This window comes from Saimiri boliviensis, chromosome 12 (assembly GCF_048565385.1).
Source record: "Saimiri boliviensis isolate mSaiBol1 chromosome 12, mSaiBol1.pri, whole genome shotgun sequence".
Lineage (NCBI taxonomy): Eukaryota > Metazoa > Chordata > Mammalia > Primates > Cebidae > Saimiri > Saimiri boliviensis.
This window is the reverse complement of record NC_133460.1, coordinates 49,912,611-50,199,043: the sequence shown is the minus strand read 5'-3', so window position 1 is coordinate 50,199,043 and position 286,433 is coordinate 49,912,611. Positions and strand designations below refer to the sequence as shown.

At 48.9% G+C, this 286,433-nt stretch overlaps 4 protein-coding genes, 1 long non-coding RNA gene, 1 other non-coding gene and 2 pseudogenes across 13 annotated transcripts in view; 5 read left to right on the top strand and 3 right to left on the bottom strand.

Moving 5' to 3' along the window:
* The window catches only part of LOC101038339 (uncharacterized), a 14,862-nt gene extending 7,408 nt beyond the window's left edge, over positions 1-7,454 (bottom strand). Inside the window, exon 1 of the long non-coding RNA XR_012513011.1 lies at positions 7,326-7,454. This is a non-coding gene — a long non-coding RNA (uncharacterized LOC101038339). The remainder of the gene's footprint in view (positions 1-7,325) is intronic.
* A 43,947-nt stretch (positions 7,455-51,401) lies between these two features.
* On the top strand, positions 51,402-56,871 carry PCBD1 (pterin-4 alpha-carbinolamine dehydratase 1). Of its 2 annotated transcripts, none has more exons than XM_039478126.2 (4): positions 51,402-51,482; positions 54,128-54,259; positions 55,141-55,221; positions 56,336-56,871. In XM_039478126.2, exons 1-4 carry the CDS (start codon positions 51,480-51,482, stop codon positions 56,432-56,434), a joined length of 315 nt encoding a protein of 104 aa, XP_039334060.1. In that variant the 5' UTR covers positions 51,402-51,479; the 3' UTR covers positions 56,435-56,871. The 2 variants fall into 2 exon arrangements, with proteins under 2 accessions (XP_039334060.1, XP_039334059.1); XM_039478125.2 differs by having other exon boundaries at positions 51,423-51,494.
* Positions 56,872-61,641: 4,770 nt separating this feature from the next.
* Positions 61,642-123,261, bottom strand: SGPL1 (sphingosine-1-phosphate lyase 1). 2 transcript variants are annotated; one of them, XM_039478124.2, is made up of 15 exons: positions 123,081-123,261; positions 122,301-122,370; positions 95,201-95,366; positions 88,320-88,387; positions 84,451-84,598; positions 81,321-81,397; positions 79,381-79,509; positions 71,469-71,557; positions 70,041-70,146; positions 68,809-68,907; positions 67,978-68,127; positions 66,400-66,638; positions 64,775-64,921; positions 63,690-63,810; positions 61,642-63,165 (listed from the first exon to the last, which is right to left on the bottom strand). In XM_039478124.2, the coding sequence occupies exons 2-15, from the start codon at positions 122,325-122,327 to the stop codon at positions 63,025-63,027; spliced, it is 1,707 nt and encodes a 568-aa protein (XP_039334058.1). In that variant the 5' UTR covers positions 122,328-122,370; positions 123,081-123,261; the 3' UTR covers positions 61,642-63,024. The 2 variants fall into 2 exon arrangements, with proteins under 2 accessions (XP_039334058.1, XP_074238454.1); XM_074382353.1 differs by lacking the exon at positions 123,081-123,261 and adding an exon at positions 122,691-122,713.
* LOC120367528 (U6 spliceosomal RNA) lies at positions 80,432-80,537 on the top strand. Its single transcript, XR_005581896.1, has one exon. It is a non-coding gene; the product is annotated as a U6 spliceosomal RNA (small nuclear RNA).
* A 15,187-nt stretch (positions 123,262-138,448) lies between the features above and the next one.
* LOC120360109 (small ribosomal subunit protein eS26 pseudogene) lies at positions 138,449-139,610 on the top strand (annotated as a pseudogene).
* Positions 139,611-142,318: 2,708 nt separating this feature from the next.
* On the top strand, positions 142,319-144,027 carry LOC101042277 (ribonuclease P protein subunit p29 pseudogene; annotated as a pseudogene).
* Positions 144,028-151,209: 7,182 nt separating this feature from the next.
* On the top strand, positions 151,210-164,063 carry TBATA (thymus, brain and testes associated). 3 transcript variants are annotated; one of them, XM_039478120.2, is made up of 10 exons: positions 151,210-151,319; positions 152,630-152,862; positions 154,909-155,064; positions 156,018-156,097; positions 156,519-156,533; positions 157,303-157,473; positions 159,328-159,409; positions 161,033-161,177; positions 162,753-162,805; positions 163,846-164,063. In XM_039478120.2, exons 1-10 carry the CDS (start codon positions 151,279-151,281, stop codon positions 163,929-163,931), a joined length of 1,062 nt encoding a protein of 353 aa, XP_039334054.1. In that variant the 5' UTR covers positions 151,210-151,278; the 3' UTR covers positions 163,932-164,063. The 3 variants fall into 3 exon arrangements, with proteins under 3 accessions (XP_039334054.1, XP_039334053.1, XP_010337589.1); XM_039478119.2 differs by lacking the exon at positions 156,519-156,533 and having other exon boundaries at positions 156,021-156,103; positions 157,297-157,473; XM_010339287.3 differs by lacking the exon at positions 156,519-156,533 and having other exon boundaries at positions 156,018-156,103; positions 157,297-157,473.
* Positions 164,064-178,685: 14,622 nt separating this feature from the next.
* ADAMTS14 (ADAM metallopeptidase with thrombospondin type 1 motif 14) lies at positions 178,686-266,318 on the bottom strand. Of its 4 annotated transcripts, none has more exons than XM_010339289.3 (22): positions 265,958-266,318; positions 263,794-264,236; positions 238,015-238,171; positions 232,383-232,573; positions 213,661-213,744; positions 212,780-212,936; positions 210,690-210,795; positions 209,010-209,153; positions 207,762-207,894; positions 207,048-207,161; positions 204,506-204,654; positions 202,398-202,573; positions 200,047-200,180; positions 199,531-199,654; positions 198,418-198,498; positions 193,573-193,736; positions 191,904-192,072; positions 191,302-191,434; positions 189,461-189,668; positions 185,032-185,161; positions 184,839-184,949; positions 178,686-182,735 (listed from the first exon to the last, which is right to left on the bottom strand). In XM_010339289.3, the coding sequence occupies exons 1-22, from the start codon at positions 266,037-266,039 to the stop codon at positions 182,245-182,247; spliced, it is 3,681 nt and encodes a 1,226-aa protein (XP_010337591.3). In that variant the 5' UTR covers positions 266,040-266,318; the 3' UTR covers positions 178,686-182,244. The 4 variants fall into 4 exon arrangements, with proteins under 4 accessions (XP_010337591.3, XP_010337590.3, XP_003928681.3 ...); XM_010339288.3 differs by having other exon boundaries at positions 178,688-182,738; XM_003928632.4 differs by having other exon boundaries at positions 178,688-182,738; positions 212,789-212,936.
* Between the last annotated feature and the right edge of the window lie 20,115 nt (positions 266,319-286,433).

The following is a 286,433-nucleotide window of genomic DNA, read 5'->3' as shown; positions in this document are numbered from 1 at the left end:
CTTGTTCCTTGGGCAGGCGCGTGTGCTATGGCAGCTCTCAGGTTCCCCAGCAGGACTGGGCTTCACTCACCTACCATGGGAGCTGGCTCAGCAGTGCCCTTGCTGCCTTCCTGTCCTGCAGCGTTTCCCACACTTAAACATGCATCCCAGGATTGGCTTCTGGGGGAACCCAAACTAAATCTCCCTCTTATCCACTCTCAGCAGCATCCTTAGGACCCAGAGCAGGAGAGTGGCAAGTGACGCTATCAGGATCCGGACACCATTTTCCTGCTCAAATCCCCCGAATGGCTCCCCGGATGAAGTTCAGAGTCTAGATTGGTGTGCAATGCCCTACATGCTCTAGCCCTTGCCCATCTCACCTCTGGATACCCTCTTCCCACACTTGCAACACTCTGCTCATGCCACTTCCCCTACCTGAAGGCCCACCCCACAACCCGCAACACATCCCCTCCACTTAGTGAACTGGGTCCCTGAATCTAGATTAAAATCTGAACCTACGCAAGAATTTCTCAGTACTGCCTTCCCTGCTTTTCAAGACTCAGCTCGATGGCTACTTCCTCTAGAAATTCACTTCTGACCTCTCCCTCAGGAAGAGGCAATCATTTCTGCCAGGGAGCCCCAGCTGACCTGAACTTGCCCCTGCTCCCTCACTCCTTGGGCAGGTGTATGTGCTATCTCAGTCCCTGTGACCCATCAGGGGGCTCACTGTTCATGGAGCCACTTCTCCCATTCAATGGTGAGCCTCTTGAGGGCAGGGGACAGTCATTCATCTCCCAGCTGTCAGGCCAGCTCCCTAATCAAAGTGTTCTGAATGAATGACAGTGTCTCTGAGATGAGAGGAGGAAGTGCAGGCAGGAGGTGGTTCGTGCAGGCGGCTGCTGAAATTTGTGGTGCAGGGTGTGTTGGGTCCCATCATGGTCTCAGAACTTGTCCCTGCCTCCCCATGCTCCAGGAGCTCCGGGGTTGGACCCATTGAGTCCAGTGGGTGCTCTGTTCTCCTCCTTTCTCTCAGTTCTGCCTGCCCTGGTCAGTGAGCCCACATCTAATGCAGGGTCTTCCCTGTATCGGCCCCATCCCAGGTGGTCAGGGAGATAAGCTGATATTCTGGAAAGAGCAGGAACCTGGCTTTAAATTCCACTGGATATGTTTTCCCATGTGAACCTCAGTTTGCCCAACTGTAACAGGGGATGATTGACTGTCTCCCCCACAGGGAAGCTGTAGGCATTGGAGATGATAACCATGAAGGGCCTGGCACATCTACTGGAAGGTGAGCCGTGTAGGACATGGGAGGTGTGGAGCACACTGGGCATTAGAGGGACTTCTATAAATTTCAGCCCAGTCCTCCATTTCAGATGGAAAGCTGAAGCCCAGAGAGCAGTTACCTTCCCATGGTCACAGAGACTGTCAGGGACAGACCTGCAGGTCTGAGCGCCTTGGCTGTGTTTGTTCCACTGCACCAAGTGGCTGATTTACAGCCATCGTTGTTTACCTAATATAGTTTAAAATCTCATCTTCCCTTTTCCCCATGGTGGGTCCTTGTGCAGAGTTGACTGAAGACTCCCCATTCACTACCATACCCTGGCTGCCCACACCTGCACGCACCCCACCTTCATCAGCAAAGACCTATCCACTCCCCAGGTTGTGGATCTCCAGGGCTACAAGGCTGAGGGAACCTAAAGAGGTGGGGGACTTGGGGAGTCCTGGATCCACCTGCCCTCTCCCTCCTACCATCCCCCCTGTGACCCCAAAGTCTCTCAGCAAGGAGACCAGGACTAGAGACCAGCTGAGGGGCAGAGGACCCCTCAATCCCTCTGCAAATGTCTGCTGTCCTCCCATGAAGGTCCAAGCTCTGTGCTAAGCTTTGGGGATAAAGAGCTAAACCAGTCACTCTCTGTACCCCAAGACGTTCAGGGTCATGGTAAGTGGGGAGACCAAGCAAGCAAAGAACAAGCTCCTTGTATGAGAGCCGACACTCCTCAAGGCAAACACCAGGAACTGTGGGAATACGGGCGGCAGCGGGAGTGGGCGGGTGCTGGCCTGAGGAGCCTTCCTCCAGGGCTCACCAAACCCTGATCATCGCAGGGCCTGGCAGCAAACCCCAGATCCCCCAGAAATGCTGGCGATTGGATCAACTTGCAGAGGGGAGCTGACTTGGTGAGAAGGAAGTATGGGACCATCCTCTCCCCTCCCCTAGCTCGCCCTTCTCCCATCCCCCACAGCCCCAGCTCCTGCCCCTCCCCCCTCACACCATTCTATTAATAACTTTTAGAATAGTGATTAGCTTTTGCTGTCACCAGCAATGACAACTCAGAAGCCCCCAAGAGCTGTCTGCAAAGACACAATAAATGAGAACTTTTAATTAACACCTCCCTTAACTAAATAAATTAATTTTATGCAGTTGTGATGTCAGCAGTGTGACTTGCCAATGACGGAAGCCACTCCAACAGGCTTGGCAAGGGCTACAGGGCAGACTCAGCAGGGCGTTAAGCTCTGCGGGGTGCCAGTGCTCAGCAGGGCGTGGGCCTGAGTGCCAGGCTAGCCTGGAGATGGCATCCCGGGCAGGACAGCTAGGCGGCTGCATGGTGGAGTTCCAGAGGGGCAGTATAGGGACCCAGGGCCTTTCCCAGCTGTGCCTCTACCTTCTGAGTGGCATCAGGGAAGCTTCTTCCCAGGTCTCTGTTTTCCTCATCTGTGACACAGGTATCCTCTCTTGTCATGCCTGCTTCTCAGGGCTGTGGAGAAGATAAGAAGACATGGGATGGGAAAGGGGTTATAAACTATAGAATGCCGTGAAAGTGAGAAATGCTGATGATACCATCCTCCAGCTGCCAGTCAGTGCTAGCCAGGTAATTCTGTTCTTCTCCCAACAACACACGGACAGGATGAAATGGCCCCTGGGTCCCTGGGCAGCCCTGAGCTTCCCCAATGAACAAGCTTGGGGACAGGAAGATTTCTTCAAGGCCATCACCCTCAGGAAGCCTTGGGTATCCATCCATTCAGCTGATGTGCTTAGAGTAAATGAGGCCAGGACAGCAGAGCCATTCCCAGTGCTCCTATTGGACAGAATCTGCATGGCCCCAGACTGACCCTAGCCCTGACCTGGAGAGACCTCTGATCCAGCCCTGAGTTGAAGTCCTGAAGCCACCCCAGCTCTGCCCAGCCCTGACCAACTTCTTCATTTGGGATCCACCTGAGCCCCCAGCCATTACCTGAGCCAGCACCAACCCAGCCCTCCCTGTCACTCTTCAGTTCCAATGCCAGTCCACATGCCCCACTCCAACCAAGCCTAGGACAGTCCCCTCCTCTCTATCAGGACCATACTATGCTCCAACCCACGTCAGCCTTGCCCTGGGAAAAAGAGCAACGCCCCAGTGTCCCCAGCAATTTACACTGCAGGCACCTTCCACAAACAGCAGTGCCCTCCTGCCCACACTATCCCCTCAGCACATGCCTGTCATTAGCCATTCTTCCCAACTGGCACTATTTCTAGCCATCTGCACACAGAGACATCCGGCAACTCACCAAAAGTCACACAGCACAGCTGTGGCTGGGCAAGGACTAAGATGGCCACCAAGAGATTCCTAATTCACTTAGCCATTCAGTCACTCAACAAACATGCACTGCGTACCCACATCAATGCCAGTCCCTCGGGTGTCTGTTCTTGGCAAAACAAACAGGGGCCCTTCTTCAAGGGGCTCACAGGCTGAGCAAAGATGATACGTGTTCCCTGTAACTGCATCAAATGTCTTGCAATTGCGGTCTCATTCCCTCCCCAACACACACACACACACACACACACACACACACACACACACACACACACTCTCTCCACCTTCCAGGCTGGCAAAGCATAATTGCACACACCTGAAATTAGCTGTAATTGGCATGGGGGTGGGTAGAGGGAAGCCCAGGACCTCTCTGTCCATTTGTGATGCTTCCAGGAAAGAGGCCCTTGTTGGTGGTCGTGGGAACACAAAGTGCTGCATCAGTAATTGGGTCCATGTGGGCAGGGGATGAGCAATGATGTCCCCATGTCCCCAAGCACACAGGCTGACTTGCAGTGACCCTGCCTAGAGCCCGCATCTCCACAGCCATGATGGAGTAGCAGGCAGTAGCCAATGGGCTGAGGCCCCAGGAGACCTGTCCACCAGGCCTTCCCGCACGAGGGAGCTCTGCACCGGGGCAGGGTGTCAGAAAGGCTGACAATGGAAGCCTGGGGGCTGTCCCCAGCTTCTAACATCAGCAGGTCACAGAACTTCCTGCCTTAGCTTCTTGAAATCATGGCAGACTTAACCTCAGGCACCCCTTCCATTGTTTTCCCCCTCCTTCTGGCTCTCCCAGCTTCTTAGAAGCCTCCTCAACTCCTGGCCACTTCTGCAGATGAGGCGGGAGGCAGTGGAATCATGACACAAGGAGGTGGTGGAGCTAAGCTCTAGCCCCCATGCTGCAGGAGCGGCTGTGTGACCTTGGGCAGGTCACCCAGCCTCATATACCTCAGTGTCTCATCTAAGAAATGAGGCTGTGGGAGCCCTTTCCACGGGATGGTGGTGACTTCAGACTGCCACGGTGCTTGGCTCAGGGCTGGGGACACAGAGGCTACCCAGCGATGGGAGTTCCTTCATCTTCCCTCACCTGCCACAGGGCCGTTCTCCCCCAGCCCCAAAGCGGCGACCCAAGTGGGAAGAGCCTTGGGGGCATCTACTGCTCCTTTGCTCACCACCCTGCCACAGCCTCCTCTTGGGGTGGTCTTCAACTTCTGCTTCCCCTCCCCCATGCGGTGACATCTGCCTCCTGCTCCCCACCCCTCACACAGAGCTCTCCTGATGCCTCTAGCCTCCAGTGCCTCCACTCACAAGGAACAGAAATGGTACAGCCCTAATCTGTGTTCCTTCTCCTGGGGCTCCATATTTTGGAAGCTGGGACTGTTGACCTAAATGTATGCAAAGGAATGACTTCCTAATGATGGAATTATGATATTGGGTGTATTGGTAGGAGGGAGCTTTGAGGATGAGAGCCTTTTTAATGCCCCTCCAATCACACCACATGGCTCGCCTTTAGGGTAAGTGTCTTTCTACACAGAGATCAGTGGATCTGGCAAAAAGCCACCAGCCACCACCCAGCCCTGAGCACACTTTGGAATCCACAGCCTGCTCTTGGACGGGAGGGTTCAGCCACAGCAGCCAGGATAGCTGCAGCTTTAAGAATAACTCCTGAGCCCAGAGAAGCGTGGAGTGGAGGGGATTGATTTTTGGATCCTCCTGGAGACTAGAATCCAAAATCAATCTGGCAATTAATAGGCAAGGTGTGAAGTGGCTCCGGTTTAAGGCTCCCGGTGTTCCCGCTCGTCCTCCCTAGAGAAGGGGCCCTGCTGCCTCTGTGCTCCCTTCCACCCACTGCGTGCTGGGGCTCTGCTGACAGCCCCTGAGGAGTCCAGCCTGCTGGCCCTCTTCCAGGGCCTTGTCACCTGGACAGGGCCACAGGATAAGCCTGGCCAATTGGCAGGGCTAGGAGAAGGGAGCAGGCTGCCTGGGTTACCCGCCAGGGAAGGGAAAGCTACTAGGGGCCCTTTCAAGCCCCTCTGTCTCCACCCCTACACCACAGGTGAGAAGCAGGACATGGCGGGGGCTCCTAGGGACTCTAAATTTCCAGAGGGTCAGCACTGTGGGGGCAAATAGCTGTTCATCCTATGTTCTCCATCTACCCTGCGGACCGGGCCTGGTGGACAGGCCCTCACCCATTGCACAGACAGGCTGTTTGAGCTCCTAAGAATGTGTCCATCCACATGCCAAGCAGGCGGAATGGCCCCAGATGCTCACACGGAACTGGGTGTGGGTTATGAGCCCCTGAGAGGAGGCTTCTTGGAGAGGTGGGGACTTGGCTGAGTGCTTGGGGTGAAACCCAGAAAGGCAAAAAGAAGAAAAGTGGCATGCCCAGTGAGGGATGAGTATGTGCCGAGGTCAGGGGGTAGGATAAGCAGGTCACAGCTCAGTGCATGACAGTGGGGGGATAGAATGGCCCAGCTAAAGGACCGGAGCACAGCAGCCTTCAAGATGTGGGCAGCTGATGTCACCAGCATGCCATCAGCCAACTCCTGTTCACCCTGCATGGCATGCAGGGGTCACCCCAGACCCACTGATCTACATTACTTCCATGTTCTCCAAGAGGCCCCTCTCTCCAGCCAATTGGCCAGCTGTCAATAGCTACATTTACAATCGCCACTGCCCAGATTTCTTTTCCTCATTTTTCTTGCTAAAAGAGTCTTTAAAAACGAGTCCCTGAGCTCAGCCCTTTTCCAGCCTCGTCAATTTCCTGCCCCACCTCATTTGTTCCAAGGACCTACTTTCCCCTCGCCCGCCGCCGCCTTCCTCCCGCCAGCTATATTCGGATCTCTGCTCCGTCCTCCGTAACCTTGTGTGCCGCTCAGAGTCCTGCGGGTGTTTTTCTCCGCCAAGGAACTCTGGACTCAAAGGAACCGCAGAGATCGTCTCTTCACATCCGACACCCCCTCCTCATGCCCGAAACTGGAATCCCTTTTCCAGCCCAAGGTTATCTGGTCTCAGTTGCATTCCGGCAAGGGCAGGCTGCTGCTCACTGCAGGGCAGCTTTAACTGAGACCAACTTCTTCCACATAGGTGGAACCGATCCGCCACGGATTGTCATTTCCTCTGTGTGTTTTGTCTGAGTCAAGTCTCCCAGACAACACTGCCAGCCCCCGGGCCCCAGGAACAGCGCTCAGCCATCCATTTCTTGGGAATCCTTTGGACTCAATGTCCTTTAGTTACTTTGCCTGTGCAAGACACGTGACAAAGCACCATCCCTTGCTCACACTGCTACGGGCGCTGGGACACTCCCTCCCATTCCTGTGTCTCCAGCAGCCACTGGGTGAGAGTGGTAACCTAGAAACTTCTCATTTCAGGTGAAAGTCATTTCTTGGCCCTCCTCACGCTCTGGAGCTAGCTCTGCCTTCAAAGGATCACCTGGAGCAAGTGGAAATCTTCTTCCCCTAGACAGACCTTCCAATCCTTGAGAACTCCATCACATTCCTTCCAAGGCCTGCCCTGGTCTGGCCTGGCTCTGCAGCCCAGGCACCTCCCACTTTTCTCCGGAAGAAACAGGGAAATTCACCAACATTTATCCAAGGATCGGGTCCCCCACTCGGGCTGAGGCCTGAGCACAGCCAGGTCAACAGTGATGTCAACAGTGACTGCCACACAAGCCTGCGCAGCCGCTACTTACACTGTTAGGTTAGCTCATGTGAATCAACAAATGTTCCCAGGTAGATTTTCCACAGACTTCCCTCAAGTTGAGCCATCGGCCCTTCATACCCAGCAGGCAGACTTAACATTTCTCTCTGCTGAATCCCATTTCTTCATTTCACTCAGGTGTCCCAACCTGCGGAAATTATTTGGGGAACCTGTTGAGGCTTCTCTTGGGTGGACCATCCCTCACAACCTGGTGACATGCCCCAACGGGATCATCAGAGGCTGTCTCCAGCAGGGTAAGTGCGAGGAAAGAACCCCGCGGCCCCTGGAAATATACTGTCACCCCAACCCCACCCTACCACCTTGGCTTGCCAGGGAAGGAGTTTACTGTAGTTCTGCAATTGCATAAACTGGTTTGGTGGAGCGGGGTTTGGGAGGTTGGCAAACAGGGATCCCAGCCCCTCAGCACAGCACCAAGTGAGCCAAGGCCTCTGAGTCTGATCCCAACCTGCTCCTGCCCACAGGCCCAGTAGGAGGTGCCGGAGCCCAGGAGGCAGGTGGAAAAGCTGGGAGCATGGGCAACTTTGAGGGTACAGAGAGGCTACAAGGGACCAAGGTCTGGAGGATCAACAATTCCTGGCTCCCAGGAAGATAATACCCGAAAATGAGTGCCCAGACCTCAAGAGAAGCTGTCTCTCCTCCTCCTGCTGGTTCTTGCTGAGTGCAGGCCCCAACCACTCCTGATTAGAATGGAGGCAGTGGATGACCCTCATAGATGACAGGCAGAAGCCCCCCAAACACCCCACAGAAAGCAAGGGCCTGGGACTCGAAACATGCCCCTGTTTTCAGCAGCCATTTCCCCTGAGACCCAACACCCCAAACTGCAACAACATCCTTCGACCCTGCACACTGTCCCTCGTTTTCTGGATGCAGGGCAACAGGAGCCCCCTGAGGAATGGGCTGCTGGATCCTCAGATCGATTTGGGATCTCTCAGTAGGGCCTCACCCAAGACTTCGCCTCACTCTCCCGCCCACCTGCAGGTGCCTGATGTCTCCCATCAGCCACGGCTCCTTCCGGCCAAGGCTCCTAGTTAAAGGGGAGGTGTTGTGCAAGCGCAGGTCAGCCTGCAGAGCCCAGGCCTAGCACAGCCAACAGGCCACTCCACAGGGACAGACTCATTCAAGACCCACCTTCTCCCAGCAACGATGCAGGGTCGTCTCTGTTCTGGGGCTTCCTCAAGGGAGAATCCCTGGGCCTGCATCCTGGACGGGCACCCAGGTCACGCCCTCGCCTTCTGTGCTGGTGCATGATGAAAGCATGATTATTCCTTTCCCTCCCCAGCCCCACCTGTCAACAAATAGGCACTTGGCTAAACATGACCCTTCACTTGGGCAGGAGCAGAGCAGAATCACTATCCCCAGTTTACAGATAAGGAAATAGGATCAGAGAGGGAAGCAACCTGTGGTCACCCAGAGAGAGAGTGGAGAGCCCAGACAGGGGTGTCTAACTTCCAGGAGGGTGGCCTCCAATACCCTGGTCTAGAGAATTGCACCCTCACTCCCATCCCTCTTCCTCTGGTTCTGTCCGAGCCATGCCGAGATCAAAGGATTCCCCAGGAGAGGCGGGCATGAGCATCACCACTCACTGTTCTCACTGCTCACCCTGGGCGCACAAAGCATACAGGTGGTAGGGCCCTCTCTCACTCGTGAACATCCAAAGCTATGCCTGCTGTGTCTACAGCCTTACTCCGCCTTACTCAGGCGATGCCCCACCACACTATAGAAGCTGCTCTCACCATGGTCACTATCAGCCTCCCAATTGTCACCCTGGACTCTTTCTCAGCTGCCAGCCACCCCTGCCAACCTTGACTTTGGGACACACAGCCCCATTCCAGTTCTGCTTCAGCCCTTGTCCCAGCCCCCGTTGGGCGCCACTCTGGCCCTTGTGCTTCCCCTGCAATGCAAACCTCCTGCAGCTTTGCACCCACGACCTGCAAATCCTTCCTTTCTTCCTCCTCTCCCCTCAGTCGCTCTGATCCATTCACCCCATGCCTTCTGAGACTTCTCTCTCTAGGTGGATCATTCTTCAGTCCACATTTCTAGGCTTCCCTGAGCTATGAACAGAACATTCACCACACTTTAAAATCCTGCTTCTCCTTCAAGATCAAGTCGCTACTTCTCCTCTTCCAGGAAGCCTCGTATAACGTCCCCATGTACTGCCATGTCACTCAGGGTGCCATGTCCCCTTCTAGCTAGATGGTCCTGCCCACGCCTGCCAGATGGCACTGACTGGATGGGGAAATGACCCTCCATGGGCAGCCAGGCCCATCATGTGAACTGGCATCAAGGGCTCTGCCCCATGGGCAGTAGACTCAGCTAGAGCTGTGGACAAAACTAGAGCAAGAGGGCTGGGCACAGAGCTTACACCTGTAATCCCAGCACTTTGGGAGGCTGAAGTGGGAAGACGGCTGAAGAACAGGAGTTCCAGACCAGCCTGGGCAACACAGTGAGTCCCCATCTCTACAAAAAGAAAAGCTGGAGCAAGAGGCCAGAAGAGGAGGGTGCAGGATGGAGCAGACAAGCAGAAGGGGAGTCAGAGACCCTGGAGGTGGGGCAGGAAGGAGGCAGAGAGGCTGCGGGGAGGAGTGGTCCAGAGCTGCCTGGCTCCTGGCTCCACCTCTCCTCCCAATAAACCTCCTTTTCTTAAGGCCGCCTGGACGAACCTCTGGCCTCCCTCCCTGAGTAAAGTGTTCCAGTTCCCCAAGCAGATGAACGCCCTTCCTCCTGCCAGCTCCTCCACAAACACACAACCCTCAGGGTTTCCCCCACCACTGCCCAGGCCCTCCATGGGAGGAGAGAGCTCAGTTGGCTAGCAGCCTGAGACCCCAGCAACCTGGAAGGCCATGCTGTACAGGCCTTCATGGGGTCATGGCCCAGCGCCGCGCCCATCAGGGTTAGCTGCGGCGGCCCAGAATCCAGGCTCCTGTTCCGGGGGTCCCTCCCACCTCACACTCAAGTGCACACAGGAGTCCGGGCAGGTGAGGCCCAGTCATGGCTGGGAGTGAGGCTGCAGATCTCTCTGGCACTTTGGGGCAGGAAAAAGCCTGAGAAGCATGACCTGGCCAGCCTCCACGGTTGACAAAGATGGAAACTGAGGTCCAGGGAGGGTGGCTGAAGCCAAGGGTGGTCGGCTGGGCCGGCAGGCGCAGCCCTGGCTCCTGGAGGAGGCTCTGCTTTTCCTCGTGCATCTCACAGCCTCTCTGGGGAGATCTGGTTTCCTTCTCCGTTTCTATGCGACCTTGGGCCAGTCACCTTTGCTCGCCCCACTTCATTTCCTCCTGCACTTTAGAGAAGCCTAAAGCTCGGCATAGGGAAGGTAGAGTTGTAATGGCTGAGCTGCTGCCCGGAACCAGGCTGTGGTAGGGTCACAGGGCCAGATGACCTTTCAGGCACTGCCAGGTGACCGGCACCCTGCGGGGCTGGGCAGAGGGAGACCAGAGCCTGTGGCCTGGACTGAGCAGATCGCTCGGGCTCCTCGAGCACAGGGAGGGCTTGGGTGCCCGGCCAGCCTGCACCTCTGCCAGCCCCGCAGGTGCTTCCAAGCAAGTCTTCTCGGCAATTTTTCTTCTTAACACGTGATCTCCACTGTCACTCAATCATCTTCCCTCCCAGGTAGTTCTGGGGCTGGGGGTACATGTAAGTGTGTGAGCGTGTGAAGGTGCATGGGGTGTATGAAGGTGTGTATGTCGTGGGTGGACGCAGGGGCTGTGTGAAGATGGGGTGTCTGAAGAGGTAGAGTATTGGGAGGTGTGCGTACGTGTGTGTGCAAGTGTGCATACTCAGGCATGGTAGCCATGAGGGAATCTGTAGATGGCTCAGGGTGCATGTGAGGAAGAGCGAGGCTGGGAGCGCAGCCCCCGCAGAGCTGGGTACCACCTAGCCCTGTGGGCAGGTTTCATGGTAAGACTCAGCACCTGCATCCATCCAAGGTGCCAGCACTGCAGGGCCTGCCACCCAAGCCACAGCAATTGGCAGGTATGACACCAGGCTCATCGCTGGTCTGCCCAGGTCAGTGGGGTGTCAGGACAGGGCGTCAGCTCCCTGGTTCCTGGACTGAGGCTACCCCTGCCCTGTGCCATCTGCTCCACACCCCAGGTTCTGCTAGTTACAGGCAACACCAGAACTGAAGCTCAGCTATGGTGAACTTTGGGACCCTCATCCAGCCACCCTCTAGGACTGAGGCCTGAAGGTGCAGCTCTGTGTGTGCCCTCCATGGAGCCATGAGCAGGCAGAGACTCTCGCCTGAGCCCACTCCTCCTGCCAGCCCTCTCCTCTCCAGGCACAGCAAGCTGGGTGGGAGTGATGGAGGGTGCCTGGCTAGAGTCAGATAGACAGCTAGGGCAGGTAACACACAGGAAACTGGCATGAGTAGGCCTCGCACTCCCCAGCCGGCCTGCTGGAGAAAGAGGGAGGAAACTCCCACTTTTCCTCTCCACACACACATGTGCAGCACAAAAGAGGCTGGGAAGGTGGCCTCAGGCCAGGGAAAAGAGAGGTGGGACTGGAGCACCTGTGTCAGGCTGGTAGGTACCCCTGGGGGTGCCGTCTCCGGCGACCTATCCCACATGGTCCCACTTCACAAAGAGAAAGAGAGGCCCAGGGAAGGCAAGTGAGGGAGCCTCTAGGTGGCCCCGCCTATCATTAGCAACCATTCCTGGCCCAGGGGGCTCAGTGTCTGCCCCTCCCAGTGAGGCAGGCTCCATTATTCCTGGCTTAGGGGCAGAAAGGGGAGAGGCAGAGTGAAGGCAGGGAGGGCCCAGGGCACTTCTGCCAACCCAGCCATGCTAGGTTGGGAGGGGTGCATTCCCACAAGCCATGTTTTCATAGGGTGACCAACTTGTTCCCATTTGCCCAAGACTTTCCTGGCTTTAGCACAGAGTGTCCCACACCACTGGAAACCCTTTAGTGCCAGGCAAACTGAGACAGTTGGTCACCCTACCCTTTAACCTCCTGGTGGCCCTCCCAATGGCTTCCATATATGGTGGGGCCGGGGTAGAACCAAAGAGCTGGAGGGGAAGAGTCTCAGAGGCCATCAGCTTCACCGCCACACCCCTCAGCTCATTGTCACTGGCCTCTGCTCCAATGCCCACAGCTCCTCGTAGCTCCGCACCACACCAGACAGCCTGTTTCACTAGGAACCATCTCTAAGAGCTAGAAAGTTCTTACAGCGGGCTGACAGTGGCCTTTCTTTCATCACTTTTCCCTTCCCCTTCTCCCCCTGCCTTCCTCCCTCCTCCTGCAAGGAGAGTTCCCAGAACACACATGCCTGCCCCCGCTTCTCAACCACTACCCTTTCAGCCTGGGAGGCTGTGATCACACCCCTGGGGCACTGCGAGCACGTCTTCTCCAGTAAGTGATTTCCAGCCTTGGTGTGCTGGTGATGAGCAGAGGGGGGACATCAGGGACATCACAGCCCCACTCTCACCCTGCTGCCTTCACCCCCTCCCCTGCTCTGTGCCTTACGGGGCTCCTTCTGTGAATTCCATCAGGCCCCAGATACCCCTTCCTAAGACGGAGCAGAACAGGGTCTTGGAGGGCAGGGGAGGCGGAGAGCATCCTGAGGGCAGCAGGATGCTGCCTTTTGGGGAGCCACAGGGGCAGGTTTGTGTCTGCAGATGCTCATTCTGGCCACTGTAGGGGAAACAGGCCACATGGGGAGGTAGGGATGACTGGGGAGGCTGCTGCCGGCATCCGGGAGAAGCCGTGGCGGTGGCTGGGAGGAGGGCATGGCAGGAGTGATGGAGCGTAGTATGGATCCTGGCTGTATCTAGAAGATGGACTCAAGGATTTGGCAGTGGACTAAACACAGTAATGTGGGAAAGGAGGCATACAGGGGGGGTCCCTGGCCCCCAGTGCTTCTCCACACACTCCTAGCTGACTTCAGCTGATGCTGAGCCTGGAGGGCAGTGGGGAGGGGAGAGAGCATCCTGACTGCAGCGGCAGCCTTCAGGCCTGGGGGGCTGGACATGTCTCTCTGCCCTCCACCATACCTGGGCCCAGGTGACTGTTCCCAGCAGGTGGGTTTCAGGAAAGGAATGGGCCCCAGACAGCATGGCAGCCTCCTAAACTCAACAGCCAACTGGCCCATGGGGCTTGGAGCACCTCCCTCTATGGAAGTGGTTCTCAGCCCCAGCTATCCATCAGAGGCACAGCAGACCCCTCACCAGGCCCCACCCCAGAGAGCTCCCGAATCAGATCCCTGCTAGATGGGCCAGGGCCGAGCTTTCATCCAGGGCTCTCTGGTATATTCTGATGCTCGGTGGGAGTTGACCACTGTACTAGTCCAACCTCCTTGCATTAGAGATGAGGAAACCGAGGCCCAGAGAAGGAAAATGAGGGTCCTGGGTCACACCATGTGTCAGGACTGAGGTTCCTGGCCCCACCCCAACATGCCCCCAGCCCTTGAGGCCCCAGGCATTGACAGGGGAGGGTATGGAACCCAGGGGAGGGCAAGGACTGCTCACCCTCTCGGCTTCGCCTGGCTGATCTGTCCTCTATTCTGCCTGAGCCCCAGATGGAGGCAGCTCCCTCCTCCCGCCCTGTGCCCCCATCTCCTCCATGCTGTAAACCTGTCTTGTAAAAGCCGATGAAAGGCCTGGCTGTCAGCCACAAAAGCCTGCTCGTGTCTCCGCTCCGGCCTCACGTGGCTCCTGGAGCTAGCAGGAGAGAGGCAAGATGCTGGCATTCAGCTGCTCTATAAATCTATCCGAGGTATTTTTTTTTATCACTTCCTGACAATCCTCTGTAAAAGCCACTCGGCTGCGTTTACAAATTATAGAATTCATTTGATGCCGGAGACCTGGCTAATGGCCTGGGCAAATCCAGCAGGAACAGATGGGGGCTCACCCACTCAGCTCCCATCTAGCAGTGCAACCTTTGATGATCAAGTCATGGCAATCCAGCCTTTGCCTGCCCGTCTGCAAGATGGGGGTGCAGGTGGCTGTGAGGAGTCATGAGATCATAGATGTGCATGCCTGCCTCTGGCCAAGCACAGAGGAGGCCCTCAGTAAGGATGGTGCCAATGGCAGGTACTGGAACCCATCTGGGGCCATGAGTTGGTAAAAGGTCACAGGTGTAGAGCCCAAGGCCTGAGCCTCTCAGCCCCATCTCTCACTTCCTGCCAGGCAGGCCCTCCTGTATCACAGGGCACCCTCGAGGTATGGATGCTCTAGAAACCACAAGGCTTATACACACGGGGCATTCTCATTTTCCTCCTCCTCCCACTCTTCTTCCCTTGGAATCCTTGAACATCCCCACCTCAAAACTGTTTCAGCCCCTAGAAATCCATGCCCTAGAAGCTCCAGCCCTCCATGAACTGTTGGGTTGAGGCTCTCTGGGTCCTGGATTAAGGAGTCTGCAGCTGCTTCAGGCTGATGAGTGATGGCTGCCACTGGCCTTAAAGAATGTGGGGCAGCCCCAAGCATGGCCTCACACTTTGCCATTGTTCAAGTTCCAAACTCCTTCTTCTATAGATGAGGAAGCTGATGTGGAAGGAGGGGAAGGCACTGGGCTGAGGAGTTAAGAGAGAGCGGCCTGACATGTCTTAAGCACCTTCTGTGGGCTGCGTGCCAGCCACCGTGTCCGTCCACCATCATGCTGGATCCTGCAGACAATCCTAGCATTCGAGAAAGGAGGCTCTGAGGCTGGAGCAGCCACCCAACAAGCTGGCAGCACTGTGACCTCCAGGAGACAACGCAGTGAACCCCAAGGTCTCAAACAGCAAAGGACGACCCAAGACTGGTGAGACCCAGCAGCTGAGGTGGCAGGTGGAACGGTGTGGCGGGAAGCCACAGGAATCTCACAGAGGGGATGAATCATTTCAGGCTGGAAGCCTCCTCTTGCAGAAGTTTCTTTTTCACCATTTGAGAGGTAGAACAGAGTAAGTTATTAGTAGTGCTGGAAAAGCCGGTCTCCCTCGCGTTTGAGCAATGCCGGCAACTTCTCAGAGAACTTTTTTTATCTGACATTGTTCCGGCCACTGGGATGCCCTAAAAAGGGGGACAGTGAAGCTCAGCCTGTCCTGTTTCATTAAGAGAGAAATTGAGGCTCAGGGAGATGACCCGGCCTGAGGCCACACAGCCCAACCTCCAGGTCTCTATTCCCTCCAGGGCAGGAAAGGCAGGACCGGGAACTGCTTCTTAGCTTGTCTTCCAGAGAAAGCGAATCTTTGTCTTTCCCTCTCTGTTCCGCCCTCCCTCCTCCTCATTGGTGCCTTTTGTCCCCGCCTGCTCTGAGCCAGCATTGAACCCAGGGCTTTATGCACACCGTCTCACGAACCTCGCAAAAGCTACAGGAAAGAAGAGCGAGGCAAGGAGCCTAAGGCTCAGGGCAGCTGAGGTTCCAACGCCAAGACTGGACTCCAAATGTCCACTCTTTCCTCTCAGCTATAAGCCCCTGTTGCCTTTGGTTTTCCTGCCCTTGCTATTAAGCCAAAGCGGCATCTGCTGTGGCCACGTTTTGCTGGGCAGGGAAAAGTCATCGCTCAGTCTCCTCTGCTGAAAATGGGGGTAATGATAAAAGCACTTCCTTCCTACGGTCCTTGGGTAGAATGAGATTGTGAATAGGAAAGGAGCCGGACACAGAAGCAGTCTAATTATCTTACCATCCTTGCTGCCTCGGCTCCTGCTATGTGGATCTAACACAAGACAAAAACAGTCTTGAGAACCTCACCATGCTGTATCCAAGGCAGGGACCGAGGGGGTTGGGCTGCTGCCATGAGGATTGCGGGGAATCGAGGGCTCAGGGGAGGCAGCAAGATGAAGGACTGTTAAGGTTTTATGTTTTCAAGCAGGATTTAGTGGGAGTGGAGACTGCAAAGGGGGTGGCACAGAGCTGGGACGAGCATGAATCTGGATTCCAAGCGTCCGAAGGGCCAGACTCCAGTGCCTGTGTCTCTGAGCCTGGGTCCAGCCCAGCCACCCAGGCCCCAGCTGCCTGCACGGCCATCTCTTTGGCTTGCTAACTCAGTCAGGTCCTGGGTTTTTATCAGGCACCTCTGAGGCGCCCATTTCTGGATGGCAGCACTGCAGGGAGAGAAAAGGCCAGTGACAGAGCAAGGCACCAGCTGAGGTCCCAACAGGGCTGAGTTCTAGCGCAGCTCCTTCACTTCCACGCATGGGCGCAGCACACAGTGGATCCACAATACAGCTTTTGATGAGTGAATGCATGCACGCAGAAATGAATGAATGAGGTACCCTGGGGCCTTTGCTCCTTCATCTGTCAAATGGGATAGTGGCAACTACCCGCCAAGGTCGTTGGGAGGCTCAGAAGTAGCTCACACAGCCCCGAGCATGGAACCAGGCTGGGCGCGGGTGAGAGGGGTTGGGATGACAAGAAAAGGCCTTTGCCACTCAGGAATCGCCAGCTAATTGCCTCTCCATGGTCGGCTTTCCCCCCTCAACTCCTGGATGAACCGCAGGTCAGCCCACAGCCCCCAAAAACTCAATCACTGCCTAATAAAACCCCAGGGCTTCTCACGCACGCGCACACACGCCGTACGACACGGTATTGGGAACAGATGCTACAGAAAATCAGCGTGGCCTGGATTGGAACAATTCTGCATGTATTTCTGAGTTTGGTTTCAGAAAGTGAAGTCATCGTGGGTGACATAAATCAATATAAATAAAAATGTTTTCCAACTTGGCCAGTATGGGGTAAAGGAGGTCAGAGTGTCCACCCCCAGACCACAGGCTGCACTGTCTCCACTGGCTTCACTGCAGCCCCCGCCCCACCCCAGGAAGATGTGGGGGGCCGGGAAGGGGAAAGGAGGGGCCTCTCCTATGTGCTCAGGCCCAGTTCTCATGTATGACCTCATAAGAAAGGAGCAGGGGGTCCCAGATCTGATCCCTTCCCAGGCCAACCTGACTATTCCCTTCAGTCCTCTTTGCGTCATGAGACCCTCTGTGTTCTGGGCAGAGGCTGGGGGATGCTTCTCTCCCTGGGTCAGGCCATTGCTGGGCCACCAGAGACCTAAAGCAGGGACCCCCATGTCTCATGTCTCCAAAGGCCCTCCAGTGTGGCCACCGCCCCTCCCTCAGCTCATCTTTTCCTTTGACAAACACTCGTTGAGGGTCTGCTCTGTGCCAGGTAGAGGGGCCCAGCCACAAACAAGCAGCCACAGTCCAACTCTCATGGGACGGACAACCCCAAAGGGAGCCTGGCTCCACAAAGTCACTACACAAACCTGCTCTGGCAGATGGCAAGGAACAGGGCCCTGACCTCGTCTGGGCAGTGTGGCACCCTGAGACGGACGGATGACCCCAGGTGACGTGGGGGTAGAAACAGATGTGCAGAGACCTGGCGGAAGACAAGACACATTCAAAACAAGGAAGGAAAGTCACATGCTGGAGCGTGCTGTCTGACAAAGCTGAGAGCTGGGGGGAAGGGGCTGGCTCTCGTCTCAGGTCCCCAGCTCCCTGGACCCCTCACCCTGTCCCTGTCCACCCACCACCATGTATGTGTTGTCTTCTGTCCATACACACTTTCCTCAAAGATCCGCTCCTGCAAACACGTGCCTGGGGCTACTCCTGCCCCACTGTCTAGCAGGTGCAGTGAGACTCTTGAGTCCCCTGGGACTTCATATGAGGCTTTCCCCAGCTACGTCTCCTGCTCCCCGCAGGAGGAGGAGGTCACCAGCCTGCTGACCCTGCCAAAACAGCATCGCACAAATGCAGTAACATGTCCAAAGCCATGGACAGACTCTGGCCATGTGACTAGCTGCTTAATGGGCTGACGGTGAGCACACGGCTCCAACACTGGGGGAGGGCCCATCAAGGGCCCAACCTCAGCATCTCCTATTTTACATCAAAAAGAGGTGAGGCAGGCACTTGAGCCCTAGGGTTGAGGACCCACTTTGGCTCCTTCTGCAACCAGAGAAGGGAAGGTCGTGCTTTAGGCTCAAGTTATTTGCAGTCCAACCTCCAAGTCCCCATGGCCACCTCCTCCAGGCAGCCCACCCTCCTCTCTCTAAATCCCCCATTACCTTTGTCCCCATTAGAGGCTGAACTGGGGGCTTTATTAATTCTTAGGGGCCTAGGGACCCAAACTGAGACCCTCCTGCCTCTGAAACTGGCTCAGGGGAGATTCACAGTGAATAATTCAACGTGAGATCCAAAGCCCCTACCTCCAGTAAGTAATCCTGCCTCCTGTTGGAAAAGAAAGACTTGCTTCTGTGATTTGAGAGAAAGATAGAGGGAGAAAGAGTCAAGGCAAAGAAATAGAGGCTTGAAAGAGGCAGAGTGAGAAATAAATATGGTGTCATCGCTCGCTTACTTGTCAGTATTTCTAAAAGGCATGTCATCTGTCTTACTCTGCCCAGCACCCAGATCAGGAAGTGGCCCAGAGCTGGGGCCAATGAACATTTGTTAATGAAAGCAGGAGAAAAATCATAAAGCAGGGAGTTCCCTTCTCACCCACTCCTCACCTGTCTCAGCTACCTCAGCACCCACAATGACAGCCGAACCTCTGCCCAGCCAGAGAGTCATGCCAACCAGATGCTCCCCTAACTGCTGGTCCTGGCAGCAGGGGGCTCCTGTGGGGCAGAAGGCTGGGGCAGCACCATGGCCCAGTCCTCTGGGTGGCTCTACGCTGCCCATGTGCAGAGAAAACAAAGCATCCGTGTGGGCATGTATGACTTATGGCTTTAATCTCCCTGATAGAAGGCCTTTAAAGATTATTTCAGGGCTGAAAAAAAATAATCCTGGGTAATGAATCATGGCCTTAAGAAGCTGATAAGCAGCAGGGAAGCTGGCTGGGCCCGAGTTCCTGATTTAATTAAAGTCTTACAGATACTCCCTGAAACAAAATCCATCGTAGCCATCAAGGTGATAAAAAGGCTGCAGGTTCCTTTAAACCAACTCACCTGCCTCGTGAATCTTCCTCCTAGTGAAGAGAGTGGATGAGGCCAGGTCTTCCGGACTGAGCCTGCATCACTGCAAATGGTCTGCTGGGGACCCTGAGGGACAGAAGATGCCTCATGAAGCCCAAGAGCCAGAGGCAGATGCCAACTTGGAGGAGGCAGAGACCAAGCTCAGATAGGGAGCCGGACATCCCTTGGGTTGCTTGCTAACCCTCTCTGGGACTCAGTTTCCACATCTAGCATCCAGCAGGAGGCGAGGCCAGCTGGTCTCCGGCAGGCATCCCAGAGCCAGTCGTCTGGGTCCACAGCCTCATATTTTCCAAGAAGGTGAGAAGAGAGACCAAAGATGTCTCCACGTGGTAGGAGGATCCGTCCTCCGCCCCGGCTGATTTTCAGTGCCTCAGAACCCAGCCCCTTCTTCTCCATTTCCTTTCCTGCCCTCCCCCGGTCCTGCTCAGGCACGTGACTACCCTGATGAAGGCTCACTGCCAATACTTCCAGGGACACTGAGCCACCCAGGTAGTCCTCTGGCTACCCTGGTCCAATTGAGGGGTGGTGAGCGGAGTGCGTGAGTCCAGGTAGAATGCCCCACAGAGGCCGAGCAAGGGCAGGGTCCCCAGAGCAGGCAGGAGCTACGGGTTCTGTCTGGCTCACACCAGGCTCTGCAAAGGCCTTGCAGAGAAGCTGGGTGGCTGGGACCTGGAAGGACAGAAACAGAGCCCAGGAGAATGTGAGGACAGTGGCGGTGGTCTCTGCATCCTCAGAGCCCAGTCCGGCCTGAGACGGGAGTCAGACGGGTGGACGGGCAGGTGGACGGCATCCAGGGAGCTGACTGTGAGCGGAGGCTGGTCCCTGCAGCGCTGCGCCAGCTCCCTCTCTGACAGCCCTTGGCCTCGACAGCCTGGGTTGGCAGGCACCCTGTACTCAGCGTGGATGTGACTGGCCTCCCTCGACAGGGACCAGCGCTGTAGGGGCAGAGTGGCCGGCGAAATTTGAATTTCAGATTAATGATGATAATTTTTAGTGTAATGATACCCCAAGTATTGCATTTATTTGCTAAATCTGACATCCTTATGAAGAGTTTCCACTGTGCCCCATGCCTGGCACAGAGCTGCCCCAGAGGAAGGCCCCACGCGGGCAGTGTGGACAGCGAGTTCCTCATTCACGGCCCCGAGGCCCCTGGAGCCTCCAAGTAGACAGGAGCTGGTGGGAGAGTAAGAAGCAAAGATTCCATCCCAAAACTGTAGGCTGGGATGGGAGCGGCCCTGAGCCTGGTCACCGCGCAGGAAAGTCCCCCTGACCCAGACCCAGGGCTGAAGGTGGGGCTGCTGGGGGCCGGCTGCCACCCAGCGGCCAGCATTGGAATGGCAGGTCATGGCACCCAGAGAAGATGGAGGTCAGTGCCCCCAGACAAAACGGCCCATTTGGCAGGCTTAGAATTTTTTTATCCCACTTGAAATAAAAGGAAACCAAGGATAAAGGTCACCGCAAAGCCTAAATTAATGTCGAGCCCCTAGTTTGGGCACAGACTAGTCCCCACCTCCAGGCCTCCCTCTCTCCTATTTGCAGTCGCCAAGTGGGCCCCCAGGCCTGCCATGTCTCTCTTGTCCGTCTTCCACTCACCAACCTTCGATCGCGCCCTGTTGCTGATAGAATGGAGCAACCCTTCTCCGTGCTGCCACTCAGAGCCCACACTTCGCTTCCCAGTCTTTCCGCCTTTCCACCTTTCTAAGGCCCTGTGGCCCCGCCTCCCGGAACCTCTCCCAGCCCTCCTCTCTCTTGAGCTCCAGGCACCTGCCCCAGGGCCTTGTCCCCTTAATGTGCCCTGTGGCTGCTCCCCCTGTCTCCTCATAGCCTTGAGCTCCTGAAGCCGAATGCCCTGGGTAGCTGGCCTCAAACATCTTCTCTAAGCCCATCTAACCTCATGGCTCTAAGTTCCATCTATCCACCAATGACTCCTGGTGGAGCCAGTCTTTTTTTTTTTTTTTTTTTTTTTTTTTTTTTTTTTGAGACGGAGTTTCACTCTTGTTACCCAGGCTGGAGTGCAATGGCGCGATCTCGGCTCACCGCAACCTCCGCCTCCTGGGTTCAGGCAATTCTCCTACCTCAGCCTCCTGAGTAACTGGGATTACAGGCATGCGCCACCATGCCCAGCTAATTTTTTTGTATTTTTAGTAGAGACGGGGTTTCACCATGTTGACCAGGATGGTCTCGATCTCTTGACCTGGTGATCCACCCGCCTCGGCCTCCCAAAGTGCTGGGACTACAGGCTTGAGCCACCGCGCCCGGCCGGAGCCAGTCTTTAATGAGGTCCCTGCCTTCCTTCTGGAAGAAAACTCAGAGAGGGCAGAGAGCTCTCCTGTTGTCTGGCATCCTCCCCAGGGTCCCACTGTGGGTCACACACCCAGCCGAGGCTCACCGACCCAGGCAGGCACAGTTGCGTCTTGTCCTTCCCCCTGGAGCCCAGGAGGAGGCTTGCACCAGCCAAGCCACCGCAGCCGCTTGCTCCCAATGGAGCTCCAAGTTTCTTGGTAGTTTCTAGTTCTTATTGATCAGAAGGAAAACTGAGGGCCTCTCTCCACCGTTAGAGAACTAAAAGGGGATTGGGACTGGAGTTTGTTCCTTGTCCTTGACTCCAGGTTCTACAGGTGAACCTGGAACAGGTTCCTAGGGGAGCCCAGAACCCACAGGTTATCTCAGAAGATGGCTGTTATCTCATAACACATAGCTTAGACCAGACTAGCCTAGAACGCACACTTTAATACAAACCACATAGGTTTATTTGGTATAAACGCCAGGATTGATTAAAACAAATAAATGATTTTTTAAAAATATTTAAACCCTCCCTCAAATGAAATATCACCCAGACACAATGCATAAAACATATGACGTGGAGCTGCTTGGGGTGAAGGGGGATGGGGCCCAGGCAGTAGTGTGCTGGTGAATATTCTGCTTCCAGCTTCGGGGGAAAGCTCTGGGGTGAGGCATTGGCTGATTTCTGTGGTGTAAACACTGTCTCCCCAGCCATTTCCGGTGCCAGCTGAGTCCCTGAGCTCAGAGCTGGGCATGTGCTTAACGGATTCCACCAACCAGGGGGCCAGCTCCAGTGCCCAGAGTGCCCATCCTGCATCCTGTGCTCTTCTGGGGATCCATTCCCCAGAACCCCAAGGACCTCCAAGCTTGAGAGCACAGGTCAAAGACCCAGAGGCCAATCCAAGCCTGGAGCTTTCTGAACAGGGAAGAAACCCAGAAGAGTGCTTCCCGATGACCCTGGCGAGAGCAGATGAAAGTAGGAAACGAAGTCAGTGGGGAGGTCTGGCCCCCAAATTTTCCACAGGACTTTGACCAAGTCCTTTCTGCCCTCTGGGTCTCAGTCTCCCCAACTGCACAGCGGGAGACCTGACGGCCATGACCTTCAGGGAGCCCCACTCTGGCCTTGAGTTCTGTCCCACTCACTTTGTCACCTCCAGCCCTGCCCTGGCCTGGCCTGGCACCCACTCTTGGCAGAGCCCTGGGTGCTGAGTCACTCTCCCTTAACCCCACACACACCTGTCCTAGCCAACTGTCATCCAAGAGAGTCTACCAAGTTAATTCACATGGAGCCATGTGTCCTCTGACCAGGGAGTCCTGATGGTGTGGACACAGGTGGCAGCGTCCTGCACAGAGCCCGGCTCCAGCAACACGCCACACCTGAGTGACACAGCAGGCAGCTCCTCACAGCAACCAAGAGCATTGGAAGAGCCCAATCAACACTTTTTTTAATAGTTAAAAAAAAATTATGCCAGGCAGAGTGGCTCTCACCTGTAGTCCCAGCTACTCAGGAGGCTAAGGTGGGAGAATTGCCTGAGCCTGAGAGGCTGAGGCTGCAGTGAGTTGTAATTGAACTTTCAGACAGGGTGAGGGGTTTTGAGAGGGTGGGAAGGTAGGTAATAAAGATAGAAAAGCACATCACCAATGCATATATCTCAAAATGACTCAAATCCAGAATACATGAAAAGAAGAATGAGAGAAAAAAATCAAGAACAAAATAGACAATCCAATTTTTAACTTTGGCAAAAGACTTGAATAGACCATCTACAAAAGATAATACCCAGCTGTCCACTTAATATGTGAGAAGTTGTCAACATTATCAATCATTAGGGAAATGCAAATTAAAACCACAGTGAAATACCATTATACTCCCACCAAAAAAGCTAAAATTAAAAATAAATGATAATTCTGAATTTTGGCAAGAGCTGGGAGCTACCAGAACTCTCATGTTGCTGGTGGGAGTGTTAATTGCTTCAACCACTTAGGAAATGATTTGGCAATGTTTACTGAAGCTAAGCACATGCCTGCATATGATCCAGAGATTCCGGCCACAGGTATTTGCCCGAGAGAAATGCAGGCATGTGACTGCCAAATGACAGATTTACAAATCATCCTTAAAGCTTTATTTGCAATAACCCAAAACTGAAAATGACTCCAATGTCCATCTATTATAGAATCAATAAACAAATAATGGTACATTCATTCAGTGAAATACTATGTGGCAATAAAAAAGAAGAAATTATAGATACATGCACCCCTATGGATGGACCTCATGGTGGAAATGCTGAAGGAAAGCAGACAGAAGTGAGTGCATGCTGAATGGCCCCACGCATGTGAAGCTCAGGGTTAGATGAAATTAACCCTGGGCATCCAAGCCTGAATAGAGGTTACCTCCGGGCAGGTTCCTGACTGGAAAAGGCACAGTGGAACTTCCTGGGCTGTTGCAATTGTTCTATGCCTTGATCTATGAGGCCTTTACGTGGGTGTATACACATGTGAGAATCCATCAAGTGTATATACACGCTTTGAATGTAAGCACTTTATACTAAGAAATGCCCCCAATAAAATGTTTTCTTTTTAAGCCCTCCAGATGGAGGTGGAGACTGGAGTGGAGAGGGTGAGGGGGGAGCGTAACCACTTGGGAGGCTTTTGCAACATGAAGGCGGAGAGTGAAGAAACCAGCGGGAAACAGGTGCCAGGTGTGAGCAGGGCCAGCCATGCTGTGGGAGGCCAGAGGATGGTGGCAGCAGCATGGGCAGGTGGTGGGGGAGGTGCTGGGAGGAGGAAGAGGGGCTCAACTGGAGCAGACCGGGCAGGAACCCCCTGGGGCACTGAAGCATTTCAACAGACCCAGGTCGAGCACCCTGGGGTCCCATCCCGATACTTGGAGCAGCTTCACACTGGGTGAGCTCCCCGCCCCAGAGAAGTTCAACAAGAACGGTCACCCCCATTTGCTGAATCCTTCTGAGGTCCATGATAGACCCTGCGCTGCCACAGACATCAGAATGGGGAGTGCTCATCAAATCTATGAAGCAGGCCTTATTATTTATTTATTTATTTATTTATTTATTTATTTAAATGGAGTTGCCCAGGCTGGAGTGCAGTGGTGTGACCTCAGCTCACTGCAACCTGTGCCTCCTGGGTTCAAGCAATTCTCTGCCTCAGCCTTCCAAGCAGCTGGGAATACAGGCACATGCCATCACACCCAGCTAATTTGTTTTTATTTTCAGTAGAGACAGGGTTTTACTATGTTAGCCAGGTTGGTCTCAAACTCCTGACCTCAGGCAATCTGCCCACCTCGGCCTCCCAAAGGGCTGGGATTACAGACATGAGCCACTGTTCCTGGCCAGGCCTTATTCTTCCTATTTTGCAGATGAGCAAACTGAGGCTCCGAGAGCTGAGTATCGATGCCAGGACCCCAGTCTGTTAACCCACCCTACCAATAACCATGTCACACTAGGGGTGGATGACCACTTGTGAGGAACAATGTGGCAGGGATGCAGAATGGGTGGGGCCCACTGGGCAAGATGGCGCTGGGAGGATGGGCTTGGGAATCTGTAACCTCTCAGGGCTGCCAGGAGTCCTGGTGCTCCTCCAGGTTTCCTGAGAATGGGCAGGTCGGGTGACTGTGGCAGTGACTCTGCACCCGGACATGGGACAGAGGGAGCCCCACAAGATGTCAGGCACTGTCCTCAGCCCTCACTGTCCGAACCCCTCAGTCCCTATTTTACAGATGGGGCGGCGGAAGCTCAGAGAGGCCACCCAGAGAATGGCAAAGGCCCCAGCCTTGCAGACCTAAGCCCAGCGGGTCACATTCACTCCCACACCTCCCCCTGGGCCCAGAGGGCTGGAGGGGCTTGCCTCCCAGTGGAAGGGCAGGAAGGACCAATTCCGAGAGACCCAGAGTGTGAAAGAAGGAAGAAAGAAATGGAGAGGCAAAGAAACGGGGAAAAGCAGAAACCAGGTAGGTCAGGGCTGCGGAGAGGGGGAGCGACAGGGAGCGCCCCAGAAAGCGGCCGGGAGTGGGCGGTGAGGCAGGAGGCAGCGGTGCGAGGTGGGAGACGGAGCAGATGTTTGCCAGCAGCTGTGAACTCGCAGACAAACACGCAAACACAGAGCTGCGGGCACGGCCCTGCCGCTGTCAGCTCCCACCTGCTCCTCCCTTCCCATCATGCCCGCTGCCCCCACGCTCCCCGGAGGCCCAGCAAGCTGATTTTGCCCACCTTGGTCCAGGTGCCTAAGGCTGCAAAAGGGAGGAGGATCAGCAGAGGGAGAGCCAGGCTCTCCTCAGGGAGATCCCTACCCGGACTGTGTGGCCTTGGGCCTCAGTGTTTTCATTTGGGAACACTCATCTCTCCAAGGACCTGGCCAGCCATCAGGCTCTGAGCCACAAGGCTTGTCTCCTGCACTCAGCCCCGCCCCTGCAAAGATGCTCCACCCCTTTCATCCAGCCTCCTAGCTCCAGAGGGGAAGCATGGCCAACCGCACCACACCAACCTGGGCCTGGTTCTTCCTCAACAATGAAAGGGGACAAAGAATACCTGCAGCTTCTCTCTGTCACCCAGGCTCCGTTCCTGCAGCCTCTCTCTGTCACCCAGGCTCCGTTCCTGCAGCCTCTCTCTGTCACCCAGGCTCCGTTCCTGCAGCCTCTCTCTGTCACCCGGGCTCCGTTCCTGCAGCCTCTCTCTGTCACCCGGGCTCCGTTCCTGCAGCCTCCCTCTGTCACCCGGGCTCCGTTCCTGCAGCCTCTCTCTGTCACCCGGGCTCCGTTCCTGCAGCCTCTCTCTGTCACCCGGGCTCCGTTCCTGCAGCCTCTCTCTGTCACCCGGGCTCCGTTCCTGCAGCCTCTCTCTGTCACCCGGGCTCCGTTCCTGCAGCCTCTCTCTGTCACCTGGGCTCCGTTCCTGCAGCCTCTCTGTCACCCGGGCTCCGTTCCTGGAGCCTCTCTCTGTCACCCAGGATCCATTCCTGCAGCCTCTCTCTGTCACCCAGGATCCATTCCTGCAGCCTCTCTCTGTCACTCAGGCTCCGTTCCTGCTCTCTGTCACTCAGGCTCCGTTCCTGCAGCCTCTCTCTGTCACCCAGGCTCCGTTCCTGCAGCCTCTCTCTGTCACTCAGCCTCCATTCCTGCAGCCTCTCCGTCACCCGGGCTCCATTCTTCCAGGGAAGACTTCTTCTTGGGGCTCTGGGGAAAGGGGCCTTACAACTGACGGGAGGTGCTGATGCAGAAGCAGGGTCGGGGGAGATACCAGGGGAGATCCATCAACGTCATCCTCACCTCTCCCAGCACTTGTTCAGCTCAAACCAAGCTCCACACTGAAGGGCTGAGTGACCGGAGGCAGGTCATTCATCGTCTGAGCTGCTCATCTCTAAGGGCAGGTGGAGGATGAGGTTACTGTTTCGCAGAGCTGGTGTGAGGATCTGCTGACACTACAGCTGTGAGAATCCTGTCCGTCCAGGGCCTAGCCTTCCCTGGCATAAGAACATCTCCCCATGAAAGAGGAAAGGTGACTACCAGGCTAGAAGGGGGCGTGGATAGTGCCGACTCCATCGCCTCATCCACAACCGGAAAGACAGCAGCCCAGAGACATCGGCTGGGAGGCAGGGCTGCAGTCAGGGTGAGGACGGGACAGTTAGCCCCGGTCTGTCTCCCAGGCCAGAACTCTCTGGTCTGGGAGAGAGTGGGGCACACAGCGGTCACCTACAGTCACTCCTTCTTGTTTTGCAGACGCAGCAAATGCCTGCCCTATGATGGCATCTGGAGATGCCAGGCAAGAGTGGGCACGGGAAAGTACGCCATGAGCCTCTGGAACTGCGGCTCTGTTATTGAGGACAAAAGAGCAGCTTTCCTAGAGCGTGGGGCGGGGCACCAGCAGGAGCGGGAACAGCTGGGGCTGGCCCTGGGCTGGTGAGGCCAGGCAGGGGGCGAGGCGGACTGAGAGCCAACGCTTCCAAGACCCTCTGCCCCCTGTCCCCTGAGGCCCTCTCCCCAGCAGAGGTGCTGGGCTATGGTGAGGCCGTCACTGCCACCTGTGATGGCACTTCTGCCAGAATCCAAGAGGAATGGAGGAACGAAAGTCACGGGAATCACTGGTCCCTAAATCAGGCTGCCCCCACAGTCAGTGGCCTCCACGGGTCTTTAGTGCCAGCCAGCTGCCCGGTGGATGCTCCTCAAGCTGAAGAGGGGGGCACTGTTTACGGCCCCTGCTTAATTAAATCAATAAACCACCAATGCAAATCTGGCGGAGGGCCAGCTTTTTACAATGCACCATGCAGAGGGGAGGCTGAATTAACAGCTGCTGCAAGAGGGCAAGAGGAGGGGAGATGGAGAGGCTGAGGAGGAAGGGGAGGAGGGCCCATCTGGGCGGGGCCTAGAAGAAGCTGAGAGTCCAGGTCCCCAGACTCCCTCTTGGACTACATCACAACCCATCCCTGCAGTACCGAGAAGCGTCCCATTTCCTCTTTCAGAAGCTCCTTTCCGCCTCCTGCCACCATGGCTACAGGAAAGGCTCTGCTCTCAGTCATTTACACTATAGTGAGAACTTGAAGCTAGACAAGACTGCAGAGATTCAGTGCCATGTTGGCCCAGGGCAAGCTACTGGAGCATCCTACCAGGTCTCTGTTCCAGTGCTCTCAGGCCTGGGCAGGATGGAGCTCCAGCAGGGAGCCAGATACATGGCCACAGCTCTCCTTCTGCTCTGCGCTCCAGGAAGATCAAGGGAGACCTGGTTGTCAGGAAGCCTGTCCATTAGGGGAAGCTGTGTGGTCTGGGACCAGCCCCTGGCCTTCTCTGAGACTCATTTTCTCCATCCGGATCACCAGTGGCTCAGAATCTAGAAACTGTAAGTGACTTTCTAGCTCAGATACTCTGCATTGGGATCCCCTAAGGGGAGATGCACCTCCTTGATAAGCCTGGGGCCCAACCTGAGCCAGGGTCATGGTCAGCCCATGTTTGGGGCCAGAGTCACAACAGCCACTGGCAACCTGCCGGATGGGACCTGGGGTTCAGCCATGAGCCCTGAGCTCTCTCCACGTTCCCATCTGTAACATGGGAATAATGAAAGGCGTGGACACCACACATGGGAGTAAAATGTACTAATGAATGCTCTCAGAGCCTTGGATGAAGAAAGGAGGTGGCCTCTGCAGGGGCCAGGGGCCTGGGGAGGCAGCATCGACACCCCTGCTCCACGTGGACTGCCAGGCACCCCTCAGGCAAGAAAGCCGCACTTTGACCTCCAGTCTCCGGTAGAGCCTTCCCAGCACTCCCTCCGGGGCTGTGAGAAAATGCTTTCCCCTTTTGAGCCCCAGGTTCTTTCCCTGTAAGTGGCTCTGAAACTCTATGACTCAGTTTCCCCATAGAAAGTGACAGCGTCTTATGCTCTGTCCCTCCATCTGACTTGGGTTTACAGAGCCTGTGTGTGCCCAGCGTGATGAGGGGCACAGAGGAAGCATGAGGCAGGGCGCCTGCCATCAGGGGGGCTACGTCTCCCCTGGACAGACAGGGGGTAAAGAGATGAGAGAAATTTTGCATGCACAAAGGGTATGAACAATGGCCACAAGGTTCAGATGCCTCCGCAGAGAAAGCAAACGTAAGCCACCTCAGTCTCCCTCTCCCTGACCCTGGCAGGCATCGCCAATCCATGCAACTCTTTCCAGCTGAGACTGGATGCAGCCTGTTTCAGGTGCTCCAGGCAGCTCCCAGCCTCATCACCTAAGTTAGCGAGCAAAAGGGGCTGACCTGCTCTCAGGAGTCTAAGGGTCATGCTAGGACAACCACAGGAGGCTTCCTGGAGGCGGAAGTCTTCGCCTAGGCCTTGAAAGCAAGAATCGAGATAAAGAGGAGAGAAGAACATATTCCAGGTAGCAGGGGCAGTGTGAATACCCCTGGGGGAGAAATTGGCACAGCACACCTGGGACAGTGGCATCTGCTGCCAGAAGGGAGAGAGGGTCAAGAGAGTACAAGGGAGGGTGGGAGGTCGGCGGCTACTGAAACCCAGAGGCCAGTTTCACTGGGGAGGTGGGTGCCTCTCCCCAATCTAGTTGATGGGACCTACCAGCCTTCACCTTCTGCACCCACTCCCCAGGCCGGGGAGGTCCTGGAGGGGTCTGTGGGTGAGTGAGCTGGTGCCGGCCATGGCTGTCCACCTCCTGGGTGACAAGGAAATCTGCAACCTTGTTAAAATGACATGTTGCTGCCCGTTCTCAGAGTTACAGGCTGGGTGCCTAAGATGCATAAACCATGTCCTCTAGCCCAGCTCCCTGGGTGATTTACAGCAGTGTCCAGCCCAGTCTAGCTGCTGGCCCAGGGCAGCCTACAGGGAGAGGTGTCCTTATTACTCACACCAGAGACCAAACGCAGAACAGCCAGCTTAGATGCCAGCCCTTGCCAGGGGATTCTGGAGCCTTAGGGTACAGGAGGTACCCAGGCCAAGGGCAGGTGGACCACGCACCCCTTTTCCCTTCCCAGCTGGCTTCTGGGCAGAAGTCAGGGCCCCCTCTCTGTCAGGCCTGCAAATTACACCCACGCCTCCCATCTCTTTCCACTCACGCTTTCCCTCAGAACCTAGCTTAGCTTTCACTTCTATCACCGAGTCCACCAGGATTTACCCCTAAGACTCAACCAACTGCAAAAAGTGGCAGGAGACTTGTTCGTAATTTGGACCCAAGGCTCACATGCTGTGGGACTCCGGCAAGCCACCCCTCTGCCCAGGCCTTGGTCTCGCCACCTGTCACTGAGGGAGTCAGGCAAGGGGGTGTGTAAAGAATGTTTCCACTATTTCCAGAGGGAAGAGTCTGGTTGCCTGGCTGGTCTACAGCCACTGAGTCACCTAGAGTCCATCACCCAGTCCAGTGGCAATCAGGGCTTGGCCTGGGTGCTGACCAGGCTCCTGAGGAGGCTGAAAAGCCCAGAACTACAGACACCACCTCTGGAGGGGCTTCAACAACTATCACTCTCCCAAACCTCATCTTTCCCATGTGGGCTGTGGAGGCCCAGAGAGGGTGATGGTTTGCCCAAGGCCACACAGCAGCCACCCACAGCTGGGGCTCACACCTTAGTCAGGTCTTGCTTGGTGATGTGGCTCATGGGTGCAAAGGCTTTGCTTGCTGTTCCATCTCTGTCCCTCCCTGGGAGCCCCCTCTGGAGGGACCTCACTGGGCCTTGTTTGGGAAGGACATAGAAGAAACAGAAGAAATGGTCCCCTCCTGCCAAGAGCCTGCTGTAGAGGTGACAGGAGGGATTCTGGTGACAGCGGAAGCCACAGAGAGCAGCCACCCCACTGACTTCTCCCACCACACTGCCTGCCATTCCCCGAGAGAAGTGATGCTTTACGTGACAACTGCCCCTTTAAAGGAGACTACGAAGTCATTTCTTGTCATTTCAGTATAAATGAATCTATCAGAAGTCCTTTTCTGGGGCTGAAGGGGCTTGAAGTCAATTAAGGGACCCGAAGAGTAATGCCCCTGCTCCTTTGGGGGACCTCTGCTTTTCTCTACAAGTCCTCCCCACAGGCAGCGCTGTGGTCTCATGCTGGCTTACAGCTTACACCCACGTGCACACTCACACAAGCATACACACACAGCCCACAGCCAAGGCCAGAGTGGCAGAGCCAGCCTAGTGAAGACCTTCCCACTCTCAAAGCGGGCTTTCTCGGGGGTGCGGGAGCCACCTGGCCCTAGAGGCACTCAAGCCAAGGCAGTGGAATGAGGCAGAGGGGACTTTTCCGCCCCAGAGAGACTAGGACACTGACCGTTCGCCCTCCTCCTCCTCCACTCACCGCAAGGCCTGCCGGCCTGAAGTACAAGTCCACAGATGTCCCGTCCCTGCCCTGCTTTCAGTCCCTCTACTGGGGCTCTGGCATTTGGAGGTGTTCTCTGAACAGCTCATCACCAAGCTCCGGGGCTCCCAGAGTCCCCATGGACCAGGCGCAGCCAGCTCTGCTGCTGGCCCCGGGCTGCAGGGTTCCAGGGCAGCACTCGCAGGGTCAAATCAAGAGTGGATGTGGCCTTTGACCAGGAAAAAGAGAGCCTGAAAGATCCTCACCCCAAAGGAAGTCTCTGCACCTGCCCTGTGGAGAGTGTTCAGGCAGGGCACAGGGGACCCAGCCTGCAAACCATCACCCCCAGGACCTCTCTCCCTCCCTCTCCCTCCCTCTCTCTCCATTTCCTGAGTTTGCATGCTTTCTCTCCTGGCTCTCTGCTTCTCTGTCTGGGTTTCTCTCCATCTTCTGGTGTTTATTTGATTCATTCTCTGTCAGTCGCTTGGTGTCTCTCCCTCTGGGTTTGTCTGTAAATCTGATCTCCTCTTTTTCCGCCTCTGTTCTTCTTTGTCTCTCTCTGTCTCTTCTTTCCCTCATCCCTCCCCACACCCCACCCATCGCCTCTCCTCTCCCCTCTCCCGGCAGCTCCCAGCCCTGCAGAGTTTCTCACTCTGGAAGCAGTGCTGAATCGGTGTTTCTGAGCTCCACTGCGAGCTGGCAGGAGTTCACTCTGCCTCCCCAGCAGTCCCCTCCCAGAAGGCCTCCTGCACTATTTCCCCAAAATTCCACTTCTGGATTTTACACATCTCCTGGGTGCTCGGCCCTGAGCCACACCCTAAGGCAGGGAGGGAAGGGGAGGCAGCTCAGATGGTTGGGGAGAGCTGCTGGGCCAGACACTGTCCCGAGCACTTTCCACACACTAGCCAGGTCATCCTCACATAGCCAAGATGGTTTTCAACTTCCCCATTTCACATGCAAGGAAACTGATTCACAAAGATGTGCGGAGACCACCTCTGAGCCACGCTGCGGCTCAAACCCAGGTCTGTCTAACTCCAAAGCCCATGCACTTCCTTATCTCCACCTCCCAGGTTGACAAAGCCAGCCACCCAGGCTGGTGGTACAGCCAGGATTCAAACCTCCAGCCTTCAAGGTCCATTCAGGCTGGTTCTGAGGCAGGAGATGCTCATGAAGCAAAGACCATCGTGGGGACCGTGCTACGCCAAGGGCCAAGCAAGGAGCCTAGGCCCAGTGCAGGCTGTTTAGGCTGGGGTCAGGGAAACCTTCGCAGAGATATGGTTTGGCTGTGTCCTCATCCAAATCTCATCTTGAATTGTAGCTCCCATAATCCCCACACGTGGTGGGAGGAACCCAGTGGGAGGTAATTGAATCACAGGGTGGTTTCCCCCATGCTATTCTCGTGATACCGAGTGAGTTCTCACGAGACCTGGTGGTTTTATAAGGGGCTTCCTCCCTCACTCGGCCCTCATTCTCCTTGCTGTCACCATGTGAAGAAGGACATGTTGACTTCCCCTTCCACCATGATTGTAAGTTTCTTGAGACCTCCCCAGCCATGCTGAACTGTGAGTCAATTAAACCTCTTTCCTTTATAAATTACCTAGTCTTGGGTATGTGTTTATTAGCAGCGTGAGAATGGACTTGTACACGGGTCAAGAAGAGATGACCCCCCCAGGAGGGCAAGGGAGTGAGCAAAAGCCTGAGGTGGGCCCAGGAGAACCAGGAGAGGCAGCTGAGCCAGGCTGGGGAGGCCCCAGCAACGTCAGCGGAGGGGCCTGGTCTGCAGACTGAGGAGGCAGATGCTGAGGCTCACTGCCCTCCCCTCAGAGCTCTGGGCCGCATACGGATGGCCCTTTGAGACAGTGCCCTCTGGTATGATTTGAGGCCATAGGAAATCACCCAACCAGGTGAGAAGAGCCCAGGATGGACCATCACAAAACCATGGTCCTGACTAGCCTGCTTCAGACCTACTGCGTGGCTTCAGACAAGTTACTTAACCTCTCTGTGCCTCTCTGTAGATTTAAGTGGTGGAACCTGTTAAAGTCTGAAGGCCCTCCTGCCCTGACAGCCTCTCAATCCCACAGAGGGCCAGAACGCTCTGGGACAAGATGATCCAGATAAACCGAGACAGAGCTTTGGGCAGCAGGGATCTCAGGCAGGGGCCCGGAGGAGCACACATTTGCCAATGTGGAGACCAAGGGCTGTGGGTAAAGCCAGTCAGGCCCAAGGCTGAGTGTGGGAACTGAGAGCTTCCAAGCACTGCCCCCCTAAAACTGCCCCAAAGGCTGGACTTGGAGGTGCTGCTGTGGGTTGTTCCATCTGCTCCAGACAGCATCTCCCGCCGGACACACCTGCCAGGGCTGCGGGTGGTGCTGGGACTGCTCGGCTCCCGGCAGGACTCTCCCTTCCTCAGGCTGAGTGGTCTGGGGTCCTCCAAGAAATGCCTCTGAAGGATAAAGGGGAGAGGGAGCAGGACTAGGCGGGAGAGCCTTCAGACCATGGCGCCCGGCGTCACAGCTGCAAGGACGAGGGCAGGAAGGAGAATTGGGAGGACGAGCCTCGCAGCCAGCACTGCTCTAGGGATGCCTTAGCCAGGTGAGGTGGAGACCCAGGCAGACTCCCTGCGGTGGAGTCCCGCATCTGCAAATGGCCTCCCGGGCTCAGGCCGAGCAGGGGCAGTGTGGGGAGAGGAAGCCTTGGGAGTGAGTACCGCAGCAGGGCCTGCAGGTGCAGCAGCTGGGATGGGCAGCCACAGCCCTTGGGGTAGTTTCTCCTGAAGGGAGACCTGAGAGGTGTTCCTCTGCGGTAGCCACACTGACCTCTTGGGGCCAGAGTCCTTCCAGGCTGAACAGGTGTCCCCCGTATGCTGTGGGAGCACACCCAGGAATATAAGCCTCCTCCCACTTGCTCAGCCCCTCTGAGGCAGCCCTGGCACAGCCCAGCAGCCTCCTCTCCTCCCCAGGGACAGGCCTCAAGGCAGTGTTGCCAGCAGGCTGGGCAGCCTGGCTTCAAGGAGGACCTGGGGCTCCCGGGCCTGCCCCCGGCCTCGGGCACACCCTCCTGCAGACCCCAGAAGGAGCCCCGAGGCTCACCGCAGTGGACCGAAAGCAGTAGTTCACTTGGGGCCTCTGGTCACCCAGATCTCCCCAGCCTCAGCCTCCCGTGCCACATCCCTGATGGCTCCCTCCTTAGGGAGGGACATGGTCGGGATGTTGGCTACCTCTAAATCTCATATGGAAATGTGATTCCTAGTGTGGGAAGTGGGGTCTGTGGGGGGTGCTTGGATCATGGGGGCAGACCCTGCATGAATGTCTTGGTGCCATCCCCTCGGTGATTAGTGGGTTCAGCCGAGCTCTGGTTGTTGAGTCTGGAACCTCCCCTCTCTCTCTCGCTCCCGCTCTCACCCTGTGATGTGCCTACTCCCCCTTTGCCTGCCACTAAGACTGGAAGCTTCCTGAGGCCTCACCAGGAGCATATGCCGGCATCATGCTTCCAGTACAGCCTGCAGAACCGTGAGCCAGTTAAACCTCTTTTCTTTGTAAATTGCCCAGTCTCAAGTATTTCTTTACAGAAACACAAAATGGCCTAACACAGGAGCACCTACCTGAGGTGAGGGGTGGTGGCAGGCACACTGAGCCCCCCTGTCCCCACCCAGCTCTGGATGTTCTCCGCCCGTAAGTCATCAAAGAGGGAGTTGGGGGTGGAGGGATTGAGACTGTCTGGAGGTGGGCGGATGAGGTATTGAGCTGAACAACGGCCTGCAGACATTCAGCTATTCCTGTCATACCCCTCACCCATCAGCAAGAACTTCTGCTGAAGTGGCTGGAGCCATCCCAGAGTGGAGGGAGAGGAAGGAGGTGAGAAGCAGTGACTGAGGCACTCAGTGCACACCGGGGGCATGTCATCCTGAAAGCCAGTGGCCAACTCGGGACGTGCTCAGGACTCCTGCGTGGTTCCCAAGCTGCCTTCCATGCCTTATTTCACTCAACAACATTTGTTAAGTGCCTGGCCTGAGTCAGGGGCTGTTCGGAGCTCAGGAGATGTGATGGTGAAAGCCCAGATGTGGCCTCGGCCCTGCAGCAGATACGTTCTCAGCAAGGCCCACCTGCCCGTGCCATGGACTCTCATGGAGGGTACCCAGTAGGGTGGGCCTGGCTGAGAGGGGATGGGGTAGTGGAGGGGGACGGGAGCCTAAAGCCTGGGACTGTGACCTCAGAAAGACATGGGGGTGCCCTGAAGTAGGTCAGCTGAGAGAAACAGGCTAGTTTGAAAGGAACTTTGGAGGCAGAGCTGGCATGGGACAGGAGGACAGTTCCCAAGTCTCTGGCTTCAGCAACCAGGAACCCTGGCTATGCACTTACGAACGCTAAGCTACTTAACTCCTCTGTGCCTCAGTTTCCTCACCTCTAAGACAGAAATAATAGTATTACCTATTGTGCAGGTAGATTTCAAGGGTTAAATATGTATGTGTAAATTGATTAGAACAGTCTCCGGCACCATGTAAGACCTTCATGAACATAGGTTATTGTTATCCTCATTGTTTTTATGAGGAGAGGAGGTGAAATGAATGGGTGAGTGAATATGTGGAGGGATGAATGGATGGATGGACAGATGGACAGACGGACGGACGGACGGAGAATGGATGGATGGATGGAACGTTATACCATGGTGGGTGTAATGATGGAAGGAAGGAAAGTAGAAGGTAGATGGATGGAGGGATGGATGAATGGATGGGTGGATGAATGGAAAGGTGGGTGGAATGAAGGGAGCATTCATCCCCAATCAGAAGACTTTGGAAGACAAAGGACAGAGAATGAGTGTTTTTGGGATACATTGCATTTTGAGTGCCTCCGCAAGGCATCCTGTCAAAAGTATCCAGGGGCAGCTGATGGCACAGACCTGAAGTCCAAGAGGGTGTTCTGGGCTGAGGATATAGGAGAAGCCATAGAGCAGGGCAGGAAGCCGGGGCAGAGAGGGTGGCCTGGAAAGAAGGCAGACAGCATCCTAGCAGTCCGGTGAGGACTCCTGCAGTGTCAAATAAACTCCAAATGGCTGAAGGGGAAGAAACCTCAGTTCATGGAACCAAAACATCAAAATCAGGGAACACTGGGTCCAGGAGCTCAGTTGAGAGCTTGGGAATCTCTCCTTCTCCTTCCGTCACTTGGTTGTGCTCTCCTCCCCGTGGGCCTCTTCCTCAGGCAGGCTCTTTCTGCAGTGGCCGAGACACCTAGGCCACACAATCAAGAGGAAAGACCCCTTTTCCTATCTGGCAGAAACCTAGGCTGGGCTCACCCTGGCCAGACCTGGACACAGCACATCTCTGAAGCCGGGAGGTGGATCAGCCCCATCCAAACAATGGGGCTAATGGGTGAGAAGGGGTCCGAGGAAAACCCAGGTGTTGGCAGCCAAAGAAGGTGGAAGGGGGCAGAGCAGGCACCCCCACAACTGCCAGCGTCACCAGCCAGCACCAGCATTAATGGGGGAATGGAGTGTCCCCCACAAACACACGCCTGGTGGGGTGTGAACTCCAGGAAAAAGTCAGGTTTCTGGAAAGAGGGAGGGATCACCAATGTCAGTCGCCACTAGCTGTCAGGAGGGATTGTGGCAAGAGCAAGCACTCCGACCAACTGCTGCCAATGAGAAGAAGCCACTGGGACAGGAACGGGATGGAGCCTGCAAGCGTCCCTTGAGTGGAGCAGCAGAGACAGAGGCAGATGAGGGTCCTGGGCAAAAGGGCCCAGAGGAAGAGAGGAGGAGAGGACTGGGCAGGGAGGCAGGTAGGTCAGGAGGGCTGTGAGGAGCCTGGGGCGGGCGCACGGTGAGGACCCCAGAGGAGGACCCAGAAAGGACATGAGACCAGGGAGGAGGACAGGAAAAAAACACCGCCCAACCTCCCTTCCTCCACCTCCCCCAAAGCCGAAAGTTAAAAATAGGCAGTGTGGTGAATGGGAGACAGAATGAGGGCAGTTGTCTAAAGACAGAGAAGGCAGCGGAGCCAGGGATGGGGGAAAGGTCCCACAGGCCTCAGCGAGTATGAAAAATGACAGCAGCAAGGCGTGGCCTCTCTCCCACCCAGGCAGCCTCCCAGCCACATGCGGGTCGGCCTGCTGGGCTGAGGACCATTTCTGCAGCTCAGCCTCAGCCCCGAGGAAGGGCTGCAGAATAGTAACCCCACCTGGGGCCGCATGGGTCTGGCTCCCTGCACCCAAGATCTGGGCACCCCAAGCTGGCAGAGTGGGGACAGATGAGAAACAGAGGCTCAGAGAGTCCACAAGGTGCTACCGACTCCTAGGTACCTCCGAGAGGACGTGGCCACAGAGACCACCCACCAAGGGATTCCCCAGGCTCGGAGTCCAAGTACAATGGGCACCTCCCTTTGCCACCACCAAGCTTCCAGCAGGACAGAGAAGAAAGCGCGAGTGCGCAAGTCAGAAGGTGATTTGAGGTCTCACATCCCACAATGCCTCCCCACCTTCCTGCCCTGGCAGCCCTGGCGGGGTAACTGAGGGAAAGCTCTCCACCCAGGTGCTGAGGACAGCGAGCAGCAGAAGTGGGCGCTGGGAACCAGGAGGACCTTTTATTCCCAGCCCCACCCTCCCTCACCTGGCTGGGTGTCTGGGCCAGAACCCCCTTCCGGGGGCTCCAGCTCTCATCACGCCCTGCCCTTCCTGCCTCCTTTCTGGGCACGCCCATGGAGGAACTACTTCGTGGTTGATTTGCAGAGGCAAAACCCCACATCAACAGACACAGATTGTGATGAGCCGAGAGGAAGCCCTACCTGGAGCCGCAGTGAGCTGACAGGCCCCTTTCCATGCCCAACTCAGGGAGTCATTACTTTTGTCAGCAGACAGCATGATTATTGGACGGTGTTAATAATCTCCTACATTTATAGACGGCCTTTCTTCCAAGGCTTTTACAGCTCTTCTACATTTAACTTCTCCTTATTGCCAGGAGGTCAATACCACGGCAGAGAGAAGCATTTATCTCCACGTTTTTATGAGGCCCAGAGAGGGCTGGCCACTTGCACAGGGCTACACAGCAGATCAGCAACACAACTGGAATGCGTATTCCAGGGCCCAGGAAGGCCCATCTTCTGGACATTCTCTCTGGCCATCTTAGGACAGGCCCACCCCTTACACTTGTCCAGGATTTTTAATAGATTTGACTCCATTTGATGAGGCAGGACTGTTGGAATTATCATCACTGTGCAGGCTCAGAGAAGTGAAGTGACTTACTGAAGATCACACAGCAATGGGCAGGTTGAGGACTCAAATCCAGGTCCCTGGACTTCCCAACCAGAGCTCTAACCAGGGCTGCAGCTGCCCCCAACCACCTCAAAGTTGAGTTGGGGAGGATCCAGGAGGAGCACTGAGGTGAGCCCAGTAACTATGGGAGGAGGGAGACTTCGTCCTGTTGCACCTGCCTGCAGGGGGATAGGGATGGGGCAGAGCCAGGGCCACTCTGCTCTGGGATCCCACTTCCTGGGCAGCCGCCATGGCCATCTCCCGCTCTTGGCCCACAGGTGGCTGGAAAGGAGGAGAGTAAGAAGAAACAGGATGGCCCCCATGGATGGGAAATCTCCCTGGGCTCACGGACACGGCAGACCCCTCCTCTGTCTGTGCCCCGACCCCTTCCGCTTTCATGTGAGGATGGGGCTGGACATGGTGAGATCTAAAGTGTCCTCTGGCTCTGAGGTAGCTGCGGTCTCTGAGAGTCGGGGGTCCACCAGCAGTACCCAGCCCACCAGAGCCCCTGTAGGCATCTTGGGCAGGGGAGCCCTGTCCAGCACTCATTTGTCCAGGTGCTTATGTGGAGGGAGGGGCCCGGGAAGGCGGGATGCAGGGAGAAGGACAGCAGCAGACCCAGGCTCTGGCCCCCTTCACCCCCAGCTGGCAGTGACCTTGGGCATGTCTTTCACCCACTGGCCGTCTATCTCCTCCTCCACCGAATAAGCAAATTTCCTTAGTGGGCTTCTGGCTCCAGGGTGGCTATGATTCCCTGTGGCTCCCACAGGGGCAGACCTTGCAGTTTGGGCTTGTTTGGGGCATGCAGGAGTCTGATTCAGACATCGATAAGCATCGATGGCTGGGCCTCCTCGCGGGCCACAGGGCTACAAAGAGACCAATTAGGCTCTGTCCATCTTCCTTCAAAGCCACAGGCCCAGAGCTCCCGCCCGGAGTGTCCAGGCCTTGGGAGGCTCAGGCGTGAAGGGCTGCTCCTCCCAGACGAACGGGCCTGCCAGGGGTGGAGGGGAGGTGGAAGGCGGGCAGGGCTGGAGACTAATGGAACTGTTCAGGGGGCAGGAGCTGGAGAGGAAGACAGGACTGATTCTCAAGAAAGATAAGGCAAGTGAGCTGAGCTGAGGCAGGGAGGGCGATCTCAAGGCTGTCTCTCGGAAACCTGCTCCCAGGCTGCACAGGGCTGGAGGGTGGAGCCCCCCACCCTGAGCGCTCACATCGAAGCAGCCACCAAGTTCTGTGGCCGCTGCCTCCATACCAGCCCTGCATAGGTGCTCTCCGCCCATTCTGTGGCCCCCCAGGCTGCAGGAGGCCATGCTTTGGAGCTGCAGGACCACCCAGCCTGTTTGAAGCCCACTGCTGCAGCTTCGCTCTACTGTTTCTGCTGTGTTGCCCTGAGTGATTTAGTCTCCCTGAGCCATAGTCTCCTTGTCTGTAAAAGGGAAGATAATAGAATCTCCTTCTTGGGGCATTTGGGAGGATTAATTAAGACGATGTGTGCCGTGCGTCTGGCACTTGGTAAGCTTTGCACAGCTCCTCCCCCCACAGCTCAGCCTTAGCCGTCTTCCTCCCCGCTGCTTCTCCCTCAGACCCTCACAAGTCTCCTGCAGATGCCCAGCCTCGCCCCTTCTCCCCCCGGCTTCCTCCCTGCAATGCCAATCCTCCTGCAGTGCCAATCCGATCCCAGCCATTCCTGGGTTTGAAACCTGTCGGTCCCGGTATGGGATGAAGTGAAAAAATGACTATGCATGTTGTTCAGGTGTGACCACAGAGTGCAAATCTGTGTTTTTAAAGAGCCCCCCATTTTTAACGTTACACACTGAAATATTTAAATATAAAATGGGATGTGATTTGCTTCAGAATAATCTGAGAGTGGGAAGGAGTGGGCGGCGGACACCAGCCTGGAAACTGTTCCTGGTGGAACTGGCTGGTGCGTCTGCGGGAATGTTATGCCAGTCTCCCTACTTTCACGTGGTTAACAATTTATATCATAAAAGGTTCTTACAAATGTGGAGGGAGAACGGATGAGAAACCGGTAGATCACTGCTGGTGCCAGGCGCTGGGTACATGGGGGTCTGTGAACTCTTCTCTGTACTTGGTGCCTATTTTGACAGTTTTCATAACAAAATATTTTTTTGTTTTTTAAAAAGGAAATTCTGTCTGTTCTCCCTGCTGCTCCAGGATGGAGCCCGTGCGTGTGGCTCCAGGGCCCCCTACGAGCCATGGCCTGTCACCCTAGCCCCTTGCACCCTGCGCTCTGGGACACAGCCAGCAACCAGGCACTCCCGCACCTGCATGCCGCCTGCTGTGCCCCCTCAGAGTGGCACATCTCACAACCCTGTCAGCCGAGAAGGCAAATTCTCTTGGTTCAGCTCAAGAGTCGCCTCCTCTAGGGAGCTGGTCCTAATTTTCCTCTGGCCTCCCAGCAAGCAGAGCTGCCCACTGCTTCCTTGAAGCCCCCATCATCCCTTCGGCCTGGGACACCGGGGGCACAGGATGCAAGGGGTGGGGCTCTCCTTAGTGCACCCCGGTCTCGGCATGGGGCCTGATGCTCAGTCAGTACCTATCCACTGAAGATTGAAAGGTCTCGCCTAACTCAGGACTGAACCTTGGCTGAGCCCCAGAGAATGGGGCTCGTATTCTGAGGTCGCCCTGCCCCCTGTTGGTGGACAGAAGTGTTGCAGGGACAGCGGGAAGCAAGTTGGACCAAGTCGAAGTCTACTATCCTTCAAGGAGCAGAGCTGGGAACGGGTCTCCCTGGGGGATCCTGCACACAAACACGCCGAGCCTGTTGCCTTGAGCCTTCCCAGACTCTCCAGTGCTCTCTGGTCTTGCCTTAGAGGAGCATGCCACACACTCACAGACCGACTGGCCTTTGCTCGGCCACCTCCTCTGCCCAGATGCCCATCTGGGACATCCCCACACCCCATCTTGCCTCTGCCTGGCCAGCTCCTGATGAATCTTCAAGCTTGCCCTAAACACCCCCTCAAATGTAAGTGCTTCCCAGTGTAGAGTTGCTCTGTCACTCCACTGCAGCCTGGCCTCATGGCCTCTGTTATAGCACTTGTCACCTGTGGCATTGGTGTGATCATCTCCTTCCCTAGATCAGAGGGTCCCTGAGAGAAGACATGGGCTCTCAGCATGGCAGGGACATACCAAGAACTGAACTGGTGGCCGAGTGCGGTGGCTCACATCTGTAACCCAGCACTTTGAGAGGCTGAGGTGGGTGGACCACAAGGTCAGGAGTTCAAGACCAGACTGGCCAAGATGGTGAATCCCCATCTCTACTAAAAATACAAAAAAATTAGATGGGCTTGGTGGTGGGTGCCTGTCATCACAGCTACACGAGAGGCTGAGGCAGAGAATTGCTTGAACCTGGTAGGCGGAAGTTGTGGTAAGTGCCACTGCACTCCAGCCTGGGCAACAGAGCGAGACTCCATCTCAAAAACAAACAAACAAACAGACTAAAAACACTGAACTCATGTGTTAGGTCTCTACCACTATTGCCAAAAGCTCCTGCCCTTCTCTGATGGGAAGGCAGCCTGGCCCCTCAGACAGGAAGGGGCAGCAGCTTCTGCCTCCCTAAGAGGAAACTGGAACTTTCCATTTCTAATGTCTAGACCTGTGCTGCCCAATAAGGTAGCCAATAGTGACCTGTGGCCACTGGGCACCTGAAATACGCCCTGTGACTAAGGAATTTATTTTGATATTTTATTTAATTTTAATTCATTTTCATTTACATTTAAACACTGATAAACAATTTGACATGTAAATCTGCCTTTTCAACCATAAATTTAAGCAATCTAAATGCAGATCAAGTGATTCTGGTGAAAATCTAGTGTTCTAATTAAGGTGTGCCATAGGGTAAAATACACAGTGGATTCCAAAGACTTATATGAAAAAAAGAGAATGTAACAGCTCAATTTTATATCAATGACATGTTGAAATGATAACATTTTGGATATATTGGGTTAAATAACATGCAGAAATTAAAAGCAGTGTCCTGTGTCCTCTTTACTTAAGACTATCGCTATCAGGAAGTGTAAACTCATGTGCAGAGCCTGCATTTGTGGCTCCCGTTCTATTTTACTGGCTGGTGCTACAGTGGACCAGGGCCCCCACCCTCAGCACTCCTGGTATTTGGGGCTGAACAGTTCTTCCCTGTGAGGGGCTGAGCCATGCACTATAGGATGTTCAGGAGCATCCTTGGTTGCCACCCACTAGATGACAGCAGCACCGCCATCCTCGGTTACGACAACCAAAAATGTCCTCAAACATTGCTAACTGTCCTCTGGGGGACAAAAATTCACTGCCACCCTGATGGAAAGCTACCGCTCTGGGCCCTTCTGATGGGCAATCATCACAGTCCCCTGTGAGAGATGGGTGGAAATAGCTGGGGGTGCAAGGAGGGGAGCAGCAGCATTGGGCAGCTCTGTGGGCCCAGGAGGGGGACCACAGGTGGCCAGTGTCAAGGTTCACCAGGTAGGGGCCTGACCCTGCTGTCCTAATCCACGGGCTCTGGGGCCAATTCCCAAGGAGCGCTGCAGAGAGGGCCCCTGAGGAGCAGCCTTGGTTGCCAAGAGACAGGGACCCTCCCTGGGGGCACCTGCATAGAAGGCTGGAGGCTCGGGGAGCTGCCACCCCTGGGCAGGAGCCTGGGAGACTTTCCCTGAGCAGAAGCACAACAGGACCTGACGGTGGCGCCCTGCTCAGCAAAGGCAAGGATGGCAGTAGGGAGAGGCAATGTGGCTCCAGGTTTCTTGACAGTGGAAGCCCTCCTTTGGGACCGGGCAAACCCTAGGGTTCATGAACCGTTTAGGGAGGTGGGGTAGGGGGCAGGGAGTCCCCCAAGTGTAGATTGTATTTCCAGCCCATGGCTGGGTGTGGGGGTTCTACCACATTCTAGTCTGAGAGTATTTAAGTAACATTGCTTGCATCCCAAGGGTATGGGGCACTCATCTCTGCAACAATCACCATGATCTCTCCCTCCCCGCCTTCCCAGCCCCTGACACAGAGCTTGGCAGGTAGAAATCAAAGTGTAGTCCAGAAAGGAAAGGAGGGAGGGAGGGGAGGAAGGGAACTTTGTTTTGGTCATCATGCAACTGGGAGACAGTGCCTGAAGCAGGCAGGGACCAGAACGGTGACTGTTAGAAGCTCAGAATGGGAAGGGAACTAAAGGCAGTCTGGTCCGAAGCTTTGCCCCACACACACCGCAGTCTCTAAGCAGCTGAACAGGATCAACAGATTCAATCGTGGCCCTCAGGACTGCTATTGAAACCCCGTCTCTACTAAAAACACAAAATTAGCTAGGCGTGGTGGCGGGTACCTGTAATCCCAGCTGCTGGGAGGCTGAGGCAGGACAATCACTTGAACCCAGGAAGTGGAGGTTGCAGTGAGCCAAGGTCATGCCACTGCACTCCAGCCTGGGCAACAAGAGTGAAACTCCTTAAAAAAAAAAAAAAAATCTCAGAAAACAAAAAACAAAACAAAAAAAAGGAGGCCCAGCCCACGTGCGACAGGAGTGACTGGTTCAAAGGTTTTCTAAGCCACTGACAAACATTAGAACTAAATAGAGGGTTTATCAGCATGACTGGAGACAAGATATCCTATCAAAATGCACACTTCTCCTAGAAACCCTCAAAGGCCAAATGGAAATGTAATGAAGCAATTATCCCATGCACAACAGCCAACCCTGACTATAAAACACCCAGGAATAAACTGAACGAGAAACATCCAAGTCCTGAATGGGGAACACAGTCAAACTTTACTGAAGGGTGTAAAGAAGGCCTGAACAGATGCATGATATATCACGCTCCAAGATGGAAAGACCCGATAATATGAAGATGTCAATTCTTCCCAAATTAAATCTATAAATTCAATGCATTCCCAATCAGAATCCTAAAGGGATTTTTATGGAACTTGACAAGCTGATTTTAAAGCTCATCTGAAAGAGTAAACAAGCAAGAATAGGCAAGAACATTTTGAAGAAGAAAAATGAGATGGGATTTGACCTACCAGATATTAAAACAAACTATAAAGCTAGAGAAATTAAAAAAGGATAGAGTTGATGGATCAAAGGAACAGAAGAAAGAACCCAGAAACCAAGCTATGGGGATTATGGGAAATTAGTCTATTACAAAAGTAGCATTTCAAATTATGGGGAAAGGCTGGCCTATAATTTCCCCTATCCTGGGGAAAGGATGGCCTATTCTATGTATTTTTAAAATAGTATGAGTTATTGTTTATCCACTTGGAAATAAAATCATTGTTACTTTTATTATTATTATTATGTCTCACATTGTACCCACCAAAGAGATTAACAAATCTTTTACCAACTTTTACCAACTGAAAAAGTACTAAGAGGCAATAGAGAAGGTATTTGTTTACCTTAGGGTGGGAAAGTCCTTCCTAAGCAAGATAGAAGTCTAGAAACTGGAAAGGAAAAGTCAGGCAGACTGGGCTATCTAAGACCTAAGCATTTCTCTGTCACTAAGTTAAAAAGCAAATAAGATTCGGAGAAAACATTTACAACATAGTTAATCAACGAGGGGCTGTAATTCTACAAACCAATAACAAAAGGACAATCTTGAATTAAGGGAAAAAAAAAAAAAAAAAAAAAAAAAAGGCAGGTTAGGATGAGGAGTGGGGAGAGCCGCGTAAGGAGCAGGTTACCACCCAGTCTTGCTGAGGACCCTCGGGGCAAAGGCGTAAACACACCAGAATCCTTCCACGGAAGGATAAGGAAGTGGATACGTATTCACTAACCCCCATCCTACATTGGGTGATAGTAGGATATTCACTCCCTGTCACTTGCAGCCTGTCCAGCATGTGAGCAGAGCGTGTTGTATGAGCAGAGAGCCGCCCCAGGCAGAGAGGGGCAGAAAGTCATGCTTGTGAAAGTCACCTTCAGTGTGGGGTTGAGAGGATACAGGGGGCAGTGCCAGGTATCCTGGCACTGAGACTCAACGTGGAATGTCTCATTTAATCATGACGACATCCCACAAGGCTGCTATTTTTATTATCCCCATTTTACAGTTGAGGACACTGATATTGCAAAAGGTTAAGTAACTTGCTCAAGATCCCACAATCAAGCAAGCGGAGGAGCCAGACCTCAGGGCAGATGCTGCCTCCAGAAGCTCTGGTGATCTCCACCTGGTGACCTGGGATGGCTACAGAGCAGGGTGGCAGAGTGGGTTTTTGCCTTTCTCTTTATAGCAACCATATGGGCCCCACTATTTTTTTTTTCTTTTTCTTTTTTTTTTACTATCAGCACATGCTCCTTCTATAATTTGAAAAAAGCTTTTATAAACCTTTTTAGATACTAGGTCCAACCAGAAAGCACAAATGTGTGTGCCACCAAGTTCACTACTAACAAAAATGTTAGTGTCTCAGGGTTGACACTGTTGAACAATATTTCTTGAATATAGTTTATATGGTGCTGAGTGGCAATCTCAGCTCCCCCCAGAAATATACAAACATGAATTTGGGAAACATTTGTTGAGAAGGTATTAAGTGCAGGGCAGATTTCCAGACATCCTGGGGGATTGAAAGCATGTCATTCTTCACTCTTCAGGAGCAAGGGAAAAAGCAGGGAGGAAAGAGACCCAGGGGTGGGCAGGAATCAGGGGTGGGCAGGAATCGGGTGTGTTCAGTAGTGAAGGCTTCCAGGCAGGAGTGGGATTCCTGAGAAGCAAATAAAGCCTGACTCTCCGGGGCCTTCACCTGAATGGGTCCCACCCAAGAACCAACATGGTCATATGTTTTTGCAGAATTTGCCAGAGAAAGATATTTTCAGCGTAGGCCCAGTGAATAGGTTTTTCCACAATAACTTTCCCCAAGTCACACCCCTCGCGTTGGGTGGTATCAGAGTAGATGCCGGGCACGTTTCCAGATCTGGCTGAGGGCCAGATGAGCTGGGGACACACTTAATTTGGGTTTAGAGGGATACATTTATGCCATCCTCTGTCACTACCGTATCTAGGTAAGTTGTTGCTAGCCATCATGCTTATAGAAGTGCCTTCTGGGAATATTCACACTTATAAGATGGTCCCGTGGCCTCTGGCAGAGAAAGATGTGGGTAATACAGGGAAACAAGACCCTTTTTGTACAGAGCCAGCATCTGACCTCTGGAAGTGACAGGCTCTGTTGGCCTCTGCTCCTGGCTTAAGGCTTTTGCTCCACTGAACAGGTGGCTCTTTTTCCACAGCAAAAATGGCCCCTTCAGCCCCCACACCACTGACTGGGTCCCTCTCCTTCCCTCATCCTTCCCCACTCTCTCCCTGGAGGAGCACCCTGCGAGGATGCACAGAGAGGAGGCGGTTAGTATGTGCAAACTCTCACCTTGTCTGGGACCCCTGCCACCTCAGGCTGACATGCCAGCCCTCACTGGCTCCCAACAATTTGTTAAAACTGAACTGATTTCTTTCTTCTTACCCAGTTTAATGGAGGCTGCCCCTTCCTCCGAGCGCTGCCCAATAGCCCCTCCTTGGAGGGGCCTGCCCCCTTGGAGTTCAGGCTACTTGGTTGCCCTCTGAGCTCAGGAAAAGTGACGACTTTGTAGTGCATGCAGTCTTACTGTGCAGTGTGAGAGCGAGGCTGTGAGTACTTCTTGCTGTCCATAAGTCTTTCCTCTGCCCTCTCTCGCCACCCATCCTCGACCTAATGCTACACGTTTTAGATTGCTTTTACGGCAACAGTCCACTTCCAGGCACCCATTTTTCTTCCTGCCCTTTGTTCCTATTGCTGCAGAACAAGTCACCACACTGAGTGGCTTAAAACAAAAAGTATTATTTCTCATGGTTCCACGGGTTGACTGGTCTCACTTAGGATCTCACATGGGATTGAAGCCAGAGGTCTCCTGGGGCTGAAGTCATCTGAAGGTTTGGCAGGCCTGGGCATCCAGGAGGCTCACTCATGTAGCTGGAGGATGATTAACAGATCCCAGCATTTCTCTGGCCTAGTCTTAGCAGTTATAGCTGGGTGTGGTGGCTCACACCTGGAATCCCAACATTTGGGAGGCCAAGGTGAGAGGATCATTTGAGCCCAGGAGTTTGAAACCAGCCTGGGCAACATAGAAAGATCCCGGCATTATAAAAAATTTAAAAATTATCCAGGTGTGGTGGCTACTTGGGGGAGCCTAGGAGGTCAAGGCTATAGTGAGCTATGATTGCACCACTGTATCAAAACAAACAACGTGACATGGTGACATTTTTTTCTATATTTGATTGGTCGTACTGGGCCATTCCAGATTCAACGTGGGTGAGAACTATGCGGGGCATGAGTACTGGGAGTCATGGTTCACTGGGGGCTGTCTTTGGAGACTAACTAACATCCTGCCTAGCACTACATTCCAAAAGGACCTTTTATATTTAGGTCTTAAACCTACTTAACTATAAAGCTAACAAAAAAAAAGGGGAGAATATTTTCGTAGCAGGGTGGGGAGAGGACTTATCAAATAAATTTTCAAATGCACAAAATTATAAGGCAGAGGGAAAAAAGATAAATCTTATTATACCAAAATATAAGATATCTGCCCACAGACATTATGGGCATAAGGGAAGAAGTTAGTATACAGATGGCAGAATGGGAGGAGATATTTGCGATAGCAAAACTGATAAGCAATTAATGTCTAGATTTTATATAAACACCCACAAACCAACTAAAAAAGAGAGAACTGTAAATTCTTAAAAATTGGCAAAGGATATTAAAAAGGAATTCACAAATAGTAAGCCCCAAATGGAAACGAGCATATGAAGAGGGTCTCAAAATCACTAGTCATCAGAAAACCATGTAGAGTAAAACAATTGAGAGCAGCAGGAGGCAGCCAGATGCCTAGGCAGATAGGGGCAGTCCCCAGTGAAACCCCACCTTCAATCCAAAAACAGCCCGGACTGCAGCTTAGGAGTGAAACCCTCAAGCCAGGGTGGGAACTTCTGTTCCTGTTTGCCCATCCTTTCCTGATTGGCTCTTTCTGAATAATGCTTTTTAATCAATCAAATGTTGCCTTTTCTAATACTACCTACAGCCCACCCCTCCCCCATCCTGTGCCTATAAAAACCCCTAGTCTCAGCCACGTTGAGAGAGATGACCCGACCTTCTCATTCCCTCTCCACCAAGAGCTGTTTCATTACTCAATAAAATTCTCCATCCTCATCACCCTTCAATTGTCAGCACGACCTCATTCTTCTTGGATGCAGGACAAAAGCTTCGGAGCCACCAACTGTGGGTACCCAGAAAGGCTGTAACACTGGCCCTCTGCCCCCAGTGGTGTAGGGCAGCTGCCCCACACAATGGAAGCAGCAACAGGGCCAAGCTGGTCCCGGAGCCACGGGCTAGAGTGGAGAAAGGGGCCGACTGAGTTGCTAACATGCCGCCATCCCTCAGGCTGCAGATGGTGGAACTAACAGAGCTAATTAGCACACTGTAACACCCGTCTCTGGGGCTTCAGGCACCCCTGCCTGGGCGCTACCACATTCTCCTCGGGGTGACACACCTGGTCTGGCCTGGGCCCCTCATGGAGCCTGTTCCTGTGTCATGGCTTAATGCAGCTGGCTGGACCCTGCATTCGCTCGCTCACATGCTCCCTCCTGCCAGGGGCTGAGCATGCAGTCACAGTGGCACTCCCTGCTGCAAGCCTCGCAAAGGGGTCAAGAAGAATCCCGCATCACAGTGAGCTCTCATTTAATAGCTACTAGCCTGACAAAAAATTTAAAGTTGGCTAATGTGAAGTGAGTATGCACGTATAAGGTGCATATGGAAATAGCACCCCCTCACACCGTACAGACGAGAATGAGGACTGGTATCCCCATTCTGACATCATCTAGAACTATTTTGAGGTACACACCCATGGGGGGAGTTGATGGATTTATAGGGTATGAATAGACTTAAGTTGCCTAAGAAGCTGCCCACAGTCCAGGAGCTATTGGAGATGTTCATTGCAGCAGCATTGTTGTTTCACTCTGTGTGTGTATGTGTGCATGTGCCCACATGCTTATGGGCTTGAGCGGTAGTGGTAGCAGCAGACAGTCGAAGGGAGCCTGAGTGTCCAAATAGAACAAGAAACCACAGCTGACTCTCATTACAAAATACTAGGCCACAGTTAAAAGCTACAGATTGAATATACATGTAACAACATAGGTACATCTTAATTTTCCACTAAATACTGTTTTGTAAGAAACAGACTGAGAAATGTAATATATTTACATAATACCATTTCCATAAATTTAAAAATACATATAGACGAAACACCACCACACATTTTGCAAGAACATGTGCAAACCAAAATCCACATTAACACATTAGAGAGGCTGCTACGGGTGGTGGGTGGGGGGAGAATAAAAATGGAGTATAAGAATGAAAGTTAATAGAAAAAATGTGAAACGAGAGAGGACTTTCCCAACCTGACTCTAAGACTCAGAAAGCTAAAATAATCAAAACAAGGTAGTATTCTGTCCTGATGGACAAAAAGATCAATGGAACAGAAGGGCTCAGAAATAAACCCACACATATACAGGCAATTGATTTTTTTAAAAGGGGCAAAGACAATTCAGTGGAGAAAGGAATAACTGAACATCCATATGCAAAAGTCAGTCTGGATCTGCAACTTGAAGCATGCAAAAATATTTACTCAAAGTGGATCACAGACTACATGTAAAACCAAAAGCTATAAAACATAGGAGAAAACTTTTGTGATATTGGGTTAGGCCAAGATCTCTATGCGTACAACCTCAAAATAGCAATCCATAAAAGAAACATTTGATAAATTGGATTTCATCACAATTAAGAAGGTTTGCTCTTTGAAAGGAACCATAAGATAATGCAAAGAAAGTATTTGCAAATCATATGCCTGATCATGCTCTTATATCCAGAATAAAAGACCCTCAAAACTCGATATGAAAACAAACAACCCAATTTCTTTTTTAATGGGCCAGAAATTCAAACATGCTATTCACTAAAAAAGACTTGTCCTTAGCACACGAAAAGATATTCAATATCATTAGTCATCAAGGAAACGCAGAACTACAATGAGATACTGCTACACACCAATTAGAATGGCTAAAATTAAAAAGGCTGACTACACCAAGTGTTGGTGAGGACACAGAACGGCAACTCTCATACACTGCTGCTGGAAATGTAAAATGATACAACCACTTTGCAAAACAGTGTGGCAGTTTCCTAATAAGTTATAAAAGTCCACCTGCCATATGACCCAGGCATTCCATTCCTAAGTGTTTACTCAAGGAAAATGAAAACATGTGAACTTTCAAAGACTTGTGTACCATATTTATAGCAGCTTTATGTGTAAGATCCAAAAGGTAAACAACCCAAATGTCCAACAGCGAATTGCTAAACAAATTGTAGTCTGCCTGTACAATGCAATACTATAAAATAAATTTACTGAGACATAAAAGGAAGAAACCATTGATATATGCAAACCATGGCTGAACCCCAAAACGGTTAACCTGAGTATATACTGTATGGTTCCATTTACAGAAAATGCAAACTAATTTATAGTGACCTAAAGCACATCCCTAGTTGCCTGGCCAGGGGGTTTCTGGAGGAAGGGGTTAGTTACCAAAGGGCACAAGAAAACTTGCAGGTGTGATGATAGGTTCATAATCTTGATCGTGGTGATAGTTTCACGAGAGAACAGGGAAACAGATTAAAATTTATCAAATTGTGCACTTTCAATATGTGCAATTATAACATGTCAATTATATCCAAATAAAATATTTTTATGGATAAAAACTTAGGTATTCTGGCGCCCAGGGCCACCCAGCTGTAAGCGGCGGGGTGGGATTCCAACCCAGAAGCGGGCGTCTGGAGCCCTCATGTTTCACCCTAGCCCCATGAAACGAGCACGCAGGATGGCTCTGAGCAGCGAGGAAAGTGCTGGAAAGCAGCAAGCCCAGCGCGTCCCTGGCTGGGGACGTTAACCATTACCCGGGGGCGGCCCGAGCGCGGCCCCGCCCCGGGACGGCCGCCTGCGCGCCTGGCCGCCGCCTGCCCTCTCCGCCAGCCACCTGCTGCCGCCCGCGCCATGGTGAGCCCAGGGGTGCGTCGCCGCGATCCAGGCAGCGGGGCCGGGGCAGCCACGGGCGAGGTGGGGGCGGGAGGGAGCTGGGGAGGAGGGGAGGCTCCCTTCGAGCCCCCTGCGGAGCTGCGGGGGTCGGAGAGTGGGGTCTCTGCCCGGCTCCCTATCGCCGGCAGCGCGGAGAGGAAGCTGAGGCCCTGAGAGGGGTGGTAGCGGGTCTGGGTCCCAGGCAGGCGGGAGGCCAGGCCTGCCTGACCCAGGCCAGGCTCGGCCCGGGACCCTGCCGGGGGCGGGGCAAGACCGTGGTGGGGCAGTCCGCAGATCGCTTCCCCTTAGTGGCCGGATTCTGCTTTGTACTGGGGTGGGAGCGCGAGGGAGGCCGAGTTTGCGCGCTCCTGTGCGTGCCTGTCCGCCGCCCCTTCCGGCTAGCATCCCGGGTACAGGGTCTGCCTGGGACTCAGGCTCTGCGTCCCTGTGCTGTCCCGGGCCCCAGAGCCAGCCCCCAAGCCGGTTTGAGGCTCATGCCCGGCCACGGGGGATTGGAGGGCTCAGGGTCAACCCTCCTCCCGGGTGAGCTGCTCCCGCAGCCCCGGGGCGGGGCCAGGCCCTTGCTCTGCTGTAGGTTCTGGAGCGTCGTCACCAGACCATTTCAGGTCCAGAGGCCTTGGGAGCAGTCAGGACCGGGAGGGCCTTTTGATAGGAGAGGGACTTGGCGGGAGAGAGGATGCGAGGGGCTGTTTGTGAGGGGCGCTGAGGCCCCAGAGATGCAGACTTGGGAAATCAGTAACCGTTCCGTTCCGCACACCTCACCAGAGGAGGCGAGGAGGACTTACTTAGCAAACAGGATCCCCTTCCCCATCTCTGCCTCCAGAGCCGGCAGCTGGAAGGTTGTCAGTTCAGCTCCCGGCTGTGCAACTTGGGGCTTCCCGAAGACTCTACCGAGAAAGGGAAGCCTCCCAAGAACCCACCTGGATCCACCCACCCCTTTAAGAGCCAAGGAAGTAAACAGTGGGCTCTGATGCCTCCTCGGCTGACTTCTGGTTGCCTGGATACACGGACCAGAGGGTCAGCCAGTGGGAGAGGGCTGGCTCTGGAGTAGAGACCTTCCTATTGGGCAGGTGAGGCAAATCGCTGCAGCCGTTCCATCCCGGTAGCCATCCAGAGCGGAGGGGAGGAGAGGGGCCAAGCCCCATCAGTCCAGAGAGAGCTCACGTTTTCAGGAGGGAAAAAAGACGGATTTGGAAAAGCACTGCGATGCTTCAACCACCCCAAATGCTACCAGGCCCATCACAAGTCTACTTGCCTTAGGAAGTATTTTTTTTAAATGCAGATGACATTTGCTTTATAACAGTGGCGTTTCCTAAAGTGTCCCATTGGCACCTCATGATGATCTGTGGAGGTGGAGGTTCTGCCAAGGGAGGGACAGCCACCTGGCTGGTAAATGGTGAAACCGGCGCTGAAGCCTCCTGCCAATCAAGACACCGTGTTCAGTCTGCAGGCTGCCTCATAAAAGCTGAATTAATCTCCCTCACATTCCACCCCCCATCCCTAAATCATTCCTTTTGAATTCAGCACTCTCTTTATTTCTGCCCTGGGGTGGAGCGACTCTAGAAGCCTACGTTCTGGGATCCCTTAAGCTCCTAGAACTGGATCCTCCTAGGATGAAACTGACCCTTGCTTCCTTGCATTCTCTGAGGTTCCACTCATGGCTTGAATCGTGCCAATTTGGACTGCCTTGAGGGTACTTTGCACAGTAGGTAAATAGGATGGGACACTGGGTTTGCCAGCTGCCTTTGGCCAAGTTCCTTCCACGCTGGGGACTGAGCTCTGTGGCCTGAGCTTACCAACCAGCCAGAAAAGAATACGGAAACACTGAGAAACCGAGCCCAGGCGGCTCAAGACCAGAGGCTGCATGGGAGCGTGACTGAGGACCTGCTACAGGTAGTGTCAGCGGTGGTCAGCTGCAGTGTAGCTGAGAATGGGCTGGACGCGTATTTTAAATGCTGGTTCCTTTGCCCAGCCCCAGGGATGCTGACGCACAGACCACACTTTGAAAATGCTGCCTGCGCCATCACTAGCTAGGGGTGGGCGGGAAAGAACAGTAGACAAGTGATTTCCCTTCTCTAGGCCTGTTTCCTCTTCAGTACACGTGGAAGTTATGGCAGGGACGTGGGGCGCGTATGATGAAGTACATAATAGGAAAAGGAACGGGGGACAGTCATGGGTACTCTTTTCCTGAGAGGTTGTGGAGTAACATATTTGCATCTGGGATTTATTTTGCTTTTACGCCCTCATGGATATAATAGAGCTCATGGAGGGAGGGTCTGTAAGGCTTTGAGGGCAGGGTTGGGGAAGAGTGCCTCTCTGTCCAGGTCATATGCATTACATTGCCTTTGGGATCTCCTTTCTCTGTGTTACATGTAAAACCCAAGACCTGAGAGCCTATCAGTGGATAAGCCCGGACCTCACCTCCTAGGCAGAGTGCCACCCTTGAAGCCTCCCAGCTTATTGCTTAAAGACCTGCTGCCCTTTGGTCACCCACATCCAAAGCAGCCAGTGGAGGCTGGCTAAGTTCCCCTAAAGGTTGGAGCCCCTCTGTTTTGACCTATAAAAAGCAATGCCCTTGGGCGTCTGTTTTTTTCCCCTTCTTCTAGGCTGGCAAAGCACACAGGCTGAGCGCCGAGGAGAGGGAGCAGCTGCTGCCAAACCTGAGGGCCGTGGGGTGGAATGAGCTGGAAGGCCGCGATGCCATCTTCAAGCAGTTTCATTTCAAAGACTTCAACAGGGTATGGCACCAGGGCGGGACAGAGTTTTCTGAGGCTGGGGCTGACAGGGTCACCTTCCAGAGCATGTTCTCTCCCTGCACGTCCTGTTAGCCAAGACTCTTAGACACCACACTCATCCAGTTATTTGGGCACTGTGCCAGTAGGGAAATTAATTTTCCCGCCTAACTTGGAAAGTGGCATCTTTGGGGACTGGAGAGTAGGAGGCTGTATGTGTCTTGGGCTCTCCCTTCCTGGAACTTTTAGCAGCAGTCCTCTGAGGAGATAGTTCAAGTAGGAACTATGTACATCTGAAGACATTTGAACAGACAGCCAAGACTAGCCAGACCAAAAGCCGGCTGTGGTGTTTCCACCTTGCTGGTGTCCTAAGACTTTCTTCCTACTGCAGGGAAAACCTCGAACTCAAGCCTGAGAACCAGTGACAGGATGTCAAGGGGGAAATGATTAAAGAGAGGGGAGTCTCCTGATCCTCCTGTGTCTAGGCCTTGACTTGGTGATATACAGAAGTCCTTTCTCTTAGAAACTAACCTAGCTCACCGGGCGCGGTGGCTCAAGCCTGTAATCCCAGCACTTTGGGAGGCCGAGGCGGGTGGATCACGAGGTCAAGAGATCGAGACCATCCTGGTCAACGTGGTGAAACCCCGTCTCTACTAAAAATACAAAAAATTAGCTGGGCATGGTGGCGCGTGCCTGTAATCCCAGCTACTCAGGAGGCTGAGGCAGGAGAATTGCCTGAACCCAGGAGGTGGAGGTTGCGGTGAGCCGAGATCATGCCGTTGCACTCCAGCCTGGGTAACAAGAGTGAAACTCCGTCTCACAAAAAGAAAAAAAAAAAAAAAAAGAAAAGAAAAGAAACTAACCTAGCTCTCATCTCACTTATATAGGCTTTTGGGTTCATGACAAGAGTGGCCCTGCAGGCTGAGAAACTGGACCACCATCCTGAATGGTTTAACGTGTACAACAAGGTGAGTGATGCTATGTGCCTCTCTTGTGCTCTGCCCCCATACAAATCCTGTGAACTCTGACACATTCTGAAGGCTTTTGGACTTAACAATGACCCTTCCTGACCCACAGATCATCCACTCATCTCGTTCCCGATCTCAGTGAGATTGCACATGCCTAAAATCAGCATAAATACACCTGGGAAAAAAATCATCAGTCTTACTATAAAGAAATGTAAATTAAAAGGTGCATGAGATACTTGGAGAAAGTAGAAATTAAGAAGGCAAAACCAGCCAGGCATGGTGGCTCACGCCTGTAATCCCAGCACTTTGGGAGGCCGAGGCGGGTAGATCACGAGGTCAAGAGATCGAGACCATCCTGGTCAACATGGTGAAACCCCGTCTCTACTAAAAATGCAAAAATTAGCTGGGCATGTTGGTGCATGCCTGTAGTCCCAGCTACTTGGGAGGCTGAGGCAGGAGAATTGCTTGAACCTAGGAGGCGGAGGTTGTGGTGAGCCGAGATTGCGCCATTGCACTCCAGTCTGGGTAACAAGAGTGAAACTCCGTCTCAAAAAAAAAAAAAAAAAAAAAGAAGACAAAACCCAAGAAAGGAAAGGCTGTGGGAGTCAGGCATACTTATTCAGGGTTCATAGCATTAAAAGGCTTTAATCTTGCTGGAGGTATGGAAGAATGAAAACTTAATAAACTTGAACTAAGAATGCACACACATAGCCAGTCTATCAAATTGCTTAATGATGAAAACAGTCATGAAATGTCTACCACGTGCCAAAAGCTCTGCTGGTTTCTGTTTATAAAAGCAGTAAGGGTGAAAGAGGCCATCTGTGAATGGATAGTGTTTAGGAGTTGGCATTGGTTTTTGGTTTTGTCTTTAGCTTTTAGTTTGCTCTTGACATTTGGATGTGTTTACTCTATAGCTGAAGTCACAATTTTTTTTGAAAGACAGCGTAAGGGGAGATGTAGAAGATGTTGTGACAGACAGGACAGGAAGGAGTACCCAGGAGAGATCAGAGTGGCCAGCTGCTATTCTGGAACTCCTAGCGGGGTTGAGCCCAGCTGCTATTGACTCCCTCCTGTTCTGAAGTCCGTGGAAGCAGAATTTCTGGTTTCGTTTCAGGTCCACATCACACTGAGCACCCACGAGTGTGCCGGCCTTTCAGAACGGGACATAAACCTGGCCAGCTTCATTGAACAAGTAGCAGTGTCCATGACATAGACCCCGCCCTTCCTCTGAATTCCTCAGGGAAAAGGGGTGAATGAACTGGGAATCCAGGGAGGGAGCTGAGGAGCCCTTGGCCTGCCCCGACTTCCCTCCCAAGACCCAGCTGCCTCCACTGAGGGGTTAGTCCTTGCTGTGGGATGTGCTAGCATCCCTACCAACATCAGGAATTTAGAACTTTTCCCTGCACCACTCTCTTTATCCTGGGAGCTCTGTTACACTGATTTGAATAAGCGCTCCCCTTTCTTTGCAACTTCCCAGCAACAATAATGATTTTCTTGCCAAGCTGTATCTTGCTCCCTAATTCATTTCCCAGGAAGCTGTGACACAGGGTGAAATAAAGTCTTGTCTTAGAAACCAGTAAGCTAAACCTACACTATGTAACAGAAACACATGTGCTTTTATGTCTCAAATAAAACTATGATATCACTTGGTCTCAGGCTCTAGACACTTCTTTTCCACAGGTCAGTCCAAATTGGAGTCAATAGGCATTTAAATGAAAGCACTTCCTCTGTGCTAGGCACTGTTGAAGGTACCGGGTAAAGAGTGGGACCAGACCACCTTGCCTTCAGATTCATTATCATCTGGGGGATATCGTGATTATCAACAAACAGGAACACAATTAACGAGTACTAATTAACTGTTACTAAGGTGAATTAACGCTAGATAGCAGGTTAAAAGATGAGCTAAGGGGGACACAAGTGATTAATGGTGACAAGGGCAAATCTGGAGGCTTTGAGCTATGCCTTGAAGACCTGGATGGGATTCTTGAGAAACAGAGACCGCCAAAAGAACACCATGAACACAGATAAGGATGTGAAGGTCACAGGTATTATATTCATGTGGAACCTATGTCTAGAAAGGCAGTTTGGGGCCATATTACAGGTTGAACATTCCTAATTTGAAAATTGGAAATCCAAAATCTGAAACTTTTTGAGATGATCTAAAATGATCTCACTGGATCATTTTAGATTTCCCATTTTCAGATTACAATGCTCAACTCGTCAGGATAATGCAAATATTCCAAAATCCTGTATCTGAAACACATCTGGTGACCCCACACCTTTCAGATGAGGAATACCTAACCTGTATCTTCTTCCTGGCTGTGATGGCTAGTTTTATGTCAACTTGATTGGGCCATGGGGTGCCCAGGCATTTGGTCATTCTGGGTGTGTTTGTGAGGGAGTTTCTGAATGAGGTTAACGTTTGAATCCGTAGACTGAGAAAAGCCGACTGCCTTCCCTAACATGGGTGGCCTCATTCAACAAGCTGAAGGCCTGTATAGAACAAAAGGGCTAAAAAGGGCAGACCTCCCCCCAAATAAGAGGGAAGTCCTCCCACCTGACTGCCCTGAGGTGGCACGTTGGTCTTTTCCTGCTTTGGGACTTAAACTGAAACATCCACTCCCCTTGGGTCTCAAGGCCGTAAGCCTCCAGACTGGAATAATACCACCTTGCCTTCCTGGGTCTCCAGCTTGCCAACTGCAGATCTCGGGACTTGACAGCCTCCAGAATCACATGAGCCAATTCCTTCTAAGAAATCTCTGTGTATATTCGTTCTGTTTCTCTGGAGAATCCTAATACACAGGCCTATCATATCAGATACGGGATATTTCAAATCCTGATGGTCGCCTCAGTTTCTTAAAATCTTAGCCAAGTTCTTAGGGCTTGCCTGGTTTTACTCCACAGGAGAGAAGACACAGGCAGCTTAGGAGCTGGCTGGCTATTGACCACTGGAGCAGTTAAGGGAGATGGTTCGCACAGTCAAGTTTCCTCAGCCTGGAACTCTCTAGGACAGAATGTCCCACACCGTGTCATGAAGGGGACACTGAGAGCAGCCTCATCTCTACCCCCGTGTGCATGCCACACAGATTTCACCTCACATCTGCCATGATGCAGAGACTGGGAAGCCTTTTTCCTAATAGTTCTCACCCATGTCTCCTAACCCAAATACTAAGCTGACTTGCAAATGCCAGGGTCACTTGGAGCAGGAATCTAGCAGTGTCACAACTCAGTCAGCCTAGATAAGTTGGTCCCCCAGCAAAGGCCAGAGGATGGAGGCTGGGAAATAAGCACATTTTTCATAAGAGGAATTAGCAGGACCCCCTTCCTATCATATATGCTAGTAAGAAATTATCAACAGTAAGAAATTATCAACACCTATGTTGATGGCAAACAAGATTCAGACAGCGGTCTCCCATCTGCTCCACTTCGGACTTAAATTTTTCCAAGTGTGCTTTGATCTGATGACTTGAGGACTAGAGGACAGAAGACACCAGACACAGAGGTATGGATGATGCTGTTATGTTACATTCCTGCCTCTGCTTATTATCAGGGTCAAGGGTTGAAAAATATTGAAATACAGGTACAGGGACAGTTCGTACCTGTATTTCCAACACTTTGGGAGGCCAAGGTGGGAGGATCATTTGAGCCCAGGAGTTAGAGACTAGGCTGGGCAACATAGAGAAACTCTCTACAAAATGTACAGAAAAATTAGCCAGGCACAGTGGCACACACCTGCAGTCCCAGCTACTCAGGAGGCTGAGGTGGGAGGATCACTTGAGCCTGGGAGGTCAAGGCTGCAGTGAGCCATGATCGTGCCATTGCCTTCTAGTCTGGGGAACAGTGAAATCTTGTCTCCAAAAGATAAAGCCAATCTTGGCAGTACTATAGTTGTATGAAGCACATTTACGTGAGACAAAGACACAGACAATACTTTTTTTTTTTTTTTTTAGAAATAAATAAGTTTATTCTAAATCCAAATAATTGAAATTACAGGGAAGGATATTCAGAGAAGAAATTACGAGACAGAGGAAAGCATAAAAGAAGGTAATAAAAACTTCAAGTCAAGAAAAGGTTCTCAAAAATCTGACTTTGCCTACCCAGGGTATAGTTTGTGGCTATCAAATTAGGACTCAGTAACTACTTGTCACTGGCTGGAAGCTGCTCATGGCTGCCAAGAACCTACAGAGAAGGCCAAGGGGCGGGCCTGCAGCTGTATGGAGCAGCAATAAGCACCCCAGATGTGACTTCCTAGATGAGCCAGGCATCCTAATCCAGGCATATACTGGATCCTCTTTCTGGTTTCCAGGTACTCAAGAACTAGGCTATCTGGCAGAAAACTGTAGCAACAAAAAGCAGTCCTTGGCTTGATTCTGGCAAAGTCTGAATGGGCCAAAAGCCAAAAGGAAAAGGTGAATTATCTGAATGACGGTCTTCAGATCCTAACTAACCCTTTGGGAAAACTTCTCATTTCTTATTCATAATAGAATAAGATGTCCAGCAGTTACATGTGTGAGAAGATTATCTGAGGAGCTCTGTCAGCCCCTAAACCAAATGTAGGGCTTGAGGCCTACCCCTTGGTTAGAAACTACCCCTTGGTTAGAAAGAACCACACTGCCCAGCTGGCTAGAGACCACCCAGATGGCTCAATCCCTCGTTGTTGTAAGCAGCAAAGCATGGGCAGAAGTGGATGATGAAGATGTAAAAAAACGTTAAGACAGGGTCTGTCCCTGGCAAACTAAGAACCTGAATTTCAGACCTCTCTGAAATAGAGATGACCACTACCCCTAGTGCAGGGACCAATCAGCGACCTATTAACATGCCTGGAAATGAGACAGATTGCCGCTTAACTGTGTCGGGAAAGCAGATGGATTGCTTCACCACCAGGGGGCAATCTCTCACCAGGAGCCCATTCAAGCATGGCCACCGCCCCATTTGTGATCTCGTCTGTGCCCAAGTAATCAAATGAATGCAACCATTCACAGTAATTACAGTTAGGGTCATTTAACTATTTAATTGCTTTTGGGGATTATTGCTGCAATTAGGAAGGGAGGGTTGAGATGAGAAGGGGGAGGTTGGAGAAGATAAGAGATTTAAAATAAGCAAGTACCATTTTCCAAGTATAAAACTCGTAATATTAAAAGTGACACAGCAGTGTTCACATGACTACTTAAGTCTAATGCAGAAACAACACAGTACAGTTTTTGCAGAGGCCGATGTGACATCTGCATGCGACATGATACTACTAAGACTCTCTACCCACCTCTGCCACAGACTAGTTGCTATATGCACACATACACAAAAATACAAAATGAAAAGCCTACACAAGTGTGAAGTCAAACTAAGGCTCTTAATTGTAAATTAAAGTGGCTACAGTAGGTCCCTTTGAAAAACACCATCTCCCCTGGCACCAATGTTGTCACAGCACAGAGGAAGCGAGCGGCTCAGGGGTCTGGTTCTGGGGAGACACTCATAGGGGATATGCTTCTCCATCTTGGCAGCTGGCAAGCCACAGTGGTGTCTGTCTGCTGGGTGGTTCTGGCTTCCTGGACCTCCTCCAACATAATGCACTGACCACACAGCTTTGACTATAACTACTCTCAAAGAGGTACCTGCCAGGGCTCCCTCTGACACGCACACACGCGCACACACGCGCACACACACACACACACACACACACAAACATTGCCCACTCTTGGAACCTACAATGCAATGTGGAGCAAACGGGAAGAACACACACACATAAATGCCACACCAGCCCTAAATGGCGTGGCCACCTAGTCACAGTTGTTGGGTAAGTAGTACAGTGCTCAAGAACACTTTAGACTAATGTGCTAAGGAGCTTGAGGAAAAGTCTGGTACTCATGGCTCTCTCAGCCAGCATTCCCAGTGGGGAAACTAGAAGATACCAGCCTGGAGAGGCTGAATATTCAGGAGTCCCTGAGATGGGGAATGGAACAGAGGAAAGTGTCTCCCGACCTGTCCTAAGTACTCCCCTACCCAAATAGAAACCTCAAAGACTGATCCAAATTTCCCCTAAGGCCTGGGCCAGGAGTAGCTCACTGCTCACTGCTGAGGAGGAAGGCACATGGTATGATGTCATTAGAGCAGGACAGTGGCTCAGCCTAAGGGAGAGTTCTCTACAGGGGAAAGAGGGCAGGAAGTGGACGCAGGGTCTGGTCCTGTCCCTGCACCACCCTGAGCAGCCAGTCTTGGGATTATAGGCCCTGGGCCATAAGGCTGCTCGCCATTCTGCTTTCCTGTTTCTCTCCCTGTGCTGCCACGGCTGAGAAACGTCCAGCACCTGAGGCAAAACTGCCATAGTACCTTAGAAAGCTGAATCAAGGGGGAAGAGGCAGAAGAACACAGTAATAGAGAAAATTTTCCTTGCAACAGGTGCTCTTTCACACCCACCTAGGGTAAGTCAAGGCAACTTGTGAAGGTGCTTTGAGCTGTTCCTTCAAGCAAACATATTTTCATTACATGATGGCTTATCGCGAGGGTGCAGGGAAGGACCACCACCAACTCTGGTGACAAATTTGAATCCGGGTGCTCATCCTATTCAGATAGTCAGGAAATCTGACTATCTGAATGACAGCCTTCAGATCCTAACTAACATGAATGGTTTTGGAGAACCATTCAGAAAAGCATAGAGAAAGGCCTGGTTTCTGCTCACCACCAGCCCAGGATAGAGCTCAGGTGTGCTTTGACTACTAGCAATTCCAGGAGGCAGCACCATGGCCAAAAGCTCCTAGAATATTTGGAAACCATGTTTTCTTCCTAGTCCATGGTAACAAGAACAAGCCAATGGGAGCATCATTTTAAACAAGAATCTCCAAAAATGGTGGCAACCAAGTGTCAAGTGGGGACTGCAGACACAGAAGAGACCACCCCAAACCCTGCCTGGGTGGAGTAAGCAGGTAAGCTAGAATAGTCCTGTCCTGCATATTAGGGAACAGCAGCCTGGCCGATCTGTGTCCTGGAAAAACAAAATGAGTTGCAATAGAAGTGATTCTAAGATAGACAACGAACCTACTCTTAAGACAGAGAGGGTGGGGCATGATGGCTGACACCTGTAATCCCAGCACTTTGGGAGACCGAGGCAGGTGGATCACCTGAGATCAGGAGTTTGAGACCAGCCTGGCAAAACTCCGTCTCTACTAAAAATACGAAAAATTAGCTGGGTGTGGTGGCAGGCGCTTATAATCCCAGCTACTCGAGAGGCTGAGGCAGAAGAATCGCTTGAACCTGGCAGGGTGGAGGTTGCAGTGAACCGAGATCATGCCACTGCACTCCGGCCTGGGCAAAAGAGCAAAACTCCGTCTCAAAAAAAAAAAAAAAGGAGGGGGTGCTGAAAAAGCCGCCTGCTTAGAGTACACCTCACACCTGGCTGGGGAAACATCTGTTACGTAAACGCCTCCTGCCTAAGAAAGACACTCTAGCTATCTCATACACTGCACCCCAGCTTCTCTACAGAATCAGGACAGGTCAGAGCTGCCACACAATGGTTAAGTGAAGTTGAAAGCTAGAGAGTTTAGAAAAGCAAATGGTTAAAACAATTCCTAGGGTAACATTTATAACAAGGGCAAAATCATTATATAATAGAATCCTCTGGGGTCTTCAAATTAAAAACCACAAAAGGATGACAAGAGGAGGAACAAGAATCCTGAGGCTCAAGCTGTCTCAGTCTATCTTGAGTTGTGCTCTATGGAGCCAGACCAGATGTCAAGGTAGCGCATGGCCTGTTCCATACCCCAAGAACCTTCTGAAGGCTGGAAGCCTCTTGGGACTAGAAAGGGTCCAAGCTCAGTGGGGTTTTGGAGAACCATTCATCTGGCTGCCCTGGGTGACAGTGTCTGTGCTGTACAAGCTGTCCAAGAAGACCGAGGACAATTCTGCAACCATATTCCTGTCCACAGTTGTCTGGGCCATGCCGTAGACGGCACCCTACAAATCCAAACAAAGAGACATTATTAGTGAGGCTGGATCCAGGAGCAAGAATAAAACTGCAGTGATGAGCCCCTTCTCCCCGAATCCTAGCTTCACATGTGCGCTGCCCACCCTTTCCACCTCAGGCATCCCATCATTCTATCAGAAACAGTAAACTTTCACAGGGGCTTTCCAGTCAGCCTTTTTGCATAAAGGAACTAGCCTAAGGGATTTACTGTAGAAAAGTCCAGAGAAAACACGTTTACTACCTTTCCTGTGTCAAAATTTTCTTTTCAAATGGATGCTACCAGCAGGTGCTTTTGTACAGCAGTCTCTACCTTACAAGGGGCTTTATATTGTATCTCATTTGAGACCTCAGCAACCCTAAGGGTGAGTGACACAGAGATCATCAGCTCCAAACAAGTGAAAAATGTCTGTGGCAAAAGTGCAGGGGCAGGAACAGACTCCTGGTCATTTGATTTTTTCAAACTCTCCACCAACACCTAAATTTCCAAGGGAAGAAAAAAACCAAGTGTCCCTACCATTCCTGTGGTCTTCGCTTTAGGATTCTTCATGATTTGAGTGACGGATTCTCGGACATCCTTCAGGAATTGTACAGCTACTCGTTTCCGGGCATGTACTAGCGTGATGCAGAAATGAATACTAGGAAAGAAGAGACAGAGAGAGACCAACCTTGAAGAAATAAAAATGTTCTAAAGTAATGCGGCCCCAAATACGGGAATCTCCTGGTGGCCCTTTCACATTATTTCTGGCAAGTGTAGACATCCAAGTTGATCCCCGTCCTGGGAATCCCAGCTCTCCCATGCTTGGGCTGTCAGACGTGGGCTGGCCTCAGAGCTTCTCAGCATGACCGACAACCATGCTAAGAGGAAGAACAGGGTTGGCTGCTTTGTCCCACCCATCCCCTCACGAACTCCACCACCATTCCTTCAACTACGTCACCATCAATGGGACGCTGTCATCTTAGATAATCAGCTCCCATGTGCTCTCATGGCTGGGGTCTTAAAGGACTTCAGGGCACAGAAGAAATTCTATCTTGCCCTGAAGGAATTTAATGGGGTCAGTGGAATTGTGGAAAGGGAAAAAGATAGTCCAGATGGGACTGGCAATGCACCAACGTGCAGACGGCTAAGCTGTACACAGAGGATATAAACAGACCTACTCAGCTGGAGTGGTGTATTTACTCAAAGGAATCATGGAAGATTAGGTTAGAAAAGTCTACTAAAGATGGCAATAGCAGGCCTGAATGATTACAAACCTCCCGGAAGGTTTTGAACTAAGTATAGGCCAGATAACGAGTATTTTATACGAGCAATTTGATGCTGTGTACAGGATGGACTGGAGAGTACAAAGGCTAGAGAGTGGGAGAAAAACCTCATGACCAACCACTGGTCTAGGGAAGCTGTCACCTAATTCTGCCAGAGTTTAAAGCAAATGGTCTTGTTCTTTATAATTCCAGGTGGCAAGACAGAAATTTTTTGGATACTACAGTCGCTACTGAAGTGCTGGCCTCTAACAGTCAAACTCTATACTCAGGTTACCTTACCACCCAAGTTCTTTCAAAGTCATGGAGCAAAATAAGGGCAAGAGGCTTCTTCAAGCTTACCTGGGTGGGAACTGCAGCTGGTTCAGGCTCCACCCCTTAGCAGTCATCAGGTTTGATAATCGGTAGATGTCAAAATCACGAGATCCCAGAGCAATGACTGACAATTGGGGATTCCCAAAAACAAAGATGCCTTTGATATTTTCCAGTCTTAAAACAACAACAACAAGAAAAACAAATAAAAAAAGGAAGAAAAAGGAAATTCAGTCACATATAGTCTTCTGGTCACTATCTGTTTAATCATTCGAAGTCTTCCTTATAACGAATGCAATCTAACTCTTTGGGCTTTAGTCTTCTCATCTTCAAAAAGAAGAAGGCTAGACTGGGATCAATGGTTCTTACTGAGATCAGAATCATAGCTGGAACAATAAAAATACTCCAAGGCCCAAACCCCATCTAGATCTAATGACTCTGAATCACTGACTTCAAACCTTATACCCAACTCCCAATTATACTCCCCTACAGGCCTCTGAGGCATAAAAGATGTACTAAAAAAATTTCTGGAAAAATAATCTGTCCATCTCCACAGTTCTAAAAAGTTGTATGTAATCCCTAGAGCAACAAATGGCACAGCAAGTCTTAACAAAAGCAGAGCTATATGGGGACTTATATACGTATACCTATATAATTTTTATGTATTTGTTTGTTTGCTTATTTATTTGAGACAGGGTCTCGCTCTGTCACCCAGGCTGGAGTGCAGTGGTATGATCCTAGCTCACTGTAACCTCAAATTCCTGGGCTTCAAGCAGTCCTCTTGCCTTAAGCCTCCTGAGTAGCTGGGACCAAAGGTACACACCACCACATGTGGCTAATTTTTACATTTGTTGTAGGGACAGTGTCTCACTATGTTGCCTGGGTTGGTCTTTAACTCCTGGGCTTAAGCGATCCTCCTGCCTTGGCCTCCTGAAGCGCTAGGATTACAGGCATGAGCTACCATGCCTGGTCAAGGATCTTTTTCAAATGAGAAGTGCCTGCTGGCAGCTTTCCTTACCCCTCAAGATATTAAAAGAGCCTCCCAATCCAAGTGACACACAGAGAGACCGGCAGGTAAGATGTCAACAGATACATAAGACAAAGCATGCAGCCTGTTCTGGCCTTGGCTTAACCCCAGATTTCATTACCCTCCTTTCCTCATTCTTTCTGGCCCATTTCCAAATATTTCTTATTCCAATGATTCTTCAAGTATGATTCCTGGAGCAGTAGCATCAGTATCTCCAGAAATGGAAATCCTTAGGTCCTATCCCAGTTCTACTGAGTCAGAAACTCTAGGGATGGACCCAGGAATCTGTTTTAACAAGCTCTTCAGGTGATGAGGATGCATGCCCAAGTTTGAGAACCACTGTCCTAACCATTAAATTGCACATTAGCCTTAGGGTAAGAGCTGCCAGTTGTTAAGACATCCACAGAGATGAGACAACCTACGAATGAGGCCCCTGTCTCTAAAGACCCTCCAAAGGGAGCTTCTCCTCCCAGGCCAGCACCACACTCATAAGCTGCTGCCCTAACCCCTTTGTCCTGCAAGAGACAAGAGGTGGGCTAGGGCTGTGGATACTTAGCCAGGCAGGTGCCTTGAGCCTAGTAGGAAAAAAAGCAACAGACAAGGCAGAATCTCAGTCTTCCACACATACTCTGACTTGAGGAAGCGAGCAGTTTTGATGATCTGTTTGGTAGCTTCAACATAGCCGTTCTCACCGAAGTGCATCAAGGCAGCCCAACAGGCTGCGCTAATGCCACCGGGCCGAGAGCCTGCAATGGATGGGGAAGCATAGATGCCACCCTGCCAATCTGTATCAATGAAGAACTGATAGTTCCTGTACTTCTTGTCACGATACAACACCACTGATGAGCCTTTTGGGGCGAAGCCATACTGTGGAAGAAGCAGCAGACGAGACAAGTAAGAGTACAGTTCTGTCTGGCAGACCTTGTCCCAGAGCTCTCAGCATGCAAAGGAAATCCTACTTATTTGTCAGTTTCTCTGTAATGTTTCCCATTCCCATTAAGGATTCAAACTTAAAATGTTAAAGGGTAGAAGGAATTTAAGGGATGGAGTTTAAATTCTCTATGTTAGGAATGAGGAATCTGAGACCCAGGGAAGAACAGTGCCCAGTTAATGCATTTCTCTTGCCCAGTATGTAGTTTTTCTTATTTAAAGTATTTCACTGGGAGCCGTATGTCAGGGTGGAAACAAGGATAAGTTTCCAATGGAAGCCAGGAAAGGATGGAATTTGTCACTTTGAGTTAAAATCACCAACTGACCCCCTTCCCATCTTTTTTGCTTAGTATTACTAAGACTATTATGCTTATAAGAATATAATGGTGCTCAGAATCTAAAAGCTACTTAATACAGCTTTAAAATTAACCACGTAACTGGTTTTCTTATAGAACATCTGCCCCCCTAACTAACTCTTAGTAAAACTAACGTGGAACTAATTTCATTACCTGAACCATCCAGAAATGGATGGTTATGGGAAAAGGACACAGGAGCTATCTGGGTGGTAAGGAAAAAACAGATCCTGACTGAAAATCTGCTGCAGATCATATACATTTTAAAAAACACGTCTTTAATACACTTGAGTTTAAAACAAGCTTTGAAAATGCAATCAAAACATGGTACACATTCCCAAGACTACTAATACGTCTTCCACATCTGGATTTATACTCAGAAGCGTTACTAACTGATCTAGACTCTGTCTCAGTCCACCAAGGGTGGCAGGCATGGCCATCTCAAATGCTGAATGTTCCTGAGCACACAGGTTCTTCCCTATTTCCCAGAGGAGTCTTCCATCAACATTCTCCTGTCACTTAGGCTCAGGAGCCCAGCTGCACAGGCACTGTAATGTTATCTACCAGCATGTAAAGTCCACTATCAACCCTCACACCACTCTAACCTCCACCTCAAATCACCTCAAGGCTTCAGGGAAGGGCCACTATACTAGCATGCTCTAGTTATACACAGTCAATGGACACAGAAATTCTCTAAGCCAATTTGAGATAAAGGTAATAGGTTCCTTTTCACTGCTTGTCAATTCTACCACTATACTCCATCACCTGAACCAGCTAATCTGGTGATGGCAGGGAGAGAGTGTAAAACAAGCGTCTGATGAGAATTCTATAGATAGTTTTATACTTCGGGGAAACTACCAATTTATTTTATCAATAATAGTCAAAATAATCAACTGGTAACACTTGGTCTCCTCCTAGCTCACCTTATGGGTATCGGCTGAAATACTGGTCACACCTTTCACCCGGAAATCAAATGGGTACTCCAGTGGGTATCCTGCTTTCTCCATAAAGACGATGAGGAAGCCTCCCAGACAAGCGTCGACATGAAGGGGTATTTTGTATTTGACAGCCAGCTTGTTCCAAAAAACAAAGAACATAAGAGAATTTCCTTTATAGCCCTATAATAAAAACTGCAAGACAGGGGTGAAAAGATGGGCTATAAAAACAAGGCTATTTTGGATTATGCCTCATATGCTTTTTTAAAAAATTGCGATTTTTAACATTCCTGATAAAATTTATCTTTCAAATGTATTTTCCCTTCAAAATAATTCAACTGAAATATGGTATCTATTTTATATTTAAATAAGCATGACCTCAAACTCCCCGCAAAATCAGAAAGGAAATGAGTAGAGCTCTGATCTAGGCTGCCTCTGGCGCAGGAGAAAGGTCCTGCCTGCTTCAGTCACTACAGGATGAGGACAGAGGGAGAGGGAGGTGCTGAGGGGCAGCATGTGAAATGCCACCCTCTGGTGGGCACATAACTACATGCAGATTCTTTTCAGAACTCAATCTAACAGGCAAGACCATTTCAGAATATCCAGATTAAAGAACTATCCTACCCCACAGCAGAGACTAGCAACTTTCAGAGGCTTCAAACAGAGCCTCAGGGCTTCCCCTAGGGCTGATGAGAGCTACTCATCACTAACGTGGTCAAAACTAAAATAAAAATCGCTTCTATTTGCCAAGTACTGCTCCATTAGGCTTTGTTTTAAAATATCCACTGCCAGCCATAGCAGCCCATTTCTCCCATCTACCTTGGCCACTTCAGGGACAGGATCCATTATACCATGAGGAAACTGTGGGGTAGAACAGACGAGCATGGCAGTGTTCCTGGAGATGGCTCTTCTCATTGCCTAGGGATTTAAAGTTTAACGGAAAATGAGAATCTCTGTCACAATTACTCTTCTCTTCTGCTGCCAAGAGCAATCTGGGCTGCTAGCTGAGAGTTCCAGTTCCACTAGCATCCCCTCCACCACTCCAACTGGGAGCAGACTACATCCCACTATGGTGACAGGACACAGGCGAGTCCAGGTAGGCCCATTCAGGGAATAGTCTGAGAGCACAAAATAAGACTACAATTGCTGTGGGGGCAAAAGCAATATTGAGCTAAGAGGCAAGTGCCCTATGTGAGTCCAAGCCCCACAGCCTACCAGCAGTGAAACCCTGAATACACCACTTCAGTCTGTTCCTTATCCGTGAACTGCAATAACAGCTTGATTAACCTCTCTGGAATGTCGTAAAGCTCAAATGGGATTCTAACGGAACTCTCAAACTAGAAAATTCCTCTACACAAACGTGAGGCATAAAAATAATCACTTTTATAATGACAATGGTATTAATTCAAGCCAACCAAAACCACAGTGAGACTTTTTGTTTTGCTTTGAGATAGGGTCTTGCTCTGTCACCCAAGCTGGAGTGCAGTGGTTGTAAACATAGCTCACCGCAGCCTCAATCTCCTGGGGGTCAAGTGATCCTCCCACCCTAGCCTCCCGAGTAGCTAGGACTATAGGTGCATGCCACCACATCCAGCTAATTTTTTAAATTTTTGTAGAGATGTTGCTCAGACTGGTCTCAAACTCCTGGGCTAAAGGGTTTCACTAATCCTCCCTTCTCAGTTTCCCAAAGTGCTGGGATTACAGATGTGAGCCACTGTGCCTGGGCCACAGTAAGAGTCCTAGGGGAAGGGAGCCCATGCTCACTTTACAAATAGAGAAAAGAAAGGAAAAGTGGTGGTGCTGACAGCAAAACCCGTGGCGTCTTTAAAGTCTCAAGTTAGTGACTAGATCACCCCTCTTTCAGAATTCATGAACCTATGAAAAGACTGAAGCCGCAGTCAATCACCACTATCAGTGCAGTTTGATATTCTGGCTGCTACAATCAAAGGCAGTCAGAGCCCATCTGAGTGTGACTGGATATGGTTAGTCAGCAAGAGCCCTTTCTGCTGTCAGAGTCCAGCACAGACCGTGGGCCCTCCACAGGGACTCACCCGCACATCCACCTCCATCATCTTCGTCAGTGGGACCCGCACAAGCTTCATCCCAAAATAGCTGGCTGCCTTGTTAAATGCAGCATGGGCACTTTGGGGAGCCACACTAGATGACAGGGAAGAGGAGAATAATGAAATTCAGACCAAAATAATAAAAAAAAGCATTAGCAGCTAATCACTGGGAGTAAATTCTGATTATTTTTCCCCATATTAAGTATTTATACTGCTTTACTTTTCTTTTTAAGTACATACAAAAAGAGGCCAATTGATTTTCTGTAAAAACTTCCCTCCTACTGAGGAAATTATTCTGGCGATAGGAAGAGGACTCAGAAGTGATCCCACAGTGAGGGATCCCAAGCATAAAGCAGGGCTGGCAGGCGGAAAGCTGGGAGACAGAGACTTTGGATGAGAGCAACGTAAGGTAGAGCTGGCTAATGGCTGCCTACCAAAGACAGGCACTCTGTGAAAATGAGAAGCAGGCTTCCCAGTACAACCCATGTTCAAGCAGAAATATTCACAGAGCCTTCAAGCATCAGCTCAGTGGCCCCTTGAAAAACCACAAACCTGAAGACACTAAAATCCCCATTTCTCCTATACATTTGGAAATAGTATTTCAAATAGTGCTGTAAGAGGAAATGAGGTCACAGATAAGTATTGGCTTTAGATTTCCCTCAACGAGTCCATTCATACAATAAATCTGTGACTTTTAAGGAGAAAAATCTCTACTGCTGAAGAGCTACCAAACACCAAAGAGTGATGTATGAAGAAAGAATGGCAGCCTGGTTTATTCTCTGATGCTAAGTATGAATCACAGCATGAGACCATATGCAATAAATCCCCTCTGTCTCTGACATTTGTGGTGAAAATATTAAGATGTAGGATAAACATACTGTACAAAGGGATAGACAGTCTAGGGAAAATAATGTAACCAAACATGAAATTTATGTCTAAGGAAGGCAATGTGGGTAAATCTCGGTAAGATATTTTTATTCTTCCTCCCAGAAAACAGCCCTCACACTAAGATTTTCCCAGAGAGTACCCTGGAAGCAGCCTATAATATTAAGTAATTTTCTAAAATAAGTAGAACTAAGGTACCTACAGAGCTTTCTTTAGGCTCCAAATAATTTACAAACATCACAGGATTCAAAGATGCAGTCTTCAAACTGACTTTTTGGAAAAAGGATCTCATTTTTGCTTGTAGTATATACTATGTGTGATGAGGGGATGGGAATGATCTTTAAAAATAACTGGCTGATCTATTTAGAATTTTACTGAATGTAAAAGGATAAGGGCACAGAAGCTAGGAGATGGACCAGAATTACCAGAGGAAGAGAAGCAGCAGGAAAACAGACTATCTGGCTCTGTTTCATACAGCAGTACTCCAAACAGACAAATCCGAAAGGGGACAAAACAGCCACACATACATACATTTCTGGAGTTTTGATCCCCTTCTCGAAGGCCAGGTCCCGATATGCTTTGCAGGCCATCAATATGCTTTCTGTCCCCCCAGAAGTCACCTATAATAAAGAAGAGATGCCATCTGCTGGGGGAGAGTCAGGGATGCCCTGATTCTTCATGCCCTGATCTTGACAATGTTTGATATAGAAATAGATAAGGTCTTGGATGCATGCTGCAAGGCAGACACTGCAAGGCAGTCTTCCAGAAGGAAAATTTGGCTTTACTGCTAAGCCTAATTTTGGTTCAGAAGAATGAAAGGTACTAAGTAATGGGCAGAAACTCAGCACTGTCTAGACAAATGCACATCTGCCCAGATCCCACGTAGTCACAATCCATTTACATTTCTGTTAATTTTTCCATTTTCAGATAAGATAGGGCATTTTATGCCATTCGAAAATATCAGAATTATTTTATTTAAATCTTCAATGCCTGTTAAAGAATGTGAAATTGTGATGTTACAATTTTGGTAAATTGTGCAATATGCTAAAAAGAGACATTCAGATTTTCCAAAGTAAACTGGTGGTTTTGACACGTTTAAAAGAGAGAGAATAGCAGAAGTTTCTACTTGATAGAAGTTTGTGGCCTTATTTGAAATAAAACAAAAATCCTAATTTTTTAAAAATGAAGTAAAACGTTTTCCTAAAGCTTGGCCTAGCCCCTCTGATAAACAAATTTCTTACCAGAGTTCAAACCAAAAAAGTAGGGATCTTTTTATTCATCTTATTTTCCTCGCTGGACTACAGATTCATGACAGTAGGGACCAATCTGTTTATGACAACATTCCTGGCACCTGGCATGGATGCTGACACCAAACAGACCCTCGATCCATTTTTTTTTCCTTTTGAGACAGAGTCTCACTCTGTTGCCCAGGCTGAAATGCCATGCCGTGATCTCAGCTCACTGCAGCCTTAACCTCCCGGGTTCAAGCGATTCTTTTGCCACAGTTACCCGAGTAACTGGGATTACAGGCACCCACCACCACACCTGGCTAATTTTTGTATTTTTAGTACAGACAGGGTTTCACCATGTTGGCCAGGCTCGTCCTGAGCTCCTGGCCTCAAGTGAGCTGCCCATCTCAGCCTCCCAAAGAGCTGGGATTACACGTGTGAGTCACTGCGCTTGGCCCCCACACGTCTTAATGCCTCACCTGACTCTCAGTAAACCCTGACCAACACAGGCATGTCATGGCCACCTGGCTATATTTTTTTAAAATAATATATGAGAATGAGTCACTCCAAAACAAAGAGCCGCAGCACTAAACTTGTTGGACAACTTCTTAGACTTAGTATCTCTGAAGATTCATATAGTCTTTGAAAGGTTTTTTCAATTTACAGGTGAGAAAACTGAGCCCTTGAGAAATTAAAGTCTTCACTCAATGTCATACATTAGCATCTGTTGATAAGAAGTAAAACTTTTCGACATTTTGATATTCAGCGTACCTTAATACAAGATGGAATCACAGAAAGTGACCACTGAACTTTCCTAAAATAATATCCACATATAGGACAAAAATACCATTGGATACAAAATCCCTGTGGCCAGGAGTTATATAGAAGATTAGCTGAGAAAAGTTACGTCATTTTTTGATTCAGGAAGTCTTTATGAAACATGTGACGATCACCACAAAATAACGCACTGAACTTAGGCATGGGACACTTGCTTGTAGGTCTCTGCATTTCTGTGTTGCAGAAGATAAAGTGCTTACAGTTGAGGTCAGCTCTGCAAATCAGCAGCATGTCCTGTGGTTTAGCATAAAACCTCAGAAGGTCACGCGAGGAGCCAAGCCAGCTGTGAAGAAAGCTGGGAAGGGACCAGCGAAGTCCAAGTCTCCAGTGTGTCAATCTCTCCGAAGGTCCAGTAATGACCTCAGCAAAAATATTTCCAAATTCCTAGTCACCTGCTTCATGTGGCCTATTTCTAGTCCAATAACTAGTCAAAACATCATTATTTGTTAGGCAAACACCAGTGTACTTTTGACTGCAAAAGTAGGAATATCTAAATTCTACTTTTTTCTGTTTTATTTGAGACAGAGTCTCACTCCTTCACCCAGACTGGAGTGTCATAGTGTGATCTCAGCTCACTTCAATCTCCACTTCCCAGGCCCAAGAGATTCTCCCGCCTCAGCCCCCCAGAGTAGCTGGGACTACAGGTACACACCACCATGCCTGGCTAACTTTTGTGTTTTTTGCAGAGACAGGGTTTCAGCAAGTTGCCCAGGCTAGTCTCGAATTCCTGGGTTCGAGTGATTCACTTGCCTCAGCCTTCCACAGTGCTGGAACTACAAGTGTGAGTCACCACGCCTGGCCCTAAATTCTACTTTTAAGTTTTATTTCTGATTCTGTGTTTTAAAACTGTATTACTCTTTACTCTTCCACTTATTTTTTTTTATTGTTTTGTTTTCAATCCTAAGCAAGACAAATTCCACTTCTTTCTACCTTCTATACTCAAAGAAAAAAACAGAAATTTTAACTGTGAAATAAGAAAATGGAGGCCTCAGTAACTACTTGTTATGTTATTCAACTTCTTTCAACATGTATAAAAACTCTCACTTTAACATATAGTATGTATTTCAGAAAACAAGAGAATACCATCTAGTTGGAAAATTTTCTCTCGGAGGCTGTTTGGGTCTGATGATACGAGCGCAAGACAAGAAGAATGTTTCACATGGTAACCTAATTTCTTTCAGTATGTGAAGTTATCTCTATCATTGTGACTGAGACAAACACAGTTAATAGAAGGAAAGATACTTTAAGGTTGAAGAACAAAGAATGAGAAGAGCTTACAGCTCTCAGCTAGGAATAACCTAAAGACTGCCCAGCCATTTGACCTTGTCTTCTTGCTTCCCACTCTGAACACTGAACTCTTTCTTCAGCAAAAGCAACTCATCCAGAGAGAGAAATAAGAAGCAAAGGAAGGAGTGCGGGAGACGAAGCAGGAGAGGGAAAAAGACAATAACAATGCTGATTGGTTATCTTATAAAAGTCTAAATATTAGAAGAGCCTGGGAATCACGCCATCCTTCTCCTGATCCCTGACACATGTGCTGATGAAGGTCATAATAACAGAGACAAGGTTTAATTGCAGCAATACAAAAAAAAACTTAGGCCAGGACTTCTGGAGTAAGATGGGAATTTAAAAAAAAAAAAAAAAAGGTGGCGGCAGTGGGAGAAAAGAGTCAAAACCTACAACCACCACCAAACAAGGAAAGAGAAATAATCTAATGCAATAAACTTCAAGTATTGGGAAAGAGAAAGAAAGAAAAGAAAAGAAAGAAAAGGGGGGGAGGGAGAGGGAGAGAGAGGGAGGGAGGGAGGGGGGGGAGAGAGAGAGAGACACAGAGAGAGAGGCAACAGAAAGCAGAAGTAAACAAAACACTAGTTTCTAATCAGCCCCTGAAACTGTACTGCAAAGTCAGCAAAGTTCTGAGAATTTTCCTTTAGACCCCCCCAAACCTGCAGAGAGGCAAGCTGAGGGGGTTTCCTTATCTTCTTCCTCTTCTCATGAGTGAGTGGTAAACATGGCTGCTAGGGAGAAATGAGCAAAATGGGAGACAGAACATCAGGACTGGCTCTTTAGAGCGAAGACTTAAGTGAATTAAATAAATAATCAGAGCTCAAAGAGTATTATCTCTTCCAAATAAGAGAGTGAACTCTGATAGGTAATTTTTAAGAGAATCTCAGAACAGACCCATATATTCTCTTACAGACAGAACAAAGCTTTGGCTGACTTTGTCCCCCACCAAATGGTCTCAGACAAGCAGCGCCCACAGTGCGTAAGAACAAACAAGGTCTGGAGAATGCCACCCCAGGATGACAGAAAATGGCAAGGCAACTATGCAAACATACTGAAAGGGAAGGGAAAAGGCAGCACGTAGCATGCAAAATAAAAGCCCACCTCAGAAGAAAACAAGCTAAGAGGCAGAAGGAAACTCCTTACAACTCTCTCACTATAGGAAAATATCATGAGAACATGAATTTAAGAAAAAAACAAAGAGTTCAAAGCCTAGACTATGAAACAACAGAATGAGCTACAGACCTAAAAAAAGAAAAAAGAAAAAAAAAAAGCCAGTAGCATCCACATAGAACTAATAAAAACATTAGGAATAGCGAGAAATAAAATAAACATTGCCGAGAATAAAAATGCTGACTTCAAGGAAAAGGTCTGAGATAAGTTTAGTGAACCCAGATTAAAAAGATAGAGAGACTGAAAGATCAGTGCCACTCCACACATAGAGAACCATGTTCAGTCAAGCCAGAGACAACCGAAAGGCATTCAGAGAATGACTTTGATGGCTGGACAGCTGTGAAATCATCTGAGCAGCAGAGTAACCCAGAAAAATTCGGGGAAGAGAAGATTCAGGGAGAAAGGGGCTTTCAAATATACAAAGCTCTGTCACAAGGAAAAAACAGTTACGGAACTTCTATTTTCAGCAATATATAGATTATATACCTTGAGCAACCCTCCTAACTGAATAACTAAAAAACTTGATGAAACATCAAAAAACAAAAAATTTAAACCCATCATTAAGCTAACATAAAGAAACTTACAAAACCCCCAAACAAAACAAAATCAAGAATCCTGCAAGATAAGAGAACACCAAAACTAGCTTTCACTCTGAGGGCAGCAGCAACCCCTACAGACTTCAAACTCCTACACTGACAGGTGAGCAAAGGATGGACCAGAAGATACATTTAGAGATTGCCCAAGGTAAGAAGTCCAACAGGAGATGGCTAGAAAAAATTAGACTCTTAAGTGTACAAGAAATAAATCCCACTAATGCAAAAGAGGAAAGAAAAGGAAAACTGTTTTCTCAACCCTGATGTTCAAGTAAAGAAAAATAAGAATCTTTCAAGAATGTGAAACAACGAAGTCTTCATGTGAGTCTGTGGTCAGAATTCACACTACCTCTGTGGAACAAAACGACAAGTTAAGAATTTGGCTTAATTTGGTTCCAGTGTGGTGGCAATCCCCAGCAACTCACAAAAGTATGACAAATCTTCTCTGGAAGAAGAGAACTTCCAGACTTAACTTCAATCTAGGCCTCAAAGACACCCTAGGTTCCCAGAAAAATGAGCGGCTCATATTAAAACAATCACAAATATAAGGAAACAAGGAACCATGACTGAAGCCAGCAGAACCAAACACGTAAGGCTCATGGATATTGGAATTATCAGACACAGAGGACAAAATATTTATGTGTAATATATTTAAGTAAACAAAATTTAAGCCAAGGAAAGGAACCATAAAAAGACAACCAAGCAGATTTCAAAAAAAAAGATGGTGTGGTGGCTCACACGTGTAATCCCAGCACTTTGAAAGCCAAGGCAGGCAGATCACTTGAGGTCAGAGTTAAAACCAGCCTGAGCAACATGGTGAAACCCTGTCTCTACCAAAAATACAAACATTAGTGAGGTGTGGTGGTGCATGCCTATAGTCCCAGCTACTCTGGGGGGCTGAGGTGGAGGATCACTTGAGCCCAGGGAGGTCAAGGCTGCAGTGAGCTAAGATCACACCACTGCACCCTGGCCTGAGCGACAGAGTGGGACCCTGTTTCGAAAAAGAAAAAAAATAAATAAATAAAAGGAGAACTACAAAACAGAATTCTTAAGAATGAAATTATAGTAAATAAAATTTAAAAGCCCAATGGGCTTCTACTTATCATCAGGCTCCAACAATTTTTAATTTACAGCCAAGCTTTCATCTAACCCCACCTGCCCCAGCCATTGTTGCTATTGAGAATAACAGTTATGCCTCTGTAGGTTATCTATGTTCTCTGGCTGCTCTCAAACACCAATTAGATGTGTGTTAGCCTTCTTATTCTATCCTTTGCATCTCTTAACATTTCTTTCATACTTTCTATTTCTTTGTCTCTCTGGACTGCATTCTGGTTAATTTTTTTATTTTTTATTTTTATTTTTTTTGCATCTTATTCCATAAATGTGACTTTGGAACTATGTACTTATTTTACCTAGTTTTAAATGAACCAGGGCTCCTTGGACAAATGGCTGATTGTAGGCCTGGAGCAGGAAATGGGCAGCGAACATGGAATATTTTGTCAAAAAAAAAAAAAAGGAAAGAAAGAAAAGGCTTTCAAAGATTACTTGGGTCATGCAAATGGACTTAGGAGCCAATACGAAGATGTTCTCACCAGCCGAAGATGGATGAAATAATTTGAGCATCAATCTGAATAACAGCTACAATGGATTAAGGCACACACAGCATTCCACAATTTATTCATCTGTGTACTGTGTATAGGCATTTGAATTATTTCCAGTTTTGAGCTATCACAAATAACATTGCTATGAATATATATATATATATGTATATATGTTTGTATCTGTGAGACAGTCTCACCACGTCGCTCAGGCTGGGGTGCAATGGCGATCTAGGTTCACTAAAACCTCTGCCTCCCGGGTTCAAGTAATCCTCCTGCCTCGGCCTCCTGAGTAGCTGGGACTACAGGCACCTACTACCACGAACGACTAACTTTTCTATTTTTAGTAGAGACGGGGTTTCACCATATTAGCCAGGCTAGTCTCGAACTCCTAACCTGTGATCTGCCATCCACCTGCCTTGGCCTCCCAAAGTGCTGGGATTACAGGCATGAACCACTGTGCCCGGCCCACTGCTATGAATATAAATGTCCATATACCCTGATATAAACGTGTACTAATTTTTCTAGAGTATGTCCGGAGTAGCAGAATTTCTGGGTCATAAGATACATGTATCTTCAAATTTACCAGATAAGGCCAAACTGTTCTGTGGCTGTTACTCTGTGGCCTCTTACAAGTTCTTCAAGAATCTAAGGGCACAGGAGAATATATTGTGAGTACATTATAATCTTCCCTCTGAAAGTCACCCTGTTCACCTCAATACTCTAAGGAAAACTGCTACTATATTATAGGTGGTTCTGTTTTTTAACAGTTTGATTATTTTGTTTTGAAAATGAATGACAGGAACATCACTTTTATTACTTCTGAATATCTGAACATGATGATTTTCATGGTGCCAACACATTAGAAAAACAAAACAAAAACAATGCTTCCTGGGGGAAAAAACTAAACTAAACTAAACTATTAGGTGTCCTTGCCTTCAAATGGACCCTTCAATAATTAAATCTGCAGTCTTTATCATGAGTATCTAATAGGATTAGCACCTCTAGGACACCATTACAGCATACTGAATTAAATCTATCTATCCTACATAACCTGAGGTTTAGTTCTTTCTAAAGACAACAGATCTAAACAGATGTTTAGGAAAACTAACAACCATCTACTTGAAAGAACAGGTAAAACAAGGAATTCTCATGTGTTTCTTTAAATAGAATGATGTCTTCTTGCTTTTTAGATTCCTAACACCAACTAAATGAGGTTCAGTTTACAGCAAAATAATAAACTAAACTTTGGCTCAGGTAAAACCGGAAGTATAGTAAAAACACTGCTGGATGGCTCAACAAAAGTATACATAGATAAATAGGGGGATGGTAGGAGTGCCGGTGGGGGATAAGCAAAGAAGGGGGTAGGGAGGGAAGGTGTGTAGAGAGCAGATATGGCAACATATTTACATTCAATGAATCTAAGGTGTTCTTTAACCCATCCTAGCAATTGAATGTAGATTCAAAGTTTTTCAAAATAAAAAGGTGAAGAGAAAAATATCTATAAGAATATATACCAAATGTTGACATTCTCTGGGTTACAAAATTACAAGCAACATTTAAAACTGCAGTTAATTAGGCTCTCTCTATAATGATCAAATATTCCTTGAGTAGTAAGATGATCTTTCTACAATGATCAAATATTACTTGTAGGGTAAAATATTTTTAATAAACTCCTCTATTTTAACCTAAAAAATAAGGCTATTGGATGCCACTTGCATATACTTACACATCCACACGAATCTGGTCCCCCATTGAACAGGGAGCAAGCTATCCTCACAACTTCAGCCTCTATCTTGCGTAATCCTGGGAAGATATCTGGATGCAGGGGGTTACTCCATGCAAAATCTCCATAAGCCTGCAAAGAAATGCAAGCAGATGTGAGATTAAACTATTACACTATACGGGACAAAGAATCACACACTAAAGAGTTTCTAAGTATTAGGCACAATGATAGGAACTAGAAAAAAAGGTAAGATATATTCCTCAACCTAAAAAAGATCAAAACATAGTGGAGAAGACAGACATGTAAATTAATAATTTTACAATGCAGTAAGGAAAGAAGTATAAACATGGTTAAAAGAGCAGACTATAACACCAAACAGACCCAGCAAGAAATCTTAGCTTTGCCTATCACTTTCAGCTGTGTAGGTCAAATAATCCAAGGTTGTTTCTTCATATGCAGAAGAAGTTATGGTAGCTATCTTCTAGTGTTCTAGCAATAATAACATAATGCTTGTGAAGAACTTAGCAGAGTGTCTGGCAAAAAGCAGCTGTTATCGACTGCAATACCAGATTTGTGTGCAGAGTGTTAAAGGACCCTGAAGAGGGAACAACTAACATCCTGAGTGGTCTAGAGGTGTCCACTGACTGGAACTTTGAGAGATGAGGGTAATCATCATTTAGAACAAGAGGAATGATGGAAGGGAAGGAAAACAACATGATGAGAGCATGACACATTCAGTAAAGAGAAAAGGCAGAATTAAGGTTTATGTGGGAAATAAAGAGTAGTAGTTGAGAAAAAATACGTGGGAGTTGGCTCATGAAGACACTTGTATTCTCTGCTGCATAAGAACCTGTTTCATCCTTATAGATGATGAAAAGCTACTGAAAGATTTTAAGCACAGATCAGAGCATTACACCAAGCTATGCAAAACCTATCATATTTATTTAGTAAAGTATAAGTAGTTTCATATTTATAATAAACACAAAGATGTTAGAGATCATCAGTACAACCCCAATTTTATATGATGAAGTGGACTTTCAAAAATAAATGTGAGGTGCTCCTTTGGCAGCACACATACTAAAACTGGAACGATACAGAGAAGATTAGCATGGCCCCTGCGCAAGGATGACACGCAAATTTGTGAAGCGTTCCATATTTTTAAAAAATAAAATAAATAAATAAAAATAAATGTGAGGGCTGAGTGCAGCCGTTCACACCTGTAATCCCAACACTTTCAGAGGCCAAGGCAGGAGGATTGTTTGAGGCTAGGAGTTCAAGACCAGCCTGGGCAATACAGTGAGACCCTCTCTCTACCAAAAAAAAAAAAATACAAAAATTAGCTGGGCATAGTGGTGCACTCCTGTAGTCCCAAGTACTCAAGAGGCTGAGGTGGGAGGATCATTTAAGCTCAAGAGGTCAAGGCTTCAAGGAAGTGAGCCACGATAACACCACTCTACTGCAGCCTGTGTGACCAGAGTGAGATTTTGACTCTAAAAAAATAAAATAAAAATAAATTTGATTAGAAATGAAAGAAGCTAACAATGAAAATTATTTGAAGTACATGTGAGATCACTGCTCATCTTGGGTCACATGATTTGAGAAAATTATGAGAGTTTCCTTATCTCTTCTTACCAAACAAAATCTGTCTCACCATAAAAAAATCTCATCTAACAGACCTACCTTCCCTAGTAATCTGCCTTCTACATAGGACATTTTTGAAGCCTGAAAACCTAAATAACATTTTACTACTTTACAGACTGAAGATGTCTTTGATAATATCATACATATTTGCTTATGTCTGGGTGAAGAGAAACTTTCATGGTTTTATTGTAACAATAAGCTTTCCTTAAGTAATTTTTCTAATTACAAAAGTAAGGAGAAAAAAGGAGGTCATGTAAACTGGCACAGATCTCACAGGTTTCCCTCAAGAACTGGATGCTCACCTTTACAAGGAGCTCAGTGAGCTTCTCCTCCCCACTGTACACGGTTCCAGAGGCTCTCCCCTCTTGCCAGAAGGCATCTGCAGAGAAAGGTAAGATTACTGGGTCAGTAAGCAGGAATCTCTGGGAAGACAGGTTCTAATAAAGAACAAACAGGAAGAAACCTCTCTGGGTACAAAAGAAAAAAAAAGTTGAGTGGAAACCCAACCGCATTCTTATAGTAAATAGAAAAAAGTTCAATAAACAGCCCAATAAAGATAAAAAATAATTACTATCAGCAATGTGAAAAAGACATTAGTAGCATTTAGGTACAATAAAAACAGTCCGATAATAACATTTTCCTCATCTTCAACTGCCTTCTAATACCAGAAACATTTTCCTTGGTCTATACTTATTTTCTGTTCTCTGTATGGCTTTGGAGTGACCTTTTTCTGCAATAGCTTCCTTCTTCTCTCCCTTCCTAACCAGTCCTAGGAATTCTGAGAACTGTTAATGGGAAGAGTTGGCAGAAAAAGCAAGACGAGAAGTATGAAATTTCAGCACACTATCATCAGAGACAAAACGAGAAAACAAACCACAATGAGGTATAAACCATGAGCACCCTGGTCTCAGAGGCCACTCCCTTCAGCCAAACCTGGAAACCCACACAGAACTAGCTACCTGCTTCCAGCAGCACATGCTGTAGCATTCAAAATCAGGAACACAGGCAACATTGGGATAGACCTCCTTTGTCCCAGTGTTGAAAGAAAAGTGAAGTTCCTGACTAGAATATAAGATCTGACTTTCCACTTTCCTCTCTCCCCGGGAGACATTCATTTTATCCATAGATCTGCTGATGTGGGTGTCTCAGGTCCTTCTGCTACAATGCAGCTGTGCCCTATTGAAAGTGGGTAGTGAGAAAGCTATTACAGTAACACACTAACTAAAAACTGCATGGAGCCACAGACTCTCCAAAGCAAAGATCTTCAGCTTTTGAGAACAGAAAACTGAGTGGTAAATATACAAACAAACTCATTCACACAGCAATCTGCCAACCTCTGGCTTGCTGCCCATTTGACTTTCACTCTTTCCTTAGAGGACACTGCTCTGTAGCATGCACATCTTCAGACCAGAGGTCACCAGCCTTTCAAAAATAAGTTATCTGGTTTCGTTTCCTGTTCTTTTACTGATGCTAGAGAACACAGCAATGGACAGTGACTTAAACACTGAAGAAGGCAATATGGTGGTGGCAACCAGCTCTCATAATCATGGAAATCTTCAACACACAGGTTTTAGGGTGCTAACCCCTGCTTTATTCATCTACATCCTAGACTATATCAAATTTCGTACTATCCAACGTCAAGACCTCAACACATGTCACTTAGAAATTATAAAGGTATTTGTCAAGGCCGGGCACACTGGCTCACACCTGTAATCCTAGCACTTTGGGAGGCCAAGGCAGGCAGATCACCTGAGTTCAGGAGTTCAAGACCAGCCTGGGCAACATGGCGAAACCCCATCTCTACTAATAACACAAAAAAATTAGCTGGGTATGGTGGCGCACACTTGTAATCCCAGCTACTTGGAAGGCAGAGGCCTAAGAATCGCTAAAGCCTGGGAGGCAGAAGTTGCCGTGAGCCAAGATCGCACCACTGCATTCCAGCCTGGGTGACAGAGTGAGACTCTGCCTCAAAAAATAAAAATTAAGGGTATTTGTCAAAATGCAACATGATATCCTGGATTGGCTCCTAGAATATAAAAAAGAACAGTTTAAAACAAAACAAAACAAAAAAATCCTGATGAACTAGCAACAGAATTTGTAGCGTAGTTAATAGCACTGTATCAATATTAATTTTTTAGTTTTGATAAACGTACCATGGTTATAGAGGATGGTAACATCATGAGAAGCTGAGTGAAGGGTATATGGAAATCTCTATCATCTTTGCTACTTTTCTATAAATATAAAATTATGTCAAACTAAAAAGCTTATTTTTTAAAAGTACTTGTAATATGATCTTAATCAGTAACAAACATGAATCTGTTTGAGTTAATAGCAATAATGGTTAACATTTACTGAACACTTACTATATGCCAGGCACTATAAAACATTTACACATGTATGATTTCATTTAACCTTTTCAGATAAGTACTGTACTGATGTTACTATTCCCATTGTAAAGATACAGGAACTGTGACATACACAAGTTAAGTAATTCACCAAAGGCATACTTTAAGTGGTAAACCAAGAATTTGAATCCAGGCTCATTCCTGGGTTATGCTCTTAAGCCCACCAAGCTATCTGGTGTATTATCTATCACGTAGGTGCTCATGCATATACGTGTATAAACACACACAAACACTATCAGCATTCTCAGAAACAGATAGATATACAGATAAAGATAGATGTGAACCTATACAGACAGATCTACCTGTAGCTACATGCATATAGATATATACCATCTCTTTATCTCTGATGATGGAATTATAGTGACTTATTTTTCTTTGTGCCTTTATGCGTATTTCACATTTTTACGTGAATCTGTATTTCATATCTGATATTCTCTCTTCTTTTTTTTTTTTTTTTTTTTTGAGATGGAGTTTTGCTCTTGTTACCCAGGCTGGAGTGCAATGGCACGATCTCAGCTCACCACAGCCTCCGTCACCTGGGTTCAAGCAATTCTCCTGCCTTAGCCTCCTGAGTAGCTGGGAATACAGGTGCGCGCCACCATGCCCAGCTAATTTTTGTATTTTTAGTAGAGACAGAGGTTTCACCTTGTTGACCAGGATGGTCTCGATCTCTTGACCTCGTGATACACCTGCCTCGGCCTCCTAAAGTGTTGGGATTACAGGCTTGAGCCACCGCGCCCGGCCTGATATTCTCTCTTCTTAAACACAAACATATTTGTTTCAGTCATGCTTACAAAAGGAAATAAAGCAAAGTTCCACTATCTCTGAGATGTGCTTGCTTTATGGATGAAGAATGAATCTAAACATAATTTTTAAAATATGAAATACAACCTGTGAAACAGAGAGTAGACCCTCCTAAACATGTAAGAACCAACGATGAGTTATTCTTAACCTATGTGTACATTAAACAATGACAAAACCCGTTGTTTTAAGGAAGCAGAGAGCATGTATATGCCAAGCATCATACCCATAGAGCTGTACTCTTTAAGTTTCTCCAAAACTGCAGATGAGCTCAGACCCTGGGAGGGCAAAGCTTTCACATACTCTTTGTCCACTTTCATGAATGACATGTTCTTGTTAATATCCTCCTTGGTCTTGTTCAACTTGTCTTGAATCTCCAAAGGTAAGAAAGACAAAGTTAATGAGATGCAAGAGTACAGTAGAGACAGCAGAACCATTATGACATTTAAGCAACTGCTTAAACGCTGGGCACTGCACAAGTAACTAGATAACATTTTTCTTAAAGATATATGGTGCTATTTTGACTGGTCAGCTACTTTCTGGCATGTACAACAGCCTCTTAAAAATCTGAAAAGTGAAGCTTCTCTCTAAAGGTCAAAGATGCACTCAGCCGGGCGCGGTGGCTCATGCCTGTTATCACAGCTTTTCAGGAGGCCAAGGTGGGTGGACTGCTTGAGGTCAGGAGGTAGAGACCAGCCTGGCCAACATGGTGAAACTCCAACTAAAAATACAAAAATTAGGCATGGTGTAAGGTGCCTGTAATCCGAGTTACTCGGGAGGCTGAGGCACGAGAAACACTTGAACCCAGGAGGTGGAGATTGCAGTGAGCAGAGATCACACCACTATACTCCATCCAGCCTGGGCAACAGAGCAAGACTCTGTCTCAAAAAAAAAAAAAAAAAAAAAAAAATGCACCCAATTTCCCCTTAACCCATTTCTCTGCCATGCTGATATCACTGCCACTTCACTTGGTTTGCATTGCTAAAGTCAGCACATCCCTGAGGGCAATATTTGGACTTTGATCCTGCCTTGGCAGCAACTACAGTATGTGTGTAAAACAATCAAAGTTACAAACTGGCCATGCTGCAATAAAAGGCATTCTGGTCCTTGTGCAAGTGCTGAGCTCCTTCAACAGACATGCACACAGCACACCAGGAATTTGGAGGCCCCATACAATACAAGCACAAAGCATTCTAAGAATTGCCAGGAAGGCTCCAACGTATCTCCTTAAGCTTGTACCATCTGACCCCAAAATGTTAGGAGGAGCTAAGGTCCCTTCTGCTATGCCATTTATTAACTATGATTCTCTTCTCTTCCATCCTCAAAGCAATACCTTCTAAGCCATTTTCTTTTACTCAACAAATATGCAGGCCGGGGATACACAGTGAACAAAACAAACTTTTAAGCAGTAGAGAACACAGGAAAAAAAAAAAAAAAAAACTAAAAATTACTTCCTGTCCTCATGAAGTTTATTTTCAGCAGGAGAGACGGCAAGTTAGTCAGGTAGCAAAAAGTGCTGAGGAAAAAAAAGAGCAGAGTAAAGAGGCAGAAGGGTAGGGCCTTAGACTTAAAGCAGAAGACTCTTGGTTAGTAGGTTTGGGGAGAGACGCTACATGTCACAACTTGTTCATGTCACAGTGCTACTGTTTCAGCAATATATTTGCTAAAGAACTCAAGAACTCACTCCACACTAAGATTTTTCTCATCTCTAGCCATGAATGATTAGAAGAAAGAGATGTTCTTAGATATGGCCCTTGATGAAACCGCAGGGTAAGCCACTCTTTTGAGCACACCTGCAAATAGTCTAACAGGCCTGCACTAGCAGAAAGCAGAGGCTACACTCCTGGGCAATTCCCGGGCATGCTATGGGCATGAAGATATTTTTTAAGTTGTAAATTTAAAAATTAATTCACATAAACAGAACAGGCTATGAAAGCTTAGCTTCCATACATAGAATATGCTATTACCATAAAATAAAACAGACAGCAAATGACAGAGGTATATTAGAAAGCACAGCAAGTACTTCCTTACTCCCAATTCTTGCCTCAAAGCCTATATTACGGTACCCAATTTTAATTTCTTCAAAGCATTTACTTCAAAATAACATTTCATGTATTTGTTTACTGATTTATTTTCTGTCTTTCCTATTAAAATGGTAAGTTCTGGCTGGGCGCAGTGGCTCATGCCTGTAATCCCAGCACTTTGAGAGGCTGAGGCAGGCAGATCATGAAGTCAGGAGTTTGAGACCAGCCTGACCAATATAGTAAAACCCCATCTCTACTAAAAATACCAAAAATTAGCCGGGTTTGGTTGTGCACACCTGTAATCCCAGCTACTCAGGAGACTGAGGCAGGAGAATCGCCTGAACCCAGGAGGCAGAGGTTGCAGTGAGCCGAGATCACATCACTGCACTCCAGCCTGGCCGACAGAGCAAGACTCCATCTTAAAAAAATTAAAAAGTAAGTTCCATGAGAGGAAGAACTTGGTCTTATTCACCACCATATCCCCAGCACCCAGAAAAGTACTTGACACTGAGCAGGTGGCTCAATAAACATGTGTTGATAAGTGAATAAATGACAGAGGGCTACACATATACACAGATGCACGTGAGCGTGCACACACACGTAACTTTTTGTCTCTAAGCCTCGGAATCTGCTTCTGAAAAAACAGAGGGTAATCAGATAGCCCTTAGCAAGCTAAGGATATTTACTTTATAAGTTAAAGAATGGGTTCTGGAACCCTAGCATTTATTTGTCTCAAAGTCTGGATACTGAATAAAGTGAGAAGAAAAAAAAATGCAGGAAATAAGGGGAAATCCTAATGTAATTTGTGCTGTAGTCCATCTTCTACAATACCTTCCCTGTTCCCACCCCTTATACTCTGTAAGGGCTAGATTTACTTTTAGGGATTAATACAATTTGGAGAGCAAACAGAAGCCTTTGTGCTCACATCCCCCTTCACCACTCCATTTATTGCTTCCACTCCCCTACAGGAAATGAACCTGAAGACATTATCTCTGGGAGGGTTAGCACAGCAGCCTGATTGGATTTCAGCCAAAGGCTAAAGATAACTGGCAACCTTTTAGGTCAGGAGTCAGCGAAAGACCCCTGGTATAGCCAGGAAAGAAAACTGAAAGCCCAAAGTGAAAGAAAACTTGAAGACAAAGTTGGGAAAGACCAAAGAAGGGTGAGGGGAAGACACTGGAGGAGATGAAGATGCCAAGGACTCAACTGCCTTCCTGAGAGCTTGCCAAGGGGCCTGCCCTGTTTATCTTCATCTGTGACAAAGAACCTGTGGGAGGCACAGAGGTGACTACCTTATCCTCAGCATGGGTGGAGGCAAAGAGGAAGAAACAAAGGGGACATTCTATAATACGGATAAGTGCAAAGAGCAAGTGACAGCGCTGTGCAACTTGGGATCAGCAAACTACAGCCAGGAACCTACTAAGGCATTCCTGAATTCGTAAAGAAAGTTTCACTGGAATAGAGCCAGGCTCATTCATGAACCTCTTGCTGCCGTCCCTCTACAAGGGCAGAGGTGAGGAGTTGCAACAGACACGATATGGCCTACAGAGCCCAAAATGTTTCATATCTAGCCCATTACAGAAAACATTTGCGGACCCGACCTAAACCCTGTGAGCACCCAACTCCTAGATAAATATCTCGAGTCAGCCAGCCATATATTGTTCCAAAGCACCGTAACACTACAGTCAAGTCTTCTCATTTCAAATTCTTCCTTAACAGGCTTCTCATCTCTCCTTTGGCCATTCATGTTGGGAGACAGCATTAAGTCAGGGTTTCTCAACCTTGGCTCTTTTGACATTTCCAGCCAGATAATTCTGTGTTGGGGCAGGGGGGCTGCCCTGTACATTGTAGGATGTTCAGCAGCATTTCTGGCCACCATCCATTACATGCCAAGAGCACCACTCCATCCTAGCTGTGACAATGGAAAACTTCTCCAAACACTGCTAAGTGTCCCCTGAGGCAAGGGGAAAAAATCATCCCTCCACTTTGAGAATATTAGGTTCAGTAAATAGGAAGAAAGAAGTATGATGCTCAAGAGAGGAAAAAAATGACATATACAGATTCCACTTACCTTACGACCAATGATGGGCATCTTCCTAGTGAGCTTAAAACATTTCTTTTTAAACCTTGACCATAAACCTGTAAGAAACAAATGGTTTTCTTATTAAAATAAATTTCCAGATATGACCTGGTATATAGCAACTATTCAACGTGCCTTCCGCAACCTCACTTGCCTCCAATTGCAAAGAATTGCTTTCCTTCAAAAAACAAAAAAAAACTTTTTAAATTTAAATTTGTGAAGTACCGTATTTACATGATTCAAAATTTAAAAAATACAAACGCATTCACATATAGTAAAGCAGTGAAGTTTCCCTCTTTCAAACCTATCCCCCTGACCCTCATGCTACCCCCAAGTAAACACTACTGTTAGTTTCTGGTACACTCTTCCAGAGTTTCTTTATGCATACACGTGCTATACTTATTTGTCTACCTTCTTTTGCACAAAAAGCATACTCTAGCACTGTAGTAGACCTTGTTTTTCCACTTAGGAGTATTATCTTAAAGATCAGTGCATCCTCTTTTTTTTTTTTTTTTTTTTTTTGAGACTGAGTCTCACTCTATCATCCAGGCTGGAATACAGTGGTAGAATCTCAGCTCACTGCAACCTCTGCCTCTCGGATTCAAGCGATTCTCCTGTCTCAGCCTCCCAAGTAGCTGAGACTCCGGGCACATGCCACCTAATTTTTTGTATTTTTAGCAGAGACAGTGTTTCACCGTGTTAGCCAGGATGGTCTCGATCTCCTGACCTTGTGATCTGCTGCCCACCTTGACCTCCCAAAATGCTGGGATTACAAGTGTGAGCCACCGCACCCGGCCCTCGCTAATTTTTATAGCTGTAGAGTATTACATTATATGGATGTGCCAACATTTATTTAATCTGCCCCTTAATGATGGACATACAGGTTGTTTCTAATATTTGCTACTACAGATCATGCTGAAATAAGTAACCTTTTAACACACACCATACTGCATACTTACAAGTGCACCTACAGGATAAACTCTCAGAAGCAGAACTACTAGGTCAAATGATGTACGTATTCCAGAATTCTTGACCTTCCTAAGGTTTCTAGATGTTCAACATTTCTCTTCTTTCCCCCAAGACTAATGGCCAGCCCCTGTTTCCAGTTTGTTTTTCCTGGATCTATGTCCACCCTCTCATTCAATGCAAATTCTAACATTTTCTGGACCTACAAATGCCCTCAAAATCGTGGATGCTGGCCGGGCACAGTGGTTTACACCTCTAATCTCAGCACTCTGGGAGGCGGAGGTGGGAGGATTGCTTGAGCACAGGAGTTTGAGATCAGTCTGGGCAACACAGTGAGACAGAAACAACAAAAAGAAAAAAAAGTCTGAAAAATCGTGGATGCCAGAGTCCATACTATCAGGCAGTATATGCGACAAATAGAGAATTCTAATCCTGTTGATTATAATAATCATAAATACGCAGCATCTAAACAGACTGATAGACCTTCTAATGCATTCGTACTCAATATATCTCCACTGACTCTGACAACAGTATTCTGATGCTGGCACAGAGGCATTATAGACCATCCACAAGTGACATAAAAGCCAATGGAAGATCAAAGCATCAAAACTTGCTTAAGGCCACAGATAAAATCAGTGATGAAGCAAAGATTTAACTCAAGTCTTTGTATTTTCAGTCCAGGATTCCTAGGATTCTATACTGTTTCAAATGCACCATAGGAATTTCCTGTTTGAGTCTATAAGAATCTAGGCCTGGCTTTTATCCAAGGTGTGAACTGAGTATGAACTTGAACTGCATTCCTAGGAGATCTGGGAATTCTCACTTTCCTGGCCAGAAGGAGCTCCCTCTTCACTCAACAACCACAGGATGTGTCTGTGCCCGCTTTTTGTATCCATTGCATCATGCCTGCATCTCTGCTAGCTGTTTCTGATTCACCTGTAACCTTCTCTAACTCTCCCTAGAGTCCACATTCTGTAAATACCTGGGACAAAACCAGGTAACTAAGACACAGACTTAATCGTAAGACAAAGGGACTGAACCCACTTGTTTGTGGTTACTTTTTGTTTAAATTCTGGAGTATTTCCTTCCAGCCATATGTTCTACACACTGTAATACATACCTGAAATCCTATTTAATGTAAAATAACTGTATCCTCCTCACTGATAGCACTTTCTACATTATTAACAATTCTAAACATATTTTTTAATGTTGTAATAGCCCAACAAATTACTATAATCTAATGTTGGATAGTTCAACTTCTTGTTATTCAACTGTTTCTAACTGTTAAAGCTGTACGGATTCAGAACTGCTTCCTTATTTGATGAAGTAATTGAGGTAAAAAGAAATCTAAAAATCAGCACACTGAACCAGCTGTCCTGAAGTATAGTCATGTGACTAGCGGAGGATAAAAGAATAGACTAATTTTGTGGAAGTTGTGAGAAAAAAAAGGGTACAGGGTAAAAAGAACAGAATACCGCATCAGAGATGAAGAAACTAAAAATAAAAAGATCCCATGGTTATCACCTAAAAAGATTATCTCAAAAGTCCCTAGGGGTACAGAAAGAAAAGTAATTAGAATTTTTTAGTGGGATTGAGGGTAAGTGGAAGAAGGAATACTGGGAGATGGTCAAAAGGACAGAACATTCCAGTTAGATGGAAGTAGTAAGATCAAGAGATCATGGTGACACAGTAAACAAAAATGTGCTGTATACTTAAAGATCGCTAAGAAAGTAGATTTTAAGTGTTCTCACCATTTAAAAAGGTACATGAGGTAATGTTAGTTTGATTGAACCATTCCACAACTTACGCGTATTTTAAAACAACACGTTGTACACCATAAACATATACAATATTTGTTAATTTTTTTTTAATTTTAAAAAGTTTAAGATAACAAAATAGGAAATGTCAGTATAAGAACAATGCATGGTTCTTAACAGTTTACAAATTCCACTCATGCAAAACATGCAATTCAGTCCTCATATTACCTGTGACTAGATAAAGCAGCTATTATGATATCATTTTATTGCAAGGAATAGGCTAAGAGAGCTTAAAAGGGTGTTACCTAAGGTGACACAACAAGAAACTGAGAGTTTATCATCTCCTCCCATGACATAAAGCTGATTTCTGTTGGTGAACTATGGACGATCCACAGTTAAAATCAGTGTTAAAGTAAAAAGTAATAAACTGTGAGCTGATCATCACAGAGAAGAAATAAGGAAGCGGCAACATCCTGGAGAGCTGCTAACCCCTGCCCAGCTCATGCCACTGCCCACTTCTCCTCTATCTCAGGCTCCATCTTTTGTTCCAGAACTACTCTCTTCCCTCAGGAGGGATTCAGAGTTGGAAGATCAGCAAAATTCATCACTAGTCCAGACTTCAGACTCCTCTAGTGCAGTGTACTAAAAATAACTTGATTGTTCAGCAACACATGGCAAGTGAGCAAATGCTAAAAAATGAATATTCTATCAAAATTATATCTGATCTCTCGAGGGAAGACATTCTTATCTGTGTCTAAAATTCAAGTTGGAAGTTACCAAATAAAAGTGTGCTGTGTATGTGCTAAATTGTACAAAATTGTAGATATCCAACAATTTGTTATTATAAAAATTATATTCTGTATGATTCAAACTGGATTCAGATATAGAAAGAGAGAAACAAACAGTGGTATCCTTCAGTAGTAAGATTTTAATTTTGTTCTTATTTACCCATATTGTCCAACTTTTCCACAGTGAATATGTACTGCTTTTGTTTTATATTATATATATATATGTTTAAAAACAAAACAACTTGGCCAGATGTAGTAGCTCACGCCTGTAATCTTAGCACTTTGGGAGGCTGAGGTGGACAGATCACCTGAGGTTAGGAATTCAAAACCAGCCTGGCCGACATGGCAAAACCCCATCTCTACTAAAAATACAAAAATTAGCCAGGCATTGTAGTGGGTACCTCTAATCCCAGCTACTCTGGAGGCTGAGGCAGGGAGTATTGCTTGAACCCAGGAGGCAGAGGTTGCAGTGAGCTGAGATCATACTACTGCCTGGCTGACAGAGTAAGACTGTCTCGAAACAAAACAAAACAAAAACCTCAAATGGCTTGGAGTTCAGCCCACAGGGATTTAGATGGCATATGTCATCAGCATACTATGACTAACAATTTTCTCATGGAAAATTGGCCTCTCAGAGGCCAGCATATTCCTTTCTGACCACTAGAATCAGGTAAGTAATTATCAGAACCTAAGATGGCTGTGTCTCTACTATTAGTTAAGTGAAATGTATGGCACAGTGAGCTGCAGAACTGAAATGAGAAATATGTAGCCACAAAAAAAAATAAAAAATATGGGAGATAATGCATGTTAACTTGCTCAATTTAGCCATTTCACAATGTATACACATTTCAAAACAACAGGTTGTACATGATAAATATAAACAATGTTTATTTGCCAATTAAAATAATTTTAAAATTTGTTTTAAAAAGAAGTAAATACCTAAAGTTAATACTAATCATAGCAGTATAATATAAATTTCAGATCTCTACGCTTAGCCTTGTTTCACAGATGTACCACTTCTGAATGGTAGTACATTTGTAAACAAGGCAGTACAATAAATGGTGGCTGCCAGGGAATGGGGGAGAGAGTAATGGGCAGTCATTATCTGATGTTATTAAAATGGAGTTTCAGTGGGGTGATGAAAAAGTTCTGGTAGTAGTGATGCCTGTATAATAATGTGAATGTACATACTGCCACATGACTAACCGCATACTTAAAAATGGTTAAAGTGGTAAATTTCATGTTACATATATTTTATAATAGAAAGATGGATAAGCAGAGATCAGTTATTTTTAAAAATTAAAAGTTAATAAATAAAAAGAAAGTACATTTCTTGCTACCCCTCCGAGTCCTCTGAAATGGGCCACTTACTCAATGAACTGAATACAGGAATAAGCATAAGCAGAAGGACATGAGCTACATCCATACCCAAACCATTGAGCAGATGCCGCAGAAGGGCCAGCCAGTCTAATTTGTCAGAGTTTATCAGAAGATGTTGCAAGGACTAAGAGCAGCAACTGAGGACAAAGCTTTTAAAGCTGGAATGAAGTACAGATTGACACAGGACAGTCACGTCTCATTTCCATTTTAATTGAAAAACTCTTAAGTAGCCGGAACTTGCTTCTTGGTTGTCAGGTTTTGCAATGTTTACTACGCCATAAATCACTAAGAAGCTATTTGACAAGTAAAGAGACAAAAATGGAATCTGGCTTCTAAATTGACTTTCCTTGAGCAAGAAGAAGAAAAGCAGAAAAAAACACAGGTGAAGAGTCCTTTTAAACACATGTTATCAGGGAAGCAAAGTGGTGAGGAAACTTCAAACAAATGAGAAACAGTGAATAATTATCTGGAATGTTAATGATTTTTTTTTTTTTTTTTTGAGACAGAGTTTTGCTCTGTCACCCAGGCTGGAGTAAAGTGGCACAATCTTGGCTCACTGCAACCTCCGCCTCCCAGGTTCAAGTGATTCTCCTTCCTCAGCCTCCCTTGTAGCTCGGATATTAGGAACCCAGCTGATTTTTTATTGATTGATTGATTGATTGATTGATTGTATTTTTAGTAGAAATGGGGTTTCACCATATTGGTCAGGGTGGTCTAGAATTCCTGACCTCAGGTGATCCACCCGCCTCGGCCTACCAAAGTGCTGGATTACAGGCATGAGCCACTGCGCCTGGCTACTGTTACTGATTTCTTATCCCAACAAAGTTAACTCCAATACCCTACTAAGAGTGGGGAAAGGGTGCAGAGGAGTGTTACAGAACATCCAGCACCAAATCGATGATTTGTGTTTAGGTACAAACAAAACTCACCAAGCACAGACTGCAACTCATAAGAAGGTAACATGTAACCAGGTTTCTAGGTGGGAAAAAAGTGGGTGGTCAGGAAAGGGGCTTAATCCTAAGCAAGGGTGGAAGATTCATAAGCAGATCATTGGACTGCTCATCTTCTGCGCCCTGAGAAGTGGCCTCTTCTTCCCCATGTTGATCTGGCTCTGAGTCACTTCCAGAAAGCTCAAAGCATACGATCCCCACCCTACCGCAGCTCCGATACCAGAAGTTCACCTCCAAGAGGAGAGAGATGCTGTACTACTTGTGCAGATACCCCCAGAGCCTGCTGCAGTGCCTGGCACATAACAAGCACTCAAATGGTCACCACCTAAGTGCTGTTCCAATTTCACCTAATCTTTATTGAAAGGGATGGCACAAAACGGAAAGCAAAAAATTCCTGCTCAGGGAACTCCAGGTGACATAATTATGTTCTAGGGAAGAAACTGGTACCAAAGGTTTAAGCCATGCTGAGATAGCTGTGGATCCTTACAATGACTAACTCTGAGGTGTTTTTACATAAACTATAAATTCAAATTAATCAATGTTAAGGAGTATTAATTACACAAGAGTCCTGTTATAACTTGACCAATCAGAAGACAGTACTGCTTTACATTTAAACAGATTTTAAAAATAAGAACCAAACAAGGGCATGGCATAGTGGCTGGTGCCTATAATCCCAGCACTTTAAGAGGCCAAGGTGGGAGGATCACAAGGTCAAGAGATCAAGGCCATCCTGGCCAATATGGTAAAACCCCAGCTTTACTAAAAATACAAAAATTAGCTGGGTGTGGTGGTGCACACCTATAGTCCCAGATACTCAGGAGGCTGAGGCAGGAGAATCACTTGAACCTGGGAGGCAGAGGTTGCAGTGAGCTGAGACTGTGCCATTGCACTCCAGCACAGCGACAGAGTGAGATTCTGTCTCAAAAAAAAAGAACCACACCAAAAGGCAATAAATTAGTCCTATCTGTCAGCAATGAGTTTGAGGCTAGTGACACAGCACAAAACCTTTACAGAGGAGACAGCATACTTACTCTCTGGCTGGAAGACAAACTCATATCCCCAGACTACCAGCAGGGTCCACACGACACTCCATGCGATTAGCTGCCAGGGCTCATACTTGGTGCAATGCCCATTTACAAAATTCTTGGCTTTTGTGGAGTATACTTCCAAAATCTCTAAGTAGGGTTCAAAGGCCTTCTAGAAATACAAGAGAAAAATAGAAACATTACATTTTGAGAGAGAAAAGAAGTTTGTTCTTAGTTTGTACTTCAACTCTCATTTTTCAAGGGCAAGGTCATTCCTGATCTTGGCCTTCTTCAGCAATAATCTTATCATCATCTACAGCCCTCAAGACTTCTGTACCAGTCACTCCAGCGGCACTCCACTCCCAGTTAAGAGCTAGTGGACTTTGAGAATATTTTTGATCTTGTGCCTATTTTGTACAATAAGAGGGTTAAGCTAGATCGTCACTTTAGCCCTAAAGTTTCTGTGTGACTGTCAGTATCACTGTCCCACTCTCTTAACTCAAACTAATACCCCAGTATGAATGTCATTTCTCTTCCCTATTTGAATCTTTCCTATTCTCTACCCCATTAGTCAGCAAACTGGTTCTGGAATGAGCCTGATACTAAATTATTTTATACTTTAACTGTTGTGAACCAAAGGTTCTCCTTTACAACTACTCATCTCTGCTGCTGGAGTGCAAAAATAGTCACATTTAGTGCATAAACAAATGAACATGGCTGTGTTCCAACACAATGTAATTATGGACACAAAAATTTGAATTTCATGTAATTTTCATGTTCACAAAATATTCTTTTAACAATTTTTAAAATGGAAAAATCATTCTTAGCACATGGACCATATAAAACCAGGCATATAGCCAGATCTGGCCCATAGGCCGTAATTTACTAATGCCTGCTCTAAGGCCTTAATTCACTATAAATCTCTTAATCAACAACCATATCTTATCAGCATGTACATTCCTCACAACATCTGGTACAAGAAAGAAAAAAAATCCAGTTCTCTGTAAACTTATCAGAGTATCTCATTTAGGAGAACTTCTCTCTCCTTTTAAATTCTCCTCCAGCACTCATCCCTGACAAGTCCTATGCAGAGCTTATCACAACCTGCCTTGCAGCCTACTCATCTGTTTCTTATCTCCCTGACTATATGGTTAGGTCCCTGAAGAAAGACCAGTTCTATTAATATCTACAATCCCCTACAGTGCCCTGTACAAACTAAGGTCATTTTATAGTTCGTTATTCATTCACTTAATCAGTATTGATTAAGCATTTCCAGGGCTGAAGGCAGTAAGCTAGGTGTTCAGGTACATATCATAGCTCCAAGTCTATAGTGAGTTTACAGTCTAATCCAAGAGGTAGACATGTGTCTATACACACACAAAGGCACACACATATAAAAACAAATCACGAAAACTCCTCAGGAGAATAGCCACAAAAGGCATATGAGTGCCAAGACGGAGCACTGGGGAGGGCCCATCTAACTAAGAAGGGATAAAGATAATGACAGAGGGTAAAATTTAAGCCAGTTAAAAGGGTAAAAGAAAATTCTCTAGGTAGAAAAGTTAAAAGGAAAAAGATCACACCTGGAAGAGAGGATTGTAGCTGCAAGCGCATAGAGTCTGCGTATGGCAAAAGTTCTATGTGGTAAAGTGTAAGCTACACGATGGCAGGGACCATCTCTGTGTCATCCTGTGCTAAATCCCCAACATGTGGCAGAGTGCCCAGCACACAGTTTATACTGAATACAAACTTGGACAGTGGCTGACAGTGCCCAAGTAAGTGACTGAACACTGAAATCAGAGCCCTGAGGCTGGGAGAAGTATACCAGGTCCATACACGGTTTGGATGCCTATCCTCCAAATCTCATGTTGAAGTATGAGTCCCAATACTAGAGATGAGGTCTGGAGGGAGGTGACTGGATCATGGGGGGCATCTTCCACGAATGGTTTGGCACCATCTCCTTGGTGATAAATGAGTTCTTCCTCAGTTAGTTCATGTAGATCTGGTTGTTTAAAAGTCTGGAACCTCTCCCCTCTTTCTTGCTCTCACTCTTGCCATGTGACATGCCTGCTCTAAGCTTCACCTTCCACCATGATTGCAAGCTTCCTGAGGCCTCACCACTAGCAGATATTGAAGCCATGTCTGTACAAATATGCAGAACCATGAGCTAATTAAACTTCTTTTCTTTATAAATTACCCAGTTTCAGGTATTTCTTAACAGAAATGCAAGAATGGGCTAATGTAGTCCATATTTTAAAAAGACTTAGAAAAACTGATAGGAACTTTTGTAAAGCAAAGTGTTGGTATCTATTAACATTTTAAACGTATATTCATTTTGACCTAGCAATCCCACTTTTTGACATCTACATATTTGCACATGCATACAAGTAAACATGTTCAAGGATATTCATTTCGGTATTCTCTGTAACAAAAGGAAAAAAATAATCCAAATGTCTATCCAGAGAAGAATGGTTAAATAAACTATAATACACATATTTTATGTACCCATACTAGGAAACATTAAAAAGACAGATCTACATGAACTACATGAAAATATTTCCAGAACACAGTATCAAGTAGAAATAAGTAAATTACAAACAAGAGCAATAAAACAAAACAAAAGGCATGGATTTTTAAGTATATGAGTCATTTTACCGGGTGTGAGTATAGAGATTATTCAAATTTTTCAAGTTCAAGTTCGAGAGACGGGTTAACTATGATGTTAATAGTTAATATCATTATTAACTATGGTTAAGACTAGAAGAGGAAGGGAAGGTAAAGAAGGTAGAAGATGTTTTGAGCAAAAGATAATGATACTGACTAACATTCCTATTGGACATCCACGTACAATGTTCTAGTAGAAACACGAAAGCTTAGAAAAAGGACAAATACTCAACAAATGTTTGTTGAAAACATTTATACCTGCAGTGGACTGAAAGTTTATGCCCTTCCCCAAAATTCGTATGTTAAAACCTAACCCCCAAGCTGATGGTAGGAGGAAGAGGGAGTCTTGGAAGAGGGAGTCATTAGATCACGAAGGCAGAAGCCTCGTGAATAAGATTAGTGACTTTATAAAAGAGATCTCCAGAGAGCTATTTGGCCCTTCTATCATGTGAAGACACAGTGAGAAGACATTTTCTATGAACCACTTTTATGAAGGCCACCTTCCAGGAAGCAGGCCTCATCAGGTACCATATTTGCTGTTGCCTTGATCTTGGGCTTCTTGGCCTCCAAAACTGAGAGAAATGGTTTTCTGTTGTTTATATGCCACCACGTTTATGGCGTTTTGTTACAGCAGCCTGAATGGACTCAGACAATACTCTTAGTAATCAGACTGTGGTATAAGGTAATTAACATTAGGCAACTATTAAGCTCCCTGGAGGGCTATCCATGGAGACAGTTTATCTGCAATTCCCCAAATAGTTCTTGGTGGTTATTCCCCAGAGCCCACGGTTACATCAACAACCTCTATCCAAAACAATGGCAATACCAGCCAAATCCTGGGAAAGATCAGAGGAGTCTATCATCAAAGGTATATCATGATGTCTATCATTACATAGACTTGTCTAGTATGAAAGCTGTGGTCAAACCAGATGGTTAAATACTGTGCATGAATGAGATGATGAAAGAACAATCATTCAGATTAGCTTTTCTTCTGGTGATACTAATTCCTAATTCACCCAGAAAATAGAGGTTACCACTGTCAAAAAAAGACTACAAATATTATCAACGATTCACAGCACTGAACAAAAAAGTGATATAACTAGTTTTAGGGAGACAGCAAAGAACCAGCAAATGCAAACTATTATTAAAAGCCTTAAAATTAAGATACAAAGACATTCCTCACTAACATTTAAAAATAGAAAGACATTCCTCATTAACATTTTAAAAATTATATTCAGCAAGAATATATATTTTTTGTATTTACTTGGATTCTTAAGAAGATAATGGCAATCCTTAAATTCAAAGGGAATTCTTTAAAAGGAGATGTATCTAAATTCTTTAACACCAAAGACAGAGTGACACTGCAATTGGATGGATCCTGATAAGCTTTTGAGGAGGCAACTAGTTGATCACAGAAATTACACCTACTGGCATCATTCTAAGGTCCTTCTAGGTTACTAGAACAACCTAGGCTCAGTCCCCAATGAAAATGCAACTCACAACACCAACAGCTCACTGCATTATTGGGCGCTATGGGGTAACGTATCCTATCTCCTTGGAATAAAAGATGATGCAGTCCCTTAGGGCCTTGAAAACAGCACAAACCCCAGGCTGTGTCCTGATGCAATACTGCAGCCCCTGGGAAGCACAGAATCTAAGAGCTGAAGGGAATCTGGGAGATCAAGTCTAACATTTTCACTTTACAAGCAGAGACCCCAAATTGAAATGGCATGCCTACGCTCTTACAGACATGCTTGTGATTAAGTGGAGTCTAGGAACACATGGCTCTTGACTCAGTATTCAGTACTTTTTCAATTCTTGATTTTCAATATTCACGGGCAGAGGATTAACACATTACAATCCAGCAGCATCCCAAGAGTTTCCTTTTTACAATTTATGTTCTTGGCAGGATCCACCTTGAATATTTGGTACCATGTACAACATACTAAAATTATATAGTTAGGTCATGACTATAGATAAACCTCTAGATCAAGCTTGTCTGACATGCAGTCCAGGACAGCTAAGAATGCAGAACAAATTTGTAAACTTTCTTAAAACATTCTGAAATGTTTTTGCAATTATTATTATTTTTTTAAGCTATCATTAGTGTTAGTGTATTTCCTGTGTGGCCAAAGACAATTATTCTTCTTCCAATGTGGCCCAGGACAGCCAAAAGATTGGACACTCCTGATCTAGAGAGAGGTGGCACAAAAGTTAATGTGATTATAATTACTATTGCCACTATGTCTTTTTACTTATAGCAGTACTTTTTTTGCCTATGTATCTCTGCATATATATAGTTATAATTCTTAGGCTTCTGTTTATTTCAACTTTATCAATGTATTCTGTCTCTAGAAATACAAGAACTATGAATGATCATCCATGAAGACCACTAGCTTACTGTGCAACTCCAGGTTAATTATTTCTCCAACCTTCATGTCTTTATCTAGAAGAAGAAACACAAGAATAATACAGTCATAAAATAAGCTGTATCTGGATATGTGTGTGCCTGGGTGGGGACAGGGGACAGGGGTGCTTATCTCCAACCCTTACTTCACAGAACAGTAGTTTCAGTACAGTTTCTACATGCAAAACATTCCTTCCTTCACTGTTGTAAAATTGGAAAGGTATTCCTCTAGAACAAAAAAAACAAACAAAAAAAATTCTCTGCCCAGTGAATGATAGTAAATTATATAATAAATATTTTTAAAAGCATAATATTAAAGGAAAAAAACAAACTCTGATCAAACTTAGTGTAGGAATATTCATAATATTAACTACTTTAAAGAGCTATTGTCAAATAATGAGTAAACTAGCCTTTCTCTAGTTTATTCCATTTCCAATCCAATCATTACATTTCAGATGATGCCCAAAAGGCCTCAAAATAGTACTCAATAATCCTAATCACTAGACAAAAGGCAGCTCCTAGAATTTATGGGAGCTTGGTAGCCCACTCTCCCAAATGACATCAAATCTGTCAGCTTTCACTTTAAGGGACCAAGATCCTTTCAAGAATGTACCTGACAGCAGAAGGCTACAAATATTGTCAATTTGGGGTATAATACTTGTCAGACCACTGAGTTTCAAACTTCTAATATGTCTATTAGATTCTATGTGTATGAGATTGTGTTATAAAATACATTCCCACAGAAGTGTATTTTACAACACAATCTAATACATGTAGAAACAGAAAGACCCAACACCAAAGTTTCCGAAATACTTAACACCTTATTAATTGTAATGTACTCACATTTCTATTTCTTCCATCTTATTTTAAAGCTTCACCTACTGTTGATTTTGTGTCCTTCTAAATGGATCATAATCTGCAGTTTTAAAACCAATGCCTCAGAGCAATTTTACTTCTGGCTTCCTTAAATTTAGAATGTGGCTGTGTAATACAGTGAGGGAGATAACACTAATGTTATTTTCCACTCTACACAATCTCAGTGCTTTGTATACTTATGATTTATTCTCTTAACATTTTTGTGAGGTTAGGAATATGATCTAAAGTAATATGCCCAGGATATCTGAATATGAGTTACTTTCTTACTGACAGTAGACCACAGCTATCCCCAATGATACTAAACTCTTTTAACCTCCAAATCACTTCAAGAGAGCAAAAGATTTCATAAGCAAAATTCCAATAGTAGCACTATCCATCCCCTGCTACCACAAAAAAACCTTCTTCAAGAACTAGTACTGCTCATGACCAAATACCAATTAGGCAGTGATATTTTCCCTTATTAAATTACTTCAGCACCAATTTATACCTAAAGAAACACTTACAAATAAATATTACTAAAAGAGGAAAGCCATCTGGACGATGCATCCTTCCTTGGAGCTAATACAATACTTTCTCCATTATTCAACAGGGCTAACTACCTGCTATGATTTGAATGTCCGCCCTAAAACTTACGTTGAAATGTAATTGCCATTGTAACAGTGTTGAGAGGTGGGACCTTTAAGAGGTGATGTAGATCAGGAGGGTTCTGCCCTCATGACTGGATTAATGCCATTATCTTGGAAGTAGTCTCCTGATAAAGGATCAAGTCTTGGCCCATCTCTAGCTCGTGTGCTCACTTGCCCTTCTGCCATGTTATTACGTAGCAAGAAGGCACTCACCAGGTATCAGTGCCATGCTCCTGGATTTCCCAGCCTCTAGAACCACAAGCCAAATAAATTTCTACTGTCTGTAATTACCCAGTCTGTGGTATTCTGCTATCACAGCAGAAAATGGACTAAGGCACCATGTATATTTGTTTTATTCAAAAGCAATGGCATCTCCATTCAGGGAGTCTCTCCGAGCTATCTAAATGCCAACCTATAAAGAGCTCTGCTCTGTAATGTACTCTCTGCTACAAATATGCCTACTGCTATTTAACGGTTTCAGTCATTCAACAATTATTTTTGGAGTACCTACTGTATGAAGGCACTATTTTACAGGGATCAGAGTTCACCCACACGTTTCACTAAAAACTTTTCTCTTCCCTCTAAAACTTAAAGATTTGGTGACCCTCTGATTACAGAGGAAATAAAACTAATTTAGAATAAGAAGCCATGACAACATGCACAGGAGAGAGTGAAGCACTTGAAAAGTATTAATTTTTAATTTGGCCAAGCACAGTGGCTCACACCTATAATCCCAGCACTCTGGGAGGCCAAGGCAGGTGGATCACCTGAGGTCTGAAGTTCGAGCAAAACCCCGTCTCTACTAAAAATACAAAAAGTATTAAATTACTTTAGCACCAATTTATCACACCTGTAATCTGAGCACTCTGGTAGGCCAAGGTGGTGGATCACCTGACCAGCCTGGGAAACATGGCAAAACCCCGTCTCCTAATAAAAATACAACAATTAGCCAGGCATGGTGGTGTATGCCTGTACTTCCAGCTACTCAGGAGGCTGAGGCATGAGAATCACTTGAACCTTGAAGGCAGAGGTTGCAGGGAGCCAAGCTCACACCACTGCACTTCGGCCTGGGCAACAGAGCAAGACTCTGTCTCAAAAAAAAAGAAAAAAAGCATTAAATTTTAACTAAATTAAAATTTTTAAAATAAACTTATTTTATAAAAATTTTATTTTTTAAATTTATTAAGATTTAATTTAATTAATGAGAATACATGGTAATATTTATACAACTTAAAACTCTAAATGGCTTTCATGTTACTTTATTTAATAACCTCCTGAGGCTATTAGATTAAGAATGTATAGGCGATTTATACGTTATAAAGTACTTGTAATCCCAGCATTTTGGGAGGCTAAGGCAGGAGGTTCCCTCAAGGTCAGGAGTTCAAGACCAGCCTGAGCAATGTAACAAGATCCCATCCCTACAAAAAATTAAAAAAAAAAAAAAAACAGATATGGTGTCACACTCCTGTAGTCCCAGCTACTCAGTGGGCTGAGGCAGGAGGATCACCTGAGCCCAGGTGTTTGAGGCTGTACCGAGCTATGAACATGCCACTGCACTCCAATCCAACTTAGGCAGCAGAGCAAGACTCTGTCTCAACAGAAAAGAAAAGAAAACAAAAGAGAATGTGCAGTGTAACTTTATAGATGGAGAAAACTGAAGTCAAGAAATGTTAAGTGACTTGTTTAATCAAACTGATAGAAAGTGACAAAGTCAGGACTTCACACTCAGGGTTGAATTCCACAAGATATCTGGAACCATCTCTCAGGGCTTCCAAACATTATAAATATCTACACATTAATTGGAAAATATGACCTAAAAGAAGAAAACCAAAGAGCTATAAGTAAAGCCAAACAGGGAACCAACAAGATATTCCAATGTATTCTCTTTACTGTTCTGCTCGCATTAAAGAAAAATAGGCTGAAGATCAAAGAAAAACATTCCTGCTGACAGGCTGACCCACTCTACAAATAATTTCTGAACTGCCACAGACACACAGATTTCCTGCCAAGGAAAATGTAGCAATTTTGCTCCGTGGATTATTACACAGTGCTAAGTAAGTGAAGGCTGTATGGTCAACACTGAAGTGCACACAAACCAGTTTTCTCAGGCTTCCATAACAACTTGTACCTCTCAAACTGCCTCCTTTTCTGAATGTGGCTTGCTGGGCCACAACAGAGACCCAGGGCCCTGCGTCTAAGTCCAAAACAGCACGCCCTAATGATTTTACCGATCTCTGCAGGTTCATTATAAAGTCAGAGTTCTAGGAAAGCTACTTCCCTACAGGAAGTTTACCTTCACTCTCCTGTACAATGTTTTCTTTGCATTTCTAACGTGCCAGGTATCCACCATGCCTCAACCCAGGGTATTTCTCAAGAGCCAGTCAGGCCCAAACTGCACTAGCCAATTGTATTGTGAGCTAATTTATCCTAGAAGGAAAGGATTCAACTCTAGTTAGGGAGAATAACCAAAAAATTTTAACATACGAACTCTCTATGGTACTGGGTGCAGATAAGAATACAAATTAGGAGGAGGATATAAGTCTTACATCTTACACTGCCTAAAACAGCATCTTCAACATTTATTCAAATAAAGTAAAATAATTATGATACTGCCTATACTTTTGAGTTTTGTTTTGCAAGATCCTAGGACATTTCTGCCTCCCCTCTCCCACATCTCACCTATTTAAGCTTAGCAAGACACAGTGGCAGTGTGTTGAATCTGCAGAGGAGAATGGCTTGTTATCTGGAACTGGACTCTGCACACCGTGACACTCTGCCAACAAGTTCCTAAGGTTCACCACATCATAGGCCAGGCGTCCCCAAACTTTTTACACAGGGGGCCAGTTCACTGTCCCTCAGACCGTTGGAGGGCCATCACATACTGTGCTCCTCTCACTGACCACCAATGAAAGAGATGTCCCTTCCTGAAGTGCGAAGGGGGGGCCAGATAAATGGCCTCAGGGGGCCGCATGCGGCCCGCGGGCCGTAGTTTGGGGACGCCTGTCATAGGCCATCAGAGCTGAATCTGTCCTTCACAGATGAAGACACTGAGGCCCATAGGTCACAGAGCTTAGAAATAGCAGAGCCAGGACTCAAATCTTCTGGTTCAAAATGCATTGTTTTTTCCACTGCCTAGTTTTCCACAACCAAACTATCAGCAGCACAAACCAGAAGACCAACAGTTCTCATAGTCCTGACAGCTAGTTTACTCCAAAAGCCAAAGGAAACACCCTCAGCTTCACTATGCTCCCAGTGAAGGCATACAGAATTGTCAGATAATCTTAGTGTCCTACAAGGGCTGAGCATTTTGGGGAAGTGAACTGCATGGCCTTCTCGAACTGCAAACTTCATTCTTCTCTGAGCTAAAGACTTACATTCATACTATTTATCTGCTTACAAAAGAAAGACTGAAATAAATTAGTGTGAAAGGTATTTCGGAAGCATTGTCTTCAAAATCACAAAATGTTACTGGTTTGAAGGAACCTTAGAGACCACCTATAGTCCGATCCCTTTCAGTGATGAAACAACTGAGGCCGCAGATTACCACAAAAATGTGCCTTCCTGGTTTCAAACTAGAGGCATAGTCCCCCATGAGAACGTAATTTCTTGTTCAAGATTCTTTCCGTTAAACCAGTGAGGTACATCAATATCATCCAAGAATGTAGGGTCCAGCCCTAAAGGATCCTGTGAGCCCTTCCCTGCTGATGTGGAGATGAGCAACTGTGAAAATAAAGACACAAGACACAAAGACAGAGAAAAGAGAGTTTGGGTCCAGGGGTCCACTGCCAACCAAAGCATGGAGTCCAGCAGTGGTCCTGAGTGCCTGGACACTCTGACTTTTATTGAATATAAAGCAGGGGAAGGGTAGGTAGGATGAGGTAATGGTGGTCAGTGACAGGGTCAGGTAAATCACATGTCTTGGAGACGGGGGCTCAGGATTTTCAAGAAGCTGAGACGAGGAGAAAACTTAAGACATCAGCACTTTCTTCATACTTGTCAAAAAATAACAAAGCCACTAAGATTTATGTTACTATTACTAATTCTCATCTTTTGAGAAAGAGAGGAACCAGGTACAGAAGCAAACATGAGAGTAGACTTGGAACATGACCGCTGAAGCACAGCATCACACAGAGACAGTTAAGCCCCCGGATGTCTGGGGGCCTCCCTGACAGCCGCCAGGCCTACCACAAGAGCTTGGAAGAGCAGAATTTTTTCCTAACTTCCCCAAGGAAAGAGACGTCTCAGCCATCTTGGACGTCTCCTTCCCTAGCTGGCTAAACAGCAGGCGCTTTCACAGCGCTGGTGCTGCCACACAGCTGAGGCGTCCTCCAGCACGTACCCTTATGCGGGCAGGACAGAGGACTTAGAGCATCTTGCCTTTGGGTCACATCTTTTTCCAATGCCACTTCAGTCCCATACTTCTTAACCTGAAACTTGTTAGTAAGATTAAAGATTATATGACTATATATATGTATATATTTATGATTACATGTGAATAGCTATGTGATTATTTATGATTATATATAGGAATAACTAGGTAACTATATCTTTAATTCTTTTCTAATTCTATATTTACATGAGAGTAGACTGAGGCCTCAGATCCTTGCCTCAGCTCCTGCAGGTTCCCCCCTACCACCACAAGAAGCATGATTCCTGGATGAATCATCTTCTTGGGTCAGAATATCCCACTCAGAGTGTCACTGAGTACAGAATGAAACCCAGGAATGTGCATTTTGTAAACCTCCCTCGGGTGATTCTGATAGTCAACCCTACTTAAGAATCCCTTCTCTTCCTCAACCTTTTCTTTTATTAAAAAATGACCCACTGCCGGGCGCGGTGGCTCAAGCCTGTAATCCCAGCACTTTGAGAGGCCGAGACGGGTGGATCACGAGGTCAAGAGATCAAGACCATCCTGGTCAACATGGTGAAACCCCGTCTCTACGAAAAATACAAAACATTAGCTGGGCATGGTGGTACGTGCCTGTAATCCCAGCTACTCAGGAGGCTGAGGCAGGAGAATTGCCTGAACCCAGGAGACGGAGGTTGCAGTGAGCCAAGATCGCACCATTGCACTCCAGCGTGGGTAACAAGAGTAAAACTCTGTCTCAAAAAAAAAAAAAAAATGACCCAAGAGTTGACTTACACTACTGACACCCCATCACCAAGCTGGCATTCAAGTAGTAGGGAAAAGATCCACCAAGCTTCCCTGGTTAACAGTGAGGGCCCAGTCACGTCACTCTACTAGATATCAATTCGTTGTTCCTGGCTTATATTTATTCTTTGGCCAGATATTAACAAAAATCAAAATCTTCTACCCCACAATCCTGCAAAGAAGAAAGAATTTGTTATGTGTTTTCCTGAACTACTCAACACTTAATATTTTTTCTAGAAGGACCATAAATCTGAGATTTAAAGTAGGAATGGGCTGTTGAGAAAAAGAAAAATCTGTTCTACCCAGTTCACCCACTGCCATAAGAGTTTTAAGATCAAGTGTTACCCTAAGGACTGAGCCTCAGATTAGGGAGTGAAGTTAAAAAATACAGAAGAGACTCAGAGTTAGTATATTGATTCTTACCAACTTCTGCCCTAAAGAAAAAAAAAAAAAGAAAAAGAAAAAGAAAGCAATGCTAACTTAATCTAATTTTCTTTCATATTACAGTCTACAGAACTTCAAAGTGCAAAGTAAACAGGTAAGAAAACACTACTGTCTTCAGAGCCTCAAAAGGAAGTAAAGTTTATCATTAAAAACAGATCACAACCCCAAAGGGAAAATTCCCTTGGGTTGTTAAAGAAGTAAGAATTGAGCAACAAAACCAAACAGCCATTCCAAGCAACAGTAGCGACTGTGAGAAACATCTGAGGAAACTGAATCATCATTTCTTAGGAGACAAAAAGCCAACCACATACTTCCCCCAAAATTCCACTACGTTGAGTCAAGAGATCCAGCATCTGAGGAGTTCGTCTCAAAGAACTTAAGAGTCTATACTTTCCCTTCTAGCCATGCCTTATCAGGTATGTATGCACAGTACTATCCCCCAAGCACTAAATTGCTCCACACTTAGCACAGAAGTATTCAGGCAAAGCATCTTTCCGCCCCTGAAATAACAAAACCATCTTGGCCACAGAAAAGACACAAATATGAAATGTTCTCAAGTCATCAGAAATGCACTCATGGAAAACCAAAGCTTCTAAGCTCCTAAATGCTGAGCCCGAAACACTGCTAAATGGTCACTTTTATTAATTCACTTGTGGTCAGGACAAGGCATCAAGTGAAGGCACATGCTAGATCCACCTAGTATAATTCTCAGCACCTCTCTTCTGAAATGCATTTTTTAAAGAACCAGGGGGAGCTTATACTAGTAGAGAGACTAAAATACATAAAACTAAATTTAATAAGCAGAGGAACACACAGTAAGGGACACAGAGGTAAGAGCAATTACAGATTTTGTCCTCCCAGCCTAAGGCAAGCAGGTAAGATATGAGGGGGAAAATATACAAATTTGCACATGGAATGTGGCTAAGTCAGAAAGAAGTCCTAACTTCTCTGAGCGAAGGGCAGAGGTTAGCTGACTTCTCCCGTCCCATACGTATCTTACTAAGAGAATTTTCTATCCTTGTCACAAAGTTAAGACACTTATGACCTTTCATAACCATTTATAGAAATTCCTTCCCTACAACAGTCACACTGCTCTAAGAGTTGAGAAATATTAAATATTTGCTGAGAAGTGTAACCAACTAAAGCTATTTCTCTGGAGATTCCCAACACGTAAACCTGCTCAAAAGAATAAGCAGGGACCTATCCCTGGGTCTCTGACCTTCAACCTATATAAACACCCTATGGAAAATGCACCTTTGAAAATACCAAGGACCTACTTTTAAAAGCTGAAGTAAGAAGCTGAGTAAATTTAATTTACAATTAATATTTGGAAGACTTTCAGACTTTTTGATAATCTATTGAAAGTGAGGGGGAGCCAGGCGCGGTGGCTCAAGCCTGTAATCCCAGCACTTTGGGAGGCCGAGGTGGGTGGATCACGAGGTCAAGAGATCGAGACCATCCTGGTCAACATGGTGAAACCCCGTCTCTACTAAAAATACAAAAAATTAGCTGGGCATGGTGGCGCGTGCCTGTAATCCCAGCTACTCAGGAGGCTGAGGCAGGAGAATTGCCTGAACCCAGGAGGCGAAGGTTGCGGTGAGCCGAGATCGCGCCATTGCACTCCAGCCTGGGTAACAAGAGCGAAACTCTGTCTCAAAAAAAAAAAAAAAAAAAAAGAAAGAAAGTGAGGGGGAAAGTGTGCTTCTGTGATGTTCTATGTATACATTGGTTTACATCCATGGTTCCTGGTTCATGACCCCCAGAGCCCTTGTTACAGTCTTTTGTTAAAATGCTGGGGCACTATGGGCCTCAGGAAACAGAATCTCTCTCGACCTTCTCCTTTCCTTTTACCAGCCTTAAGGCAAGACTCTAGTCCAATCGTGGGTCAAAAAATGTTCATTCCTAAGAGGGTCGTGCCCCATATTCTGGAGAAAAGACTGCACAGAAAGGCCCAGGAGAACCTAAACAGACAGGCCTTGCTGGGTTTCTGGTCAGCCTGTTAGCATGAGGTCATGCCCCCTGTGTCCAGTCACATTTCTACATGGTTGTCAATCCTGTCTATGTAATGAAGCCTCCATAAAAACCCAAAATGACAGGGTTCAGAGCACTTCCAGACAGCTGAACACATGGCAGTTCCCGGAAGGTGGCACATGCAGGGAGGGCATGGAAGCTCTGAACCCCTTCCTCTATGCCTCACCCCATGAATCTCTTCAACTGTAACCTTTGCAATATCCCTTAAAATAAACCTGTCAACTTAAGTTAAATGTTTCCCTATGTGAACTGTTACAGCAAATTAATCAAACCCAAAGAAGAGGTGGTGGGAACCTCACCCTGCAGACAGTCAGTCAGACATTTCAAAGGACCAGACTTGAGACAGGTTGGGGGTGAGGGAGTCTTGGGGACCGAGCCCTCAACCCATGGGATCTGATGCTACCTCCAGTGATGTCTGCTGCTTAGTGTGGGGGGAAATAACCCACACGCTTGGTCACAGAAGTCTTCTGTGTTGAATGTTGTGGTATGAGAGTAGAGAAAAAACACCTTTTGAGAGAGTTCTTCCCTATGGCTTCCAAGGAAAAATTATGCATTATCTGGGACACCCCTCCGGGTTACCAGATTCTGATTACGAGAAGGCTGTTTACAACTATGAAAGCTGTAGATAACTGACAGCAATGCAAACTTATCTCCATCTCTAAATACGCAAATTCTGCCTTATCAGGTGAGGGTTCAGCTGACTTTCCTCTCTGTACGAGAGATGGTAATTTTGCCTCCATCTGCACATTCATTTCATATTCCTGATCTATAAATGAGCAGCTCTTTGGACTTCTCCTTTGAACTAGTTATAACATCTGCCTGGTTTCCTCTTTTGGAGTAAAATAAAATCTTCAACGTACATTCATTTTATATCTGTATGAGAGTCAGGATTTTACTTTTTGAAAATTACCTTTTAACAAAAGCTAGAGATCTTCACTGTTCCCCAGACTCCTCCAACCCCCAGAAAATGCTTGTGAACATAAAATCTTATGTAATTAGGAAGAATTCAAGACATCCTAAAGGCAGTCCATGTTCCCTAGTTAATAACTTCTGTTCTACAGTAAATCACAGAAATAGCCTCGATATGACAAAAGGTCCTATATAAGTAAAGTAAGCCCAAGTAGGTAAGAACAAGAGACACTGTGAGACATATCCATTACTTAAAATTCTGTAGGAAAAGCCCCGTACCTGCGATAAAAACGAGTGCAGTTCTGATCCATGCTACCTCATGGATAAACCTCAAAAACATTAAGTGAAAAAAGTCAATCAGGAAAGACCATATAGTTACTGTATGATTCTATTTACATAAAGTGTCCTGACTAAGTAGATCTATAGAAAGTAGACTGGTAGCTACCGAGGACCGGAGGGAAGGAAATAAAGAAGTGACTGCTGAGTACTGGGTTTCTTTGGAAAACATCCTAAAATTGATCGTGGGGACGGCTGCACAACTGTGAGAGCAGCACACTTAAGGAAGCATCATGACCTCGCAATTCCATCTGTGTTCACCAAATGTCCCCTCAGCTAAGAACAACCACCTAACATTCTTTGGATTCACAGGCTTTCTTTTAATAAAAAATAAAATTTAAAAGGCCTTCTGAAAAAAGTTTCTAAATGGGCCAAGGACAGCAGAAATTGCAATACCAGAAATAAGAGAGTAAAGCTCTGGACTCCAAATGAAAGCAACCATAACTACCTAAGAATAACTTGTCCAAAGGTATGTTTTTAAGAATTTATAATCAGGATTATTAACTACCAAAACGATGTAACTTTTAAAGAATATATATATATATTTTTTTTCAGCAATTCCTAAGCACACACTATAGCAACTACCCAGATATCTGAAAAGGACAGTGACCTTGGTGTACTCCCTTGAACTGACACCGCACCACTGCTCTTGTGGACTCTTTCAGTCATGTTAATGTGTTCTACAGAGAGGCCGCTGTGGTGTCCTACAAAGTCTGGACTGGTCATCAAAACCTTGGGCTCCAATTTTAGCTCTCACTTAGAAGCTGTCTGATGTGTGGCACAACACGAAACCTCTATGCAGCTGGATTTTGCTCATCTGCAAAAACAGATGCCATTGGGATAATTCAACAAAAAGTTCAGAAGCAAAAAAAAGATACCACCATCCACTCACAGGGTTGTTGTGAATATTAAATGAGATAAGGTAATAAGGAAATGACTTCAGATAATAAACAATCATTAAATATTCAGTGAACCTGAATTATCTGATAAACCTTTTCCTTTTCTCGTCAATAAGCAATAAGGAAAAGCAACTGTCACAGTCACAAAGGAGCTGGGAGAGGCTTTTAAGTAGTTTGATTCCCATACCTACATTGTATTTTCTTACAGATGGTGGTAATAAAACACCTTAATAACAAGCTGTTCCTCATTTTTATAAGAAAGATGTTAAGTCAACTCAACCCTCAACAATCTACTAAATCAATCAGAAGGTTGCGAGTGCCCTCTGGCCTACCTAAAAAACAGGATTAAATCAGTTACTATCTTTACAGATCATAAACCTGTATGTTTTCCCTCAGCCAAACAGACTGTTGACTGCTGTGGTCATGACTCTTGGGAAAGTAGTTGAAAACATTTTCAGAAAGGACTGAGTAACAGACTCCTAGGCCTTCTTCCACTCTGACCCAGTACAGCCGGACAAGGAGCAGACTTACCATGGCATCCTTATATTTGCCTTACATCCCATTTTGGAAGAATATAAAAACAGAATTTTCAATTTGCCTCAATTGTCTCAAAGACTCAGTGCCATTAAGAATGGAACTCAACACAGAATTATTGATTACTTTTTAGACCCATCTGCTGAAATGAATTCAAAAGAATGGAATTAAATGCTTCAGCGAAAGCCTTCAAACAACATGGTCCCCTGATACTGAGTATAAAGTGTAACTATACTACAACAGTCACTTAGAATCTAAAGCATTCTAGAAGATTACGATTTTAACCTGAGAATTAACTACTACAAATATTTTAAATTCTGCCCTTAACAGGGCCCTTTTCATACTCATAAGGTTGCTTTGTTCCCATCAAACGTGTATTAATATTTATAGACTAGATAAACAAGAATGCAGTAGGCTTTACTCTCCAGGAAAATTACAGAAAAGGAAGGGCATTTCACATTTTAAAACTGCCTGTACAGGCTAGCCATGGTGGCTGACACCCATAATCCCAGCACTTTGGGAACCTGAGGCTTCTCAATGAGGATGGTTAGATCCCCAGAGTTGAAGGCTGCAGGGAGCCATAATTGCACCACTGTACTCCTGCCTGGGCAACAGAGTGAAACCCTATCACAGAAAAAATAAAAATAAAAAATAAAATAAAAGTGCCTATACAACTTCAGGAAAGAGTTCTCAGGGCTCTCCTCCATGTGTGGTAAGCAGATGACAGAAATTTAACATCTGTTGCCCAAAGCTAAATCCAGAAGTTATATATAAAAACTCTCTGGGAGTGTAAATTAGTACAACCACTTTAGAAATCTGTTTGGCAGTACATATTACCATACAAGAACTCTATTTACATTTTATGTTTACCAAGACATATTCAAGAAGGCAGCACTGTCATTCACAATAGCCAAAAAATTGGAAGCATAAATGCACTACAACTAAAGAATTAGTCACAATAAAGTTATACACTGTTTAACACTACACAGCAATCAGAAAGAAAAACTAGTGCTACCTAAGAACATGACTGAATCTCACAGACACAATGCTGAGCAAAAAGGCAACTCATAAAAGACCATCTACTGTATGTTTCCATTTTACGTAAAGTTCAAAATCAGCAAAACTAACATGTGGTGAGAAGAATGATTACCTTCGGTAGGTATCAACTGGGAAGGGGCATAAGCTGGCTGGAGTGCTGGAAATGTTTAATATCTTGATCTGGGGAGTATATTCATAAATAAATATTAACTGTCCTGCACAATTAAGATCTGTGTCTTTTACTGTATGCAAATTGGGGCTCAAAAAAGAAAGCCCTATGATTTTTTAAACTCAAAAATGACTCATTCGCTGTACGAAATAACAGAACAAATCACTGATACATAAAGCCTGAATAATGGGCTAGGAGGATTGTTCTGTAGTTTCTGCCTATACTGACAGGCAGCTCATTCATTCACCATGCATTTGCAGTTTCCTATTTCATGACAAAAAGCTGATGCTGCTATATTATGTTATGACAACAGGCAAATTATATGAAAAGCTCAACTTACAAAATGTAACCATTTTAAATCTGAATGCACCTAGTAACAAAACGTCAGCATATATACAGCAAAATCTAATAATAATAGAACTAAAAAGGAGAAATAACTGATAAGGCATATGACTTGAAGAGGCAGCCACAAAACAGAAAATCCAAGTGGTTGGTAAACACTTAAAAGGGTACTTAATCACATCACTTATCAGGAAATGCAGATCAAGATTTACAATCAGATTTACCAGCTTACTAGATTGGCAAAAGCAACTTTATAAATATCAGGTTTGCCAGTTGGGTGGAAATAAGAACTCTCATATATTGTTGATAGTGGTATAAATTGTACTGGCCTTTTTAGAAAAGTTTAGCAGTGTCTAGTGAAGTGAGGGATGCATGCCTTTACAATCAGCAATTCCACTTCCAGGCATAAATCTCAGAAAAACTCTTGCACTTGTAATCACTTGTTATATAAGAAAGTTCATAACAGTAATGTTTGAAAAGGCCTCAAAATAGAAACAACCCAAATATGAATTATAAGTCAAATGAATGATTGCAGTTTAGTCACACAATACTATACATACGGCAATGAAAATGAATGAACTTAAACTACATGCAATAACATGGATGAATCTCATGAACACTGAGCAACATGGGAAAATCGCAAAAATAAAAATACATATACATCCATGTAAATCAAGTTTAAAAAAAACAAACTAAACTTAGGATGCATACACAGGTGGTTAACACTATTTTTGAAAAGGCAAGGGAATAATTATTCTGAAAGTCAGGGCAGTGGTTATCCCTTGAGGGGAAGGAAGGAAATATACGTAACAGAGTGAAGTGTATGGAGTTAGAGGTAAATGTTTTATTTCCTAATCTGGTATCATTGTTTTCTTTATTATTGTTCATTAAAATGCAGATATGTGCTTTCTATACTCTTCTGCACATATAATAAATTCCAAACGAATTTTTAATTATAAAAGAAAGGCAAGGCCTTCTTTCTCCCTTTCCTCTTCCTCTTCATGAATGAAACATGAACCTGACAGGTGGAACCCCAGGCAGCTACCCTGGCCAGGAGGGGATGCACTGCTGATAGTGGAATGACAAGACAGAGCAGCCTGGAGCCCCAAAAACCCAGGAATGGCCTTACCAGCTAGGTACTGCCTATTCCTGTTTTCTCTTTATTTTTATGTCCTATTTTTATTTATTTATTTCTAATAAATAAATAAACTTTTTAATGTCCTATTTTATTTTTTTTATTTATCTTATTTATTTATTTTTGAGACACAGTCTCACTCTGTTACCCAAGCTGTAGTGCAATGGCATAACCTCAACTCACTGCAACCTCCACCTCCCTGGTTCAGGTGATTCTCCTGCCTCAGCCTCCCAAGTAGCTGGGATTACAGGTGCCCACCAGCACACCCAGCTAATTTTTGTATTTTTAATAAAGACAGGGTTTCACCATGTTGCCCAGGCAGGTCTTGAGCTCCTGGCATCAAATGATCCGCCCACCTCAGCCTCCCAAAGTGTTGGAATTACAGGCATGAGACACCGTGCTGGCCAGTTTTCCCTTACTTTAAAGAAACACATTTATATCTTTAAAAAAATACCTATTACTTTAGGTTTTTCTGTTATACACACTCAAACCTAATTCCAGCTGATGCATTCAGTGATCTGGACACAAGAAAAATTTTCTAAAAAGTAAAGCTGGCTGGGCGCGGTGGCTCAAGCCTGTAATCCCAGCACTTTGGGAGGCCGAGGCGGGTGGATCACAAGGTCAAGAGATCGAGATCATCCTGGTCAACATGGTGAAACCCCGTCTCTACTAAAAATACAAAAAAATTAGCTGGGCATGGTGGTGCGTGCCTGTAATCCCAGCTACTCAGGAGGCTGAGGCAGGAGAATTGCCTGAACCCAGGAGGCGGAGGTTGCGGTGAGCCGAGATCGCGCCATTGCACTCCAGCCTGGGTAACAAGAGCGAAACTCCGTCTCAAAAAAAAAATAAATAAATAAAATAAAAAATAAAAAATAAAAAGTAAAGCTGAACAACAGTGTAAAGAACTCCCTGAGAAAGTATGTGGCACTCACTCCTGACAGGGAGTAGAGCGATCCCTAGGCAGCAAGAAAGCTGGACTGCAGAACTTCTAAAGGCCCTTCAAGCAATTAAGATTCTAAGGCTACTACTGGAACAAAGCAGATCTGGGCTTGTCAAAGCTGTGGCAACTGTGTGCCCCTCAATCTATCCTGCTACAATCAGTGAGAACACGCCCTTTCTATAGCAATCCATATCCTCTCCACCTCAAGCTTCTGTTCCATAATTATCTCCTCACTTGTGCCTTTTAAGACGAACTTGACCTGAACTCCAGCATGCTCGGTGTTCTCCCCTCCAGATGATCTCCTACTCCAGATCCTCCGCCTAGCCTTTTCCAGCTCTGCCACGTGCCTCCGGATATAACCCTCTGACCTGTATCAACCAGACTTCTTAACCTCTGGTTTCCAGCTGGGTTAGACCAATGGGAGGCTACAGCAGATCAGAGGGTAGGAAAAGACTTTGAAGTATTTATTCCCCTTGATTTCCTTCCTGCTGGGTCACTGGTTGGGATTCCTACAGGTTACCTTCTCCTTCAACTCAACTCTCTCACAGTTCCAGAAACGACTCCCTTCCTTGCCCTCTCACAGGCTTAAGAGTGATAATGGCTCTCCTGTTGCTAGCTAGTCCTAGATGTTTCACCTAGATGTTTTCCTTAAACCTGCTCAGCCTTGTAAATAGTCCCTTGATCCCCCAGTATGCTGCTGGAGTATGCCAAGATATGACTGATATATCCACAAACTACTCACAGCCTTCACTATTCCATCTTCTCAGAGGGCCCCTATCACCCCTTCTCCCACAGCACGGTTTTTCTCTCAGTAATTGCGTTCTGTAGGTTTACACATACAGACTGACTCACATCAATTCCCTTTGGAAATTCTTAACCACAGGCTGATTCTCAATTCTGCCACCAATGTGTACAAACTGTATATAATATTAGATTGGGTAAGACCTAATTAAGAAGGCAAATATCACTAAAAAATCCTGACACATAGACTAAAAAGCTAAATCAAATACTGGGATTTGGATTCTGTTTAGAACTCCCTTTTCCTTTAAACCAAAAGCTGTGAAAAATTATTATAGATCTGTTTCACTTATAACATGAGGAGAATGCCAAGTACAGTGCTCATCCTACAATGGCCACTCAAACGTCAAGCAACTTTTTAATGTCCTATCTACCCATCCCAGTGAATCTTCCCTTTCTTCTAGCAAATCCTACAAAGGAGACACGAGGCTCTAATAATAGAACAGAGCTCCGAAGGTCACTTTTTCAGTTTATTACTTAAATCCCCCTTGAGATTCAAAAAGCAAGCATCCCTGAAAAAGATTCATGAGTCAAAGATAAAGAGGCTCGGGGACCTGGAAAGATTCAATTTTTGAACCCAAAAACAAAACTGAGGGAAGCCTGCTGTTTGCAAAACAAGAGTGGTGCAGAAATGCTGCAAAGGAAAGCATTTCTTAAGAATTATGCACTGCTATAGAAGATCATGCACACTGCACACTCTTCAATGTATATTCCGGAGCAGCAAGGCTTGACCCATGCACAGAATAACCCCAAGTGAGACACTAAAGACACGTTAACGTCCAAGAAAAGAATCAATCTCCTGCCCATAAGAAAGCACAGACTACACAGATATGTAGGTATCTATGGTAAGAAACCAGACCAGTTTCTCAACCTCAGCTCTACTGACATTCTAGGCCAGATAATTCTTGGTTCGGGAGACTGTGTACATTGTAGGGTATTTCGTTGCATCCCTAACCTCTACCTACTAGATGCCAGCAGAACTCATCAGGTATGATAACCCAAAAGTCTCTAGACATTGCCAAATGTCCCCGGGGTGGGGGTGGGGGAGCAAAATTGCCCCTGGTCAAGAACCACTGCCATGATAAGCAATTATCACTCAAACCCCACCTAGCACCACCAGGCTGCACATGCTAACCTTGCTTCATCTATGAATACCAGCTAATTTAGTCATCCTTTTTTGATGGGAAGAGAAAAAAGCCAACTAAGGGGTAGACCTGGCTTTATAAAGTACCTTTTCCTTAAAAACTACAAGTATTTGGCAACTTGCAAAGTGATACCACCTCTAGCACCAAAGAGGAGAGTATGAATAAAAAGAATGGTTGCCAAGGGGGAGAAAGGCTGCCACAAAACTACCTGACTTGAATTCCCTCTGACATCATCGAAACTCTCAGCAGATGAACACACTCACTCCTTTTATTCTCTATGAGACACAGGTGGAAAGTACTACGGTCTACTACATGTCACATATGCGCAAATGGAAAAAGGCAAGCAAACTGTCCTCGTCAAATGAGAACAAAATTGAAGACAGGAACTCACTGACGGCTGACAGCCCGAGCCCTTCAGTCCAGATTCAAGGCTTGTTACACGTGGCCTCCAGGTCATCTCCAGGTTTTCTCTCACAGCACATTGTCCAAACAAGTAGTTTTCAACCCTATGACCCAATGCCCTCTTTTTATAACAAATATTCTTTAATGCCCTTTTGCTACTCTGAAATGACATTTAAAGATTGTAACACTATACCTGCCCACACAGATTTTAAAATTTCAATATAACAACTTAAATGCCATATAAAGGAACATAAAACACAATTTGGTTTGTGTGTTTTTGTTTTGAGACGGTCTCGCTCTGTTGCCCAGGCTGAAACGTAGTGGTACAACCTCAGCTCACTGCAACCTCCACCTCCCAGGTTCAAGCAATTCTCTTGCCTCAGCCTCCCGAGTAGGCAGGATTACAAGCGTGCGCCACCACACCCAGCTAATGTTTGTATATTTAGTGGAGACAGGGTTTCGCCATGTTGGCCAGGCTGATCTAGAACACCTGCCCTCAAGGGCTCTGCCCGCCTCAGCCTCGCAAAGTGCTGGGATTACAGGCATGAGCCACCACGCCCAACCCAATAAACAAGATTTAATAAAACATGTATTTTCAGATAAGACTACACTAGAAAAAAAAAGATTCCCTCCTCCCCCAGACCCCCATTCCCAAAGTGCCCCCTAGAGGCCAGAGCCATCCTACTCCATCTGCTCCACACAGACCCCCTCCCATCAGTCACAATGGTCAGCAACCTCTGCCCTTACCAAGGGTAAGCACACAAAGTAGGTAAGAGGGAAGGATCTGAAGTTAGACCAACTGAGGCCAAACTTGGCTCCACCACTCAACTGCTATAGTTACCCTCTATAAGCCTAGTTTTTCATCTATAAAAGAAGGATGCCAGAAGGTTTTTGTGAAAATTAAGTACAGTATTACACTTAACATGTAATACATGCTGAATAAATGTTAGCTATTGGAGTTAACAATACTATTCCTAAATCCACCTAGTATTGTTTTCTAGCTTCTGCTCACTTATTCCATTAGCAGAAAAGATGGAAGACTGGATATCCACTTATCAGAGACACTCTTCAAAAGACTCGGGTATAAGAAGCCACATCACAGGCCAGGTGCTGTGGCTCATGCCTGTAATCCCAGCACTTTAGGAGGTCAAGGAGGACAGGTGGATCCCTTGAGCCCAGGAGTTAGATGCCAGCCTAGGCAACACGGCAAAATACCATCTCTACAAAAAAAATACAAAAATCAGCCAGGGGTGGTGGCATGCGCCTGTCGTCCCAGCTACTCAGGAAGCTGAGGTGGAAGGATCATCTGAGCCCCAGAGATCAAGGAGGCAGTAAGCTGAGATCACGCCACTGCACTCCAACCTGGGTGTCGGAGTGAGACCTTGCCTCCAAAAAAAAGAAGCTGCATCACATGACTTCTAAGATTGTTTCTAATTCTGAGATGCTACACTGCACTGAGGTTTTTTCATTCACTTAGGTCCTTCCGTCCCAGTTGGGAGGGTCAAGAACGCATCTTACATAACTGAGAAACACCTCATACAATGATGATTTAGTGTGCCACTGAAAACCCAGCCTTGGTCACTGGTTCTTCACCATTTAGTCCCAAATAGTATTATACATTACAATCATGGAATGAATGATAGCTTTTCCAGTGAAGGTACTTCATGCAGCATGTATGTTTTCTTCAGAAAGTGGTGACTGTCTAGGGCCACTCGCATCTATGTGAATTAATTCCTTACAGCAACAAGCAAAGCAACACTCCTAAACATTCTAGATTAACAGGTGAGGAAGTCAAAAAAGGTGGTGGCAACAGCCAGACAAATACCTCAAAACAAAACTGATTCCAAAGATAATATTCTGAGTAAAAGCAGTCATTGCTCTATTAAACTAACACATAGGCCCTAGAAGTAATAGGCACATCTCTGTGCATGGGGAAATATCCTACTTACATATAAGAACCTATAATTTACATAAACATATCCACCTATAAGAGGAAAAACAGAAACTGTCAATTACTACAACTCACTCTGCATTAACTATCCAAGATGCTCACAGCTGTTATTTCTGGGTGATAAATTACTCTGGGGGTGGGGTGGGTAGAGGAGAATGAAGGGGGATGTAGGAGATAGGGGGGATTAACAAATCCCTGTTCCTTTTGCTTATTTATAATTTCCAGTATTTCTAACACGATGCTCTCTTAATAAGAATTTTAAGTCCTATATGGCTATTCATTAAAAATCCATGAAATTTGGGGCAAGAAACCATTTTCGATGAACTTTTTATTGGGATCTGTGGATAATCTAAGTATTCACCTATGTCTCTCACACAACCTAAAATCATCCTAGTTCCCCGCCTCAAATCACAATGCAATGGATCAAAACTTACTTTCTCTCTTCTCTATTCCCCCTGCAGACCTTACAGATTATGCCACTACAATGTCAGCACTGAGCATAAGAAAACCTCACTACTAGTTTTTGCCAGTTTCCCACTGATACCAACCCGCCCTCTGGGATAGTGAGATAAAAGAGAGAAATGAATGGTTTTTAAATCACTGATTTTGCACTGAGAAAAGTGACTTATTTAAAAAACAAACAAACAAAAAAAAAAATCCTTGGCTGGGTGCAGTGGCTCATACCTTTAAGTAATCCCAGCCCTTTGGGAGGCCGAGGCAGTCGATTACCTGAGGTTAAGAGTTTGAGACCCTGGCTAACATGGCAAAACCCCATCTCTATTAAAAATACAAAAATTAGCCAGGCATGATGGCGTGCGCCTGTCATCCCAGCTACTCGGAAGGCTGAGGCTGAAGAATCGCCTGAAGAACTCGAGAGGCAGAGGTTGCGGTGAGCGGAGATCATGCCATTGCACTCCAGCCTGGGCAACAAGAGCCAATTCCACCTCAAAAAAAAAAACAAAAAACAAAAAAAAACTAAACCCGGACACTTTTTCTATATCACCATTTCACAGCTATGAATTCCCAATTCTCACACTGAAAAGCCTATGAAGAATCATAAATGTCCCAAAAATAAAATGTCATTTTGGTAAACACACATTTAGCAACACTATTCTTCCCTGCTCAGTACAACAGCACAGAAAGATCTCAGGAGGCGACGAAACAGCCTCTAAAACAGGCATACCTCTCTGCCCAACAAAAAAACTTAAATACAGACTGGTTCAATCCAACAAGCATTTGTTAAGCACTTACTATATTCAGAGCACCATGCTAGGTGTTTATTCATCTCTAAAAAAGTAGACATGATACCTGCCTGCCAGGGAACCATAACTCTAATCTGGAAGACAAACACTCAAGATGAACTAATATATGACAGACCCTGATAAAATGTAGTAACAGAGGTTTCAAATCTGCTCTGTTAGTATGGAAAGGGAGGGATTCAAACTGCAATAATTAGAAAAAGAAAGCCAGGAGAGGTGGCTCGTGCTCCTAGTCCTAGCTACTCCAGAGGCTGAAGCAAGAGGATCGCTTGAAGTGGGAGTTCCAGGATGCAGTGAGCTATGATTATGCCTGTAAACAGCCACTGAACTCCAGGCTGAGCAACATAGCAAGACCCTGTCTCATTTATTTAAAAAAAAAAAAAAAAAAAAGAATCTTGAAAAAGATTTTTCAATGTTTTAAGTTCTACATATACTGTATTGATATATTTAATTCGGCCATTTATTCACCCTGATCATTCATCCAAAATAAAAGGTGGTTGGCTGAGCTTGGCGGTAATCCCAGCACTTTGGAAGGCCAAGGCGGGTGGATTACCTGAGACTAGGAGTTAAAGACCAGCCTGGCCAACATGGTGAAACCCTGTCTCTACTAAAAATACAAAAATTAGCTGGGCGTGGCAAATCCCAGTATTTTGGGTGGCCAAGGCCAGTGGATCACTTAAGGCGAAGAGTTTGATATCAGCCTGGCCAACATGGCGAAACTCCATCTCTACTAAAAATACAAAAATTAGCCGGGTATGGTGGCAAGCGCCTGGAATCCCAGCTACTTAGGAGGCTAAAGCAGCAGAGTCGCTTGAACCTGGGAGGTGGAGGTCACACGGTGAGCCGAGATCGCGCCACTGCACTCCAGCCTGGGCAACGGTGAGACTCCGTCTCCAAAAAGAAACACAGCAAAACAAAATAAAAGTTGGCAGAAATGCTCAGCTACCAAAAGCAAGCATCAGAGGTGCAATCTACACACTGGGATCCTTTGAACTAAAAAAACTGAGACAAGTGCCTTGGAACCAGGAGGATGTCTGCAAAAGGCTCACCAACATCAGAAGGTCTGTGCTAGGCATCTTCCTCGTTCCGCCTCCTCTCCGTGCTCCCCTTCTTCAGAATCTGTAAAAGGGAACCAGGTTTGTTTACTTCTAGAGCTTTAAACTGTCTCACCGGCCCGCCTAGATTCGCCAGAGTAGCCAAGTTAGGGTTCTCCCCCTCCTTTGAAGGCTCAGATTTCACTCCCAGATATTACACTCCACCCCCTGCACCAGACTAGCGAATCAAAATCCTGCTGCAACTAGGTTTCCCTCCCACAGCTGATGAAACGAATCCAGACCCAGACTCCCACAAAGCATTCCACCCAGGTGGATACCAGGGGAGACGCCCCGTCTACGCGCGATCAGGGTGGGAAGCCCAGAGCCCAGCCCAGGCCACCTAACCCGGGCTGAGGTGCGCCGGGGTCCTGAGAGTGCCAGGGTCCTGCCTCCTCCGCACTCCCTTCCGAAGTAGCCCGGCCTCGCTCCCGTCGTCACGCCTCCCTCCTCGCTGGCCTCCCCTCCCTTTGGAGGACCAGCAAACCCTGGCTGCCCACGCCCACTCCTACTCAGGCGGCAGGAGTGGGCTCCAGGCCCGCCCCCACCGCAGCCCCGCGCCCGCATGCCGTCCACTCACTCAGACCTCGGCGGCCGGTGCCCGCGCCTTCCGCCCGCCTCCGCCCTGGCCACAGCCGCCCCATGCCTCTGCGCGCCCCCGGCCTCCGTCCTCTTCTCACCCCGCGGCGCCTCCATCCCGACCCTCCCCGCCCCCAGAGCAAGCGGCGGTCCCTCCACCTCCTCACGCCGGAACCAGCTTCCAGTCTCCTTCTCTCGAGCACTCTCTCACGCCTGGCAGCTCCACCTCCCACGTCCACCTCTGCGCGCGACCGACTCGGCAGCCAAAGGATTTGGGCTCCCAGGTCGCCTCCGCCGCCGCCAGGATTCGAGGCCCGGCTACCGCCGGCCCCGCCCCTCCCGGAAATGGCTTCGGGCGCCGGCCTGGCTCCGGGACCCCGCCGTGCGCGGCCCCGCTGCCACCGGCCGCGCGCACGCCCGGACCCCGGGCCCCACGGCGTGTGCGCGCCGCCTACTGGCCAGGCAGCAGGCTGCACGCAGGCCCTCCGGTGACTGTCTCAACCAGGCCGTCCTGGGGGTCGCTGTGGGATCCTGGCGTTCACCAACTTCTCTTCCAGCCTGCTTTTAAAAAAACACTTTCTGGTCACATTTGGCCACTTGGAACTCTCTGAGAGAGTAGGCCTGCAGGGCATTGTACGAACTAATCCAAAACAGCCACAGAGTTAGGTCTCTAGAGGAAGGTTTTGGGTTTTTAATGAATGAGCAAGGCATTTGACCTTTCTCATGCATCAAAATCCCAAGACCTGTCTCTTTCCTGGGACGGGGACTTCATTTTTCCATCGAGGTCAGTGGTGCGTGAAGAAAAGCAACATGGAAGCTCATTTAATGGAAATGCCATCCCCAGCCTCCCCTCCACAACCACCCTCGGAAAAAAAATGGAGAGCAGAGACTATTCGGCCATCACTACTACTTTTCATGAGCAGTGCTGGGAATCATCTTACGCGCAAGCGCAAGGGCTCACAGGGAGCACAAAGGTCACCTTCATTTCCGGACCAAAAAAACTAAGTCTCAGCTGGGTGCGGTGGCTTACGTCGGTAATCCCAGCACTTTGGGAGGCTGAGGCCAGAGGATTGTCTGAGCCCAAGAGTTCTAGATCAGCCTGCACAACATACCGAGACCCCCCAGCTCCCAAATGAAAAAGAAAAAACTAAGTCTCAGATAGGTTTCCCATGACTTTTTCATGTTGTCGTGGATTGCTTTAGTGGAAGCAGAAGGCGGTGCAGTGACCTGGAACCAACTGGTCAGGGACCTGCATTCAAGATTATTTTTTCAGTAGATTTTTAAATGACACCTAGGTGGAATCTTGAAATCGCTCAAACAAAAATGACGCTAATGAGGGTACCCAATTCCAACCCCTTGGAAAATGTTGCCATGACACTAAAATGAGGGCATCATCATCACTACCACCATTATCCTCAGGTAGTGCTTTCAGGATGAAATATACTATCACAGCTGCCCTCCTCTGCACACCCCATCCACACTTCCCAGTTCCCCAGCCAGAATGGTTAAGGCCCTGAAAGACTGTAACAGGTTATCTTTAGGCTTCCTCACCCCCATTCCATCAGAACTCCCAGACATCTCTACCATCCAAAGCCCCCGACACAGGCACGAACACCCCCATACCCTTACCCCTCTCACTACTGTTACCCAGCAGACATGCATTCTCAGTGTTTAAGGGTCAGAAAATGTTCTGGTGCCTCCTGCCAATGTCTGCTCATCAAGAGTTGCTTTGGAGTTTCAAGCATACCTTCCCATTCCCCATCTCGTACACTTCTGCTTTAATTCTTCATCAGATCCCCCAGGAACTGCACATCTCCTCTCCCATCTTCTTCTTAGCTACCACCCTACCCCAACCTTTAATCTAGAATCTGTGCACCCAGATGACTAGAGGGCGGAGTCATGTCTGATTCCTCCCTACAGCCTAACACACAGTATGCAGTCTGCTCATTCTTCCCAGATGCACAAACCGATTCAATCATACTGATGGATCCTTACTTTGCCCAGAACTATGCTAGGCACCTTTACATACAAGCTTTATTTATGTCCTGACCTGCACAGATCAGATGACTCTCATCATCTCTCAACTTGTAAACAAGGACACCAAGACCAAAGAAGGACATGATCCTCCCAAAGACACACAGGCAGGATGGGGGTGGAGTTTGCATGGGAGTTTGGATGGGGATCCGAGGCTTCAGACCTTGTAGGGAGGAACTCAAATACACAGAAACTGAGGTCCAGAGAGAGATGCAACTCCTGGCAGTTCCTGGCAGAGCCCAGCCTAGAACATGGATCTGGGCTTGCAACTCTGTGAGCCTATGAGGCTGTGTGTCTGTGTGTGTGTGTGTGTGTGTGTGTGTGTGTGTGTGTGTGTGTGTGAGAGAGAGAGAGAGAGAGAGAGAGAGAGAGAGAGAGAGAGAGAGCAGCATTGGCATCACCTGAGAGCTTGTTATAACTGGAGGTTCTTGGAGCCCCACTCCAGACCTGAATCAGAATCTACATCTTAACAAGGTCCCCAGGTGATCTCAATGTCTCAATGCACAAGAAAGTAAGAAGTACTACCCCAGACCCTCTTTTTGCAGAGAAAGCAAAACGATTTTTGTTTGCTTATTTAGAAACAGGGTCTCAATATGTTGCTCAGGCTGGAGTGTAGTGGCTGTTTACACCTGTGATCATCGCTCAGTACAGCCTTGAACTCCTGGGCTCAAGTAATCCTCCTCTCTCTCAGCCCCCTGAGTAGCCGGGACTACAGACACACGGTGCTTTGCCCAGACAGAAGGCACGATCGTTGTATTAAGTTTGTGGGTTGTTTGGGATGGCTTAAGGAGGTGGATGAAGAGGGTGTCTGTGTGGGGCTGTGGAGGAAACTAGTGCTCCCCAGTTGTCCTTTGGTACCATCATGGTACCTTCCAGGATGAAGACGGAAGATTGTCATTTGGGTGTCAGAGAGGCCCTGAAATTCCCACAGACGACAGAAGGGATTACAGGCATAAGCCACTGTGCCCAGCTGTTTTTTTTTTTAATAAACATATGTGTCAAGTGAAGTTGATTATGGCTCATGTGACTATAAACTAGCTTTTCACCTCTATGAATATTCTGATGGTACATGCAAAAGATGTATGGGACTCAGGACAATTCTTCATTGTGAGGGATGCATCCCATCACTGAATTCCAGAGGAACCAGCCTCATCATTATGACAACCAAAAGTTTTTTAATTTCGGGAGTGCTCCCTAGGGAGCCCAGCTGCCCAATTGAGAGATTCTCGTGTGGACTGATGACAAAGATACACTCCAGCACAAGCCTCATTTTAGGATCTACAGCTGAGGATTTGTCAAGCCAGAAGGACTTAAGCATCATCCAGGTGCCCGTGTCCATTTAGCATGGATGGTCAGCAACTCCAAGGAGCCTTTCAAAATCTACGTCAGGGCTCTTCTGCAGACGGAGTGAATGAGGTGTGAGGCCCAGACATCTGTCTTTTGCACATTCCTAGATAAGAGCTGGAAAATTCTATCCATTTTTATCTGTTTCTAAGCCTTGGTCTTGCAGCTAATGGGGCAGAACATAGAATTTCTGACATTCTAGCCCCAGAAGCCCAGATCCAGGAAATGTAGTGAAGTTTGTGGGTTCTTGTGAGGCCGCTGGGATGCTGTGCTGTGGGGTTTGGGTTGCACCATTAACTCTCTCTGGGCTTCGATTTTCTCATCTCAAAATTAGGTAGAGAGGGGAAGCTGCTCCTCACCTCTGTCAGTCTAGAGTTCTCTTTGGGCCACTGGGGTTACTCTTCCCAGAATCCTCTGTTTGGTATCTCCATCTGTCTGTCTCCAGGTGCCAAGGAAGGGCCTTCTGTCCTGTGGTTGCTTGGTTGAGAGAGTGTTTGTCCCGGCCCTGCTGTGAGGATGATCATGTTGCCAGATTGCCCTGGGGGGCCAGGCCCTCTCACCACCCTCCTGAGTGTTGACACAGATGGGACATGATAAAGAGGCCCAGTGTTATACAAGTTCTGAGTAAACAGAGCATCAGTGGGGTAATTTCAGCCCTTGGCCCTGGTTTGCTCCTTGCCTGGCCCTGTAGAACTGGTTTCCAGGGTTCACTCAGAGGGGCTGGGCAGCACCTGTATCCTAGGCTCAGAGGTCAGGGTAGCCAGGGGTGTGCCCTAATCTACAAGGGGTCAAGAGCTTTTTATGTCTTAAAACTGAATGAAAGGAATTTTCTCTAGTCAGTGACTAAGGGCGGAATATTCTCTATGCTCAGCGGGAGTGACCTAGGCAGAGGGATCAAGGGCAGCTTGAGTTGAGAACACAGCAGAATCAGGAGCCAGCCAGACAGAGGGGGGCAGGAAGAGCATACTGGCTGAGCAAGTGCCAAGGACCAGTGGTGGGGCAGGGGTGGCAGGCCACTGTGGCCAGAGACAAGCCTGAGAGGGACGGAAGGGAGAAGCTGGCATGCAGGTCAGTAGGGGCAGACATGGAAAATACATATACCTTCCCGGGGCCCAGGCAAGTAATGTGACTGCTACCAATTGGGAATGCAGGCTTCGGGCTTATTCATTCAACTACTCAATGCCAGGTTGCAATATTGATGGCCTGGGATGTATCATCAAGCAAAACAAAGAACCCTGCCCTCAAACAACTTACATTCCAGCAGAAGGAGGCAGACATATAAGCATAATAAATAAGTAAACTATATGGTAAGTTAGGAGATGCTTGGGGCTATGGATAGGGAGAAAGCAAAGTGGTATAAGGGAAGCACAAAGTATGGGGCTTGGGGCAAGATATCATGGGTACTGCAATTTTATTTAGTTAGTTTTTTGAGATGGAGTCTCGCTCTGTGGCCCAGACTAAAGTTACTGGGGTGTCATCTTGGCTCACTGCAACTTCCACCTCCCAGGTTTAAGCAATTCTCCTGCCTCAGCCTCCCAAGTAACTGGGACAGGTGTACATCACCACTCCAGGCTAATTTTTGTGTTTTTTCAATTGCATTTTAGGTTTGGGGTACATGTGAAGAACATGCAAGATTGTTACATAGGCACACACATGGCAGTGTGGTGTGCTGCCTTCCTCCCCATCACCTGTACCTGGCATTTCTCCCCATGCTGTCTCTCCCCAACTCCCCACCCCCTGCTTTTTAATAGAGATGGAGTTTTACCACGTTGGCCAGGCTGGTCTTGAATTCCTGAGCTCACGTGATCCATGTACCTTGGCCTCCCAAAGTGCTGGGATTACAGTCACGAGCCACCACACCTGGCAATTTAAAATAGAATAGTAGGGTAATTCAGTATCTCAATTTTTCCAAGGAAAAACAGAAATCTAGATTTTAAAAAATTCTCTCAATTTTAAAATGATGATGTCCTAGAAGCCTGCCAGAGTCAGAGATTATTCTCACTCTCTTTGCCAGGGATACTTTGGTTCTTTATGTTAAACAGTGGGTTCAGCACTCCAAGAGACAGAGCCCACTTAGAGGGCTTGTTATTGATCCTTAGTCACAAGCTTCAGATGTTACCAACAATGCTTTTCAGCCATCTGTGGAGAGTGCTTCCTTTTTCCATACGCCCAAATTGCTCAGAATTCCCATTTTCTTGGGGCAGACACAGGGGTTGCCTGCAGCCCCTCTCCTTGCCCAAGCTCTAGGGGAAGGACAGGACTGTTGCTTCAGAGCAGAACACTGTGGTCCCTGGAGCAGAAATGAGGCCCATCATGCCTTCTCTCTCTTCTCTAGGTGTTACAGGCAGGGCAATAGGCAGGTCCCTCTTTATTCTTAGTTATCAACAGGAAATAGCAAGCCAGCATAATTTCTGGATAAAAAGAGCACATAGTTTATAGAACCATGCTGTTTTCTTGTAGCAATCTGCATAATTTATCTTGTGACCACAGTGTAACTCACTGAATCATCTCTGTTTGTTAATTCCATCTTTTTTCTCCCAAGATACGAAGGGTAGGGGAAAATCTCTAGTTGTGTGGTGATGGTCAAGAGCTCCAAAAGATCATAAAGTGTGATACAACCAAGGAACTCCCAGAACTTCATTCAGTTGTTTTGAAGATCTTTTAAAATAGAGATACACTTTATGTACAGACAAGTCCAGGAATCAAAGCATAGAGTTGATGAATATTCATGTAGTGAATACCATTGTTCAGTGCCACCCAGATCAAGAAACAGTATGTCACCAGTTCAACTGTTTTTTAAATAAATGCAAATGCAGACGGCGAGCCTCCTGTCTGAGACCTCCAGGTCCTACAGGAAATAGTGTTTTGAGCAACAGCCATTGAAGTCTGTTCAGTTAAGGGACTGACAATATTCTATTTGTGTTTTAGAACAATCCCTCTGCGAGGTATGGAGAATGGCTGGGAGAGAATTCATATGGGCAGACGAGGTACTCAGCAAAGAATGAGGATGGATGGTTCTAGAACAATGGCATAAGCTTAGAAGACAGACCTTTGGAAAGTGAGAGAGCAGATTGAAACAAGACTCCCAAAGCCACAAGCTACCCTGTGGCGAGCAGGCTCCCACATGTGCCCTCAAGCCAAGATTCCCAGGGATGAAGTCACATACAGAGCTCAGGGCAAACTAACCCATATCTAGTGGGCTATTACCTTTAACTTGTTGTGGCAAGGTTGGGGTACCTCTCCCTTAACCACTAGATTGTTTCTGACTTGAAGGTTGGTTGGCAGAAGTAACCACAGAGTGACTGTGTTCATGCTGGTGCTATTTCAGTTTATCTTAAGTGCTATGGGTTGAACTGTGTCCCCCAACAATCCATGTGGTAAAGTCCTCAATCCCAGTACCTCCGAATATGGCCTTACTTGAAAATAGGGTCATGGCAGACATAATGAATTAAGATGAAGTACTACTGGAATAGGGTACACCCCTAGCCTAATATGACTGGTGTCCTTGTAAAAAGGGGCAATTTAGATGGACATGCATAGAGGGGGGAACACCGTGTGAAAATGAAGGTGGGAATCAGAATGATGACTTTACAAGCCAAAGACCGTCAGAGGTTGCCAGCAAACCACCAGGAGCTAAGGGAGGGCCACAGAACGAGTTTTTCCTCATCACCCTCAGAAGGAAGCAGCCCGGCCCACACCTTCATCTCAGACTTCTATCTTCCAGAACTGGGGGACAATCTGTTTCTGTTGTACAAGTCACCCCAGTTTGTGGCACTTTGTTTACAACAGCCTGATTAGCAAGCTAACACAAATAGATTCTCGTGCTAGCCCCAAACGTCAGTAGGTTGGCAGTCGAGGAATGGGAAGGACAGGGTGGCATGACCATTCTCGGTGACCCCATGTTCCCCCTGAGCATCCAAGTGTTGGGGCAGTGGTGGGGACTCGGAAGCCTACAGAGCTCCCTGAGAGCTGCTGCCAGCTGGCTTTCTGGGAGACAAAGCAGCCTCAAGCTGGTCCTTGTGGGTCTGCTTGAGGGTACTGCCACATTCAGTGTTAGGGTATAAACCCACACCTGCCACTTAGGGATAGCTGTTGCAGGAGGCACTGCAGAGGAAACCACTCACTCAGACATATTTCAAATGACCACTCTTACTATCCACTATCCATTTAATTCAAGTATGTCTAACGTTTAAACCATGTGCCCTGGCTGCCTATCCAAACACCTAACTCAGCATTCCTCTCTATTGCGTCATCTTAGAACAAATTAAACTCATTTCATTTGAATTTCATTTGAATATTCATGTAAATTCCTTCAATATACACATCATACAAGTCCTTTAAAATAAACTGTTTATACCTAGTAGCCATCTCCTGACCTCAGCTGTCCACCTACAGGGAAGTCTTACAAAGTTTCTGGTTGGGAACAGATGGCCCTTTGGGAATTGCCCAATGTTGTCTCAGGACATGACCTCACAATAGTAAAAACAAGTCAAAACCCAAGGCCTATTGACAAATCAGTTACAGGACAAGCATAACTAAGTCCGCAGAGGTGACCCGGGCCTCGCCCCAGCTCACATGGAAAGCATGCACTTACCTGGTAACCTCTCCGTATATGGTAACCCATAGCAATAATCATCTATCAATGGCTGTACTGATCTATCTGTAAATCAGATCATATCTGGCGAAGACAACCTTGAAGGGAAAGACACCATAAGAAGCCCGGTTAACTGAATGCCCTTCTTGAACCCGGCCACAACGACCCCTATGATCAGCTGCTGCGTCTCTCCACCTTCATCTTCCCCATTCCCACCTCGCTCTCAGACTTTATGCCCCAACCATACTCACAGTGACTATCTGGGATACTTTTGAAACTGAGGACATATTATTAAGTCTTCTGGGACAGCAAGCATACATCGGTCTCTTCTAACGATCTGGGACCTCTGGTCTCCCTAGTCATCTAGAACAACTTTGAGTTCCCATCACATGCCCTGGGCTTTTAGAGCTTTAGACTTCTGCATATGCTGTTCCCTTTTCTTGGAGCATCCTCCTGTCCTTGGTCTACTTGCAACCTTCCCCATAAAGGCTAGAAGAAGAATACTAACCAGAACCCCAAGGAGGTATATTTCAGCTCGACATTAAGAAGAACTTTCTAGCCAAGAAACCTAAACAGAAAATGAACAGGCAGCCTTGGGCAGTAGAGAGCTTCTTGTCACTAGAGGTGTTTAAATGATAAATGCTAGCAAACCCTTGATAGGAATGAGGCAAGGATGCAAGCCTATAGTAGATGAATGGCCTGAATAAATACCTGAGACTCTATGACTCACTTATTCATCTATTCAGTGAATACTGGGCATCAGGCACTGTACCAAGAGCCTGACGAATTAACACAAAGTAAACACACCCATGTAACCACCACATAGATCAAGGCCCCTGTATTTGGTAGTGAGCAAGGCAAATGTGACCTCTGACCTCTTAGAACAGGCGTCCCCAAACTACGGCCCGCGGGCCGCATGCGGGCCCCTGAGGCCATTTATCTGGCCCCCCGCTGCACTTCAGGAAGGGGCACCTCTTTCACTGGTGGTCAGTGAGAGGAGCACAGTATGTGGCGGCCCTCCAACGGTCTGAGGGACAGTGAACTGGCCCCCTGTGTAAAAAGTTTCGGGACGCCTGTCTTAGAACTTACAGTCTTGTGGAAGAGATATATAAAATTGTAGCTGGGTGTGGTAGCTCACACCTGTAATCCCAACACTTTGGGAGGCAGAGACGGGTGATCATGAGGTCAAGAGATCGAGACCATCCTGGCCAACATGGTGAAACCCCGTCGCTACTAAAAATACAAAAATTAGCTAGGTGTCATGGCACATGCCTGCAGTCCCAGCAACTTGGGAGGCTGGGGCAGGAGAATCATTTGAACCCAGAAGGTGGAAGTTATAGTGAGCCATATGGTGCCACTACACCCCCAGCCTGGTGACAGAGTAAGACTCCATCTCAATTTAAAAAAAATTGTAAAAACTATTGGGTACTAAGAGGGAGTACAGAAGGAGAACTAGGTGTGGGGACCTAGTTTTGTTCCCCGAAAGCCATTTTGTTCTATGACCTTGGATGTTCTGGATAGCTCAGGCTTATTCTCTCTACTCTGAGGCCTGTTATTCCAGTTGAGTGACCTTCTGAATGCTGGCTTAGACCAATCTATACCTGTCAGCTCCAGAGCTGTGAGCCCTGCTCAGATGACAGGTAACTAGGTAACTTTGATCATCCCAGGGGAAACAGGTAAGCCATGTGAGGTCTTTAACCACACCTTCTTTCTTCCTGCTTCTCTTTTCTGAAAGACCATCAAAAGGCTAGTTATGCGCATCTCAGGACAATAAAGTCCCAAAAATTGCTGTGACAGATATACCCAAAGAGCCTGACAAAAACTCAAACTCTCAGAGCAGCCAACCTACATCAAAGCACTCAGTGGTACTGGCCACAATCCAGAACTCCATGCACAAAGCGAAAAAGACACAGCAAGTGAGCCAAGGGCATGTGGCCACAGGATTGTCCCCTGTACACTGATGGGGAATAGCATCAGGATAATACAGCAGCCATTCACAAAAGGTTTGCTTGATTTTGGTAAACACGAATCATTTAAAAGCCAATACCATGCATCAAACCTTTACTGTGGATCACACACTGTGCTGAATGATCACATATACGTGATCTTACTTAATCATCAAACAGCTACTTAAAGTTAGAAGAATTATTATTTCTATTTTACAGATGAGGAAACAGGTCAGGAGTTGTCAAAATTTGGTCTAAGTTCACATGGAAAATGGCAGACACAAGTGTCTCTGGAGCCCAGGCTTCTGGCCTCTGTTCTGTGGAATCTTTCATGGGGTTAAATGAGAACCCACCAAAGCGGAGTGAGTTGAAATGAGCTGCCCTCTCTGACCTCCAAAGGCAGGTGAGTAAGTCCTCAGCAGAGTCACAGTTTAGCAAGAGAGTTCATTGAATAGGCAAAGTCAAAAGAAAAACAACAAACTAGAAAAAAAGTATTTTAATTACTCATATTACAAAGTGATAATCTCTCTAATACCTAAATCCATCTATCCATATACGAACTAACAAACCAGCAGAAAAATGAACAAAGGATATGAACAAAGCTCACAAAAATGTATACAAATGCCATTTAAACATATGAAAATTCAACCTCATTCAGTAAAGAAATGCAAATTAAAGCTATACTGGCCAAGCATGGTGGCTCACGCCTGTGATCCCAACACTTTGGGAGGCCGAGGTGGGCAGATCACGAGGTCAGGAGATGGAGACCATCCTGGCTCACATGGTGAAACCCCATTTCCACTAAAAAATACAAAAAAGTAGCTGGGCATAGTGGCATACACCTGTAGTACCAGCTACTCGGGAGGCAGAGGCAGGAGAATTGCTTGAATCTGGGAGGCAGAGGTTGCAGTGAGTCGAGATCATGTCACTGCCCTCCAGCCTGGGTGACAGAGTAATACTCTGTCTCAAAAAAACAAAAAAACTAAACAAACAAAAAAAAAGCTATAACATAGCATTTGTCTCCTATAAACTTAACAAACTTGTGGGATGTCCTTAAACATGTAATATATTTGAGAAGAAGGAAAGTCAGTGATTTAAATATCTATCTTTAAAAAATCATAAAAAGAATAGCAAACTAAGCCTAAAGAAAGTAGAAGGTAATAACAAAGATGTTGGAAACATGTTGGAAATAGATGCTCTGTGCTGCAAAGACAAATTAGCACTGAGACAATGGATCTTTCAGCAACACAATTTTTACTTCCTGGACTGCAGGAAAGGTACTCTCACTAGCCATCTTGCCATGAGAGTACAAAGAACAAAGGGAAACACACATATTTATCTCTTATGCATTTGGGGTTGTCCTTACTGCTGTGTCTGATCTTTGTTGGCTGGATCCAGACATCACAATCTAAACTAAAACTGATTGGCTAACTGAAAACTTTTCTAAACAAGCGAAAGCACTGGAGAGCTGGGATATACCTGTGAGCATGTCCAGCACAGATATCTTGGTTAAAATACAAGGACATAGAATGTTTTATATGCCTGTAAGCATGGCAAGTTTAACAGCTACATAGGATAGGGCTTAACGAAGTTATTAGCACACTTATTCTTTAACAAGAAAGGAAACTTTAAAAAGGAACTTTTTTACTTCCCACAGAAGAGGATCCAACAAAATGAAAAATTGGTTTGTTAAAAATAACTACCAAAAATAATAACCCCTGGCAGGATTGATTAAGAAATAAGAGAGAGAGAAAGGGATGAGAAAGAGAGAGAACAAATTCAGTCCAATATCAAAAATGAAAACAAAGATATCACTCTAGTTCCTAGAAACAAAGATATGGTATTTATGCAACAAATTTGAAAATGAGATGATATGGAAAAATTTCTAGAAAAACACAGTGCATGCCAACACTTGAATAACAGAGATATTAGAATTATCTGACAAAGATTTTAAAGCAGCCATGATTTTTGAAAAATTGCTTCAGTAAAAACTTAGGACCACAATTAAAACAAATGAAAAACACAGGAAGCCTCAGCAAAGACATAGAAGATACAAAGGACAAATGGAGATTCTAGAGCTGCAAACTACAATCACTAAAATTAAAAGTCAGTGGAGGGACTCAACAGCAGAATGGAGGAGGCAGAGGAAAGGATTAGTGAACTGGGAGATAGAAATTAACCAATCTGAAAAAGAAACACTAAATCAAAAACAAAACAAATTAAAACAATATAAAAACAGAACCTCAGCCAGGTGAGGTGGCTCACGCCTGTAATCCCAGCACACTTTGGGAGGCCGAGACAGGTGGATCACAAGGTCGAGAGTTCAAGACCAGCCTGGCCAAAATGCTGAAACCCCATCTCTAATAAAAACACAAAATTAGCCGGGTGTGGTGGCTGGTGCCTGTAATCCCAGCTACTCGGGAGGCTGAGGCAGGAGAATGGCTTGAACCCAGGTGGCAGAGACTGCAGTGAGCCGAGATCATGCCACTGCACTCCAGCCTGGGTGACAGAGTGAGACTCCGTCTCAAAACAACAACAACAACAACAACAACAAGCAGAACCTCAGGGAGCTGTGGAACTCTGACAAAAGATCTAACATTTGTGTCATCAAAGTCCTAGAAGAATAAGAGGAAGAAGACGGGACTGCAAAAGTACTTGACATAATGGCTGAAAAGCTCCCAAATTTGGGAAGAGACATAAATCTACAGATTCAAGAAGATGGACAAACCAAAGAGAATAAACCTAAGGAAATTCGTGTCTCAAGTCACATAGTTATTAAACTTCTAAAAGCTAAAGACAAAGAAAAAAACATATTGAAAGCAGCCAGAGAAGAACTCCTTATGTACAGGAGAAAAAACAAGTAGAATGACAGCAGTTTTCTCATGAAAAAAATCACAGGGGTTGGTAGGAGTATATTTTAGATGATGAAAGTAAAAAGCTGTTAACCCAGAATCCTATATGAGGAGATCAAAGATCACCTGGTGAGCATCAAACAGACTATCGGTAGGCAAAACTCCTTTTCTGGGGAATTCAGAAGTAAACTTCCTTAGTATCTAAAGTTGGCATCTGGTTTCAGGCCTCTTTCTTTTCTCTCTTTCCCTCTTTCTTTCTTTCCTCTTCTCTCTCTCTCTCTCTCTCTCTCTCTCTCTCTCTCTCTCTCCCTTTCTTTCTTTCTTTCTTTCGATGGAGTCTCACTCTGTCATATCCAGGCTGGAGTACAGTGGCGTGATCTAGGCTCACTGCAACCTCCACCTCCTGGTTTCAAGATGTTCTCAGGCCTCGGCCTCCCGAATAGTTGGGACTATAGGTGTGCACCACCATGCCCGGCTATCTTTTGTATTTTTAATAGAGACAGGGTTTCACCATATTGGCCAAGCGGTTCTCGAACTCCTGACCTTGTGATCTGCCCTCTTCGGCCTCCCAAAGTCTGGAATTGCAGACGTGAGCCACCATGCCCAGCCTCAGGCCTCTTTCAAAAAAAAAAAAAATAGAATTCATAAGTAACTAGAATTTCTATACATCTCCAGAATGCCATGCTGAAACTCATTGTGCAAACTTTGATAATGTTATGGCACCAAAATGTTGGCAAATGTAATCGTTTACCATGACCCACATGGCTAATGTGATCCAAATTACCCTTAAGCTCCTGCCTTAAGATCCGTAAATACCCTTAAGGAAAATCCACCGGGGTGTGCTCAGTCCTCTTTGGCAGCGGTGCCCTTTCTAATAAAAACTTCCCTTTCTTTCTAATAAAACTTCCCTTGGTCAACCCTATACTGTGGTTGGTAAATTCTTCTTACCAACCCGTGACTCAACTACTTTTCGATGCCAGGGCTCTGGCACCTCACCCAGCATCTTGGTGACCCATACAGGGACTTTATTGGGATTTCTCCCTTCTTTTTCCTCCCTGCTTCCCTTGATGGACTGGTTCTTTTTTGTTTGTTTGTTTTTGTAGAGGCAGGGTTTTGCCATGTTGGTCAGGCTGGTCTCGAACTCCTGGGCTCAAGTGAACTGTTCACCTTGGCTTCCCAAAGTGTTGGGATTATGGGCATGAGCCACCACACCCGGCCTGATGTTCTCGTTCTTAACTCTTAGGAGCTGAAGGTCCCTGGCTGAGGCCACTCTTCAGTGGGGTTCTGAAGCCCTAGAGAAGGGATATCTGTCTGTGGCTGCCCTAAGGGGTGAGAAACTGACCAGGGTTCTTTTCTATTTTTAGACTTGCCAGTGAAACAGCTTGAGTACTCTCTAGCAATTGAGGGTTTTCTGGCTGAGGTCACTCCTGGGTGTTACTTGAAGGCCAAGACAAAAGAGTGAATTCGCTATTGCCCAACAGGGTAGCAAGTCCACTTTCACATGTACACTCTAAACGAACCTTGAAGCGAGCAGCAGCAGTCTCGACTCTGCACAGATACAATCTGCTGGTTGTGAATCCCATTTTGGATCCAACTTCATGACAGGCTCTGCATCCCAAGTTACGGGAGAGTTCTGCTTCACATGAAGTTCGAGCTGACCACTCAGACAAGGGCCTGCCTGGACTGGCCATCCAGGCAAGGGCAGACCCTCTATTTGTGGTGGGACACACCCCTGAATAGAGTGAGCCAAAGTGAAAGGGGAGGTCCAAATCCCTCAGGGATGCCTCGGAGATCTTGCAGTCCCTCATCAAAACCCAACATGGATTTAATTCATTCTTCTATTCCATCTGACTCGCCCTTGGTTTGCATTCTTGAAAAGCAGCCCCAGGCTGGGTGCGGTGGCTCACGCCTGTAATCCCAGCACTTTGGGAGGCTGAGTCAGGCAAATCACGAGGTCAGGAGTTTGAGACCAGTCTGGCCAACATGGTGAAAGCCTGTCTCTGCTAATACAAAAAAGTAGCCAGACATGGTGGCGGGTGCCTGTAATCCCAGCTACTTGGGAGGCTGAGACAGGAGAATCCCTTGAAGCCAGAGGCAGAGGTTGCAGTGGGCCAAAATCACACCACTGCATTCCAGCCCTGGTGATAGAGTGAGACTCCAACTCAAAAAAAAAAAGCTGTCCCATTTTGACCCACAAACTCTCAAAAAGAAGTGTATGATTTTCTTTTGTAAGGGGTCAATATAAGCTCCCCAGTAAATTAAATTGTCCTCTTAATGGGACCCTGGATTGGAATATTATTTTACAACTAGTCTCATTTTGCCAGAACCCCGGAAAGGATTCAGAAGTCCTTTAAGTCTTTTTGGCTTTATCCCCAAACCCAGAATTACATAACCTACAAGAATGGATACATTCCTGGGCACATACACGCTACCAAGACTGAACCAGGAAGAAATCAAATCCCTGAATAGGCCAATAATAAGTTCTGGAATTGAGGCAGTAATAAATAGCCTACCAAATGAGTTCATGTCTCATTTCTAACGTCTGATTTTCATAACTTCAATCAAGTTGGGTTCATTTAGCCAGAATCCCTCTAAGTGTATTCAAAAATTTTGGGCTTTAACTATTACCTTTGACTTAATCTGGAAAAACATATTCACGGTATTAACTACTTGCTGTTCCCATGGGAAAAAAACTCATATGTATGGTCTTTAGCTCAAACTTGGGCAGATGAAGCTCATGCTTGTAATCCTCATGAGATGAGGCACCTCTTTCTTCTGGGCTGGCACAGCCAAAACCTCACCAACCTACCCACCAAGGGGGTCCTGCAGAACGAGGACAAGGGCAACGGCAAGGACAAGCACCTCTAAGTCTTTTCCTGGATTATGATCAAGCGTCCTCTAGATGACTTTCAGAAGCCATCCATCCAGCCCCTGTCTTTTACATCTCTATGGATGAGCCTCAGGTAAATCTGACTGTGGCTGAACAAGAGATAATGCTCCTCATAGATACAGGGGCCAGTTACTTAGCTTCAAACTGCTCAATATGCCAATTCTCCATTTTCCTCATGGGTATTGATGGAAAACCCCAATGAGGCTATTTCACACTGCCACTCCCTTGTAACATTGTATTATTTATTGTTTATTCCTTTACCCACCCACTTCTTTTTAGTCCTGCCAGCCCATCCTGTTTCATTATTAGATTGTGACTTACAAAGTTACAAGCAATTTACAGCTAAGACCTCATCTTCTAGCAGCTGTATTAACTCACGCTTCACCAAAAGAGCCACTGCAGTCTATGGAACCTCACATTCTAAAACAAGTGTCATTTGAAATCTGGAATATTTTTATTCTTGGTCATTCAATATCAGCTGCTCCCATCATCATTCAGCTTAAAAATCCCAATAAGTTCCCCAGAACCCCCCAATGCCCCTTAAAGCACATAAAGGGTTACAGCCCCTAGTAACAAAATTTTAAACACGTGGGTTATTGCGTCCGTGCAACTCGCCTTGCTACACTCCCATTTTACCTGTAAAGAAACCAGATGTCTGTCCTCTCTCCAGTCCGTGCCTCCAAGAGGACAAAGAAAAAGAACAACAGTCTTGCCAAAAAGGGCCCCGGCCACGTGCAGCCTATTTGCTGTACAAACTGTGCCTGGTGTGTGCCCAAGGACAAGGCCATTAAGAAATTTGTCATCGGAAACATCATAGAGGCCTCAGCAGTCAGGGACATTTCTGAAGTGAGTGTCTTCAATGCCCATGTGCTTTCCAGGCTGTATGTGAAGCTACATGACTGTGTGAGTTCTGCAATTCACAGTAAAGTAGTCAGGAATTGATCTCGTGAAACCCACAAGGACCAAACACCCCCACCCTGATTTAGACCCGCGGGTGCTGCCCCAAGACCGCCACCAAAGCCCATGTAAGGAACCAAGTCCTTAAAGAGTGAAGGCAAATTATTTTCTGCAGAAAAATAAAATGGCCATTGTACTTTAAAACAAACAAACAAACAAACCAGATGGCTCCTACTGACTACTCCGGGACCTTAGAATTATTAATGAAACTATTATTCCTATTCATCCTATTGTCTCAAACTCTTAACACTCTTTTTGGACAAATTCTCTCCACCACAGTTTGGTTTATTGTACTTGATATTAAAGATACCTTTTTCTGCATTCCTGTATACCCAGATCGTTTGCTTTTGAATAGCGAGGCTCAGATAATCAACTGGCTCAGCAGTTAACTGAGAAAATTCTGTTCCAGGGATTCAGAGATAGCCCCCACCATTTTGGACAGGCCCGAGATAAAAACCTGTCTACCCTGCAGCTTCTCCCAGATAACAATCTACTTTAGTATGTGGATGGCCTACTAATCTGCAGTCCTAACAAGGCTGTTTTAGGCCAAAACGCAATATTAGTACTAAACAAACTTGCTGACTGTGGGTACAAAGCATCTCCTTCTAAGGTACAAATATTCATACAAAGCATTCAATTCTGGGGTCTTATTTTAACCTTCAGTACAAAGAGCCTCTCTAGCACTTGTAAAAATCTTATCTTAAATGTGACAACTCCAGCAACTAAATAACAGCTTCAGTCCTTTTGGGGTATGGTGAAATTTTACAGAATGAGGATTCCTTCCTTTGGATTAATAGCAAAACCATTATATGAAGCCCTAAAGGGAACTGAGGAGCAACCCCTATCCTAGACTTATGATATGCAGCATGCTCTAAACACTTAGAAACAGGCTGTAATCTCAGCCCCAGCTTTAGTCCAACCAGATCTGACTAGGCCTTTTCTTTTGTATGTACATGAATGAAGTAGAATAGTTTGGGGAGTGTTAGCCCAAGATCTAGGGCCCTCTAAGTGCCCTATAGCATATTTTTTGAAAACTTTAGACCTAGTATCCCAGGAAGGTCTCTCTCCCTCACCCCAGCCTGAGACCCTTAGCAACAGTGGCCCTCTTAGTCCAAGAAGCCTCAAAAATATATTACCTGACCCACCTGGGCTATTATGGCTTTGCAGCACTGCTAATAATTTTTAAAACCCTTTTCAAACTTCAGCCCTATCCCATCTTAATAATTCTCTTCATTATGGTGTTTGTACTCTGGGAACAATAGCTCATACCCAAATCACCGTCTTGAGTATAACTTCCAATTCAGAATTCCATTCTAGAAGAAAAAAGGCCCTAGGACTTACTGTGGCCAGAATTACAGGAACTATTGCAACTCTCACCCCTTTACTTATATGAAATCTCACTACGGGAACTTACCACCTCCCCTGAAATAGCCTTGGCAAAAACTGGCACGAGTCCTTCAGCACTAGAAAGTCTTCACCAGTGAGTACCATTAGAAATGAGTTTAATAAAAGACAAGCTCTAGATTACCCCCAGCTGAACAAGGAGGAGCCGGTGCCGTCATCAAAAAAATCTGTTACACCGACATTAATGTGTCTGGAGAAGTGGAAACTAAGGACCAAGAAATTTTCAAACAAGCCAATGGCTACACACACTCTCCCAAAGTAACCAAGACTGGGCCAAAACCTCTACTGATTCATTTCCAAAAATCACTTGGCTTCTCCCATTCCTTGGACCTTTACACCTTGTCATTCTTCTTTTGATATTTGGTCCCTGCCTTTTTAATGCTCTCATTAAGTTTATATGTTCCAAATTACAACGGTTTCACCCACAGATGACTATGCAATCCCAATACTGGCCTCTTAATGGAATCTGGTCTTCCCCACTCCTTCGTGAATGAGTTTTTCATGACCCTCAATTCCCTTTATGACAGAGATCAAGAAAGGGAAAAATGCAATCTACACCTTCAATGCCCCCTTCCAATAGGGATTAGCCAGATGGACTCAATGCCTCTTTTCACTGTGGCATTTTCCCTTTCTCGAGACCTGAGTAGGCAGCAGGTAGACATGAGCATGGGAGAATACAAAGAATCAATGATTTGACCAAAATATTTGTCAGGGGAAAAAAGAGGAGAGCAAAAATCACCTGGTGAGCACGTAGCAGGCCCCAGAGTCCAAAAACTCCATATCTGAGGAATTTAGAAGTAAAACGAAAGAAGCAAAGACCATCCAGTGAGCATCAAACGGTCCATTCGGAGGCAAACTCCTTATCTAGGAAACTTTAAAGTAACTAAACTTCCCTAGTACCTAAAGTTGTCATCTGGTTCCAGGTCCCTTTCAAAAGAAAAAACTGTAAGTAAATAGAAATTCTATACATCTCTGGAATGCCATGTCAAAACTCATTGTGCAACCCTTGCTGACAAAAGGGCACCAAAATGTCGACACATGGAGTCATTTATCGTGACCTATGTGGCTAACATGGTCTGATTGCCTTTAAGCTCCCACCTTAAGTCCATAAATGCTCCTAAGGAAAACCCACCGTGGTGTGCGCAGTCCTCTCTTGCTGAGGCACCCCACTGCACTCTTCTGCAGTGTTCTTTCTTTGTAATAGAACTTTTCTTTTTCAAACCTATGCTGCCGTCGGTAAATTCTTCTTAACAACCCGCAAGTCAACCACTTCCTGATGCAGGGGCTCTGATACCTCACTCAGCACAAATCTTCTGAAAAAAAAAAAAAAAAAAAAGGTAGAGGAAGTTCTCTAAACAGAAAGGAAACAATAATAGATGAACCTCTGGAGCACAGGGAAGGAAGAGCCCAGTAAGTAAAAATACGGGTGAATACAATGGGCCCTCCTTCTCTTGAGAGTTCTAAGTTGTGTTTGACAGTTAAAGCAAAATTTACAACACTGCCTAATATGGCTCTAAATGTATGTAGAGGAAATATATAAAACAATTTCAAACAAAGGGAGATAAAGGAACATAAAAGGAAGTGAGCTTCTATACCTCACTTGAAGTGATACAAGGACACCAGTAGATTGTGATACATTTTATATGTATAGATACGTATATAATAAAATACCTACAGCAGCCACTAAAAAATCCATACAGAGATACACTTGAAAACATTGTGAATAAATCAAAAGTGAATTCTTTTTTTTTTTTTTTTTTTTTTTTTTTGAGACAGTTTCGCTCTTGTTACCCAGGCTGGAGTGCAATGGCCCGATCTTGGCTCACCGCAACCTCTGCCTCCTGGGTTCAGGCAATTCTCCTGCCTCAGCCTCCTGAGTAGCTGGGATGACAGGCACGCGCCACCATGCCCAGCTAATTTTTTTTATTTTTAGTAGAGACGGGGTTTCACCATGTTGACCAGGATGGTCTCGATCTCTTGACCTCATGATCCACCCGCCTCGGCCTCCCAAAGTGCTGGGATTACAGGCTTGAGCCACCGCGCCTGGCCAAAAGTGAATTCTTAATAGAATGTCCAAGAAACCCACAGTGAGACAGGAATAAGAAAAAACACAAAGAACATAAATTGGTATAGTGGATTTTAAAATCTGATACAACTATATGCAGTCTATAAGAAACTAATTTCAAATATAATGACATAGGCACATTGACTATAAAATGATGAAAAATGAGAAATCATGCGATCATTAATGAAAGGAAGGGAGTGGCTAAATTAGCATCAGATAAAATAGACTTCAGAGCAATGAAAATGACAGAAACACAGTGGATATTATACAATAATAAAAGTACCGAGAAGCAGTCTGAGAATGGAGTGAGATCTACCATGCATTGTCTCAGAAAGAGGCAAAAGACTCCGATGTCCAGCATCTACAGGTGCAAAGCTGGAGCAGACAGACTTTCTGCCAACATACATCTTCAGGAACACAGTGGGCCTTCCTGAAGCACAGCACACCTCGCATGAGCCCACAGGCCAGTGAGGACCAGCTGCAGCGCAAGGCTGAGGTCCTGGAGTACTTCACCCACCACAGGTGCAAGGAGAGGAAGAAGAAAGCCAAAGCCCTCTCTGCCAGGCAAAGAGGGGAGCTGCAACTCTGACATTAAACCAGAACAACAGAGATACGGTCTTTTTCTACCTCTCCATGAACTCTGGAAACGGTACATCAGGGACCTGTGCAATGGGCTTAAGCCAGACATGCAGCCACAGATAATTCAGGTCAAGCTGTTAAAGGCAGATCTTCAGGGGGCTATTATTTCAGTGATGAAATCCAAATGCCCCTCTTATTTGGGTATTACAGAATCCTTCTACAAGAAACAAAACACATTTTCAAAATTATCATCAAAGAAGACCGCCTGAAAGTTAGCCCCAAGTTAAACTGTGTGTTCACTGCAGAAATTGATGGCTTTATTTCCTACATTTATGGGAGCAAATTCCAGCTTCGGTCAAGTGAACGGTCTGCAAAGAAGTTCAAAGACAAGGGAACGACTGACCTGTGAATGCTTTGCCATCTAAGGCAGTTGTTTATGACAACTGAAAACTGAAACTCCCTCAATGCCCACCTTTCAGTGAAGAGATGGCTAAGCCAATTTCGGTTGTAGACCACCTCCAGCCAGTGGAGCTCCAGGTTGAAGATGTTGAAGAATATGGGAAGGTCACAGTGTACTGAGTGAAGAAGTCAGGGGATGGAGGAATTTCTCTTTCTAGGAGATCTTAATTGCGTATGACTCCCATAGGGAGGAACAGACTGACAGGAAACACACCAGGGTTAACACTGGTTGACTTCAATTTAAAACTTCTTTTTCATGAAAAATAATAATAATAAAAGTACCAATCTATCAAGAAGACCTAACAATCCTAAATATATGTGCACTGAACAGCAAAGTCATAAAATGTGTGAAGAAACCGGAAGAACTAAAAAGAGAAATAGACAAATCCACAAGAATAGTTGGAAGCTTCAATAACCCTCTCTCAACAATTGATAGAACTAGACAAAAAATTAGCAAGAATACCTAAGAATTCAATAACACTATCAATCAATAGACTTTAATATTTATAGACCCCTTCACACAACAACAGCAGAAGACACCTTCTTTTCAAGTGCCCATAGAATGTTCATCAACACAGACCACATCCTGAGCCATAAAACAAACAGCAACACATTTAAAGAATTAGAATAATATAGAGTATCTTCCCCAAACACAATTGAATCAATCTTGAAATCAGTAACATAAAGATAACAGTGGGGTGGGCATGGTGGCTCATGTCTGTAATTCCAGCACTTTGGGAGGCCAAGGTGGGTGGATCACTTGAGCTCAGGAATTCAACACCAGCCTGGGCAACATGGCAAGACCCCATCTCCACCAAAAATACAAAAATTACCCAGGTAAGGTTGTGTGCATCTGTAGTCCCAGCTACTCGGGAAGCCAAGGTGAGAGGATCACTTGAGCCTGGGAGGTCAAAGCTGTGGTTATCTGTAATTTGACCACTAAACTGGGTAACAGAGTAAGACCCTGTCTCATTTAAAACATTAATTAATTTATTAAAATGATAACAGGGAAATTGCCAAACATTTGGAAATTAATAACATGCTTCTAAAAATAATCCATGGGTCAAAGCGGAAGTTTCTAGGGAAGTTTTAAAAATACATTATAACCGAATGAAAATAAAGACATACCACATCAAGATTTGTGGGCGACTGCTAAATTACACTGGGAGGAACATTTATAGCACTAACGTATATATTAGAAAAGAGGGAAAATGTTCAACTAGTAATCTAAGCACCATCTCACAAACCTGGAAAAAGCAGTGCAAAATAAACCCAAAACAAGTAGAACAATGACATAATGAAGATAAGAGCAGAAATTCATGAAACTGAAAACAGAAAAAAAAATAGGAAAAGCATCAATAAAACAAAGAGCTGGTTCTTTGAAAACATCAATAAAATTGACAAACTTCCATCTGACAAGACTGGCAAAAAAGAGAAAGAAATCACAAAGTAACAGTATCAGGAATGAAATAAAGGTGTCACTACTTAGTCTATAGTTATCAAAAGGATAACAAGAGAATATTACAAAACAAGTCTACACAAATTTTATAATATAAGAGAAATTGGCCAACTCCTTGAAAAACAAAAACATTACTACTCACCCATTTTGAAACAGATCACTTGAATAGTCACATAACTGTTAAGAAAATTGAGTTTTCAATTTTAAAACACCAAAACAAAATAAATTTCGAGGCCCAGGTAGTTTCACTGGAGAAATCCAGCAAATATTTAAAGAAGAATTAACAGCAATGTGACACAATCTCTTTCAGAAAATAGAAAAGGAGGTAACACTTCCTAGTTCATTTTATGAAATCAGTATAACCCTGATACCCAAATCAGAGAAAGACAGTACAAAAAAGGAAGCTACAGACCAATATCCATCATAAATATAGGTGCAATAATCCTTAACAAAATATTTTCAAGTAGAATTCAGCAATATGTAAGAAGAATTGTATATCATGACCAAGTGATGCTTATTCCAGGGATACAAGGCTGGTTCAATACTTGAGAAATCAATGTGATCTGCCGTAAGGACAAGCAAAAGAAGAAAAATCACATGATCATATTAGCTGATGCAATTTGATAAAATTCAACACCCATTTATGAAAAATACACTCAGAAAAGATAGGAATGGAAAAGGACTTCTTTAAAATAAAAAACCTACAGCTGACCTACAGCTGACATTATATTTAGTAATTAAAGTCTCTGCGTCTACTTCCTAAGATTAGGAACAAGGTAAGGATGTCCACCCTTACCACCGTTATTCAACTTAGTATTGGAGATTCCAGGCAGTGCAATAGGTCAAGAAAAGAAAAGGCATATATATGGGAAAGAAAGAAAACTGTCCCCATTTGCAGATGATATTATTATTATCTATGTAGAAAATTCCAAGGAATCTACAACATATCTCCAGAAACTAATAAGTAAGTTCAGCAAGGTTGCAGGATACAAACTTACATACAAAAATTAATAGTGTTTCTATAAACTAGCAATCCATATCTGGACACTACATTTTAAAATATAATGCCATTTACAGTTCCTTTAAAAAAAACTGAAATAGGTGAAAATCTAATAAAATGTGTTCAGGGATTTTATGCTGAAAACTATAGAAATCTGATAAAAGTAATCAAAGAAGATATAAATAAATAGACATACCATGTTCATGAACTGGATGACTCAACATGGTAAAGATATCCATTCTCCCCAAATAGATACAGAAGTTTAACTTGATTCCTATAAAAATCTAAACAAAAGTGCTTGTAGGTATCAGTAAGGGTATTCTAAAATTTGTATGGAAAGGCAAAGAACTAGAATACCCAAGAAAATATTAAAAACCAAAGCTGGAAGTCTTATACCCCTAGACATCAAGATGTATTTAAAGCTACAGTAACATAGTATAGTGTTGGTGCAATGGTAGACAGAAAGTCCAGAGACAGTCCCACATATATACACATCCTTGAATTTTAGTAAAGATGGTACTGCAGAGATAAGGACAATATTTTAAGTAATGGTACTGGGTCGAATGGATATTTATATGGAAAAAAATATAAATCTTGACCCCTATCCTACACTAAACACAAAAATCCATTCCATATTGATTGTAGATCTAAATGTGAACTGCAAAACAGTAAATCTTTAGAAAATAATAAAGGAAAATTATCTTCATAACTTTGGGTAGGCAAAGATCTCTTAAGACACAAAACCCGCTAACCATTAAGATAGGACAAGATTGATAAATTGGTTTATGTTAAAATTAGAAATTCTCTTTATCAAAAACTGCATTTAGACATAGACACGCAAGACACAAAGGAGAGAATATGTTTGCAACACATATAACTAAAGATTTCTCTGACCAGTAATTTCCCCATGTATAGGATTATGTGAGGTAACAGATCTAAGATGTTGGGACAGTGCCTGGCACATAGGAAGTATTCCATGACGTTTATATCGCTTCTGTTAAAACCGAGTCATCCAGGCCGAGGAATGTACCGCAAATCACTCCCAAGGTGATGGATCTCTCTCCTGTTTTTGACATTCCACAAGGAAAGAAGTCAAAAGGGTTTCCTCAGCTCTTCTTTTGCAATCATGTTGAAGACATTTCCTGAGGAACCCTTTCATCCCTCACAGCTGCAATCCCTATGCAGACTGTCACGTTCGATTGTAAATAACATAGTTGAAGCAGCACAAGGCTCCAGTGGGGAGGATGAGAGTGGGTTTTCATCTCAGCTGAGTCAGCTCATGTGGTGGGAAATGCCCCAAGAGTGCTGAACGCAGGAGGGAGGAGTGGCTTGTCACAGGGAAGAAAGCCTCTCTTCTCCCAAATGCAATATCATCTATCGTCACAGCTGCCAGGATGTCCAGAAGTATGGAAGAGGGGGGTTTCAGGATGATTTCAAAAGAGTCACCTCATTCCTGCAAAGACAGGCCCAGAAAAAGCCAGAGCTTAAAACAGGGAACATCCTGACCTGCAGAAAGATGGGTGGGCACTTGGAGTAGACCAAGACCAGAGGCCAGCCTTCAGGGGGCCACCACAGTGGTATGAATCCCCACCCCTTAGCCGGGAGGGGCAGAACTGGGAAAGGCCCACTCTATCATTCTGAGGGACAGCACACGGCGCTGTCTGCAAACCTTCCCATAGTTTATGTAGCCTGTCTACACCCGTCCTGGCATCTGATCAAGTTACAGCCCTGTAGGCCAAGGATTATCCTTACCCCCATTTTACAGGTGCCCAAGTTGAGCCCCAGAGAAATAAAGTGAACTACCCAAGATAGTTCTCAGACGAAGGACTCATCCCACTACCTCCATCAAGTTATCCATAATAATGATCGTTATTATCCTTTTCGAGCATTTCTTGTGTGCCAGACATATGACGAAGGGCTTCACCTCCATTAGCTTGTCTTCAGAACAGCCGCAGAAGTAGGTGAGGATATCCCATTTTACAGACCCAGAGATGGCAATGATAGTAAGAAATTATATTTGGGAGCAGACGCTGTTTGAAACACTTCAATGTGTATCAACTCACTTAATGTTCTCAAACATCCTGTGAGAGTAAGTGCAGCATCATCTCCATTTTAGAGATACAGGAACTAAGGCTCAGAGAGGGCAGGTGCATTGTCTGAGGCCACACAACTAGGAAGTAGCAGAACGGGGACTTGAAGCAAGGATTCTTACCACTATTTTTGCATCTGTGGCAGTCCAGGTGACTTACTCAAGGTTACGTGTCTATGGGATGTTGGAATCTGATTAGAACACCCATCCAAATGAAAGCCCAGAATCTTCCCACCCAGCTATCATGCAGAGAGGGGCTGGAGGGACCCTCTGGGTAATGTGGGCTGTCTCCTTCTCTCCTTCCAGGAACCAGCCCCCTGAGAATGAGTCCCCAGAACCAGAATGCATGGAAGCCGTGTGGTGGGGGCAGGCCAGGAGGGACTGACAAAGCTGGGACGCAGGCCACTAACACCCTCTGCCAGCTTTCGGTGCTCTGTCTGCTGCTTGCTGGCTAAAACCAGCCCCAGACTCTCCTTCTCTCCCTTTGTCCCCATTGAAAGTGAATGGGAGGCAGCGGGGAAGCCAGGAGGGACAGAAGGTCCTCAGCCCTTGTCTGCCCTTCCAGGAGAGGGAAAGAGACAGACAGGTGGGGGTGTGGTAGGGGAGTGCTGGGCAGAGGTTCTGGAGTTGCAGGAATGGGGTAACCTAGCAACCACTGGGCTCAGTGTCACAAAGCAGGCAGACCTGCCCACAGAACCCACAGCCTTCCCTTGATTGGTCTTCTTGCTCCTCCCTGCTGGGGCAGCAGGGCTTCTCGTGCACATGCTGTAGCAAGCACCGCCTTGGTGAGTCCAGGGACTTCTCAGGAGAGGAGATGGACACTGAAGAGCCCAGAAGGGCAGAGGTAGAAAAGGAATTTCTGTAGGGGGATTGGTGGGAGCTTTCAGACCCCTCTGCCTGGCTGGCTGGGGGCCCGGGGACAGAGAACAGGGGCTGGGCAGGGCAGACTACTTTGGGGTCCCGCCTGTCCTGCTCTGGACAAGGTAGACTTGGCCCACTAGAGTCCCTCCCTGTCAACCTCTCTACAGCCACTGTGGGTTATGACCCCCTGGTGGCTTCTTAGATCCATTTAATGGATCACGTCTAACATTTAAGAAATAAAAAACAAAAATAGGGTCAAAATATCAATGGTCATCACATGTAGTACTAAGTAAGTATTGCTTAGGATATTCTTGTTTCATTTCACATACACACACAGACACCTGTGGGTAAACTGGGTCATGACATAAAAAAGAATTTCTTACTGTCATCATAGCCAAACATATTTGCAAGTCTCTGCTCTAAAGAGTACTTTTTCCCATAGGCAGGAAAATTTGGGGCTTCCAGATACCCTGTTCTCAAGATTGCAGCATCTAAGTACTCTAGAGCACAGTGCCTGACATCAAGGATGTCTGGAGCTTCCTTTTAAAGAGAAAAGATCAGCAAACTGTGAGTCAGATTGATCTGGACTCTGACCCCTTTCTGTGTGATCTTAGCAAGTCTCCCCTGCTTCTCTGATCTCAGACATCAACCCATCCCATCCTTACCTGATGAAGGCTGGCGTTGGGAGCTCTCTGGGGTCCCTTGGCAGATTCTGTGACTCTGAGGGTTAATTCTCAGAATGCACTGATATCCCATCCCTAGCACTTTGGCTGAATATATATATATATATATATATATATATATATATATATATATATATATATTCAGGTTCATAGATTTCATCACAATTCTTGGTTTTGACACCTATCATCTTTCATTTATGTCATTTCGTTAGTTTATTTAATAATACAATGAGCACGGAAAATGCACCATCCAAACCAAGAACTAGAACATCACCACGGACACTTCTCTTTACCTGGGCTTTTCCTGCACACCTCTCCTCCCGCCCTTCCTTGGAAACAGCCACTATGTGAATCTCGTGGTTAGCGTTGCCTTACTTGATGCTGTTGTTGCTGTTTTATCACATGTTCATAATTATCTTGCTTGCTTTTAAACGTTTATGTTTAGAAAGGATCTCAGGCTATGTGGTCTTCTGGAACTTAGGGTCCTCTGGAACACACATAACCTAAACCATTTATGAAAGAGAAAGAATATGTTCATAAACACAACATTTATACAGCTTAGTAGTTACTTCATGTTATATTATCCATACATTATGTATAGTGGATGACAACAATTGTGTTGTTTCAAATGCATATGTCTTGTTATACCGTAGCCTATTTAATAGTAATTAATAAAAAGCCAATTGAGTTAATAAGATTGCATAAATATAACATCCCATAGCCAAGAATTGTAAGTTTTCTCATACTGATCATGATTCATCCATGTTGTTACACAAAGCTATGGCGTATTTATTTTCATAGCAATAAAATATTCCATTGTATGAATGCACTACAGCTTACTTACCTTCTGCCACCAAACGTTTGGGTTGGCACCAGGTTTTTGCTATTTTTGAACAGTGTTTCTACGAATATTCTTATAAGTAGCCCCTGTTGCACATCTGTGAGAATTTCTCTTATATCTGGGAAAGAAATTTCTGGGTGATACAGCATGCAAATTTTCAATTTTATGAGATGTTACCATTTCTCCCCCTAAAGTGTCTGTTCCCGTTTACACTTCTACCACCAGTTCAGGAGAGCGCCTGTCCTCCATCTTCAACACTATATTAAGTGCACTGGTCTTTAGTCTGCTGGAAAGCATACGATGGCTACAGATCTTCAATTGGCTGAACATCCACTGATGAGGTGAGGCTCCAAATGCCCACCCTGCTGATGGTGGAGGGCTTGGGATAGGGCAGGGTAGAAGACAAAGGTGGCCTTGGGGGAACTCAGCAGATTAGGAGCCCAAGAGCGTGGTTCTTCCTGGACTTCCACTGACTGTCAGCCAGACCCCCAACAGGTCCTCAGGCCCAAGGTAGCCCAGGTTATGGGTTGTGCCTGTCTTGGGCAGGGAAAGGTCCTGAGCAGGTGCCAGAAGCACTGAGCATGGGAGTTCCAGGGGTTCTCAGGAGTTCATTTCCTCTGTTACTTGGGGGTAGTAGACAGTCCACTGCAACTTTCAGAGAAGGTTTGCTTTATTTCTTGAAGCCTCAGATCCCTTAGAGGCAAGTGGAGAATGGAACAGGAAACTCAGGGGCTGGGTCAGCAGAGTCCTTAAAGGGTCCGGGGGCAGCACGCCTTGCTTAGCACATCCAGAGTCCATCAGTACTCCAAAAGGACTCCCTTCAGCCAGGGCCACTGGGAGAAGGGCATGCAGACAGCCATCAGGCAGGTGGTCCCAGCAGGCCCCGGGTGGGGAATAGCCCACTTTTGCTGATCTTGACCTTCCTCCAAGGGCAGAGGCACAGCGTCCTTGGGAAGGGGAGGGGTGTGGGGTAGAAGACAGAAAACCGGAGCCAGCTTGTCTCCAGCGAAGCAGAGCAGAGCTTGAAGCTTCCCCGCAGAGTCACAGCCCCAGTAGTTGCTGCATCAGCTCTTCCTCTCCTAGGAGGGACCCCCTCCATGGGAACAGGACTTGCTGGTCTGGTCTGGCCTAAGCTCCAGCTGTGGCCTCCAGACGCTGAGTCTGGGCCAAGACTGCTCCCGAGTGCATTGGGGGAGAATGACAGCTTATAGGTGGCCTCTGGGCTGTCCACAGTCTGGCTTGGGGAGAGGCCCTTGCTGGGGCCCGCCCCATCCCCAGGGATGTATATAAGGTGACTTTGCTCCTTTCTGGATATTTTGATGAGTAGGTGGGCCTGCAGCTTCTCTTTCTAGTTTTAGATATGGTCTCTGGGAAAAAAAAAAAACTGGGGTGTTGGGAGAGTCTGAGTTCCCTCAAGTGGATGCTAGCTCCCTGATAAGAAACACTAACCAGGACTGGATTGAAGCCCTCGGGGAAAGGACTCTGGGGGAGGCCTAGCTTTTGGTGCTATGTGGGTGGTAGTGAAACCCAGGAAACCAGATTTCAGAGTTCCTCGGGAACGGGCTCTGTGATAAGCACTGAGCTCCAAGCCTGGGTGGACCCCACTAGCAGAGGAGGCTCCATTAGCTTCTCCTGAAACCCTTTCCTTCAGTCCAAAGGCTGAGCTGAAACCTGAGAAGTCAGGGCACAAGCCAAGGAGCCCCGGGGGCAGCGGGCCACAGAAAGAGCTGGTGATCCCAGGGATTGTGGATTTCGAGCAGATCCGCCGGGCATTGAGGACCCCCAAGCCCCAAACCCCTGGCACCTACCGCTTTGGATGCCTCAGTCACAACTCCTTCTTCTCCCGCCACCACCCACATCCCCAGCGTGTGACCCACATCCAAGGTACGGCCTGGCTGGTCGGGGTGGGTGTAGAGGGAGTATCACAATGGATCTTGAGAACTGGGAAGGAAGAATCGATGGCAGCCCTTTTCTAGGCTGGGACCCAGAGAGGATGGGGGCCTAGCCAGGATCCCAGAGCTGCCAAGCACCCAAGCCAGGACTGCGCCTTGATGGGCAGGAGAGCAGCACAGGCTCCAAGGGTGGGTGGCAGGTTCCCTGTAGGATTCCCTTGACTGCTGGGTTCTCCCATTTTACAAATCAGAGAAAGGGATCAGTTCTGTCCTGGACTGGTGCTCTGTTCTCTAACTTAGGCCACATCAGCCACTCAGCTGTCCAGCCAGCCACAAATATTTATTGACTGTGAAGTATGGGTCAGGCACTTTTGTAGGCCTTAGGGGTACAACAGTGAGCAGGACAGACATAGTGGCCGCCCTCCTGAAGCTGACCTCCAGGGGGAGGGACGGGAGATACGGCAGGTGTCAAGTGCCCAGGCTTCGGTGGGAAGATTGCTGTTTTTCAAAGGCGGTCACAGAAGACATGGCAATTAACATTTGAGCAAAGAACTACATAGGAACTGTGCACACAGCACGGGGAAGGGTGTCTCAGGCAGATGGATCAGCAAATACAAAGGCCAGAAGGCAAGAGTGCTCCCACTCTGTTGGAGGAGCAGCAAGGAAGCGGAAGCTGGTCTGGCTGGAGTAAGTAGGAGCGGGAGAACGGAGAAGGCGTCAGGGAGACAGTGGGCCCAGATCACCTAGGCATTTGGGCCACTATTGTCACCATTAAGCCACCTCCCTGAGTCCACTGGAGCCCTTGGAAGGTTGAGAGCACAGAAGTGACGAATTTTAGCAAGGTCATCCTGGCCTCTGTCTTCACTGTGGCTTGGAGCAGGGGCTAGCAATGGAAGACTTTGTGGCTCTATTCTGGAGATACATAGAAGGTAAAGCCAGCAGGACTCAGTGATTGATTAAAAGTAGAGTGTGAGAGGAAGAGTCCAGGCTGACTGAGAGTTTCGGCCTGAGCACCTGGGAAACTGGAGTGCATGGACCGACACAGGGAAAACCGCAGAAGGGCCAGTGAAGGCTGGGAGGAGTCAGAGGTTTGGTCTTGGATGTGGGGCATAGGTGACAGGAGATGCTTTCTAGACCTCCAAGCGGAGGTACAGAGTGTCCAGTCGGATCTGGAGTTCAGGGCAGACACAGGCATGAGATCCATTTGAGAGGGGGTGTTTCGAGTGGCGGGACTGGGTGGGATCATCAAGGAGTCCATGTAGGTACAGGAGATAAAAACCTGGGGATGGGTCCCTGGGGACCCTGAGATTAAGAGGTTGAGAAGATGAGAAGTCAGCAAGAGGAGATGAGGAGTGGTGGTGAGCCAGGACAAGAGCAAGGGGTCCTGGCACCAAAAGGGAAGTGTTTCAGGGGGTAGAGAGCAGCCCTGCTAAGTCCTCACCAGGCCTCAAGCCTCCCTATCACTAGTGATGCAATAATCACCTAGGGTTAGCTAGAAGGGTCCTCACATGTAAATGGCCCCCACCACCTCCAGGCTGCCCTGCACGCAGCCTTGTACAGGCTAACCGAGAGCAGAAGTTTTCTGCAGAGGGTGTGGCTCCATCTCTCTCCCTGTGATGTGAGCCTGGGCCTCTCCCGTCACAAACTGTGACCTCACGCCCTCACCCCAGCATGCTCATCTTTAAGCTGCCTACCCACCCCTGCGTACTCACATCAGCAATTTGTTGCCCTGTCATAGGAAATCAGAAGGTCCTCGGGACTAGGGGCCCAGGAAGCCTAGATTCTTGTCTCACGTCTGCCCAACTCACAGTGTAGCCCTGAGCAGTCCCCTCCCCTGTCCATTCTAAGGTCCCCCCGTGGGTGCGGTGGTCACTGGCCTGGCTGGTGGCAAGGCCCTCCCAGCTCTGATGATCCAGCAGCTTGTGGTTACTGGAAGAGGTGGAGCCAGAATCACCCTGCCCTTCAGCCTCTTCCCAGCCTCCTGGAGCTCTTAAGGTCCACCTAAGCCTCCCTTCCCACAGCCTCTAACCCTTTGCAGATTTCAGCGGGAAGCCTGTCTGTGTCATCAGGGACAAATTCTCTCCAGCCCTCTTGCCTGAGTCCACTGCCTTTTCCGGCTGTCAAATGGGGATGCCCACCATCTCTGTCCCCATTGGGGACCCACAGTCTAACCGGAACCCCCGGCTTTCTTCTGGTGGGTACTTGGGACATACCTCCCTCTCTCCTGGGGCTCAGGCCTCTCCCCAAGGGCTGCCTCACTTGGGTGGGTGCCCAGAAGGAAAGGGCCATCGCTCTTAGGTCAGTGAGGTCTGTTGAGGGATCCCCATTTTTTCTCTCATTTCCTTGGACAACCTCATTTCTGCATCACTCCCCACCCAGCAAACCCTAGCCAGCAAAAGTGCACCCCTGCTTGGATTTGAGGTGCTTGAGAAGCAGTGACACGCAGAGGGCAAGCAGATGTTGAGCCACAGTCATGTGACTTGGCAGCTGTAGGCCGGAATGCTACAGGAAATATTTAGGAGCTTGTGTATTCAGGCATTGGCCAACCAGAACAATCAGCCGCAGTGCTGGTGCAGCGTTCCAGGGGCCTCTGCTCTGCCAAGCCTTACCATTTCCATGACCGAGGTGCTGGAAGTCAGTTTGGTGAAGACAGGGGAGAGATCCTGGAGAAGGGGCTGGGGCTGCTGGTGCAGAGCAGAGAGACTTGGAAGGCTGGCTGTGGCTCTCTTTGCCACCCTCTCTGGGGAGTAGTTTGATTTCTTAATAACAGCCCGTCCATATCTCCTCAGCATCAGTCTTGGCCTCAGGGACCTAAAAGGGGCAAAGCTAGATTAAACCATGTGCATCTTGGCACAGGTAGTCAGTTGTTCTCCAGCATCTCCTAGAAATGCCACAGGCTGGGGCATTGACATCAGCACCCGCTAGAAGGAAAGCAATCCCCCACTCCCACACCCCACCTACTGCCATAACTACCCCTCATGTTGTGAATCCAGATCCTTATCCCTCCAGGGCACCGCCTCCCCCTTTCCCTTTGAGATCCAGGCAGGAAGGTCAGGAAGGACAGCAGACTCCCCTACCAAGGTCTGGTGGTACAGGGAGGGGAGGAGAGCCCGTGACTTCAGTTGGCAGGACCTTGTCTTCTCCCAGAAGCCTGGAAGAGGGAGTTGAAGGAGCTGGCTTCCCGGGTGGCCTTCTTCACCAAGGAGGATGAGCTGAAGAAGAAAGAGGTGGGTGCGGAACACAGGAACTAGTCTGGGAAGAGGTGAAACAGATCCATCCCTGTGTGAGGAGATCCATCCTGAGTCAGTTCAGTCTAGGCTGGGTTGGGTGGGGAACTAATTAATACGAACATCAGGAGAAAGGTCACAGGAGGGAGACAGCACACCTAGGTGGAGAAACGCAATCAGGGGTTTTAGGACAGGCGGCACTCGGGGGCCTTTGTTATCTAGAGATGTTCACAAGGGGACTGGGGAGTTCTGAGCAGATGCATCCAGCACAGCAGATGCAAAGCTGGCAAAGGCAGGGCACCATCAGAGACTGGGCTATAAGTGGGCAGCAATGGGAAAGGTGTGAGGGGGCCGGCTGAATGTGGAAAGGAGCAGCTTGTTCTTAATCTCCAAATCTTTTAGTGTCTAATCACATAAGGAGCAGAGAATCTCAAAGGTTTTCAAACATGATGGAGGTCACCCCATGGGTGCCATTTGGTGAGAAAACAGTGAAGTCACCTGAGAGACAGCTTGAAGGTGACTGGAATTGCTTTTAGGACAGTCTCTGGTCCTGTCCCTTGTCTCAGGCAACCAGAGTGGGCAGGCAGAAGCCTGGCATCTCATTCCTGCTCACAGCTAAGTCAGTGCAGCACTCAGGACAACTCAGCTGAGCTGTCTGGATCTCAGTTTTTCTATCTTTAAAATGGGGAGAAGGATACCACCAGTCTTAACTGGAATTACAAGGGCAGGAGACCCCAGGCCTCTCTGGGACAGACCTGGGGGCAGCTGAGCTGAGAATTAAGGTAGGCAGTGGGCCCTTGGTGCAGGATGCTCTTTTCAGATCTCTGATGGCTGTGGGAGGGGCAGCAGGGAGGGCCTGCCTGGAGGAAGAACGAGAACCAGCTGCGGGCATCCAGTGATCGCCCCTCCATTACTGAGTTCCAGGAGGAAGAGCTTTTGCTAGTTTAAGCATGAGAGCTGATAGTGGGAGGGCTGGCTGCTGGAGAGAGGGCTGGGGATGCCCAAGGGGGGGTCGAGGGCAGGTGGGGGTGGGAGGCAGACCTGGATGAGACCCTAAGACCCTGGCAACACTGTGCTGCTGGGGTTTGGGGGGCACAATGCCCTGGAATGGTGACCCAGCCTCCTCCTCCTCTCCTCCCCTCAGCCCTCTTCTTCCCCTCTTGCTGACTACCTGGAGTCTCTGGCCACTTTTGTCCCAGCAGGAGGAGGAGCCTCCACGGGAGCAGGGGGCAAAGTACTCAGCGGAGACTGGGAGGCTCATTCCCGCTTCCACCCGGGCTGTCAGCCGCCGCAGCTCCCACCAGAGCCAGGGGAGCCAGTCTTTGAGCAGAGATGAAGGAGTCGGGGCCTTCTTCCTGCAGGATCAGGAGCTGCTGGTGAGGCCCCGGTTCTGCTCCTAGGCTCCTGGCTTGCCAAATCAGGAGTCTCATAAACTGCTTTAGGGCAAGGCCCATCTCAGGGATATTGGTTCCTAGGACTGTTAAGACCAGAAAACTCCAGCCCTGGGGAGTCAGCAGCTGGGCCTATGACCCCCCCTGCCTCTAGGTTTCCATATGAGTCCTCTCCCCTCTCTGGGCCCTGGTTCCGTCATCTATCCACTGGAAGCATGAATGCCTTGTCATCGAGGGTCCCTTCCAGCTGTGGCATTTGATGGGTTAGTGAAGGGAGCTGCAATGGTGGGTGAAGAAGGAGTTCCTGCCCACCCCAGCAGGCCGCACCCCACAGCCTTGCACGGCTAGGCCCAGCCTGGTGTGCACACTCGGAGAGGGACCTGGCCTGGGCTTCAGTGAGCGCAGAGCCCGCCTCCTCTATGCTCACGTTTTCCCATCGAGGCCTGAGATGAGTCCATGCCTCATCCCCGTGGGTTAAGGTATCGGGGGTCCCTGTGAAAATGCACGATGTCCTCCAAGAAAGGCCAGAGGTGGAGCTAGCATCCAGCCACCTTCCTTGTGACCAGCACTGCCAGACGCACACTCCCGCTGAAACCTTGCCACAGTGGAGCAAAGTGGATAGAGCAGATAGGGCCTGGGACCCCCATGCCAGGGATGGGGAGCCTGAGGCCTTGCCAAGTGATAGGTCCACAGGCCAGGTCCCGCTGAGAAGGAGCAGCATAGTCAGGACTAAGGTGCTTTCTCCACCATAGGGCGGCCTCTCCTCGCCTGGAATTAGGTTCTCGGGTCCTGTGGGGAGGGGGCACAGGGCAGGTAAGTTGGACTCAGAGAACAGAGAAGGGCCCAGGGGCAGGTTGGGGTGGGTCAGCGGGTGGGCACCTGAGGGCCAGGGTGGGCTCCTACGCAGGCAGCGGCCTAGGGAGAGGCCCAGCCCAGATTCCACTCTGCTGAGGATGAGGCCTACCTGCTGGGGACCGATGGGCCCCTCCAGGTCCTGGGGTGATGGACCGCCAAGAGCCAAGAGGGCCTCACTTTCCTAGGACTCCAGGGGTTCCGTGTTTTACCTCGGGCCCCAACTCCAGCCTGCCACAGTTACAGCCACCAGCAGCCATCTGGCCTAGGGAGCCCCCGTAGTCCACCCCAGACAGAGCTGGGCCTTTTTCTGATGCTACCTGACTGAAGAACACAGGGGAAAATGAGCCCGGAAGTGGCAAAGATGTCAAAGGCTGAGGATGCCGCGAGGAGCCAAGCGTCCCCCCAGCTCTGTGGGAGGGAGCCCTGCGCTGGGCGGTTGGCAGGACCAGTCTGTGCTGCCCCTCAGGCTGCTCGCTGGGCTTCCCCCACCTCTTCCAACATCTCCAGACTCCAGGACCTTCGGGGCGGGCGTGCATGGGGTTCCTTAGATCCCCCCACCGAGGCCCTGGCACGTGGGATTTGGTATGTCTCGGAGGAGCTGACTGGCCAGCTCTGCCCTTGGCTTCCCCGTGTGGGGCCCGAGGGAATAACCAGCCGATCAGGCTGCAGGGATGTGGGGTCCACAGAGCTGATAGCTGAGGCCGTGTTCTACCTCCAACTTCCCGCTAGCGTTCCCTCTCGGGGCCTTGGATTCCCCATCTGTCTAGTAGGAAGGTTTAGAATCTTCCTTCAGGACTGTCGTGAGAGAAATCCCTCTGTTAAGCACAAAGTCCAAGGTGAGAAAAGGCAGGGACCCTTGTGGGAGAACGTTTAGCCCAGCAGGCACCTCTGGGAGCCCACTTTGGTGGAAGGGGCCCCTTGGTGCCCGCCAAACCTACATTTGCCTGTACTCCTGGCTGGAACATGCTGGCCTCCTGCTCACAGGTCCTGGAGCTCCTGTGTCAGATCCTGGAAACAGACTCGCTGAGCGATATCCAGTTCTGGCTGCTCTACGCTCCGCCCAAGGGTGAGGACACAGCCCGGCAGCACTGTCTCAGCCGAGGTTCCAAAGGTCCTGCCCTTGATCTCTGGTTCTGCAGGACTCAAATGTCACTCTGCTCCCACCCTGGAGGGGTCCTTCCATGGGGCCTCTCCTCCTCCATTTTGAAGCCCCCGACCAGCCCTTCCCAGCTGGACAGTGTCTCTGCTTCCTCCTCCCCCATTCCTCAGCAGGATTTCCTTACCCCTGCTCCTTGGAGGGGACCCCCTTTCATGCTGACCCCAGGCCTCAAAGACTGTACTTAGCAGACACAGCCCCTCACACACTGCAGTGGGAGACCCACACATACACAGGTGCAAGTATACACACATAGGGATACACACATGTATACACACAAACATGAATACACACACGGGCACACTGGGACAGTGGCGGCGGGGGGGCATCTGAGTAGAAGGGTGAGGAGTGATGACAGCCAGGAAGCTAGCTGGAGAAGACCATCTGGATAGCAGAGTGGAGGAGAAGAAGGACAAAGAGGAGGAAGAGGAGGAGGAGGAGAAGGAGGAGGAGAAGGAGGAGGAGGAGGAGGAGGAGGAGAAAGAGGAGGAGGAGGAGGAGGAGGAGGAGGAGAAGAAGGAAGAGGAGGAGGAGAAGGAGGAGGAGAAGGAGGAGGAGAAGGAGGAGGAGAAGGAGGAGGAGAAGGAGGAGGAGGAGGAGGAGGAGAAGGAGGAGGAGGAGGAGGAGAAGGAGGAGGAGAAGGAGGAGGAGGAGGAGGAGAAGGAGGAGGAGGAGGAGGAGGAGGAGAAGGAGGAGGAGGAGGAGGAGGAGAAGGAGAAGGAGGAGAAGGAGGAGGAGGAGGAGAAAGAGGAGAAGGAGGAGGAAAAGGAGGAGGAGGAGGAGGAGAAGGAGGAGGAGGAGGAGAAGGAGAAGGAGGAGGAGGAGGAGGAGGAGAAGGAGAAGGAGGAGAAGGAGGAGGAGGAGAAGGAGGAGGAGAAGGAGGAGGAGGAGGAGGAGAAGGAGGAGGAGGAGGAGGAGAAGGAGGAGGAGGAGGAGGAGGAGGAGAAGGAGGAGGAGGAGGAGGAGGAGAAGGAGAAGGAGGAGAAGGAGGAGGAGGAGGAGAAAGAGGAGAAGGAGGAGGAAAAGGAGGAGGAGGAGGAGGAGAAGGAGGAGGAGGAGGAGAAGGAGAAGGAGGAGGAGGAGGAGGAGGAGAAGGAGAAGGAGGAGGAGGAGGAGAAGGAGGAGGAGGAGGAGAAGGAGGAGGAGGAGGAGAAGGAGGAGGAGGAGAAGGAGAAGAAGGAGGAGCAGGAGGAAAAGGAGGAGGAGGAGGAGGAGGAGGAGGAAGGCAGGTTCCAGGTAGACTTCCTAGAGTGGGCTGGAGGGCCAGCTGGGGCTGAGAACAAGGTACACATATGCTCATGTGGCAGGACAGGGATGTGGAAGGGCAGGGGGCTCTGCACAGGGGAGCCAGGAGAGAAGGGGGAGCTCTCCTGAGGGGACCTGAGGGCAGAAGGTGGGATGCTTAGAGAAAGCTGCCCTGAATCACAGGGATGAGCAAGAGCTGGAGGCCCTGCTTCTGCCCCCAACCCACCCCCTGCAGAGACACGAAGCGGGCTGGGGACTGAGGACTCTGACCCCGGGCTGTGCTTTCAGAAAAAGACCTGGCTCTGGGACTCCTGCAGACAGCGGTGGCTCAGCTCCTTCCACAGCCCCTAGTCTCCATGCCTACAGAAAAGCTCCTAAACCAGCTCCAAGAAATGCAGGAACCTGCTCAAGAGAAGCAAGAGCCACCCTGCAGGTGGGTCGCGCACCCCTCTCCTGCCCTTCTGCAGCCTTCTGTCCTCCCAGGTGAAGCCAGTGGGATCTGGAGAAAGGAGCCCAGCGCTGGCCAGGGCCCGGGCTGACTGAGCCTGTCTGGGAGACCTTCCAGTGCTGCCCAAAGCCAGACCATCCCGGGCTGCCAGGGGTGGGGAGAGCAGTGGAGGGGACCACCAGTGTCGGTTGTAACCAGGGCTGGTTTAGCCACCCCTAGCCCCTCAGAAGCTCTTTGGTCTATGGGAAGACGTGAGTAAAGAGGAAATGCTAACACAAGGCAGTGCCTTTATACCAGTACCAAGTGCCCTGAGGACTGGAGGAGAAAGATCAGCAGCTGCGGGAGGCCTCACAAAGCAGGTGGGTGGAGTCTGAGAGTCGGTGAGGCCACACTGAGCTGCGGGACGTTTGCCTGACACCGCTGAGTGCTTCACATTTTTCTAGTCCATCCAACAACCCACTGAGGCAGTGTTAGCTTCCTTTTACAAATGGGAAAACTGAGGCTCAGGAACAACTGAATGGCCTTCACAAAGTTACCTGGCTGGTCAACAGAAGGGCTGGGATTCAGACCCGGATCCATCTGACTCCCAAGCCCAGCAGCACTCAGCTTTGCCCCGGGAGCATTAAAAATGCAGACCCCTAGAGATTCTAATGTAGCAGGCCAGGGGTGAAGCGGGGTGGGGGGTGGGGTGCTGTATTTTTAAGTCATCTGAGTGTTTCCAACAGAGTTTGGGGAATACTGATAGGAAGGGTAGGATTTGATTGAGCAAATAAAAGCCTGGGAAAACATTATCCCGGAAAGTAGGACCAGCCAGGGTGAAGGCATGGAAATCAGGACGGTATCCTGGGGGAATGCCAAGTTTGGGGTGTCTGGAGCATGGGTAGGCTTAGCGAGAAGAAGCAGGGGTAGGGACTGGACTGAGGTTTCTTGAAGGCATGGGTTCTTGCATGGCCTTGGACTCGGTGTTCCCTTCCACTCTGAGAGAGCAGAGAAGGCACGCTGAGGAAGATGGGCTTCACTGCGACCTTGGGCAAACCACCTCCCAGCTGTGAAAGTCAGCTTCATCCATCTCTCAAAAGACCTCTCCCAGACATGGGGAGGGAAAGCAACACCAGGCGAATAAAAAGGCGTGGGGAGTTGTAAAGCCCAATACAAGACAGGAGAGTATCTCATACTGTAATTCCATCAAGACGCAGGGTTCTTGTCTTGTTTCACAAGGAAGCCAGTGGGGCGAGTGAGTGAGGGCTGGGGAAGGGCTGGTGCAGAGTCCATCCCTTGTTGCTCCAGAGACAAGAGGGCCTTGGTTCCCAGTGAAACTAACTGCAGACAGCAGGGCCACAGTTGTCTGGGTCTGGCCTGGGGTGACACAGGAAGGCCACCTGGGTGCTAGCCATGGACAGATGTTTTCTGGTCCTCCAGGAGGGGTGGCTCTTGCCTCTCCCTGGAGCAGACAGCTGCCTGCACCTGCACCGCCTTCCCCACCTCCCCGTCTGCTCTGCCACCCACAGGGGTAGGTTTCCAGCATAACCTTCCCAGCCCTTCCTTTGTATTTGGTTACAGTCAATCCCTGAAGAAAACGAAAATGCCACCTTTTTCAAAAAGTGAAAAACCAGGTAAGATTCCAAGTAGTGGGTCATTCAGGGGGGCTCACCGAGGCCCACTGTGGCTGGATTTCTCAGGAGATTTCAGTCAACGTGGAGATGAGTCCCAGCCCAAGGAAGCTGCTCACTTCACCTATTCATTCGATCATTCATTCATTCATTAACGAATATTTATTGAGCACCCACAGCGTGCTGAGCTCTGGGGATCACTGAGGAAGAATTCAGACAACTTCCTGCTGTCACGGAACTTACATCCCAGTGAGGAGGCATACAGACAACAAATAAAAACACCTGGGGATGAGTGGGGACAGAGACTGTAAGGAGAAGAAGCAGGGTTCTGTGGTCGATAGTGAGAAGAACTGGCAGGTGGGGAGAGGGCTCCTAGAGGTGAGCAGGAAAGATCCAGCCCTGCCAAGTCTAGGAAGAGCCAACTAGTAAAGCTCCCACCTCTTGGTGCGCTAGTGGAGAAGCAAGCAGACCACGGTGGCCAAGGCCTTCTGCGGGGGACAGTGGTAAGGGAGGGATGGGACAGGTGGGAGAAGCCGGCCTGCGGTAAAGACCAGGTGTGCGCATGGATGCGTAAGAGGATTGTGAGGAGGGTGGGTGTGCCCCCTCTGTGTGCAGCATGGACTATGGGAGACAAGAAGGGGCGAGGGAGACCACTGCATTCATCCCGGTGCCTTAGACTAGAGTAGGGGACAGGGGTGCAGTAGGCTGGAGGGGAGAGAAGAGGAAACACATCCTCGGTGTATCTTATTCTCCCTAATTAGACCATCAACAGTCCAGAGTACCTGGCAGAGAGGCACAAAATAGGCACCTTATTGATGTTTGTTACTTGGATGTTGAAAGAAGAGAGGCTGGATTCCATTCGGAGAAGGGAATTGCTCCATTCCTCTCAAGTCGGATTCCCTCCTCCATCTCCAGCAGAGCTGAGAACAGGAGCTGCGGCTGACTCTGACCTCCCTCTCAGCACTCACACATCCACCTGCAGCTCCCAGGTAGCGGCCTCGCCTTCCCGGTGCTCTCCTGCCTGCTGTCTCTCCCCCCACTAGAGTACATTGGAGAAGCTCAAGTCCTCCGGATGCATTCAAGCCAGAACACAGAGGAGAAGACGTCGAAGCCGAGGGCAGAGAGCTGAGGAGCCCTAACACCTGCCCCTGCCTTGCCCGAGAGCAGCCCCAAGGGTTCAGGGGTGTTTCTGTCTCCACCACCTTCACAGCAGCACCTGATCCCCTACTGTGAAAAGCCTACTAAATAAAACCCTGTCTTCCCTGGGAGAGGGCAGTTCCACTTTCCTTGCAGTGGGAGGCCTGTGCTTGGGGTCACTGATTCCAGGAGAGAGATGGGCTGCATGGAGCCATCCCCACTCCCCACTCCCATGGGAAAGCCCAAGTGCTACCTCCATGTGGGGCTTCCCTGGTTCTTTTATGTTCTGGAGAACTGAAGGGCCAATGGCAGTTGGGGCATCCTGAGAAAGGGACTCTGCCCCTCCTAGAGCCGAGACACACAGGACTCTGAGTAGGGTAGAGCAGAGGTCAGAGACCATGAAGGCCTCCTTAGAATAATCACTGTTGCCAATTATTGAGTTTTTGCTTTTTATGTGGGCTGGCCACAGAGGCAGGACTCAGGTTAAAGCTGGTGATGAGCACAATGATGAACAATGTGAATTGCATACCTACACACGTGCAGATGCAACAACTTGTCCAAAGTCCTACAGTTAAAGAGTGGCAGAGCCAGGTCCCAAAGGCTGGATGTCTGGCTCCAGACCCTGCTCCTAAAAACTGTATTCTAGCCGGGCGCGGTGGCTCAGGCCTGTAACCCCAGCGGTTTGTGAGGCTAAGGCAAGCGGATCACTCCTGAGGTCAGGAGTTCAAGACAAGCCAGGCCAACATGGCGAAACCCCACCTCTACTAAAAGTACAAAAATTAGTCAGGCATGATGGTGGATGCCTGTAATCACAGCTACTCAGGAGGCTGAGGCAGGAGAATCACTTGAACCTGGGTGGCAGAAGTTTCAGTGAGCCAAGATCATGCTAGTGCACTCCAGCTTGGGCAACAGGGTAAGACTCTGTATCAGAATTAAAAAACAAAAAACAAAAAACTGCATTCTACTGTCTCACAGCCACTCTAGCCAAAGGCTGTGGTTACATTTCCGAAAAGCATAAGATCTAGAGAAGACTCTCTGGGAAGTCCAATGTCTTCCATGGCAATTCTACAAATTCCCTGGAAAATTGGGGTGGGGAGGAGGCATTGGGGATTTATAAGGTCATGGCCCCTGCGGCTCTGAGCTGCTATTTTACTGGCTTAGTCGATGAAGTAAGTGGACTTGGTTCCATGGTCTGTGGCTCCGTGCTATACCTGCAACACCACTCTACCTCACACTCATTCAGAGGAATTCAGACCGCCTGGGTTTTCCCAAATACCCGATTCATGCAGAACTTTTCTGTGCCACAGGCTTCAATCAAGATTAGTGGATGGATGGAGATTTGCTATTAACCAAGTAAACAGCTTCACATTGAACATTAAGCCACCTTGTTTTTAAAGCTCCTCGCCCATCTTCCACTGGGGTCGTCTCCCCAGCAGCAGCATTTGTAACACACAGTCATGTTCAGGAAAGTCTCTAGGCCCTGCTCCCCAAGGTGCTACCTGTCCTCTGGGGTATCCGGGTGATTTCTCATGGGTGTCAGGATGCCATGGCCACTTCCTGGTCACTCCCAAGTTTTCTCTGTCTCCAGGACCTGGAAATTCTCTTTTGCCTTTCCCCTGCTCCTCTCCTTAAAGCGTTGAGACCGATTTTCCCTTTCATTTTTTTTCCCTTAAGGGTCTAGGTCCTTCTTGGGACCCAGTCTCCTTAACCATAGAGGTAGCCATTGTTTTTGACTGTCCAGGAATGTGAAACCTAGCACTGCCCAACCAGAGACCCCATCCCTTGGCACAGTGAAGCAGCCTCGTTGTCTAGGGTAATACCTGAGGTTTGTTGTCTCACGGCCAAGAAAATCAAAGATGCAGGCACACAGAGTCAGGTTAAGAGTGGAAGTTTTAACAGGTGAAAGGAAGAGCTCTCTGCTACAGTCAGAAGTCTCAGAGAAATAGGTTGCTGGTTCCATGGTGAAATGCAGGGAGTTTTATAGATGAGCTTGAGGAGGTGGTGTCTTATTAACATAGGGTGGGAATCAGTTGGACCAGGTGTGCCTTTTGCATAGGCTGCAAAAAACTGGTTAGGACTTAGGTGTGCCATTTGCATAGGGTGGGAATTTCTGGCCACCCTCACCCTAGTCTTTTATTATGCAGGCAGGTCCTCTGCCTGGCCTGTGCCATGTTGCCTATTCCTTTACTGTACACGTGGTAACAATAAAAGCGAAGACGGAGCCTCCATGTTGGACATGGCTGGCTCCCAGGTAGCCCTTTTCTATTGGCACAGCTGCCAACACTCCCCTGTGCAAGCTTCCAGCCTCCTTATTTATGCTTGCAGCTTGATTTTTTCAGGCTCTCTTTGTTTAAAAAAAAAAAAAAAGATTTCTTGGGCTGCTTTTTGTTTAAAGGAAAACTCTACCAAGGACTCTTTAACCCTCACTATCTGCCTAAATAATTTCTTTCTACCTTCTATATCAGTAGGATTGGTCAGGGATAGGACAAACATTTAACCCAAGCTGGGCCAATCACAGTCTGTCCTTGGAAATTTTTTTTGCGGGGGAAGGAAGGTTCGAGTTTCAGAGGATTCCATCATTGTTCTATATGGACAAAGTCCTGGATACAGTCATACCTGAGGCTCCTGATTCTCCCCCACCCTTCCCCATATTTGAGGCAATAAAATTTCTTCTTCATCCAATAGTTGATTTTTACGTGTACTTTTTTTTAACATACAATTTACCATCTTAACCATTTTAAAATACACAGTTCAGTGGCATGAAGTACATTCACATCGCTATGCCACCATCACTCCCATCTCTCCACACAACTCTTTTCATCTTGCAAAGCTAACACTCCATGCCCATTAAACAGTAACTCCCCATTCTCTCCTCTCCTAGTTCCTGGCAACACCATTTTACTCTGTCTTTCTGGAATTCACTACTCTAGGTACCTCACTTAAATGGAATCATACAGTATTTGTCCTTCTGTGACTGGCTGATTTCACTTAGCATAATGTTCTCACCCTTCAGCCATGTTGCAATATATGTCAGAATTTCCTTCCTTTTTTTTGAGACAGAATTTCACTCTTGTTGCCCAGACTGGAGTGCAATGAGCAATCTCAGCTCACTGCAACCTCTGCCTCCCAGGTTCACGCAATTCTCCTGCCTCAGCCTACTGAGTAGCTGGGATTACAGGCATGTGCACCATGCCCAGCTAATTTTGCAGTTTTAGTAGAGATGGGGTTTTGCCATGCTGGTCAGGCTGGTCTTGAACTCCTAACCTCAGGTGACCCAGCCACCTCAGCTTCCCAAAGTACTGGGATTACAAGCGTGAGTCACCCTGCCCGGCCAATTTCCTTCCTTTTTAAGCCTAAACGATATTCCCTTGCATGAATATACCACCTTTTGTTTATCCATTCATCCACTGACGGACACTCGGGTTGTTTCCACTTCTTGCCTACTGTGAAAAATGCTGCTATGAGAATAAGTGTACAAAAGTAGGTGATTTTTGTGTCATATGTGATGAAAAGGATCCACAATAATCTCAGGTCTTATAGCTGGTAAGCCGAGATTTCAGAATTTAAATCCAGATTCACCAGACTCTGGAGTTCTGGCTCTGACTGACAAGAGCCCTTGGTTTTAAACTTGAACCATTCCCCTACCCCATCAGGAATTTTGTTATACCTGCCTTTTTTTTTTTTTTTTTTTTTTTGAGACAACCCATTCTGTTGTCCAGGTTTGAGTGCAACTCACTGCAGTCTCACACTCCTGAACTCAAGCAATTCTCCTATCTCAGCCTCCTCAGTACCTGGAACTACAGGCACGTGCCACCATGCCTGGCTCATTTTTGTATTTTTGTGTAGAGACAGGGTCTCCCTATGCTTCCCAGGCTAGTCTTTAACTTCTGGGCTCAAACGATCTGCCCACCTCCACCTCCCAAAGTGCTAGGATTACAGGTGTGAACCATTCCCCTCAGCCTTGTTACAACTGTTTACCACCTATACTCTTCCTTAATGTTTATTAAAATGTACCTTTCTTTTTTTGCTTAAATAAATATATGTAGTAGTCCACTCTCACACTACTATAAAGAATTACCTGAGACTGTGTAATTTATAAAGAAAAGAGGTTTCATTGACTTATGGTTCCACAGGCTATACAGGAGGCATGGCTGGGGAGGCCTTAGGAAATTTACAATCATGGCAGAAGGGTGAAGGTGAAGCAAGCATGTCTTCACATCATGGCAGGAGAGAAACAGAGGGAAGGGGGGAGGTGCTACACAGTTTCAAACAACTGGATCATGAGAACTATCACAAGAACAGCAAGAGGGAAATCTGCCTTCATGATCCAATCACCTCTCACCAGGTCCTCCTCCAACACTGAGGGATACAATTCAACATGAGAGTTGGGTGAAGACACAAATCTAAACCATATCACTCTGCCCCTGGCCCCTCCCAAATCTCATGTCCTTTTCACATTTCAAAACACAAACATGCCTTCTCAACAGTCCCTCAAAGCCTTAACTTATTCCAGCATTCATTCAAAAGTCCTAAGTCTCATGTGAGACTAAGCAAGTCCCTTCCACTTATGAGCCTGGGAAATCAAAAACATGTTAGTTACTTTCAAGATACAATGAAGGTTCAGGCAGTGGGTAAATGCTTCCTTTCCAAATGGGAGAAATTGGCCAAAACAAAGAGGCTACAGGCCCCCATGCAAGTCTGAGACCCAGAAGGGCAGCCGTTAAATCTTAAAGCTCCAAAATAATCTCCTTTGACTCCATGCCTCACATCCAGGCTACACCGATACAAGAGGTGAGCTCCAAGGCAGTGGGCAGATCCACCCTTGTGGCTCTGCAAGGTACTGCCCACTTGGCTGCTTTCACAGGCTGGTGTTGATTGCCTGCAGTTTTTCCGGGCGCATGGTGTAAGCTGTCGGTGGACCTACCATTATGGGGTCTGGAGATGGTGGCCCTCATCTCACAGCTCCACTAGGCAGTGCCCCAGTAAGGACTCTGCTGGGGGGCCTCGAACCCCACATTTCTCCTCTGCACTACCCTAGTAGAGGTTATCCATGAGGGCTCTGCTCCTGCAGCAGAATTTTTCCTGGACATCCAGGAATTTCCATACATCCTTTTAAATCTAGACAGAGACTCCCAAGTCTCCATTCTTGTCCTCTGTGCACCCACAGGGCCAATACCACGTGGAAGCCCACCAAGGCTTCTTATGGTGGAGCAGTGACCCAAGATGTATCTGGGGCCCTTAGTCATTGCTGGAGCTGGAGTGGCTGGGATGCAGGGTACCACGTCCTGAAGATGCATAGGGCAGTGGGGCCATTGGCCTAGCCCATGAAACCATTTTCTCTCCTAGGCTTCCAGGCCTGTGATGGGAGAGGCAGCCATGAAGTCCTCTGAGACTTCTTTGAGACATCTTTCCCATTGTCTTGGCTAGTAATGTTCAGCTTCTCTACTTATGCAAATTTCTGCAGCCTGCTTGAATTTCTCCTAAGAAAATGCGTCTTTCTACCACATGGTCAGGCTGCAAACTTTCCAAACTGCTATGCTCTGCTTTCCTATTAAATGTAAGTTCCTATTTCAGATCATATCTTGGCAAACGTGTGTGAGTTTATGCTGTTAGAAGGAGCCAGGACACATCTGGAACCCTGCTGTTTAGAAATTTCTTCCACCAGATACCCTAAATCACTTCTCTCAAGTTCAAATTTCCACAGATTTCTAGAGCAGGGGCACATTGCTACCCATCTCTTTGCTAAAGCATAGCAAGAGTGACCTTTACTACAGGTCCCAATAAATTTCTCATCTCCATCTGAGACCTCCTCAGTCTGGAATTCACTGTCCATATCACTATCAGCATTTTGGTCATAACATTCAAGTCTCTAGGAAATTCCAAACATTTCTATATCTTCCAGTCTTCTTCTGACCCCTTCAAACTGTTCCAACCTCTTCCTGTTACCCAGTTCCAAAGTTTTCAAATATCTTTATAGCAATGCCTCATTTCTCTGGTACCATTTTTTTTTATTAGTCTGTTCTCACATTGCTATAAAGAACTACCTGAGACTGGGTAATTTATAAAGAAAAGAGGTTTAATTGGCTCACAGTTCCACAGGCTGTACAGGAAGTTTATGGTACTGGGGGATTCTGGTTCAATAAATGATCATCTAGTCATACCATGGGGTACTGTGTCATCATTAAAAATGAAGATGTAGTTCAATGTATTTCAGGATGGAAAGGTGTTCTTATTACATTGCTGTGGGGGTAGCAGGAGGGGGATGACATGTATGTGTACAGTATTAATAATATTCACCCAGTGTGTGCATATGTGTACACAGACCGTCTTGCACATGCACATACTTGGGAAAAACCCTGCCCCACCCACCGAGGGCTACTGACCCCTAAGGTCCTGGCAAATCCAGTGGCAGAAGAGTTTTTACCAATAATATCCCCTCCTCCTGGTCTGGGGGAAGGATTCCTTGCCCCTGAGCCTGACACCTCAGCACCTCTACCAGAATTGCACACCCCTAAACCACCCAGAGTAGACGAGAGAATGTAGAGAGACCCCCTCTCATAGCCGCCTGCTTCCCAGAAGGAACTCCAGCCCCACCTCTAGCAGCCTGCCTGCGACCCAGGGCAGGGTTGCAGATGCCTTTAAGAGAGCAGAGGTATATGGGAGTGGATGAAGATGGCCACATGGTGGAAAGGTGTGTTTTCACATACCCGCCATTCACCTCAGCTGATCTTATCAACTGGGAAAGTAACAACCTGTCTTATACCAAGAGCCACAGCTCTCATTGACCTCATAATCCCACTTAGGATGATTGCCACCAGCTGCTTATATATCTTTTTAACATGGATGAAAGTCGGAGAGTACTCCAAGCCACCTCCGAATGGTTAAAGCAGCATGTTCCTGCAGATTCCCAGAACCTCCGAGTATGTCAGGGTCCAATTACAGGGGACTGACCCCCAGTGGGATCCGAACACCCCAGAGGGCATGCAGAGGTTAATCCAGTACAGAGAGGCCTTACTGGAAGGGTTGAAAAAGGGAGCCCAGAAGGCTACAAACATCAATAAAGTCTCTGAGGTCATTCAAGGGAAAGACGAAAGCCCTGCACAGTTCTATGAGAGGCTGTGTGAAGCCTATCACATGTATACTCCTTTCAATCCTGAGAGCCCCAAAAACCAACATAAGGTAAATATGGCATTAGTCAGTCAATGTGCAGAAGACATTAGGAGAAAACTGCAGAAGCAGGCAGATTTGCGGACATGAATACTTCAGTTATTGGAAATAGCTAACCAGCTGTCTGTGAACAGAGACGTGGTAAGCCATAGAGAAAGTTGTAGAGAAAACGAGCGTCAGACTCCACGAAATGCTGACTTGATAGCTGTCGCTGTTAGAGGAGCACCCCCAGAAGCGGGGGAGGGGGGCTCCTGGAACGCTAGCAGTCTAATCACCCACACCTGCAGTGTGACCAGTGTGCTTGCTGTAGGGAAGTGGGACACTGGAAGGACGAGTGCCCCCAGTGGACAGGAAAACAGGGCAATCTTAAGCACGAAGCTTCAGACGAAAATGAAGGAGCTCTGTTCAATCTAACGGAAGGGCCACTGGACTGAAGGGGGCCAGGCTCATTTGCCCCAAAGAGCTCATGGTCAGGATGACAGGCCTGTAACCCCCCTATCAAAGGAAACAACCAACATTGTTGGAGCTACTGGGGTATCAGAGAAACAGTCTTTCTGTTTGCCTCAGACCTGTTTGCTGGGAGGCCATGAGTTATACATCAGTTCTTGTTCATGCCAGACTGCCCCCTACCCCTCTTGGGGAGAGATTTGCTAAGCAAACTAAGAGTTACTACTATCACCTTCACCAATAAGGGCTCCCTGCAGCTGAAACTGCCTCAGGCAGGGGTTATCATGGCTCTCACAGCCCCTTCGAAGGAGGGGTGGAGACTCTTTCTAACTAAACCGGGGACTGAAGACTACAGGCCAGTTCAGGACTTGCATTTGGTTAATCAGACTACAGTGACTTTGCACCCACCTGCACCCAACCTGTGCATGCTGTCGGGATTATCACCAGTGGAGGATAGTTGGTTCACCTGCTCGGACTTAAAGAATGCTTTCTTTACCGTTTGGACTGGCCCTGGAGAGTCCGAAACAATTTGCGTTTCAATGGGAGAATCCAGAAACAGCTGTGACCACCCAGTACCCCTGGACCCGGCTTCCCCAGGGGTTCAAGAACTCTCCCACCATCTTTGGGGAGGCACTAGCCCATGACCTCCAGAAGTTTCCTGCTAAAGACTTAGGCTGCATGCTGCTCCACTATGCTGGTGACCTTTTACTGGGACACCCCATAGCAGTCAGGTGTGCTAAAGGAACAGATGCCTTACTTCGGTACCTGGAGGACTGTGGGTATAAAGTGTCTAAAAAAAAAACCAGCCCAGATTTGCTGGCAGCAAGTGCGATATCTGGGGTTCACCATCCAGCAGGGAGAGTGCAGCAGCCTAGGAGCAAAGAGGAAACAAGTCATTTGCAACCTGCCAGAACCTGAGACTAGAAGGCAGGTGAGGGAGTTCCTGGGAGCCGTGGGCTTCTGTAGATTGTGGATTCCAAACTTTGCAGTACTGGCCAAACCCCTATACAAAGTGACAAAGTAGGGAGACGAGGAACCCTTTAAATGGGGATCTCAGCAGCAGCAGGCCTATCAGAAACTAAAAGCGAAACTTTTGCCAGCCCTAGCTTTGAGTTTACCTGATTTAACAATCACGCTGATTAACAATCACGCTGTAGGTGTCAAAAAGAAAAAAAAAATAAAAGCAGTTGGAGTTCTAACCTTGGCCCAGGCTTGTAGCTTATCTCTCCAAGCAGCTAAATGGAGTTTCCAAGGGATGGCCCCATGCTTAAGGGTCCTGGCAACAACTGCTCTTCTAGCACAGAGGCTAACAAGCTAGCTCTGGGGCAAAATTCAAATATCAAAGCACCCCACACAGTAGAAACTCTAATGAATACCAAACGCCATCATTGGTTAACAAAAGCTGTTAGCCAAATGCCAGAGCCTGCTCTGTGAAAATCCCCACCTCACCATTGAGGTCTGCAACACGTTAAAAACCTGGCCACTTTGCCCCCGGTATCAGAAGACCCGGTTCAACACATCTGTGTTGAAGTATTGGACTCAGTTTATTCCAGCAGGCTGGATCTTTGGGATCAACCATGGACGGTGGTAGACTGGGAGTTGTGTGTAGATAAAGGCAGTTTTGTTAATCCACGAGGAGAAAGCTGGGCAGGCTGTGCAGTAGTAACTCTGGACACCGTAACTGGGACCGTGCCACCGCCTCAGGGTACCTGGGCTTAGAAGGCTGAACTTACTGCTCTAACCTGGGCCCTAGAACTGAGTGAAGATAAGACTGTGAACTTCCGTACTAATTCCCGGTATGCCTTTTTCACTCCTCAAGTACATGGGACGCTGTACAAAGAGAAGGACTGTTAAATTCCGGAGGAAAAGGACTTTCTCCAAGCAGAAAATGGAGCAGATAAACAGCTTAGGGAAAATGTGCCAGGAAACAGAATTACAGTGGGTGCAGGCACTTCCCTTGGTGTTATTCAACGTTAGATGTACTCCCGATATTCCCCCTGTGAAGTCTTATATCATAGGCCCCCTCCCATACTGCAGGCACTCCCGGGAACTCCTCGGGAGTGGGGAAAATTAAGCTAAAAAAACAGCTACAAGCTCTAGGAAAAATCACTCGGGAAATTTCAACCTGGGTAAATGAAAGATGCCCTGTAAGCTTATTCTCCCCAGTTCACCCTTTCTTACCAGGTAGCCGCGTGTGGATAAAGGACTGGAGTGTAGCCCCTCCGAAGCCACGGTGGAAAGGACCCCAGACTGTGATCCTGAGCACCCCCACAGCCGTAAACGTAGAGGGAATCCCAGCCTGGATCCACCACAGCCGTGTCAAACTGGCAGCAGCTGAAGCTTGGGAAGCTAGACCAGACCCAGACAACAACTGCAAAATCACCTTAAAAAGGACAACAAGCTCGGCTCCAGCCACATCCCGGAAGCTGGCTGGTTCACGTACGGCGGAAACATGAGGAAGTGCATCGTGGGACTCGTTCTTCTTAATATTTGAACTTGTACAGTAGGGACCTTAACTAATTTTGAAGAATGCTCTCAGTGTGTACCTAGCATTTGTTAACCGGTGATGTCCTGTGGTATTCATTAGCGTTTCTACTGTGTGGGGAGCTTTGACATTTGAATTTTGCCCCAGAGCTAGCTTGTTAGCCTCTTGTGCGAGAAGAGCAGGTTACTAAGGCAGGACATAAAGTTACTGCCGTTCTTTTGATCTACAGTTATTATGAGTCCACAGGGACACAAAAGGAAACCAGTTTATATAATGGTACTCAGTATAAGGTGTGAAATCCAGGGGATGGACAACCCGATGTACGCTGCGACCCATCAGAGCCCCCCTACACATACAACTTTTGAAATTAGACTCCTAACAGGGCAACGGAATAGCCCTACTAAATTAATAGCTAAAACAGAGGAGAAAGGAAGCCCAAAGCAGATCACCCTAAGGTTTGATGCCTGTGCAGCCATCAATGCCTGTCATTCCATTGGGGGGTGCTGTGGTTCCCTCGGATGGGAACAAAGTTATGCAAAAGAGCAGAAGTACATCTGCCAGGAAACCTACTGGTGCAGCAAATGCATTGTTAGGTCTTGTGTCCTCTGGGCCACTTGGAAAAATAATACAAATAATCCCGTTCACCTTATAAAAGGGAGGGACACCATTCCAGGGAGTAATGTCCCCTGCGTCTCAGGACATTGTAACCCAGTAGAATTAATAATCACAAACCCCCAAGACCCCAAATGAGAAAAAGGGGAAAATGTAATGCTAGAAATTGAGGGAAATGGGCTTGATCCCGGAGTCAGCATCCAGATTCAGGGAAAAATCCAAAAACACTCAACCCAGCCAGTGTACCAGCCCTTCTATTTTATATATATATATATATATATATAAAATAGAAACTATAAAATATGTAGTTTGTTTGTTTGTTTGTTTTTAAAGACAGGGTTCTACCACGTTGGCCAGGCTGGTCTTGAACTCCTGACCTCAGGTGATCCACCCACCTTAGCCTCCCAAAGTGCTGAGATTACAGGCGTGAGCCACTGCGCCCGGCCTCTATAATATATTAAATGAAAAAACTTGTTCCTCCAACTTGCTGAAAATGTAGCCCATTCGCTTAATGTCACTTCTTGCGATGCGTGTGGAGGAACTACCATGGGTGATCCGTGGCCATGGGAAGCCGGTGAGTTAGTACCCTCGGACCCTGTCCCTGACCTGACAGTTCAAAGAATTCAAACCAACAGTTTCCAGGTTTTAAAGGTTTCAATTATTGGACGATACTGTTTGGCCAAAGAAGGAACAAACTTCACTGTTCCAGCTGGAAAGCTTAGCCGCTTAGGGCAGTGACTGTGTAATGGAACAGTGGACACTGTAACCTGGTGGAGCTCAAACTGTACAGAGAAAAATCCCCTCCTAAAATTTCCAAAATTATAGGATGCTTGGAATCACCCTGGGCATCAGATACTGGACGGCCCCCAGCTGGATTGTACTGGCTATGTGAACATAGAGCGTATGTACAGCTGCCTGAAAGATGGACCGGTAGCTGTGTCCTAGGCACCAATTTAAGCCTTCCTTTTTCCTATCGTCTGCCAAGACAGGTGGGCTGTTAACAACATCCAGTCTGTTCTGCCCTGGAGAAAAGAAATCTAAGATAGGTGAATGGGAAGATAAAGAGTGGCCACTGGAAAGAATTATTAAGTATTATGGGCTGGCCACATGGGCGGAGAATGGCTCATGGGGACGCCAGACTCCTGGCTATATGCTCAATCGGATCATCTGGTTGCAGGCTGCCTTGGAAATACTCGTTAATGGAACGGCCAAATTCTGTCCATTTGGGCCAGACAAGAAACTCAAATGAGAAATGTGATTTATCAGAACCGGTTGGCCTTAGATTATTTGCTAGCAGCTGAAGGAGGACTCTGTGAAAAATTCAACAGACGACCAGGGTCAAACAGTTAAGGATATTATAAAAGACATGACCACACTAGCACACGTGTCTGTGTAGGTATGGCACAGACTCAACCCTGAGTTCTCATTTAAACGTTGGTCCTCAGCCTTGGGAGTTAAAGACTTTCATTATAAGTGTGATAACAATAGTAGGTGTTTGTTTGCTACGCCCCTGTTTGCCTCCCCAACCCCCCGTTCATCTAAATGACTAAGAGATTCATCATGGCTTTAATAGACCAGAGAACCACATCACAAGTATATTACATGAATCATTATCAACCAGTTTCTTTAGAGGATCAGGAGAATGAGAATAAGAGTGAGAACTCTCACTAATGTTATAAGTGAGAGTCTCAAAGGAGGGAGTGAGGAAGGAGACCCTTAATCACCTCTGGCCTTCTACATTGCATCTCAAAAGGAGAAGTTAGAAGTCAGCTAGAGAAGGGACCGGTTGGCACCGCCAGCCCGGTTAAGCATAAGACCCCTACTGCTGAACACAATCCCATCTATAGAGCACGGATATGGTATGGAGGAATCTCTCCGAAGGCATTGTTTTTACTTAAACAGGATCAAACCCCCACCCCACACCTACTTCATGGGTCAAGACCCTTTTACATATAATTTCCAGAGTTGTAAGCCTTTCGGGGACCAGGCGTGGTGGCTCATGCCTGTAATCCAAACACTTTGGGGGCCAAGGCAGGCAGATCACCTGAGGTCGGGAGTTCAAGACTAGCTTGACCAACATGTGAAACCCCATCTTAAAAAAAAAAAAAAATAGAGTTGTAAACCTTTAAAAGGGCAGGGACTTTCTGTGTTAGGTGAGCTCAGCTGTTATGCAACTATGCCGCTGTGCTCCCAGCTGAATAGATCACTCCTTCCTTCCCAGTTTGCTGTTCAAGAGGTTTGTCGTGCAGCTTTTCCTGCTTTAATGGGAGCCATGGAGGAGGGCACACTGGGGCTGGTGCTGGTCCCTCCCTTGCTGGGTGATCTGAGATGAGTTGTTTTCCTCTCACTGGGCAATAGAATCGCCATATATGGATGTAGGAACTGGACCAGGTGATGCCGAAGATCTCTGAGAGCCCCTGGCCAAAAGTTCTAAGCTGTTTACCTCTCCAGGCAGGCAGATGTTTTTTCCCTGCTTCTCTCCTAGGTCGGTTCTCCTGGACCCCATGCCCAGAGACTTACTAGCACGGCCAGGCCTTGTGTGTTTTGGTTCCAGGAGGATGTATCTGGGACCCACCAGGTATCCTGCTCTGTGCAGAAGTACATGGTGATTGAGACCAGGGACCCTCTCAGCCATGAGGGGTTGAGGCCCAGAAGAAAGCCACTAGCCCAGCAAGTGACCACTCAGCATTATCCCCTGCTCTCCTAGGTTCAACTCCCAACAAGGGGTCATCTGGCCTGGTTTGGAGGACAGCTTATTTACTCATTTTCAATTCACCTTTCTCCCATCCCTCCACCCCTGCCATCATTTCAGCCTTCAGAAACAAGAAGCCTCGGAAAGTCTGAGAGCCCCCAGCCCCTAGGGGATCCATGACTGAAGCTGGTACTCTGCGGAGGACACAGAGACAGTCTGAGCAGCAGTTGGTGGGGCTCGGGGAGTGAGGGTATCAACTAGAGCAGGAGGCAGGGAGGCTGGTGGGACTCAGCCTCTCTAACAACCTAAGGCAGGTCCTCAGCTTTCTAGATAACCGCTGGGGCCGAACTCAATGACCTGACTTTTCCTACCCCTTCTACCCCTAAACAATTTCCTGTTTGGAGTCCAGGACTAAGAGGTGTTCTCAGGTCCCTTCCAAAGCTGTGATTCTATGAGCCTACGTTTCCAGGATTCTGAGACTCTAAGCAACCCTTTCCCTAAGATCCTACACCGTGTAAGATTTTTATATTTTCTGCAGTGAATGATTCTACACATGTAACCAATTCTAAAATCTTATGTTTCAATTATTCTAGTATCTCAGTATCAGGTATTTCTAGGATTCTATGATTCAACCATTCCAAGATTCTCTGGCTGTAAGGAGGGATGCTAATGCCCTATTTTAATGGCCCTGTGAGCTAGCACTTGCGCAGGAGGGAGAGAGAATGGGTCCTCCATCCTCACAACACCCTAGGGCTGGGGCAGGCCTTGTAAGTCACATGGTCCACATTCATATCACCCCCTGGGCACCCTCAGCCTCTGCAACCTTTCCCCTAACTCACTGAAGAAGCCCCGCAGTGAACACTGGTGTTTGCCCACCTCGAGGCATTTGGTAGGCACTGGCAGCCTCCAGCCTCAGCACTGCGTCCTTCAGGGACCTGATCCAGGAAGGGCTAGCCAAGGAGGCCTGTACCCTCTCACTCTCCCCTCACTCACCTGTGGGGGCCAGAATCACCTCCAAGCGGGTGCTGCCCCCACCAGTGTTATGCAAAGCAGCTAGGCCTAGAACAGGATGGCAGATCACGCCTGTAATCCCAGCACTTTGGGAGGCTGAGGCAGGCAGATCACCTGAGATAGGGAGTTCGGGACTGGCCTGACCAGCATGGAGAAACGCCGTCTCTACTAAAAATACAAAAGATTAGCCTGGTGTGGTGGCAGGCACCTGTAATCCCAGCTACTTGGGAGGCTGAAGCAGGAGAATTGCTTGAACCTGGGAGGCGGAAGTTGCAGTGAGCTGAGATCATGCCACTGCACTCCAGCCTGGGCAACAAGAACGAAGCTCCATCTCAAAAAAAGAATAGGATGGCAGGAGCCAGGGGCTCCAAGGAGACTTTGAGGATTCACCCAGGAGCTTGGCATCCGGGCTTCCGCAGTGGTGGGGTCAGAGTGGTGTTGGGAGGGGTTGGGTTTCTGCAGGCTGTGACCCACCTCCCCAGGGAAAAGCTTCACCCTCTAGTTTCCTCTGCTACCGGGTGGTACTGGTGGAGCTGGGGATGAACCCTGGGTCTGGGGACCGTGAAGTGCCAGTGGGTACCTTTCTGCCCTTCTCCCTCCTGAAAACATCTAAAGTTGGTCTCCCAGTCCCTGCCCAGCCTCCCAGCATGCCCAGCTGGAGCCTGCAGGAGGCCCTGGCAGTGCCTGGGCAGCCTCAGCCACCCACTGCTGGCAGGCCCAGAAGATGCCCTGCTGCTCCACAGTGTGTCTTGGGCCCCCACCACTCTAGGCTCTTTTTTCACTCTGGGTTTCAGGCCTGCCCCAAATAAAAGGAGCCTCCTTGCTTTGCACATAAACATCTGTACCATGTGATCCTGGGAATGTCCCTTCCTCCCTGGCCTTGGTCTCCACATCTGTAAAGTAGAGGGTCCAGCAAATTTTAAGGCTCCTTCCAAGTCCACAAATGCTATGGTTCCATGGGAGAAAAGCAGCGGTACATCCACAGGCCGGCTTTACTTCCACGGACCCGAAACAGACACGTCATACCCAAGTTGTTAAATTGGAAGTGGTTTACTTACTGAAACCCAGATGTCAGCTTGGATTTCCTGCTTCTTTAGGCCAGTGGCTAGAATCTGTAGAGTTCAGTGACCTTGCTGTGAGTCTGTGTGTGAGGAGCTGGGGTGGCTGCCGGAGGAAAGGCTTGTGGGTCAGGACTCCGTTCCCTGCCTCCCATTTTCCTGGACTCCGCTCCTTCTCTTGGCTGCTCCTCTAGCTTCACCCATGCATCCCTTCATTTTCTCAGTTTCCACCAAAACAGGCAAAAATCCTGACCCATAAGAAACCCTTAATTTTGGGGAGGGGTTGGACATTTCCAGATGTTTGGGGAGACAGCAACACAAACAGATTTAATTGAACCTTAGATATACGAGACAACCTGTATCCTAAAAAGCCCCCAGCCACAGACAGGTGGAGAGGCTGCCCTCTCTGCTGTGTTCCCATCCCCACAGGGACAGGGCTCTCCAAACCATCTTCTGCTTGGCCTTAAGGGGAGGAGTGAGATCTGCATAAGGACAAGAGGACTTTTTGCCAGCTTCACCTTTTCTCAGTGCCCAGTAGTGTAGATTCTTTTACTCCATGACGCAAATTCCGCCACTGCTTAGAAGGTAGAAGTGGTTGCAGTCATTTTGCATTCAATGACCATCTCTTTGTTCTTTGGTTGCTAAATTGAGTCCCTCTTGTTGCTCTTTTTTTTTTTGTTTTTGAGACAGGGTCTCGCTCTGTCACCCAGGCTGCAGTGCCACGGCACAATCATAGCTCAGCCTCAAACCCCTGGGCTCAAGGGATCCTCTCACTTCAGCCTCCTAGATAGCTGAGACCACAGATGTGCCACACTATGCCTGGCTCATGTTCTTTTTATTTTCTGTTGAGTTGTGGTCTTGCTATGTTGCTCTGGCTGGTCTGGAATTCCCGCCTCCAAAAGTGCTGGGATTATGAACATGAGCCCCCCTGCCCCACTGGCCTCTAGTTGCATTTAAACAGGCTGAGAATTTCACAAATTTGAATCACAAAAGATTTTTTTTTCTCCAGAAGCACTAATCTGAAATAAAGTGTTGTCCTGCAACTTGGGCCTCAGGGAAGCAGGAGATTCAGTAGCCACGAAACGGTGGCCACCCTGTGTGCCACCTGGCCATGCCACAGCAGGGCACGGGTAGAAAGGCCGAGAAACGGGAGACAGGGGCAGTCAGCTGCGCCCCCACCCCCAGTTCTCTTGCTATAGCCCAGGCCACAGCCTTAGAGCTCTGGCTTCCATGTCCCCTTCCGGCAAAACAGAGAGAGAAAAAGAAACACACACACAACTTTTTGGGATCCAAGGGCAATGTTAATAAATACCTGAAAATGTAAAGATCTGAATTTCCAAGGCACAAGAGTTTGAGACAGGCCAGGCTGGTTCTCACAGGAATGACTCCATATGTGCCCCAGTATCCCAGGGAGAGGAGGGTGGCAGGGGAGGGAGCACCAGGAGGCCCTCCAGGATCTCTATTCTCCAAAGGGGGGTTGCAGGCCAGGGGCCCACTTCCCCTTGCCTTGGGGAAGGAAGACGTGAGAAGCACCTCTCTTCCCTGGCAGGAGTCTGGGAGACACCCTCCATGACCCTGAAGGTGTCCTGGGAACCAAGGCCACTTCCTGAGTGCCAGAGGATCTCAGGCTGTTATCTGTCCCTTGGAGGTAGCATGGACGCGCTGAGGCCCTTACAGCACCATGGGTCAGTGTATCTTCCCCACCCCAGCACCAGGCCAGTGGCTGGCACCCTGCCCTGGGGCACTCAGCCTGAGTGGCCCTTGCCATCTCCAGGGCCAGGCTATGAGTGGACTCTGGTCCTCAGCCCTGGGGTCTGACCACCTCTGGGAGAACCACACACTCTGGCCCAGCTTGAGCCAGGTGGGAGACGAAGACGTCCAACTCTAGCAGGAGTGATCTTTGGCGAAGGGCAACGATTGAAGCGACAGCCTGAGAAATGGCATCCCTTCTGTGTCCCACAGAGTCCCCTTCCAGGCTGAGAGTGATGATGGAAGACGCCATCCTGGTCAAGCCAGGGGTTGAGCACCAGTTTAGAAAACCCTGGATGCTGAGGACTTGGGATCCATGGTGTCCTGAGTCCCCTTCTCTGGTGGGCTGAGGGTAGGATTGGGAGGCCAGTCTGTACCTGGAGTTACCAGAAGTAACACAAGTGACATGTGCAGGGCCAGAGTGTGGCCATGAGCACTATCCCCTGGCCAGCAAAGACAAACTGACCTCTGCTGCCTGGCCAAGGCTGGTAGAACTGCATGGAGCTCTCAGCTTCCAGGAGCTGGGCCTGCGATCACCTCGGGTCCCACCCGCCACGGCCCTGCAGCTGGGAGGCCTCACCACATTCCCAGGCCCCCTTCCTCTGGGCTTGGCTGTGAACAGCCCCCCACCTCCCCTGGCCCTGCTCTGCCTTTCTGGGGAGAGGGGCCAAGTAGGCAGGGCCTCCACAGGGGGCCTCACAGTTCCAGGAAGGCAGGTAGCCCTGACAGCTTCCAGCTTCAGACCAGCAGGGTTCAGACCTGCCTGGACCCAGGGTCTGTGAGGAGGGGGCAATAGGTGACCCTGGTCCCAGCAGGGGAGACCCACAGGAGCCCTGAGGGGGTCAGTCTGGCCACCGGGAGCAGCTTGCTGAGGTATCTCTGATTAGGGCTTTCCCTGATCTTTGCCTTCTTCCTATGCCGCTTTGTGGGGTAAAGAGCATCACAGCCCCAAAAGAGAAGAAGGAGAATCGTTTAAAATGAAGTCTGTGCTTGCGCCTGCCCCGCTGTGTGTGTCCTCTGAGCTGGGGGTCGTGGGGCAGCACGCCAGAGTGTAGATATGCCTGGTGGGGTGGCAGGGCACAGCTCATGTCACCGGGGAGGCGGCCGGGAGGCTGGTGCCCGGATACTTCCGGCCTTCTCCAGGCTGCCCTTTATCTTCAGGGACTGGCGAAGGTGTCTGAGTCCATCCCCAAGGCAGCCCCCCGGGGGGGGTAGTGGAGATGCTCCAGGATGCTCCAGGGCTCAGTTTCTCTGGGGTAAAGGGATGCTGGGTCCCTGGAGAGCTTGTGTCCAGAGCTCCTGGGAGCTGCGTAGCTTGGCCATGCTGATGGTCCTTGGATCCCGCTGGCTTTCCAGAGGGCTCCACAGCATCTGGAAGGGACTTGGGTCCTGGTAAGGGGCTCTCAGGAGTGGAGAAGGGGGGCAGTGAGGTCGAGCCAGGGTCTGGGCTAGGGTCAGGGCCCGAGGCCTTCTTGATGCAGGATGCACAGCATAGCCGGTAGTAGCCGGGAATGGAGCAATAGCGATCGAGCACTTCCATCTGGCAGAAGACGGACCTGTCCCCCGTGCAGGGCTCTGCTGCACACACAGCACAAGGATGGAAGCAACATGGGATGCCTGTCAGTCAGATGGCCCCTCCTTCCACTCACCCACCGACTGCCTGCCCTCCACCCCGTCCCTGCTGGACCCACTGTAAAGCTTTTTCCTAGAGCAGGCTATGGGGCCACCCAAGAGGAGAGTGAGTCCTCACTACATGGAAGGAACTAAAATCGTCTAGAACGGCACATATCGAAGTGATGTCCCCACGCGCAGTAGCAGCATCACCTGGAAGCTTGCTGGCAAAGCACATCCTCCAGCACCGCCCAGCAACTCAGGCTGGGGCTCAGTGCTGTGCTTTCACAAGCCCTTCAGGGGACTCCATGTGTGGGTACATCTGAGAACCCCAGCCCTTCGCCATTCGTCCTCACCCCGGCTGCACACTGGAATCCTTGGGGATGCCTGTCTCCTTCACCCAAACACTGAACAGTCTGGGGTGTGGCCCACGACCAGGCGGCTCTAACTTGCAGCTAACGGCTCTGGATGGAAGTAGGAACCCTCACCCCTCCCAATCAACCCAAGGAGTCTGACTCACTCCAGCCAGGGCCAAGCTAGAGCCCAGGAGGCTCAAGCGTGGGCCAGGCAGACTGACCATCTGCCATAGTCAGCACACATCTGGGACGTTAAGACTGCCACTGCTTAATTTGGAATCAAGCTGATTTCAGTTCAAATCCAGCCTCTACCACTTAAAAGTGTGAGGCCTTTGGCAAGTCACTTAAACCCTCCAAGCCTCGGTTTCTTAACCTATAGAATGGGGCTAATACTGACACTTACCAATGAATAATAACATTGCAATTACAAATAACATCTTCAAAGTGGCCGGCAAAGATAAGTGCTACTACACGTGTTTGCTTTGCCCAAAATATTGGGCCTTTCTGTGATAACTCCATGTAGGTTTCTTCAGACAGAATGTGAAGGCAGGAGCTCTGCTTTCTACTAATTTTAGCTGAGAGAGAGCAAGAGAGACAGAGGAAGAAACAGAGAGAGTGGGAGGTGGGAAGAGTGGGAGGGACAGAGGGAAAGAGAGAGGCACAGGTGGAGGGGCTGGCTTAGTGGAAGAGAAAGAACAGAGAAAAATGGCAAGCCAGTGACCTCTAGATGGCGCCAGATTTCTGGATCCAAAATCAGGGCCTCATCCCTTGATTTGGGAAGGAAAAGGGCCGGAAACCCAGGGATCTCCCTAGCTGGAACCTCAGCCTAGAAGCAGAGAAGTAGCTACATTTGGAGGTAGAAGGTCCTTTGAGGACATCAAGTCAGAAACCTTATTTTACAAATGAGGTCACTAGGCTCAGAGAGGTTAAGGAATTTGCACAAGATCAACCAGCCAACTGGTCCTCTAACTAGGAGTTGGGATCTTTGATCTTTCTGCTACTCATCTTGCCAGTCCCTGGTCCTGGGGAGGGTGAGGAAGGAAAAGAAAGCTGGAGCCTAGGAAAGGAGTGCCGAATCCACAGCCTGGCACATAGCAGATGCTCAGTAAATACTCATCCTTGGTGGATAAATGGAAAGACGGCAGGATGAACTGACAGGCTCCTGATCACGGGGCAGAGAGAAATCCCTATGCCTGTTGTTACTGGAAGCTGACAGCCAGACAGGAGCGCATGCGTTCTCTCATTCAGTTCTCTCCCCAGCCCTATAAAGGCAGCTCAGATTGCCAATTGCTTATCTGAAAATCTTAGGACCAGATAGTAGTTCAGAATTCAAAAATTTGGGGGTCAGAAAAGTAATATTCTGTGTTTATATTATAGAACATCCTCAGTGGAGCCTGGGATATCACCTTGTAACCAAATATGGCTATGTTTCTATAGCAAAAGAATAAATGATTTCATTAGTTCAGGTCAGATTTTGCCACCAGATAAGTGTGCACCAAACTCCGAAATCAGCATTTTAGAATTGCAGATAAGGGGTCATAGACCAGTACAGCCTCCTCCCTACTTCACAGCTGAGGTACCTTAGGCTCAGGGAGGCGAAGGTCACACGGACAGCTACAAGCTGGGTCTAGTCCACCGCGTGACCCATGCTGCAACACCAGGGCCACTGAAAGGTCTGGGGAGCGGGGTCGTGTCCATAGACTACACTTACTTGATGATATCTTGTTAACGGGATGTAGGTGTCCAGACGGTGGCACCCACTGCCCTTCTAGCATCCCAAGTTCCCAGATGTCAGCCCGCACCGTGGAGTTCTGGTGATTTCCTGTGAACAGGGAGAAGCGATTCTAGTATTTGGGACTTTGGTCTCAAGGACTAGACCTGTCTCCCCATCCCCTCCAGCTCACCTCCACAGGCTGGCAGGCTGCAGACCTGGACGGTGTCTGGCCTATCCCCCTCGCACTGCCCGAGGCTGTTGGCATTGGTCCTGCACACCACCTGCCGCTGCTGGATGCCTTCTCCACAGGTGGCAGAGCACTGCCATGGGTGGGTCAGCGCCAGGCCACAGCGGCCGAGGTCAGGGTAGACAGAGAGAAGGAAGGCAAGCCAGTGAGCTTAGAGCAGCCAATGCCCGGGGACAGAAAGGGTACAAAGGAGAGGGCCAAGTCTTCACTTGACCAGAGGGACATGCAAGGACTGCTTCTAAGTAGCCTCAGTGGGACACCACCCCTGTTGTCCGATAGTCCTGATACCAATGGTAAAGAGCCATTGCCCTGAGCCTAGAACCCCACGGGCCTCTCCACAATCTAAACGGTTAGCCTATGGCTCAGGAGGGAACCTCTGGGACCCCATTCCCTACCACCACCTGCATGCACTGTGTCTGGTCTGTGCCTGGATTCTTCAATATTTTGGTATCACTCTAGCAAACTCCCACGTTGTAATCCAATACATGTAATCCTGGGGCAGGTCGACTGATGTGATGATATCCTGTTAACAGGATGTAGGGGCCTGGATTCCGGCATGTGCTATCCCCACCCCCACCCTGGCTCAGTGTCTAACTCTGTAAACTGAGAGAGCTGGGTGACAGGGTCTCCATGGGCCCTTCTCTGACTAGCTCTGATAGTCAATGATCTTGTGACTTAATTTACTAAACATGGGCCTGCAGAAGTATGTTCAAGAGTGTCTTCTCTGAGAGGGCAGGAGGTGGGTACAAGGAGCAGAAGGCAAGCAGAGGACCACTGTTTGCAGGGGATGGCCACACACAATGTCACCTGGACCTGACCTACTCTTACTCTGGCAAACAGGGCATGTGGAGGTCCTCAATGGAGGGGCAGGGACTCCAGGGAAGCAGTGTTGCCCATTGTGACTCGGTCATTTTTTAGGCGCTAACCATAGCCTTAACTAGCTGAAAGGAGAGGAACTTGAAGGACCCTACCTCACACCCTGGAGCATGTGACCACTGAGACCCAAGGATCATGGGACCCCACAGAACTACGAGACAAACAGGGCTCATCCTCCCAGGATGAATCATTACAAACAGCAGCCAACAGCTCCTGACTGCTCACTCAGTCTCACAAGGGGCTGTGAAAGTTGATTGTATGAGTAGGGTCATTCTTGTCACACCCAGCGAAATCGGAGTTGAGGGACCGGGGAAAAAGCACTCAGGGCACCTAGCACCTGCTCCAAGAATCAAATTTTCCACAAAGCCGGCTGCTGAAACAGGCTGATGTAATTCCAAGCCCAGTTTTATCTAGCAGCTGCTGAAACAACCTGCTGTGACTCCAGGGCTAGTTTTACATACACCGTCACTCACTGCCAGGGCGTGCCAGCTCCCAAAGTTCGTCTAGTGCCAATGAGTTTGTGTTCAACACAATACATACCATGTCCCTTTCTAATAAAATCCCCAACCTTTCCTTTGTTCTTTGGACATACTGAAGACTACGTCGTCTCTGTGTATGCCTTGAGTTGCAATTCTTACTTCCCAAATAAAAGTTAAATTTGGGGCCGGGCACGGTGGCTCAAGCCTGTAATCCCAGCACTCTGGGAGGCCGAGGTGGGTGGATCACGAGGTCAAGAGATCGAGACCATCCTGGTCAACATGGTGAAACCCCATCTCTACTAAAGGTGCAAAAAATTAGCTGGGCATGGTGGCGCGTGCCTGTAATCCCAGCTACTCAGGAGGCTGAGGCAGGAGAATTGCCTGAACCCAGAAGGCGGAGGTTGCAGTGAGCCGAGATCGCGCCATTGCACTCCAGCCTGGGTAACAAGAGCGAAACTCCGTCTCAAAAAAAAAAAAAAAAAAAAAAAAAGTTAAATTTGGAAATTCATCTCTATATTCTTCTCATTGCAACAGGGCCAGTATCCTCCACTGTCTGCCATCTCTCTGTTGCTTTTATCTATGGGGTCCTTTGAAGACCAGCAATCTTTCTATTTTACGTCAAAATAAATGAAGCTATATATTATGCCGTCAGATAAAATGCATGAGTTGTGTGTGGATTTCTGGTTCTTTACAAATACTCATAATGCAATATTTGAAGCATACAGAAAAATACGGAGTTATTCACAAACCGCTATCCACATGCCACCAGCAGCTTTAATAAAAGAGCATCTCAGCATATTTTCAAATTGCACTGTGCTCTAGCAAACTCCCCTGTTGCAATCCACTACATGGTGTGCCCTGGGGCAGTCAACTGATGTGATGATACCCTGCTAACAGTATGTAGGGGCCTACTCTAAACATTAAGTAAATGGCATCCATTGGAAGTGCTTTTGTACTTCATACCGAAGGGCTTTTTCTCACCTAAATGTATTCTCTATTAATAGAGGCTTATCCATTTTGGTGAGTACAGTTCAGGCTTGTTCATTTTTCTTGTTGTATCGTACTGTATTATATGGACAGACCATAATTTTTGTCCAGTGTTCTATAGATACACATTTAGCATATGTCCTAAAGTTTTGCTATTACAATAAACATCACTGTGATCAAATGAGGCTTTATACTTTGGGGTAATATCTACATAAAGTTTGCCATCTTAAATTTTTTTTTTTTTTTTTTTTTTTGAGATGAGTTTTGCTCTTGTCACCTGGGCTGGAGTGCAATGGCATGATCTTGGCTCACTGCAACCTCTGCCTCCCGGGTTTAATCGATTCTTCTGCCTCAGCCTCCAAGTAGCTGGGATTACAGGTATACGCCACCACGCTCAACTAATTTTTGCATTTTTATTAGAGATGGGGTTATATCATGCTGACCAGGCTAGTCTTGAACTCCTGACCCCAGACAATCCACCCACCTTGGCCCCCCAAAATGCCAGGATTGCAAGGGTAAGCTACCACACCCACCTCATCTTAACTATTTTTAAGTGTACGGTTCAGTGGCATTAGCACATTCACATCGTTATACAATCATTACCACCATCTGTCTCCAGAACATTTTCCTCTTTCCCAACAGAAACTCCGTGCCTATTAAACACTAACTCCCCATTCTCCCTCCCCCAGCCCCTGAAAATCACTAGCAAAGTGCCCTCACACAGTGTTTGTCCTTACATGTCTGGAATTATTTTTTTCTTTTGAGACAAGGTCTTGCTCTGTCACCCAGGCTGGAATACAGTGGCATGGTCATAGTTCACTGCAGCCTTGACCTGCTGGGCTCAAACAGTCCTCCTACCTTAGCCTCCAGAGCAGCTGGGACTACAAGCATACACCACCACACCCGGCTAACTTAAATTTTTTATAGAGACAAGGTCTTGCCATGTCGTCTAGGCTGGTCTCGAACTCCTGGGCTCAAGCAATGCACCCACATCAACCTCCCAAAGATCTGCCCGCCTCCGCTTCCCAAGGTGTTGGGATTACAGGCATGAGTCACTGCATCCACACCGGCTTGTTTCACTTGGCGAGGTTTCCAACGTTCACAACAAATGAGGATTTAAAAGGAAATCCAAGACAATTTCCCTGAGGCAATTTCCCCGAGGCAACTTCCAGGGTCTAAGCCACAGAGCACCAGATAACTAAGCAGCCTTACTTTTCCCTTTTGCTACCTGATCTCCTAACAGTCAGCCTCCCACAGCACAGCCAGAGTGATCTTTACAAACTGAAATTAGAGCTCGTATTGCCCTGGGTTCCCATTGCTCTTAGAATAAATGCAAACTCGTTGCAAAGCCCTGTAGCATGGACCCCCTACCCCTCTATCACCACCTGCCTCCCCAGTGTTATCTGGAAGCCCCTATCCCTCCCAGCCCCACTGTCCTTTTGGTTTCTGGAACTCTGTAAGATTGTTCCTGCTTTGGTCTCTTCCTGTAGCTTGTCCCTCAGGTCTCAGCTTGAGCAACACCTTCTCGGGGAAGCTGTCTGACCACCCTCCATCCTCCACCACATTGCCCCGCTACACCCCACCCAGCTCCGACTGCAGTCTGTCAGTGCTTAGCCGTGGGTTGATGGTCTAATACGTCTCCCTCACAGGACTGTGGGCTGCATGAGGGCAAGACTCAGCTCTGTCTGGTTGATGCTGGGTTTCCACATTCTTAGTACAAGGTCTGGCACATAGCTAGTGCTCAGCAAATATTTCTGGAATGCAAGAGTGTACTTCAGTCTGCTCATCTGGGGCACAGGGACATGAACCCATGCCTTCTGGCATTGTATGAAGCTTACTGGTGGTAATGAATGAACGCAAAGGCCTAACACAGACTCACAGGGTGCACGGGAGCTATTCTTTAAGAAAAACTAGATTCCCCGTAGGGGGAGCAATTCAGCCAGAAACTCTCTTGCCTGCAGGGAGCAACAAAAAAATCCGTCAGACCCACCTCCTCCCCAAGCCCCTCCCACCTCCTGAGGACAAGTCACCTGGGACCAGGCTCCCAGCCGCCACTGGGCTGGGCAGGGCACACGGAAACAGGGCCGTCGGGCCTCAGGCCGGTCCCCGGAGCAGGCTTTGGCCGGCATGACCTTGTGGGTTCCATTGGAAAGGGGCAGCAGGCACTGTACCCCCCGTGTCTGCACCCCCAGCTTCCCACAGCTCCGGCTGCAGGCGCCCCACTCCTCTGTCACCCACCTGGAAACAGAGTGAGAGGAAAGGAGCTGAGACCAAGAGGACACATCATCCCAGGGGACACTTCCCATCCCCAGACAGCTACAAGCAGGAGCCAGAGAGGGGATTTGGGCTTCAGAATGTTTGAGGCCTAGGACAACTGTCCACTTGGCTCTGCAGCTCCCCGGCTATGTGACCTCGGGGAGGGCACTCTTCCCTCCTGCTATGTCTCATCTGAAAAGCAGGTATGATGCGTATTTAAATTCTAGCACCCTGCATGTTCTTGGGCAAGCTATTAGCCCTCTAAGCCTCAGGCTTCAGTTACCCCATCTTTACATCACGATCACTTCAAAGCCTCATACACAGTTGAGTGCATACTGGTGCAGGCTCTGTCCTGGGTGCTGAGAAACATCAGAGCACAAAACAGATCAAAGCCACGCTTTCATGGTAGATCCCCCAACCTCCAGGGGCTCCTAGGACAAGAGCACTGTTACTGTCACCACCATCACCCACAGAGCTTCAGCACCGAGTAGCTATGCTGGTGGCCTGCAAGTGTCTTTTATCCACAGAGCAACTTCCAACAGCACCTTAAGCACATGCCCACTGGGTGCGCTAGAGGAAACAAAACTGCTCTGGTGGGGATGGAGGGAGGGAGAGCCCCAACCCCTGCTCCTCCACTTTTAGCAAACCAGGGCACTTCCAGGCAGGTTTCCCAAGTCAACCTCTTCCTTAAAACCCCAAAGGGGTTGGGGTTGGGGGACCCCTGCCAGGCAGAGCCCAGGCAGAGCTAAGCCTGCATGCTCTGTGACCACAGGCATTTTTGGGAAAAGCAGTCTGAATAACAGTACAAAGGAATGAGCAAAGGAGAAGTACAGAGGGCTGGTAATGAAGCCGTCTTGGGCAGAGAAGGAACTGGGTATCATGGCCTGGCCTGGGCACAGACAGGGAGGCCACAGCAGCCTCCAGTGCTGGCTATCAGTTCCCGCCCCGGCCCCTGATCATATCAGGGTTCCCTGGGGTTCCCCCAGCCCAAGGGAACAGCTGATGAGGTCCAGGCAGCACCCTGCCCCTAGCAGGGAGGACTCCTGGAGAAGCAGGAAGATGGAAAAAGCCCTCTGTGGATTTCTCCCAGCCAGCTGCTCTCAGCCTTGGTCTGCCTGGGGTGTACTAGGGAAGCCTGGTGGAAACTGAGGCGGCCTTGGCGCTGGCTCTGCAACAGGTTCAGAGGCCTGGCCGTGAGTCCTCCAACAGGCACAGCTCTCTCCTCTCCCCAAAGGCTCTTGTCCAAATAATCCCAGGGTCATCCTTGTGCTCAGAAGAGCATGTAGACTCAAGCCAGGAAATCCCAATTAGGGGCTGGATCATGGCTTGGGGCTGGCAGGCTGAGCCGTGTCCCTGGACTCCTGACAATCGGGCCGAGAAGAGGTAGAGGTCAGCATCCTGGCCTGGGCCTGGAGCCCAGAAACACTGAAACCAGTGTGGTCTATACGGTCGTGTCTCCATAACCCAGTGCTGAGGGGAGCAGGCTCATCAGCCATGCTGCCTGGGGCCCAGGCTTGGCATAGAACCAGACTCCCTGTCCCTCCCTGGGAGCACTCACACAGGCTGGGAGCACTCACGCAGGCCAGGAGCACTCAAACAGGCCGGGAGCACTCACGCAGGCTGGGAGCACAGGTGCCGGTTGCAGCGCCGGCGGATGGGCTTGGGTCTCTTCTTGTGGTCACACAGGTGCCGCTGCACCATGTGGTGGTCCCGTCTGCGCCGGCAGCCGTATTTGGTGAACTGGATCCCTGTGGGGTAGGCAGGCTGCCGTGGGTCTGGTCTGGCCAGGCCCTCCATCGCCCTGCTGGGGCCTCAAGGGCAGTACCCGTGGAGCCTTGAGAGCCAATCCCACCTCCCTCTGTGCCTATGCCTCCGCCTGCCCACATCACTTTCTGAAGGATGCCTTCCGGATCAGCTCCATCTAACTGGTGAGAAGGTGGCTTTGGGCAGCTGTCTGTCTCCACAGCTGTCTGTCACCACCCACAGTGGGTGAGCCCTTTTAGGGCAGAGGCTCTGCCCAGATACTGCTCTAGCACCCCCAGCCCCATCCCAAAGGCCCTGCCCAAAATGGGCTTTCACACACTGGAGATCTTCAAGGAGAAACTGAGTCATAAGCAGGGACACATCAAATGGAGACAATGTCAGCCCCCCGACCCCTGCCTCTCGAGAGACCCTAGGCTGCCCTAATAAGGCACCAGCAGGTCAGGGAACTGGTACCTCCTCCACAGGCCTTGCTGCAGGGGGCCCAGCTCTTGAGCGCCCACTCATAGGTGTCTGTCTCCTCCAGGAGTACATTGTTGCTCCCGATGAGGGGCAGCAGGTCCTCATGGATGACGTACTTGTAGGCCAGGCTGCTGCGGGGGCCACCCTCAGCTGGGGGGAGCACCTGAGGGGAGATGGGGACTGGCACAGGACCGGAGAAGCAAGCAAGGCTGGCATGCACTGGGAGGGAGGGGCCAAAGAGAAAGCCTTAGGGTCAGAGCAGAATCTGTGAAAGCTAGGATGAGGTCATGCCAAGCGTGGCTGGGGTGCAGTGGGAGGTTGGATTCAGACCAGCCACCATGGAACAAACTCAGACTGGACACCTGCGTGTGCCAGGCCCAAGAACAGCCAGTTCACCTACGAACGCTCTTCCTTTTCATAGATCTAAGTTCTGACGGGAGAGCAGGGCCACCTGTCTGTCGATCTGTCTGTTCTGCTCATTGCAGCAACCACACTGCCTGGCTCTAGAAGGCAGTTAATAAGGATGCTCTGGATACTAGACCCTCATCAAATATATGACTTGCAAGTATTTCCCCCCATTCTGCAGGTGGTCTTTTCCTTTTCTTAATAATGTCTTTTGATGTACTAAAGTTTTCAATCTTGATGAAGTCCAATTTATGTATTTTTTCTTTTGCTGTGTATGCTTTTAGTTCCTGTCATATCTAAGAATCCAAGGTCATAAAGATTTTCTTCTCTGTTCTTTTCTAAGAGTTATAGGGTTTAAGTTCTTATATCTAGGTCTTTGATCTATTTTGAGTTAATATTTGTGTATGGTGTGAGGAAGGGGTCGAATTTCATTCTTTTGCATGTCGATATCCAGGTGTCCTGGCACCATATTTTGAAGAGACTATTCTTTCCCCATTGAATGCCCTTGGTACACTTGATGAAAATCAGCTGGCCATAGATGTATGGGGGATCAACAAATATAAGGTGAGTCAAAAATATGCGTTGGATTGAATTGATATGCTGACATCAATAGGCCACAGAGCCTGTCCTCCAGGAGCCCCACAGTTGGTGAGGGTAACACCAGGAACAAAGCTCATTCAAGGTATCCTTGCCACCAGCCAGTGCTGAGGGCACCATGGACAGAGCTCCTCATGGTCTGGTCTGCTGGGTTAATCCCTGCTCCACAAGCCCTGGCCCATGCTCTAGGAAGTGGGGTATGGGCAGAGGTGGGTCCCAGTCAGGACAGCAGCCTTGTCCCCTTTTCAAGAGGCTGGAGCCCCTGGTTCAACCGCCTTAAAGGCCCAAGGAAGCTACTCCTGGACTCATTTGCCAGCCATCCTATGATACACCCAGATGTGGGACTATGCCAGGAAGACCCAGCCCTGCCCAACCGCCCTCCACGTTCCATTTCCAAGACTGCCTTAAAGAGAGCAGGCTCCCTGCATGTGGTATCTGGGGTCTGACACTGAGGAGACAACTCTCTTTATTCATCCTCACTTGCCATCCTGCAGGCTTTTAAGCGCAAATGAGGAGCTGACCCCAGGATGGAGGGTGCCTTGCCCTCACCCAGGCTCCTAAAGACACCAGAATGGTGTCATGCCGGCTTGGCAGAAGACGTAGTAAGCTAAGGGGACAAGGGGGATGGGCAGGGGCTGCCACCGAGCACAGTGGGGCTCACCAGGACGGCGATGGCTTCAGGCAGGGGCCCGCCAGTCTTGAGGCTTTCCTTGGCGTCCTCCACTGCATTCTCCCACTCCAGGCCCATGGCAGTGAAGGTCCGGCTTGTGGCTTCCTTGTCCTTGGGGTTGAGGATGAAGCTGCCGGTGACCTGGTTCTTCACCACTGGCCGGTGTGGGGAGAGGGTCACACAGATTTCTACTCCCCTTCACGGGGGTGGGCCATTAATGTGATATTCAAGGCTTTCCAGTGAGCCATCTCGGCTCCTGCCCACCTCCCTTTCTTCCCCACACAAACCCTCCCGAGTCAGACAGGTCAACACACTCCCCGCCACACCCCCAATACACACACACACACACACACACACACACACACACACACACACACTATTGTCGCTGTCTCTGGATCATAGTGCATACCATTCCTCCCACCCTTACTGCCTTCCTTTCTTCCTGTCTAATCTCTACCCATAGTTGAGGCTCAGCATAATCCCCTCTCCTCCAGGGAGCCTTCTTTGGTTACCCAGTCCTCAGGGAATCTGCTCTCCCTAGAATTTCTACAGCAGAGTGTAGAGGTTAAAAGTATGGGCTCTGGAGTCAGATTGATGATGGGGAAACTACTCAACCCTCCCTGTGCTGCCTCAGTTTCACCATTTCGAGAATGGGAATGATAATTGTGCACAGCTCACAGGGCTGCCGCTGCCCCAGGAGGATAATGACAATGCCTGCCTCCCACGACTGAGGCTCTCAGGACAGTGAGGAGAGTTCATAAACATAACCAGCTTGTAAGTAGTGACGCACAGGGGCATTGTTGCTAGACCACCAGAAAAGTGCCGGACTTCTGGCACGACTGTGATTGCAGATGCCACGCCTCGCCCAGAAGCCTTTTGGCTCATCTCCACCTTGGTGTTCTTGGCCCAGCACAGGGCCTGGCAAAGAGGCAGAGATTTTAAAAATCCACAACTGCCTACCCCATAATGTTCCAGTCGGTGAGTAACTCACAACTTGTTACCCAAAGACCCTGAGAGGCAGGTGGGTAGGAGACATGTAGGTCTGACACCGGCCAAGGGCCCTGAGTGGTGCCTTTGGCCACCCTGGACTTCCTAGGACCCAGCAGCCTGAGACTCAAGCCCCTTAGCCAAGTGGGGAGGGCAAAGGCTCCAGAGCCCTGGGATGTCCAGGAGGAGGGGCCCACAGAGCTCCCACCTGGAATAGATTTAAATGGTCATAACTGTCAGATAAGAGCTAAGGATCTGAGAACATTAACCATGTGCCAGTCACTCTGCCGACTGTTTCAGTTCCATCCTTAAAGACATCCTAAGGGCTTGGCTGTTGTTAGTACAGGTGAGGAATCAGCAGCTCCTAGATACACAGTGTCCTGGATACACAGTGAGAGCTGGGCCAGAGCCCAGGCCCCCAGAGAGACAGCAGTAGTGTGGGGGCGGGGTGGGAGGTAGGGAAGGGAAGCAGAAAATGAGGAGCCTCGCCTCTTCCTGGGAGGCTACTGGAGAGATGCCCCTCGCTCCTGCCTCCAGGCCTCACCCTCAGGCTCCCTGATCCCCAGTGGCTCCGGACGGTCTAGACTAATGCTGGGCAGCTCCTCAGGCCACGGGCAGCCTCCAATCCTCCCATTGCCCTTGACCACTCCCGCACCTCATTGTAGCGGAGCCCTGACTATGCACCCTTCATTTCAGACGGTGGTGGGTGGACCATCATAAACTCTCCACTGTCCAGACCCAGTCCCAAATCCAGGCTCCACAACTAACCTGGTCTATACCCAACCTCTCTCTGAGCTTCAGTTTCCTTCAACTGCAAAGCAGGATAACAATATTCCTAGATGGCCATGAGGCTCACTAAACTGAGATAATGCATGAAAAGTGGCAGCTCATGGCCCAGCGCACGGGAGATACTAACAGCATGAGTTCTCCTTCTCTTCCCTACACTTCCTTTTAGAGTCCATGTCCCCAATTCCAGGAGAGTCTAATGACAACGGGCCAAGCCTCTGCCTTCATTGCCAGGGCTACTACCTGTCCCGGGCCTCTACATGTGTCCTGTTGGGAACACACACCCCTACATGGGCATGCACACAGATGCACACACATGCACACACACTCATATATACACATGTTTTCATTGAAGGCCACTGTGCACCTCACACCTGCACAATCACACAACCTGTGCCAACTTCAGAGTTTAGCTCCTGGGCTGCCCCTGCTTCACTCTCCCAACCGGGCTCCCAGGAAAAGTCTAACCCATCAGGGAACTCACCCAATCAACAGGCAAGCAAGCCTGTGCTTGGCCTACCCCGGGTGCTAGCAGGCGCTGCCGTGACCTCTGCAGAAGACTAGTGGGGATCAAAGGACTAGATTTTTGGAGACAGCAGAGGGTAAAAGGGGCTGGCTGAGGCATCCCAGGGCCTGCAAATGTTCTGAAATCATCCCCAGGGAATGTAGTACCAGTGAGCTCCACCTCTTCTTGGAATAGATGCCCTTTCTCTCCTTGTCCCTTCCCTTCCCGAGCCCCTAATTCCAGCACATTCCCCGCAGCCAGGCAGACACAGTGGGCTGGACTTGCCTGAACCGAAGTCCTCTAACCTGGGCTCGCTGTGGTCGTAAGTGGTGACACACAGGGGGCACTATTGTGGTAGAGTGGCATGGCTGGCACGGGAACGGGGCTGGGAGGCAGGACACCTGGGCCAAGACTGGCTCTGCTCGCACCCCTCTTGGATCAATCAGGGCATACAGAGCCCCTCAAGCTACTTTGGGCCTCGGTTTCCCCTTGGGCCAATTGCCTGTTGGGACAATGCCCTTTCAGGTGCCTTCAAGAACAGAAGCTTAGGAACCCCCTGCAGCTGTGCTAAGGGGAGGTGCCAGTGCAGATGTGGTTATCCACATCTGTGGTTATTTTTTGGATAACCTCCAAAAAATGCAAGTTATCCCGGAAACTTTGAAGATATTTACAAATTACTATCTTGCTGATAATCTAAAAATACGAATGGCAGCACTTGTGTGTGATGTGGTTATTTTTTGGATAACCTCCAAAAAATGCAAGTTATCCCGGAAACTTTGAAGATATTTACAAATTACTATCTTGCTGATAATCTAAAAATACGAATGGCAGCACTTGTGTGTGATGTGAGCCTGCCAAGACACACGTGTTTTGTGTTTCCATTTATGATGTAATTGGTGCCAAGCAGTGTGACTTGGCAGACATAATAGGCAAGAGGGGCCTCTGTGACATTTCGAAGGGACATTGTGGCCCGCATGTTCACTGCAAAGGGGTCTGAACACAGATGCCACTGCCCAGTGTGGGAGAGGCAGACTGCTGCCCACCTGCCACTGGGACCCTGCTCTGAACCAGGCTCATGAGGTTTGAACCGAGATATAATTCACACGCCATACAACTCACTCAATTAAGATGTGCGATTCAGTGATTTTTTTTTTTTGAGACACTCCTGCATCAGCCCCATCAAGTAGCTTAGGACTACAGGCATGTGCCACCACACCTAGCTGAACTTTGTATTTTCTTGTAGAGATGGGGTTTTGCCGTGGTCCGTAGGCTGATCTCAAACTTCTAAGCTCAAGTGATCATCCGCCTGCCTTAGCCTCCCAAAGTGTTGGGATTACCGGTGTGAGCCACTGCACCCGGCCTGATTTTTAAGTAGATTCAACCATCACCACTGTCTGATTCCAGAACATTTTCATCACCCCAAAAAGAAACCTGATATCCATTAGTCGTCATGCGTCTTTCCTTCCCCAGCCCCTGGCTGTCACTAATCTATTCTCTCTATGGATTCCCCTCTCTGGAAGTGTCAATTTTTTGACAGCCTAAAACGTAACAAAACATCTCTCACATTATATTAATGTCCTTAATTGGTTAATGTATTGTGGTGTTCTCCTTTTTAAACCAGCCTCGCTTCATAGTTAGGTAACTGGTACAAGCATTAAGGCATTACCTCATTTAGCAGCTTGGTGTTTAAGTATTATTATAATGAGAATAATGTAAGAGCCAGTGCAGAAGACTGCAGAATGACTCTTCCTTCCTCCTATTCCTCTGTGCATGCCCCCTTTGCACTGTAACTTCACCACTTCTACCATCAAAAGTTAATCTATTTTTCTACCCCTTAAATCTGAGCTTGGCCATGTGACTTAGACTAATGGGACATTAGAAAACATGACACAAGCTGTTCCCAAGGACCATGTGACAGACATAATGTGAATAATACTGGGTCAGCCTGGTGAGGACATGGCCCTGGCACCTTCGTGACCCCAGCTAACAGCCAGTACCAACCACCAGACATGTGAGTGAGGCCATCCTAGACCAACCAGCTCCCGGAGACCTGCCAGCTGGGGACATCTGCATGAGTCGGTCCAGGCAGACTCACAGAAGAACCACCCCACAGAGCCCAGCCTAAAGTGATGACCCACAGAACCGTGAGCTAAGAAGTAATTACTGTTTGAAGACACTAAGTTTTGGGAGTGGTGTGTTAGGCAGCAAAAGCTGACTGATACACTATGTGAAAATGGTTTTCCTTTAACAGCCTTCTATGTGCACAAGAAATTATTAACAGTAGTTGCCCCTAGGGAAGAAAACTGTCCCCAGGTTAGTGGGGTAGGAAGGAGACTCTTTTACTAGGTCCACTTTCAGACTTTCTGAAATGTAAACCATGGAATGGGTTACCCATGCAGCATAAATTTAAAAATAAAATGAACAGGGGGTCTCTGCCCATTATTCAAGTTAGTATAATTCCGCTTGAACTAGAATCTGGCCGTCTGCTCTCCCAGTTCCCTCAAATCAGAGGGCAGGCCTAGGGCCCCACTGTCCCCTCCCAGCACCCCAGCACTCACCAATGCGGTGGGGGGACTTCTCCAGTGCCTCAATCTGGATGTGCCTGGCACCCGCCGGGATCTGCACCAGTTTGGCGGCTCCTGCCACACAGGAGGGTCCAGAAGTTGTGGGCATTCTAAGCTGGGGGTCCCACTGCCCAGCAACCCCCACTCTCCCACTGGGTATCCAGGAACATCTCATTTGATCACAGAACCTCTCTGAACCTCTGAATCCTCATTTGTCAACTGAGGATGACGCCTTCTCTATGAGGGTGCCGGGAGGGTGGAATGAGACGTGTCCTGTAAGGGCCTCTGTGTGTGACAGAGCTGCTATTATTTCCCTCTTTCTTGACCCTCTTCCTCTCCTTCTCACTTCTGCCCTTCCCCCCACTTTTTGCTCCTCTGACTCTCTCTCTGTTTCTTCTCACACCTTAAACTACTTGCTACTGATGGGATTTAAATGATAAAGGCCATGAAGACCCTACATGACTATCCTGAGGAAGATCCCACATGGCCCTCCTGATCCAAGGCCTGGAAACAAGGCTTTCTCAGAGCCACCAACCTTCCCCACAACAATCAAAGGTGAGGCAAAGCTGTAACATCTCCCAAGAGGAAATAGGCCCCATTTATACTAAAGTGTGAAGGACTGATATCTGGTCCTTTTGCACAGCAAGTTTGGTCAGATTGGAGGTAGAGAGGAAAGTCAAGAAATTCAAAGATACCAGGAATTCAAAGCAGAAAGTGCTGCAGGTTTAAAGAAAAAAATGAGAAAGGAGAGAGAAAAAGAAGATTATCAGTCCAGTCTTGGCCACACCTTTAGATCTGCCTGACACCTCCCTCCCACCAGTAGCCCCGGGTCTAAGGGATGGCCAAGCTCCCATCACAGCACATTGCCCAGTACGAAAATGCCTCCTGGAGCTCCTGGGCCCCAAATTCAGGGAGGAGCTTGCCTGGAAGATGTGGTGACTGGCTGCAGTGCCTGGCTCACCAGCCTGGTCAGCCCAGGGGGATGGGCCCCGGGGACCCTTCTCCCCATCCCAAGCTATGGCACAGTTCAAGGAGGGAGGGCCCCCCTGAGGAGCAGCCAGATCTCCAGTCAGCCCTCATCATCCCCCCAGTCGCAGCCCGGCTCACCTGCCTGCTTGGAGGCCTTGCCCAGCGTCCCCTTCACAGTCCTGCAGTGGGAGTTGTCACCCCCGCAGACTCCACACTTGTCATCTGCCTTCATGGACCCCACCTCCTTGTCACAGCCAACAGGCTGAGACCAGAGATGAAGTCAGTGGGAGGAGGCACCCCTGGCCCCACTGCCACCCTAGGCTCCATGGGGCTCCCGTTCCCATCCCCAGGCCCTGGCCAGGAGAGGACCTCTGGCCTGAGAGGTGTCCCTGGACAGGATTCTGGCACAAATTCACCATGTGACCTGAGTGAGGTCTTAAACCCGGCGTGGTGGGGATTCTGGCAATCTCCTTCCCCCTCCAACAGGGCTGAGCAGTAAGTGGCCCCTTCCAGCACCCCAGGGCTAAGCTGAGGACCAAAGGGTGTTGGGAGTGGGCCGGCGAGGCAATGCTCATCTTCCCAGGCAGGAGACGCTGCAGAGCAGCCCTCCGGTCTCCCTGTGCCAGCAGTCGGGGTGGCCCGGGATGCACCCACCACACACTCGCCACGTGCACAGATGCTGTACAGGTCCCGGTAGCTGCAGCGTGTCCCATCGTGAACCACTTGGTTCATGAACACCACGTCCCCTGTGTCCGCCGACTGGCAGATCAGCTCACACTTCTGGGCATCTGTAGGGAGAGGGACTAGGCTGAGTCCCCAGCTGGGCTCAGAAAAAATGGCCCAGGACAGATCGGCGTGTGGTCCAGCCAGAAAGCTCTGGGGCCAGCTCGGCAGTCGGGGCAGCACTGGGTGTGGTGCTGGGCTAAAAATCCATGCTGCGTCACTTATTAGCCATGTGACCTTGGGCAGATGCTCCGACCTCTCCCAGTCTCCGTTCCCTATTTTTATTATCCCTAATCAGTAAAATGTACATCAGCTTATTGAAAGAAATCAAATGATAAAGTAGTAATAAGCCAACACTTAGTGAATGCTTACTATGTTCTAGATAGTTCTAAAACCTTCACATGCCCTTAAAATACAGCTTTAATGGCTTTTCGTGAATTAACTCATTTAACCCTCTCAACACCTCAATGAGATAGGTGCTAGCATTACAGAGGAGGAAACTGAGGAACAGGGAGGTTAAGAAACTTGCTTAAGTCCACAGGGCCACATGGTAAGTGTTTCGGCCTGAATTCTAACCTAAGCAGTCTGGCTAGAGTCTTGCTCTGACCCCTATAAAACTTCACTGTGCACACGTATGACATGTGTCTTAGCATGTTTGTAAACATTAGAAGGCTGTGTGAAAATAAGGCAGAAAAGAGGTATCTGGGTTTGCAAAATGGAGGAACAGTCAGGGAGAAAGAGAGCCCCTTCTGGTCTTAACAATTAAATGCTTTCTTCTTTATGTGGGCTATAGATGTCCTAAAAAGGAGGTTCCAGAGAACATATAAACACTCGCCGTGCTTCTTAGAAAAACGGAGGTTGGGGGCTTAGCTAACTTCCTGGAATTCGTCTAACAGTCCTGGGAAAAGCCCAAAGCCCAGCTGCCCCACGAGCCTCCCAGCCCCTCCCCTCCCCAGTGCTGTGGTTGCTGCTTTGGTTTCTGAATGGATCTGGAAGGCTTTCAAAGCAAGCTTTCCTCAGCCAATGCCTAAGGAACCTGCTTGGCTCTGCACTGGTCCCTGTGCTTCCAGGACAGCTGGTGACTCCTTGTCTCCAGCATCGAGGACTCAAGTCCGGAGCCACAACCTCCAAGAACACTTTGAATTTCATGCACAGGAAGCAGATTCTTGGAGGGACCTGGGTCTAGGGGGGGCTCCAACCCAGGACAGGCAGGATCCTGACCCAGGCAGGCAGCTTTCTGGGTAGCAACAGAAGCCAGCCAACACTGCCAAGGGAGTGGTGAGCTCCCCGGAATGGGAGGAATCCAAGCAGAGAGAAGACACCCACTGCGGGGTTGCTTGGAAGGAATCTGGCCATGACAGGCCTGAGGTCTCTTCCAACCTGAAGCATCTGTCATTCTAGACCAGAGCTGAAGAGCTGATGGTCCTGGGAGGAAAGCCTGTCCTGATGGGAGCTGTCTGGGCCAAGGATTGTGTGATGGAGAATGAGCGTCAGTCCATGGAGGACCCACGGAGAGGCTGGCAGGGGAAGGCTGGAATCAGAGGACCATTGAGGGCTCCTCCAGCTGAGGCTCTGACTTGCCACGAATCCTAACCCTTCACTGGATGCTCTGCTGCTATGAAGCCATCACTGGAAACGCTCAAAAACAGATGGGAACTGGTACCACTATGGTCCCAAAATTCAGACTCTTTACGTGAGTCTAGAAGCCTGTGTCTGTCCCAGGGCAGCCTAGAGAGTCAATATGAAGATCCCACCAGCTCCCATCTGCCTGCCTTCTAATATCATTTCAGTGACTCTGCTGAAACCACAGGCCAATCAGTAAAACCTAAAAACACAGCACGTGATAGGACTGAGCTCCTCAGGACACTGGCCACGTGATGGGAAGTGTGCCTGCACCTGTATGATTCTTTTCCCTACAGGTAAGGACCGAAGACAGAAAGGGAGGCAACCCTAACAGCCAACACTGCTGCTGGCCATGGCAACACCTGTGCGTGAAGTGTCCCTTCCTCAAGACACTGTCCTTGCATCTGCCAGAAAACTGTTATCAGAAGTACACAAATCAGGGATGGCCTTGATGGGGATGATGACCCCGGAAGTATGCAATGCGCAGACCTGCACAAGGGTACATGGTGAGCCTGCTGACTGCAGTGTCCCTTTTGGCCACCCCCATGGTCCCTCCACCTTCACTGGAGAGTGTGGGGGTGGGAGGCCCTGCCTGGGCACACACAACCCCAGCAGATGCCCAAGGACATGGGGTGGGAGGGGGAGCGGGACCCGCTCACCGTCCTCAGGCTCGTAGGGCATCCAGCTGTGCTTGGCGTTCTGGTGCACGTAGTAGGAGTTGCGCTTGGCACACTGCTGGGCCCGGAAGTCCTCGTAGGGCCCAGGGCACTCCTCACTGTTGCAGACCTGGTACTCGAACATGGGCCCTAAGCACGGGCGGCCTCCATAGGCTGGGCTGGGACAGGCACAGAGAGATGAGTGACTTTGCTGGCTGGGAAGGCTGGGAGGGTCAGGCTTCCCACACAGCCACCAGGAGCAGCTTAGCCATTCACAACAGCATGACAAGGGGTTCTACTGCCATAAACCAGAGAATAGTTCCCAGGGGATGGGGCTGTGGGGCTCAGCCTTCCAGATCCCTCTTCCTCCCAGACCGCTCTACCCTTCAGACACACAGCATCTATTCCACGGTGAGTGTGAGACAGACAGATGTACAGACTGACACAGGGACTGACTAACCCTCTCCAGCTGGGCTGAAAGAGAAATCCCTCTTACTCATCTATGTGGGTGCCTTCAACTGTTTCGCAGGCCCTGGCATAAAGCAGGTCCCCGTAAACGACTCAGCCACTCCCATCTGCATCCACGTCCTCTTAACATCGTTATAAACTAAGGAGTGGTAAAAGAAACTTGGATTTGGAATCACAAGAGCTGGCTTCCAAGTCCTGACCATGCAACCTTGGCGAAGCCACTTAGCCTTGCTGTGGCTTAATTTCCCCTTGAAAACAGGGACTCTAAGCCCTCTTATTTTATACACCTCCTGGTGTGTCTGTGAAGAATAGTGAGAACATGTATTTTGTGGTAATCTATGCTTTCTTCTCCAGTAAGTCAAGAGGATTGGGTAAGACTTGACACAAAGCATCCAAGTGCTGGGGTTAATAGTACCCTACTCACAGCCATGCGGGAGAATTGCATAGCTTTTTGTACCTAAGTGCTTAGCATGCCACCTAGCACAAAGTGCCCGACACACTATAATAATGATGATAACAGCAGCTGTCTTTTATTAAGGATTTGTGTGAGCATGCTGCTGAGAGCACACATTTTATTTAAGTCCCATAAAATAAAAATAGTTATTACAGAGGAGATCAATAAATGGTAGCCTTGATACCAATTATAGCAAGGGGTAACTGTCAGTCATGCCTGCAAGGTGATTTACTCAGAACAGGGACCCCTGGGCTTTTCTACAACCACAGTCTTTGTATTCCCAGCAGATGAAAGCTACATGGCAGTCCACCTTGGCTTGTGTGTGTAGAAGGTCAATATAGCCATCTGTGTAACTATACGGCTATATTGTCTAAAACGAAGGAACAGCTGCTTCAATAGGAAGTGAGTTTCCCATGCCTAGAGATCAATAACAGTATGAATTACCACTCCTGAGGACACCAGAGCCACTGTGACCCTACAGCTGAGTCTGCACTATACCCCTCAGCCCTGTGAGGGGTCAGGCCAGGCCCTGTCATTGTGGGGGTTCAGAACCTCTGCATTACTAGAGCCAGCCAGCCATGGCTTGTCCTCATCTCTCATGATGCTGTTCTAAACAGGCTGCTTCAGCTTGGAGATGGAGATGGAGATGGAGTGGTGGGGAAGATCCCCACCGAGGGGATAAGCAGGGAAAACGGACATCTCCCCCAGAATGCTAAAACTTGGGGAGTGGGGAAGAGGGGAAGGAGCTCTGATGTTAGAAGGAGGTAAGTTAAGAAAACTTAAAGGGAGGTTTTCTCCATGTGGTAGAAAACAAAGTTAGGGAATTGATTCTCCCAACAAAGAGCTTAGATCAGTGTTTCTCAAAGTTTAGCCAGAGGGTCAGGATTATGAGAGGGCTTGTTACACGCATGAAGAAGTAGGACCACCCAGACTCTGGGGACTCTTCTGCACATGAGCTTGAGAACCACTGGTTCCGACAAATGCAAAGAAGGCAGACCTGAGGGTCCTTAGTGGATGCAGGTAGGAGTGATCTGCCTCCACAAACAATTCTGTGTCCTCATGCATTAGCACACACAACCCCCTACAGGGTCCTTCTCTCCTGCACTGTCTTCCCAGTGCCATCCCCTCCAAGCCCCTCAGCCCTGAGGAGGGGCTCCCTGCCCTGCCCACCCCAGCCAAGCACACTCACGGGGGGTTGTTGCAGCTCCGGCTGCGGGATCGCACCCCGCCCCCACATGACCGCGAACATGACCCAAACTTGGTCCAGGAGCTCCAGCCTCCATCTTGGCCGTATGTCTGCTCCGGGGACTTCCAGATGCAGTGACCTTTGAAGCACCACTGGGGCAGAGCAAAGGGCGTGAGGTCACCCTGGGCTGCTGGTGCTCCTGAGCCCGCCCTGGAGGGTGTCCAACTGGGCACATGGCTCAGATGGTGGGCACCATGGGGGAGACAGAGAAAGGGATGGTAAGATCATGAGCCTGGGTTGAGGCAGAGTCCCACCCCCAGCATGGGCTGAGCAGCCTTAGACGAAGGGCTTGCCTTTCTGGGCCTGCTCCTCAACTGGACAACATGGGAAACTGCACCTGCTCATAGCATCCGATGAGATCATGCCCAGTACACAAAGCCAGAAACGGCAGATCTTATGATGAGCAATGATAATAAATGGGCAATTATTTGCACACCTGGGAGTAATAAAGGGCTGAAAGGGGAGAGAAGACACAATCTTCTCACACTAGCTAGAGTTGCTCTTGGCTCTGTATCTTAAAATCACCTTCCAGGGATCATGAGATGTGCTTCTGGGAGGCAGGCCAGCCATGTGGGGAGGTCCGTGAGTTGGAAAGAGTGTACGCATGAAGTCAGAGATTCCTGGGTTTGAATTCCAGCTCAGCAGTACTAGCTATGTGCAGCTACTTTAGCTTGCTGAGGCTCAGTTTAGCCACCTGTTAAGTGGGACTGCTCTACCATCTCTATAGGCCCTGGCACAGGGCCAGGCAATAAGGGAGGGCTCAGCTAGAGGCAACTCCCTTCCCTTTTCCTGTAGGGTGGCATGAAAAAGGTACACAAAGCTCTCTGGGCAAAGTTAGTCTCCCAAGGGTTCTCAACCTTGGAATCACCTGGGGGAGATTTTACAACTTCAGAGGCCTGATCTTCACCCCAGAACAACTGAGTCAGAATCACTAGGGGTAGGAACTTTTGGAGGAAGTATAATGAGGCATAATTTACATACTATAGAGTTCACTCCAAGTGTACATTGCAACGATTTTTCATAAATTTGCACAGGTATCCAATCGTCACCACAATCCAATTTGAGAATATTTTTATCACCCCAAAAATATCCTCTATGCCCATCTGCAGTCACTCTTTGTTCTTTGGAAGGGGTTTTAAAGCTCCCAGGATGATTCCAATATGCAGCCCAGACTGAGAACTACTGATGAACTGTCTTGTGAAATTGTGACTGGGGAGGGTCTGAAACTTTGAAAACACCTGGGAAAACTGAAGAAGTGGAAAGACCTGAAACAGCTCGAACCCATGAAGGACCTGCCAGGCCATGGGAAGCTCCATCCACGTGTGATGGAACAAGCCCAGAGCTGCTCAGCAGGACAGGTATGAATAGGAGGAGCCTGGCGGCTGGGCACAGTGGCTCACACCTGTAATCCCAGCACTTTGGGAGGCTGAGGCAGGCGGATCACAAGGTCAGGAGCTTGATACCATCCTAGCCAACAAAGTGAAACCCCGTGTCTACTAAAAATACAAAAATTAGCTAGGCATGGTGGCGTGTGCCTGTAGTCCCAGCTACTCGGGAGGCTGAGGCAGGAGAATCGCTTGAACATGGGAGGTGGAGGTTGCAGTGAGCCAAGATCGTGCCACTGCACTTCAGTCTGGGCAACAGATTGAGACTCTGTTTCAAAAAAAAAAAAAGAAGCAGCAGCCTGGCTAGGGGCAGGAGGCAGGGGGCAGGCTGGTGGGGTGGCTGCTGCAGCAGGGCTCCTGCTAATGCTGAGGAAGCACCTCTCTTAGCACCTGGCTTCTTCCCTCCTCCCTCATGTGCGTTGACACGAGTCAGTAACCTCAGAACAACCCTGAGGTTGGTCAGGTGTTGGTGGTCAGAAAAGTTCAATGAACGGTCCAAGGTCACCACAGTGACCAGGGGCAGTGCTGGCAACAGAGCAGAGCTGGGTTTCAGACCCAGCCACAGGGTCCCCCAGGCAAACGAAGCCCTGGCACCCACACATGCATGAGGGAGCAAACACGGGCCATTCATGAAGGTTGGTATGGGGAAGAACACGGGTGTCTCTTGCTCAACAGAGACAGCTTGGGAGTGGAGGAGTAGGCAGGACACACAGAGCCTTCCCCGCATCCCTTCTGTACTAATCACTCCCCCTGGGACCCCAACAAGTTCCTTAATTAACCTGCCTGGGCCTCAGTCTTCTCATCTGTAAAATGGAAGTAAGCCTTCCTGTCAGATGGGCTAGGAGAGCATGCTACCCTCAGCTAATTACAGAGACAAAGTGCTGTGGTCTGGGAGAGAAGGGTGTGAGTTTATGGGAAGATGCCATGTGTATTCACCTGCACACTGGGCTCACCCCTGTCCTTTAGCACCACCCCCCCACTCGTATAAGCACTTGGAGGGAGGGGCCAGGGTTCAGGGTTCCCCCTGGGATGTGCCCTCATGCCAGTGATGGATGCCCTGCACCCCAGGGAGGCCATCCTGCTGCACACCCCACAGGTACCTTGCCGGGTGCACACTCGGTCCCATCCAGTGGGGGCCCCTTCTTGGTCTTGCAGAAGTAGGGGTTGTCAGGGTGGCTGCACCACAGCTGCTTGCAGGGCTCAAAGGTCCTGAACTGCATGGCAAGGGAAGCGGGTCACCGGGCCGGACTGGCTCTTTGTCCAAGGAACAAAGGTCAGTAATGGAGAGAAAAGAGGGTGTGATGGGTGCAGGCACCCAGGGCACTGCAGGGCAGGCAGCCAAAGCCTCTTTCCTGCTTCAAGTTCAACTTGACCCCAAGTGCCAGCAGCCTCCAGGGGACCCCTCATTTCTCCAGGGCACTGAGAAAGAGCCCAGCCATGGCCCGCACTCTCACTGTTCTCTCTCCAAGGCCTCCCTCCCCCACTTCACAGAGGCCATTTGTCACTGAGCTGGGACTAGGGATTGAGGCTCTGGGAGGTCTGGGTTCACATCGGAAACCTGGGCTCCTTTGCAGATAAGCTCCCCAGGGAAGGAGCCCAGCCAGGCTCCCGTCAGGTACCCACCCTCTCTGCTCTGCTTTCCCACCTTTCCCAGGGCTAATGCATTCCCCAGCCACTGCGCACACTTGCCCCCACAGGTGTCCACTCTCATCCCTGCATGGTGGCTGGCACTGTGTCTGCTGGCCCATCACCAGGCCCACTGAAGGACACTGCCCTTGCACCCACCACCTGGCAGAGGCCAGATAGGTACTCACTGCCAAGCAGGTCTGGTATCCACTGCCGAAGTCAAAGCGGCACTGCTCATCCATTGAGTAGTTGATCCCAGGCAGCTCTGGGGGCTGGGGCCAGGCAGGATCAAAGGGGTCATCGAGGAGGCAGTCGTAGGAGCTGCCGGCGGAGACAAGGAAGGTGAGTCAGGCTGACAGCAGGAAGTCCCAGGCTTTCCCTTCCCAGGAGCCGGGGTTTTTGTGAGCAAGGTCTGCAGGAATCTGCACCCGCTTTCCTGTGCCCAGCACTGCCCCTTCATGGAGGAGGGGCTGCCCTGAGCATCCCCCTCGCTGAGGACCTCGCTCCCACCAGTGACTGTGTCTGGAAGGGCTTCATTTGCAGCCGAAGGTAAGGGTACCCAGACTGAGATTAGATACTCAGCTTGCAGGTGAATTAGGTCAGTTTTGCCCACCTTAGAGGGACATGTCATGGCCAAGACCAATGATTGATTCATGGACAATTTGAGGACTCACTCTGTACTGAAAGAAGAAAAACCAGCCTACCCTGCAGGATGAACCCTGGGTGAGCTGCCCTGCCCAGCTCCTGCGTGGCACTAGTGACTATATCTCTGCCTCCACCTGCCCCCATCCAAATCCACTTGGCCTCCCATTCTCAGGCCTTGAGCTCTGGAGTCTAACACTTGTTCTGTACCTGAAGATCCCTGAAGACCCAGGAGCTGACCAGCCAGGCCTTGCTGCTGGGTCCAAGAATGGGAGTGAGGAGAGGAGGGAGCTCCCTCCTGAGCATGCTCATTTCCCTAGAGTCCAGGAGAAGGTCACAGTGGCACTGTTCATCCACTGAGAAGTCGGCCTTGGGTAGCTCTGGGGGCTGGGACCAGGTAACCTCAAAGGGATTGTTAGAAGCCCCTGGGTTTAGAGTCCCCGCCTCAGCCCAGTGGCTCCTAACCTTCGGCATGTGCAAGGATCACCTGCAATGCTTGATAAATCCAGATTCCTAGACCCAACCTCAGCAGAATCTAACTTACCATCTTCCGTCAGCCAGGGGGTCTGCATGTATAATGAGAATTCTATGTAAGTGGTCACCTGAACACATTCTGAAACACTAGGCTGTGATGCTTCTGGGGTACGTTTTAGGCCAGGTTCGGTGGGGAGGTGAGATGCATCACAGAATAGTGAAGCCAGGGAAGACAGGGAAGACAGCCAGCTGTGTGACGTCTGCTCAGAGTGGCAGACCACACACTCCCTATCCCAGCTCTGGGGGCAAGAATGACCTACGGGAGGTAGCGGCTGAGCTCCAGCTTGCTGCAGCGGGACCAATGGAAGCGGTGGAAGGCAGCCTGCACCAGGGGCGCCATGACACTGCCCAGGCTGGTCTCGTCTGCGCAGCCATTCCCCTGACCGTCATGCTCCATGCCAAGCCTGGAATGGGGAAGACAGAGGAGTCCTGAGACACCACAGTGGACCTGCCCCTGGGAAGGCAGGCAGGCAGGCCAGCAGCGAGAGACCCTGTCCTGACTCAGAGTTCAGATTGCTCTTCCTGGCCTCAGTTTCCTAACCATGCAGCCAGATGACCAACTCTCTCTCCAAGGCTGCTCCAACTAGGATCAGGCTCATTCTGCCCTCCAAGCCTTCGCTCCTGCTGTTCACCACTCCCAAACACCCACCCCTTCCCTGAGCTCCACCCATGTTCTTGCAGCTTCCAAGGCCCGAACAAGCCCCACCTGGCCACTGGTCCTAGCTGACCCACCCGTGGAGGCTGACCTCCACAGCAGGAGCCACCTATCCCACCATTAAAAACTCACAGCCATTTGCTGACTTCCCACCAAGCGCCTTTGATTGCAAAGACCAGGTTTTATTCAACTCAACTCAACCTGGTTTCTTGAGCCCCCTGTGGTAGGTACCTGCCTCTTAAGCCTTTCTAAGAACCTGCAAGGCTGGGCACAGAGCTTGGCACATGATAGGCACCTACCATAATAATAGCTTAAATTTAAAAGTTTGCTCTTCACAGTTAGTCATTAATGCCAAATCCTAACAAGTCTAAGTTCTCAGTCACTCCCAGGTGGCTGCATCTGGCTTTGACTGCTGGGCAAATACACGGGGCTATAAGCTTGACCTCGTGTCTCCACAGGGAGAGGCCTCAGAGGTTGCCCTGGTGTCAGCCCCATGTCACAGGCATGGAGAGGAGGTCCCACCTGCCTGGAGGAGCAGCGCTGGGATACAATCTGACAAGGCTGATGGTGTCCCTTGGTTCCGCCCCTGTGCATACCCAAAGCCAGGAGGCATGTTGTACTGAACAGTAGCTCATCTGTGTCCACCCGGCATGTAACCTCTTGAGGGCTTCTCTGTCCTGGTCTCCACTATAGCCTCATTCCTAGAATGGGGCCTGGTGCATGGTAGGTGCTCAAGAAATAGTGAGTGAATGAACACATTCTAAACAAAATCTGAAGCCCTGAGATCAGGCAGGCCAGCCTCTGCCTGGCTCACTACCTCAGTTCGAAGTGCACCTGTTTACAGTGTGCTCAGGCCAGCGCTCCAATGAGAGCTGAGTACCAGGTTGGGCTGGAATGAGTCTTAGAAAGGCCTCAAATGTGGATGTGATGGAGGGAAGCCAAAGATCAAGACCACCCAGAGACAGCAGGCCTCTGCGTGTGAGGGGGACACTGCCACTGACCCACCCGAAGGCCCGGCCACCTCTGGGCCCCTATGGCCCTGGGATTTGGAGGCTGGGCCCAAGGCAGGCCCAAATTGCTACCCAGGCCCCTTGGCTCCTCCCAACTCAGGTCAGGACCTCCCTCTACTGGCAGCTGCAGGAGACCACGCCTCAGTGGCAGGCCAGCTCCTCTTAAACCTCCCAGGACACGGGGACCAGCCCGAGCTGGGTCTCCCACAGCCACAGAACTCCCTGGAGCTCATGGCACAGCTGCCAGTCCCGCCCACCCTGCTGGTGCCACTTACACGTGGCCGGTCTCATGAGCTACCACGAAGGCTGAGGAGAACCCATCCTCATGGTTGAGGGCACAGCTCCTCAGGGGGTGACACATGCCAGTGACGGGTGCGTACCCTGCAGAGGAGAGAAAGAGAAGGTGGAGAGCGAGGTGGAGGGCAGGCGAGGCAGGACACTCTGAGGTCTGTGCCCAGCCCAGCCATCTGGTCAGTGCCTGGCAGCGGATATCCTGGAGGAAGAAGGATGCTCACAAAGTCCCACCAAACCACCCTTATATCCTAGAGCTTGACGGCTTCCCTCTTGGCCTGCAGCTTCCCAGGGTTTATCAGCACCCCTCTGAACCAGAGAACACCCTGGCCTGCAAACACGCTACTTCTTTCCTACTTCTTTCTACCATGCCTCCCTCCAGTCCTACAGTCAGTCAGCAAACAAGCTCCCAACGCTTTCTATGCAGGAGTCATGGGCAACATTACGTTAGGTACCACGGGGAAAACAGAGGACTCAGATCCAAGCCTACCCCTGACCCTGCAACCTGTCCCCCTCCCCACTCACCCACCCACCCATCGCCACAGCTAAAGAACCCTGATTTAGCAGAAGATTACATGATGAGGCATGGGCTGGAAGGGCTAGAATTCAAGGAGCAAGCCAGGGTGCGGGGGAGTTGGAGGAGGGGGAAAGGGAACGGTTTGGAAGGAGTTGAGGGGGATCAGGAATGACTGATGCAGACAGTGGAGGACAGCTGAGACAACCCTTCAGAGGTGGGAAGGACACAGGCCAAGGTGCAGGCAGGTCACACAGGAATCACGGCAGTGCAGGGGGCCAGCACCGGCTAAGCATTACCATGCATGAGGCCTGTGTCCTAGGCGCCTCCAAGGTGGGGATGATGCCTAGGCCTGCAGTCCCCCTAGCAGATCTATTCCTCCGTGTTAGAGGGGCTGAAATGTTCTTTTATTTGAGGTGGTTTGGGGAGTATAAGAGGCTGAGTGGGAAAGAGGTTTCTGGAGCCTCTATTGACCTGGAAATCTGAGATTTGCTCTACATGTGATATAAGTACATGCTCTGTGTGTGTATATACATGTGTGTGCATGTGTGTCTTTGAGTGCCTGCACATGTGTGTGCATGTGTCTTGGTGTCTGTACATGTATGCAGTATGTCTGTGTGCATGTGTTTATATATCTGTAGATGAACACACTGGCTTATGTCTATTTGCATATGTGCATGTGTCTATGTGTACATGGGCCTGTATGTGTGTACGTGTCTGTACGTGTGTGTGTGTGTGTGTGTGTGTGTGTGTGTGTGTGTGATGTAAAACCACATTTGGGGCTCCAGTTATTCAGACAAGAAATCTTTTGGGTAGGCCAGGCTAGCCAACTAATTCCCAGCATTAAAGCAGAAAAAATAGAAAGCCTGCAACATGGAATCCGGAGGTCCAGTGCTCATCTCAGATCTGCCTCCTGCCTGCTAAACCACACGGACAAGTCTCTTTGCTGCTCCATGCCTCAGTTTCCCCACATGATATCCAAGCTGTACGTTTGCAGAGCACTCAGAATTGTCAACACTCTGTCAAAACATGCATCCTGGAGCCCTTTTAGCAGCCCTGGAATAGGGGAAGGCAAATATTGTTATGCTTCCCATCCCACAGTTGGGAGAATCCAGGGAGATGAAGAGATCTTGGACCACTGGGCTGGCAAGGTGTGGAGCTGGAGGCAGAACACAGACTTCCTGTTCTGCAGCCCACACAAGCCCCGTCCTAGGTGTCCCACAGTCTGCAAAGAGGCCAGAAGGACACAGTGTGGGGAGAAGCATCTTGAAGCCCACGGAGGGTCTTCCAGCAGCCAGGCTCTGGGACATTAAGCACAGGACCCAGGGCCTGACCCCTCACAGCTGCCTGCAGGCTCCACCAAGATACCGGGGACCAGAGTAGGGACCCCTCTACTTCCCATGGTCCCCAATAAACAATTCCAAAGCTGGGCCCCAGCTGTCCAGGTCCTGTCCCTTCAAACCTCCCTGTGGTGGGCCCCAGGGAGAGCCCATCTGCCTCCAGGCCCAGCCTCTGTCTGCCCTGCACGCTGCACACACCTGGCCATGGCAAATACAGTACCTTGCATACCTGAGGGCCCAAAGTCCTGCCGGGTGAGGAAGACAACGTGGTCATGGTGCTCAGCATGGCCAGGGTCCTGGCGCTGCTGGGAGTGTGCCCAGCGACACACCTGCTCCAGGCTGCGTGAGGGGTTCCCATGCTCGATCAGGCTCAGGGACTGCAGGGGCCGGGAGAGTACCAACAGCCACGTGGAGGGTCAGAGCCCTGGACACAGCAGGCCTCTCTCCTCCCACTTACAGATGGGAACGCTAAGGCCCAGAGGACTGCAGGACACACCCCAGGATCACCAGCTCTCCCCACCCAGCTGCCGCTGGCACACAGTCCTGCCTGCTTTGGACGATGCTCACGTGTCAAGCATCATGCTGAGATGCGTTTCTGCTGGGAACTTCACACACACAATTTCCAGTCCCTTCAACTGACCTGCAAGGCAGCTGCTGTTCTAAGCATTTCCTCTATACTCTGTGTTCATCGTTTGATTTAATCTTCACAATAGCCCTTATAGGAAAGTTTGGTTGCTACCCCCATTTACTACTAAGTGATGGATGGTCAAAGACTGCAGAGTCCAGGGCACCAGGGCTCAACCATGGCACGAAGTGTCTCAGTGGCCATCCCACCCTAAGCCACAGTTTCCCCAAGGAGAGGGCTCTCCCAGGCATAAGCATGTGGAATCGTCATGTTCTCAGATTGTAGGAACCCGTAAATCCCGGCTTACCTCTCCAAAGGTTCCACCACTGAAGCCACAATTCTAATAGCCCCAGGTTCTGATTCCGGAGACAGTTTTCCTGGATGCTTGTCCCTCCAGCCCACACTATGGCTGGTCCAACACTCCAGCCCCACAACCCTTCTCCTTGCAAATCCTACCTGCTGAGAAGGTGGTTTACCTGTCGGTAGCCAACCATGATCAAGCGGACGAGGGCGATATTTATATGGACCCCCAGGGACTCATCGTGGTAAATCTCATCTACCTGCAAGAAGAAAATATAGTTTAAGAGAAGGAAACATTCATCACAGGCCTGAGTGCTAGGTACTGGGGTGGGTACCTCACATATGGTATTCCCACCATGACCTTATCAGGCAAGATAGTTATCCCTACTTTACAGATAAAGAAACTGAGGCTGAGGGGGCAAAATGACCTGCTCAAGGACACACCGCTAACAAGCTGCAGAACCGAGATTCGCATCCTGGACCATGGGATCCCAACCTCAAGCTCTTTTCACAAAGCCATGGTATAGGGGGCCTGGTCTCAAACCCAGCAACTCTGACCAAGACTCATCTTTGTGTGTCTGGAGATCCTCTTCCAGACATGTCTCCTGGCTCAGAGAACCCCAGGCCACTCGTCCTAACATCCCTGTGTTGCCACCGGATAATGTCTGCCTTACAGTGCCCCGGCTCTGGGAAGGCAGCAGTGGGCACTCCTCCCGGAGACGTGCTCCAGGGTCTTGGGGTAGCAGCAGCACCTGGGAGCTTGTGAGAAATGCAGAGTCTTGGGCCCCACTCCAGGCCTCCTGAATCGGGATCTACCACTGAGCAAGATCCCCAGCTGACTGACAGGCAGGGGCAGGTTTGAGGAGCACTGCTTTAGATCATTTCTTTCTCTCACAGGCCTGGGACTGTGCAGCAGTGCCCTACACAGCTCATCAAAGAATCCAGCCCTTTGCACTCCTCTGCCAGGACACTCCTGAACAGGGTCCCTGAGGCAGACACTTGGCCTCTGCTTGTCCAGCCCCAAGGACAGGGGAGCTCACCCTCTCCGAGGGACACCCATTTCCTGAGTGGTCCCATTGGACACTTCAGCTTTTTTGTCTTAAATAACCTTTTTTTATTAATATAAAACATCTCACTAGAAATAAAAATTGAAAACTACAAAAAAAGAAGAAAATGAAATTGCTGACACTGCTATAAGCCAGATACGTAATAACCACAGTTAACCTGCACCCTGCCACATGTGTGCATGCATGTGTCTTATTTTACAAAATTGGAATCATACTGAACATATTGTTTCTATGTTGCTTGTTTCATAGAACATTATTCAATATAGGTAAAAGCCTAATCTCAGCCAGATATAGGCATGGTGGCACACACCTGTGGTTCTGGCTCTTGGGAGGCAGAGGCAGGAGGGTCATTTGAGCCAAGGAGTTTGAAGCTATAGTGAACTGTGATTGCACCACTGTATTCCAGACTGGGTGACAGAGTGAGATGGAGGGAAGGGAGGGAGGAAGGGAGCGAGGGAAGGAAAAGCTGAACTTCTAATGTCTGCATGTGAGGGGCCATCACTTATGTAATGAATCTCCTAGCTAGACCTTGAGAGACTCCAAGAGAAGTGACTTGCCCAAAACATGAAGCGGCTTGCTCAGCAAGTCAGTGTTAGCACATAGCAATGGTGCAGTAATGCAGATGGGGAGTCCTGAGTTCAAAGCCAAGCTCTGCCCCTTGTGAGCTGAGAGGCTTTGGGGCACAGCAGGCAACCCCGTATAACCTCTGTTTCCTTTTTTGCAGAATAGAGACAACAGTGGCTCTCACAGGGCTGGCATGTGTGAATATCAAAGAACCATAAATAAGCCACACAAAGCCACACAGAGGCCCACTGGCATCGTCAGGGATGTGATACCAGCAGTGTGGTCAGGGATGTGATGCCACCAGCATAGTGAAGCATGTGATGCCACTGGCGTGGTCAGGGACGTGATGCCAGCAGAAGTGGAACCCATCCTCTGCCTCCTGCCCACTAGGCTTCTTAGGAGCTGGGCCAGAACTCCATTTATGGTCTTGCTCTTACCACTTCCATCTCCCCATGCCCTTCAGCCATCAATTATTTTCCACGCACAAGCAAAGTGACCAACTTAACAACTCACAAAGCAATCATTGTCCACCACACGGAGGGGAGGAATAGTGCTTCCAACCACACAGACGTGACAGTCCCATGGCAAGGCGTGAGCCAGGAGGGGAACAGGAGACATACATTTTGCCGGCACACCCCTCCTGGGCCAGCCAAGGAGGGAGCCAGGCTGTGGGTACAGAACTGTGGGCAGCAGAAGCACTGAAAAGAAGCTGCATGCATCACCGAGCCCCAGTCCCAAGCCACCTTCTGCAGTGCCCAGAACTGGCAGCTACCCCAGTTCATGAATGGGCAGACTTCAGAGCAGCCAGTGTCAAGCTTCCACCACGGGCCTTCCTGGCGCCTATATCTGGATCCAATTGAGTAGAAGGACCAAAGACCACCACCCACTCTGGGAAAGCAGCTCCCCGCCAACACCCCACCACAAGGAACAATGCCAACGGCCACCACAAGAAATGACGACAGTCCAACGAGCAGCAGAGCTTCCTTCCCAACCTCCTCCCCTCCCCAGTGGGAGCAAAGTGCTCCAACGCATTAAGACAATGTCCTCCTCAACCCGCATGCCCTAGACTTATCCTAGGAGGGACTTCGGGGGGCGAGGGGCACCCAATCAGTCACACACACACACATAGGCTCCCTACTGCAATTCCAGACTAAGGGGCCTTTGCTGATCACTGAGATGATCATGGTTCTGCAACAGGGTGACCCTTCAGTAACCCTTACTTCCCAGCCCCTCCAACATTGGACCATGGCCTTCCTTCTGTACTGGGGTGGGTCAGTGTTGCAGACCGCTCTGAGTGCACTAGAAGCAGACTAAGGCCAGGATCACAGGCCATGTGCGCTCTGCACACCACATCTGTGCCCCAGGCATACACATGGAAACCCACTGGTTATCCCGGGGGCAGAAGAAAGGAGCCACTGGGACATTCAGTGGGGGCATCTGCGAGCCTCTTGGCATCTGGAAGTGCCCAGGGCCTCTGCCTTCCTCCACGTTTCTCTCCTATAGGGTAGACCATGTGAATTGCTACCAGAATCCTGCCATATTACTCATCTCTGTGCCTCACTCAACAGGCCAAACCCACTCATCAAGGCCTCCAATGACACTCAGCAAATGGAAAACACTGAATTAGCACCATCTAAGCACCAAGATAAAGAAACCATCAACCTAGAATCCTGAACTCACAAAACCATCTTTTAAGAACCATGATGAAATGAAGACATTATCACATAAACAAAAACTGTTACACAGACCCCACTAAACAGCAGGGAAGGTGGAAAATGATCCCAAAAAGGAAGCCTAGAGCACGAGGCGTGAAGAGATTTGAGGCTGTGATAGGAAAGAAGCTCAGCAATGAGAAACGGTTGGGTCTTTTCTTATACTAAATAAGGATGAGAAAAATAAACTGCTTCTATTTTTTTTTTTTTTTTTTTTTTTTGAGACAGAATCTGGCTCTGGTTGCCAGGCTGGAGTGTAGTGGCGCAATCTTGGCTCATTGCAATCTCTGCCTCTGGGGTTCAAGCAATTCTCCAGCCTCAGCCTCCCAAGTAGCTGGGATTACAGGCACGCACCGCCACGCCTGGCTAATTTTTGTATTTTTAGTAGAGTTGGGGTTTCAACATGTTGGCCCGGCTGGTCTCAAACTCCTGAGCCTCCAGTGATCCGCCCACCTCAGCCTCCCAAAGTGCTGGGATTACAGGAGTGAGCCACCGTACCCAGCCTATTTTATTCCCTTTCTCCCCCACTAAAACAAGGTGGGGCTAGGCCTTCCATTCCAAGTCCCCTGTTCCAATTCTCTGGGGCCCTGGTACACTCATCTCCATGTACTCCTGCAATCCCTAGCCCTTGAGTAGTGACCTCAGCATCTTGATTTGGCTCGAGCTGCCTGAGGCTTTGCACAGGCCAAGGAGGCGGCTGGACAGGGCTTCCATTTCTGGTGGAACTGCAGCGGGCACGTGACACATGGCCCACGGCCAGGACCCCAGACTCTCTGGAACACGCACAGGCGGCTTGCTGACCAGCTCCAGCCTGGCTGTGTACCCGCGGCCTGGCTCTGCCTGCCTTGGCCCTCCATGGCTGCCTCCCAAATGCCAGAGGCGAGGCCAGGGAGCCGGCTCAGGGGAGATCATAGATCGCTTCCCGTGGTTGACCAGGAGGCAGGATGGCTGCGAGGCACACCCTCACAGGGCAAAACAGAGCAGTGTGTCCAGCTTCCCTGCTTCTCACCTCTGAGCCAAGTTCAAAGTCACCTCTGCCAGGACCCCTACAGTAGAGTACAGCATCACATATTGACCTGAGATAACCACTGGGTGTGTACCAGAAAAACAAGCAAAGGCCAGGACTCTAACTGGCCAAGGCGAGAAAAAGCAGCACAGGGAGAGGATGGTAGTGGGTGCTGGGATTGGAGGGAGGCACTGCTACTCCCCAAGCACCTACTGTGTGCCATGCACTGTGCCAAGGGCTTGGCATACAGCCTCACAACCACCTTATCGGGAGCAGAATGATTCCGGTCTCGTAGGCAAGACATCCAAGGTTCAGAAAGGGTAAGTCACTTGCCCAAGGCCGCCCAGTTCAGAAGCTGAACTCAGATCTCTGTGACTCTCAGGCCCCACTCCTTAGCCACTACACTCAGCTGCTGTCCAGAACCCATTTCTGCAGCTGGGTGGCTGGGGTGGGCTTTCTCTGGTCCAGGAGAGAGGACAAAGAGAGGTTACAACTCAAGGTGGTTGTAAAAGGTCCACCCACTGTTTGGCAGCCAGGTTCAGGCAGGTCTTAAACAGGGATTGGTGGAGGCCAGTGCTGCAAAAGCAAGACGTTGGGGGCATTGAGCCCACCCGTGCTCAGAGGCAGAACGTTCATCGCCACTAATGGCTGGCACGGCCCACAAGTGCCTCCCCACATCACTACACCGAATCCACACAGCAAATGGCCTGGAATTCCTACTATTCTAAAAATAAACTTTATTTTAAAATAACTTTAGATTCAGCTAAAAGTTGCAAGGATAGTAGAGAAACTCCCCATGCCCATTTTATTCCAAACATCTTCCATTTCTATGGCACGTGTGTCACAGTTAATGAACCAATATTGACATAGTGTTATTAACTGAAGCCCACATTTTATTCAGATTTCTCTAGTTTCCCCCAAACGTCCTGGACCCATGCAGGGTGCCACATTCCATTTCATCTTCCCGTCTCCTTAGCCCCTCTGCTCTGTTTCTTCTCTGTGACAGGTTCTCCTGCCTTCTGGTTTTTGATGACCCTAAGTCTTGAGAAGCACTGAGCAGCTAGTTTGTGTCCTTTAATTAGGTTGGGGGAGGAAGCCCGCAGGGGTAAGGTGCAACCTCATATGCCATGTCAAGGGTGCATGATATCAGCATGACTCATCCCTGTTGCTGTTGGCCTTTATCACCTGGCTGAGGGAATGTTTGTCAGGTTTCTTCATTGACAGTTATCCCGTTTCCTGATTTCCATAATGAACTCATCAGAAGAAAGTCACTATGTGCAACCCACATCTAAGGAGTGGGGAGTTCAAATCCACCTCCTTGAAGATGGAGTCTCTACATGAATAAACTGGAATTACTCTGCATGGGAGATCTGTCCCTTCTCCATTTATTTATTCTATCGTTTATGTTTTCGGTATGGGCTTGTATCTGTTTTACATCTTGGGATATAATTCTCTGTGATTTGTTTTGTTGCTCAAATTGTCCCAGCTTTGGCAGCTGAGAGCTCTTTGAGTTGGCTCCTGTGTCCTGTAAACACACCTCCATGGTTTGGGGATTTGGGGTTTGTTTTTTAGCACTTCGCTAATTTCTGGCTCTAGGAGATGCTCCAGGGTCTCTTGCATATTCCCTGCCCTACTCCCAGAGTCAGCCATTTCTCCAAGGACCTCCAAGGAGGATGGTATGCTATCCCTGTTTTCAGGGATACAGGCAGACCCAAAGGTATAGAGAAGCTTGCCTGAGGACACCAGTCACCGTCAGAGGACAAGTCCAGGCCTCGGAAAACCTGACCTGCTCATGCGCCTTCCCTTATCACTAACTGCCTCTGAACCTGGACAGATGTGGGCAGCATTGCTTGAAGACAGAGGTGGAGCCACAATGACCCCTCCTGTCCTTTCTCAGTCCTGGGGAGACAAGAGCAACCTGGAGTCTCAGGCCCTGGACCAGCCCCTTGGCGCACAAGCCTGTTCCTTCTAACAAGGCATAAAGTGACTCTGCAGACCACGTGCTCCAACCCCCAGCGTCCCCGAGACACATGCGGCATCCTATTGACTCCAACAGGCTCCTCTTTTTCACATCTTCAATCACTGTCAGCCAGGAGGCAGTCCAGGTGTGACTGTCACTGCCAATGCAAGCAAGAGCCTCAGTTACTCCGGGTGGCTGCACAACCACAGCCCTCATCATTTCAGATAACAAACGATCAGAGGCAGGAATGTGAATCCTGGGCATTGTCTGAAAACCTCCCATCGACACCTTCCAGTAAAATCAATACGCCTCCAGCATAAAATCCGCAGAATGCCACCCGTGGCTTGTATGAAAGTCCACGGATGCTGCTGGAGCCCTCACGTGGCACCACCGCTGCTCTCGATGGCAGGCAGGACAATGCTGTGTGGAAACGTCTCACACTGAGGACTATGCCAAAACGTGAGCTGCAAGGGCACTGCTCTGAATGCGAAGTCAGGGGAACTCCTCACCTGCTCGTTGCCTTATCTGCGTGTGTATAATAAGAGTCACATACGATGAAGACCTACATCTGACTACAGTTAAAGGCTCTCTTCTAATAGGCCTACAGCAAAAATGCTAAGTGATGAACACAGTTTCAATGATGCACTTTTGTTCTCAAGGACATAAAATAGTAGGGCATCTGACCCTCAGTGGGGTCTTAGATGTGAACTTGTCTGTGTACACATACCTGATTTGGTATGGTACGCATGGGTGCATGTATCTACACAAACACATCTGTGTTACACGTGGTTAAGCATGGCACATGTATATGCATGTGTGTGGGGACCCGTATTATATGTGTACACATACGTGCATGTGTGGTACCTGTGTTGTGTGTTCACATGTACATGTATGTGGATGTTTAACAGCAATATGCTACTACCTGTGGCCTGAGCTCTCTGCCTTCCCCACCCCCTGGGGCTGACCTACGTAGTAGCCAGGTCTGGGTCTGGTTTACCCTGGGTTGGGACACTAAGACCTCACCAAGATGCGACGCTCAGGTATGCACACACAGACAAGTTCACGTGTGTACCATATTTCATCAAATCCATTGACGGTCAGATACCCCATTACTTTATGTCATGTGCCACATTAGTAGGCCCTGCCTCCGAGGTCATTAGTGAAGTCTTTCATGAGGTCTTGGAGGATGAAATTGCTCTGAGGGCAGTAGAAGGAGAGTGCTGAGTTTTCTTTCTCAGTTGCTGCAGGCTCAGCTGCTCCATCCCCTTTCTACCAAGTTCATGATCACACCCTATATTCCAAAGGGCTGGTGTGGGTTCCAAATGAGCACTTTCAGCTGCCTTTTAACCAGCACACCTCTTAAAGGGGTGACTGCCTCTGGGGTTTCCTGGAGCTTGCAGGCTGGTCTGGGTGGTGCTCTGGGGATCTGGCTGCTCAGCCTACCTCATGGCCAGGCTGCTTGTGCAGGGTGGCTCCAGAGTGCACAGGGACAGACCCACCCAGCCCAACAGAGTCCCTTTCACAAGGCCACAATGCTCAGCATTTATCCCCCACCACCTATTTGTGAAACACAGCAGCCTTGATGTCCCAGGCTAGCAGCCTGTGTGTAAACAGAGGCAGTATGGAGGCCTGGGAAGGTCGAGCTTGTTGCTTCCCTCCACTACATGGCCTTATCTCTTGGAGCTCGACTCTGCTCATCTGTGGGTGTGGAGGAAATGCAGCTTGCAGAGACCAAAGGGTGGAGGGGAAAAGCAAATGTCAGGGCTTTGAAACCAGGCCTGGCCCCTAACATGTGCTCCATCAATGGCATCTATTCGGTTCAAACTTAGCCAGGCACAGTGGCTCATGACTATAACACCAGCACGTTGGGAGGCTGAGGCAGGAGGACAGCTTGAGCTCAAGACCAGCCTCAGCAACATAGTGAGACCCCATATATTTTGTTTTTAAATAATAATTTAGCTGGACATAGCCATGCCCGTAGTCCCAGCTACTCGGGAGGCTGAGGCAGGAGGATCACTTGAGCCCAGGAGGTCAAGGCTACAGTGAGCCATGATTATACCACTGCACTCCCGACTCAGTGACAAAGCAAGACCCTGCCTCTAAAAAGTGTGTATATATTTGTGGAGTGAGATGCTGTTCACGAAAGCGAAAGTGTTGTGTGAACCATGAAACTCTCTTCGCAGGAGGGGTGCTCACTATTGCATACCTCTCGAATCAAGATTCCCAGCACTCCTCCTTCTGTGATGCATATCATTCTCTGCCCAGTGGGTTTGCTTTGAAAATTTAAATTCCTGTGTGTGGCAATTAGAATTAATACCATAGGTCAGGGTGTCTCAATCTGGCTGCTATGGATGATTTGGTGTGGAGATCTTGGTTGGAGGAGGTGTTCTTCATTTTAAGATGTTTAGCAGAATCCCTGGCCTCTACCAACTATATGCCAGTAGCCTCTCATTCCCTCTAGCTGTGATAACCAAAAAATATCCCCAGACATTACCAAATGTCCCTGGTTAAGAACTACTGCTTGGGTAGGCACCACAGCTCACACCTGTAATCCCAGCACTCTGGGAGGCCAAGGCAGAGGATTACTTGAGGTCAGGAGTTCAAGACTAGCCTGGGTAATATAGTAAGACCCTGTCTTTACTAAAAACTAAAAAACAAAACAAAACAAAACAAAAAACGAAAATTAGCTAAGCATAGTGGCAGGTATCTGTGGTGCTCAGGAGGCTGAGTCAGGAGAATCCCTTGAACCCAGGAGGTTGAGGCTGCAGTGAGCCATGATTGCACCACTGCACTCTAGCCTGGGTGACAGTTCAAGAACCTGTTTAAAAAAAAAAAAGGCTGAGCAGGTTGGCTCACACCTGTAATCCCAGCACTTTGGGAGGCCTAGGTGGGCAGATTGTTTGAGATCAGGTGTTCAAGACCAGCCTGGCTGACATAGTGAATCTTTTTCTCTACTAAAAATACGAAAATTAGCTGGGTGTGTGGCATGCCTATAATCCCAGCTACCTGGGAGGCTGAGGCAGGAGAATAGCTTGAGCTCAGGAGGTGGAGGTTGCAATGAGCCGAGATTGCACCACCGCCTTCCAGCCTGGGCAACAGAACGAAACTGTCTCAAAAATAAAATAAAATAAACTTTAAAAAAAAGGAACTACTGCATTACAGTGAATGAGTTTTTTTGTTTGTTTGTTTTTTTGTTTTTTTTTTTTTACTCAGCAAAAGCAGTTTTTGAGAAGAGACATAAAAGAAGAGAAAAAGATGAAAAAGAGAGGGAAGAAGAGGACTGTCTGCTTCCAGTGTCAAGGAGAATGAGCTACTTAGAGGTTCATCTACCCCAAAAGGAGACTGGCTGGCAAAGCCACACTGTCTGTCAGCAGGAGAGCAGTTTTCATGGCATTCCAAACCAGACTTTATGAATGTGTAACGCGTGTCAAGGGCAAACCCTTCCAGGCTGAGGCCACCAAGGCTCTGGTCTGACAACCATCTGCGTCAAAACCTCCCAGGTCTAAAGGGTCACCAAGCTCTTCCACACAGGCCATCTGAGCAGGTCCCAGGCTCAGAAAGGGGCTCTGAGGCAGGTCAGAGCTGGTACGACCCTACCATTGGCAGAGGTGCTAGCCAGTGTCGTCCCGGCAACCATCCCAGCATCTATCTATTGTCAGCCAGGTGGGGCAGGGTGTGGAGTGGAGGTGGGCCAGCCGCCTATCACCCAGACAGGCTGGCTGCCAAGAGGGTTCCCAAAGGAAACAGAGACAGGAAGCTTCTGGCTGCGACCTGGCTGGGAGGAAATGATGAATGGGCCTTTCTGTCTCTCTTCTCACCCTTCCTCTGCTCCAGCTCCAGGCCCTAGGAGATTTCCCCATCTCCCCATGTCCAAAGGAGTCCTCACCCTAGAGAACTGGTCCATCACCCCCAGACCAGGAGAGGGCCCTGGGAACCCAAGGATCCACCTTGGATGCCACCATGGGGAGCTGTTCTCATGCCTCTTCTTTACTCCATCATCCATGCTGTGCCTTGCCAGCTATCCTGCCATACCTAGATGCCAGGGAGGTCTCTGCAGACTTCTGTCACCTGTCACAACACACCTGAGTCTCCTTCCTCAACCCTGCTGTGGTGTCTGCTGCCATGGCCTGCGTGCCCTCCCCTCGTCAAATCGCCCTCTCCCCGAACGCAGGCTCAGCAATAAACCCCTGTAGACAGCCCTCCTCTCTCCCAAACCCCACAGAGGCAGCCACCCGCTCTCAGGTCCTTGGCACTGGTACCATTCTCAATGGTTCCCTGATTATTCCACAGGACTTAGGCTTGTTTTTGCAGCCAGACCAAAACTTCTAGGACAGGAGTCTGTGGTACAAGGCACAGAAAAAGCGCTCACTAAATGCTGAAAACAACTACTCCTTTATGCCTCAAAGTGCTCAAGTGGTTCTCTAGTTCGGAGATGTGAGGAAGACTTAAGGAAGGTGACCCAGTGTGAGTGGGCAAACAAGCACAGAGAAAGGCAGCACCCAGCAACATATAAGGAAGTGCTGAGGATGGAGCCCGCTGGCATCACCTGCAGCTGCAGGAATATCCATAGCACCTCCCGGGGTGATGCAAAAGACACATGGGAGGCAGGGCCACCCTGACTGTCGCGACCGCAGCCTCTGAAAGCAGTGCCCAGGACCTCATCAGATAACTTTGGGTGCTTCACTCATGCCTTCTGCACCCTCCTCCCTGGGTTGAGAGCACAATAGGGCCATCCATCCCAGCAACCAGATCTCCTCTCTCTGGTCCTGCCAGCCCTGCCGAGCCCCAGAAATCAGGATCAGAAATGGTCACAGCAGACAGGTGCTCCAAGGGGAGAGCAAAGGCAAGCTGTTATTACTGGCCCCATGGAAATCCCCTAGGGGAACCTGAGCATCAAGCATCCCAGCCGAATGAAAGCTCCCACACAATGGACAGGATGAGCTGCTGGTCCCCAGGGAGGCAGAGACTGTCGGTCCCCATCTGCTCACCTCCCTTGGTAGGAAGTTTGGCTGCTATCCTCTGCACCAGGGGAAGCCTGAACCCCACACCGCCCACATACCCCCAATGGCAGCAGCAGGTTTGCAAGGCCACAGCTCCTTTAAGCCACAGCCCATCTCAGTGCTGTGAGCCTCTCTCCCCAAGAGGCAGCTCTGCCTCAACTGTGCCCCTCACCCATCCCAGGCCCTTTCTGTTCCCACATTCACAGGACAAGCCAGCAGTGACCAGAAGACCCAGCCTCTAACGGCCTTCCAGAACCTCTGAGATCATCACTCTCCTCACCCACTTTCTGGCAGGTGATGGGGAGAAGGAAGGTAGAACCAAGACTATCTAAACAGCAGCCACCAAGCCAGGCCCTCGTGGCACGGTCGTCAGTGGAAGCTGACAATGTTCCCTGGCCACAGCTTTGAGTCATGCATGAGTCAGAGGTCAAGGGTCAACTATCGGAATGTGTTCATTTGGCCAAGAAAGTTTGAATGGGTCACTGAGCCCATCTTCCTCCAACCACAGCAGGACTATGGGAGCAGGGTTGAGGAAGGAGACTCAGGTGTGTTGTGAGAGGTGACAGAAGTCTGCAGAGACCTCCCTGGCATCTAGGTGTGGCAGGATAGCTGGCGAGGCACAGCATGGCATAAAGAGGGAAGGAGGACATGTGGACAACTGGCTTCCACATCACAACACATGGGAGAGAACTTCCCAGCCACTCCCGCCGCCATCACGTGGTGTCTTGCAACTACAGATAGGAGGGCTTCCCAGCCACTTTGGAATGCATCACGTTTCAGGCCAGGCCAGCCCTGGAATGCCAAGTTTCAAAAGTAAACTTTTCCCGATGGAAAGAAATGTCTCATCTTTTAATGCATCAAAAGACCTCTTCTGGTTTCCAAGGGAAGCTCCCAAATTCTGTTGGGGAACAAGGTCCCGTCCACTCTCCCCATCACCTTCCAAACTTCGCTGCCTTCAACTCTCCACCTCAGAGCTAGGTTTCATTGCTTTTGCCATGGCCCCAAAGAGCATCCCCTCCGCCCCCACCCCTGTCATTTGAGCTGACCCTCTTAGAACCCTTAACAGGGGCTCAGACCAGGCCACCCAAAGGGTCTTGGAGGGGCCTTGCCAAGAGCACACAGTGCCCGGAAGCTACACATGTGGAGCCCCTCCTCAAGCAGAGACCGTAGGAGCTGGCACAGGTCATGGCCCCTCCGGGACATACATGCATGCAAGCACTCCCTCTCCCCGGGTCCTGTGCCTAGCCTGTGTGAGGGCCCATTTGGAACCCCAGCATTAGTATACAGATCAGTGTAAGCTGAAAACATCTGAAAGCCAACAGATGCAGAAAGACGTCTTCTCAGCTTCCCTTATCTGACTAAAAGCAGCAGCAGCTGGGAAAATAATGACAGAAATACCACTTGACCCTGCTTAAGTAAACATTATCTCAAACTTTATCTCCAGTTTTCTCCTGAAAACCCATTTGTCCTTCCTAAAGAAGCATTTCCCCCTTCTCCCTTTCTCTCTCTATTGTGCTAAGCATATAAGCCTCCAGTTTTTTTGGGGGGAGGGACAGGTTGGTTTTTTATTTTTTTGTTTGTTTGTTTTGAGATGCAGTCTCACTCTGTGGCCCAGACTGGAGTACAATGGCATGATCTTGGCTCACTGCAACCTCCGCTTCCCAAGTTCAAGCAATTCTCCTGTCTCAGCCTCCCGAGTAGTTAGAACTACAGGTACATGCCACCGTGCCTGGCTAATCTTTGTGTTTTTAGTAGAGATGGGGTTTCACCATATTGATCAGGCTAGTCTCAAACTCCCGACCTTAGGTGATCCACCCACCTCAGCCTCCCGAAGTGTGGGGATTACAGGTGTAAACCACTGCTATATACAAGGAACTGGCAAATCAACTCTTTTCTCCTGCCAGTCTGTCTTTTTCAGTTTGATTTACAAGCCCTCCAGTACTGAACACAAGAGCACAGAGAAAAGTTTTTCTGCCATTAACAGCTGGGTCACCAGCCATGGACAGCACCAGCTGGCACAAGGCCTGGGGAAGAGGGTGAGCTCTGGAGTGGACACAATAGTGCTCAGATCCCAGCCCCACGGCCCACAACATGGGAGACTAGCAGGTTACAGCCTGTCTCTCTACCCCAGTTTCTATGTAAGGACATTGAGGCTACTCAGACCCCTTGTAGGATTATGGGGAGACTAAAGTAAATGACATTGAGTCTACAAAGACTCTGGCTCCCAGTGTTTGCTCAAAAACAATACTAATACTTTCTATAATGATATTCTTTTTTTGTTTTAATTCTAGAGACAGGGTCTTACTCTGTTGCCCAGGGTGGAGGGCAGTGGCACAATCATAGCTCAGTGAAGCCTTGAACTCCTGGGCTCCACTGATCCTCCCACCTCAACCTCCTGAGTAGCTGGGACCACAGGTGTGCACCACCTTGCCTGGCTAATTTTTTAAATATTTTTCAGAAATGGGGACTTGCTATGCCCAGACTGGTCTTGAATTCCTGGCCTCTAACAGTCCACCTGTCTCAGATTCCCAAAGTGCTAGGATTACAGGTGTGAGCCACGGCACCCAGCTTGCAATGATATCTTTTGCAGTGGTCTGTGGACACATAGCAGCGTAAGCTCTGAGGCAGGGACTGTGTTTTCTTCTCCTTTTGTGTCCCCCACTGTGAAGTCATTCTTCCTGTCTGCATGCTTTGCGGCTTGATTTCTGGGCACAGATCCTGCTCCACCTCACCCCCATACACAGCGGCAAGCTGTGACCCAGCAGAGCCAAGCCAACCTTCTAGACACAGCAATTAGTCCAGGGATGGCCACATGTCCCACCCTAGCCAGTTGTCCCTAGGAGGGTAAGAAAGAGCCCTTTGGCATTTGGGTCCTAAGTGTGAGCATCTGGGGTGTTCCTGTTTCCCATCATGGGGAGAAAGCCCATCTGCTGCTAGGTTCCACTGACAAGCATGGGCCAGCAGAGTAGGAGACAGTGTCTTAATGGGCCTGAAGCCCTTGTCCTGTGGTCCCTGGGGCTTCTGCCCCACTGACTCTGTGGGCACGTCAGCAGCTCCCTGCCAATACACCCCTCTTTGACTTCAGCTAGCATGAGCTGGGTCTGTCACTTGTAACCACAAGAACCCTGCCTCCAACCCCACCTCACCCAATACCTAGCTCCATGGAGTGCCCACCAGCACAGCACTCAGCTCTGAATAAATGAATGGATGTCAGCCAAGGCTGGCAGTGAAGTAAGCTGGGAAGCGGGGCTCCAGCAAGCCTGATCCACCCTCCAGAACCTGCCGACAGCTCAGTCTAGCCAAGAGTCATTTAAGAAGCCAAGTAGGCCGGGCGCGGTGGCTCAAGCCTGTAATCCCAGCACTTTGGGAGGTCGAGGCAGGTGGATCACGAGGTCAAGAGATCGAGACCATCCTGGTCAACATAGTGAAACCCCGTCTCTACTAAAAATACAAAAAAATTAGCTGGGCATGGTGACGCGTGCCTGTAATCCCAGCTACTCAGGAGGCTGAGGCAGGAGAATTGCCTGAACCCAGGAGGCGGAGGTTGCGGTGAGCCGAGATTGCGCCATTGCACTCCAGCCTGGGTAACAAGAGTGAAACTCTGTCTCAAAAAAAAAAAAAAAAAAAAGAAGCCAAGTAACAGAATTCGTGGAGTTCCCTCAGGGTATCTCTGAAAGATGAGAGAAAAAATGGAGCGGATCGACCAAAACAGCTCTGTGGTCCCCCTCAGACAACTCAGCCCCGCCACTGCCCCAGGCTCTCTCTCTCAACCCCAGCCAGAATCTAGGAGAGCAGACCTAGGGAAGAGACAGAATCCCACCACACAGCCATTTAGGGCTGTCACCCAGTCCAATCCAGGGCTGTGGCCTGGGAGATGCTGCCGCCCCACTAGTTTCAGGAATGGGGGCACACCCTTTAAGTAAGACAAGTCATCAGACTCCTCACACCTGATAGGGCCTCAAACCAGAAAATAAAAACTTGTACTTCAAGGGAAAGCAGGCACTGCCCACAGTGTGTCTTTTCCCCTTATCAGAATCAGATGCGGAGCAAGCGCCCTCACGGCAGAGAGCACCATGGGTCACTAAGAGCAACGCAAAATTCCAGGCTGCACGCAGGTTCCATATTCTCTGGTAGAGGCTGAACAGCCTTACCTCTCACCCTATACGACACCAATTGTATCTCCTTTTGCACATCCATCATAAAATTCCTGATCTATAATGTTTCTGTCTTTGGGTTCTTTTCTGAACCAGTTACAGCATCTGCCTGGTTCCCTCATTAATGAGTAGAGTCAAATCTTTAACGCATGTTCATTTTTATTTCTCTAGGAGAGTCATGAGTTTGCCTCTTCCTGAAAATTATCTTTTAACAAACTGAAGGATTCTGGGGCTGCAACAGGGCCTGGCTTACAGTCCTGGGGTCTTTAGCCCCAGCTTTGTGCCATGGGACCCAGGCTCCCCCCACTCTTGGGCATCCTGGGGTCTCCCCTGTCCCTTTTCCCCTTTCTGGCCCTTCCTCTTGTCCTCCACCTGCTCCAGGGGCCCAACCTGGTTCTCAGCATAGCCTCCCCCTACTGGGATCGGTCCCCAGCTACAGCCTCTAGGCTGGGCCTGTGATTTGTGGAGTCTGGGTGGGTGGTCAAGTGTTCCAGGATGATGGGTGTATTCAGATTCACAGGCATCCTCTCTCTCCCCTCTCTCTCTTTCTCAAACAACTCCATGTGGTAGCCTTTGCTCTCTGTGTCTAAGTTCATGGGATGGAAGAAGTATCCACACACACAGGCGGCCAGGAACAGACTTTCTGTCCCCCGTCCCACTCCCTGGGCTCCTGTAATTGGAGCTGATCTCTGCTCCTGCTCTTTTTTTGGTGTTGGCATTGCAGACAGAACTCTGCTGCTCTCTCCTGCTGCCATCTCAACAGATGCCGGCCACCCGCTTCTCTCATAGATGCCATTCGCCTCCACGTTTACAAATCACCTCTCGGGTTCAGACCCTGTGCTGTGTGTGCTGTTGGGGTTCCTAAAAAGACAACAAGGAACTCGCCTTCCCAAACTCAGGTGAGAAACAACTTATACATGTAAGAACAAACAATGTAATAATAATAATGACAGAAAACATTACTTGAGTATGTATTTTACTATGTGCCAGGCATGTGCAAATACTCTGGATACTAAATCTTCACAATCCCAAGAGTAGACACTACTGTGAAAAAGCAGAGGCTCTAAGGGGCTAAAGGCTCTAAGCCTGGCCAGCTCAGAACTGTTTCTCCAGCGGCCACGGCCGTGTCTAATCCCTCTCCAGGCTTGGAGCACTGACGCTCTCCCTCTCTAACATATAGTGATTGGCCCAGAGTACCACATGACCCAGGTTAGGCCAACCAGAGTCCTGCCCTGGGAATTTCTGCCTAGGAACCGGAGGCGAAACTTCTTTTGTTTCCAGCCATGGATGGGGATAGGAGTCCGCGTCGTGTTGTCAGTGGCCAGGATATCTTATAGAGAAGTTGGTCACAGAGAATTAGCATGTCACAGAGACAGAAGCAAATTTGAAAACTTCGAGTCCAGATAAGCACCTAGTTCCAATTACTCTTACAACCAGCTCCAACCCATCCTTCCCCCAGTTTGACCCATGAGCCGAGAAATTACCACATTTGTCTTAACCTAGACTGAGTTGGTTTTTCATCATTTGCATCCTGTGGATTCCCGAGCAACACAGGTTCCCCTGCCCAAGGTCACAGAGGCATTAAGGGGCTGTCCCCCTAACGACCACCTCATCAAAGGTACAGCCAGATTATGGACCCCAGGCAGCACCCTACCAATGTTTCCAGAGGGGACTGGCATGACGTGGGGTTGACGTTTCTCCCCATCAGCTGTTCCATTCCCAGAAATGCATGACCACTCACTTCACAAAGGCCACATCATTATCACCAACCACCACCCACTGACGGCACATGCTCTGCGCTGTGCACTCATGTCATCCTCCCCAACACCTCTGGTAGTAAGTACTGTTCATGCTGCTTCCAAAGTGCAGAAGGAGACACTCCAGAGGGTTCGTAACTTGCCCCCAAAGTCACAAAGACAGGAAAGGACCGAGTCAGACTGTATGCTCTTGGCTGATTCACTAATATTCCTCTTAGTGCAGCAGCACAATCAATTACACGTCTCTCACAACCTCCCAGCACTGCCCATGTTAGACTGAGGATAAGGTGATTCTATCCCAGCCCTGGCTCTCCGCAGCCATCTTTCAGTCTGTATGATCATGCAGCTAGCCAACCACTTTATCCTCTACAAACAGGCCTAGGGGCAGAGGATGCTAACATCAAGGCCAGTGAGGGCCCATGCAGGGGCTGGAAGCTTTGGCCTTCAAAAGAGGCCTCCCTCAAATTCTTTGGGACTCACCACATACATATCTCTTTCTCAGCTCTGCTGTTCCAGATGAATGTTTATGATGAGCCATTAACCTGGTCACCGTGCAGAGGCTCAGAGGTGAAGGGCACCTGTTGCTCAGAGGTGAAAAGCGTTTTCCCTTGTGCACCGCTGCCCACCTCCCCTGTGCCTGGATTGCACTGCATCCCATGCTGAGCTGGCGTCTATCCCAATGGGTCGCCTGCCTCCAGGACTTCACTTTGTAGGGGAGGGCTGGGGGTCCTTCCCCCAACCTCAGCCTCTGGCCCCTGCCTGCACTATTTCTACCTTGGGTCTCACTTTACCCAGACGGGTCCCCATCCTTTCCCGGAACCACAGCCACAGGTACCCTGACAAAGGCCCGTGCTTTCACCCTCTTTGCCCTCCTGTTCTTCCTTGTCTCTGCCCCTTTAGCTCAGGGACGCTCACCCAGGGCCACCTGGGGCCTACAGTATGTTTTGTTTGGCATCCACAGTGGTTTTCTCTTTTACCATTTAAAAACCGGAAATTTTATCTTAAATATCTGGATTTAAATTTTCCATAATAAAATTTTTTAAACACTTTTTTTAAAAACCTACGTTTTGACTTTCCTTGCAAAACTAGCTTTTCTGTGACGAGTCCTGTGTCTCTGCAGGACAGCCACAGGCAGCGGCAGAGAGCATGGGCTCTCTGCTTCGCCAGTCTTAGAATTCGCCCACATCCCTGATTTTCCATGCCTGTCTCTGTGCACACCCAAGGCTCACGTCAGGGTCTCAGGACCCTCTCACAGATTGACAGCTCCTTGGCCAGTCTCCCCACCTGGGGTTGGGTATTTTTTCCAGATGATAAGTCCCAGGGGAGTCCCTTCAACTCCAACACAAGTGAGGCTCCAGGCCACGCCTGACCGCGACTCTGAATACGTCCAAGCCCAGAACCCACTGTCCACAGGCTCCAGCATGGGAGGCCTGTGGGTCACCTCAGCCCAGTATGTACAGCTGGGATCAGGCCACAGTCTGGGATGCAAGTCAGGCCAATTCAGGCTCATTACACCATTGAACCTGGCTGCCAAGGGTGTGCCTGCTGGGCTAAGGAGCAAGCGATGACTCCCCCAAGTCCACCTGAAAAGTACCAGGCTCCAGAAACTTCCATTTGGATCAGCGCTGGGGCTCACCCTACCCCACTCCCCCAAGTCCCAGGACACGTGGACACTCACGATATTCATGAGGGTGAGGACGTAGTTCTGCACATGCTCCCTGCCATGGAAGCGAACCACCGAGTCGTCCACCACCAGCAGCACCTCGATGCTGTAGCTGCCCGGCTTGGCATGCCGCCGCTTCCGCTCTGTGTCACCCAACTGGTCCCCCACCAGGCCCAGCAGGTTGGGCAGGTCTCCCAGGCCAAAGGCTGGAACCAAGACAGGCAGAGAGTGAGGTCAGACCCATAGGAGGGGCTGCCCCTGTGACATCGCCCACCACCCTGCTCTGGCCCCAGCATGGGCTCCCCTTTCCCTGCCTCTGGAAGTAAAGTAGTATGAGGGGGTGTTTCATACCAAGTCAACCCTGCCACGAGGGCATGGCTAAGTCTTTGAGGCAATGAGTAGCACAGGGGTGAGAACTGGCCCAGAGCGGGATGCCTGGGTTCCAGGAGCCACTCATTCTGTCTCTCTGGCCATCCCAGGACCAATCCCTCGCTGCTCTGGCCTCTGTTGCCTCTCCTATAACATGAGGATGAATCACCCTTTATCTCTAACCCACAAGGTTGCTGTAAAAATCAAAGGTGGCAGTGGGTGGAGTTATCTCCACAAAGGGAAAAAGTCATGGAGCTACTGTGGCCTCCACTAGGCATCTGAGGAACCCCGGATACTCCTGTGAGCCCTCAGCCTCTCAAATCCCTCCTAAGAACTGCCAGTGACCCCAAATTTCACCATTGCTGCTTTGCTCTTTTGGCTAAAAGCAAAACAGCATTTATTACCTTGCATCATATAATCCAAGAGTTACTCAACTTTTTCTGTAAAGGACCAGATAAATATTTTAGGCTCTGTGGGTCATTCAGTCTCTGCCACAACTATTCAATTCCACTACCGAAGCACAAAATCAGCCACAGATGACACTGTGAGTGAGGACCCGCCCTTGACCCCTCAGAGCCCTCCCTGCCAGGTCTGTCACAGGAAGGCTGGAGAGGTTACCCCACTCACCGTAGGTCACACAGCAGCTTCATGACAACAGCCCAGAATTTAAACTCAGGCCTCCCCCAGCCACAAGCCCACTCTATCAGGCACAGCCATAATTCTCTCTCTGCAGACTTTCTGGGTAACTGGGGAGGACCAGCCAGCATTAGCCTTGGATGCTGCGAGGTGCTTCGGCCATACCCACTTCTGTGGGTCCCTCATCCTTCAGGATGACAGGAGCAGACAACCCTCAGGGTGGAGCAGGGCCCACCAGACACTGGGAGGCTGCCTTGAGCCACCCAAGAAGCCAGAAGCCAACGTAAAATGGTGCAGCTGCTTTGAAAAAACAGTTGAAAGTTAAACCTAAGCCGGGCGCGGTGGCTCAAGCCTGTAATCCCAGCACTTTGGGAGGCCGAGGGGGGTGGACCACGAGGTCAAGAGATCGAGACCATCCTGGTCAACATGGTGAAACCCCGTCTCTACAAAAAATACAAAAAATTAGCTGGGCATAGTGGCGCGTGCCTGTAATCCCAGCTACTCAGGAGGCTGAGGCAGGAGAATTGCCTGAACCCGGGAGGCAGAGGTTGCGGTGAGCTGAGATTGCGCCATTGCACTCCAGCCTGGGTAACAAGAGCGAAACTCCGTCTCAAAAAAAAAAAAAAAAAAAAAAAGAAAGTTAAACCTAGAGGTGCCATGTGACCCAGTCATTCCACTGCTAACTATGTACTCAAGAGGATTGAAAATGTATGTTCCCACAGAAACTTGCACACGAATGTTCACAGCAGCATTTCATAGTAGCCAAAAGATAGAAACAACTCCAGTGTCCACCAGGTGAATGGATAAATAAACGTGGCATGTCCATACACTGGAATAGTGCTCTGTCATAAGGAAGCGTGAAGCCTTGGGTGAGTCTTGAAAACACGCTCAATTAAAGAAGCCAGGCACAAAAGGCGGCGTACTGTGTGATTTCATTCTATGACATGTTCTGAACAGGCAAATCCTATTTAGAAAGATAGAAAGTTGCCAGGGGGCGTTGGACGGCGGGGGGTGGGAAACAGGAGTGACTGCAACTAACGGATGGAAATGTTCTGGAATTAGATGAAAGTGATGGTTGCACAGCATTGTGAATATAGTTTTTAAAACCCAGCAGGGTGTGGTGGCTCATGCCTGTAATTCCAGCACTTTGGGAGGCCAAGACAGGCAGATCACCTGAGGTCAGGCGTTCAAGACCAGCCTGGTCATCGTGGTGAAACCCCATCTCTACCAAAAAAATGCAAAAATTAGCTGGGCATGGTGGCACACACCTGTAGTTTCAGCTACTCAGGAGGCTGAGGTAGGAGAACTGCTTGAACCCAGGAGATGGAGGTTACAATGAGCTGAGATGGTGCCATTGCACTCCAGCCTAGGTGACAGAGTGGGACTTCGTCTCAAAAAAAAAAAAAAAAAAAACCTACCAAATTGTACGCCTCAAAATGGTTAAAATGGTGAATTTTATCTCAACTGTTTGTAAAGCAGCAGAAGCTCTGAGCCCCAGCCCAGCTGGCAGGACTGCATGGGCAGTCCTGGCATGGGCAGCCCCACGGAGAGCTAGAGCTCTGGCTGCAGGAGCACATCCCCAGTCATGTCCTCAGGAGGGAACCGGGGGTGGGAACAAGGTTCCAGAGAGTATGACCATGGGTTGAATAGGAGAGGGAAACATCAGGAGCAGGAGAGCATCCAGGGCACAGCCTCAGGAGCCAAACCAGGGTCGAGGGGTGAGGGCCAGCTCGAGCCTGGTGGCCCAGCACGGGGAATTCCTGCCCCTGGACTCTGAAGGGTTCAATTTCTCACCAGACCCTTGGAAAAGAATCACCTAACTCTTCTTCGGGGCTCATCATGAATGTGTGTGTGTGTGTGTGTGTGTGTGTGTGAGTGTGTAAGTATGTGAAGGAGTGTGGGGGGGGTATCAGCGTGTGTAAGCACGGATGGATGTGGGATTGTGAGAGTATATGTGTATAGAGGGGTCTGTATGTGTGTATGCACGTGTGTGAATGTGGGTGGGTATGTGTCAGTGTTTGTGGGTGTCTGGGTGTGTTTGTGAGTGTGTGTGTGCATCAGTGTGTGAGCATGAGTGTATCGGGTGTGTCCACGTGTGAGTGTGGGTGCATGGGTTTGTGCGTTAAGGGTGAACGTGGGTGCATGTGTGTGTATTTGCGGGCATGGGTGTCAGTGTGTGTGAGTGCCTGGGTAGGTGTGAGTGTGTGTGCCCACATGTACCCTTTTCAGGAAACAGCAGCTGAGGTCTTACTGAGTGCCAAGAGGAATCATCCCCTCCATCCCAGGTTCATGGTGCACCTGAGACTCCTTACAGTGGAGCAGGAGGCTGGAATCCCCTCCACATCCTCAGCCCAGTGAGCAAACCCACATAGTGGAGTCCCTGATGCCTGCCCGACCCTCCTTCCTGCAAGGACAGGCCTGCTGCTATGAGTGACGCAGAGATGGAGACTTGGTCTCTGTCCTCCAGGACCCCTGGCCTGGGTGGGATAAGGGAACAGACCCAGGAGACTCCCAGGTCTGAGGAACCAAGGGCAGGGACACCTGTGCAGGATGGGGACAGGTGGAGATGTGGAGGGCCCCAGCCTGAGAGAGTTTCCCCAAAAGCCTTTTTTTTTTTTTTTTTTTTTTGAGACGGAGTTTCGCTCTTGTTACCCAGGCTGGAGTGCAATGGCGCGATCTTGGCTCACCGCAACCTCCGCCTCCCGGGTTCAGGCAATTCTCCTGCCTCAGCCTCCTGAGTAGCTGGGATTACAGGCACCCGCCACCATGCCCAGCTAATTTTTTGTATTTTTAGTAGAGACGGGGTTTCACCATGTTGACCAGGATGGTCTCGATCTCTTGACCTCGTGATCCACCCGCCTCGGCCTCCCAAAGTGCTGGGATTACAGGCTTGAGCCACCGTGCCCGGCCCCAAAAGCCTTTTTTAGCCAGCTGCTAGGCAGGCTGTGAGCACCTGGCCAGGCCTCCAAGGCACCTCTATATGCCAAAAACTAGATAGAAAGAGCCAAGCTGAAGCCTCTGGCTTAATCAAGCCTGTGACATGGAGACAGGCATGCCTAGAAATGCTTCTCCCCACACTGGGCTCAGACCCATGACTGGTCTTCAAATAAAAGTACAAGTCACAGGTTTCCAAGAAAGTCTTCTCCTGCCCCTGGTCTTTCTAAGGAAGGCCTATAGATGGACCAGGGCCTGGCCCCACTGAAGTTCCAGCCCAGCATCCTGGTGTTGGGGGAGAGTCATGGCCACGTTTCTTTGGGTCTGAACTCCAGCTCCATGTGCTCAGTGGTCTCAGCTTCCCAGCTGCCCACCATGGTGGCTGGCGATGTGCTGGTCCCAGGCTCACAGCTCTGCAGCTGGACTTCCCAGCATCTCTTCCTAAAAGTGGGGGCCTTAATGGTCTTTGGATTCAAAATTGGCCTAAAAAAATGGAGCCCAAGGGAGATTCATCCCTCTTCCCAGCCCCAGTGGAGGGAAGGGTACCTTGAAATCCACACCAGTGCTCAGAGGTTCCGCCAGCCCTGCCCTCCCCACCTTAGGCCTGCAGAATCCTCTGGCTCTGGTGCCACAGCTTCTCTTATGAGTGACACCTGAAGAGCAACTGGAGCTTCAAAGGATGTACTGTCTGTGGGGACAACTGGTTTCCAGGCATTTCTCATGCCAGGCCAGTCCCACAGAAAGCTGGCACAAGGATATGGCCCAGTCATAACCAGATTTCACCCACGGTGGAAATCTGGATGAAGCCAGATTTCATCCAATACGAAGCACTGTTATTTCAGGTTGAAAGCATGTGAGCTTCCTCATCTCCTCTTGGCCAAAGGAGCTTTGCGACACTGGGACGTTGACCAGGGGCCCAGGACCAGCACCTGTCACATCCACAGTTCAATTCGCTCAACCGTAAGTCTTGAGTGCTCCTGTTGTGTAGGCTCCTGTGCTGCTTACCTGGGCGCAGGGATGCCCCTTCCCTCAGGGGGCTCCGACCCTAACATGTCAGCAGTTACCCTTAATAATACTATAAGGAGAGCTGCCATTTATCCAGCACCTTCTAAATGCCAAGCCTCATACTGGGATTTTCATAGACACCGTCACCATTATATTAAACCTTTACAGGTAGACATGGATCATCTCCGCTTTACTGATGAGGAACTGGAGAGCTCAGAGATCTTAGGTACCTTGCCTAGGGTCACACAGTAGACAGACTTGAGTCAAACGGTCTATGGGACACACAGCTGACCATGATGCCCTGACACCAGGCAGCCTCCCTGCAGTGCCCTAATAACTCCCTTGGCTCCCACAGGGTTGAGTTGATTTTGCAAGGGAAGAACTCACTGCCGGCATTCTACTTTCTGTCTTGGCTCAGAAATAGCCATGAGAAGCCATAGTGAGCTTCTCAGGGACCTCTGGAGTTCCAGGGACCACAGTTCAAGACACAAGTGGCTCCTCTGGCCCCTAGCTCCAGCCAATTACTGCAGCTCCTAGAACGTAATGGGGCTTCTCTGCCAGCACAGCAGGTCTATGTGGTCCAGTCCCATTTTACAGATGAGAAGACTGAGGCCAGGAACGGACAGCTTAAAGACAGAAGTTACCGGAAAACACTCCAGAGGTAGGCAGAGAAGCGGCACACAGGCCCCTGCCCAGAGCCTACCTTCATTGTGCAGGTCCCCACGAGGCTCTGCCCACTCCTGCTGGATGGCCTCCCGGCGGTACACCACATGTGTCCTCCCGCTGGCCTCCTTCTCCTGCTGGCCCCGCTCCAGAGGCTCAATGAAGAAGTCGGTGCTGTCTGTGCGGATGAGGCCCGCCTGAACCAGGGACAGCAAGCAGGGGTAAAGAGAGAGAGAAGAGACATGAACACACAGTACAGGCAGACAGGGGAGCATCTGTGAATGCACATGTGTGACCCTGCATGCATGCAGGCTCTTCCTCCAGGGCCTTGAGGAGCCCTGGGGTGATTCCAGGATGTTCCAGAGGCCCTGGCAGGGGAGTGGGAGGAGGTGGTAGGAAAGCTGAGCAAAGGGCCCCACCCTCCTTTTCAGCAAAGTAGATCCACTTTTACTGTGCTGTGCCATGGGGCTCTACATAAAATTTCATTACACCAGAGCTTCCATTACTTACAAAAAACAGAGGCACAAAAGCCACTCCCACAAGGCCCTCGCACACACACCAAGGCACTGCACTCCAGCCCGAAGCACATCACAGGCATTTGGCTTTACCTAGAGGCAGACAGGAAAATCCTAGGGGCAAAGGCTTATTATCCCTAAAGTGGGTGCTGCTCCCCCATTCCAATACAAAGTGCTGTTATTTCAGGTTGAAAGCCCATAGGCATGCACATGGCAGGGTGCGTGTGGGGGCGGGGAGGAGGGCAGCTAATGCTCATTCACAATAAATGAGCCAGGAGTGCGTGTTTTTAATCTAATGTTTCCCTACATCAAATATTCCCTTAAAAAAAAAAATCAGGTACTGGCCTTGGAAATAAAATTTTTTTAAAAAGATGTTGGCAAAGCCCCGCAAATGTGTTATTAGTCCCCAGTGAAGGCAGTCATCACAGGGGCCAATGAAATATACAACTAGATGTGGCTAGTGTATGTGTGTCTGCATATACACATGTGTACATACACACACACACACACACACACACACACACACACACACACACACACCACGTCATCCTACAAAGTAGTAAGAGCAGCCCACCTACCGCAGTGCATGGAAAACAATAGGCATTTTTTAGCAAATAAGTATTTGTTGAATTCCTTCACTTGTTCAACAAATATCTATTGAGTGCCTTCGACGTACCAAGGCCTGGGAATGCAGCTGTGAACACAAGGCAGTGGAGGAAGGAAGCGTTTTTATAAATTCCTTGGACCTTCTCCATCTGAATTGGAACTCCAGTGACAGCACGACTCAACTGCACCATCTTCCCGCCTCCTCCCGTTCTGAGGCTGCATCTTAGGAGCCCCCTCCAAGTCCAGCTGAACACCCACCACTAACCCCCCCCAGCAGTCAATCTTCTCTGTGCCCCTTCTAGCTGTTTCAGTGGATCAAACAAAAAACATCATTTTGGAGCCAAACCAAGACGGTTGCCTTCTGTGCCTCATAAACAGGCCCAATCAGGAGGCCAAGAAATGTTCCAGGGAAAAATGGCATTACTGGAACAAATTCAAGGCTTCCCTGTAGCCATTTTATCAGGTAACACTCAATTGTCTGCAGAAGTTCCGGTGTGCTTGTTAAAATGTCAACATCAAACTTACACTGAGCACACATTCATTCATGCAGAGCACTTAGACTCTGCACCTACTATGTGCCTGCTATGGGCAGGGAGAGACAGAAAACTAAGGCCTAGGAGCCGGAGATAGCCAATGTCCTGCCCGGTGGTATGGAGGGGTGTCACGTGTCCCAAAGGACGTGCCATCTGTGGGTCCTGAAGGATAACTATCCATCAGGCTCCTGGTTGCAAGGATTACAAATTCAACTCAAACCCCTTGGCCTGAAAGGGAAGGTCCTGGCCCCAGGACACACTGAGGCAGCGGCTAAGCCTGGAAGTGAGAGACCCAACACTCTTGCCACCCCTCCCCTCAGCTGCCCCTGCACCAGCTTCATCCTCCCAGACAGGCTGCACGTCCCCTGTCCTTGCCCACACACCTCCACTCTCTCCACCAGAGACAAGGAGATTCTCCCTTCAGAGTCCCATCTGCATAGTCCAAGGGAGGGCTGTGGCTGGTCCAAGCTGAGTCACATGGTCACCCAGGAAGGTCAGTCCAGATTTCCACAGCAGGCAGAAGAACGGAGAAATTGTTAGGGCGCAAAAGAAACCGACCCGAGAAGGAAAGAGCACACCAGGTAGAGGCGAAGGACCCCTGGGTGAGGGTAGAAAGGCAGGCAAGACAGTGTGGGGAGGGGACCAGGGCATTCAGGCTCATGGACAGAGGTAAAGCCTGAACCTGGACAATAAGTGGTGGTCAAATCCAAGGGCCTCTGCCACTGTCTGCCTGCAGAACACTCTACGGGAGTCCAGTCTTCCAGCTGGTGGCTCCAGGCCCTGGACACACCTCCAAGAGCTACTGCAGCTCTGCCGCCATGAGCGCCTGTGATGAACTCTCAGCCAAGCCCCACGTGATTCACCCCATCCCCCTTTCTGCACCTGTGTCTGATACCCAGGGGGACTGTTCCTGCCCCTGGAACAAGCAAGCAAGAGACAGCAAAAGTCAGAGGCCACTGCTCCATCCAGGCCACGGGCACATGGACCTGGCTGGCCCAGGGCAGTAGCCTGTGCTGTCTCAGTGCGTCACACCTCTCAAGCTGCCTAGCAGAGGCAAACTCTCCAGACAAGGAAGCAGAAGGCTCTGCTCAGGCCCTCCCACACACCAGGCACCTGGTCAAGGCCCAAAGGATCCTTTAAGCCTGGCATTCCCTGCCCCACAGCCCAGTGGCTCCACGTGGCCTCCAGGGCCCAGTGTCTCATAGGAGGGATACAGCTTCCAGAAGGAAGCCACTGCCTTCCAGCCCACCCCTTCCTTCTGGCCCACAATCATGGACCAAAGACCTTTCAAGATCATCGTGCCCATCCCAGTCTGAGGCATTATACTTTGACAACATCCCCAGTTAGGAGACCTCTAACTTTTACTTGGTTGCCTCCAGTGACAGAAAGCTCCTTCCCTCACGATGTAACAGATTCTGTGTAGGGACATTCCTAACATTGTATTGAGCGTGAACACCCTTTCCTACTTCCCATCCTTTATAAGTAGTCTTCATATCACTGTTATTAATACCAGTACCTGTCACTCATATTTTTATATATTGTCTTATTTCATCTTTATAGCCCTATAAGGTAGGCACTAATGTTAGACCCATTTCATGGATGAGGAAATAGAGGTTCAGAAGGGTTAAGTAACTGGCCCAAAGTCACCCAGCACTCTTAACCACAATACCGTATTAGCTGGGGTCATCCCCTGGGCGTGCTTCTGCCCTCTGCGGTCACTTGGAACAAGAAAATATTGCTTTCCTAATACCATCTGCAAATCCCTGGGCCTCTGGTATGATCTTGCAGAGCAAGGACACTCATTCTCCAACTCACCACCTCTGGGGAAAACCCTCCCATGGAGGCCAGCCCACCTCCCACCAAGGATATGAAAAGGGAGGGCAGGGTACCACCCATAAAAGAAACAGTCTCTCCCACTCCCCGGGTGAGTGCCCTCCAGCCTAAAAGGATTCTTACCCTACACAGACCAGCCTCATCATATCCTCATTATTCTCAGCAGAAGGGGAACCCCAGGACCCTGGGTCTGATCCAGCCTCCACACCTGTAGTGGGGAGATCCTATAAGCGCCGCTGAGGCAGGAGCAAAAGGCCTCAGCCTATTTCCATATAAATAATGAAGAAGAAAGTAACTAGAAATACACCATAGTCGTTATTAGTTTTTCATATGTGATCTTAGCATAGGTGATCTGAATTCTACTAATGCCTCTTGGGTCGGAAGTGTGAACCTAGGGTGACATTGAGAAATGAATGGCACTAAGGCAAGATGCTCTAAGCCCTCTGTCACGCCCACATAAGGGCTGCTGCAGGGCGCCTCAGCTGTGTGGCAGTGCCAGTGCTGTGAAAGCGCCCGCTGTTTTGCCAGCTAGGGAAGGAGATGCCCAAAATGGCCAAGACATCCCCTTCCTGGGGAAGTTTGGAGAAAACTCTGCTTCTCCAAGCTCTTGTGGTAAGTCCTGACGGCTGTCAGGCAAAACTGCAGACATCCGGGGGCTTAACTGTCTCTGTGCGATGCTGTGTTTCAGCGGTCACGTTCCACGTCTACTCTCATGTTCTGCTTCTGCACCTGGTTCCTTTTTTCTTGGAAAAGATCATCAGTGATAGTAATGTCGATCTCAATGTTTTAGTTCTTTCTTGATAAGTATGGGGAAAGTGCTGATGCGTTATGCTCCTTACCTCGCTTCAGGTGCCAGAAATTCCTGAGCCCCTACCTGAATGACACATGATGTACTTGACCCTATCACTGCCATGCCCTATCTACCCTGCCCCCAGTCACCGACCACAAAGGCCACGCCCTACCTACCCTGCCCCCAGATTTGCAACTCAATAAAAGTGAGAGTGTCCCGGCCTTCGGGGCCACTGCTGGTCTCCAGTGGCCCCCGCAATCTGGGTAGCAGGGGACCCCTAGGCCCAAACTCTCTTTTCTCTATCTCTGTGTCTTATGTCTTTTATTTCTACAATTTCTTGTCTCCACACCAGCCGGGAGCAGCTCACAGAACCCTGTAGGGATGGACCCTATTTCTGGCACCCAAGGTGGCAGTGGACCCTATCCACACCCTCAGGCCTCTCCCCAGGAAAGGGTTAAAGGATCTGTCTTTCCCCATCGCAGTTAACTGTTTAGGACAAAGGAGCCAGACCCAAGCCCCTGTCCTATGCAACCCTAGAAATACATTTGTAAATTTCTTTGAGAATATAGATCCCATCAGCACCCTCTCAGGGATGAGGGCGGAACCTCCCCAGAGACTGTCCCTGTCCCATTGTGGGCATCCTCCCCAGCCCTTGACAGGCAGCTGTCATCTGGGTCTGGGCATCCCCTGGACCTCAGAGACTCTCCTCCTAGACAGATAAGACAGGAAGGACGGCTTGGCCACCAGACCAGGAGGCAAGATGGGCCCAGTTCCTTCCCCTCAGACCTCGGTTTCCCTGTCTGCACAATGAGAGGTTTGGCCCAAGTTCCTTTGAATCGCTGCCCTGGCCAGGAAGTCAGGCACCACACAGGGTAGACAGCCTGGCAGTGAGAACCTTCTGGCCCTCTGCCTCCTCACTCAAGTACTCCCGTCTCCCAATTTATGGTATGTTTATATTTCTGAAAAGTGGTGGCTAATTTTAAAGTGCTAAAATCAAATCAAATTTCTGTATTAAAAAAAATCAAGAAAAAAAGGAGAAATAAATTCTGGTAAGATGGAAAATAAATGTCAGCCGTACTGACCTTCCACCCATACCTTATTCTTTTACGAACAGTAAATAAGTAGGAAATATGCACTAGAAAGGTTCTTCACACAATAAAACTGAAACAAAGAATCACTGATTACATTCAATTGAGCCACATACCCGTAGGCTCTTGTCCAATTTCCCCAAATGGAAATTCTCCAGTGTACAAGTCTGGCCACTCTTAGCTGGGCTAAACTCCCTTTCATGTGGCTGCTTCTGAGGTGCCTTCCTGGGAGGTATGTGGCTGAATGGTGGTGGGGGTGGGGCTGAAAGATGGGAAGGACTGTGAATTTTCCAACATGACATCATTTTGGTTGCAAAGGTGACACATTCGGCTGCCTCCTCATCCAGAGGCCTCTAGACCATGTTAACAGGTTTTCCAATACGGGTTCCCCTCAGGGGAAGCCCCCAAGTTCAGGTGTAAGTCCAGGACACCCGAAGAAGACACGGTCATGTGGCAACTGGGGCAGTGAGTGGTGGCTTAGAAATCACCTTGTGTCGGCCGGGTGCAGTGGCTCACACCTGTAATCCCAACACTTTGGGAGGCTGAGGTGGGCAGATCACCTGAGGTCAGGAGTTCGAGACCAGTCTGACCAACATGGAGAAACCCCATCTCTACTAAAAATACAAAATTAGCCGGGTATGGTGGCCCATGCCTAATCCCAGCTGCTCGGGAGCCTGAGGCAGGAGAATCACTTGAACCCGGGGGGCAGAGGTTGTGGTGAGCCAAGATCACGCCGTTGCACTCCAGCCTGGGCAGTAAGGGTGAAACTCTGTCTCAAAAAAAAAAAAAAAGAAAGAAAGAAAAAGAAATCACCTTTTGTCCTGCTGTGAACTATAACTGAGCAAGTTCAGCGGGTCACCGATAGCTGTCTACTATCAAGATGAGTCCCAAATATTATAGCAGGTAGTTAAAGCCAAATTATTTTAAAATCAATACATATGTGTGCAAGTGTACATAAAAGCACATCTATTGTCAAATTGCATGTATGTCCATGTAAACTGGGAGGCAAGGGTACCCAAAGCCAACAAAGAGATCTCCAGGGGGAACACAGAAGAGATCCCGAAGGACTGGGAAGCGTGTCAGGCACAGGCAGGGCTCTATCTGCGCCAGGTACAGAGACAATGAGCAAGGACCTGGCCTGGGGTCCAGACAGGAGCAAGTGGCCTGGCTCTCAGGGGACAGCTGCAGGCCCTGGGAAAGGGGGATCCTGAGCCCCCTTGCTGCCACTTGGACCAGCCTACCTTTGCCAAATGCCCAGAAATGCCATTTCAATATGGTAGCTCCAGTGAAGCCAGCTGAGGGGTGGGCCAGACTGCCTCTCCTTTCTCCTTCCAAGCCTAGCCTATCTAGAGCTTCTCCAGAAGAGAAGGTAGCAGAGCAGGCCACCTCTCAGCCAGTCATCCCACCACCGCCCAAGAAGAGTGCACTCTCGGCCTTGAACTTGTTCTGGAGCTTCCACGACAAGGGTTTTACTTCCACAGACAACGCTTGGTCAGCTGTGCTGTCTCAGGTTCTAGGCTTCCAGCAAATCCAGCCTGAAACTGTTCCACTGCAGGAAACAAAAGAAAACCCAGCAACTGGATGCTGGGGTGATACACACAAGGATCAGATTCCTGTGTTCCACACGATTCCACCAGATTCCTCAGCGGGTAGCTGCTTCCCCTCAACAGGGCCAGCTGCATCTGCATGTACTGGTCCCCGCCACAGCCGGCCACGTTCCTTGGCTAGACCACATGGGCTGCTACAACCCAGAAACCTTGACTGCAAGTGGCTCCTTCCCTTCCCCCACTGCCCTGCTCACCTAACCTGAGCGCTTGGCTCCAGCTATGAGCATCTTTGAAACTCCCTACCTCCTATCCCTGCCCAGCTACTGCCCATGTCACTGCTTCCCTCCACAGCAGAAAGTGTTGTCTACACTCACTGCGTCCATTACCCCTGGCTTCTCCTCTACTCATTCCAAGTGGCCTTCTAGAGCCACCACTTCCTGGAAACTGTTCACCTGTGACCACCACATGGCCGTGCCCAGCAATCGCTTCTTTGTCCTGGTCTCACACAGCTCCTCCAATCATCAGCTCTCCCTGGGCACTTCCTGTTCCATGGCTTTAGGTACCGCATGACTGCAAATGACTTCCAAATTATATCCCCAGCCCTGGCTCCTCCTGGAATTCCTTTATGATTATTTAACACCCTCCTTGATAGAGACTGGATCTCCACTGGGCAGCTCAAACTTTAAAGCAGAACTCTGGGCTTGACTTCCAGACCCACTCTTCCCCTGGTGTTCCCCATCTCAGTAAATGATACAGCCTTTTTCCCAGTTGCTCAACCCCAAAATCGAGGAGGAGGAACAGGCTCAGTGATCTAGGTTGGGTCGAGTCCCCCAACCCTGGTGGTTCCATCTGTCAGTTCAGCCGAAAGCAACACCCCATATAACCTGTGGGGGCCAGACCTTCTAATGGGTCATCCAGGGCTGTTGTCTCTGATTCATGGCAGGTAAGAGGGGCAGCCACACCCCTCACATTCCCATAACTGGGAAGCACAGCTCCTGCAGGGACTCTTCAAAGTGACCCAAATCTCTTCCTTCCTCAACGTGCCCTTAAGTCTTTATGAAGCACTCACTGTTTGCTAGGCTTCATGGGGGTGAGGTGGGGGTTGCAAAAAGACATGAGAGGCCGGTCGCTCCTCTCTTGATAAAGGACTTGTTTCTGGAATATATAAAGAACTCTTACAACACAATCATTAAAAGACAACCCAGTTTTAAAGTGGGCAAAAGATCTAAACAGACATTTCCCCAAGAAAGAGCTACAAATGGCAGTAAGCACATGAAAAGATGTTCAATATCATCAGTCATCAGGGAAATGCAAATCCAAACCACAAGGAAATAGGATGGCTTGAATCAAAAAGTCAGATAACCAGTCTTGGCAAGGATGTGGAGAAACTGGAATCTGCGTACATTGGTGGGAATGTTAAATAGCACAGCCACTTTGAACACAGTCTGGCAATAGTCCTCCAATGATTAAACAGCGTTACCACATGATCCAGCAATTCCTTTCCCAAAGAGTAAGCACCCAAGAGAAAGAAAACATATGCCCACACAGAAGAAGTTGTTCATAGCATTATTCCTAGTAGTCAAAAGAGGGAAACAAGTCAAATGCCTGTCAATGGATAAATGGCCAAACAATACCTATCTAGCCACACAATGAAATATTATTTGGCCGTAGAAAGGAATGAAGTGCTGGTATATGCTACAAGATGGATGAACCTTGAAAATATTCCAAGTGAAAGAAGCCAGACACAAAAGGTCACCTATCACATGATTCCGTTTGTATGAAATGTCTTCATACAAACAGAATAGGCAAATCCACAGAGATAGAAAGTAGATTTGTCAGTGCCAAGGACTAGGGTAATGTGGGATTGGGGGTGAACAGCTAAAGGCCACGTTGTCTCTTTTTTAGGTGATGAAAATGGTCTACAGTTGACTGCGGTGATGTTTGCAGATCTCTGTGAATATGATTTTTAAAACCACTGAATAGCACACTTGAAATGGGTGAATTGCATGATATGTGTATTACATCTCAATGAAGCTATTAATTAAAAAAAAACACGTGAAAATGGAGGTGAGAAACATGCAGGGATAACACACAAGCACAGAGAAGGCACACAAAGGAATGACTCACGCAGACGACAGATGCTCCAGCAGACACTCGTGCAGAGACGACATGCATGCGGCATGCAGGCTGCCTGCTACCACGGAAGCAGGAGTCGGCGAGGCTGGGATGAAAGCCTGCCGACACTGAGATTTCATCTAATTCAAACCTGATGTGGAAGCCCCAAGCCACAGGAGCTCAGCTGGAGGCTGGGCTGCCAAGTCCTCGGCCCAAGCCAAAGAAAGTCTGAAAGCTGATTCAGACCGAGCTGCAGCCTTGGGAACAGGCAGGAAGAAGGAGCTCTTGGAGGATGGGACTGAAAGCTGCCAGGCTTGTCCACAACTGGCACGCTCTGCCACGTACATCTGCACGACGCCCCATACCAGCAGCATCGGAGCTGCCACCACAAGCCAAAGGCTCGAAGAAACACGAGGAAGCAGAGTGCCTTCGCCAGCTGGAGAAAGTTATCTGGGATGACCACTCGGAAGCAGTTCCCAAGGTCGTGACTTCTGCAGGCTCTACACCCTGGGAGGTGCTAGGTGAAAGGCTACCGAGGTCTTGCTAAGCCCAGTGCATTTGTGCAAAAGTCTTTCTCAGGGGAGAAGCAATGTGGTGGGTGTGTGGGTAAATGCAGAGACCCTAGAGCCAGAGAGTTCCTGAGTTCAAATGCTGGCTCTGGCTCTGCTACTCTCAGATCATGTAATCCTGGGAAACTTACTTAACATCGTTGTGCTATAGGATTATAACCACAAACATCTCGTAGGGCTGCTTTGAGAAAGTAATATACATAAGACACCTAGGATGGTCCTGAACATGCCACAAGGGCCATGTTAGTGTTTGCATCTGCTGCCGTGATTCTCGTGATCACCACTGTCACTTTGAAGTATGCCTGCAAGACTCAGTGGCTCAGGAAGGGAGCCTGCGAGTTCAGGGCTTAAAGGTGACATTCTGGAACCACAGGAGGGTTTGTGTGTAGCTCCTGGCTCTGCTATGGCTTGGCTTTGACATACTGGTTTGGATATTTGTCCCCTCCAAGTCTCACGTTGAAATGTAATTTCCAATGTCAGAGGAGGCGTCTGGTTGGAGGTGATTGGATCATCGGTGGCAGATCCCTCATGAATAGTTTGGCACCATCTCTTTGGTGGTAAGTGAGTTCTTGCTCAGTTCACGAGAGATCTGCTTGCCTAAAGTGTGTGGCACCTCCCCCATCCCTCTTGCTCCCAGTGTCACTATGTGGCATGCCAGCTCCTCTTCCCTCCCACCATGATTGTAAACTTCTTGAGGACCTCACCAAAGCAGGTGCTGGAGCGGTGCTTGTACAGCCTGCAGAATCACAAGCCAACTAAAATTCTTCTTTATAAATTGCCCAGCCCCAGGTATGTCTTTATAGCAACATAAAAATGGACTAACACACATGCCCACATCTCCTACCTATACGTGGAAAGAAATCCTCAAGAAAAAAAAAAAAAAAAGAATACCAGTGGTTGAACGTCATTAGGGGAAAAGTCCCCAAAAAGGGACTGGTAGAAGATGATTTTAAAGGTGATAAAGACCTGCAGGCAAAAGGTTGGGCAGAAACATACCCATCTGTTAGGGAGTTGTCTCTAGGTGGTGAGACTGTAGGCAATTTCTTTCTCTTTAAACTTTAGGTATTTTCTAACTTTCCTATGATGTCCTTATCTCAAAAGGCATGCCTATTCTGCACAGATGTGTGCCTGCTACAATGAACACATGATCAACTCCCATTCCCTAAACAAAGTTTTAAAAAAGGGAAACAAACATATCCCTCCTTTTCTGTCATTCAACTTCCCTGCAAAGTAGAGGCTTTGCTGGGGAGGGAAACAGCTGGGGTTCCATCCCAGCAGGGCCCTTCCCAGGTATGCGGCACCAGCCCTCTCTCAGCCTCAGTTTCCACATCTGAAACCAAAGAGTGGATGGGAAAATGAAATAAGGCACGGGAAATGCCCCTCCTGGAGCCCGGTTCACAGCAGGCGGTCTTTTCCCTTCCTTCCCTCCTCCACCTGCCATTTCTGTTCCCGAAAGACCTGACCCCAGCTACTGACTGGATACACAGCAGGCTTTCCAGGAGGCAACGGCAGCAGTTCTTACCCCTAGACAGTCATTCACATCACCTGGAGGAATTTACAAAACTACGGAGACCTCCCAGACCAATGAAACCAAAACCCAATGAGTGGGGCTCTGGAGTAAGTGCGTTCTCAACGCTGCCAGGTGATTCGGACGTGCATCCAGGCCTGGGAACCACTCATCCAAACCCTGGAGGCTTCCAAACAGTGGAACGGCATGAAAAGGGACATTTAAGTGGCCATCGATGTTTCATAAAGAGAGCAATAGCAGCACAGGGGTGTTCATCCTAACACCGGAAATGGGCAGGAAAGAGAGGAAACAAGCATACAATGAGTAGGTTCCCTGAGAGGGAAGCTGGGGAGCCCAGTCGGCTGGGTTACTGCACGCCTCCTACGTCATGACTAAGGCCCATCCACACCACAAGTGATCCAGGGTGGGGGAAGCCTGGGAGGTAGAGGGAGCAGCTGTGATCTGCCGAGTGGCCAAGGACCAGTCAATGCCTTCACGACCATCCAAGCTGGGAGGTCCATAGTGCAGAGAGTGAGGACAGTTAGTAGTAGTCCCTCTGTGCGGATGTTGATGATGAAGGTGATGACTGTCTCTGTCCTCCAGCACCTTGGAGAACAGAGCTGCTCAGATCATCAAAAGCTTGAAGTTTTTTGGTTTTGTTTTTGTTTTTTTTTTTCTAACAGGGTCTTACTCTGTCACCCATGCTGGGGTGCAGTGGCGCAAGCTCTGCTCACTGCACCCTCTGCCTCCTGGGTTCAAGTGATTCTCCCACCTCAGCCTCCCGAGTAGCTGGGACTACTGAGTCTGCATCTCAGAGGCAGGGAGGTGAGGGCAGGTGCCCCTCAGACACTTCAGGAAGGAAGTTTGCATTCTGTTTAAAAAAGGGGGTGGGGAGCAAATGAAAATCAAATGTTGGGGGAAAACACTAAAGGGGGCAAGAAACAAAGGAATTACAAATCCTCTGCTCTTTGTATTTCTCTGTTGTGAAGAATAAACTGTACCTGCACCCGGAAAAAGAAAAAGAAAAGAAAAGAAAAGAAAAAAAAAAAGTTAGCGTCCATACCCAGCTAACTTTTTGTATTTTTAGTGGAGACAGCATTTCACCATGTTGGCCAGGCTGGTCTTAAACTCCTGACCTCAAGTGATCCCCCTGCCTCAGCCTCCCAAACTGCTAGGGTTGCAGGCATGAGCCACTGCGCCCAGCCAAAAGCTTGAAGTCCTTAAAGGAGGGGTGGTCACTTTTTATTTCTACTCCCCTTACTCCATCAACAGGTAGGTGTCCTGGCCCAAAGGCTGCCTTTTGCTGCAAACCTCTCACTCTAGAGCCCAGCCAGACTCAGGGCAGACCTTGCCAAGCCAGTAGCCACCCCAAGATTCCATTCCCCAGTGCACAGGAGCCACACAGCTCGGAGGCTTCCCCCTCTGTCACCACCATAGCCCACCAAGCTCGGCGAGGGACCTCTGCCTGGCCCCTGCTTGGCCCTGAGTCCTGGCAGCAGCCGTGTCTCCAGGATGAGGAGACAGGAAGCAGCCCTCCGATGCCAGCAGGGGATATGGCTTCCAGGCCCTGAGCGGAGGAGCAGCACCCCGCATGGAGGCCCTGCAGTTTGAACCCTGCCACTCAGACACACACCAGCTGACGGTGAGCGACACCAGGAAAGGTGCTGCACCCTTGGCAGTGGAGAGCAGACCCAAGAGAGGGCCCTAGAGGTCACTGTCCCAGCCAGGCCTCCCCTCCAAATGAGCCCCCAGCAGCCTGGCCCAGTGGATTGCTGAAGCTGTGCTCACGTGGGAGGCATGGCCTCAATGCAGGTGAGCATGGGAGAATGCCCAGGTAGCTCTGGACACACGAGTGACTCCTGATGACACAGTGACCCCTCAGGTATCATTGGTCGGTCTCCTCTGCAAAAGGCAGAAGGAACAGATGAAGCACGATTGGCCAGAAGACCCCGAGACAGGTGGCACAGTACTGTCCTTAATCCTGCCCAGGGACCATCACCGCTAGCATAGGTTCCAGATTTCACCGAACTCTGACAGTCCACCTGCCAGGCACTAGCAACACAAATGCCCATACTGCAGGCCAGGCACGGTGGCTCACACCTGTAATCCCAGCACTTTGGGAGGCCAAGGCGGGTGGGTCATCTGAAGTCAGGAGTGAGTTCAAGACCAGCCTGGCCAACATGGTGAAACCCCATCTCTACTAAAAAATACAAAAATTATCAGGGCGTGGTGGTGGGCGCCTGTAATCCCAGCTACTAGGGCAGCTGAGGCAGGAGAATTGCTTGAACCCAGGAAACAGTAGTTGCAGTGAGCTGACATGGTGCCATTGCATTCCAGTGCAATGAGTGACAGAGTGAGAATCCGTTTCAAAAAACAAAGTGCCCACACTGCAGCCACCGCGAGACCCGCTGCCTTCACATGTTCACCTATGTTTCTGTAACTTGCTTCTCCTAAAGCCTTGCCCGAAACATCACATATTCACTCATTCATTCTTCAGATAAGAACTGAGAAGGCCCTGCTCTAGGTGCTGGGGACGCAGCCAAAAATTCCTCTTTGCATGGAGCTAACATTCTACTGCAGGGTGGAGACAGGCGAGAAATAACTAGAAATATACGACACACCAAGAGGAAGGCGCCATGGAGAAGAGAGAGGACTGGAGCTTGAAACTGAAAATAAAGTTGCCAGGGAGGGCACCACTCTGAAGGTGACATTTGAGTGAAAGCCTGAGGGGTCTGAGGGGCAGGCCCTGGCAGTCCCTGGGGAGGAATGTTCCCCTCAGGGAGGGCAGTGAAGAGGAACAATGACAGGGCCTGGCTGGCTTCTCCCAGAGGAGTGCCGTGTACCATGGAGGACTCGTATTGCACAGGACTACCCGGGTGCTGTTGGTGAATAGACTGCAGGGGCAAGGGAGCTCAGGGAGGTGAGGGTCATCGTCCGGGAGAGCAGGAGGTGGCTCACACCGCCCCAGAGCTGGTTATTCTTATTATGCTGTTTGTTTCCCTTTTAGAAATCCCAGTAACAAAAATCCCCACACTGAGCCACACAGGACCTGTGTGGTACCAGAGCCACACGTGTTCCCACGGGCCTCCGCATCTTTGCCCTGCTGGGCACCCCACCGGGAATGCCCCTTCCACCCAGCTCAAATGCCACCCACCACTGCTCCCTCCTCTGTGCTCCGTGGCGGTGGCTCTTGGCAGGTGCTCTATTCTCATCCACATAGCTCTGTCCCTCTTCTAGACATGAGCTTCAGGGGGATGAACTCGTTCATGCCGCGCAACTGACTTTGGAACGAAACCATGCCAAACAAGCATCCTTAGGGACAGGTGTTAAAACAAACTCCCTTGTGTATACCACCCTTGTGAGAGATCTGCCTCCCCACAATTGTGGCCGTGGATTAGGCGATGGTGTCTTTTACCTAGCATCTCCCTACTGGAGACTATGAATTATGAAGTGGCAAAGGCTCAAAGGCACAATCGCCGGCCAGCGGTTGGCCAGGCCGTGGAACACAGGCCGCCTCTTTGGGCTGGAGGAGCTAACTCATAGAATGTGGGCCCCTGCCAGCCTCGAGGGGTGGCTGTGAACCTCTGCCTGGGGGCAGGGAGTGGCTTGGAGGAGAAAGTGGCAGGCTGTTTCTGGACAGACCAAAGGTGTAAATATGTGGCTGGCTTAAAAGCAAAGGCTGACAAAGGCCTTCAGCCACCCGCTGGCAACAGAGTTTGCATTCAGAACAACCTGGCCCTAACGAATGATCTTACCTCAGACATTTCTCTATAAAGGGGCCTGTTCTTCTGCCCCATCAGCCGTATTACTGAAAGCAGAAGAAAATTAGACTGCAGGGTTTTTAAATGTTCCATGACAAATCATGTGTACCTAACAGCGGTCCGCTCTCCCTCCAATATTTTGAAAATGGATAAAACAGCAGCACTGGTGACTTGAGTGTGAGAAACACCAGAAGGTTCCGTTTGAGCATCAAATCCCACTAACTGGGCCATTGACATCTGTTTTTCTTAGTTGGCCTCCCAGTTTCAGGGAAGACAAGGCCATGCAGAAGCCGAGCAGCCCTCCCCCTCACAGCGGGAGCCTCATAAACACCTCCACTCAGTACCCCCAGGCCTCTCCACCCCCCACCACCATTAGACCAATCACTTTCAGCATTCATCATTCTGAAGCTGTTGCCGCGGCTACCATATCACGGGACAGCACACAGTTTATGACCTGGAGTCTCTGTTCACATACACGTGGTCTTTCCACTGACAGGATAGGCTGCCTTGAACTGCAGGAGAACATTGCCTGGGAGTCAAGAACCCTGGACCCCGTGGGCCCTGACACCTGACATTCACCTGCTGCTACATGACCCTGGATCTCCTTCCCCTGCCCGGCCACCCAAGCCTTGGCTTCCTCTGCTGGAAAATGAAGAGGGAGCTAGAGGCCCCCAAAGCCTCTTCTAGCCACAGCTGTCTCCAGCCCAGGCCAGAGTCAGGGTGACTGGTGGAAATTACGCTGAGCTGGGATCCATGCAGATTTTCGTAACACAAGGGTCTCTGCAGGCACCTGAGCTTCTGTTGACAGGGAGCTCCTTAGTGCTGCTAAGGATGAAGCAACATGTAAATATCATCACTGTTGTTGCTTTTAGGGCAATGAAAGCAGGGCAATCCCCACGCGCTGCAAATGGAATGCTGGGCCTGGTGGACGATTTGGGAACTTTCCACTGCAGTGCCTGGGAACGTGGAATCTCCTGGGCCCTCACTGAGAGCCCACCCTGGGCCTGTACCACCCTGGGGCTGGGAGGCAGAGGGAGAGGCAAGCACAGCCCCCATCACTCTTACCAGCCGGCTGAGCCCCAGGCCACCCTCCCTCCAGCCAGTGCCTGAAGACTTAGAGGAAGAAAAACAAAACCAGCCCTCGCTGGAATGGGAGGCCGGCTCTGCTCTGGAGGAGCTGCAGTGAGGTGATGTCTGGCTTTTATTCCATATCATAAATAAGTTATTAATCCAAGGCAGACAGTCAGGCATGGCCATCAGGAGACAAGGGAGGTAAGACTGCAAGATCAGACTGGCTAGAGGACTGGAAAACCACCCAGGACCCAGGACCCAGGCCCTGGGCCTCCACTCAGACAGACGGCGGCCCAGACAGGCGGGGCCTCTGGAAAGCAGGGGGGAAGAGCCCTGGCATGGGCCCCCAGAGGGCTGGAGATAAACCTGTTGTGGATCCTGCCTCAGTTTCCTTATACAATCTAAGACATCAGCAAGAAGAAGAAATGCTAACTTTTATTGTTCAGGGCACTGTGGTAGTACTTTAAGTGCGTAATTTACAAGCTGCAGAACTACGAGGTAGGGACACCCACTTTACAGATGTATAAACTGAGGCTCAGATATGTCAAATCACTTGCCTAGGGGCAATACAGAAGAATGTTTGCAAAGATGGCTGCAACGGATCCTCTTGTTTCTGTGCATGGTCTCTTTACAATGAGACTTTGCCACTTTGTCCCTCAAGAGGAAGAGTCCATTTCCCCACTCTGGGATACTTCTGTCCAGCTTTATGGCTCACTTTGACCAGCAGAATGTGCAGAAGGGACCTTATGCCATGATATGGTTTGGATCTGTGTCCCCACCAAATCTCATTTCAAACTGCAGTCCCTAATGTTGGAGGTGGGGCCTACTGGGGGTGACTGAGTCACAGAAGCAGTTTCCCATGAATGGTTTAGCACCGTCCTCCTGGTGCTGATCTTGTGACAGTGAGTGAGATCTGGTTGTTTAAAAGTGTGTAGCAACCCCCTCCTCTCTCTCTTGCTCCTGCTCCCCACATGTGAGCTCCCTTTTGCCTTCCACCATGATTGGAAGCTTCCTGAGGCCTCCCCGGTAGCGGAAGCCGCCATGCTTCCTGCACAGCCTGCAGAACTGTGAGCTGATTAAACCTTTTTCCTTTCTAAATTACCCAGCCTCCGTTACTTCTTTACAGCAGTGCAAGAACAAACTAACACATGCAACTTCCAAGGCTAGGCCTCAAGGGGTCTTCCAGCTTCCACCTTCCCCTCGTGAAATGCTACCCTGAGATTGCCGACTGGAGGATGACTGGCCACCGAGGGAACTGAGGCCACCCGGCCCATAGCCAGCACCATGCTGATCATGCAAAAGAGGCCACTTGGGCCCTCCAGCCCAGTCCACCCTCCACCTCAGTCCACCCTCCAGCCCAGTCCGCCCTCCAGCCCAATCCACCTTCCAGCCCAGTCCACCCTCCAGCCCAGTCCACCCTCTAGCCCAGTCCACCTTCCAGCCCAGTCCACCTTCCAGCCCAGTCCACCCTCCAGCCCAGTCTACCCTCCACCTCAGTCCACCCTCCCGCCCAGTCCACCTTCCAGCCCAGTCCACCCTCCACCTCAGTCCACGCTCCAGCCCAGTCCACCCTCCAGCCCAGTCCACCCTCCAGCCCAGTCCACCCTCTAGCCCAGTCCACCTTCCAGCCCAGTCCACCCTCCAGCCCAGTCCACCCTCCAGCCCAGTCCACCCTCCAGCAGAACACAACCATGTGAGCAGGCCAGGAGCAGGCGGGGGAGGAACTGCCCAGCCAACCTATAGAGTTGTGAGGAAGGACACGATGTTATTTTCAGTTCCAAGTTTTAGACTGGTTTGTTACGCAAGAGCGAGAACTGATAGTCACTCAGTTTCCCCACCCTGCCTATTTCCCCAGTGGAGCCTGTGCTGCCCACCTCCTGGGATGTGGCTGGGGTCAAGACACTTCCATGAGGGCCACAGCCCCTCTGTGTCCCCAGGCCCTCACATTGCCACAATCAGGAAGCAGCAACTTCCTCTTTCCACACTGAAGACCCGCAATCACCCCGGCAGGTGGGTCAGGAGAAATCCCCCATTCTCTCCAAAGAGTCCCTTTCTTGTTTGTGCGCTGCAAACACGAATTGCCAAAAGGAAGCCAGTATTTCCCAGGAAACCCGGTAATCTAAGTAGCACACATGAGAAACCATCTCGCACTCTCAGAGAGGGTGTGCACCCTCAAAACAGACTTGCTCGTAAAGGGAGTGCTAAGGGCAGGGAGGAAAACGGGTTTCCCCTGCACACCCCCTCGGCCCACGGGAGTGACTGCGTGAGCACCTTTGGTGGGGGGGATTCTGAGGCCCAGGGACAGCATGCCACAGCAGGCCTGCAGGGCCAGCCAGGGCACAGGAGGGCAGATGGCAGTGTGCACACCTCAGTGGTCACCTCTGGCCTAGGAACAGGTGGCTGGACAGCCACGGAGAGGATGACAGAGGTGCTGCCCCCTCATCTAACGGGGGTTAAAGACACAAAAACAAGAGTTTATGCCTCCTCACCCAGATGGTTCTCCAGCAGGCCCGGTGCTGGGTCATGGGGACACACAGGTCACCACGCTCTGCCCTGTGCCTCTAGGAAACACAGGCGGGAATGTTCAGGGCCAGCAGCAAACTGAGGGAGAAGCGAGGTGCACCCTGAGAAAACTAACGGGGGCCTGAGGGAGGCCGGGATCAGCACAGGCTCTGTATGCCCCACTGAAGGCCCAGTGGGAATGGCAGCCAGAAAAGTGGGGTGCTCTTGACTACTTCTTCCCTGCTGCCACCCTCTCAGGCCTGGTAGACTCAACCAACCAGTAATCCATACCATTTAACAGCAACAGCTGAGTGACCAGGGACTGCGCTCAGCCCTTTACATACACAACTCTATGAAGTGATTACTATTATCCCCATTTTACAGATGGGGAAACTGAGCCACACAGAGGTGAGGTAACTGCTCAGGGTCATGGCGTGTAAGAGGCAGAGCTGATATTTCAACTCAGGCGGTCTGGTTCCAGAGTCACACTCACCCCCAGCACATGAAGCTGAGCTTACAAGCAACACAAGGCCTCCAGCTAACAGCCTCGCCGGGTTTGGTTCATACAACGGCTTACGAAGTAGAACACTACCTAAAAATCCATATTTCCCATTTCTCCTAAAATACTCAAAGCTCTTACAAGACCAGAGTGGCGCTGGAGGGGGCGGGTCCTCTCCCGTTTGCCACAATCCCACCATCTCTATGACTACCCAGTCCTCTTCTCTTTCTTCTGTTACCTACTTCCTCCTGGTGCATCTGAAATTTCACCTCCTGCTCCTCCAACCCAGGGGCCCAGCCTTGTGCTCAATGCTCAAGGAAATGCACAGGTTAAGACAGTCTCTGATTTCTAGGAACTGGTAGTTGAAATGGGAGATACATCAAGTGAGGGGACCGGGAAGGTGTGAACAGCACAGCAAAGGCAGGGTGCTGGAAAGTGAGGCAAGAGCAGGCCGGCCCGGATGGGGCAGGGGCGGGGACAGCGGCCTGCGAGCTGGAGCCCCCGAGGCTGGAGAGGCAGCTCTGCACGGCAGCAAGGACTACCAACGTGGGGCCAGACACAAGGCTCTGGTGCCCCCTGCCCTTCCCAGGGTCTCTAGACACACATGTGTGAGGGCAGGAGGCCTGCAGGTCAAGATGTAAGGGGACAAGCCAACGGGGTGTCTGGGAGGGGTCGGTCACAGGGGAGATGCCAAGCCTCCACACTGCACACCCCCAAAACAGGGTGGAATATGGAGCTGACCCAGGGCTTCCCAAGGAACCACCAGGACACCTACTCACTCATCTAGCCAGCCAAGAGCAGCCCCTGGGGCAAAGACAGTTGTTTGGCACTGGAGGCAAACGAGCCGCAGACAAATCTGCTGTGCACCAGCATCAAGCTGGAAGGATGTCTTTCCCAAACACTAATGTGACTCCTGTTTAAAAACCTCTGTGGCTCCCCGTGACACCAGGGGTAAGGCCAAGCTCCGTGTTGAGGCAGACGTTTTCCAATTGCATTTTCACCATTCCCTCTCTCCCATGGAGAGCTGGAATGACTTGCCATTTCCTGAATCCTGCAGAGACCCAGGATTTCCTTCCCTACAGAATGAATACAGTTCCCACTCTGTGGCTTTGAAAACTCCTACTGATCCTTTAAAACCCAGCCCAAATGCCCCCTACCCTGGAAGCATTCCCTGATCACCCCTCCTTCTCAGTACTCACCTCCAAGCCACCCATAGTGTGCACTATGCTTCTCTGTATCCCCACAAATCACTGAAGCTTACTGTGGCCTGTGTTGCTTTTTACTGTCTACTGTGCAGTTCAGCCTCCCCTTTAAACCGTGGGCTTCTGGAGTACGGGGCAGAGGGTGGAGTTTCATCCCTGCATCCCCAGGACCTGGACAAGGGCCAGTCAGACAACACTAATGATCTATATACCATTGCAATAAAGGGACTTTGATGATATTTGTAATATTTATCATTATTGATCATTACTGTTAAAAAGTAATCATGATTGGCTGAGTGTGGTGGCTCACGTCTGTAATCCCAGCACTTTGGGAGGCCGAAGCAGGTGGATCAACTAAGGCTGAGAACAGGAGTTCAAGACCAGTGTGGCCAACATGGTGAAACTCTGACTCTATTAAAAATACAAAAATTAGCTGGGCGCGGTGGTGTATGCCCAGCTACTCAGGAGGCTGAGACAAGAGAATCACTTGAATCCAGGAGGTGGAGGTTGCAGTGAGCTGAGATCATGCCACTGCACTCCAGCCCAGGCATGGGCTCAAAAAAGGAAAAAAAGTAATCAAGATCATTTCAGTGATTATCACTGAATAATCTCCATTTTTTTAAGGCCCTGTTATAAACCAGGTCCTGCACTTTGCCTTATCTCATTTAATCCTCTGAACAACCCCATAGACAGCTGCTCCTCTGCCCTCCCCACAGATGAGGCATCTAAGCACAGGGCGACCAAGACGCGCTCAAGATCCCACAGCTGGTCTGTACCAGAGTGAACGCATCCTGCTCTTTCCCCCAGCCTAGACTATCTCCTTGGAATTACGACCACCACCTGCGATGGGGCCCTTCCATAGGCCAGGTGCTTTGGGTAACAGGTTTATTGAGATGTGACATACCGTATAATTCGCCTACTTAAAGTGCATAATATAATTATTTTTAGTATATTCACATAATTGCGTAACCACGGCCACAATTTTAGAACATTTTCAGCCTCCCATAAAGAAGCCCCTTACCCTGAAGTTCTCAACTCCCCAGCCCTACCCCACATTGTAGTCCCATTTCAAAGACAAAAGGGAGGTGCTCCAAGAGCTTCCGTGACTTGTTCAGTGGTGAGCATTCCAGCTGGGAGGCAGCCTCCCCTGCCCCTCCCAAAACCACCTGCCAGGGTCTACTCCGTATAACCCGTGAAAAATGCAAGATCTGCAGAGAGTGGAGAACAGAACCAGATGGTGACAAATCTTACACGTGTGGCTGCTTCCGCGCCAGGCCCTGACTCACAGAGGCACTGAAGGTACAGGGGGAAACGCAGTGCCGCCAAGCCCCCGTCCCCAGTGCGGGTTACCAGGGCCCAGGGCCTGGGGAGGCAGAGATGGCTATAGGAGAAGCAACCCTCCAGGGGGCTGGGGGCCCGGATTCTAGAAGGGTACAGTGAGCATGCAGCCCCACTGAGAAGCAGGGACCCCAATCTGCTGGCCCCATCCTTGTACCCCACAACGTCTCCAGGATCCAAAAATAACTGGTCCCCAGCCCATGTTCCTCCCAGCTACAGAGTGTTAGTCGCTCTGAAGAGTAGCCCATCAGGTCACTGCTGACACCTGGACACACTCCCAGTCTGGGACCCTTAGGTCTAACAGCATCCCAGGCTAGCTGCCCCCGACCCCAGAGGAAACACTTTGCAGGCAGGACCAGGCCCCACCCCCACACCCCTTATTCCCTGCCCCTGAACATCCTCAAGACTGGCTGGGTCAGTCATTCTCTCTGCTGGTCAGGGGACTGGCACTATCTTTCAAGTTTATAATGTCTGAACAGTCTTGAACAAATGCCACCTCCTCTGGGGAGCCTTCCTAGATGCCCTAACCAAACTAAATTGGTCCTTTTCCTGCTGCCTCTCACAGGGTTCTCAGGTTTGCTTTTATGTCTGGGTCCCCATTAGCCTACGAACTCCTCCAGGGCAAGGGTCCTGCCTTTCCATTCCTGGATCTTTCTCTTTCCCCTCCCACAGCTAGGACACACACAAGGCCCTCCAGGACAGTGGCTGGGAAGTAAAATATCCCATACCCCAGTGTGAGGCATGACCGCAACGTAGGAGGGAGCTGTCAACTACAGGTTTACAGGGGCCTGGCTCCAAACTCCAACAAGGTCAGCCCCATGCCACAAAGCACCAGTGCCAGAGCTGGAAGGGGTCTGAGCTTACCCATTCCAGCTTTCTCAACACACCCAGGAGGCAACTGAGGCCCACAGAAGCGGGCAACTTGCTCAGAGTCATACAGCCACATCTCAACTCCCAGCCCAGCCTCTTCCAGAGAGCAGGCAGCCCCATCCCTGCCCCAGACCCTCTCTTCCATCCTGCCCTTCCTTCCAGGTCAGACCAAGCCCCCCCCTGCCCAGCGTGTCTTTAGTTCCACTCCACAGCCCCACCTGGCATGGTGCGCCTTCCTCTGTCCAACTATCACCAGCCTGCTCAAGCTCTTCCCTCTGCCCAGAAGGCCCTCCCCACCCTCTGGCCCCAGAAAACTTCTACTCATCCTTCAAGATCTAGTTCAAATGTCACTTTCACTGACATCGAAGAAAACAATCACTCCCATTTACTGAGTACCCATCCCCACGGTATTCTAGAAAACCAAGTGAATGCTAAAACTACTTGTGGGTTCCCCCCTGCATGGCACCCACATTCCTCGAGGACAGGGACCTGACTCTCTGCAAAGCAGGAGTAATAACAATATCTGCACACACACTTCACAAGATTGAAGGAAGCAAAAGAGCTTCATAAACGATAAAGTCCCATGCTAATGGAAGCTATCTGTATTATCTTCATATCTCTGCCTATGACTCAGTTTCCTCATCTACAAATGGATGGAGTTAAGTAAGCACATACATGTCTGGCCACAGAAAGGACTCATTGTTGCTGTCATTATCTGTGTCACTTTCATTTTCTTATGATCTCCCCAGGGACCTTGTCCATGGTCAGCACTCAGTACGTATTTTTTGAAATGAATGACTTTGGCATTTCAGATGTTAGAGAATGTTGGATTAAAATCCAGAGACCACGTAAAGATGCAGCGTTCAGTCTTATCAGAAATGCTACACCATGGCCTTTGAGTTCCAGAGGTGAGCTCTGCTGGATCACTGTGACACAGCCCCTTGCTGTCACGGGACACAGGGCCGTTTCCTGGAGTGGGCGGAAAGTCAAGAAATCTCAGCCTGGAGTGACCTCTGTGCTGGCAGCCCCAGTGGACAGGCAATCAGGGAGTACCACTCCCAGGGCCTGGAGCGGGAGGCGTCCAGATACTAGACTTCAGGATTGGCCTCTGGAAACAGTCAGGATACGTGTTGCGATCCAGCCTGAAGTTCAGCCCAGTGAAGTCCATTTCTGCCCCTCACCAAGCAGAGAGGGACCCAGGCCAGGCACTTCCTGGAGCCTCAGTACTATACAGCTACACCGCAAGCCTCCAGAAGCCTGTGCCTGGACAGCCTCTGAGACCCGATCTGGCTTCAGCAAATGTCACACAGAATCGATGTCCATCTTCCCTGGAACATCAAGTGCGCCCCTCTTTGGACAAATGAGAAGAATAAAGCTCAGAAATGGAGGGTGACTTGCCCAGGGTCACACAGCTAATGAGAACTTACTCAGAGGCCACCAAAAATCAGCAACACCCTCTGAGGAATGCCCAGCCCCAAGCCCACTGAACAGCCCTACCCCCACCATCAGCCAGCCCACAAAACCAGAGCATGGTGGCTTGTCACCGTCTATGCTATGCTATGCAGCCATGTGATCATGCTTCAGGAGTGCTGGCTCAGGGTCCTTCGTGGCCCTGATCCTTGTGGCACCTAGTGGTCAGTCACTACTTGTAAGTAAGCACATACATGTCTGTGGGCTACTGAGCTGGTTCAATGACAAGGGAGGGTTTCAGGATGCAAAGGGGGTCAGGGTTACTTATTATTATCCCTGGATGATTCCTAACATCACTTGGGATTTTCAACCAAAAGTTGTGGCCACGGCGTACCTCTAGCCAGCAGGGTGACCAAGGGCCCCAGTGGCACAGAGCCACAGAGCCAGAGCGGGTTGATGGCGGAGGCTCACCCTGGAAACCTGAAAAGGCCTTAGACTCCCCCAGCTGACCTGACAATCTGTTTTCTCAGTCTGTTCTCAGGAACTCATGCATCAGATCACCTGGAGAGTTTGGTAATGATCAGATCCTGGTCCCTTCTCCAAGAGGCACATTCTGTGCCCCTGACAAGGTGCTCAGGGGATTCTAGCCCTTGCTTAACGATGAGAACCAACTACTGTGTAGATAAGCCCTCTCCATGAGGGCCCTATCACCTTCAATGGGGTGAAAATGATTCTGGGGAAGGCAAAAAAATTACACCTCTGAATACATAAAGCACAGATAGATATACAGTGTATAAGGAGGTATTCAGTACATCTGTGGTATTAAAATTGCATGAGGAAAGCCAGGCACAGTGACATCCACCTATAGCCCCAGCTCCTGGGACATGGAGGCAGGAGGATCGCTGGAGGCCAGGAGTTCGAGGCTGCAGTACCCTATGCTTATGCCTGTGAATAGCCACTGCACTCCAGCCTGGGCAACATAGTGAGAATTCGCCTCTAAAAGAAAAAAACTCGTGGTGGGGTGGACTGATGATTAAGGGTGAAATATCTAACGCATTAGGGGGTTCATCATGATAAAAGGTGGCAAGCACTGGCCTAAATAGTGGCAGCTGCGAAATCAGCAGATAAGACATCTCCTACACAGGGGACGATGGTGACAAGTGAGGAGGGAACCCCAACCCCTCCCCACTTCGAATTTGTTGAGTCTCAAAGCTGAAGGGCAGAGGGGCAAGCAGGCCCCTTCTTGGGACCCATCAGCTCATACCTGAGGTCACTGGGGCAGGGAAGAGCCACCCAGCAGGACCCTGAGGCTGCTGTGCCAGCTCACGAGGACCTGCCACACAGGGGGAGCATCGAGAGGACGGAATGACAGCCAGCCCCAGGTGGGGGTGGGAAAGAGAGCCCATCCTGTGGTTTTCTGGCTTGCAAGGTGGAGCCAACTAGCAAAGGCACTCCCAGCCTCTGGGAAGCAGTGGGGGTCCTAGGAGAGGAACCGCATAGAGCAGCTGGGAAAGAGCAGGCTGGCTCTGGGAGGAGAGACAGGGAGGAGAAGAGGAAAGACACGATCTTACAATGTTACAGGACATAATAGTGATCACTAACTATGCCCACGCCAGAACCCAGGCAGGGGCAGCCCCCAGTGCACTGCCCAGGGAGGTGGGCCACATCATTAACACCAGTGGGGTAGCTCCAGGAGAGCAGGGGCCACGTCTGCCAGGCAGCGGCCCAGCCACAACTCCAACCCCAGCAGTCAGACTCCAGAGCCTGGCTTCCTCAACCCGGTGTTTCTCAGTACTTGGAGACACCAACCAAACAGCCTGTGATCCAGCTGGGTCCGTGGGGGGCGAGGGGTGAACATGATACAGGCACCATCCCAACTCAGCCACTTCACACCTGGCAGAGCGTGAACCCGGTGGCCTGCAGGGGCAGGCGGTACTCCCTCAAGAAGGCAGCACAGCCCCTGCCTTGCCCAGACAGCAAAACATGCCCATAGCAATCTCAGAACCACGTGAGCAGGGCACGGGAGGGGAAGGATGCAGCTTAATGGAAGTCTCATCCCTTACCAATCCATCACAGTTGCTGATGGCAACAGCTGCCCCAGGCATTCCAGTGACACCTCCAGTGTACACACACTCCTGCCGTAAGGGCTGCCGGAACAGCTCCCGAAAATCCTCCTGCCACTCCACTGAGGCTCCTGGCACTATCAACCTCCGATTGGGCCGCAGGCGCAGGTGTAGTTCCTTCCCGAAAACAGTGACATTGAAGTAGAGGGTGTGGCGCCCCGCCCTGCCAGGCCATAGGGTCCCTCCTTCTGGGTGCAGTGGGCTGCGAGCCACCCGGAGGTGACTGGAGCGTCGTGGTAGTGTGGGTGGCGTGTCCACTACCATGCTCTCTGCAGAGGCTGCTGCTGGGCCAGACACCACGTGGGAGAGGAAGCGTCCCTGAAAGTCTGTGCTGCAGGGCACTGTCACACCATAGTCACTGAGCTTTCCAGAGAGGTGCAGTTCTGTTGGAGGTAAACAAAGAGTCACTTCAATGCAGTTGGTGCAGAGGTAAGGGGAAGTCTGCAGGGAGAGATGAGAAATAGGAACCCTGAGTGTCACCCTTAGATGGGCCCCTTAGCTCAAGTTCATCCATTTTCCATCCATTGCATCCTGAGCTCCAGGACTCCTACACTTGGATAAAGGGTGTTTGAGTACTTTGTGGGAATATCATTCCCTGTAGCCCTCAGGTCCTTTTTAAACTTAGCGGAAGAAAACAAATGTTACCAGACAGAGTCTTGTCACTAGCGACAAGACTTCCAACCTTGCTCTGCCCAGAAAAGGCCTAAAATTCCCCAAAAGCCAACAGGGCAAATAAAGGGAAAGCCAGATCTGCCCAAACTCCCCAGTGTGCTGAAGTCACCAGCCCAGGCGGGGATAGAGCCCTCTCCCCGAGCTTCTGAGGACGCAGCTGGCAAAACAAACACACCTAGAAACCCAAGGGACTGTGGGCACATGTCAAGGAGAAGGTGGGGCTGCAGAGGGGAGGGAGGGAATGCGCAGTTTTCTATTTTTCCAAGGTTAGAAAGAAATTTTCTTAAAGCAGCACCGTGGCTGCTAAGATTTCTGTATGGCCCAGCCCCAAGCTGGATAAATATAGATCTTCAAAAATAAAAGGAGACACAGGGGGTGACCTGCCCACTTGGGCTGAATTAAGTGTGAGGTCATGGCCCCACGCTCTGGGCCACATGCCAGCAGGCCCATCCTCACACAGCACTCCTTGAGCCCAGCCAGGCTGGGCAGGAATGACAGCTCCCTGGCTTCCAGGCCTGGTGATTCATGAATGCGAGTTTGAGAGGAATTTTCATTTCCACACAACTTTACCTCTCGTCTCCCCAGTTTGAGTCACTGATAAAACACAGAAAATGGTGTTTCCTGAAATACCCCCATGCCCACAGCTCTAGTTTCATCCATTATAGCAGAGGACCCCAAGACTGCTGTAAGAGGGGATCCACTCTGGCACATGAACAAGGCTCAAAGACAAGCAGGCACCCTGCCTGGAAATGACCAGAGACTCCTCCCCATGTTCAGAGCCACCAGGAGGGTAACCCATGCTGCAGGGCAGGACTGGAGTGTATCTGGGCTGTACGTGAGAGGACTGTGTCTGCAGCATTTGACAATGCTATGTTGGGGGCAGTGGAAGGACGTGAGTGTGTTTGAGTGTGTTTCTGTGCAGGAGTGTAAATGACACCCCGCGTGCTCTGCAGCAGGAAGCGATCACCTGTTAGCCTTCTTCTGGATATGTAAGTCTCTCTCTCTCTCTCTCTCTCTCTCTCTCTCTCTCTCTCTCACACACACACACACACCTTGCACCCATGTTCACACAAGTTGGAGACAGAGAAGACACTGAACGAGAAAGACATACAGGACAGGGAAACAGATTGAACAGATTGGGGGGAGGAGAGAAGAAACAGAGACAAAGAGACAGATATTCGGCTCCTAAGAAGAGACTCCATGCTCCCAGATTCTCTCCTGGGGTCTCTGTCTACTTCTAGGGCCAGAGAGGGAGAGAAATCACGGGACAGTGCCGTGGCACAGGGGAAGAAAAGAGAGCAGGTCAGCCCGGAGTGGGCACACTGCCTCCCACCCACTGGAACCCTGCCCAGGTGGCTGGGGCAGCCTTGGGCCACCCTGACCGCGTGCACCCCGGACCCCACAGGCCCCCGCGCGCCCAACCCGCACGCACCTTGGGTCCAGCTGCCCGTGGCGGCGCAGAGCGCGCAGTGCAAGGGCAACAGGCAGGACAGCAGAGCGCGGAGTGGAGCCATGTGGCCGCGCTGGGACGCGGGCCGGGCGAGCGCCCGAGCGCCAAGTCCCAATCTGAGGGCGGTGAGGCTAGGCTGCGCCCCGGGCTGTCGGAGCACCGGACGGCTCCCGCCGCCGCCGCCGCCGCCGCCTCCCTGCCTAGCAGCCTCCCTCTCGCGGGCTCCGGGTCCCCCGCGCGGCGCCGCCGCCTGGACCGCTGGTTCCGGGCGCGCGAGGCTGCCGGCGGGAGAGCGGAGCCGCTGACGCGCCAGCGCCCCCGGTGCCAACTGCCGGCGGGTCGGTCAGCCCGCCCGCGCAGTGACGCTCCGGGACTCCGCGGGAGCCGGGCAAGGGGGCGGCGGGGCGGGCCGGGGGTGGGCACACCCGGCGGGGCGGGGCCGGGTGCGGGTCGGAGCTGGGGCGCCCGGCTCCCGGGGGCGGGGCACGTGGCTGGGGAGTGCAGCTGCCTGCGGCCGGGGATCGGAAGTGCCACGCGGAGCCGGAGCAGGGGCTCCTGGCGCACGGGACGATTGTCCCCTCAGACGCCTGGGCTCCCCGGAGTGACGGCCCGAATCCGCTTTCTATGGCCTCAGTGCCAGCTCTCTGTTTCTGTTCCAGAGCCAGGAGGCCAAAGGGGTGTCCGGCTGCATTTGGGGGTGTGGTGGACAGTGAGCTTCCCGGTAGAGAGAGACTCCCTCTTTCTTTCACTACGGTCTTGATAACCTCACTAACCATCGACCCCTTGGATCTACCCATTTTCCAGACTCCAGCCCAGGGTGCACGACTGACCTGTGTCCTAGCCAAGAGCAGATCTGAGACGGTAAGGAGAGAATCCTGGCTTCACAGTCAGACAGCCCTGATTGAAATCCTAGCTCTGAACCTCAGTTGCCTCATCTATGAAATGGGTGTTAGCTATAGCACATAACAGATGCTCAATAAGTGATAACTGCCCTCTGCTTCCATGTCTGACACCAGTAGCAACTGCGGCAGCCCAAGGTGGAAAGAAGCAAGAGTCTGAGAAGAGAGCAGATACTGGTCTTGCAATGGTGTTGAGACCAGGTCAGGAGTTGGCACAAACAACCCAATAGAATATCCATGCTCTTGCTTTGCTCTGTAAATATGTAACTAATAATTTGCAAATAAACTATATTTCAAACAATATGTGGGAGTTAGGGAAAGGAGATTTTTTTAAATAACCATGGAATAAAGAATCTTGGAAATGATGCCAAAGTTTTGGAGGACCACTGCATTTAAGAAGCAGGTTCAGAAAGCTAAAGTATATTATATTCCAAGCATTCTAAGCCACATCAGAGCATCCAGATGTTTGGAAATGGCACAACCAAATTGATCTATATTAAATTAGGGAAGAAAAGAATTCCTCTTTCTCCTCTTTCTGGTCTTTTAAGATGCCTGTTGACTGGGTAGAGTGGCTCACTGCTATAGTCCCAGCACTTTGGGAGGCTGAGGCAAAAGGGTTGCTTGAGCCTGAGAGTTTGAGGCTGCAATGAGCCGAGATCATGCCACCGCACTCCGGCCTGGGTGACAGAGCAATACCCTGTCTCAAAAAAAAAAAAAAATGCAAAATCAAGGTCCAGACAGGTCCAGACAGGTCCAGACAGCATTGTATGTGTGAGGGCTGATGGAGCAAAAAAGTGAGAAGGTCAATGTGTGTGTGTGTGTGTGTGTGTGTGTGTGTGTGTGTGAGTGTGTGTGTGTGTGTGTGTGAGAGAGAGAGAGAGAGAGAGAGAGAGAGAGAGGAGATGCTAGAAGATGACCAAGTTGGAGCTTTTCAGATCTGGCCCTCTGCAAACCCACTGAATGATCTCAGGATAAAATTGCTTCCCTTCTCAGGGTCTCAGTTTTCCAAGCTGCAGAGTGGGGACCCTGTGGGGCAGAAGAAAAAAGTCATGGCATCAGGATTGCTCCTTTTCTGCTGTGGGGCCATCTCAGAGAAACTCCCCTGGAAAACTCAGGGGCCCCAGCTCCATTCCACCTCCTTCTTTCTGCCTCAAGGAGAGCAAGTCAAGAGGGGCAGGCCACACTGGGACCCCAGAGGCCTGTCTCACCAGTTGTGGGCTGGGGCCTTCCCTGGAGCCAGCCTTGGCAAGCAGAGAGCAAAACCTCACCCTGTTTCTCTACCTCCACCCCCTTCCCTGGGGCTACAATGGTTGCTTTTATTGGCAAGTACTATGTGTCCAAGCTCTCTTCCACTGAGGAAGCCTTTGTTAGGAAGAGGGGATATGGGGGCATAGCTCAAAGTCTGGGCCAGAAGGTGGGGAGAGGGCAGGGTGGCCCTAGATCTGGAGATGAACAGGACCAAAGCAAAGAAATCCCCACATGCAAGCTAGGGACCCTCCTAGGAAGTCAAGGTCTGGGTTTTCCAGGGTCTCGCCTTGAGACTTTGCATAGGAGAGAATGGCTTGGGTGTTTCTCTGGCTAGTGGCTCCCCAACACCTAACACAACACTTTCAGTCCATGGCCCTGGGGCAGAGGGATGCAGAAAGTCTGTGCTGGCTGATTGAAGCCAGCAACCAGTTGAAACACCTGAGATGGGCACGAGAAAGCCTGAAAACCAGATAAGGAAGGAGTAGAGAAATGTGCTCTCGAAGAACATGCAAAGTCACCAGGGGACCCCAGGGAGTCTTGGGGACTCTGGAAAGGAGGGGCTTAGAGGAAGATTTCACTGCCATAGATCCAAGCTGAGGCTTCCACGGGGGAGACCGAGAGGAAGAAATGTTCCTGATTGGGAATGGCATTAGCACAGGCAGGAAGGGGCAGCCCGCCATGAGTGAGCTTCCCAGGCAGGAGGAGAAAAGGCTGGTCTAGCGCCCATGGAAGTCTCCTGTGATCGGTAGGCCAGAAAGACAAAGTAGAGATGTCTATCCCCAAAAGGTGACTGTGGCAAGAGTTTGAAACAGATGGAATAAGTGGGCGGGGGCGTGGGAAATGCCAAGGATTTGACCCTGAGGAGGAGGGGGGTCCCAGCCTCCACCCATGTTGCTTTGAGCATAGACAAAAATGCTGGGGTTTGGAGGCAGTCTCCAGTCCTGTGCCCCCGCCCCGTTTTACAGTTAGATAATTAAGGTCTGAAGAGGAAAAGAGACTGGCCTCTGGTCACAGCTAGTTTCGAGGAGGGCCAATTCACCCTGCTTCAGATCCAAGGCACCTGCTCTCTCATCTGTCAACACACAACCGCTGCTGAGCGCCAGCTCTCTTCCCTTCTTGTTCTATCTTCCAAGACAAAGGTGAGGCGGTGCAAGGTTGGGACAAAATATCCCCACCTCAGAGAGAGTCCCAGATGTCCCCACAAGGAAGTAAGAGTGTCAGCTTGCGACAAGTCTCTGCAGCAAGAGGCCCATAGCTCCCCGAGACTGACCCGGAGGCAGGGGCCCAGCAAGCAGCTGTCACTTGTTGAGTACCAGCTGCTGTGCTGGGTTTACCTGTTTTATCGACACCTGGAGGAGGTGAGGACCCTGAAACACAGAAAAAGTGTCCTTGTCTTCTAATCCTTGGTGTGGCCAGTGACCAGCAGGGCTCTGAAATGCTCTGGAGGAGTTCCACCCTAGCTGAGTGAAAGCCATCACTATCCACCCTGGACAGCCAGTTAGGGCACCAGACAGCCGGCCCACCCTAGTCATCCCTCTCACCCACCACATCTATCCCCTCCAAGTCCTGGGGAGTTGACTGACCCTCCAAATACAGTAACTTCTTTCCATTTCAAATGCAACCCTCTCTCTCACCAGGCCACCAGCAGCCCTTCTCTGGACACTGCTGTACGTTTGTCCTGACAGATATCCCCACTCCTCTCTGGCCCCTGGAATCGCGCCTCCAACTACACCCAGAGGAGATGTTTGAGCCATCACATGGCCCTCTCCGCTATTAAACCTCCAAAGTCTCGGTTCCTCTTGGAACAAAGATCAAACTCCCTGTGGCCACCTTCCTGCCTCCGTTCCTGACAAAGCTGGTCCTCTCAAAACAAAGAGGTCTTTCTCTGTTCAGTGCCATAGAGTCAGTGTGCAAAACTGACAGTGACATCAAGCAGTGTGGGCTTCATTTGATGACTGTGGAATTGAGAAGTGGGAGCTTGGCTCACAAATCAACTGCTCAGCTTGTGAGTGCCGGGAAGTCATAAATATAGGGCATCTTGACTGAAGACGTTGAGCATTAAAAACAAGGGGAGGGATATTCATGTCTTTTCTGGGAATGGGCGGAGCACTTCTGGGAACCAGAGTTGCCACCTTCCTTTTTGTCTTTTCATGGTTTCTTCCAGCCATTGACATGGTGATTATCAACTGCCATCATGATTATCATCTCCTGATTCTCTGTGACTCACAAATTAACATCTGCTTCCCCCAGACGGTGAGCTTCACAAGAAACAGGAACCACATTTGGGGTTCTCTCCTCATTGCATCCCCAGTGGCTACCCTCTTTTGGGCACACAGGAGGCCCTCAACAAATATTAGTTAAATTAATAATCAAAGGAACGGAAGTCGGAGAAGGAACAGTTCATGGAAATTTTGGGAAGTCAAGCATTTCCCAGAATAATCATTCCAGGGGAATACTTGAGACACGCGCTCGGAAGTTCTGAGTGGCCATCAACACAAAGATCACCAGGCTTCACAGTCAGGCACGGATGCAGGAGACGAGTTGCCTTTCTGAGTTGCTGGTATCAAAAATAACAAAAACAACCATCATACCTAATATTTGTTGGCCAGGCCCTTTATACATTTACCTCCACTCTACAACAACCTTGCAAGGCCAGCATCCTCATCCCCACTTCCAAAGAAGAGGAGGTCAAGGCTCTGCCAGGTTGGGCAGCTTCCCCAGTGCTCACAGCACTCACACATGGTAAATAACAGCCGTATTCAAACCCACGGCAGATTCTAGCTCCCAGGCTTCCAGACACACGGTGCCGCTGCCAAGAGATTCTCCCACCTCCACCTTCTTGGAGATTACCTAGTTCATTTTATTTTCCTTGTTTATTACTATTATTATTATTATTATTATTATTATTATTTGAGACAGAATTTTGCTCTTGTTGCCCAGGCTGGAGTGCAACGGTACAAGCTCAGCTCACTGCAACCTCTCCCTCCCGGGTTCAGGTGATTCTCCTGCCTCAGCCTCCCGAGTAGCCGGGATTCCAGGCATGGGCCACCACACCCGGCTAATTTTTATATTTTTAGTAGAGATGTGGTTTCACCATGTTCGTCAGGCTGGTCTTGAACTCCTGACCTCAGGTGATCCACCTGCCTCAGCCTCTCAAAGTGCTGGGATTACCAGGTGTAAGCTACCACGCCTGGCCTCCTTAGTTTATAAAACATTGTGGTGGTGGAAATGACAACACATACAGAAAAACACCACTGGCCTGTTGTACAGAGGGGCAAACTGAGACCCAGAGAGCAAGCGTGACTTTGCAGCACCATACAGAAAGATCACTGGGGGCAGGATGACACCTCACGTCTCCTGGTTCCTGATTCACAGTGATCACAGAGCATCAGTGCTATTGACGCCCCCTGCCCAGGACCATGGCATTGGTCATTCATTGTTAGTTCCTACCTCAGCACAAAGGGAAGGAAGAGGAAGAGGAGTTTCAGTCTTCCTGCTGCTACCTGACAGCCACAGTCATGCACAGCAGCTCTAAGCCAGTGGTTCTCAAATCTGCGTACCCTGGCACAGCAGAATCAGCATCGCTTGGAAGTTTGTTAGACATGCACATTCTCAGGCCTCACCCCAGACCTACTCAACCAGAAACTCTGGGGAAGGGGCCCGGCAATCTGTTTTAACCAGTCCTCCAGGGAACTCTGATGCACACTCAAATTTAAGAATCACTGTTCTAAACAAAGCCTTGAAAACTGGGGCCAGGCTGGGAGCAATGGCTCACCCCTCTAATCCCAGCACTTTGGGAAGCTAAGGCAAGTGGATCACTTGAACCCAGGAGTTCAAGACTTTCCTGGGCAACATGGAAAAACTCTGTCTTTACAAAAAATACAAAATTAGCCAGGCATGGTGGTGTACATGTAGTCCCAGCTACTTGGAGGCTGAGGTGAGAGGATCACCTGAGCCCAAGGAGGTCAAAACTGCAGTAAGCCATGATCACTTCACTGTACTCCCGCCTGGATGACAGCGTGAGACCAAGTCTCAGAAAAGAAAAAAAAAAACAGGGGCCAAATGAAGACCGACAGCAAACTCACTAACGGAGGATCTGTGACTTGCTCCTGATTCAAGGCTGCCACCCCCATCTCCCATCCCCAGTCTCCAAAGCCTGGGCTGGCGCTGCATCTAACCTCCAGGAGCCGGGCAGAGCTCCAGAAGCCTCCAGATGTGCGGGAGAGGGGCTGTGCCTCGTGACCTTCTCCACATCACCCTTCTCCTTTGTTTCCCCAGCATTCCCTCTGCACATTTTTTGGCAAGTGTTTGATGACCGTAGCTAGGAGACAAGGATGGGTTAAGTTAACCACAGTGATTTGTCATGCATTACAGAACAGCTGATGCCCCCGAGACTGGCTGAACCATGAGATCAGTTAGAAACAATGCTGTTTGTGCCCTGTGTGTAGACGTTGTGTGGTTGTGGTTACTGCATGTTGGGGAGTGCAGGGAGAGGAGGTCTCCTTGCCTTTGTAAGGAAAGATTCCAGAAAAGGCCAGCTGTCCTTTGGGAGTTCTGTTTCTGCCATTCCCTCTTCTAAAAGTATAGGTCTATGATTGCAACATCAGCCTCCTCCTAAGCAAAGTCCAGTGTGGCCCCTGACATTGGCCCTCTGGGATTCCAGAGAGTAAGGCAGAAAGCAGTGATCTCCCCCATCTCCTGGTGCCCCTGTGGTATAATGAAAGGACTCAGAGAGATTTGTCCAGGAAACGTTTCTTACCAGCTTTTCTTCCAATCTTAACATCCTCTTAAATGCCATGGGTGACATCCTGCAGCAAAGAGGGGCCAGACCTCCATACTGTTCCTTTCTTTAGACCAGTTAGGGAACTTTGGGTTGCATGTCACGAAACACATTAACTATGGATTAATTTATTATCTCATATAAAAAGGAATCCTGAAGCAGGCCAGTTCTGGACCTGGTTCATTTGGCAGCCTGACAGAATCTTCCAGCATCTCAGTCCCTTCCTCTTCCACTCTGTCATGCTTGGAGATTCATCTCATCCTTAAGCTCATCCCCTCTTGTAAAATGACTGCATTAGCTGCAGGCACCACATATTCACCAGATGCAATGGGGACCAGAGGCAGTAGAAGAGGGAGTTCTTTCTTGTCTCTCCTCTTTACCTTTCCTTATACAGATTTTTTCTTTCTTTCTTTCTTTCTTTCCTTCTTTCTTGCTTTCTTTCTTCTTTCTCTCTTTCTCTCTTTCCTTCTTTCTTTCTTTCTTTCTTTTTTTGACAGAGTCTTGCTCTGTTACCCATGCTGGAATGCAATGGTGCAATCTCAGCTCACTGCAAACTCCACCTCCTGGGTTCAAGCCATTCTCTTGCCCTCAGCCTCCCAAGTAGCTGGGATTACAGGTATGTGCCATCACTCCCAGCTAGTTTTGTATTTTTAGTAGAGACAGGGTTTCACCTTATTTTAAAGCAAACCCCCTACATTATCTCCCATTTAGTATCAGCAGGAGCAGATACAAACTCTCTCTTCTTTAAAAATAAAATCAAAACAACATCAACAACAATGAAAACCATGTCTTTGTCACATCTAGCAAAATTAACAATAATTCCTTAAAATCATCTTGCATCTGATTGTTGTTCAAATTTCCCCAACTGTCACAAATATTTTTGTCTTGTTTGGTTTTTAAGACTTGGTTTGGGCCAAGTGCAGTGGTTCACGTCTGTAATCCCAGCACTTTGGGAGGCCGAGGCAGATGGATTGGTTGAGACCAAGAGTTCAAAACCAGCCTGGCCAACATGGTCTCTACTAAAAATACAAAATTAGCCAGATGTGCTGGCGGATACCTGTCATCCCTGCAATTCCACCTACTTGGGAGACTGAGGCAGGAGAATTGCTTGAACCTGGAAAGCAGAGGTTACAATGAGTGGAGATCCCACCACTGCACTCCAACCTGGATGACACAGCAAGATTCTGTCTCAAAAAAAAATAAAAGTCTTGGTTTGTCTAAGTCAGTATCCAAGCAAAGTCCATACATCTCATTGGCCTAATATACCTCAGAAGTCTCTTTTCATCTATACCATAGGTGGGCAAACTACACTCAGGGCCCAGGGAGCCCACCGCATGTTTTTGTAAATCAGCTTCACGGGATGCAGCCACCTCTGCTTGTTTATGTGTTCTGTGGTTTATTCCTGCTGCAGAGGCGGAGTTGAGCAGTTGCTATCAAGACAGTATGACCCATGAGGACTGAAATATTTACTGGTTGGCATTTGGAAGAAAAAAGTCTATTAACTCCTCATCTAAACAGTTTCCCTCTCTTCCCTTCCCCGACTTCTTTTTTTTTTTTTTTTTTTCTAGTTGAGAAAACCAAAAACATTTGTCCTACAGAATTTCCCACATTCCTGTGTCCCTTTTGAAGAATAAGGTGAGACTTCAGGGACCCCCTGTGGCAGAGTCATCCTCAAGAGTCACCCTTCTTATCCATATCCTGTGGATACGAAGGGACTACTATAGGCCAGAAAGATGAGCAAAGTCGGGTTTCTATCAGAAAGAGGGAAAGGAAGCGAACGGTTACTACGTGGGAAACCAGGATGTTTCCAGTCTTTCCAAATGGACCAACTGGGCCAGTGCTAGGACTAGCGGAGCCTTCCTCAGCAGGCTCTACCCATTCAGGGCCCCCCATCCCCCAGGACACCTCCTGTGCCACCTTCCAGCTCGAGTTTAACATGTAACAAGTAGGGGTGACGTGCCTGCCAACTTGTTAAAAGCTATGTGATGGGCCAGGCGCGGTGTCTCACACCTGTAATCCCAGCACTTTGGGAGGCAGACGTGGGCAGATCACGAGGTCAGGAGATCGAGACCATCCTGGCTAACTCAGTGAAACCCTGTCTCTACTAAAAATACAAAAACTTAGCTGGGCATGGTGGCATATTCCTATAGTCCCAGCTACTTGGGAGCCTGAGGCAGAAGAATCGCTTCAGCCTGGGAGGCTGAGGCTGCAATGAGCTGAGATTGCACCACTGCACTCCAGCCTGGGTGACAGAGCGAGACTACGTCTCAAAAAAAAAAAAAAAAAAAAAAAAAAAAAAAAGCTCGGTGATGGACACAGGGGGTGCAGAGGTGATGCTACCAGGCCAGTCCCTGTGCCAGAGCTCACCAAACAGTGAGGGTCACAGACAAGGGGTCAGTCAATCGCTGGGGGAGAGGGAGCTGACATGCTGGGCCTGGAGCAGGCATGGTGCTGGAGGGCAGCAGCCACAGCCATGTTGGAACTGTCAGAAAGTGCTTCCTGGAGGAAGTGTCATTTCAGCCAAGGCCTGAAGGATAATTAGGAGTGAGCAAGGGAAAGAGGAGGCGAGAACATCCCAGACAGAGATAGCCACATGCCTGGTGGAACAAACAAAATAGGGGCCAGAGCCTGAGAGGCTGGTGGGGAGATGTGGGCAGGGATCCAATCTCACAAGCCTTGAAAGACGCTGAGAGGGAGTCTGGCCTATCCAGAGGGCTCTCAGTAGCCACTGGAGGATTCTGTGAGGAGGCAGGAGCAGCTCTGGGACTTAAAAAGCTACAGACGTAAAACCTGCACTCAAATTTCTCACTCACATGGAGGTGTTACAGTCAACCACAGTTGTGGACTGGGGTGAGACAAGGGGGGAAGCTGTTCAGAGGAAGTGGGAGGGTGTTTATCATACTACACGCTGCCTTCTTGAAACATTTTATATACACATTAAATACGTGTCTTTATATTATATTTTATATTTAGATTTTCAATAGGTAATCTCTAATTTAAAATGGTTTACACTATAAAACATATTATAATAGAAAATGTATTATTTTTGATGTATTTAATATATAATATCATAGACTATTCTAGATACAGTAGTTTCACCTTACCCACGGTTTTGCTTTCTGTGGTTTCAGTCACCCATGGTCAATCACAGTCCAATAATATTACATTGAAAACTTCAGGAATAAGCAATTCATGTTTTCAGTTGCATGCCATTCAGTGTAGTGTGACAAAATCTCACACTGTCCCAATCCATCCTGCCTGGGACGTGAATGATCCCTTTGTCCAGCATGCCCATGCTGTCTACACCACCCACCCATCAGTCAGTCAGTAACCATCTGAGTTATCAGATCAGCTACGCAGTCTTGATTGTGTTCAAGTGACTCTTACTTTACTCAGTAATGGCCCCAAGATGCAAGAGTAGTGCTATTGACAATGCAGCTGTGCCAGCTAAGCTGTCACGTGCTTCTTTTAACTGAAAAGGTGAAAGTTTTCAACTTAATAAGGAAAGAAAAAAACATCGTATAGGGAGATTACTAAGATCTTCTGTCTTTGAAATTGTGAAGAAGGAAAAAGAAGTTCATGCTAGTTTTACTGTCACATCTCAAACTGCAAAAGTCACAGCCACAGTACATAATTGCTTTGTTAAGATTGAAAAGGCATTACATTTGTGGGCAGAAGACATGAACAGGAGTGTGTTTCAATTAATTACAATCAGGTTCAGTACTATCTGCTGTTTTAGGCATCCACTGAGGGTCTTAGAACACGTATCCTGTGGATAAGAAGGTACTACTGTAGGCCAGGCGCAGTGGCTCACACCTGTAATCCCAGCACTTTGGGAGGCTGAGGTGGGGGATTACTTGAGATCAGGAGTACAAGACCAGTGTGGCCAACATGGCGAAACCCCATCTCTACGAAAAGTAGCCGGCCGTGGTGATGTGCTCCTGTAATCCCAGCTACTTGGGAGGCTGAGGCAGGAGAATTGCTGGAACCCGGGAGATGGAAGCTGCAGTGAGCCATGATCGCACCACTGCACTCCAGCCTCGGTGACACAGAGAGACTTCATCTCAACAAAAAAAAAAAAAAAGGAAGGACTGCTGTAGTAATACATAATATGAAATATTGAAATTTTAATATAATAAAGTATATAATATACATAAGCTATATCAATATAAAATATAAATTAAGAATATATAGTTATATATATTTCAGAAATATAATAAATGTTATATTTCTTATGCATTATACAGCCTGTGTGAAGGCCTAGCTTACAAAGAAATAGGATACTATTTCATTTCCATATATTCTGAACATAATGGTTAGCAGTCCAATGATGAAATCAAGTCCCTGAAACCACATACGGCGGTGCTGATTTTTCTCCCTCTGCCCAAGTCAACTTTCCTCCAGTAGGTTACCCTGGGCTATAACCCTCTTTGAGCCTCAGCTTTCTAAATCCAGAAAATGAGATTAGGAATATCCATTTCTTGCCAAGAAAGGGCACAACACCAGCCATAAATCCAGGGGCTCTTTAAAAATCAAGGTCAGGCTGGGTGTGGTGGCTCACACCTGTAATCCCAGCACTTTGGGAGGCCGAGGCAGGTGGATCACCTGAGGTCAGGAGTTTGAGAACAGCCTGGACAACATGGTGAAACCCATCTCTACTAAAAATACAAAAATTAGCTAGTCATGGTGGCGCACACCTATAATCCCAGCTACTAGGGAAGTTGAGGCAAGAGGATTGCTTGAACCCAGGAGGTGTAGGTTGCAGTTAGCCAAGATCACACCACTGCACTCAAGCCTGGGTGACAGAGAAAGACTCTGTCTCAAAAAAAGAAAGAGGGCAGAAAAAGCATACAGACATGCCTTGGGGATGTTGTGAGTTTGGTTCCAGACCACTACAATAAAGCAAATATTGCAGAAAAGTGAGTCACACAAATTTTTTGGCTGCCCAATGCACATAAAAGTTATATTTATGCTATTATGTGCACAATAGCATTATATCTAAAAACAATGTACATGCCTTAATTTTAAAATATTGCTTAAAAATGCTAATGATCATCTGAGCCTTCAGCAAGTCATAATCTTTTTGCTGTGGAGGGTCTTGCCTCCATATTGATGGCTGCTGACTGATCAGGGTGGTGGTTGCTGAAGGCTGGAGTGTGGCTGTAGCAATTTCTTGAAATAAAACAACAGTGAAATTTGCCATATTAATTAACTTTTTTTTTTTTTTCACAAAACACATCTCTGTAGCACACAATACTATTTGATAGCATTTTAGCCATAGTAGAACTTATTTTAAGATTGGAATCAATCCTCTTAATCCCTGCCCCTGCTTTATCAACTACATGTATGGAATATTCTAAATTCTTTGTTGCGATTTCAACAATATTCATAGCATCTTCATCAGCAGCAGGAGTAGGTTTTATGTTAAGAAACCACTTTCTTTGCTCATCCATAAGAAGCAATCCCTCATTCATTCAAGTCTGATGATGAGATGGCAGCAATTTATCACATCTTCAGGCTGCACTTCCAATTCTAGTTCTCTTGCTATTTCCACCACATCTGCAGTTACTTCCTCCACTGAAATGTTGAATCCCTCAGAGTCATTCATGAGGGTTGCAATCAACTTCTTCCAAACTCCAGACTTCTAGACTTTGAGCAAGATTATGACTTGCTGAAGGCTCAGATGATTATTAGCATTTTTAGCAATAAAGCATTTTTTAATTAAGGTCCGTATATTGTTTTTTAGACATAATGCTATTATACACATAATAGCATAAACATAACTTTTATATGCACTGGGCAACCAAAAAAAATCCTGTTAATGTTGACATTTTTACCTCCTTCCATGAGTCATGAATATTCTTAATGGCATCTCTAATGATGAATCCTTCCCAAAATGTTTTCAACTTACTTTGTCCAGGTGAATCAAAGGGATCACTCTCTATGGCAGCTATCGCTTTATGAAATGTATTTCTTAAGTAATAAGACTTGAAAGTCAAAATTACTCCTTGATCCATGGGTGCAGAATGGATGACGTGTTAATAGGTATGAAAACAACATTCATCTCCTTGTACATCTCCTTCAGAACTCTTAGTAACCAGGGGCATTGTCAGTGAGCAGTAGTATTTTCAAATGAATCTTTTTTTCTCAGCAGTAGGTCTCAACAGTGGACTTAAAATATTCAGTAAACCATGCTCTAATCAGACATGCTGTCATCCAAGCTTTGTTGTTCCACTTACAGAGCACAGGCAGAGTAGATTTATAGTAATTCTTAAGGGCCCTGAGATTTTCAGAATGGCCATTGAGCATCGGCTTCAACTTAAAGTCACCAGCTACATTAGCCCCTAACAAGAGAGTCAGCCTGTCCTTTGAAGCTTTGAAGCCAGGAATTGACTTCTCCTCTCTAGCTAATCTAGGAAGTCCTAGATGGCATCTTCTTCCCATATAAGGCTGCTTTGTCTCCAGTGAAAATCTGTTGTTCAGTGCAGCCACCTTCATCCATGGTCTTAGCTAGATCTTCTGGACAACTTGCTATAGCTTCTACATCAGCACTTTTTGCTTGCAGTTTTACATCAAAAAGACAGCTCGTTCCTTAAACCTTAGAAATCAACCTCTGTGCTAACTTCCAATATTTTTTCTTTTCTTTTCTTTTTTTTTTTTTTTTTTTGAGTCAGGGTCTCACTTTGTCATTCAGGCTGGAGTGCAGGGGTGCAATTACGGCTCACTGCAACCTTCATCTCCTGGTCTCAAGAGATTCTCCTACCTCAGCCTCCCAAGTAGCAGGGACCATATGTATGCACTACCACACCTAGCTAATTATTTATTTATTTATTTATTTATTTATTTTTGTAGAGAGAAGATTTCGCCATGTTACCCAGGCTGATCTCGAAACTCCTGGGCTTAAGTGATCCACCTGCCTTGGTCTCCCAAAGTTCTGGGATGACAGGTGTGAGCAGCCATACCCAGCCCCAACTTCTCTTTTGCAGCTTCCTCACCTCTCTCAGCCTTTATAGAACTGAAGAGCATTAGGATCATGCTCTGGATTAGGCTTTGCCTTAAGGGAATGTTGTGGTTAGTTTGATCTTCTATCCAGACCACTCAAACTTTCTCCATATCAGCAACAACGCTGCTTCACTTTCTTATCATTCCTGTGTTCACTGGAGTAGCACTTCTAATTTCTTTCAAGAACTTTTCCTTTGCATTTGTTACTTGGCTAACTGTTTGGTACAAGAGGCCTCACTTTCAAGCCTTTCTCTGCTTTCCATATGCCTTCCTCATTAAGCTTCATCATGTCCAGCTTTTTACTTCAAGCAAGAGACATGCCACTCTTCCTTTCACTTGAACACTTAAGGTGGAATTGTGGGTTATTAATTGGCCTAATTTCAAATTGTTGTGTCTTGGAGAATAGGGAGGCCAAAAGACAGGGAAAGATGAAGAAATGGCCAGCTAGTGGAGCAGTCAGAACATACATAACATCTATTGATCAAATTTGCATCTTAGGGGCACAGTCCATGGCACCCCAAAATAATTACAATAGTAACATCAAAGACCAATAGTTACAGATTACCATAACAGATATATTAATAATGAAAAAGTCTGAAATATTAAAAGAATTACCAAAATATGACACAGAGACATAAAGTGAGCACATGCTGTTGGAAAAATGGCACCAATAGACTTGCTCAAGGTAGGATTGCCACAAACACTTTGTTTTTTTTTTAAATGCAGTATCAGCAAAGCATAATTAAGCAAAGTACAATAAAATAAGATATGACTGTATATTATTGGCATTTCTGCCTTTTTCTTACTGCCATAAACTAAAAGCCTGGAATGGCTGAGAAGGCCTTATTCGCTATACCCACTCAAAGGGCAGCCGGGTCAGAGGTGAACAGACATTCGCTCATTTTCAGGATGACCAGCCCCCTTTCAAACTGGATGACACAGAGATACTCATGCTCTGCCTCAGAAATTATTGCCTTCCAAGCCCAGTGGCTCAGAGCCTTCATAAGCCCAGCTTCAAGTCATCCTAAGTTGAAAGTTGTCATCCATATGTCCCTCTAGAACAGGGAGCTGCTTTTACTGGCCTCCAACACCACATTTGGCCATGGAGGAGGGCACAGTCACTTACTGAGCACCCACTATATATCTGGACTCAAGGAAAGCACAGCGCAGAGCCCCATAAATGCCAGCCCTCCACTCTACTCTCCATTTGCAAACTTAGAACTAAATTCAGATGACTTGAATGTATACCTGCTTGTGATTCATCAAGTGGTAAAGATGGCACTGTGTATGATGTGTAGCGTTCACCCAGCAGGAGAAAACACCAGCTGTGACTGGGCGATAGGAGGCCAGGTTCCAGTCAAAACTCTGTGGTTTACTGGCTGAGTAGCTCTAGGCAGTCCTTTCTACTCTCCGCATCCCAGCCTCATCTGAACTATGAGTGGGTGGATGAGATCACTTCTGTGGAGCCTCTGAGCCCTGCTGTTCCATGACTCAGCCCCCAGGCCTTTGCACGGGCTGTTTCCTCAGCCCAGGATGCCTTTTCCCCTTGCATCCACCTGGCAAGCTGAGTCTTCCTTCTAATCCTTTTTCAGTAGCCACTTCCTCCATGAAGCACTCCCAGACACAGAACCATCCTGCTCTCCCACCAGCAAATCATTCAATACTTTCTCTCCTGTTCCACATCTGTACCTTGGACCTAAGTCAACTGTGCTGAAAGGCACAGTAGGCTTCCTGTGCTGAAATTATTCACAGGCTTAATAACTGCAGAATAAAAGCTTCAATTCAGCTGTACCTACTTGTTTAGCATAGAACCTGGAACACAGTAGAGGCCCTATAAAGTATTTATGAGTCAATGCACACATTGAAATCTTTATGATTTCTTAAGCTTACTCCAGTGTTAGGAGATTGCCACTATAGTCTGGAGAAAGACACACACTTCTTACTGAAGCACTTATTATACGTTTCTCAAGAGCAGGGGCCATTCCTCACTCACCTTTTGTCTCACCAGGGATTGGTACTGAGTAGGTGCTCAATAAATATGTGTCACATTGAATAACATCAACATGTGACCCCAGCCCCAGCCCTCCACACTGGGAGAGCAGTCTCTCCAGGGGCCTAAGCAATTTCTCTAAGAATTTGAACTCATCATCACAAAAAGTGTGTAGATTAGGGATAAAATTTGGAAAGAAAATATCTACATTGACACTAGTGCAGGGACCGGCAGGCCAAGCTATGGGTGAGTGACACAGTCACATTTGCAAAGAAAACCCCACCAGCTCCAATAGTGTGCCCAAGAGTGTAACAGTGAGTAACTAGTCAGACATGAACAGGGCAGGAGAGGGCACCCACACCAGGAAAGTCAGGCGATCATCAGGTGATGGTTAGGCAATTGTCACACTGCCTTTCTAAAATAATAATAGGTCGCAACCAGCACCAGGGAAAGGCAATCTCCTTATAGACAGAAAACACCTGAAACCAGTGATCATCAGTTTCCTGATAAGATCTCAGGAGCTGGGAAAGTGGACTCAAGCATGTGCGTTAAGACACGAAATGGCAGAGTTGAACTGGTATATGACCTTTTGGGAGTATTCCACCAGTAAAGGGAAGAACACCTAGGGTGAGCATGCTCACAACTCCAGTAACGCACTGCGCACGCTCCCCTCCCAAGGCCTAGCAGGCCACCGTGCATGCAGGCAGCTCATCCCAAGGGAAGAATCAAGTGAGAAGGCCAGGCACAGTGGCTCACACCTGTAATCCCAACACTTTGGGAGGCTGAGGAGAGTGGATCACCTGAGGTCAGGAGTTCGAGACCAGCCTGACCAACATGGAGAAACCCCATCTCTACTAAAAATACAAAACTAGCCAGGTGTGATGGTGCATGCCTGTAATCACAGCTACTTGGGAGTCGCAGGCAGGAGAATCGCTTGAACCCGGGAAGTGGGGGTGGAGGTTGTGGTGAGCCAAGATCTCACCATTGCACTCCAGCTTGGGCAACAAGAGCAAAACCCCGTCTCAAAAAAAATCAAGTGAGAAGGGACACAAGACCCCAGAGGCATGCCAACATATAAAACCCCAAGTCAAAAGGTTGAGTCCTGCCCTCGTCCGTCAAGTCACCTGCTTGGGCCTCTTCCACGTGTACTTACCTTGCTTTCATTCCTGCTCTAAAGCTTTTTTTTTTTTTTTTTTAACAGAGTCTTACTCTGCAGCCCAGGCTAGAGTGCACAGGCACAGTCTCTAACTGCAACCTCCGCCTCCCGGTTTCAAGTGATTCTCCTGCCTCAGCCTCCTAAGTAGCTGGGATTACAGGCACCCGCCACCACGCCCGGCTAATTTTTGTGTTTTTAGTAGAGACGTGGTGTTACCATGTTGGCCAGACTAGTCTTGAACTCCTGACCTCAAGTGATCCACCTACCTCAGCCTCCCAAAATGCTGGGATTACAGACATGAGCCACCATGCCCAGCCTCTAAAGCTTTTCAATAAACTTTCACTCCTGCTCCAAAACTTGCCTCGGTCTCTCCTTCTGACTTATGCCCCTCAATCAAACTTTGTATTCTGAGGAGGCAAGCACTGAGGTTGCTGCACACCTGTATGGATGCGCCACCACAAACACGAGGACCATTACTACCATAGTTTATGAATCCAGGCTTAAGTAAAAAGGTCCCCAGGGAGACAATGCCTCCTACCAACATAATAATAGTAATATTGATATGTTTGTGGAGCAAAGTGTGGGTCTTGCAGGCTGCTGTTAAAAGGCTGTGCTTGGCCAGGTGCAGTGGCTCACGCCTATAATCCCAGCACTTTGGGAGGCTGATGAGGGCAGATCACTTGAGGCCAGGAGTTTGAGAGCAGCCTGGACAACATGGCAAAACCCCGTCTCTCCTAAAAATACAAAAATTAGCCAGGTGTGGTGGTGAACGCCTGTAATCCCGGTTGCTTGGGAGGTTGAGGCACAAGAATCACTTGAACCCAGAAAGCGGGGGTTGCAGTGAGCCACGATTATGCCACTGCACTCAAGCCTGGGCAATGGAGCGAGACTCCATCTCAAAAACAACAGGGGTTTGCTAAGAGCTTCACCCGGGACAGTGAAGTGTCACCCAACCAGGGTTAACTTCTCTTCCTTCTTTCAGGACTCAAGGTCAGATAAAAATGGATTCTACTATCTTTTTTCATGTTAACCTCATGGGGTAGGTGTTGCATTTCATAGACAAGGCAAACTGAGGTCCAGAGAAGTTACATAACCAGCCCGAAGTCACACAACTAGTAAGTGGCAGAGTTGGGACATGGAGGTCGCTCTTCAGACTCCAAAGCCCACTCCATGTTCCTCACACTCCTGTAGCATCTGCAAACTGTCAGCATGTCATTTCTCACCAAATCATTCACTTCATGACCATTCCTCAGAGTGCAGGGCCTGCCGCAGTGCCGAGAGCTGGGCTGTAGCACAGCCATATCTCAGGACAGACAGTGAGCCAGTGATTAAGTTCTGTGCTTAAGGTAGAAATCTCTGCCACCCGGACTAGAAGGTGAGAACGGAGATCAGCCTCCCAGGTTGAACCCTGAGAAGTAAGTGCAGACCCATACACATCACCTCACCCAACAGCTGATGACGACTCCCTAAGTGGCCACGTTAGTCACCCACCCACCACAGGCACTGTGGTTCTGTTTATAACTCTGAGTAGCCGAGCCCAGCCAGGCTGTACAGCCACTCCATGTTTATGGCTCCACAGGCCTGCAGGATATGATTTTTGGCAAGGCCTTCAGATCATTAGCCAAGTCAGCACTGGGAAGCTGGGAGCTTGTGGGGTGGGAACCAGGTCAGGAATTCTCCCAGGGCCCCTGATTCAGTCAGCAGATGGCCACCTCAGGCCAGTGGAGCTGAGCAGAGGCCTTGGGTAGACGGCTACAGAGAGCCACGGGAAAACAAGGTCATGAAGACAGCCAAGTGCCCAGAGAAGTAAAGTGCAGTGTGAAGGCCCAAATCCAAAACGAGCTAAAAAAAGGACTCTAGATTGCATGTTATGAGATGCAAAATCAGGGCCCCTGAGCTATGTACTCCCCAGAGTCCTCTCCAACCAGCCAAGAGGAAGTTTCCTCCTACTCGGAAGTGACTGACCACTGAATTTTCAAAATAGGTTCACACACCACCCCAGCCCCAGTGCCTAGAGAGCAGCTGAGAGGAGGAGATCTCTCTCTTTGGAGGATGCCACACCCCATGACTTATGCTTCTTACTAAGATGGGGCAGGTGGGGAGGGAGGAAGAGTCAGAAATTCAATCCCTGATCAGTAGCTTTTGTAACAAAAGGTACACCATTGTCAATGTCCAGAAAGCCAAACACAAGACACAGATTAGGTTTATCAGTCTGAAGAAACATCTGCAGTGGAAGTTCAGGTAGTCTATCTGCTGGGAGGGGCAATGCCTTCATGCTTTGGGTTTTAGCAGCCCTGTGGCCAGCTGGGCTCAGTTTGGACCCACCTGGAGCTCTCTATCAGCTTTGGGGACTCCTTGGCCCTTCCTCTTCCTGCTTGTAGGAGAGTGATCAACAGGCAGAAAAAAAAAAAGTGCCGTCAGGGCAAAGTGAGAGCCTCATTAATAAGAAAAGTGGGGGATCCTTACTCCACAACCCTCACCTACCACTTGGGTGAGAGCATTTATTACCAGATCCCTGGGGCCTTCCAGAAAGCCATGTCTCCATCAGCACCCATTCTTATTGCCAAAACTGTAAAGAGCTATGAAGGCTGTGAGATGTTGCTCTATTTTTAGGCTAATCCAGTTTCCTGGCAGAAGACACAAAAGTCCTGGGTCAGAGATCAAGGACTCTGTTGCTCAGGGGACAGGAGGCAGCAAGATCTTCATGTTAACTTCATGATCTCAGTCCCACAGGGCCAATGTGGAGGCAGGCCCATGTGGATGCTACTACAGTTTTGTGTCACGGCTGAGAGACACAGCAGAAGAAACCTCCAAACTTATAAGGGGGCTTCTAGCAAACATGCCTGTTAGGTTCTAACCCCAACTGAGGTCTGAGGGGAGTCAGTGAGTGGGTGACAGATAGCTGGAAAAACACTCAAGGAATCGTAGGCAGTTTTGACATGGCTTTATTCTTTCTCTGGGCATGAGCTGTATGTACAGCATCAGCCAGGTAATTATACCTTTTACAGACAATAGTGGCTCCAAACCAAGCACAAGCTCACGTGAGTGGTTGGTCACCTAATGCACTTCACGTGGTATGGTTATATAACGCATGTAGTTGCGTGCCTGCGCTCCAAACCTGCTGAGTCAGGCTGTGCCAGAAGGCCACCTCGGCCTACTCCTGACTAAAGCACAGCCATTTCCCTTGCACTCCAGCCCCCAGGCCAAGGGTGTCTTCCGGGTAGGGATACATGCACGGCATGTATCCAGGCGGAGCCCTGAATCCACAACCCACAACAATACAGAGAGCAACAGCTCACTGCTAGGATCCCAGCTATGCTACTTATGACTATTAGGGCCCAGCATAGGTCAGAGCACAGGGATGCCCACCATCTCTGCTGGGG

What these genes read in the sequence shown, in the direction of transcription:
- TBATA (XM_039478120.2), top strand. Translation starts at nt 151,279, where the DNA reads ATGGCTACAGATCTTCAATTGGCTGAACATCCACTGATGAG. An exon ending in GCTCTACGCTCCGCCCAAGG is followed by an intron (nt 159,410 to 161,032) that starts GTGAGGACACAG and finishes CTGTGCTTTCAG; the next exon opens with AAAAAGACCTGGCTCTGGGA. An exon ending in AAGCAAGAGCCACCCTGCAG is followed by an intron (nt 161,178 to 162,752) that starts GTGGGTCGCGCA and finishes ATTTGGTTACAG; the next exon opens with TCAATCCCTGAAGAAAACGA.
- PCBD1 (XM_039478125.2), top strand. An exon ending in ATTTCAAAGACTTCAACAGG is followed by an intron (nt 54,260 to 55,140) that starts GTATGGCACCAG and finishes TCACTTATATAG; the next exon opens with GCTTTTGGGTTCATGACAAG. An exon ending in GGTTTAACGTGTACAACAAG is followed by an intron (nt 55,222 to 56,335) that starts GTGAGTGATGCT and finishes GTTTCGTTTCAG; the next exon opens with GTCCACATCACACTGAGCAC.
- ADAMTS14 (XM_010339288.3), bottom strand. Translation starts at nt 266,039, where the DNA reads ATGGCTCCACTCCGCGCTCTGCTGTCCTGCCTGTTGCCCTTGCACTGC. An exon ending in TCCTCACCCTCATGAATATC is followed by an intron (nt 213,745 to 232,382) that starts GTGAGTGTCCAC and finishes TTCTTCTTGCAG; the next exon opens with GTAGATGAGATTTACCACGA. An exon ending in CAGCAAGGCCTGTGGAGGAG is followed by an intron (nt 191,435 to 191,903) that starts GTACCAGTTCCC and finishes CCTACCCCACAG; the next exon opens with GGATCCAGTTCACCAAATAC.
- SGPL1 (XM_039478124.2), bottom strand. Translation starts at nt 122,327, where the DNA reads ATGCCTAGCACAGACCTTCTGATGTTG. An exon ending in TCACTGAGCTCCTTGTAAAG is followed by an intron (nt 79,510 to 81,320) that starts GTGAGCATCCAG and finishes ATTTCTTTGCAG; the next exon opens with GCTTATGGAGATTTTGCATG. An exon ending in GCTCGCTTCCTCAAGTCAGA is followed by an intron (nt 64,922 to 66,399) that starts GTATGTGTGGAA and finishes TGTTGTTTTAAG; the next exon opens with ACTGGAAAATATCAAAGGCA.